The 288358-nt window shown below is 37.8% G+C and overlaps 7 protein-coding genes and 1 long non-coding RNA gene across 11 annotated transcripts; 3 read left to right on the forward strand and 5 right to left on the reverse strand.

The window, feature by feature from the left end:
- The first annotated feature begins 2407 nt into the window (after positions 1-2407).
- LOC140171612 (RAB6A-GEF complex partner protein 2-like) lies at positions 2408-17012 on the forward strand. Of its 2 annotated transcripts, none has more exons than XM_072194898.1 (9): positions 2408-2490; positions 4568-4776; positions 5289-5437; positions 8068-8151; positions 8475-8624; positions 9925-10065; positions 11066-11193; positions 12245-12416; positions 13455-17012. In XM_072194898.1, the coding sequence occupies exons 2-9, from the start codon at positions 4667-4669 to the stop codon at positions 13676-13678; spliced, it is 1158 nt and encodes a 385-aa protein (XP_072050999.1). In that variant the 5' UTR covers positions 2408-2490; positions 4568-4666; the 3' UTR covers positions 13679-17012. The 2 variants fall into 2 exon arrangements, with proteins under 2 accessions (XP_072050999.1, XP_072050998.1); XM_072194897.1 differs by having other exon boundaries at positions 2431-2640.
- Positions 17013-21507: 4495 nt separating this feature from the next.
- On the reverse strand, positions 21508-30866 carry LOC140170943 (uncharacterized). The gene is made up of 3 exons (XM_072194138.1): positions 30713-30866; positions 27461-29203; positions 21508-23460 (listed from the first exon to the last, which is right to left on the reverse strand). The coding sequence occupies exons 2-3, from the start codon at positions 29197-29199 to the stop codon at positions 22293-22295; spliced, it is 2907 nt and encodes a 968-aa protein (XP_072050239.1). The 5' UTR covers positions 29200-29203; positions 30713-30866; the 3' UTR covers positions 21508-22292.
- Positions 30867-44039: 13173 nt separating this feature from the next.
- Positions 44040-72475, reverse strand: LOC140171613 (uncharacterized). 3 transcript variants are annotated; one of them, XM_072194900.1, is made up of 5 exons: positions 72413-72475; positions 58864-58915; positions 57549-57617; positions 49676-49834; positions 44040-45407 (listed from the first exon to the last, which is right to left on the reverse strand). In XM_072194900.1, the coding sequence occupies exons 1-4, from the start codon at positions 72434-72436 to the stop codon at positions 49698-49700; spliced, it is 282 nt and encodes a 93-aa protein (XP_072051001.1). In that variant the 5' UTR covers positions 72437-72475; the 3' UTR covers positions 44040-45407; positions 49676-49697. The 3 variants fall into 3 exon arrangements, 2 of the variants coding, with proteins under 2 accessions (XP_072051001.1, XP_072051000.1); XM_072194899.1 differs by lacking the exon at positions 57549-57617 and adding an exon at positions 56555-56665 and having other exon boundaries at positions 72413-72467; XR_011861621.1 differs by lacking the exon at positions 57549-57617.
- A 4148-nt stretch (positions 72476-76623) lies between these two features.
- LOC140171615 (proton-coupled zinc antiporter SLC30A5-like) lies at positions 76624-97930 on the reverse strand. Its single transcript, XM_072194901.1, is given in 19 exon segments — positions 76624-77791; positions 79321-79449; positions 80440-80666; positions 82216-82459; positions 83262-83391; positions 83832-83989; positions 85035-85243; positions 86952-87215; positions 87218-87233; positions 88156-88326; positions 88895-88971; positions 89629-89713; positions 90924-91011; positions 92092-92177; positions 92586-92652; positions 93141-93250; positions 93253-93265; positions 94049-94161; positions 97802-97930. Coding segments are annotated over 18 exon segments (2295 nt in total). The 5' UTR covers positions 94093-94161; positions 97802-97930; the 3' UTR covers positions 76624-77614.
- A 9184-nt stretch (positions 97931-107114) lies between these two features.
- LOC140171616 (KICSTOR complex protein SZT2-like) lies at positions 107115-120594 on the forward strand. Its single transcript, XM_072194902.1, is given in 7 exon segments — positions 107115-107387; positions 107390-109249; positions 109252-111557; positions 111560-114256; positions 114259-114708; positions 114711-116779; positions 116781-120594. Coding segments are annotated over 7 exon segments (11640 nt in total). The 5' UTR covers positions 107115-107125; the 3' UTR covers positions 118777-120594.
- A 23154-nt stretch (positions 120595-143748) lies between these two features.
- On the forward strand, positions 143749-222189 carry LOC140170944 (spatacsin-like). The gene is made up of 47 exons (XM_072194139.1): positions 143749-143972; positions 146672-146859; positions 148235-148450; positions 148676-148704; positions 149264-150084; positions 160492-160612; positions 161381-161531; positions 162417-162644; positions 163117-163248; positions 165002-165166; positions 166151-166239; positions 167365-167550; positions 167879-167950; positions 168980-169116; positions 169913-170130; positions 170774-171005; positions 172734-172949; positions 174396-174502; positions 175708-175853; positions 179060-179227; positions 180121-180190; positions 185385-185553; positions 186278-186489; positions 188519-188627; positions 189548-189707; positions 190547-190745; positions 191104-191199; positions 192047-192189; positions 192940-193140; positions 193896-194003; positions 195067-195262; positions 196247-196461; positions 197597-197734; positions 198826-199008; positions 199863-200033; positions 200427-200703; positions 201639-201784; positions 202845-202982; positions 204045-204114; positions 204499-204657; positions 205431-205573; positions 206153-206257; positions 215764-215932; positions 217144-217220; positions 217718-217867; positions 218816-218967; positions 219880-222189. Exons 1-47 carry the CDS (start codon positions 143767-143769, stop codon positions 220052-220054), a joined length of 7959 nt encoding a protein of 2652 aa, XP_072050240.1. The 5' UTR covers positions 143749-143766; the 3' UTR covers positions 220055-222189.
- Positions 222190-262324: 40135 nt separating this feature from the next.
- LOC140171619 (uncharacterized) lies at positions 262325-263493 on the reverse strand. The gene is made up of 2 exons (XR_011861623.1): positions 262852-263493; positions 262325-262809 (listed from the first exon to the last, which is right to left on the reverse strand). It is a non-coding gene; the product is annotated as an uncharacterized lncRNA (long non-coding RNA).
- Positions 263494-271168: 7675 nt separating this feature from the next.
- On the reverse strand, positions 271169-288325 carry LOC140171617 (ATP-dependent clpX-like chaperone, mitochondrial). The gene is made up of 11 exons (XM_072194904.1): positions 288159-288325; positions 283398-283554; positions 282623-282913; positions 281681-281811; positions 280676-280844; positions 279413-279634; positions 277743-277907; positions 276606-276874; positions 275346-275645; positions 274365-274457; positions 271169-273493 (listed from the first exon to the last, which is right to left on the reverse strand). Exons 2-11 carry the CDS (start codon positions 283495-283497, stop codon positions 273311-273313), a joined length of 1923 nt encoding a protein of 640 aa, XP_072051005.1. The 5' UTR covers positions 283498-283554; positions 288159-288325; the 3' UTR covers positions 271169-273310.
- Between the last annotated feature and the right edge of the window lie 33 nt (positions 288326-288358).

A 288358-nucleotide genomic window follows, 5' to 3' on the forward strand; every position in this document is an offset into this window, starting at 1 on the left:
GAATGATTGAATGAATGAATGGACAACATATGTGGTGGAAGCCGGCAATATTAGTGCATCTTTTTAGCATGAAATGCCCAAATTGGGTAAAATTACAAAAATTGGGCCTACAAAATAGTCTGACGGAAATTGAATGATTCCATGGATTCACATGCGCAAAAAAAACCTGAGTCCTAGTCAGAGATGTATCGTTCGAGTCCGGACTCGGACTCGAGTCGGACTCGAGTCCACTTTTGTTGGACTCGGACTTGGCTCGGACTCGGACACGAAAAGACTCTGCTCGGCTCGGACTCGGACACAAAAGGACTCGGACTCGAAGCCGAGTCCGGTCCGAGTCCAGTCCAATTAAATCCATGTAAAATGTGAAATGATAAATCTAAAAATGTAAAAATAGATCTCAAATTGGTTGACTTTACTTATTGGAACATTTTCAAAATTAATTGGGGGCTGTCAAGTCTGTGATCTGTCATATATCCTACATATCCAGCAAATTATTTAGATTTATCTGTCACTTAGCAGAATCATAATTATTATTGTTATCATTAATTTAGTAATGAAATAATTAATAATTAATTAAATGCATAATTTGAATATTTGGACTATAAAAAATATCTAAGAGTTTTTTCATGGAGAACTTTCCAATCCATTAAAATTTATGAGAGAAACATGCACATGCACTGGACCCTACATCTCAGTTCCCACTCAGTAAATTGGTAGGTCCATGACAGGGCTACGGTGTCTGTAGTTTGTGTGTGCTCACTACTCCCAGCACATTTGTGTGGGACAATTTTGAAAAGATGTTTAGAATTAAAGGTGAATTTCTGTTAGTATGGTTATTATTATGATGATGATAAAGATGATGATGCAGAGATGCCAACATTAACATCCAAAAAATAGAGAGGATTCAAACAAAAAATAGGGAAATTTTCAAAATTACATGCAACTACAAGGGCACAAAATTTGCCAGAAATAGGGAGGCTGCCAAATTTGGGTGTCAAAATGGATAAAAATGTTTACAATAATAGGGAGCCTCCCTCTAAAATGTATTTGAATACATTGCAATTCATTTACACATCTTTATGCTTCACACAGCCTAGTGACATTTCTCTAGTCCTGAGTTTACATGTAGTGTGCCACACACACACACACACACACACCCCCACACACAAATACCCCCACATGACTGCTGTCTGATACAGGTGGTCTGATACATGTAGTTTTTACCTTCAGGAGTTACATGTAGCTGCTCATGGGTATGGGTCTTTGAAGTATTGTGTGTATCATGTGTATGGTTGGTTGGTTGACCTGGGTTGCGTCTTTGAAATGTCAACTGTGTGGGGTGGGGTGGGGTTTGGTATGGTGGGTGTGTATAGGGAGAGCGGTGTGTGGTGTGGTGTAGTGAGTGACCTTTGACCAATGACCGTCTCTTTCTGCAATTTTATCATCACAATGCCTTAAAATTATGCGAAACTTTGAAATTGTCTTTTTTCAGCAAATTTGTATTGTAAATTTTCAAATTAGAAACAAAATATAAAATTTTGCTCCAATATTTGGAAAAAAGACCCATTTTTTCACAATTTTATACAAAATGACCCCCTTCTTTCAAAATGTTATACCCTATTACCCTAGCTTTTTCATTTTGTTATACCCAATGACCCATTTTTATACAAATTCCTACTAAGCAATGCCAGTAGGCAGATACATGTCACATTCAAGTTGAATGACCCCACCCCGCCCCCACCTCCGGTCATGGACTCTGACCGAGTCCGACTCGAGCGGACTCGATGAGTCCGACTCGGTCTTATTTTTGTTGGACTCGGACTTGGCTCGGACTCGGCACCCCGGACTTGGACTCGAGTCCGGACTCGGACACAAAAGGACTTGGACTTGGCTCGGACTCGGATACAAATGGACTCGGCTCGGCCCGGACTCGGACAAGCTGGACTCGGGTACAAGTCTGGTCCTAGTAAGGAAGGGGCTATGCAATAATAATGAGGGGGGGGGGGTAAAATTTCCAAACAGCCTAAAATCGCCCCGCCTGCCAAAAATTGCCCCCCCTCTGCCTGCCAAACAAACGAAGTCCCCCCTGGCGGGCTGCCCGGCTGCTTTGCACTGTCAAGTTTTTGGGATCCCAATTTGCAAGATAGGCCTATATGGCACAGTGATCATCAAAATTAGCAGTGTTTCCGACCAGGAATATGAGACAACTGGTTTTCCTGGGTTTTTCCTAAACCTTTTTATTTTTACCATTTTACAGTTTTTACACACCCACTCACCCACCAGGCCACAGCTCGATGATTCGTGCTCAAGCATTGCTTTTAAGAGGCAAAAGCTACGAATGGCGATAAGTATACAGGGCAGGGATTCTGCGCCTATGGCCTTCCGTGTTTACAAAATTTTTATCTATTTGAGTTTTCTTGAAGGGAAAGATTCATTTCCTGTCATTTCTGTAAACAAAAATTAAAGGGACGTGCAACTGACAGTAACTTCGTAAGCTTTAAAAATCCATTTTTGTAGAATTCTTGGGCAAAAATCTATGCTGAAATATTTGTGAACAAGTGATTCCCGTTTGGACCGGGGCACTCGACATTTTAAATTATAAGCAGGCGTGGGACGTGACGAGAAGTATTTGTAAATTATGTAAGTAAGCTTAAACTTACTTGTTCTTTACATATTTTACTAATCAGATTTTCAAAGTGAAACATGATCGGGAAATCTATCCACGACGACACGATACATTGTAACTGTGCACCATCTATTTTGAGGTCATTTTGGGAAATTGGAGGCCTTTATTTTGCGCCGAGCCCAAGGTATTTTTCCGAGTACTCGCCCGAGGAAAAATACCGAGGCAAAACAAAACCCGACAATTTCACACAATCAATGATTAAGAACTCAAAATAGATGCAAAGTTATTCATTCATTTATACTGTCATATCTGATATTTTGAACATTCAAAATGGCGTTTTATGTTATTTTATACTATAAAACTCTGTTAAAATATAAACAGTTTAAGTTTTAGTTATTGTTACAATTAAAAACCTCCAGTTTAAACTCCCCAGGAGGAGTATTTAGGAGGTTTACCAAGGCCAGGGGCGAGATGGCCGAGCGGTCTAAGGCGCTGAGCCGTCGGCCGGGATAATACGATCTGCGTGGGTTCGAGCCTTGGGCTTGCCTTTGGTGAGAATTCATTAGGCCTGGCAAAGTCGATTTTGAGTTTCCCGTCGCCCGCCCGCACTTTATTTTCGGGCCCGATAAAAACTTATCATTTTTGCAAAAAAAAAGCGATTAAAATCCGTGCATTTTTAGTGGAAAAATCAAATTCAAAACATCGATTTCGCTACCGGCAGTAAACTCATTGCGGCCGGTTGATTGGCGTCTGATAGTGATAGCCTAGATCCTGTAGGCTTCGCGTAAAAATGAGGTTATATTATGAAAAAGAGTGTTTGGATAGCTGAAACTATTGGGAATTAAAATGAACACACCTTTGACTTTCTACAGTGCTGTATTTGACTGCGATCATATTTTCTGTAAACTACAACTTTTCCTCTTTTTTGGTCTTTGGCCTCTCACACCCCTGATCTATATTAGGCCAAATAAAAAATAAAACATGTTTCACGTCCCCTCCCGCTTCCTTTTTTGAGGTTTCTTCAATTTTATTTTTATTTTTTGAAATTCAGTTATAACTTTTCAAAAAATATGTCTAGGAAGTAGAGATGCTTTCTATAGCCTTGCTAACATACAAGAAACACTTTTGTAAGGTTTTGTGATAGTAAGAGGGGCCTATCTCTCAGAACAACAAATAAAAAGAGGCCTCCTCCTTTTTCCAGGCATTATTGTATACGCTAAAACAGCTCTGATTATGGGTATTTACACCGATTTTGCGATAAAAAATAAAAAATAAAAAGCCCCCTCTTCCTCCTTTTTTTCAAAAACCCGGACGTGAAACATGTTTTTTATTTTACTTGGCCTTATCAGGCTGTATTCATTCAATTGAAATTTCCATTGTAACTAATTGGAGCAACTTTAGAGCCACAATGAAACAACTATATGCTCTAAAGTACAGTACAGATAGGTCAAACTATACTTTTTCTCTGAACCTTTATTGACCAGAGGAACACATTTTTGAGGTTTAAAGGGGCATTTCGTGATCCACAGCCTCATCCCCCCACTTTTCTCAAAAAAAGTTGAGATTTTTATATCACTGGAAACCTCTGGCTACATAATGTAAATGTACAAAATATTTCTTGCAGATTAATTCGCTTTTGCAAAGATATCGTGAAATTTGAATTTCGTTCTGGTGCACCAGAACGAAATTACAACGCATTGTCTATGGAGCAGTGTAATACACATAATCATGCATAACTCGCAAACGCAAAATCGGAATCAACTGAAATTTTGGGAATAGGCTTTTTTCGTGGATATGTACTGAAAAATGTCATAAAAAGAGGATGCTAGGATCACGAAATACTCCTTTAAAAAAATCTTTTGAGTAATGTTGATCACTATGAATTTGACCATTTTCATCTCAGATCAGCCAATACTAAATAATCTTTTTTTTCTGTATCAGGATCTTATAAATAGACGTAATAGACCTACATATAGACAAGGTTAGCTGTCATCACATTGCATTTGCATTGATCTCACATTGAACTACTGGACCTACACCATGATAGAAGTAACAGCCAATTTATGTCGGGGGACAGTGTTCTTAGCAGGAGAGGTATTAGAATGCAGTGTCACAATCTCATGCCGAGAAGGCAATGGTCAAGGCTCCAGGTAAGTGCATTATTGTCTTTAAAACTAGATTTAGTTCATATTCGGTAACATACAGAGCATGCATGGTGGGCTTAGTGGGTAGGGGTAGGGTTTGATGACGACAGACAGCGTTCGAAATAGGGCCGGTCAGCCTGCCATTGGCCTGTACCTTTTTGACCTGGCGTAACTTTTCTGACTGGCATCTAGTTGCCACCCCGGCTGGCCGGTAACTTTTTAAGGTAAAGCCCGGCTGGCCTGTAACTTTTTGAGGCATATTTCGAACACTGACAACAGACATGGATTTGAATCCAGTCAGGGCCAGCATGTTAGGGGTAGTCATACTGTACCGTATCCAATGGCAGCTGAATATTAAAAATAATGTAAAGTGGTTTAAAATATCTGTTTAATTATGAATCTAATGTGCTATTTAAAGTAGACTACCTACATTGATTGACATCAAATGTTTTTTTTTGGTGGGGGGAGTTGTTCTTGTCATATGTTAATACATGAATATGTTGTGTCTTTTATAACAGAGGTGGTAAGTCATTGGCGTGGGCCAGTGCTCAGCTTCATTGTCAATGCCATGTGAGTGAATCTAAAGTGAAAGTTCCGACGGAGAGAAAAACTGAAGATGTCGACTTGACACAGAGTACAGGATACACAAGCTTTGTACCCAGTAGAGGTTAGTATTGGAATTGGATTCCTTTATTTAAACAAAATCTGTGCTGAGATTGGTCAGGGCGATTCCACACGTTTTTCAGTCTTCACCCTTTGCCTTTTTATAAATGTTATACCCTTACATTACACACCTCAACATGCATATATACTAGATTTCGCGGTTCTCGGGTTGGGGCGGTTCTCGTGATAGGCCTATATATATCTCTAATTACCCAACACCCGTTACCCATAATACTTGTCCTAACCTTTCAAACTACTATGATATTCGAATCTCAATGATTAAGACACAACTTAATCAACTCTGTTTTGTAGCTGTGACGTTTACTTCGGTACCCATAATCTGAAAACCCATTGTTCGCCTCTTTCAAGCCCTGTCCTGCTACTACATGTACATTAGAGGACCCAAAAATACCCCAAAATTCTAGTAGGCCTAGTGTCTGGATGTAGGCCGTCCATTCAATCGGGAGAAATGTGAACGCAAACAGGTTATATAGGCCTTACCATAACTGATGATTTTATGTTAATCAAGTCTTGAAAATAGGCCTATTGGTCCGATAAGATGCACCTGTTAGTCACACTGTAATGCTTTCCGATGCGGTAGGTACCCTGCGCACATGTTGATACTCCGCGATAGCACACCGCGAGCATGCGATATCGCACCACGTATATCGCACCACACGAACGCGATAGCGCATGGACGGACACTCTGTGATTAGTATTATGATATGTAGACCACATTACATGTATGTTATGTAAGGTTTCCAATACATTGTACACCAAGGGACAATTGTATAGGGATTAGGGAAGGAATTAAATGAGCTGGTTTTTCAAAAATCAGGAGCTATTCACAAAAACTGTACAAAAGTATTGTTTTTTTTTATTATTATTGAAGTGTGTTTTAAATCCATTGCATAATTAAAACACCATTAATTGAATCCAAGACATGTTGTCACTATTTCACATAATTGCTAAATGTGTAGCAGGATTTTCCTACCTGTGATGTTTTAATTAGAAAATGAAAAAAGATTTTTACAATTACCAAATTTCAAACATTTGACGGTGTTCATACAGCAAGATTTCTTAAAGCCTAAATGTACGATCTTTTTAAATTTTTAGATTTTTCTTTTTTCTTCCAAAATGATAATATGCAATCATTATGAAAGTACCCAATACATTTGGATGCGAAAAACATTGGGAATTTGCAAAGAAACGACATCATAAACTTCACCTCTATCACTCGAAATATCTCGCACTATTTGGATTAGGACGGCGAGTGCAGCCTCAGAGTTAGTCTCATAGGCAGCCAGTTTGGTTACGCTCCCTCCACGTGTGGAGGGATCATAACCAAGGAGACTACGATTTGCGAGTCGTTCTGACATAATTATCATAATCTAAAAATTATGATAATATGTTGGACCAACAGAAAATCATCCCATTTTACTACAAATAGGGCAAATTTGACAGTTTGCTCATAGATTTAAGTTGGAACATGTGTAAATGCACGGTACTACAAATATCCCAAAAATTGGTTTTGAAAAAAATACAGGTATATTCTGAAAAAAGATTGTACATTAAAGCCATATTATAACATTTGCTGAGGAACACGCCATCACTGAATTTTTAAAATTCCTTTTTTACACGATTAAATTGTACTTTATTAAACCAATATACCCTGCAAAAATCAAGACTCTAGGTGCTCTAGTTTTGTCAAAATCCGAGATTTTGAATAAAACGCCGGAACCGGCGCTTTATTATTACGATGGAATTATTAGTCGAATGCATACACAATGTTCATAACACACAGTACGTACACGGCGTGCGGGACAGTGATATACACAACAAAGGGTCGTACCACAACATGACCGAAGGAGTGGTACGTATTGGCGACATGTGCGCTGGTAGTAAATTCAATTTTCTTTGCTTTGCCGTAGTTGTTCGCTCAAAAATAAAAGGGATATATCTGACAGTAAAAGCTAACATTTTATGGCAAAGAAATGCTAATCTATTTTGTTTGAAAATGTTATAATATGGCTTTAAGTCAGCAAATAAACAGACCAAATGTGACGTGTCATGTCAAAAGGAGACACTTTTGGGCAGGTTATCAATTTTGAGATTCTTACATATCTTAAATATAGACATATTTTGCTCCACAACGCCGTTTGCCCCAATGAAATCAGACATTCCTAAGCGAAGATATTGAGTTCGTAAGTTATGGTATTATAAAACTGGAAATTGAGATATCAGCTTTTGAAAATATTATTTACAATGTTGAGAGTAGGAATTACCTTGAACAAATGTTTCAAAAATACAATATGCCAGTTATATTCCGGTCTGAAACTATCAGACAATATTTTTAACATTAATAACATCACAAATTCACAACAAACCCAAATTGTGAAAAAATTACCACCGGGTAGATTTTTGGCTATTTCTCCATTTACGATCCTGCCCAAAAGTGTCTCCTTTTGACATGACACGTCACAAATGATTACAGTCTATTTAGAGTTTATAAGAGTACCTGTAAGCCTTACTGTGTAAGAATGAAAGTAGTTGACTTCAGTTTGAAGGTACATTTAACCAAATATTATAAACATGTATTGATATGCATAGCTATGTTATTGTTGTTTTCTATAGGAGAAAAGGGTGTTTGCATCCTGTCAACAACACCAAAAATATTATGTTGTGATGTTCATCTGAGACCAGGAGATAGTAAGACATGTGAGTAGTTGATGTCCTTCAATATTACCTCAATTACAGTATTTTGTAAAGATCCTTTGCAATGCCTGATTTGGCACTGCATCATCATCACATAGGCACCTTCGCCGAAGAAGGTGAGGAACATTGTGTAATGCGGGTGTGACCTACATGTACATGTAGTTTTTTACGCGATGATCAGGACAAGCGCTTGGCCAGTGCAAGAGGTCTTTGCAAAATAAAAAGCATGTTATAATTATTTCATTTATAAATTTGTTTTAAATAGCTGTGTATACTGTGAAGCTGTTCCCTGCAATTAGTAACTTAGTGTAATTTTTCTGTTGCAGTCCTGTACCGTGAGACCATTCCCAGCGATGCACCACCATCCTTCCGAGGCCAAGCTGTCAAATACTCATACAAAGTTACTATAGGAACCCAGAGAGTCAACTCACCAATCAAACTCCTCAGAGTACCATTCAGAGTACTAGTTCTATACGGTATGTATGGGTAGCAAAGTTATTATAGGAATCCAGAAAGTCAACTCGCCAATCAAACTCTTCAGAGTACTATTGAGAGTACTAGATCTATATGATATAGGTACGGCAAAGTTATTATAGGAATCCAGAAAGTCAACTCGCCAATCAAACTCTTCAGAGTACCATTCAGAGTACTAGTTCTATGCAGTATGTATGGGTAGCATAATGTGACACCATTAATCAAATGAGCATTTTTAATCAAATGTGCATCTTTTTATAAAGGCTGAAATAGTGTACAAATTCTTTTACTTGTATCATTTTCTGTAACAAAGAACTTGGGCACTCACTTTCAGCATATTTTAACTTACAATAAATACGCATTCTAGAAATATCATTTAAATAAAAATAAAAAAAGATTCTTCGAATGGTGACAAGATACTCATTGAAACACTTCTAATGCATCACTTCATAGCAACTGCATTAGTAACTTGCACTAGGATCCACAACATGCTCATCTATCAGGGCACAGTTCTTTAACCCCAATACATTTGTACATTCATTGAATGACCTTTGAAAATTTGGGTACAAAAACTCATACTCTGCAACTGCAACTTGAGGTCATATTTTAGCACTCTTGATTGTTTAATTGAGGTTATTGAACTATACCATTGGGATGAGGACATTGGGCTATTCCAGATGTATTCCGCACCCCCCCTATGGAAGACATTTAAAAAAAAATACAATTCCAGCTGGAATTGAGATGTGTCTAGAATTCCAGCAGTCATTTTTAGCAAAGATTCCGGCTGGAGGGTATGGAAGACATTGATATTAGGTGAAATTCGCTGCTAAAATAAACGAAAAAAACAAGAGTGGGGATTGTGAAAGGCCATGATGTGCCTATGGAAGACATTCACATTTCTTAATATTCCGGCTGGAAAATGGTCAAAAATGCTCCAATTCCAGCAGAATCTTCACTTATGATCACCATCTCGATTAACCTATGAAAAACATTTACTTGAATTCTGGCTGGAAACAAAAAATGTTCTAATTCCAGCTGGAACCCTATGGAAGACATTTACATTTACGTGAATTCCGGCTGGCCATATTAGACATATTACCACAATTCCGGCAGTGTCTTCCATGGGTTTTCCTGACATGTGAATTCGGCTGTCAATTTAGCCCCAATTCGGAAGTGTCTTCCATAGGGGGTGCGGAATACATCTGGAATAGCCCATTGTGGTCCATAGTGTTGTCATTCATCATCGTCACCATGCAGATAGATGGACACAGAAACTTATGTCGTCATTTGTTATATGTTCAGGTTTGGGAGACACCAGCTTCATGGAAGATGAAGATCAAGTTGACACCAGTAATCCATTCCTTGAAGGACAGAAGACACGGAACACGTTATTGGACACAGCGGTACAGATACTAGCAACAGTCACATCAAGAAAAAGTCCAAGTAAGTCTATCGTAAAATGGGATGAATTGAATAGTGATGGGAGAAATGTGTTTGAAAACTTTTTTAGCTCAATTAATATCTGCTGAAGTTATGGAAAAGTATAGTGTATAAGTATTTATTAAGGACTTGGAACGTTTTGCACAGTATTTATGTGGGACCAGAGAGCACATCGGACACACCAAATTGCATTCTGTATAATTATGAGGAATACCCTGGTGATATCAAATAATTTAGATTTTTTGAAATTTGAGATATAATACAAATTTTATGACAAATTATTCAAAAATTATGTTTTTGACATTTAACAGTCCTCAAAGTAAACTTTATAAATCTAAATGATATGTACTTAAAGTGTATTTGGCTGGGATGAAAAGCCATCCATCATTTGAAAATTTTGACCTTTCGTATTGAAGATATACATTTTCCCCAAAACACTTAAAAATTTGAGGTATCCCTACACCCCCTATGGAAGAAATGACCTTAATCTCGCACACAGGGAGTGTAAATTGGTAACTCCATTTAAAATCTACACCCCTTAAGGTCATATCTTATATAGGGGTATATGGATATCTATGGATTGCAACTGGAATAGCCCAATATGGCATTATCAATTTGGCATATGTCTCATGGAGATGTTATTAAGACATAACAATACACTTCATCAGAGATACCACTTTTCCTACTTTTGTCTGAATTCTTACTTTTATAAAGTCAAAATTTCCGCACTTTTATTTATTTTCAGCCCATTATTCTAAATTTATGCGCTATTTCAGGGCCCGTTTCAGACTTTTTGAGTAGTTCTTAGTGGCATCTCTGCATACATCTCTCCATGACAAAAGGGACTAACTGACATGTATATTTGCTGTGAGGAGGCAGCACATGTGGATAAGACCAACGTCCAAGAAGTATCATCTACCATATCCATATCCTTCTATACACAGAGTAAGAACCTTGGATCTTGGTTTAAAAAACTCATGTTATACTCTTCTCTTTTTTTCAGACTCATACAATGTGAGCAATCCTAATGGGACAGTAGCCAGGTTTTGCCTATTCAAACCAGCGTACAAGCTTGGAGAGGATATCATTGGCACCATAGATTTCTCTATTTCAACAATACCATGTTTACAGGTAAATAGTACAGTTGATAGTCCTCATTACTTGTGGGACTCATTCAGGATTAATATAACCAAAAGTTATTGATTTGTATGAAGTGCCAGTGGGCCAGGAGACAGGGCTGTCAACTCTCACGCATTGGCCGTGAGTCTCACGCATTGGGTCACTTTCTCACGGTCTCACGCCAAGGTAGTATAATCTCACGCCTAAAAGTTAATCTCACGCAAAAAGCTGAAAATTGAGTAAAATCTCACGCATCGCCATGAATAAATTGTTGTTCCTACCCCCGGTTTTCACATTCTCGAGCGCCGTGGCTCAAATAATCATGGATCAAAATGAACATTGAAGTCGGCAAATCCCGGTACGCCTCTGTCTCACGCCAAGCAATTCCAAAAAGTTGACAGCCCTGCCAGGATACTAGGACAAATGACCATACAGGGATGTGTCGCAAATATGGGCCTCGTTTCCGGGTCTCTGTATGGGCCCCCTTTAATGTTGTATATGAAAGGCCTGAATTTTGAAATGCGTAACATGTTTGCTCCAACATTGCTTGGTGATGGGAGGAGGGGGTTTGAAATAGGTTGCAAAAGGAGGGAATGTACAGTTACTTGGTTGTCCAATTCAATAACACAATTTTGAAAATTCATAACTTGGTCAATGTTTACCCCCTCCTTCGCATCCAGTATTCAGTAGTTCTCCATTATGAAAGATGAGCATAATGGAATAACAAGTATATCTGTTTTCCCTCTCCTTCGCATCCAGTATTCAGTAGTTCTCCATTATGAAAGATGAGCATAATGGAATAACAAGTATATCTGTTTTCCCTCTCCTTCGCATCCAGTATTCAGTAGTTCTCCATTATGATGAGCATAATGGAATAACAAGTATCTCCCTTTTCCCTCTCCTTCACATCCAGTATTCAGTAGTTCTCCATTATGATGAGCATAATGGAATAATAAGTATCTCTGTTTTCCCTCTCCTTCACATCCAGTATTCAGTAGTTCTCCATTATGATGAGCATAATGGAATAACAAGTATCTCCGTTTTCCCTCTCCTTTGCATCCAGTATTCAGTAGTTCTCCAGTGTGATGAGCACATAGCTGATGAATGCCAAGGCCAACAATATAATGGAATAACCAGTATCTCTAAGCACCAGGAATTCTGTCTACATATGACTAAGTCACATGTTGTACTGCCTATCCCATTACATGCCACACCAGGATTTATCACTGATATTGGTAAGATGAAAACATTGGATTTTGTTGTATGAAATGCCATTTTACATTTCTCTGGAATGAGAAAGTTGTGGCTACCATATAAGCTGCATTGAAAGGAAAATTTTATAACCGATATATCACATTATTATGTTTTGATGAATCCAAGTGTATGAAAATATTGGATCCGAAACATAATAATGACAATAATTTTGGCCCAATATTCAAGTTGATTGGTCCCATTTAGCATGAGACATAATACCATGAAAGTTAACCCTAACACTGACCCAGGTTTTTGCTATCGGAAGTCACAGAAGATCCGAAAAAGTCAAGAAGAAGAAGAATTTTGACTTGGCACCCCGGATTCAACCTTTGACCCCTTGCATGCCAAGCACACGATCGTGTACCGGGGAGCTACACAGCTTATTGCTGCCCAGCCAGCAATCCCGTGAGCATTTGACACTTCGGGTGATTGCGTCATAGCAGACCCTGGGATGCATGCATGCGCCTAATTTTTCATTGTGGTATTCTGTGTTTTTGTCTGGTGTAAGGGTTAACATAGGCTCTAATCTGGCAAAATACATCTTAACTAACCCTAACACTGACCCAGGTTTTTGCTATCGTAAGTCACAGAAGATCCGAAAAAGTCAAGAAGAAGAAGAATTTTTGACTTGGCACCCCCGGGATTCAAACCTTTGACCCCCCACATGCCAAGCACACAATCGCGGACCAGGAGCTACACGGCTAATTGCTGCCCGGCCAGCAATTCCGTGAGCATTTGACACTTTGGTTGATTGCGTCATCGCAGACCCTGGGATGCATGCATGCGCCTATTTTTTCATCGTGGTATTCTGTGGTTTTTTCTGGTGTAAGGGTTAAAGAGTACATCATAGTTTGTTTTTGAAAAAGTTAAATAATTTGACCTTTGATGACTGATGACGAGTATGAAGGCCCCGACTGGAATCAATGCACAAATCCAATATTACTAACTTATAGTAATTTCACAGTTTTCCATCAACTATTTGCATATTAATCTTAACTAAATTTGCATCTATTTTGCAGTTTGCTTGAAGTGGAGGCTTCATTTTGAATTCATCACCGCCAAAGAGCCACTGCCTGATCAGGTGACACCAGCTGACCAATCAGAGAGTGCCTTGTGGCAAGGACCAGAGAATATTGCTGTTGATACCTTGGTGTGGAATCTACCAATCAAGATACTTCCAATGAACCCTATACAGGCTACCAGTGCTGCAACAGTCAGAACACCCATGTCAATAACAATATAAGACTCACTACTAGTTACTATAGTCAGTGTCGCTGACAAGGGCGGTTAAGGGGGGTGGGTTACCCCCGGCCTGGGGTCCTAGGGGGCCCGTAAAAATAAAGAAAGCATACCTTAATGGGTCCATGAAAGCAAAGAAACAAGGGTGCCAGTGCGATAATTTTACCCCCGGGCTCGTAATGGCTCTCAGTGGCACTGACTATAGTAATATTGGAAGAGGCATGCGCATTGTACACTGGAACATAGAGACATTCAAACATTACAAACTAGCGCACAAGATCAAATTAATAATGCTTATCATTCTTAATATATCAATATACAGGGAAAGAAGAACCACGCATCGCACAGTAGCATATGGAAACATGACATGCATAGGCAGATAAACCAGAGAAAATATTCCTGACATACCTGCCTGTGCGGGGACTTGAACCCCAGACCTTTCGCTTGTCATGCAGACGCTCTAACCACTGAGCTACACAGACTTGTATGATATATATTAGGCTGGCGGGTAAGCACCATTAATTGATCTTGTACGCTGGTGTGTTACGTGTTGTTTGTACCGTTTACCCTGATTACTCATAACCAGACTTGAGTCCTGTTTATACATGACAATCTGTGAAGGTCAGTGGTAGAGCGCTCGCCCGACAAGCAAAAGGTCATGGGGGTAGTCCCCGCCCAGGCATTTATGTCCAGAGTTTTTTCTCTGGTTTATCTGCCTATGCATGTCATATTTCCATTGTAATTTCATGTTAAATTTTGCTAGTTTTCTTCTTTCCCCTGTATAGTGATATCGTTACCACCTTTAGCTAACAGGTGTACACAGAACCCAGGGGGGGGTCACTCCCATTGTGGCCTGTACAGTGTACACCATTCGCGATAATATAAATGTGTAAAAAGGGTAGTTTTTTGTGGGTAGGCACGATGTTTAGGGTGTCAAATACATGAAAAACTAGAAAAAAGGGTAGCAAAATTGCAAATGCTAATATGCGGAAATGAAATTTAGGGTATGAAATTTGATGCAAGGAATAAAATCCCTGTTTAGGGTGTGAAAACAGGCGCATGTTACCTGTTTAGGGTATCATTTTAGCCAAGGGTTAAATCCTTGTTTAGGGTGCTTTTCAAAAGTTGATTAGGCCTATCACGAATGGTGTACAGGCCACAATGGGAGTGACCCCCCCCCCCAACCCCCCGGGACACAGCACAGATGCGGATGCATTTTCGATGCTTAAATTTCGGGTGCTGTATTTAGTCGCTGTGAGTATGCGAGTCTGAAACACTTGAACCACATCACAGCAGGATAAAATGTCATCCCTACATCATGTCCACAATAATTCTGCATTTTCATAGGATTAGTAATTGGTGCACTTTGTAAGTGTGCAGAAGCCACATGGGTTTGGCAAGTGCACTATAAATTATTCGTTTTACACTGAGCCAGGCCCGTACGCAGGATTTCATTTGGGGTGCTGATTTTGGAAAAGTGGACCTTTTTCCAAGGGGGGGGGCAATTTTGTGAAAAGTGAACAAAATTTTGACCTTTTTTGTCCAAAAAAACGTAAAAAACCTGATTTTTTGGCTCGCTACTCTCGCAAATTATGAAAATTTAGGACTTTTTATATACTTTTTATAAACACCCGATTCGCTTTTTGGCAAAAGCGATCAAATATAAATTTGACTTCTGTGTTTTTTTAATATGAGTCATATTGAGTTGTGGTAATGAGTAAAAAATATTTTTATGCAAATTGTCCAAATAGGGGCAAAAATGCTTAAAATGTCCCTGGATGTACTGTGAAATGGGTCATTTTTAATTTCTGGAACAGTGATGCCTTATGCCTTTGAATACAGGGCTCAACGAACCCATCGGGCTCTTTTGGACACTGAGAATTTTTCCAAAAGGAATCAAGTATATTCAGCATATTGCATACGACCATCAGCTTCCTTTGTGGAATTCATTCCATTGGGCCATTTCTGTTGAAATCCATACACCCCCTATGGAAAACATGACCTTAATCTTCCAGTCAGGGGATTTATATTTCCAATGGACCCCATCCATTCAGGTAATCCCATTTGAAATTCACACTCTATGTGAAAAGGTTATGTCTTCCAAAGAGGTTGTATGGATTTCAACTGGAATGGCATATTGTAACTTGATACTTTGTTTTATTTACAGTGATATATGATGCATCCCAAATTCAAGTGATATCCATCGCACAGAGAAGATATTTTACCCTTCCTAGAATCCTTTGCAACATGATACATCGCCTCATTACATCAAAATGGTTAAACATGGGTAGATAGTCAAGATATAAACACGTTTTGCAAGATCTGGATGCGCTCTGTTGATTGAGGTACTTTTTGTCACTATCACCCCATCTTGCACTAGATAGCAAATCAGTACAGAAAATTGAAATGGAAGAAATGCATTGTGGGAAATGAAAATGAGGGTACAGGGATGTGAAGCAGATTTGGGCTGCATTTTCAGCCATTTTTGATGACCCTTAATTTCATTCAAATGTGGGCGGTTTTCTTGGAAAAGTGCCAATTTTTCATTGTTTTTTAACAATTTTTCAAAAATTGGTATAATAAACCCCCAGGATCTCAAGCAAAACACAATTCTTGTCTCAAAATAGAATCATGTTCTTGTTTGTTTGTTTGTTTGTTTACCCAGGTTGGTCCGTGAGGGACACATACTAATCCATGGAAAACCATGGACCGTTCCAAGCAGGCCCGTATGCAGGATTTTTTTGGGGGGTGCTGATTTTGAAAAAGAGGACTTTTTTCAAAAGGGAGGGGGGCGATTTTGTAAAAAGTGGACTTTTCCCTCAAATTTGGACCTTTTTTTACCAAAAAACCGTAAAAAAAACCTGATTTTTTTGATCGCTACGCTCGCAAATTCTTAAATTTTGGGACTTTTTGTATACTTTTGCAAATTTGGGGAGGTGCGGTCGCACCCCCACACCCCCCTGCGTACGGGTCTGGTTCCAAGCTCATACAAATGCACAAGCCTGGAGTTCTGCAAGATTAAAGTTTTGTAATGAGATGTTTCTCAGTGGATATATCATATGTTCAAGTTGTACGTTAACAGACCTTGCCATCTAGAAAGAGAGTGCATGGTTAATCACTCGCTCACACGATGCTAGGCGAGTGGTCGAATTTCACAAATATCACTTATTTGGGTATAATCAAGTAAAGCGTCGGTCTTAAAATGGTATTTATGTTTTTACGCTAAAATGTTTTGACTTTCTCCACTTGGAGGGGCCACAGAATTGATTAAATGCTAAATTGGCCGATTCGATGGCAGATTTTGGAAGATTCGCAGCGAGTGATGTTCAGTGTCTATGCAGTGTTCGAAATAAGCACTTATCCTCTTGTCCTCTTGTCCAAATATCACTGGGGACAACCATATTGAGCTATGTACTTATCCCCTGGACAACCACTATATTTTACCTCCAAAAGTATGACACATTTTGGGGACAACCAAAATGTTGTGAGGACAAGCAGAATTTATGCTTTAGTTATCCTCGGGATAACCTCCATATTTTCCTTATTTCGGACACTGGTCTATGGCGAGTGGAATATCGCTCACTAGAAATTGAGTTTGGGTAAGGCATGCATTCTACATGTTAAAATAGGTTATGGTGCTATGTAAATACATGTAGAATTATTGTAATGTATTATAGACTTGAATGTTGAATTGATACAATTAAAAGCCTGATTAAAAGAGTAAATACTTATGTTCAGAATTGATAATTTGGACTTTTAAAAATCATGATATTCCACATTTTCGCACGCTCCACGTGCATGTTACGAGCCGGGGGGGCACATCAAAAAATTTTGGTGGGGATGGTCCCTGGAATTTGAGGTGGTGGGTCTTTGGGAGCTGACAGCGTACCGGTAAGGGGTCTTTTGGAGCTGCGAACAAGTAAAATGGGGTCTTTTGGAGCTGCGAACAGTCAAAATCAAGGGCCTATCTTGGCTTTTTGGTTGAAAATCGCCTGAAAAAACCAGAAATATGAGAAATGAGAAATTTTTGGGTCATTTAGAGCTTAAATGATCAAAATCAAGGGTCTTTCGGAGCTTTATTTTGGTCAAATATAGGGGGTCTTTCAGAGCTGCGAAATCCAAAAAGGGGGGTCTTTCGATCCGGGGGAACATACCCCTATGGTCATTTGTGTTGAGTGCCCCCACCCCCCGGGGTTACGAGGAAATGGGTGTCATTCAGTATCTTTGCCCCAGGTGTGGATACCACACAACCTAGCTACGTCCCTGCTTTGGAAGCCTGTTTAAAGACCAACATTATTATGAAAATGGTTTTTTTATTGACGTTCAGTGGCTGCATGTGCCCCCCACCGTCAGAACTCTTGTCCCCACTGTTGATCACCAGTAAAAGCTGAATTATGAAAAATTCCACTTTTTGCAGTAATTTTGCACAAAATTTGTTGATATGCCCCCCAAAAAAATCACTTTGCCCCCCCCCCCCATGCCCCGAAAAAAATTCCTGGCGCCGCCACTGTTGACGATGTGTTTATTTTCTTTTGAAACAAGCTGGCAAATTTTAAGATAAAAAGTAAAGATAGGGGAAATTGTGGCAATAAAGTGACCACCAACCCCATTTCCCCATCAACCTTTGAAATTGGAATATTTCAAATTTTCTAATTTTTTAAATATTTATAGACACTCATCATCTTAAATATTAGTAGATAGTGAAAACAAACATTAAAATATACTTTCATAAAATGCGTTTTGCTGAATATATGAATTATTTTCTGTATTATTTTATTAGGCCCTCAATCATGGTTGTTTGATGGCATATAGAAGAGTATTAATTTTTAAGCAGAGTTAAACCTGAGACTTAATTATTCATCTTCAATTTTGTTTGCATCTTTACACGGGTAGACACTTGTATTAATGACATTCAAACATAAAATGAGTAACATATAGCAAGGAAATGTTCAAAATACTTTTTATAATGAAATGAAACAAATAACTCTTATTATTGGGCTAAATTAAATTTAAAATATGTGACCAGATCCAACAAAATCCGCCCGGGGTTACGAGGAAATGGGTGTCATTCAGTATCTTTGCCCCAGGTGTGGATACCACACAACCTAGCTACGTCCCTGCTTTGGAAGCCTGTTTAAAGACCAACATTATTATGAAAATGGTTTTTTTATTGACGTTCAGTGGCTGCATGTGCCCCCCACCGTCAGAACTCTTGTCCCCACTGTTGATCACCAGTAAAAGCTGAATTATGAAAAATTCCACTTTTGCAGTAATTTTGCACAAAATTTGTTGATATGCCCCCCAAAAAAAATCACTTTGCCCCCCCATGCCCCAAAAAAATTCCTGGCGCCGCCACTGTTGACGATGTGTTTATTTTCTTTTGAAACAAGCTGGCAAATTTTAAGATAAAAAGTAAAGATAGGGGAAATTGTGGCAATAAAGTGACCACCAACCCCCATTTCCCCATCAACCTTTGAAATTCGGAATATTTCAAATTTTCTAATTTTTTAAATATTTATAGACACTCATCATCTTAAATATTAGTAGATAGTGAAAAACAAACATTAAAATATACTTTCATAAAATGCGTTTTGCTGAATATATGAATTATTTTCTGTATTATTTTATTAGGCCCTCAATCATGGTTGTTTGATGGCATATAGAAGAGTATTAATTTTTAAGCAGAGTTAAACCTGAGACGAATTATTCATCTTCAATTTTGTTTGCATCTTTACACGGGGTAGACACTTGTATTAATGACATTCAAACATAAAAATGAGTAACATATAGCAAGGAAATGTTCAAAATACTTTTTATAATGAAATGAAACAAATAACTCTTATTATTGGGCTAAATTAAATTTAAAATATGTGACCAGATCCAACAAAATCCGGAACAAGTCGCCAGGCATGTTTTTGAGTTATAGGCAGTGTTTACTCTCTCTGGAAATTGGGTGCGCCAAATGAAACATTTTCTTCCCAAATTGGCCCAATTTTGGCCCAGTTCCCCAAATTCACTAATTGTAATACAGCATTACAAATTTTTGTGAGACAAAAATAATTTTCACTGGGCCAAAATTGAGACATACGGCCTCTGAGTAAACACTGGTTATAGGCCTTTAAAGAAGACATTCTCATAAAAAAAAAATCAAAATTTTGGAATTCTTAATTTCATGGTATTTGACCTTGAGTGGACTTTCAAATCCTTGAAAGTACTTATTAAAAAGAGGTTTATTTAATCAATAATTGACAGTTGAACTATGATAATCCCTATTCAATCATATTCTCTCTACTGTCTATGATTCAATCCTGGGTAAAGCAGGAACAGGAAACTAATTAGCCTATTTCTCAGAATATCAGTTCGGCAAAAATATCAAGGTATCATTTACAAAAATATCCATATCTTGAAAAGTATTGATGCTATGTATATAATTTTGGTATCATTTTAAAGCTTATTGTCCCGTATTTACATTTGTATTCAAATCATGAAATGTCAAAAATGCAATGTGTTCCTGGTTTTGTCAGAACGGGTCACATATATGTAAATAGCACCCTCAATTTTGCACACAAATATAGAGTTAATAGAATAAAAATTACCATAAAAAAAAAAAGAAAAGTTAGAAATAGCTAAAAAATAAATGTGTATAATGTGACACAATCTGGTCCACGGGGGCCAAAGGCATTTTAGAAAATCTCAGTTTAAAATTTACCACCTTTGGCCCCCATGGACCAGATCGTCATCATGTATTAGTGTGATAGCTGTTGGTATCGTAAAGGCCGGGGTACTCAAGTTAGGTTTTGGTAGGGACGTGCTGCTGAGAATTTGAAAGTGGACCCATAAATATACCAATTTTTCAAGAAATTTGGACCCATTGATGTACCGAAAGTCAAAATTTTCGGCCGAATTTAACCCAATTTGTCCTAGATTAAGGAAAAATTGGGCTATTTTCCGAAAAAATTGAGAAAATTTTGAAAAAAGGACCCATTCATTTACCAAAATAGGCTTTAAAAAAGGGGTCATTGATATACCAAAAGGCTGAAAATGCTACCCATATTTGCGGCACGTCCCCGTATGGTCATTTGTACTGACCAACCCCGGGCGTAAAGGTCTAGAATTGAAAATTAAGTAATGTTTTGTTGGAAATATGAATTAAATGATCAAACAACCTTGCAATGCTATCTTCAGTAGATAGCGAAAAGCCATGACATCAAACAACCTAGCTATCTTCAGTAGATAGCGAAAAGCCATGACATCGAACAACCTTGCAATGCTATATCTTCAGTAGATAGCCAAAAGCCATGAAACATCAATGTATGCCAAAACATTTCCAAACACGCATACAGCTGGGCACACTTTCAGAGAAAAAAATCCATATCTTCAATATAAAAGGTCAAAATTTTAAATTGATCGCCGGCTTTTCCTCCCAGCTACATACACTTTAAGAATATATCATTAGATTTATACAATTTATTTCGAGGACTGTTATATATCAAAAATTTGAAAAATATCAAATATTAATAATTTGTCATAAAATTTGTATTATATCGTGAATTTCAAAAATGAAAATTATTTGATATCAGAAAGACATGCTTCAGATTCAGAATGCAATTCGATACGCCTGAGGTGCTCTCATGTCCCACAAAAAATACTGTCGAAACGCCATAAACACTCATTCTAGACCCTTAACCCCCACATCAAATATTACTAATTCACAAAGTTACTGATGGAGATAAATATCTTGATGTGATATAACACTACTTTTGTAGTGCAGAAAAAAAATTCGCATTTAAGAATATTTTCGCAATATATGGTATTGTTTCTCTTTGGTATTGCTAAAATAAAGCATATTTTGTTTATTGCTTGTGATATTGCTTAAATATTGCTTAATAAGGCTTCAACATTCCTTCCGTAGCTAGTCTTGCTACCTGCATTTCACAATTTTTACATTCACATAGTTTCTCTTTGGTGTGAATCCTTTCATGAATAGTTTTGTTATCTGCGCCTGAAAGTCATTTCATAATATTTACATTTGTTTATGATTTCCCTCTGGTGTGAATCCGTTCATGTGTAATCTTCGTACTTGCAGCTGAGAAAGTCATTTTACAATATTTACATTGGTATGGTTTCTCTTTGGTTTGGTGTGAATCCTTTCATGTACAGTCTTGCTACTTGCAACTGAGAAAGTCTTTTCACAATATCTACATTGGTAAGGTTTCTCTTTGGTGTGAATCCTTTCATGTTCAGTCTTGTTACTTGCATCTGTGAAAGTCTTTTCACAATATTTACATTGGTATGGTTTCTCTTTGGTGTGAGTCCTTTCATGTCTAATCTTGCTACTTGCATCTGAAAAAGTCTTTTCACAATATTTACATTGGTATGGTTTCTCTTTGGTGTGAGTCCTTTCATGTTTAATCTTGCTACCTGTATCTGAGAAAGTCTTTTCACAATATTTACATTGGTAAGGTTTCTCCATGGTGTGAATCCTTTCATGCCTAGTCTTGTTACCTGTATTTGAGAAAGTCTTTTCACAATATCTACATTGGTAAGGTTTCTCTTTGGTGTGAATCCTTTCATGTTCAGTCTTGTTACTTGCATCTGTGAAAGTCTTTTCACAATATTTACATTGGTATGGTTTCTTTGGTGTGAGTCCTTTCATGTCTAATCTTGCTACTTGCATCTGAAAAAGTCTTTTCACAATATTTACATTGGTATGGTTTCTCTTTAGTGTTAGTCCTTTCATGTTTAATCTTGCTACCTGTATCTGAGAAAGTCTTTTCACAATATTTACATTGGTAAGGTTTCTCCATGGTGTGAATCCTTTCATGCCTAGTCTTGTTACCTGTATTTGAGAAAGTCTTTTCACAATATCTACATTGGTAAGGTTTCTCTTTGGTGTGAATCCTTTCATGTTCAGTCTTGTTACTTGCATCTGTGAAAGTCTTTTCACAATATTTACATTGGTATGGTTTCTCTTTGGTGTGAGTCCTTTCATGTCTAATCTTGCTACTTGCAACTGAGAAAGCCTTTTCACAATATTTACATTTGTATGGTCGCTCTTTAGTGTGAATCCTTTCATGCCTAGTCTTGTTACCTGTATTTGAGAAAGTCTTTTCACAATATTTACATTGGTATGGTTTCTCTTTGGTGTGAGTCCTTTCATGTCTAATCTTGCTACTTGCATCTGTGAAAGTCTTTTCACAATATTTACATTGGTAAGGTTTCTCTTTGGTGTGAATCCTTTCATGCCTAGTCTTGTTACATGTCTTTGAGAAAGTCTTTTCACAATATTTACATTGGTATGGTTTCTCTTTGGTGTGAATCCTTTCATGCCTAGTCTTGTTCCCTGTATTTGAGAAAGCCTTTTCACAATAATTATATTGGTAAGGTTTCACCATATTGTGAATCCTTTCATGTTTAGTCTTGCTGCTTGGATATAAGAAAGTTTTTTCACAATATTTACATTGGTAAGATTTTTCTTTGGTGTGAATCATTTCATGTGTATTCTGTGCACTTGGAAAAGAGAACCTATTGTCGCAATATTTACATTGGTACAATTTCACTTTGGTGTGAATCCTTTCAGGTATAGTCTGTTTACAGCTGTACCAGTACCTGTGTAATTTCACTTTATGTCTTGTCACATGTTTCACATAATATGTGAAATCACTGTAAGATCGCTTGCAGTAGATACACCTATATGGTTGAAAACTATTTGCATAATTTGACTCAAATTGTACTTGATATATCCTGCCCTGTAAATGCTGCGATTTGTGTATAGTCTTCATGGCTCTAAAATGAGAAAGAAAATATATATTAATCAGTAAAAAGAATTGTTTTAGAAGTAATTGCATGGATTAACCTAGATGAAGCTATTTAAAGGGGCATTCTTAAAAGTCTACTTAAAAGTTCAATTTGAGGATATAGAATTTTGGCATGAGGCGTGGATCATATTGTCATTAATCATTGCCTTCAGACCCCTGCTGGGACTAGTACTATGACAAAATTTACAATGAATTTTACTGGTGTTGAAGGTTACTTAATTTTGGCAAGTTTTTGGCCCTTATTTAAAAAAAAGATTGGCTATATACGAGGGGGTATCAAAAATGATCTCAAAGCACTTTGTCAGACGGTGTTCAAGCATTCTGAGGCCCTCATGGAAATCATCATTTTGGGCCTCCAAGTAAGACTCCACAGCCTCAGTGACATCATCTGACTCATATTGGCATCCACAAATTTTGGATTTGAGTTTTGGAAACAGGTAGTTTCTAAGTCAGATGGTGCCAGATCTGGTGAATAAGGTGGGTGGGGCAACAATTCAAAGCCACACTTAGCAGCTTCAGCCACTGCAACTTGCGCTCTATGGACAGGGGCATTGTCCTGCAGCAAAAGGACCCCATAAATAGTCTGCAACTTTCCTCTGCATTTTTCTTTAATGGCTTCTTTTAGCTGCTGCAGTTCTGACACGTAGTAGTCCCCAGTGATGGTTTCACATACTCTTTGAAGGTAGTCAATCATAATGACACCCTTGCTATCCCATAAAAATTAATAGAGGCCATGACCTGTCCATTAAAATGAACCAAAATTACGCACAGGTTTACTTCAATACGCGAGGCACACCGTCAACATCCCTATATCTTCGTGTTAAAAATTGCCGTGGTAGTAAGATAAATCCTCACGTTTTTCAACATATACGCATGGTGATTTTGTTCGAGATAGGCCGTATGCGACTCAGGCTATGCATACAATTTGAGATTTTGAGAGCCGCCACACTGTTTCTATTCTATGTTTTACGATTTTCGCATGATCAGTATATGGCTGGCAGTAACCGGCACAACGTGGAGCTGCTACGCGTAGCTTACTTTTCGCTTCGCGGAGCTAAAGTGACCAGTCATGTTAGATCTTTTCATTACGCGGAGCCAGTTGATGCATCATCGCTCCAGAGAGAGAAAACTCTTGCCAAAATTAATGTTTACTATGTGGATTTTAAATGAATCGAATGTAAATAAACCACCAACAGTTGTACAGGATCAATACCATTGTTTGATTAGTGTATAGTCAATGTTACCTTGCATGCATGTGCCATGTGTGTGGCGTGTTTGTTTGTTTGTCTACTGTGTCAGGCCAGGATCACTGACACCCACGGTACTGATACTGCCATACTATCACGGTGATCATATTGTTGAATGTTGTTGACTTTAAAATAATCATGATGCAGTCATGTCTACAGTAGAATTCACCACGACCTTTGAAGGACTTAAACCCCATTAAAAGCTATTAAACCAAGATAACACTCAATGAAAACAGCTCAACTATGTTACATCAGATCTTCTCTGGTTAAATACACACTGCACTTGTGTCTGTTTTACCTGTGCAATGAACAATGAGCTGGTATTATAGTTTCAGTTGGGTGAATGATTATAAAGCGAACGCAAGGTAACAATACTGTCTGGGCTTTTGTTTACGAAATGAGACAATAGTCTGCTTATTGTTAACCAGCGTTCTTGAAAATGAGAAACATAATGGTTTGCAGACTTAACACGGTTTAGAAATAATTTGTTCATATTTTTTGGTGTTATCTGTCGTTTACATATCCTTCCTAAAACACAAAAGTACCAATATTTCCAAACACCTAAATTAGCTAAAAATTTAGGAAATGTTACAAAACTATATTTTCTAGAATTTCAGAGAATACTTTAAATATTGACTGGTTATTTTTTTACACAGTGACGTCATATAGGCAATGGCATAATACTTCTAACATACACTAGGTCACGCGTCAATGGTGAGCGCACTGAGTATTGTGTATAGGAAAACGGGCAGTACAGTATGTATGGCCTACTACTAGTATATAAAGTAAATCCGAACTGGTTTGCTGAAGGTCGAATTCCATGAGGCCACGCCACAAGAAGATGTACAAATCAGCTCCCGGCGATACACTGCAGATCGCAGAATTGTGTGCATGGTTTACCACCACTCTGCCTAGCTATATAGGTGTGTACAATACTGTATGAGTTTCTTGTGAGTGCATTTCCATCTTAATAATAAGTCGGTTCGTACTTTTCATAAATTACTTTTTGAATCATAACTATCGTGACCGAGGATATCTTGCAACTACGTGAAGCTCGTCTGGCAAATTCTTAATGACTAAATTCGCTTCACGTAATGAGTAAGTCGTACTTGATTGGTCAGTTTTACCTCCGAGTAATGAAAAACTCTAACATGATTGGTCAATTTGGCTCCACGGAACAAAAAGTCAGCTACGCGTAGCAGCTCCACGTTGTGGCGGTTGCGGCCTACCATATCAGTATCCCATATGATATTTCTATTGTAAGAAAATTTTATTTGTTGTCACGTAAATCACAGGTTTCGTTTAAATGTACTAACTGGAAATTAAATGTACTAATTAGTGAGGACCGGTATTTTGCTGTGGATATGTTTAACTGCAATTTGCGGGTAAAAAATTTGAAATCCTGAGTAAAAATTGTAATCATATTCAACTCTTTGAGAAAAAATTTATATAAAAGAATGCATGTAAAATCCAGCTGCAATACAATGTGCATTATTGACACACTATCACGCTCTTTATCTTCGTCAATAATAGAATAATCGATTTCAATCGAATTGAATGCATGAGTTTGTAGTTGACTACTGAGCGACCTAAGCGATCGATTGCTAGCCAATCAGATAGAACTCCTTTTTCTTGCGTTCAGTGAAATACCACTAAGCCTGTCGCTCACTACCACTCGCCCGTCGCTCACCAACGGAGTATTAAATTTATATTTATCGTATAGGACGTCGACGGTGTGCGGGGCCTAAACACATGTCAGTAACCAAGCAGTTATCCGACTGATGACACAACAACAAAATGCACTAGCTGGCATGGAATAGCTTCCAGGACCACATTTACATCCCAATAATTGGCACCCAGCACAAGAATCTGTGTGAATGATTGCAAGATCCGTGCACCATAGGTATTTGAGGAATACCTATGCTTGCACAGATGATAATTCCCAAAGAGTAAGTGGAATAGTAATGAACAAGACCTGTTTCTTGAAGAAAGTGTGTGAAATGCATTTATCATCTATGGAAGGATCTTGTATGCATTCTTACAGATTTCTTATGCTGGGTGCCAAATATTGGGCTGTGAAAGTGGTCCAGGAAGCTGTTCCGTGTCAGTGCAGTACAAATTAATATTTTCGCATGATTCATTTTGTTAGCTGAAAGGAAATTCTTGAAATAGGCTTGTACAATTAATGTTGCACTGAACAGTCTCTTTTGACCAATTTTCATATTATTGTATACTTTTACAGTGGTATATACAAAACCTTGATAATATACGAATTATGCTAGATATTTGCGACTTGGGAATGCAACGAAGGCATGTTCAAACCATACAGAAAATTCCACCCGATTTTACATGCTCACATACTTCTACTTCTAAATTCCGGGTATATAATATATTAAACAAAATTTCAATGTTTTAGGCAAAAACACTTCACGCTGTATGTCCATAGGGACCTATTCGAAAAGGTATAGGGAGATTGGGGTAAGAGGACCACTTAAGCCTGAAATGTCTATATAAAAATGATAGAATAAGCTTTTTTCACAGTGTTTACATTGCTTAGGTTTCCCTTTGGTGTGAATCCTTTCATGTTCAGTCTCGTCACTTGAAGTTGAGAAACTCATTTCACAATATTAACATTGATATGGTTTCTCTTTGGTAGGAATCCTTTCATGTCTAGTCTGGTGACTTAAACGTGAGAAAGTCTTTTCACAAAATGTACATTAATGTTTCTCTTTGGTATGAATCCTCTCATGTCTAGTCTGGTGACTTGAATGTGAGAAAGTCTTTTCACAGTATTTACATTGGTAAGGTTTCTCTTTGGTGTGAATCCTTTTGTGACTAGACTTGGAACTTGCAGATGAGAAGCTCTTTTCACAATATTTACATTGGTAAGGTTTCTCTTTGGTGTGAATCCTTTCATGTACAGTCTTGTCACTTGAAGTTGAGAAACACTTTTCACAGTATTTACATTGGTATGGTTTCTCTTTGGTGTGAATCATTTCATGTCTAGTCTTGTGATTTGAACGTGAGAAAGTCTTTTCACAGTATTTACATTGGTAAGGTTTCTCTTTGGTGTGAATCCTTTCATGAGTAGACCTGTGACTTGAAGATGAGAAGCTCTTTTCACAATATTTACATTGGTAAGGTTTCTCTTTGGTGTGAATCCTTTCATGCACAGTCTTGTCACTTGAAGCGGAGAAACTCTTTTCACAGTATTCACATTGGTATGGTTTCTCTTTGGTGTGAACCCTTTCATGACTAGACTTGTGACTTGAAGATGAGAAGCTCTTTTCACAATATTTACATTGGTAAGGTTTCTCTCTGGTGTGAATCCTTTCATGTACAGTCTTGTCACTTGAAGTTGAGAAACACTTTTCACAGTATTTACATTGGTATGGTTTCTCTTTCGTGTGAATCATTTCATGTCTAGTCTGGTTACTTGAACGTGAGAAAGTCTTTTCACAGTATTTACATTGGTAAGGTTTCTCTTTGGTGTGAATCCTTTCATGCACAGTCTTGTCACTTGAAGTTGAGAAACTCTTTTCACAGTATTTACATTGGTATGGTTTCTCTTTGGTGTGAATCATTTCATGCCTAGTCTTGTGACTTATATCTGAGAAACTCTTTTCACAATATTTACATTGATATGGTTTCTCTTTGGTGTGAATCCTTTCGTGTATAGTCTTGTGACTTGTATCTGAGAAACTTTTTTCACAATATTTACATTGGTATGGTTTCTCTTTGGTGTGAATCCTTTCATGTTGAGTCTTGCATCCTACCCGTGGGAAACTCTTTTCACAATATTTACATTGATGTGGTTTCTCTTTGGTGTGAATTCTTTCATGTACAGTCTTGTCACTTGAAGTTGAGAACTTTTCACAGTATTTACATTGGTATGGTTTCTCTTTGGTGTGAATTCTTTGATGTCTAGTCTTGTTACCTGCCTGTGAGAAAGTATTTTCACAATATTTACATTGGTATGGTTTCTCTTTGGTGTGAATCCTTTCATGACTAGTCTTGTTACATGCCTGTGAGAAAGTCTTTTCACAATATTTACATTGGTAAGGTTTCTCCATGGTGTGAATCCTTTCATACCTAGTCTTGTTACCTGTATTTGAGAAAGTCTTTTCACAATAATTACATTGGTACGGTTTCTCTATAGTGTGAATCCTTTCATGCCTAGTCTTGCTACCTGAATATAAGAACGTTTTTTCACAATATTCACATTGGTAAGGTTTCTCTTTGGTGTGAATCCTTTCAGGTATAGTCTGTTTACAGCTGTACCAGTACCTGTGTAATTTCACTCTATGGCTTGCTACATGTTTCACATAATATGTGAAATCACTGTAAGATCGCTTGCAGTAGATACACCTATATGGTTGAAAACTATTTGCATAATTTGACTCAAGTTGTACTTGAAATGCCTTGCCCTGTAAATGTTGCAATTGGTGCATAGTCTTCATGGCTCTAAAATGAGAAACAAAATATTTATTAATCAGTATATAAAGAATTGTTTTAGAAGTAATTGCATGGATTAACCTAGATGAAGCTACTTAAAGGGGCATTCACAGATCTGGAGTTTTATTGTGACCCTACTTTAAAGTTAAATTTGAAAATATATAATTTTGACATGTGGTATGGATCAAATTACATCGCAGCATGATGCGATGCTGCGCTTTCAAACATCCAAGCATCGCTTGATGAAATTAAAATGAACATTTAATTTCATCGCGCGAAGTTTGAAAAGCATCATGACTAGAATTTAGCTTGTCCACAATTTTATTTCATATAAAATTAAAAAGGGGAAAGTACCCGTCTTCTGGCAAAGCGACATGCTGTAGAGGGTGGTAGCCCTCTAGACTTAGAGGGCGCTTTGCACAGGAGGGTAGCATATGAATTAGGTATGCCAGGTGAATTTAAATTTGCCATCAAACTGCATCATTTTATATACGGTATCAAATTAAAGCCCTTGAGTAAAGAAAGCCAAAACGATTGCCATAGCCCTTTCCGTGGCAAAGTTACATCTTTTCAAAGATCGACTTTCATCAAAAAGAAAAGATTCTGCTAGCAAAATTCACAAAAACAGCATTACGGGGTTGTTTCTAGATCTTAGTCTCATGATGATAGCAGCTTTTTGGCCGACCTGCTATCAAAATCCCTCAAAAATTCCATGTGTGAGTGTCTCATCACCAGGGTTGTCACTAGACTGAATTTAGTGCCGGCTAAATTTCCATGATATTTGTCCAAAATACTCTCATGGGTCACTTTCCAGCTGTTTTTAAGGGTAAAAAGTACAATTTCTCTACTTAAAAGGGCATTTCGTGATCCACAGCCTCATCCCCCCACTTTTCTCAAAAAAAGTTGAGATTTTTATATCACTGGAAACCTCGGGCTACATAATGTTTATGTACAAAATTTTTCTTGCAGCCTAATTCGTTTTGCAAAGATATCGTGAAATTTGAATTTGCACCAGAACGAAATTACAACGCATTGTCTATGGAGCAGTGTAATACACATAATCATGCATAACTCGCAAACCCAAAATCGGAATCAACTGAAATTTTGGGAATAGGCTTTTTTTGTGGATATCTAAATGAAAAATGACATAAATAGAGGATGCTATGATCGGTTGGCAAGTCCTCATATTCCCTTGAGTGGCGGTTGGTCTGCCTGAGTGCTGGTTACTACCGACCGGCACCGACCAGTGTAGTGACAACCCTGCTTATCACCATAAAAAGTCATATATTTGGGTCAAGTGAAGTATAGAAAACATATGTAGGTTTCCTTGACCGACCTGTTCTTGAAAAAAATTGAAATTTATATGTAAATATGTAAATATGTATTGTGTTTGGTCCCCGGTCTAGGCGAATTTCGCTGACTAGCAAATGTGTTAACTAAATTACTAAGGTTTGCCTGAGCTGGCATACCTACACAATATAATATACGAAGGGGTTTAATCATGACAATGTAGTTTACCTGTAGGCTCAGTGTACACTACTACTAGTGTAGGCTGTTGTTTGGCATTCGCAGATGCGCTGTGATTGATTGATTGATTGTGATACTATGTATAAAACCACGATGTACATTAATATCATTACAGTCTTTCAAGAAGACAACACACGTCGGGACACACGTAGGGGAGAGCGGGGAGTGTTCGCCCTATTTTCTTCTGACCAGCCTAGCGATGTCAATTTTAAGGTTAGGGATGACCTGATTAGCCCCTGTGAAGGTCCTATGTCTTAGCTATATACGACCACAATCCCAGAACTATAGGCCTTACAATAGCAACAGGATAGAGCAAACAAAAATGTTTTGCAAAGTGGCGAACTTGCCCCATATTGGGGCAGGTTCGCCCATATGGTGGGGTAAGTTCACCCTAATCACAAAAAAGGTTTTTAAACATTGCATAACAATAACATATTCAATGCAAACATTTAGCAAAAGTATACAGGGCATTCATTCTCTTCTGGGGAGTCACTAAATTTGTTGCAGGGGTCGGGTCAGGGTAAAATGTAGGGGTCCAAAGTGAGCTTAAACGTATCATGTTTACAACTTCGGGGAGAAATGGATTAGGACATAAACTGTGGTATGAGTAATACCGATATCACATAACTTAAAAAAAACATGTTTTCAGTAGTTTTACCTTGTTTAATGGTTTAATTATCAATATTTTGCATAATACGCTGATGGGGCAGGTTCGCCCTCCAGTTTGGGGTAAGTCCGCCTGGGGAAGATATAGGGCGAACATGCCCCATCCTCAAAAGGGCGAACGAGCCCCTTGTGCACATTTTTGTATTTTCTTCAGGGTATGCAAAACACAAATCGAATAAGGAGATTAAAACTGCATTAAATCTTTGACAAATCCCATATGTTCCCAATACAGATTTCCATTAAAACCATCTGTATTTATGTATCAATGATAATACAACATTATGAATGCAAGAAAAAATTACGTTTTGGTGTAATTTTTTTGTTTTGGCTGCAGTTCGATGAATACATCCCTATATGTCGTGTAGCTAATATGAGAAGTTTATAATGACCTATGTCACCTAATTTTGCCATCACCAAATTCCCTGATAGCCGTAGTGCTGAGAAACAAGCGGTGGGCGAACCTGCCCCTAGGGCGAACACTCCCCGCTCTCCCCTACTGGTCGAACACGATAGGATTTCGGTTAATAATAAATAGACGGTTTTCTGATAGCGCTCTCATAGGTCTTTGAACCTGTCTGCAGCCCTCTAGCTTTTGATTCAACAAGTTACTTTGGGGGGGGGGGGTCGGTGTACAACCTTCAAGTAATTATTTTGTGTAAGCTAACCATAAGCCTATTCATAACCCTAATCCTAACCCTAACTCTAACCCTCATCGTAACCCTAAACTAAGCCTAACCAATCAATGACAGTGGCTGTTTCAAGTCTATAAGTCTCCTTGCATGATCGCCTGTCGAATTCAACTACCTGCCTCGACCGGAGACTAAGTTGAAACCCCGGGCCTATTGGGTAGCCGTGTTAAGGCGCCTAAGACTGAAATCCTATCGTATTCGACCAGTAATGCGGCGGCGACAGGAATGGAAGAAGATGGCTATGCCGGTCAGCATGATCTTGTTTGCATTTTGGCAACCAGTGTTTATCTGTTATCGATGATGGATCGATTGATAATCGATAATCAATATTCAGTCAATATAATCAATATCAATCAAGATTAGGTCTACTATTCAAATAGCATTAAAAATGATGTGGAGGGGGGGGGTGATTTTCAAATCAGGCTTTTTCCTTACGTACTGTCTATTTGTATGGAGGTGTCAATCAACAATCGATAATCGATAATCAATAATCGATAATCAATAATCGATTATCAATAATCAATTATCAATATCAATCATGATTGGGCCCGCTATTCAAATAGCATTAAAAATGATGTGGAGGGGGGATTTTCAAATCAGGCTTTTTCCTTACGTACTGTCTATTTGTATAGAGGTGACAATCGATAATCGATTATCAATAATCGATAATCAATAATCGATAATCAATAATCGATTATCAATAATCAATTATCAATATCAATCATGATTGGGCCCGCTATTCAAATAGCATTAAAAATGATTGGGGTGATTTTCAAATCATGCCTTTTCCTTACGTAGGCCTACTGGCTATTTGTATGGAGGTGTCAATCAATAATTGATTATCGAAAATCAATAATCGATTATCGATTATCAGTAATCGATTATCAATCAAGATAATCTCAATTTTCAGAATGCTAAAGAAATCATTTAAAAAAAAATATTGACAAAAATTTGAACTTTTTAAAAATTTCTAAAATTCCCATTTTCACCTTCATGCGTATAAAATGAACATTTTGTGCAAAATTTTGTTCAAATATTTGTTCTGAACTCGAAAATTGCAGGGCTTGTATGGAGCACATTCCAGTGTTGAAAAAGGGTCAATGCCAGTTTCAATTATATCAATCTCCATGACAACACCCACGTGATCGCAGATTTTCAAGGGTGAAATACATTCGGTTTAGGAGAAACATCAAATTGAAGTTTGCATATAATACAGCATTGAATAGGGATTTCTTTCATAAAATTGCGATTATCTCCAAAACTGTGTCAACAACAAGCAATGAATTTTTGTTAAATTTATTTTTTGAAAGCGTAATATGTGGTTCTAAACTTAAAAAAAAAAAAAAAAAAGAAGGAAAGAAAATAGAGCTTTGACAAGCGGATAATTTGTTACATTAGAATCCTATGAACACATGATTAGTAATTAAAACGATCAAAATGAAACAAAAGAGGAGAGAAAGGGCCCGCTATGTGGGCCTAGCATGATCTTCTCTGTATATCATTACTGGTCGAACACGATAGGATTTCGGTTAATAATAAATAGACGGTTTTCTGATAGCGCTCTCATAGGTCTTTGAACCTGTCTGCAGCCCTCTAGCTTTTGATTCAACAAGTTACTTTGGGGGGGTCGGTGTACAACCTTCAAGTAATTATTTTGTGTAAGCTAACCATAAGCCTATTCATAACCCTAATCCTAACCCTAACTCTAACCCTCATCCTAACCCTAAACTAAGCCTAACCAATCAATGACAGTGGCTGTTTCAAGTCTATAAGTCTCCTTGCATGATCGCCTGTCGAATTCAACTACCTGCCTCGACCGGAGACTAAGTTGAAACCCCGGGCCTATTGGGTAGCCGTGTTAAGGCGCCTAAGACTGAAATCCTATCGTATTCGACCAGTAATGCGGCGGCGACAGGAATGGAAGAAGATGGCTATGCCGGTCAGCATGATCTTGTTTGCATTTTGGCAACCAGTGTTTATCTGTTATCGATGATGGATCGATTGATAATCGATAATCAATATTCAGTCAATATAATCAATATCAATCAAGATTAGGTCTACTATTCAAATAGCATTAAAAATGATGTGGAGGGGGGGGTGATTTTCAAATCAGGCTTTTTCCTTACGTACTGTCTATTTGTATGGAGGTGTCAATCAACAATCGATAATCGATAATCAATAATCGATAATCAATAATCGATTATCAATAATCAATTATCAATATCAATCATGATTGGGCCCGCTATTCAAATAGCATTAAAAATGATGTGGAGGGGGGGGATTTTCAAATCAGGCTTTTTCCTTACGTACTGTCTATTTGTATAGAGGTGACAATCGATAATCGATTATCAATAATCGATAATCAATAATCGATAATCAATAATCGATTATCAATAATCAATTATCAATATCAATCATGATTGGGCCCGCTATTCAAATAGCATTAAAAATGATTGGGGTGATTTTCAAATCATGCCTTTTCCTTACGTAGGCCTACTGGCTATTTGTATGGAGGTGTCAATCAATAATTGATTATCGAAAATCAATAATCGATTATCGATTATCAGTAATCGATTATCAATCAAGATAATCTCAATTTTCAGAATGCTAAAGAAATCATTTAAAAAAAATATTGAAAAAATTTGAACTTTTTAAAAATTTCTAAAATTCCCATTTTCACCTTCATGCGTATAAAATGAACATTTTGTGCAAAATTTTGTTCAAATATTTGTTCTGAACTCGAAAATTGCAGGGCTTGTATGGAGCACATTCCAGTGTTGAAAAAGGGTCAATGCCAGTTTCAATTATATCAATCTCCATGACAACACCCACGTGATCGCAGATTTTCAAGGGTGAAATACATTCGGTTTAGGAGAAACATCAAATTGAAGTTTGCATATAATACAGCATTGAATAGGAATTTCTTTCATAAAATTGCGATTATCTCCAAAACTGTGTCAACAACAAGCAATGAATTTTTGTTAAATTTATTTTTTGAAAGCGTAATATGTGGTTCTAAACTTAAAAAAAAAAAAAAAAAAAAAAAAAAAAGAAGGAAAGAAAATAGAGCTTTGACAAGCGGATAATTTGTTACATTAGAATCCTATGAACACATGATTAGTAATTAAAACGATCAAAATGAAACAAAAGAGGAGAGAAAGGGCCCGCTATGTGGGCCTAGCATGATCTTCTCTGTATATCATTACTGGTCGAACACGATAGGATTTCGGTTAATAATAAATAGACGGTTTTCTGATAGCGCTCTCATAGGTCTTTGAACCTGTCTGCAGCCCTCTAGCTTTTGATTCAACAAGTTACTTTGGGGGGGTCGGTGTACAACCTTCAAGTAATTATTTTGTGTAAGCTAACCATAAGCCTATTCATAACCCTAATCCTAACCCTAACTCTAACCCTCATCCTAACCCTAAACTAAGCCTAACCAATCAATGACAGTGGCTGTTTCAAGTCTATAAGTCTCCTTGCATGATCGCCTGTCGAATTCAACTACCTGCCTCGACCGGAGACTAAGTTGAAACCCCGGGCCTATTGGGTAGCCGTGTTAAGGCGCCTAAGACTGAAATCCTATCGTATTCGACCAGTAATGCGATACAACGTTGATACGTCAGATTTCGGAATTTTATTAAAAATAGGCATAAATCACATTGAACAGGTTGAATGCTGGCAAAAGTAGATAAAATAACTATGGGTCGAATTTACATTAATCAGTCCTGGGGCCAGGATAACATTTAGGACTCCTTCGAATTCTAAAACAATACTTCGCCAAATGTCCTTGCTTTCATTTTCTCATTTAATTTGTTTTAATTTTAATTAATTTCTTTATCCACTGGCTCTCTGGTAAATCCGGTATTGCCAAATATTTCTTGTCCATTACCCGTGTTAATCTATTTATTTATTAAAATGAACCATCTATTAAATTCCTATAATACAATGTATAGGCCTAGTGTATTTGATAACAAATTTGTTTTTATTTTTGATTGGAATTTGGGTTCCATTACATGATTTCATAATAAGATATGTTTGGGAATGGCGGAATTAGTATATGATTAAAAATAGACATACTCTTAGGCCCCCTTTTTTAATGTTTGTAGGCCTACATTATTGATATCAATATTTATGTACAAAATGCAAAAGAATGTATATATATTTGATTGTTTTGTAAACATTAAATTTGATGTTTACTCATAATTATGTCTGGAAAGTCAGGGAAAAACTAAGGAGTATCGGTATTTAGTTTCCTGGGAAACTGAATCAGATGAGCAGTGAGTAAAAACATTTGCCCTAAATCTTTATTTGATTTTTATTGTTTTATGAATTTATTAGGGCTACTGCTAAAGTGCAGAAAAAACCTCCAAACGCACTCTAGGATTTTTCATCAGCAGCAGTAGAAATTTCTCTTGCATAGATTTTCTGGTGACCTCGCTTGGATTTAGCAAACACTGAACTGTCAGGGTTATAGCGCGTTATTTAATCTGATTCAACTCGTCGTGGCACGTATATTTATTGCACGTGTAATACTTTTTGACGTCACGAAAAGTATTGTACATACAATATTGTACGTACAATACGGAGTCTGAAGCTAGCCTTAGTAAATAATCATATAATTAAGTTTTATTGGTACAAAGTTTTACTTTACTATGTTATGACGAAATTTTCAGAGGGGTGATGTGTTTAAAGAAAATTGTCTAACACGCCTTCTAGATGATGATTCAGTATGGTAAATCCCGGGGCAAAACGGCTATACTAATTGACCGCTCGCTTAGAAAAAATAGCCAATAGACCGAATGCAAAAATGTAAAGAAATGCTTAAAAGACGAAGCTGACCAAAATTTAAAACGCCACTTATATAGCACAGATTATCAAGAACATGAAGGGAAAAAGATACACAAAAATGCAAAACATGGCTGGTATTTAAAAAAAAACATTGATGATTCAGCACGCAAGAAAGTACATTTTGTCTTTATATAAACCCGCCATATTATTGATATTTTCAGTAGCCTAGATGGTGAAAATAACAATCATAAAAAAAAATCATTAAACATAAAGAAAAAACAGGTATTAATTATTTTTTCTTTGTTCTTTGTAGACCCCAAATACTATCTTCAGAAGATAGCAAGCAAAGCAAAACACATGAAAAATAATAATGTTCCAAAAAAAGACACTCATTCTAGATGACGATTCAGTTCGCAAAATCCCGGGGCAAAACAGCCATACTATAAGCTACTATAGACCGCGCGCTGAGGAAAAAAAGCCAATAGGCCGAATGCAAAGCTTTAAACCAAAATTTAAAACGGCACTTACATGTATATAGCAGAGATTATCAGGAACATGAAGGGGGAAAATGTAAAACATGGCTGGTATTAAAAAACAAAGAAAAAAACCAATGATGATTCAGCACTCAATAAATTACCTTTTGTCTTGATATAAACCCGCCGTAATTGATATCTTCAGTAAAAAACAGGTATTAATTATTTTCTTAGTAATAGTAGGCCCTAAATGCAAGCAAAGCAAAAAACATGAAAAATAATAATGTTCCAAAAAACATTGCCTAACACACGTTCTATAGATGATGATTCAATACGCAAAATCCCGGGGCAAAACGGCTATACAAAACATGACTGGTATTTAAAAAAACACCGAAAAACAATGATTCAGCACGCAAGAAATTAGCTTTTGTCTTTATATAAACCCGCCGTAATTGATATCTTCAGTAGATAGTGAAAATAACAGTCATAAAAAATCATTAAACAAAGAAAAAACAGAAAATTATTTTCTTTAGCTTTGTAGGCCTAAATGCTATCTTCAAAAGATAGCAAGCAAAGCAAAAAAAACATTGTCTATAACACGCGTTCTATAATGATTCAGTACGCAAAATCCCGGGGCAAAACGGCTATAGGCCTAATGATATACAGAGAAGATCATGCTAGGCCCACATAGCGGGCCCTTTCTCTCCTCTTTTGTTTCATTTTGATCGTTTTAATTACTAATCATGTGTTCATAGGATTCTAATGTAACAAATTATCCGCTTGTCAAAGCTCTATTTTCTTTCCTTCTTTTTTTTTTTTTTTTTTTTTTTTTTAAGTTTAGAACCACATATTACGCTTTCAAAAAATAAATTTAACAAAAATTCATTGCTTGTTGTTGACACAGTTTTGGAGATAATCGCAATTTTATGAAAGAAATCCTATTCAATGCTGTATTATATGCAAACTTCAATTTGATGTTTCTCCTAAACCGAATGTATTTCACCCTTGAAAATCTGCGATCACGTGGGTGTTGTCATGGAGATTGATATAATTGAAACTGGCATTGACCCTTTTTCAACACTGGAATGTGCTCCATACAAGCCCTGCAATTTTCGAGTTCAGAACAAATATTTGAACAAAATTTTGCACAAAATGTTCATTTTATACGCATGAAGGTGAAAATGGGAATTTTAGAAATTTTTAAAAAAGTTCAAATTTTTTTCAATATTTTTTTTAAAATGATTTCTTTAGCATTCTGAAAATTGAGATTATCTTGATTGATAATCGATTACTGATAATCGATAATCGATTATTGATTTTCGATAATCAATTATTGATTGACACCTCCATACAAATAGCCAGTAGGCCTACGTAAGGAAAAGGCATGATTTGAAAATCACCCCAATCATTTTTAATGCTATTTGAATAGCGGGCCCAATCATGATTGATATTGATAATTGATTATTGATAATCGATTATTGATTATCGATTATTGATTATCGATTATTGATAATCGATTATCGATTGTCACCTCTATACAAATAGACAGTACGTAAGGAAAAAGCCTGATTTGAAAATCCCCCCTCCACATCATTTTTAATGCTATTTGAATAGCGGGCCCAATCATGATTGATATTGATAATTGATTATTGATAATCGATTATTGATTATCGATTATTGATTATCGATTATCGATTGTTGATTGACACCTCCATACAAATAGACAGTACGTAAGGAAAAAGCCTGATTTGAAAATCACCCCCCCTCCACATCATTTTTTAATGCTATTTGAATAGTAGACCTAATCTTGATTGATATTGATTATATTGACTGAATATTGATTATCGATTATCAATCGATCCATCATCGATAACAGATAAACACTGGTTGCCAAAATGCAAACAAGATCATGCTGACCGGCATAGCCATCTTCTTCCATTCCTGTCGCCGCCTCTGAAATATATATTTCAAGTAATCTCGTTTCACACTTTGGCTTGCAATAAAGCCACGAAGGGGCGGTAATGTTAATATACGATTTCAGTCAAATATTGGTGCAAATATACGATTTCGGTCAACTATTTGGCTATCCTTTGCCCAAAATTATGAAATGTTTATAGTAACAACAACTCTTAGGAGGGTTTTCGAGTAATTTTAGCGAAATAATGAGGTTAAATAAAAGAAAACCCACTTACAATTTTGGACGCTTAACTGTGGTGTTCTAGGGAATTAAAATATCACAATTAACATGTTTAATTCAAAATCGTTGTCCTACAAGCACATGTTCAGATTGTGTGAACATTACAAATACAAACAATAAGGTTGAAAAATAAATAAAAAAATATTTAAAAATGATTTTAAAAGATCGTCTATTTTGTAGCTTTATGACACTGAATAGGCCAAATATCTGCCTCTGACGAAAAAAAAAAAATGTTTTCCATGCTGACAAGTACCGTATGTCATTTCAAAAAGAAAGAAAAAAAGGCGGATATTACTTTTAAAAACTCAACGCATTACTATTAATACGCCTATAATTAATGAATGAAAAAGTATAGAAGGCGTTGCATCCGGTTCTGATGAGGGGGGGGCACAAGCCGTTTTCGGCAGTTTTCCTATGGGATTTTCTAATATTTCAGATCAATGGGGGGGCTTCCGTGCCCCTAACGCTACGGTTACTGCATTAACACGTTTATGGATGTATTGTGATGATCATAAGTTGGCCTATCATAACATGCCTCAACGATATCAATATGTAAAAAGGTGTTGCAAATTCATAACACAGCGTGTTATAATGTAACGAATGCTATGCCAAAACTTAAAAAATTAACAAAAATATCAGTATCAATAAAATCGGAACCAGAATAAATACAAAGGCCTACAAATAATACTTTTAAACTTTCTAAATCAATATAGGAATCTCGAAATCAATTAATCAATCAATCAATCAATCAATCAATCAATCAATCAATAAATAAATAAATAAATAAATAAATAAATAAATAAATAAATAAATAAATAAATAAATAAATAAATAAATAAATAAATAAATAAATAAATAAATAAATAAATAAATAAATAAATAGGCCTAAATAGATAAATCTATAAATAAATAAATAAGATCTGAATGTGCCATTTATATTATTATTACAATTTTAATATTATTAATATTAGTATTAATACGACGTATTATTAACTTTAAAACGGTGCCTATTGATTATATAATAATTCAAGTACAGTTGAATCATGGTAGGTATTATGATACCTACCATGGTTGAATACAAGAAGGCATTAAAAGATGTTCATCATTACGTCCACTCACTAAATTTAGAACTCTTAGAAATTTGGCAACTCCGTATCAATTAAGCAACCTATGATTAGGGATGACCATCATAATTTCATGTTGCCCCTTTTGCTACAAAAGATTGTTTTCTGGAAAGAACTCATCAACAGAAGTATTTTGGTGGTTAAATGGTCAAAATCGGTCAAAAACTTTTCGAATTATGAATTTTCAAAGTTTCCCATTCTGACCGGTCATTGGAACGAAATAAATTGACAAAGTCTAAATATAGCAATGTGAGCAAAATTGGTATAAGCATATATTTACCTTTTTATATTTCTTTATTTTAATATATATGCAAACATGAAACAAGCATATTGTGAAAATATCAAAGGGGTTTCTTATGAAATGGCACTTTACTAGTCAATAGCATTAAGTATTTGTTCAAACCGAGGCACTGAAATCATGCTTTTAGAAAACATTTGCTAAAAATCATCCATAATGGCCAAAGTGGCACAAAATCAAAAGTCCAGGTGAACTTTTTTTCCACAACAATATACACTACACATAAGAAAAATACTAATGTACTACAAGGGATTTTCAACATAGGAATCCAAACAATCAAGTACCAACATGCACAGCTTTGTCCTGATATCACTTCTGGGGTTTTAACAAAATGTTTAACCTCTATTGTGATTGGCAGCAGCATAAGGTATCTCTTTGATAGCTGATAATGCCCAGCCATTCAGCAAGTGGCTAATAACAGACCTTGATAGGCTTGAATGAATACTGTCATGTGCTACAAAACCATCACACTCCAGGGACTGGTCATTCCATATGCTACAGGGAGGACAGTACTTTAACAATGGAGTGAAAGACTCATTATTGATTAGGCGCGTATTTTAAAAGTACAGCTCCTGTGCGTGTATAGCAGCAAGTCAGTGCAGATGGTATAAATATAAGAAAATGTTTAGGGTTGAGATCAGGTGAATAATACAACAAATGAGCATGAAACTTCACATTTATGTTCAGAAAGGTGTCTATTTAACATGATTCGAAAGGTGTTTGGAAATTCCAAAGGGAAGCTGGTGATTTAATTTTTAACTCGAGATCTACTTGTCCGGTTTTTTTTCCTTTTTACAGAGAGTATGATAGAGGTAATAACAACAACTCTGCCAAATTACAGCTCAGTAGGTCAAGGTGTTCACCTGATCTTTTCATCTGAATATTTTGTGCCATTCTGAGCAGTGCTGCACTGGGCCACTGGCAATTAAGCGCACTGTGGCGATGGACCAATTTTGACTCACACTTACAGAAAAACCAAATAAGTTATGATGCTGTAATTTGCAGGATAGTTACAAAACATAATTGGCATTAACATCTCCAATTTTTACAGAAAAATTATGAAAAATAAAAGAATGGGCTCAATTTAGAAATGTCTGTGCAAGTAGTGCACAGTTGAGCTCCCTGCATGTCTATGGGAGTGTTCTAATCAAGTTGATGGTTCATTGGTCATCCCTACTATGATTGTAGCAAAATATATATTTTCCCGGTACATACTATTTATTGCACGTGTAATACTATTTGACGTCACGAAAAGTATTGTACATACAATATTGTACGTACAATACGGAGTCTGAAGCGCGCTTAAGTGTTGTGTGAAAATAAAAGATGTCCATGACTTCATGGTTGAATGAACCCAAATTGAAGAAAAAAACTGCCCTTTCCTAAGTCACAAAGTAGGCCTATGCTTGTTAACTCAACATAACTGCAAGGCATATTGGGACAAGGAACGGAACTGGCCATCTTACAACTCATTGCTGAACTTTCCACCAAGGGGATTTTCATGGATGAATGATCAAGAATTGATACACATTAAAGTAAATGTTCACTTGGTGAGGATTTTAAACTGCACTCAACCACATCGAGTTTTTCCATTAGTAACAAGCCATGAATCATCTTTTGTGACATGCATAGGCCTACTTTGTGACTTTTGAAAAGGGCAGTTTTTTGGGCTCATTCAGCCCTGAAGTCATGGAAATCTCTCATTTTCACACAACACTTAGTAAACAGTCATATAATTATTTTTTGTGCTGTGTTTAGTTTGAAATGAAAGCAAGTACACATTCTTTTATATTCATTATATTGCAAACAACTTTATTCGCAAATATTTGTATGTACAATGTAAAACAAAATAAAACAGAGCAATTTCAAGGATCAAAATAATTGGCAAGTCAGTCAAAATGTTGTATCTACTAGTAAATAACATAGCAGATACTTCACTTTGATTTGGGAGGCAATATCCACTGCTCAGTGCCAGAAGTGGTTAAGCGCAATAGCTGCCCTATGAACATTTGGTAATTTACACACAGTATTTTGTACTCATCTATACATGGCAGCTACACATGGCAGCTATTACATTTACCCACTTATGGCAGATTCTGCATTGGGCTATTCCAGTAGAATCCATACTCCTCTATGAAAAACAATCAGAATCTTCCACACAGGGAGTGTGAATTTCAGATGGAGTTACCTGAATCTGTGACTTCATTTGAAATTCACACTCCCTGTGTGAAGATTAAGGTCATGTTTTCCATAGAGGGTGTGTGGATTTTAACTGGAGTATCTCATTTTTACTTGGGAGAGACAACTGCCTCTGATATTTGAAATTTTGATGCTTGCAATTGTTATTACTATTAAACTAATGAGCAAATTTGTCTTTCGCTTTTGATTTTCACATTTTTGATATGGATGTAGACATATAATATACACGGTTTTGTGCATTCATGACAAGGGTATACATTTGATTTGGTTACAGTCGCATATCACATATCGGATGTAACCAACAAAATTTGACAAAACCAGTGCTGTTATGACAAATATACGAATTCACATCAACCCACATTCTAGCTTAGCAAATTATGTAAATTACTGTTATAGAAACATGTACATGAAAACTGATGCAAATTGCAAGTGCTATTAGCCTAAGAGGTACAATATTAGCGGACAAAGGGTTTACCTGCTTGAATACTGCTCCCAAAAGGCTCATGGAGAGCTAACTATAAGCATGCATACCCGTAACATTACAGTTGTCACTGGAAAAGTGGGATTGATATCCAAATCCAGTATCAAGAAACGGCTTCCAGAGAATGGATTGCAACAACCCTATTGTGCAATGAGATTATCTACCCTAAATTTCTGCACTTACAGTTTCCGATGCAATGCGGACACAAACTATTTTAAATGCAATGGTGGACACATTATTTCTTCTTTTGGCTTGGAGCCCAATAAAAAGTGACGAATGCTGATATCAGCAACGTAACAAAAAGTTGTAGCCTATTTTGATGCAATCTCATTTACTCTAGGCTCTGGGGTAGTTTGTGTACTTGTCTCTTCTAGAAATTTACTTTGCATTTTCATGCCACAACATTCACACAAAGACATAGTTATTTCTGTTGATTAGAAACATTAATTGCTTTGATATTTTTTCATCATTTGATTATTTGTATGCAGCTATAGTGTGTTTTAATGGAAAACTCCAGTTTGGCAGCCATTTTGGCCAGCTTTAATTTTTACTTGATCAGAATTTCCTACCCAAACTTTTTGTGAATGTCTTGGCATATAAAACATGAAATTGTTTCTAGAAGAGTCATTACACAAACTCCCATTAGAGCCTGTATTGAGATTAAACATTTCTATCAAATATTTATGGATTAAAATTTAGTAAAACAATTATCTAGATTTGTTTTTAGTCTGCAGTTTCAAAAAGCTGAACCAAAAATAACGGAAAATCATGCATGATTGGAAATCAGTAGTCAGGTCAACAGAGTTTAGAAATAGAGAGTACAACATAAGTCACCATTCCATTGACCTGTTTGGTAAATCCCATATGCCTTTGCGAGTACACCTGAGATGTCGTCATTTGACGTCACGCTGACTTGCAAACGATGTTCGCTAAACAATGTGCGCATCGGAGCAGATCGGTGTGACGTCAAATGACAACATCTCAGGTGTAAAAGTAAAAGAGGGTAAATAGTGTACCAGTGGCGTTTTCCGGTGAAAGCCCACAATCAAATGATAATTTGAGTCTTTTACAGAAGTTTGCACAATCGGTGCACATTTTTGGCACTATGCTACATCCAGAATGCAAACCACAACTCACATAGGGAAATCATCCAGAGAGACACTATTTGCTCTCCATGAGAGAGATACACACAGAGTTGTTACTCTTTAATTCTACCTCAATGCATAGTGCAGACCAGGCATGAGAATGCCATTTTTGGAAATAGCTGCAAAGCATGTGGCTTCAGGCATAAAATGCCCATAACAGGCTGAAAAAAATGTGCAAATTTGGACAACAACATAGCCTGAATTCAGGCTTTAAATTCTCATGCCTGGTGCAGACTTTTCAAGGCAATTTCAGGTTGGTTCTTTCAAGTCAATTCAGTCAGTGTAGGTTTTTATCAGCGGGCACATCTTCAAATGCACTGATAATATGATGACTCGGCGGCGCTGGCCTACATCCTCCACAACTGCAGCGGGTTGTTTACTGAATAGCTGAATAGATTACAGACTTGGTGGTACTTTAATACATGCTATTTTCATGTACAGTACATATATACACACACACATTTGGTTAGATATTTGGGTAGTGGTCACACCTGTTGGTAGCAGGTCATGTTGGGTGAGCACTGCTATTATAGTTCTGCACATCAATTTGGAAGATTTTCTTATGTTCAATCATATGATGATGATGATGAAGATACATATCAATACTATTCCGGCCCGCCATTCTGTGGAGAAAAAAAATTGAAAGAAAATAATTACATTAGAAACGTTATGCAGTTTTGTCTAAAAAAATAGCCACAGATTTATATGGGGCATTACATAAGATCTTTACACTTGATTGCTGTCCACTATGGTTCAAGTCGTACCTTATAAAGCATTTTGCATAATTCAGGGATGCAGCTCTATACAGGTGCAGAACCCTAGTCAGCCTACATATAATAACCATCACAGCCAGGATCAGCTCCCTGAGTTTTGTACGGGTAGACTGAGAATTAACAGTACCTTCCTTGCTCAGGGGAATTTGATGCTAGCTCAATTTTTCACGAGAACAGAATTCAACACTACAGGGGCTCAAACCCCTAACCGTCACAAACCAGAGTTGACAGCCTTATCGATTAAGCCAACTGTACAGCTTATAAGCATACTGATTTCCATGTCACAGTAGATCATTTTCTTCCAACTGAAATTGGGGAATACTTGCACTAGATCGATTAATACATTTCATTCAATGTGTCATGAACTAGTCATGATCATCTTTGACACCATTAACTGGCAAACATGTGAAGTCATAAAATCAAAAAATACAGCCTAGATTGAAAAACTTTTGAACAAGGTACAGGTTACAAACTGGCAAATATATAATAACTAGCGGTTGCCCGTCTTTCGCGGTTCGTAAATAAATGCAATTTTACAAATGCATCACCATGATCACCACCCTCCGAGTTTTTATTGCGACCAATTTTACCAACTCCCTAATTTATTACCGATTGAGCAAATCAACTTTTTCTTTGTTGCCACCCGTGTTTCCCCCTATCCTTCCGTTCTTTCCACTGTTCCCCCTTTAACTCACATCCCTCTTCTCCCTCTGCCTGTTATCTGTCCCTGTATCATGGTTTTAGTAGTAGGCCTACTTTTTCCTAGTCAACTGCTAAAAAAATTTGTGAATGTGAAACATAATGTACAATTTTAAGTCATTATAAGTAGGTCCTATATGCTCAAAAAATTTAAAACAGCTATTAATTTGTATTTTTGCCATGTTGGCAAAGTTTGGTGGTCACCCATGCAATGCATCGCGGATTGTTAAATAATATCGCCAACCCATGGCACCCATGCACTCTCCTCACTCATTTTGATTTTCCCGTGTTTATTATTCCCACTTGCTTTAGAGGCAGCGTGTTGATACGCGATGTCGCGATCTAAATGATACACGTTTTTGTTTGACGCGGCGTGTTCATACGCGAAGGTGCAAGATTTTATTTGTTTGACGCGATTTAGTTGTTAGGCGGACATAGTAACTGATGCTCACTATTTTGAGGTCCCTGGATATTTTTAAAGGTATTTTTGCTCATTTTTAGACTTTAAATCACTCAGATTGAAAAAATGAGGTGAATATGCAGCATAACTCGGTGAATGATTAGGTTTGCAAAAGTGAAATTTGCAGTTGCATCAGCACCGTTCGAGTTTTTATCACGAAAAGTTTTGCAACTCGGTAATTTGTTATAGATTCTGGAATATGACTCGGAGTCTTGATTTATAATAAGCCCCATCTTGGGACTCAAGATGAATTGAGGCAAACTGATTCAAGCAACCTTTCGAGGAACATTTGTTTACCTTTTAGCAACAAAATAATGTAAAAACATAGAAGTGGGGTTCCAAATGGCTGATTAAATCACATCATGGAAACGCCTTGAAACATTGACATCTCATTCGCTATAGAATAGGTGATCCATTCAGGTTGAGAACCTTTTATGCGCTTCTCTCTGATAGGTGCATGGATATTACAGGCATCATTAAACATTGATTTCCATGTGTCTAAGGCTATATTTACATCATTAATACTTTGTACACAGTTCCAATTAGTCTTACTGATCGTATTCACAAACTCTTGCTCATTAAAATTCCTATAGGATCTGGTTTTAGTAATTTTAGGAGAAGACTTAATTTGTTTCATTTTGCGAACAACATAAATAAGATTGTGGTCACTAAGTCCCAGACTATGAACACCAGACGTTAATAATAGTTTCTGGTCTTGTTACAAAAGCAAGATCAATAGTTGTTTTACTCTTCTCCGTAATACTGAGTGTAATCCTTAATTAGTTGAGTGAATTGTGAGTGATTTGCTAATTTAGAAACTTTCCTAGATTCAGTACCAGGCTTAGATACATCAAGATTAAAATCACCTAAGACAATTACATTATCATACATAGAAACACAATTTTGAAACATAGCATCAATCCTATCAGTGTATTCAGCTATAGCATCTGGAACACGATAAACAGTACCAACTAAGATGGGTTTGCTGTGAGGAAGACATATTTCAACCCAAAGTGCTTCAACATCATTGATAAGAAGATTGCTTTTTTCAACAAAGGTTAAATTATTCTTAATGTAAATTACATTTCCCCCATGGTTTTCATTTTATTGATTGTGTTAACCATTCTCTTTTAATTGAAAAACTTAGCAACTATGGTATTAAAGGTACGACACTTGAGTGGTTTGAATCTTATCTTGGTAATAGAGCTCAAGCTATTAACATTAATGCCACATTATCTGATTTTAAGAACATTAATATTAGCATTCCTCAAGGCTCTATTTTAGGCCCGCTTCTTTTTATAATATTTGTTAATAGTCTTTCTAATAGTGTTGATTGTAAATGTACTATGTATGCCGATGACACCACATTACTATGTACTGCTAATGACTCTTCTACTCTTCAATCAAAGCTTCAATGTAATTTATCTAAAATTGTTGACTGGTTCAAGAATAATAATCTTACATTAAACATTCAGAAAACTAAGTTCATGGTGTTTGGCACTAGCAGGGTGTTAAAAAACTTTACAGATGTTAGTTTATATTACAATAATGATACTATTGAGCGTGTAGATGTATTTAAGTATCTTGGTGTTACTTTGATCCTACCATGGCTTGGTCTGATCATATTAATGCAATGTCTTCCTGTATTTCTAAGCGATGTGGTGTAATTAAACGTGTCAAACCTTATATTCCAAAAGATACCCTCATCATGCTTGCTAATGCAATTGTTATGCCTAATTTTGATTATTGTAATACTGTTTGGTCTAACTGTTCTGTTGAGCTCTACAACTCCCTTCAAATTCTTCACAATAGGCTTGCTCGTATTATTCTTTCTGCTGATATCAGAACACCAATTGATGACATGATGAGTACTCTTCACTGGAATAAATTAAATGATAGGTGGTTCAACTATATGGCAACACTCACCTTCAAATGCCTGAAAGGAATGGCTCCTGATTACCTTTCCTCTCAGTTCACTTTTATGCACGATATGCACTCTAAAGGAACCAGGAGTCAAACCAACTTTGCTCTTTTTGAACCACCATATAATATTAATGCAGGTAAAAGAACTTTTCATTCACGTGCTACTAAATTGTGGAATAGCCTTCCAAATGATAGTAGATGTAATTTTAAGTCAATGAGTATTGCTCAATTTAAGCAGTTGTTTTTGATAAAACCAGTGTAATATGCCTTTTATCTGAATTTACATGTTTTCCCAATTGTTCACAATTTCATGTGGCATTTATAATTATGTATTTTCTGATTTATTACTGTATGCTTCTTGTTCACATTGTAAATGCAGGGCCTCCTTGGAAATCAGTGTTTTGACATTGAAGGAGCTACCCTGGGTAAAGAAAGTTTAAATAAATAAATAAATAAATATAACCAAGCCACATAGCATCACCTGATCCTGACATGGCCCCATTTTTTAATGCAATAAACAGTGAGCATGCATCAGCCAGTGCCATTCTTCCATGGGTATATACATACTCGACTCCACTGAATTTTTCCAACCTCTTTTATCCGGGCATGATGGGACCAAGCATTGTTCGGATAAGTGAAAAATCTGGATAAGTGAATTACATGTAATTCTGTATTGAAAGTTCAAAGGACTGAAATTGTGACAACAAAAGATTGTGCTAATATGGGATAATAGCACTAAAAGATGGCTTTAGAGTGCTTTGTGCAATATAGATGTCATTCTAAGCATTCAGAGCATGGAATTAAGGTGTTTTAAGGTGATTTAAAAATCATCAAAAACATGTTTTCCTCTGAAAATTTCACAGCCGGATAACAGAGAGATCCATATAAAAGAGGTCCGGATAAGAGAGGTTGGACTGTAACTAACTTTACTTGTCATTTGTCTTGATCTTAAAATCAAGTCAAATGACTTAAATTGACCTGAATTTTGGGTGACATCTGAAAATACTTTCCTGCAGTGTAGGTTAATTTTACTTACATTTATAATACTCATTTCATAGTCACTGATAGGTGCTCGCTCTATATTTCTTGGGGAGTTGATAAAATTCTTTGCTACTGCTACTAGGTCTAGGGGTTGTGCTTGAGTTGGATACTCCATTATATGAGGATGCTATAATTGGTTGTGCTGGTGACATTCCTATAAAGAAAAAATGCAGAACAAGTTAACACACTAGAAATGGTGCAATATTATAGAAATCACTTTGATTAAAATAGTGTACTTCATGAATACTCTGATAAACCACACAATATTGTCAACCAATCAGATTATTGGTCTTTTGTTACGTATGATCGAATCAGAACCCCACTTCTGTATTTTCGCTGTGTATGCTCAACATGAGCACTGTTATTCTCTGAACGCTAGTGTAGTGCCGTCTATTGTCACAAACACACAAGCTCGAGAAATCTACGCTTGCTGGGTGCATGGCTAACTATTCTGGAAATACACTATTTTTGCCTTCATGAGTGACAAACAAACATGGCAGAACCAGAGCTCTCCCAATCTTATTCAATGGTTGCTTCCATATTCACCTCAATGGGCTATGCCAGTTGAAATCCAAACACCCCATATGGAAGGCATGACCTTATTTTTTCCACACAGGGAGTGTGAATTTTAAATGTGCTTACCTGAATGGGTGACTCCATTTGAAATCTACACCCCATATGTGAGAGATTAAAGTCATGACTTCCACAGGGGGTGTGTGGATTTCAACTGTAATAGCCCATGACACCTGTCATATAAGAGCTACTTTACAGTCACTATCTTTTTGACTGATTTACTTGCATACCAAAATTACACAAATGTATACAATCTAGCATCATACAGGTTAGTAATATATCACCACATTGCTGTGATTAATAATGAAAGACAAAATTTATGCAATTGCAATTTTTGAATTATATCAGTCACATTTCATTATAGTTCAACGTAACAATACATAACAATAACATTGTATAACTGTAAAAATGGAAATGTGCAACTTTTCACTAGTTTTAGATTTTTAATCTGCATAATTAATAAGGGTTAATTAAAATTTTAATCTGCATAATTAATAAGGGTTAATTTCTTGAAAAAATAAAATAAACTCTAATAGCCTCTAATTAATTATGCCAATTAAAATTAGCAAAATGCTAAACGTAATATACTTCTGTTTTACTTACAAGTACTACATACGTACCAAGTCTCAGCTAGATAGTTCTTTTAGTTACTTGGCAAATTAACTTTGCCTTGGCAAATTAACTTTGCCACTTGGCAAATTAGCTTTGCCTAATTGGGGGTATGTAACTTACATCTTTAGCCTCGCTTTCAGTTTTCTGATTTGCTAACTCCAGCCTAAATGGAGTTAGCAGAGCTGAACGCAGCTGCACCAACAGCTGCGAAGTGGTCTATTAAAAAAATGGTTTTAGACTTATCGGTTATTAGACTAAATGGTTATCGGACCAAATGTTTACCGGACCAAATGGTTAAAGAACCAAATGATTATTGGACGTAGTGGATATACCAGGCACAAAAAGAAACTCGTCAGTTATATTCATCCTTGCTGTTCAATAACTTGATAATTTTGGATTATTCTGAAATATACATTTTGTTAATTGGACTTTGCTTTCTCATTTGACACCCTGTTTGTGAAAAACAAACAAGAATTGACCAAGATATGCGCTTCCAAAGCCTCAAACCCCAAAATCAAAAGTTGCATTTTCAACGATTTTCAATGGGAACGCATCGTTGTATTGCACACAAGCACCACAGGCCAATCAATAAAGCACACAGTGTAACAGGCACAATTGAATCGTTAAAATTGCAACTTTTCATTTTGGGGTTTGAGAGTTTGGAGGCGAATATCTTGGTCAATTCTTGCTCAATGTTCACGAACAGGGTGTCAAATTAGAAAGAAAAGTCCAATTAACAAAATGTATATTTCAGAATAATCCAAAATTATCAGGTTGTTGAACAGCAAGGATGAATATAACTGACGAGTTTCTTTTTGTGCCTGGTGTAGACCAAATGGGTGTAGACGAAATGGATGTAGACAAAATAGATATTAGACCAAATGGCATTAGACCAAATGGCAAATCCCCAGATGGAATAATGTAATAAAACTTTGAAATCAGAAAGCAAAAACTGAACTTTAACAATAAAATTAAGAAAATAGTAAACAACAAAATCAATAAACACAACCATTGCAAAATGAAATAAACATATAACATGAAAAAAACTCAAAAGTTGAAAAGTTTCCTTTTAGGAACATGTAAACCATCACCAAGTGCTATGGTAGCTGGAAGTATGAAGTACAGTTAGAATTGTCACAAGCTCTGCATGTAATCACAATTAGTATAATATTCCAGCAAAATATTGAAAAGTATGTTTAGTGGAATTATAAGGGAACAAACCAAAAGTTTGATGATGTCATATAAACGAAAGTCTGTTTGTTTGGAAGTTGACCAACTACCTGTCCTATAAAGTATTTTAGTTAGGAAGTTGATCAACACCCCCTTTCCTGAAACCCAAGTGTGAAATGTTGAAAAATCCAACCTGAAAGTTCAAGTTTGACCAATATAACATGTAGATATTTACAAACATAACATTTGGAAGTTTTTGAACCCCTCTGCTCTTACAAAAGTACTTTCATTTGTCAAACGTTTGGCTTGTTCCCTAAATGGTGCACCAATTTTTAAAGAAAAACAACACCCTTGATGGCTACATGTTTAACTGTTTATGACAATACATGTAGACCCAAATGAACGAGAAAGTCTAGGTCTACCCCTCTGAAACTGGGTTCATGCCATGGTTCTTGTTATAAACTTACATTAAATTCATGTAGTTTTAAAGAGCTTGTTACACTTAAAAGTTTGTGCAGTGTACACTGTGCACTTGTCCAAAATTGAACTTTTCCAACAAAATGACCCTATACATATGGATGAGATATCATTCAAAAACCTCATTTAACAAAGCAAGTGAACAAAGACTTATTATTTTTTACCTCTTAGGTGACAGAAAAAAACCCTGTTCTACAGGTAAACAGACTTGTGAAGTATGACCCTTGAAAATCCCAGAGAGCTTCAAATAGCTAAATGTTTTTGAAAATTTTGAAAATTTTCATATTTTGTTTCTAATTTTCAGAATTGTTTCATTTCATTCTAAAAAGAAAAATCCAAAAATGCAAAATGTGGGTAGGCTATTAAGTCTGTCCAACAGGATTTTTTTTGTTGCCTTATGACCCCTTTTGACCTTTGACCCTGTATACCTGTGACTCAGCTATTCTTGTGGCCATGCAAGGTTTCAATGTAAGCCAATTCAATGTTATGCACAAGAATGACAAATTGCTTCAGAATCATAAAAATAAAATAATACCTGTTGACTCACATTGTGAACAACCTACGAGCTACATATGAAACTTGAGTCAGATGTGTTGCAAAATGAGAACAGATGTTAACAAATTGCCCTTTCATGACTTTTTATCAGGGCTCGAAATAAGGAGGGCCCAAAGGCCCTCGAAAATCAGTGAGGGCCCGCAAAAGATACATCCAGCGGGCCCAAATGGCCCGCAAAATTTGTGGCAATATTTCTCACTTTTTTGTGGGGTTCATAGGTTAATGGCCCAAATTCGGGCCCACAAAAATTTGTGAGGGCCCTTAAACATTTAAGATCAAGGGCCCAAATGGCCCTCAGAAATTCTGGCTTATTTCGAGGCCTGCTTTTTATGCCCTTTGACCCAAAGCTACATGCACCCTGAATGAAACCTCCATCAGTGGCCTTTATCATCAAATACTAGGATTTCAAATATGCACTATTTAAATATTCTTTGGTTCACCTCAAGTTTGGAAGTGATGTCAATGCCTTTTCGCAGTTGCACAGCAAGCATGTCGACAAACCGCCCTTTTACATGTGTGCAATTCAATACTGTGCCCAGCAAAATATACACCTATGTCACTTCCAATCTCGAGGCAAACCAATGTTTAAAATTAAGCAAGATTGTGTAAAACATGCCGATACATGTAGGTAGTAATAACGAAAGCTTAAAAAACAAAAGAAATACTAACAAGCAACTTAACTTCGAACATGGACATTCAATTTTAAGCAACAGCCGCTAGCAGACTAGATCTAAGTGATCTCGGTCAAGATGTTGGAATAAGGGACACCACCCTAAAAGTTTAGGGTTAGAGTTTTACGGTTAGGATTAGGTTTGGGTTAGCAGAATAATAAGTGTCAGGATTAAGACATAGGATTTGCATTAGGTTTAGGGTTAGTATTTAGAGTGGTGTTCCTTATTCTAAAGTTGTTCTGTAGACTAAGCCGAGAGGTTCATCTATCTACTTGCATTGTTTGCTACTGTTGCTATATTTAATTCTCGGACACTACATCGAGGGGTCATTGACACAAAGACTTAACTCCATTCCATTTTGCACATTCTGAGAAAAATTGGTCCACAATGACTTATGAATGTTCTCAGTCATCCAGTTGTAGTAACATGAAATTTGGAATGAAATCAAAATACTGGACAAAAACATCCCTTGCTGTCTTTTTACATGACCAGTCCAGCGGGTCAGTTGCCTGATGAAGTGTGATGGTATCACAAGCAACGTAGCATTGCTAAAAATAGTAAGTCCAGTATTTTTGATTTAATTCCAAATTTCAAATGACTTATGTAGTTAAGTCTATGTTTCACTGGTCATTGATTTCAATGGGGTGCTAAATGGAGTTACTTCTCTGTGTTTATTGTGCTCTGTGCTCAAGTTTCTGAACATTTTGATATCAAAATCTCATTTTCGCAAAAAATGGAGTTAAGTCTTTGTGTCACTGACCCCTCGACATGTACAATTTGAAAGCAAAGAGTACATTCACAAGTATTCTATATGCGCATGATGCTGTAAACTATGTACGCCTCAGGAAAAAGAAACCAATCACGCTTCACAATGTTGTTTAAAGCAGCCGGCCAAGGTTAGTGCATCTGCGAAATACGCACACGCATTTGACACGACGCTCAGCCCATACACTTTTGTCAGAGGCATAAAAATAGCAACAGAAGCTATGCATTCATTGATGACTTGGTTCATGTGTATTTTTTAACATTAACTTGTCAGGAAGACATCTTGTGATGTGTGAAATTGAGTTATGAATCACAAAAATTGTTAGACCAGGAGAGTCCAAGCTCAGTACATCTCTCTTTGTAATACTGAGGGGAAATACACCATCTTGGATTGTCATGTCAGGGACCAAAAAGAGTGTACCTCTAGCATTTATCGGCAATAGACCTTTTCAGGATTTCACAACACAGTGGACACCGCGTCTAGTAAAAACAATGTGGCTCATGATTGGTGTGATTGATTATACCACGGCATGCAATCACTGAATGCACTGTCGTCAGTGTGTAATAGATTGGGGTGCGTTTCTTTATGTGACTTTTCTGAACTAGTTTCCAAAGATATCTGATCAGACTGATCATCTGCTGAAAAGGTCCATGGCCTGAAATTAAAGAATAATTTGTATCTAGCATGAACAAGACAAAGGGATGTGCATGTATAGTAGCATCTGGTGGCTGTTCTCGCTGTAATGCACTACGCACAAGCTACAATCACGCATGTATGCCAGGTTCAATGTACAGGGTGAGTCAAAAAAAGTGCAATAGAGCAAAGAATCGATAATTACGTAAGAATTACTTTGAACTTTCCAATTATTGAAAGTTTCTATAAATGCCACACTCAATAGGCACCTTCTGTGAAAAACTGAAGTCAATCACATCTACCGTTTAATTTTTATGAGTCCTTTTGCTACGATACCCAATTTCATTATTTGTCCACGAGGTACCATGTATTTTGAATGAGAGCACACAATGCACGATAAAGGCACCAGCTCTGAAACTGACTTTAACTTAAATAAGGTTGATTTTTGCGTTATTTTCATTTCTTTTTTTCTGTTCAAACAAACTTTTTAACATTACTTTAAGTCCTTCATACCTCACTCGACTCCAACTCCAGTTTTTTAAATCCCAGTATGTCCAACTTACTGGATATTTTATAATTCGCTCCACTTCAAGTTACGCGCATTTCATTTCGACATTTGAAAAAAAATCCGCCTGCAAATTTGTATGTTTTTGATAGAGAATAAACATCTTTAAACTAAAGGTAAAATGAAAATAACAACAAATAATGTTTCTTTTCCTTAAACAAGACCAAGGACAATAACAATTTGGGTGCTCTATTTTATTTCAATGCCAATGAGGTTAAGAAAATAGCAGTTGTTCCAAATCTACCTAACACAGAGTGGGCTGACTTTCAAATTTTAGATGTTTCTTGGACAAACATTAAAATTGGGTATCGCTATAAAATGTGTCATAAAAACAAAACGGTAAATGCTAATTCCTTGGTTTTTTTCACACAAGGTCACTAATGGATATATCATTCATAAAATGTTTTAAAACCTGTAAGGTTCAAACCGGTTCTTAAATAAAAATGGATTCTTTTCTCTATTGCACTTTTTTTGACTCACCCTGTACATGGAGCAATAAACCCCTTCATGAGTGACACATAAACAGGGCAATGTCCATACACTCTCCTTGTCTAACATCATTGGTCATCACATCTACACTATGGACCACAATGGCCTCATTCCAGTGGCATAGTTTAATAACCTCAAACAATCATAGTACAAAATTTGACCTCCAACTTGCAGAGTATGACTTTTTGTACTCAAATTTTAAAAGGTCATTCAATGAATGAACAACTGTATTGGGGTTAAAGAACCGTGCCCTGATAGATGAGCATGTTGTGGATCCTAGTGCTACATGTAGCATCTAAGATGATCCGGACTCAGCAAAGCCTTAAATACAAATGCACCTACTGCTCAATTCATCCATTTTACCTGTTGGTAGTTCAGTTTGCAATTCAATGGGGATCTTCTTGACTGGTTTCTGAATCTCTATGCTTGCTGCTGCAGGCTTAGCTGCTGCGGCAGGAGACTCAGTCCACTGTCCTAATTAGATTTTTAAAACAAGTACAGTACAATCAAAAACTCACAGATTTTACTGCAAAATCTGGACTACAAGCTGTTTGATAAACTTACAGATATTAGTATAACAGGATACTTCTCACAGATTTAATAATTTGGAGCAGGCCTTATATTAAGTATGCCTGGACCAGGAGCTAAAATGATCTCCTGGTCACAAAGATGGCTCCTGATCCTATAGTTTGTAGTGTAAAATATTGGATACACCAGGAGCCAAAACTGGGTATCCATGGGGTAAAAAAAGACTGGGTGCCTGGTTAATATAAGCCTTGATTTGGAGAAAAGAGATAGTTGTAAAATTTCTGCCTTCTAGGTGTGAACTCGACACATGAAAATGAAAGTTCTTCATTGTACACATTTTAAAGACAAACAGACACAATGACACTTTTCTTTTCTTTGTGCCATGTGCATATAGTAATGGCTCAATGGTGTTGCCATGATTACACAAACAACTCTGTCCAGAAATCTCTCGCTTTGTTTAAATCTGTGATTACGATTTCATGCACACACACATTCACAGGGTAAAACAAATCATGCAAACTATCATTTATCAGGGGAAAAATAACCGGAGACACCGAAGGCAATTGCCTTGGGTGCCCCATGCCTTTGCCTTGGTGTCGTCCCTCAAAATGTGTAAGTTTGGATGTATTATTTCATGAATTTATGTGATTGCCTTAGTGCCCTACATGTAGCAGGCCTTAGCAGAATTGCCTGGCTGCCCTCGCAAATGCCAAAATGAATTTTTCCCCTGATTTATATTTAACTGAACACAGCAATGAAAACCAAGAGCACACCACAGTCCACACTTTTGAGCCAGGTTTAGCTCATCAAAATGTCAAACACGACTTGCCATTCTTTAACATTCCACGACTTTTCACGACTTCTGGGAAATCGAAATGGGAGCCCTGTTTAGGAAAACCTGTTGAATTGGATACATGTCCCAAATATTTTTTTTAACACTTTGAAGCAATTTTAACACTTTGAAGCAATTTAAAGCAAAATCAAATCAAAAACACACTTCTCACAGGACGGAGATGTTTTACCATCTGGATGATGGGATACCAATCACTCTGAAGAAGTATGTCGGCCATGACATATGAAACTGCCAGGTCAGTGTCAACATTTTGGTTTTGAAAGATGAGAAGTCCAAAATATAATTATCTACAAAAGTTTCTCTGATAATTCTTATTTCTCTTGTTTAAACATACAAAAACAGTACTTAAACAGGTTTTGAGTTTTGAGGAATGTGATCACACTCCTCCACACTCCTTAAATGATCACGAGGAGTGATATTTATCACATTCCTTAATCTTTAAGGGGTACTACACCCTGCCCAATTTTGTGCCTATTTTTGCATTTTTCTCAAAATTATAGCGCATTGGTGACAAGTAAGATATGTATATTATAGGGGCAAGGACTACTGCACTGGAAATTTTATTTCAGCACAGACAAAAGTTGTGGAGTTACAGTCAAAAATGAGGGAAAACCAATATTTGATCAATAAATCAATAACTACTTGCCTTGAGTTGTTGAATTTTCAGTGCGGTAGTTATAGTCTTTGCCCCTATTATATACATATCTTACTTGTCACTAATGCGCTATAATTTTTGAGAAAAATGCAAAAATAGGCACAAAATTGGCCAAGGGTGTAGTACCCCCTTAAGCTTATATATAATTACATCACATTTAAGCATTTATCACACTCCTCATTCACAAAATAGCACTCCTCACAAGTTTGAAGAGTGCTATTTATCACACTCCTTAATTTTTTTAAACTCAAAGCCTTTTTTGGCACATTTCATAACCCAAATTGGGCTATTCCACTTGATATTCACACTACCCCTATGGAAGATTTTGGAAATATCTGCCACAGAGGGAGTATGTTTTTCAAATGTAATTGGTCAGGGTTAATCATTTTGATACCATACTCCACGTGTATTACAGCTTTACCTATATCTTCCACAGTGAGTATTTCAAATGGAAGTTACCCAATTGTCTATTCTATTTGAAACTCATACTCCCTCTGTGGAAGACTTATGCTAATTCTTCCACAGGGGTAGTGTGGATTTTAAATGGAATAGCCCATTTGCAGGATCAATTTCTTTTGAATTGGCATCATTACGTTCCCTTCATGCTACATCAGGATATGTGTCAGACATACTTACCATTTAGAGACTTGACATATCTGAACTTGATGAGAGGAATGCGTCGCACAATCTGAAAATCAATTTTCAAGTAACGAGAGTCAACAACAAGAGTCAACAAGAGGATTGTAAACAAAACATCACTACGCTGAATGAAGACGCCGTGATGGTGTCGCAAGCTACGTCGATGAAGACTCTGAAAAAGGTAACTTTTTAAGCAAGAGTCAATATAAAGCTTTTTTTTTTTTTAATAAAATTAATAAACGTTTCAAGAATTTCTTTATCATAATCAGTGTTGGAATTAAGCATTTTTTATGTGTAGCAAATTTGCTATCATTTCTTTCTCTTGGTACAATCACATCAGTATGTAAGTCTATGGCATCAAAATGCTATTCAACTGCAAAATTGTGTAGCAAATTGATAAAATTATGTAGCATTTTGCTACGCGATACCAGCTATTTCCAACGCTGATCATAATCTGTTTGAAACATTCTTCCACAAAATGAATAAGTTCAATTTTTGACAGGCAGTTTCCAGAAAATAAAATAACACCAAAATCATTTGTTTAATTTTTTAATTGTAAATGATTTTATCCCCCACCCGTGCCCCTATGTATGATGCTACGCCACTGTACAAGACACTTGAATTTTGCAGGGTGGCGATACCTCGTAGGCTGTTCACTGATCTCTCACATTCGCGAAAAAGATTGCTCATTTTACCTTTTCAATTTGTTTTCATCAGCTCCCAGTCGATCTGAAATTTTTTTTAATCCCATAGGAAAATTGCCGAAAAATGGCTTGTGCCCCCCCCCCCCATCAGACCCGGTTCCCCTCAATCATGGTCGGTGCCCTCCAATGTGATGACCCACAGTACGCCACTGGTCTTGTATATGATATTAACCCTCTATACTACTTCAGCTGTGTTCGTCTGCTCTGTCTGATTATCGTGTATACATGTAGGTCATGTATTTGACTACCGAATGAGGTGCCGATGTGACGATGATGTGATTCAATTAGCCAATCCGAATCCCACTGCCGAATACGACATAAACTGCGCCAAATTGGCAGACTGCTGAAATACTGTGCTGAAAACTATTACTATAGCTGTTAGCAATGCGATAGCTTGTCCTTTAAGGGGGGACAAGTAAGATATGTATATTATAGGGGCAAGGGCTACAACTACTGCACTGGAAATTTTATTTCAGCACAGACAACAGTTATGGAGTTACACTCAAAAATGAGGGAAAACCAATATTTAGCAATGCCAATGTTTGCACAGAGGGCCGAGCCTGTGGGATCCTAAATTTGCATTTTATATTTTATGTGCATTTCTTTTATGATATATCATTTGTAATAAATTTTGTGACTAAAAGGGCATTTCGTGATCCACAGCATCATCCCGCCCACTTTTCTCAAAAAAAGTTAAGATTTTTATATCACTGGAATCCTCTGGCTACATAATGTTTATGTGCAAAATATTTCTTGCAGATTAATTCGTTTAGGGTCATGTTTTTTATACAGGGTACCAATTGCGTTGCATGTGTATTTTTCAAGCGCATCACATGCTTTTACAGGTTTGGTACTATAACTTCAAAAGTTTCCATTTAAATAGAAGCCAATAAAAGTATATATATTCTGAGAGCATATACTCGGACGATTTCAGAAACGATACAATGGGAGTCATTATACAGGGTGACCCATGCAATATACAGGGTGTAACAAGCAAAATAAGGATGAAAATATTAATTCAGTTAGGGGTGTCACCCCTCAAAGTACATTGATAATTTAAGTTTTGACACATGTTTAATATAACAAACTTAATTGCCCACCCTGCCATATGGAACTTCTACCGGTCAAGTACTTCAATTATGTAGATACAGGGTGGTCAAAAATGTATCAATATTTATTTTAAAACACCCTGTATGGCACTGGAGATGTAAATTTTCATGATTGAGGTATCTAACTAGATGTAAAATAAGCTCAACAATCCAGTTTTGAAAATTAAAAGAGAATTCAACAACGCATTTTCGCAAAAAATTTACAGAAGTAATAAAGATCACAACCAAGGTCTGCTAAAGAAATTTGAGCCTTATCATGTTTTGTCTGTCCATAGCACCCTTTTGAATGTTCCCTACATTAAATCCCTACTCACATGCGTAGAGGTCAATGAACTTTATTAATGTAGCAACAAGTAATTAGTAATTTTAAATTGTCCAAATAACAAATAATACTGAGGCAATGAATGCTAAAACGTGACATCACTTGGCTGAGATCAATACAGAAACAGGTAGAGATCCATCAGTAATGTTTATTGAGACAATAGTGTATTAAATCACCATTGTACAGCATTGTGATCCTCCGCCTCATGATACTCCGCCTCAAGATCCACCCCTGACTTATAAGGATTAACGAGTTACAGTAATTAGTACAAACTAAAAGTATAACTTTTTGTTTCAGAAATTGAAAGGCCAATGTCCAAGGAAAAAAATAATACCAAACAAGCTCAGTCTATTAAATGTAAAATAAACAAACTGCATATGTATGTAAACATGTTTTCATGAACGAAAATGCAACAAATCCACCATTTTGTGGTACCCAGTATAAACAAGAGCACCAATGGCGCTGTGGCTCTGCGCTTTTTGGTGACAGTGAAAGTAATTGTTCTTTGAGTCGAATGAGCAACAGGTGAAATATCATTTGAGTATAATGTGACAGATCACATTCCCCCAACAGGTAGTTTGGTAGCTATCCCATTTGCAGAGCATACAATGATACATCAATCAATTTAGGGAATTAGCGACATGGATCGAAACGGGTGGAAGCGAGTCCAAATGGGCCAAAACGGATCAAAATATAATATACAGGCGAGTAGGCCTATGTCAAGAATAGTGTTAGTCTGAATAAGGCTTTGGCTCTAGTTGGGTGACTGTACCACCAAGTTTCATGACAGTTTAATTAGTATTAAAGGAAATCTGTACCATAAACTAATCAATGGCTAATATAGTTATATACCCCTAAATTAAACATACCAGACGGTCTATATGAATTTCGAATATTCCTAACAAAGAAAAAGCACTTTTAATCCTTCGTTACTGCGATTCATGGAAGCCGCCATGATAGCTGCTTCTGCCACAGCGATAGCGTAACCTCTATCTCACACAGACCCACGGCGAGCGTGATGTTGCTATGGCATTCGCGACCCCACAGCTTAATTTTGGTTTTAGTGCTGTTTTTACTTTTCGTTCTCAAATGACATTGTTGATCATAAATATGACTTAAAATGCATTTTTTATGTTCTTCTGTAGTTTTATGGGTAAAAATTGTATCGCTTTTCTTTTTGAATCTGAACTTTGTTAGTATTCGTTTCGTGTCACCAAAGTTCACGAGGGACGAGGCTTGTGGCACGGATTTCGCTGGTTTCAAAATTGAGGTACTGTTACAGCTAATAAAAAATACATCGGGTATCAATATGGCTGCCACCATGGATCGCAAACTGACCGTTGATTGTCGTAAGGAATTAAGAATTTCTCCTTAATTTGGACGTACCGGTATGTAAGCTTGGGACTTTTACTGTTTGTCGTTTTTATTATTACTGCAACTATATAGCCATTGATTAGTTTATGGTACAGATTTCCTTTAATACTAATTTGACCTCAGATGACCCTGGTGACTCTGAAATGACATTCCCAAAATTTGACTATAAAAAGTTTCATGCAAATCCGACAGTTTTAACTAATTTGACCTCAGATGACCCCTGGTGACCCCAAAATGACCTTCCAAAAATTTGACTCCAAATGTTGACTGTACCCAAGTTTCATGCCCATAGGACAGTTCTGACTAATTTGACCTCAGATGACCCCTGGTGACCCAGATATGACCTTCCCAAAATTTTGGCTATAAATGTTGGATGTATCCACCTATTTACAAGCCCATATGACAGTTTTACTAATTTGACCTCAGATGACCTCTGGTGACCTCAAGATGACCTTCCAAAAAGTTGGCTCTAAATGTTGATTGTACCCACCAAATTTCATGCCTGTCCGACTGTTTTTACTCATTTGACATCAGATGACCCCGTGACCCCAAAATGACCTTTCAAAAATGGCTCTAAAATGTTGACTGTACCCACCAAGTTTCATGGCCATATGACAGTTTTACTAATTTGACCTCAGATAGACACTGGATGACCTCAGGTGACCCTGAAATGACCTTTCAAAAAGTTGGCTCTTAATGTTGACATACCCACCAGCACCAAGTTTCATGCCCATCCAAGAGTTTTTACTACATTGACCTCAGATGACCCCTATTGACCCCCCAAATGTCTTTCCAAAAATGTGACTCCAAATGTTGACGATACTTTGACAGTTTTTACTTATTTGACCTCAAGATGACCCCTGGTGACCCTGAAATGACCTTTCCAAAATTTAGCTATAAATGTTGACTGTATCCACCAATGTTCATGCCCATACGACAGTTTTTACTAATTTGACCTCAGATGACCTCTGGTGACCCCGAAATGACTTTTCCAAAAATTGCCTTTAAATGTTGACTGTACACACCAAGTTTCATACCCGTCCAACACTTTTTAATCATTTGACCTCAGATGACCCCCTGGTGACCCCAAAATGACCTTCCAAAAATTTGACTCAAATGTTGACTGTACCTGCCATGCCCATCCAACACTTTTTACTAATTTGACCTCAGATGACCGCTGGTGACCCCAAAATGATCTTTCAAAAATTGGCTCTAAATGTTGACTGTACCAACCAAGTTTCATGCCCATACAACAGCTTTTATTAAGTTGACCTCAGATGACCTCTGTTGACACCAAAATGACCTTCCAAAAATGTGGCTCTATATATTGACTGTACCCACCAAATTTCATGCCCGTCCAAAAGTTTTTACTAATTTGACCTCGTGTGACCTCTGGTGACCCTAAAATTTTACTAATTTGACCTCAGCTGGTGACCCGTAATGACCTTCCAAAAATTTGGCTCTAAATGTTGACTGTACCCACTAAGTTTCTAATTCTTGCCATGACAGTTTTACTCATTTGACCCCAAATGACCTCGAGTGACCTTGACCCATTTGCCAAAACAAACTTGTTCTGTCTCGGGTCAAGAATGCACCCACCCACCAAGTTTGAGGAACACGCGACCAAAAAAAAAAAAAAAATAAGCAGTCTACAGTTGCTCGAGAAGTCCAGCCAAGAATTTGTTCACCGATAGCTTCACATTTTACATTGTAGACTAGAGACCATTGCATTCAAAATCTAGTCGGATTCGCTGAAGAATGACACCATGTAAAGCAATGGAAGTTCAGAAGTAAACACAGCCGATCACAACAGGCGATTGCATCAAAAAGTTGCTAAAATTACACTTCACTCTTCGCAAAAAAGGCAAATCTTGCTCAAAAGATGCAGTTGACTCATCGAAATAACTTTCATGATTTCATCCAAATTTAATTTCAACATTAACAGAATGAACCTCCGGTGCAAACTGCAAAAAATTGCACTGCTGTCTGCCTGAAAAACAATAGCAAAGCACTCTAGCATGGAATGCGTAAGAACGTGTACAAATTCAAAACTAGAGTTCTGGAGTAAACTGACAGACAGATAGACGTTATGTAATGTAGGCATAATTTATTCAATATTATATTATTATTACTTGTCTTTGGGCATTTAAATATTTTTATGTTTGAGAAAATATTTGGGATGTCGTAATAATCTTCTTTTTTTTTTTTACTTGTCTTTGGGCATTTAAATATTTTTATGTTTGAGAAAATATTTGGGATGTCGTAATAATCTTCTTTTTTTTTTTGATATTGAAAAGGATGTTTGGTTTGGTGATTGAATTCACTAGAATTGGCTAGTAATACTATGACTTTACCATGTTTACGTCCCGGGTTTTATACGTATATGTATCCATGATGTATTATTCCATGAGTGCATCATGTGCATGAGCGTGCCATGATGGCTGATGAGTGTCGAGTGGTTTCCGTCTCCGACTTCTGAAAGTTGCATCTGCTTCTTCTGCTTCACTAGAATTGGCTAGTAATACTATGACTTTACCATGTTTACGTCCCGGGTTTTATACACGTGTACATGTATCCATGATGTACTATTCCATGAGTGCATCATGTGCATGAGCATGCCATGACGGCTGATGAGTGTCGAGTGGTTTCCGTCTCCGTTCTGAAAGATGCATCGATCGTAGAGGTAGTACTGCTCCTACTCCTAGTATCCCAGACACCTTGCGATCTCTCTTTGGGATATTTTTACCAAATAGGATAACAATCTGTCCTTTGACATGATATTTAATTTCATTTGTTTTAACCATGTTTACGACTTATTGTGATGCAATTTCGCCGGCGACATCTGTCATGTGTGCTCATGTGGAGGCAGACATCTTGGTTGTTTGTTTACTTGTTCCACTGCCAAAGACTGTTCATTACGATGTCTGTGATTGGTTCATTTTGGGCCTTATTTTCTAAGGACAGTACTGATTGGATAATTACGCATTACATCATTGGGACTTTGGGAGATAACATGCGTTACCGAAAAGGCAAAAATTTGCACTTATGCAAGGAAAATAGTCCACTTGGAAATTCATTTTTCCGATTTATTCAAGATTCGACAATTTTCATGACTATTTTTTTGACATTCCTTAAATATTTCTTTATTTAAATTGTAAAGAAATAGTTAAACGAAGTTAAGAAAGTCAAAATAATTTTTGAATCTGAACCTGAGAGTACTAAAATCTTAAGAAATTTTAATGTTAAACTTCCGTTGGTTTGCGCCATTGTCACGCATAACTTAAATTTAAATACAGACAAAATAATCTCTATAGCACACAGGAACCAAGTAATAACTCGTTATGGTGGCTTTTTTAGCCAAAAAATCACATTTTCTCAACTGAATTTCAATTCTATCGGGAGTGCAATCGATTAAAAAATAATTTAGCAAAACTTAGAAACCAATTTGAAAACCTAAAACCAAGCACAAAAAATTCCTTAGCATAAAAACCAACACTGTATGTGTAACCCTATCCGTTCTGATGCCTTTGGCTCGTACGCTTCGCTAGAGCCAAAAACATGACCTTAAAGGAGTATTTCATGATCCTAGCATCCTCTTTTTATGACATTTTTCAGTACATATCCACGAAAAAAGCCTATTCCCAAAATTTCAGTTGATTCCGATTTTATGCGTTTGCGAGTTATGCATGATTATGTGTATTACACTGCTCCATAGACAATGCGTTGTAATTTCGTTCTGGTGCACCAGAACAAAATTCAAATTTCACGATATCTTTGCAAAACGAATTAATCTGCAAGAAATATTTTGTACATAAACATTATGTAGCCAGAGGTTTCCAGTGATATAAAAATCTCAACTTTTTTGAGAAAAGTGGGGGATGAGGCTGTGGATCACGAAATGCCCCTTTAAATAGGGAAGATATCGTGAAATTTGAATTTCGTTCTGGTATACCAGAACGAAATTACAACACATTGTCTATGACTATGGAGCAGTGTAATACACATAATCATGCATAACTCGCAAACGCAAAATCGGAATCAACTGAAATTTTGAGAATAAGCTTTTTTTGTGGATTCTGAAAAATGTCAATTTTGTCATAAATACAAAATGTAAAAGAGGATGCTGGGATCACAAAATACTCCTTTAAATATAACACAATAGTATCATGTTTTATATAAAGATAATCTTTGTAATACATACATGCATGCATGATTGTAACTTCAACTTCAAAGCTTGTTCTTTATTGCATGATTGTGTTATTTGTGTAGTATGGGTTTATATTAGCCTATAGGTATGGCATGATGGTGTCAGGACGTTTCGCCCCACACCAGTACATACCACTACCAGTTCGTCCCAATACACGTACATACCGCGACCAGTTCGCCCCAATACACGTACATACCACGACAAGTTCGCCCCAATTGACTCACTGTGTAAACTGTAAAGTGCCGTGAATGCAGTGCATGCGGTCATATGGCCAATCAATACAACTTCCAATTGTTTGCATTTATATTCATGTATTATGGAATAATCAATACGACCTATGAATATTATAGTAAAAATTATAGTATTATTATTATTTTCTTATGATAACAATAAAAATAACTATCATTATTTAATAGTACTAGTATATATTAATCATATCTTAATTATTATTATATTATTGAATCACTTTACATTGTGTTGTTTAATTTGTTTATTTACTATACATTGTAGGCCTATATCTTTGTAAACAAATTTGACGGTGTTCTATGAATTTTATGCCATTAAAATGTATTAATGTATTTTATGAATTTATCATGTTTTTACAATCCATTGTTCGTAACTAATACAATTTGTATTTTCAGTAGACAGTATGCAGTGCTGTTTTTAAATAAATGTTGAGTATTTGTAACAATTTGGCTGGTGCTATAAACGTGTAATGCTATGAATTTGTTTAGAAACCCATGTGATTCAGCCCCGAGATTCAGTTGAGCTGACTATGTTTATGTTATGAAAACATTTTATTTTTGATCATGTAGTTTTCATCCATATGGGTTTTTTTTACTTACCTATTTTATCGAGTATGTCACTTCGACCCGAGAATCACGGGCCGTTTTTGAAATTGTGACGTAGGTCTATATCGGGAGGCACGCGAAGAAGAAAAAGTTGGGATTTTGTTTGCAAAACTGGTTAAAGTCCAGTAATCCATTACTACGATTTCGGTCCAATTTTAATTTGGTTATCCTTTGCCAAAATATTATTAGTAACGCTCCTTTACCCACATCCAAAGACCCGTCCTTCTTTTTTTTTTCACGCTAAAAGGCAAATTTTTGCTCCCAAGACCATTTTGTGGGAAAAGTCCTATATGTTCAGATCTGCAGGCAGCCAAAAGATTTAATGGTGTCTTGCAGTGCATCAGCATGCGTTTGAACGTACATACATTATATCATCATGCATGGTACTGTATACTTTTAATGTAGGGAGTGGGATTTTTGACGCCATATAGGCATAACGTTTAACACCCCTCCACACCCCGCCCCGCCCACACGCACCCCCACATAAAGCTCACCTTCATTCAGCAGTATAAACACACATACTAGAAGAATTGAGCGGAAATGGAAAATGTTACTTTTAGCACATAAATCTGAATTTGAGTTTTCTTTCTCTAATAATTGAAATGGAAAATCTTTCCCAAATAATTTTGTTTCTTTGCTTGGTTAGTGCTCTCTATACAACCACACCCGGTATACCCCCCCCCCCCACACACCCACAACACATGATCGTCATGATCGGTCACCCATATACTTAAACATTAGGCCTACTCATGATAAAGGTGTGTCTTCCAGTGCATATTGCAGCATGTATTATAGACATTATATATTATATCTTCATGCATGGTGTATCCGGTAATGTATACTTTTCATGCAAGAATGGGATTTCTGACGTTGTAGGCATACTAAACCTTTTAAAAACAACTATTTTATACACCTCTCCACCCCAAGTTACATAACGCACACCTTCATGTACAGTATTGAACAGAATAAAAGAATTGAGCGCGAATTGGAAAATGTTACTTTTATGCGCGCATAAATCCGAATTTGTGTTTTCTTTCCGGTATAATTCGAAATGGAAAATATTTCCCATTTAATTCTTTTACAACATAATATAGGCTAAAGCCACGATTTCTCCGTGTTACAAAATTAAAATTCCGTGTTACAAATTGGACAATTTCCGTGATTTTCCATTTTCCAATATAAAGCACTGAAAAGTGAAAACAAACATGTTTTATAAGTGTATTTTGTATTACCCTTTACTGTAGTAGGCCTAGAATTAATGCTAAAATGGATTATTTAATGGTTGATTACTGTCAAATAATCACTTTTCTTTGTTTTATTTTGCAAATCAACACAACAATTAGACATTTTACACAGTTGTTTTACTATTTTGTGGCATTTTCAAATTTCCGTGGGCAAACCCCGAATTCCGTGAATTTTTCCGTTTTTCCGTATCAGAGAAATCGTGGCTTTAATATAGGCCTAATACAATATTTCACACGAGAGATATTCAATTTATTTATTCTCTGAGAACAAACTTTTTCTTCTTCAATTTTGTTTTTACTTTAAAAATGTAAAACAAAAGTGGCGATAGCCTATTTAATGTTTAAAAATGCCCAAGCTTACATTGAACTCGGCCAAATTCATTATGTTTTAAAGATATTGGAGCTACCAAAAAAAAAAATCCAATTAATGGAACAATTTTGTGTAAAAAGTGTTATTGATAGGGGAATAGATTTGATATAATTTGAAACTCTATTTTCCCTGTTCACGCGTGCAAGTATAGGTCTTCCCTATAGGCCTATCAAACACCCATATTTGGAAGATACAGGTTGTTCGGGTTTATGCATGATATCATTTTAAACTTCATATAACTCATTATTTTTCCTGTTCACACACGCACCGCCTACTATAGTCTATATATCTACCTCGAGTCACCGCACTAGCTTTGAAGTTCAGCGTGTTCTGCATTAGCTTAGTATAATTTATATCAAATACCCAGATTTGGAACTATAGCCTATATGTTTCTCTCTTAGGCTTTCTGCATGTTATACTATGCAGTATGCAAATCACATTTCTTTACTGATTTCTAACAAACACCACCGTGAAACACCAAACCTATATATTATATTAATCATACTTATTTATGAAGGGTGCAATCTGACTATTTTTGATTTGTATATAATGGACAGTTATTTCATCATGCCGATAGATTATGCTACCGTGCAGCAGTGCGCTGCAATGCGCCGGTGCTCCTTTGTTAAAAGGAAAATCCCTGATTAGACACAGTCAAAGAGCTTTTAAAATCCCGATAAATTCTTTGTTGAATATTAGGGAAGGTGGGGCATAACGAACACCTAACTTCAAGGATGCTCTGTGACGTCACCATAAGTAATATGTTTCACGTCCCTCCCGCTTCCTTTTTGAGGTTTTCTCAAATATATTTTTATTTTTTGAAATTCAGTTATAACTTTTCAAAAAATATGTCTAGGAAGTTGGAATGCTTTCTATAGCCTTGTTAAGATACAAGAAACATTTTAGGAAGGTTTTGTGATCATTGGAGGGGGTGTAACTCTCAGAACAACAAATAAAAAGGGCCTCCTCCTTTTCCAGGCATTATTGTATACGCTAAAACAGCTCAAAGTATGGGTATTTACACCAATTTTATGATAAAAATAGAAAATAAAAAGCCCCTCCTCCTTCTTTTTTTTTCGAAAACCCGGACGTGAAACATGTTTTATTTTTTACTTGGCCTTACGGGTATACTCGACTGACAAATTACATTATTTGATTAACAGTTTGAGCAAATTTGAATAGAGTTCGTCTTACTTTCAGAAAATTAATCTAGAAAATTAAATCAGAGGAATCAATTATTTGCGGTCATGGATATTTCGGGACAAAATTGTGATATAAAGTGAAATAAGTATTAAAATATTGGTATATCGAGAGCAATAAATATTTTGCATAAAGCATCCAATTTTATCATTATTATGTTTTGGATCCAATATTTTCACACATTTGGACTCATCCCACTCATCAAAACATAATAATAAGAAAAAAATAGGAGGACCCCAAAATGGAGTAGATGCTAACAAATAGGGCGTTTTGATGGAAGGCCCTAAAAATGAGTTCTTTCTGGGCCATATTCTAAACTTTATTTTATTTATTTATTTATTATTTAACCTGGGTGACCAATCAATGCACTGGCACTGTTCTCCCTGGTTCCCGGGTAAACTTTTGGTATTTTGGTTGCAGAATGAGATCAAACAAGAAAACTAAATGTGTAAAAAAACAGGGACATATATCCCACATATCCCTTTGAGCAAGAGGATTTATAAATCATGATAGTCCAGGAAGAATCAATCCCTTTACCGTCTCTTTACCGGTAAATGGTCCCAATAGAAACACGCCAGGCTATTGACAGGCAAGTTGCAGAAATTAAGAAAAACAAAATGAATCATAATAACTGTCAATCACAATTATCAAAATTGTAAAAATACATTTATATTAGAGAAGTATGTCCTTTATAAATGTATCTGATATAAAATACAAAATTATATAATCAAAATAATAGTATAATTAAAAGATATATAATTAATTTATATTTATATCTTTGATTAACCATTTTTGCAAACAAAATCATTGGATTTTTTCTTCTTGCACTGCCTCCCACACCTTCGTCGCAAACACAAAACACGGCCCGTAATTCTCGGGTCTTATAAATCAAATTGAGAGCAGACTACTTGACCCGGGACTTGTCAAGCAATCGATCGTACATCAGTGTTTAAAGCACGCGGACGCTGGCCCGGGACTTGTCAGGCAAGGTACGCCGTTGTATGTTCTGGCACTTTTGCGTGCTTGGTGCACGGAACCGTTGATTGAACATATCACACCCGGCGTTTTCGTGTAAGTGGCAGCAAATAATCCGCCGCTAACACGCGGGGCAAAAAGTCAGTGCACAGCACTGAACCCACAAAATATCTCAAAGATGCGTTTGTTTTGCTAGTTGTGCTTATTCGCCTTTGAAAAATTTGCCAAATATTTTCAGTCCTATTAATAGTTTAATATGTTTACAGGACTGCAAGTTTTGAAAGTTTTGAACATCACAAACTTGTTTTAACTGAGTTTGAGTCGGTAAAATAAAAATACACAAAACTCGCAAGAGTTTTTTTGTTTTTATTTTTTTTTATAGGCCTATATATAATGTTTTGTTTTGCCATATTATTTTGCAACACGAAGCGTATCATTACCATTTGCTTACTATACTATACTATACTATAGGCCTACTATACACTGTACTATACTATACTATACTATATACTATATACTATACTAGTTAATACACGCCGGGCTTCAAGCAATCGACCAGGAAACAGTCAACAACAGCCCCAATACCCGCGGTATAAAAAGGGGACGAAAGTGCACGGAGTGTAGTGTAATTGAATTGGCGTGTAACGGAAGTGAATAGGTTCAAGTGGCCTGTATCCCGCACAGCAGTAGATTTCCGTGGTTGAAAATTAGCCAGAAAAGCACTACATTTTTTGTAAAAAGCGAGTTTCACAGCGAGAAATTGCGTATTCTATTTGAGCTTACTATCATGCTACAATGATCTCCGTGACGTAACTGTTATGATTGATCGTATTGATTGGCATTGGTCGCATGCACACTTCGCAACGTTACACAGTGAGTCAATTGGGGCGAACTGGTCGTGGTATGTATTGTGTATTGGGTGAACCTTTTTGGGGCGAATGTGTTTTGGGGTGAGACGTCTCGCATTCGGCATGATAGGCAATGTACACTGTACACGTAGCCTCGTAGGTAAGCTTAAAAATCGTTAGCTTTCCCAAACTTTGCATTGAATTTTCACTGCATGAAAGCAAAATAATTAAACGCATCTAAGCTATATCTCCTTCTTTGTAGTTCTGGCAATTGAATGAAATGAAAAATGATAGCCCTACATCCTCCCAAAACACGTAAAAATTGAACACATTACGGCTTACCTGACCTACCCTGGCGGCGGACATGTTGAATTCTGCTGAATCTGCTCAATCAATTATCGATATAATGGATATCGATATTAAAAACTGACCTTTAAATTATTGATCAAGTGGATCTCTGCAGCTGCCCCTCCCCTTTAATCCTTTTTTTACACGTTTTTTTTTTTTTTACATTCTTTTTTTATCCTTGCTTATAATATATTTCTTTCGAGTATTCAGAAAATCCTTGGTGGTGTCGGAGGAGGGGGGGGGGGGAAAAAAAGCAGGTTCAAAAAGTTTTGGACCTCTATAAAAAAAAGGGTTTAAAAGTTTCAGCTGAAAAGGACATGTAGGCCTATGTCAAAAGCGGTTTTGTACGGGATTTTGTACACCAAGGTATGGGGATCAATTCAATTAGGCCTACTTGCTCTTGGCCTAGGCCTACATAATTCAATTTCAAATTTACAAAAATTGAAGGCAAAAAGTTTATGATTTGCAGAGGGGGTCTACGTGAAAAATAATTTTTTCTACCCTTGGGGGCCAATGGAACTCGATTATTAGTTTCCGATTGGATGTTTGAAAAAAGGACGAGGTCGCTATTTCATTATTCATTATTCGGTCTCTTTTCATTATCCATTATGTCAACAAAATCAATGATTTCATGAACAGTCTCCAAATTTAGGTTCCCCACCATTACCAAAGTATATATTGTTGATGAAAGACCATCTCAAAACCGGTATTTATGCTTAGATCATCTTTACAGACATTTTGCAACAGATTGAGAAAAGATTTGAATTTGTTTTCATTAAAATGAAAAGAAATTTGCAATTTTGTAATCACTAGAAACATGATGAGGTAATCCTTAAATTTCCATTATTTACTACATCCTCTACCCCTACAACTAAGAAAAACTGCTGATTATGATCAGCAGGGGATGTCAGACATTTTGAGAGTTTCAATTTTGATTATTTCCATTTCAATTTTCAGATCATTGACTTTTTTATGAAAATAATGAAAGTTTTTGTCAAATTGAAAAAGTGATGCGGGCGGTCAATAGGAAACTAACAATCGAGTTCCATTAGCCTAAGGGGCTGTGCAATAATTATGAGCCCTGGGGAGGGTAAAATTGGGGGGGCAAGAAATTGTTGGCGAGCCAAAAGGGGGGCAAGCAATTTTGGCAAGCTGAGAGGGGGGGGCAAGCGATTTTTGGCACACATTCATGGGGCGTCTTTTTAATAAAACGCTCTAAAAGGCTTAGGAAAACAGTACGGTCAAACGCTTAAATATGCAAATTTTCCTGCTCGCTGCGCTCGCTACAGGTATATAGACCATTTAAGGTTTGTAAATTGGGATCCCAAAAATTTGGCATGCAAGGGGGGCAAAGAATTTTTGGCGGGCCGAGAGGGGGGGGCAAGCGATTTTTGGCAGGCCGAGAGGGGGGGCAAGCGATTTTTGGTGAGCTGTTTGAAATTTCCCCCAGGGGGGCTCATAATTATTGCACAGCCCCTAATTTTGCAACTTAAAGAGGCTGTGCAATTAGGAGGGAGGCGAGCAATTTTTGGCTATCCAAAAAAGGAGGGGCCGGGGTTGAAGCGATTTTTGGCACACATGCACAACAATGGATTATAGGCCTATGGAGCACTGTTGGGCCGGGTTGAAGCGATTTTTGGCACACATGCACAACAATGGATTATAGGCCTATGGAGCACTGTTTAAAAACACTCTAAAAAGGGTTAGAAAAACAGTACAGAAACATTTGAATAGCCCCCCTATGCAAAATGTCCTGCTCGCTAGCTCACATTACAATTTTAGACCATTTAAGATTTGCAAATTGAAATCCCCAAAATTTGGTCTGTGCAAAGGGCAAATATTTTTGGCAGCCCAAAAGAGCTCAAAAAGAGGGGGGGGGGGCAATTTTGGCAAGAGGGGGTGGGGCAAGCAATTTTTGGCATGCAGTTTGCAAATTTTACCCAATCGCAGCTTATAATTGTCCCTACATTTTCATTTTCCTATTGGTGGGGGAGGGGTTCTTCATGGAAATGAGGCCCGAAAATGAGGAAACGGGGATATGCGGCAGATTCAGGTTGCATTTTCAGCCATTTAGTTTAGACTTGGAGTGCATTTTCAGCAATTTGGTTTAATGCGCTTATTGTAGTTTCATGAAAATTTTGTTTAAGAAGTGGTGTTTTTTCACAAATTTCTTGCAGGAAAAGGTGTCAATTTTTCATCGTTTTTAGCAAAATTTACAAACATTTTCCAAAATTGGTATAATTTCGGGTCTGTTTTTCATCAAATTTGGTTTAGGGTCGGGTAGTTTTTCGTAATCCCAGCCACGCATCCCTACCCCAAACCAAAGTTGACAACATTCCCCCTGGCATTTTCCACCTTTTTTTGTTGTTGTTGTTAAATTTCTCTCTCCCTTTTTTCTTTCCTTCATTTTTTTTTATTCCTTGTTACCTAATAAGAAAGTTTCAAATACTGGGTTTTTTTTCTGATAAAACCAAATACTCTCCAAGTATAGTAAACACAAATCCTTTGTAAAAAGCCTGTTTTTCTTATTCACTTAGTTTTAGTTTGGCGAAAAAACTTTTCCATATGCTTAGAGTAGTTTTATCAGAAAAAGAACTTGAATGTTTTCTCACATGAAAATCATAGTTTCTCATGGAAAGTGTTCTAGCTTGGTTTGGTAATCATGTAATAGGCAGCTGTTCCCTGCTGCAGGCCCCTCTGTGGGGTTTTGGTGTTTGAACCCCTCAAATGAATCGTGCCTCAATACAAAGCCTCAAACCCTCAAATTAAAGAAAATTTCTTTGAATTTCTCTAGTGACTCGCACAGGTGTAATTTTTTATTTAACCCTCCCCCCCAAAAAAAAAATAATAAAAAAACACCAAAAAAGAAATACAATGTTGACTAAAAACCACTTTAGTTTTGGAGTGAAAATATTGATTGAAATTATCTTTTTGGATGTGGGGATGGTGGCAATCATCCCTCTTCCATAATTTATTTTAATCATAGGTCAAATGTTTTGTTAAAGAAATTGCCCCCATGTTTCCAGCCAAGGGTGGCAACATTCTCCCGCCCCACCTGAAGAATTCAAAAGCTTACAAAGGAATTAATTGAATTGTTCTAAACCTTATAGTCCAGCTGTAAACTACAGGTTTTTGTTGTTGAAGTTTTATGGTCTTGCTAGTTAGAGCAGGTTGTGGTGTTTTGCTAATAACTGCTCTATGGTAAGCATAGGGAACAGAAAATGTACAAATTTTTAGAGCATAAATGCGCCAGTTTTTGAAAATTCACAATTAGTGCATTTTTGTATCAAAATGCATGATTTTTCTCCCCTAAAAGTTTCAAATAATTATATGCAATATTAAAATGTTTTTACATTTTTTTTCTAATTTTCTAATACTTTTTTAACATGGATTGTATTGCAGATTATTATGGATTTTTTTAATTTTAGTGAAAACTACAGGGTTTTGAAAAATGAGCAATTGAAAAAATGGTTATTTTGTGAAAATCTTAAAATAAATATGTTTGGACTACCTGGAACTATTTGTTACCTATGTAACTGTCAGATGTTCAGGGAGATACTGGTAGGTCATCATCAATTGGTCAGCAAAGTGTTTACATGACTCCTGTGTAACTGGATCACACATGTTCTGGAATGATGGTACATAGACTTTGTGCAGCGATCATTTTGATTGTGGTTCAAGACTGAAAAGTGTGATCCAGCTGACATTATGATAATCAGTGTACACGTAACACTTCGCTGGCGAATAGGACTTGCTGTGTGGTCTCAGATACAAATCAATTGAAGTCATTCCAAGTAGTACAAACTTCTTTATCAGTATGACAAAATAATTTGAGACCATGTTCATCAGAATTTGAGCATTTTTCTTTTTCAACGCCTGTGAGACTTACTATAATGATTTCTACTCGAGTTATTTGATACATTAGGCACAAGGTGCCTATTGCTGCTGCCCAAAAATGTACACTGCTGCTGCCCAGCTTCTTCATTGGTTTGCAGTGTACACATATCAGAATCACACTTACAGTACACACACTGGTACTGGATTGGTACTGCACTGGTACTCTAGGAGTAGCCACAAAGTAGCTAGGTAGCAGTGTACCTCTGGAGTCGGTAGCAATAGGATCTTGTAGTGTACTTAAAATCCAATCTTAGTGAATGGAGACAAATAAATCAAATCAAAGAAGAAACACACAAAATGACAACATGTACTGAAAACATGATACAATTTTATTGTATATTTCCTGTATTCAAGAAATTCCTCATTCATGATTTCACTTTTCCGATGCAAGTGCCACAACATTAAATCTTCCTCTTGCGTTTTTGAAACCATTCTTATGCATAGTATGATACTTCATCCTGTCATTGGACTATTCTAGTTGATATCCCTACACCCCCTATGGAAGACATGACCTTAATCTCCCACACAGGGGGTGCAGATTTCAAATGGAGTAACCCATTCAGGTAAACCTATGAAATTCCCTGTGTGGAAGATTTAGGTCATGTCGTCCACAGGGGGTGTAAGGATTTCAACTAGAATAGTCCATTGCTTGGCACACTGCTTCATCAGTGATCTAATTGATCATAATACTGTTTTGAACTCCAATGGGTGCAAGAGACAGGGACTGACGTGTCTGAACAAAGTTATCAGACAGTTCAGTTCTTATTCACCAAAATGGCAAATAATCCACATTTCTTCAAATAGTAATGTTACTATTTGCTTCACTTGGACAGCAGCTTCAGAAACCAAGGTATTTTCCAGTCCAGGAAAGTATTTCTGAGTATTTGCTTTAGCAAGAAAATTGCGACTAAGATCCTCCATATTAGATGTTTTTCACTATAAGTCAAATGGTGTCTTTCAACACTATAGCTCCAAAGTTGACCTCAAATTACGAAATAAAGAGTTTTGGTACCCAATACATTTAAGGTCATTCTATGAGTGTACTAACATATTAGGGTTAATGAACTGTGTCCTGTGAGTTTGGCATGTTTGCGATCCTAGTGTCTACAAGATGTGACCTTTGATAATTCCGGTCACAATGTTGCATGTTATAGTAGACACAAAGCTTTATCTGATGTACTATCTTCAGCTACTTGTGCACTTTGACCTGTTTTATTTCAGCAAGTCATATTATGACATGATCTTTGACCAAAAGGTCATCATACTGTTTTATCACCATCAACTTTAACCTAAAGGTCGTCATACTGCTTTGATGTCATACAGGTCATCTTGGCTCGGTATAGCTTGTATTTGATGTGTCATTTCAAGCATCCGGTCAAAGGTCGCGCTAAGTCCCGACATGTGTTGGAAAAACTCTTCCTTCTCAACTTGAACTGTGAAGTTGGTGACTCCAAATTCTTTGAAAATAGCTGTGACCTGTGAAGATAGAATGGAATATTATGGAAAATTGTTTATAAGATGGAACAGTTGGACCCATACAAGCACTCAAATACACAGACAGACTCTTGTTGTGTGTCATCCAGAATAAACTGGTACTTAGTTGATTGTTATTTTATTTATTTTATTTATTACACTTTATCACTGGCACAAAATTGCAAAAATATTATATTGTACTTAAGATACATTAAAATTTACACAATATCATAAAACACATTTAAAAAAAAGTCTAGTTAATGGATGGAGCGAACAGGTGCTACATGTATGCACCTCTTAGACTGCCCCACCAAATCCAAAAATAAGGAAAGGGAAAAATAAACCAGAGGGGGAAAATGCAGGTTAAGTTTGCCTGCAATTTAAACAATTACAAAAACAGGTTCAAGTGTAAACACAAGTTGCATCAATGGTCAAATTTGGACTGGAAAAACTCCAAAACTTGTTGCTTAAATGAAGCAACAGAATTTGTGGATCTGATAATACTAGGGCGCTGGTTCCAAATGGGCAAGATACACTGAAAAAAGACCATCTTGTGGCACTCAGTGTTAGAAGCCCATCTTGGTTGAACAAAGTCATCAGGTTCGGTAGAATAAAGTCAATCAAAAGGTTCATATTTCTGATCCAATAAATTGCACTTACTGTGTACGTTTCGACAACAAGCTGTTACCTTTGTTAAAATTTTAGTATTACGAAGGTCACCAGTTCAAATCCAGCCAGATGCAGTGTTTTTGTTTTGTTTTTTATGTTTATGTGCACTCGCTGCTCTCGGAAAAGATTAAAATTCATTCTTTCAGGACATAAGGATGTTTAAACAAACGAACAGTGGGGTGACATGCAGTGTTTGAAATATGCCTCCAAAAGTTACAGGCCAGCTGGGCTTGACCTTAAAATGTTACCGGCCAGCCGGACCAGCAACTGAGATGCCAGTCAGAAAAGTTACTGGCCAATCCAAAAGTTACAGGCCAATGGCGGCTGACCGACCCCTATTTCAACCCTGGTGACATGCTTACATGATTCAATGAGCACAAGTTATATAGGGTCCACAACTTATAAGTTCTCCCCTAAATACTTTTTCAAATAAATCGAAATATATTTGACGAAATGCAAACATGTAAAAAGGTATATGAAACCTTATTTGTTTTACACATATGGAACAGATTATAGCGTCACACATCATTGCGTTCAGTCACTTTTTTAAACAGAGTTAAAAGTTGCATCCGAGTCCATAGGACATAACTCTCAAACAATACTGTAGGTCAGGCCTATTCATGTGTTTGTTAAAGAAAACCTGAATGCTATTAGGTGCAACTTTTAAATTAGCCTCTTTTCTTACACAATTAACCATTGTGACTGAATGCAATGTGTGGTGCTATAAATTGGTCCACATGTGTAAAACAAATAGGACTACATACCTTTCTACATTCTACATTTCTTAAAATATTTATTATATTTATTTTAAAAAGTATTATGGGGGAACGTATAATTTTAAATTCTTGACTATTAATACATACCTGTTGAATAATCTTCTGCTCGCTGGCATCTGAGCTGACTCTCACATGGAGTGTCCCTGCTACTGAGTCTGAGCTATGACGCCAGAAATGTTGATCTCTGTAGCCCAAAACACCCTCCAGTAACCTCACCTGTGAAAAAAGAAAACATATATTATATTAAAGGGGCCCACTCATGTTTATAGCAATTGCAAATCTATTGGCCATTTGTTTTATAGATGGGTCCCCTGGTTTCATAGTTTATGACAACTGCAAATCTATTGGCCATTCGTTTTATAGATGGGTCCCCCTGGTTCTACCCCTGCAGTAAGTGACCTCAAAGCAACTGAAAGGTCTATCCCATCAAGTGTAGACGACAACCGGGCATAACCATAGTCGGAACCAACTGTTACAAGGTCTTCATCATGATGACCCATGATGAAGGCCTTGTTGTTACAGTTGGTCTGACCAAGGGTCATCCGCCCTGCATTTTCCAAATGAGCCACAGGGAGATAAGATTTGATTTGATTTTTGGTCCTGTGGAGATTTTGAACAGGAAACTTTCCCTTCAATAAAACACCATGTGGTAGGGAGTATAATGATTTTGCTTCATGTGAGAAGTGCAACAAAATAAACTTATATTCTATATTTAAACTTTTGCGAAAATGTGAGAATTCTCACAAATTTTGCACCAAAAATTGAGAAATGAGCACCATGGCTTTTCCAAATTTTCTGACTGCATTTGAAAATGCACCTCTACTATACACCAGTTATCTGCAATTTGCCACCCATTTGTATATACCTCAAATGCAACTCTTCTTAGCTCTATATCCATGTTGCTACACCTTTCTACTAAGAACTCCATCCACCAAAAAACACAATTTGCTGTAAATGCCAATAAGCTATCACATCACAGCATTGTTTGCTTACTTACTTAAGTATGTTTCATTATTTTTGACTGCCTCAAACTGGCATTGACTCTCACAGAATTACTGCTGTCTGAACACAATCCCTCGAAGAAAAAATTACTTCTAGGGAAGGAAATTTTGGCATTGGAGAGAAATTTGCATTAGTGCGACATGTGGCTTATCTTCCCGACAACATTTATCAAGGCCTGCTGAACAAACGAAATTCACTACTCACCTTTGTAAGTCCTTCTGATAAACAGTGCTCCAGTTCAACAGGAATCCTCTGAACCAAGATGGCTGCTGTATCCCGTAGCAACGGCATGACACTGATGAAGATCATTACAGCAATGAATATAGAGCAGATTGGGTCGGCTATGAGGAGTCCAAATTGTTGAATGAGTAGAGATGAGATGATGACCCCTACACTACCCATGGTATCAGCTAACACATGTAGATATACACCTGTGTTGCAATGAGTTTTGAACATAAAATAATTGTTGATGTAAATATAACTATAATTTGGCTCACCTCAGGTTCGGTAGTGACGTCAATGGTTTTTCGCGGTTGCGCCACAAGCGTGCCAACAAACCGCCTCTGTACGCCTGCGTGCACACTCAGCGCGTTTAACTTTGCACACGCTATATAATACTGCGGCGAGCAAATACGTCACTTCCAAACTTAAAATGAACCAAATTATACCACACATCAGCATGAGAAGTTTGAAGACACACAATATGGAAGTCAAAATTGTCTCAAAATTTGCATTTTGACTTGAAAATTATATGAACATAATTAAGATCCTCTCATGAAAGAAATCTTTGCCACATAATTAGTGATTTTTAAGCAGATATTTTTGGCAGGTTTTCCAAGCTGAATGACCATAACTTTACTCGGATGGCAAGCTTAAGTTGGAATTTATCCGTGGGTTCTTAATAATTTCTTGTTTACAACATGAAAAGTCACTGGATGGGTGCTGCCACTTACAGAAGCATAAATGTTTCATGGAACAAATATGGTGTTGATTTTGTAAAGGTTTTTCAAAGTTTGCTGTTCACCTGTATGTCATGAAGCTGCAATTACCCCATGATGCCTAGGGTAAAGTTTGTTCGGTTTATATAAGGCGGAAATTATTCGGCTTTTGTTATTGCGCGCATCAATAAAGTCCCAACTCACGCTCTCGTAAATTCACATAGCGTGCGATAGTCACGCATTACGAAACTTAGAGTAAGTATTGCGCCCAACAACGTGCACGCCATTCTATATCAATACACAGTGTAATGAGTCTTATTTTTCTGCCTTATATAAGCCGAACAAACTTGGGGCATAGTCATGTGGGGGACTGGAAGGCATGCCCCCTGCTTTCCCTCAAATAAGTGGACTGTTTGTACAAGCTTCAACGGACGATTGTTATTTGGATCTCCATTTAGACTCCCTGATGGCAGATTTGCCCCTGGCTGCCTTTTCGAAGCCAAACGGCTAGTCACTCCACTGAGAGTGCATCAACTAAAATAATTCACTCGGTCAGACATCCGGGAAAGTTGTCCCCTTTGCACAAGCATAGCAACCAACTCAACAAAGGGGAACTACACATGCGCACACCGGTTTTGCAAGGCTATTTCCCTTGTGTGACGTCAGCTCAACCAAGAGAATTGCTGAACTAAGAATAGGCGTGTGATTTTCGGGTAATTTTGTGCACAGGTATCCGGCGCATTTTTCGGGCGGATAACCGGGTACCCGAAATTGTAAAAAAAAAAAAATGCATTGTAAAAAAAACAAAAATGCATTGAATTTGAATGCATTTTGATATCATTAATAGAGTATGACATGAATACAAGTTATCAATTTTCATATTAAAAACACTAAACATCGTGCAAATTTTTTTTTTTAGGTCAACCATGAATGATCCTAGCATTTAGGTCTAGGTCCAGGGACACTAGAAAACCGGAAAAAAAATTACTTAAATTCCCGGGACTCACTCACACCCTTAACTAAGAAGCATCAAAATTCTCACCTTGCATGTTAGTATTCTGTGCTGCGTCAGCATGTCCCTCATGTCCACCACCTCCATGACCTCCATGCCCATGACCGTGTCCACCGTGACCGTGTCCACCATGACCGTGTCCACCATGACCGTGTCCATGTCCACCATGACTATGTCCATGACTAGAAGTGCCACCATGAGAGTGGGCATGACCAGCATGACTGAATACAAAAATACCAACCAGGTTGACAAGCAGACCAGCAACAGAAACAGTCTGAAACAAAAGTGGATGTGTGAACAAAATAAATTGTCATGACATTTATCGTATTCTTGGCTATATACATATATCCATACAATGTCTGAACCAACTATCTTCTGTAATGTCTTTATATATAAGATGGATATAGGTTTAAGAGTTGGTTGTGGTGTCCCTGGCAGAGGGGATAGGGATGTGCCTCTTGAGAATTTGAAAATCAAACCAACCCCAATTTTTTGGCCAAATTTAGCACAAATTTTTAATTTTTTATCAGTTGCAAAATTCAAATTGGCACAAGTTTTATGGTGGGGCAAGAGGACCAAATTACAAATTGACGAAATGGGAGATGACATTGCAGCTATGTAGGCCAATTTGATACTTCAAAGTCTACTTTGTCACTCTTTTCATTCGAAAGTAAAATTTGCATTTTCAAACATTTTTTACCAATTGGGTTATTCCAGTTGAAACTCCATACCTCCCCAATGGAAGACATGACCTTATTCTTCCACAGAAGATGTGCAAATTTAACATGGGGTTATCTGAATGGGCAACTCCATTTAAAGTCTACACCCCCTGTGCAGGAGATTATGCCTATGCCATGTTTGTTTGTTTTAAATGATCTTCCTCTATGAACTCGACAACAACCTAAATAGGAGAGGCTTATGGTTTGCATTACCGCCATCCCCGGTCTACATTCAGCCGACACAACTTAATAAGCCATTTTGTAAGACTGTGTCTTGACAATCCATTTTGGATGGTAAAATATTCCACAGGGGGTATGGATTTCAACTAGAATAGGCCATTACAGGACATTACTCACCAGTAATTTATCTGTGCTGACTTCTGGTGGATCTAGTATTCTACCTACAGCAGCCATGAAGACAAACCATGAAATGACCACAAGGAATAGGCCATTTACAAACCCTGATAAGATCTCCAATCTACCAAACCTATACAATAAATGATGGACAAATATTTGCATAATAAATGAACAGAATGAAAGAGTATGACAGTACAGGCCAAGAGCTTGCATTTTGTGCATGTTAGGGTATGGGGTGGTTGTGTAGGGGTGTACATATGTGTGAGTGGATAAACACTGCAAACTTTGCTATCCAATCCTGGACACACAGGAAGAAATGCGACTACTCAGTGCCAGAAGTGGGATATAAGTGCAATAGCTGCCATGTGTAGATGAGTACAGTATACTGTGTGTAAATTACCAAATGTTCACAGGGCAGCTACTGCACCTATCCACTTCTGGCACTGAGCAGTCGTATGAGTAGTAAATTGCACGAAATTGCATCCAAAATTAAATATTTATATATAACATGTTTGTAATATTGGTCTTTTATGAGTCTATTTACAAGCCCATTGTAGATCTACAACTTACCCATAAGAAAACATTCTTGTAGCCTTCCAATGAGTCATAACCGCTGCCGTCAAACCAACTACTAGAGCCGTGCAGTCAAAGAGCATATGAAATCCATCTGAGATGAGACCAAGGCTATTAGTCCATACACCATACAGTAACTCCACAAAGGTAAATGCCTGGAACAGAGTAATTACAGGAATTTTGATATGTCTCTGTTCTGAAAAGTTTACTATAATACACTTCTTATCATACTATAAACCACATTTCAACCCACCAACAGTACCCGAGGTCCATACACCATGGATCAAAATCTATCAAGAAGTTCCCTTGATGATTTAGTTCTTCAACCCTGTCAGTCTCTAAGTAATCACCGTCGAAATATCAAATGGCCTGAGGAAACATCCAGGACAGGATGTGAAACTGTTGCCAGTTCAAAAATAGTAAAGTCCAGTTGAATAGATTTAAACTTTCTTGATATTTTGCACACCTGGATGACTGAGAATATACAAAAATATGTGACCTGCTACCATGACATGAGCGTAGAGTCGCAAGTTGGTAGTTTCGAAACGTCCTGGTTGCTGCATTGCTGTTCTTCACATGCACCTGTTCAAGCCAACAGTATGTCTATGTCCTTTGTTAATGGGGGGCACAATGTGCCATTCACAAAGGACATACTACTGGCTTGCACAGGCGCGCAGCAAACACATTAACTCAACTGCCATGATAAAAAGGGCAGTAAAAAAGTGCAGTGATTTATAGTGCGTTACACAGAGGCACAACACCTAGACGTTGATCCACAAGCCTCAGCACAATTACAGGATGATGTCTCAAAATTACCAACTTAAAAAAAAAGGAAGGTTTTTTATTACAAACTCTAATGGTGACCCACAGGTCAAATTGCTAGAATTGTACATTAAACACACCTAAACAGACACAATGCAATTTGCAGGCAGCAGCTTAATCAGCGCCAATATTGCAACATTGAAACAAACAACTATACAAACATCCAATCCAACCCAACCCCATCCCCCAGTAGGCAATGAGGATAAAGTGCCTTGCCCAAGGACATAACACGTTGGCACGAGCGGGGCTCGAACTCGCAACCTATGGATTATGAGTCGGGCGCATTATCCACTCAGCCACACATGCTCCAACTTGCACCTTAACGCTCACTTTCGGGTCACAAATGCAAGCATGGTTTTCTGGTTACAAAGTACTTACAAGATTGATACAGAGATAATAGAAGATCTGTCTGGAGTCGCTCGCCTCAAAGATTTGTTTTAAAATACTCTTGCCAATCGTCATTACAGACTGTGAGGTCCTCTGGAGGGCATCACCAGTAAAGTTGTAGAGGGGAAGACCTGCTGATGTGTATCCCACTAGGCTGCCTTTACTACTCTTGGACACAGGGTTGCCAAGAATTTTTGTAGCTGAAAGTGTAATAGGGTTTTGTTAGAGAATCAACAGATTGATAGAGGACTATACCATTCATACATTTCTGTTATTTTGACCCCACATCTGGTGTTATATCAGATGGGGACAGAGGAGTCAATGTAAACAGGGTTTTGTTGGATGCCTATACTCTAAAAGACATTTCTGTTATTTTGGCAAAACCCTATACTCTTAAACACATTTCTGTTATTTTGACCCACTTTAGTATGTCATTTCAGATGGTGAGTGAGGGGTCAGCTTTGCAACAAAATATGGTTAGTTCTGATTACATATCAAGGGGTTAGTTTAACAAGGTCATATCTGCAATAGCTGCCCTAGTCATGTGTCAACTTATGCATTCTATAGTATTCTGCACAATCTAAAAATAAACTGCTCCAAAAAAGAAACTTACCAGGTAAGAAATTTGTCTGTCAAATTCAAACGACAAATTGTGTTACACTAAATGGGATATGAGTGGAAGCAGTGTTAATTTACGCGTATTTTGACACCTCATTTGTTGCAAACGGATGAGTATTTTTGAAGTTATGCTTATTTAACCGAACCTATCCACTGGAATGAAAGTTGCACTCATACCACTTGAGATGGTTGGCAGTATACAGGTGTAATCAGTGCTCTCCTCTTCTTCTTTGCATGACTAACTTTCCTATTGTTTCTTGTGAGGATGAAGAATGATCAAAGGGCGGACCTGCAACTTTCAAATTTGATAGTAGGCTTGTTCAAATGAGCATAACTTCAAAAGTTTTGATCTGTTTACGCGACAAATGAGGTGTCAAACTCTGCGTAAATGTACACCGCTTCCACTCATATGCTATTCAGTATAATACGATTTGTCGTTTGAACTTGACAGACGAATTTCTTACCTGGTAAGTTACTTTTTGGGACCAGTTTATAACACCTGGCAGCTATTGCAGTGAGACCTTCTTGCATTAATCCATTGATGTTGATTTGATTTAATTGTTATCTTTTGTAGTATTTCAATGTAAGTTCATCCAATTTCTTTGATGGCTTCTCAAACTTCTTACATGTGTCAAATATAGTTTTAATTCATTATATCGGAAATGCAGAACTGAAGTTTGTTTGGTTATAATAGGCGAAAATTGTTTTTTTGTTACTGCGCGCGTTAATAAAGTTCCAACTTACACTAGCGTAAATTCATGTTAGTAAAAGTTGTTTGATTTAATCGTTATCTTTTGCAGTATTTCAATGCAAGTTCATCCAATTTCTCATGGAATATAGCTTCTCAAACTTCTTACATGTGTCAAATATAGTTTTAATTCATTATATCAGAAATGCAGAACTGAAGTTTGTTTGGTTATAATAGGCCAAAATTGTTTGTGTTTTGTTACTGCGCACATTAATAAAGTTCCAACTTACACTAGCGTTAATTCACATCAAAGAGTGCACCAGTTGGGCATTATGCAATGCGCAAATAGCGTAAGTGCTGTGGCCAACTCCGCTATGTTATGAGTCTAATTGTTTCCACCTATATAAGCCAAACAAACTTTAGTAGTGCTTACAGCCAACTTCACTGCAACATGAGTTTTTGCTACACTGCTGTGAAGTGCTGTCTCCATTTAATCACTTATCCAATATTGGTCATGTATTAATTTGGCTTAGCAAATGTAACAATATTTTACTATACCTAAATTATAATACTATATCTAATTAGAATCCATTTATACTTACCAAATATAAATAATACAGCACTAAAAATGACCCCTCCGGACACTGCATGCTCCATGTTTCTAGCCACCCCTATTTCACCAATGGAACCATTCTTGGGTGGACTATACCACAAGTAACTCAACACTAAACCAGATGTAAAGAGTGCATAAGCACTATAGCGTGCTGTCTTGAATATCTCTAGTCTGTTCACACTAACTGATTCCACATAATAATCAATGATGAATAACACCAGAATGATGGCTGTTATTGGAATGAGAAGGACATCCATGATTCAATACGACTCTGAAAAATACAAATAAAAGGTTTCAATGGCTAGCACAATGTATTGAAATTTAAAATAATTATTAGGTTTTAGGAAATACACTTTGAGGATTTGGCAGTTTACAGTTCCTTTTGTACCAGGCCATACCCAGGGGACAGACCACCTGCAGAGAAACATATTTTTAGGACAAACTGTGATGGAGACAATAAAACTGAATGTTGAATAAGCCCTAGTAAGTAACATACAATACATGGGAACCAAATGTGTTCTCAAAGTGTTTAGCCAGGCTCAAGAAACTGTTTGTCCACCCATCCCTGTGCCGTCCACAGACCCGATGGCCATTCTGATTTGGGATTCAAGCTGCCAGTGAGTGTGCATTCACATGGTGAATTACGAACATTCATATTTTGCAATGTCAAAATGCTACATGTTCTACGTTCCGACTGCAATGCATCAGAAATTGCCTTCTTATACACATTTAGGGGCTTCTAGTTGTTGATGTTACCAACTACTACTACTAGTTGTTGATTTTAAAGGAAATTGTACTATAAATTTTTTATTATCAGGGATATTTATCGGACGTGTTATGGACTTTCCACCTGTCTACCTTTATGATAGCTCATCCCTGGCTAAAATCTTTGGGCCTCTTGGAAATCAATGCTTTGTCATTGAAGGGGCTACCCTGCCTTAAGAAAGTTTAAATAAATAAACAAGGAAGGTCCTGAAGGCCATCCACATTACACAAAAAAGGGACCAATATACAGAAATTAAATTTGATCCAGAGTTGGCAATCCAGTGTGATATTATCCGATTAGATCATCCACTAGTCTAGCTATTTCCAAAAAATCATCAGAGCACACTCCCGGTAAGCAATGAATTTCAAGAAACAATATTTGAATAATACAAAATTATATTTCTTATGCTAAAGCAAATTTGACCTACCTCATGTATAAATAAATGGAATATGGCCCAAGGACACAGCATGGCAGCAGAGAGTAATGTAGACAGGGCGTGGAGTCTCTTGGCTCCACCCACATCCACCGACAGCTTCTTGGAAGTATTTTTATAAGCAACATTAGTAAATAATAGCACCACTAGTAACATAACACCACCCTGTATAGATAGAGAAATAGAAAACAAAATAGTAAATGATACATAAATATTAAGTGGAACAGAAAACTTTTGTAATTCACTAAATCAAGAATATCCTTAAAAAAGTCCAAAATTATGTTGGCACTTTTTGATGAGACTAAAAGTGACCTAATAAGATAGCATATGAAATCATAGTAAATGGGCTATTCTACTGCAATTTCAAATCCAGTTACAACTTATGTTCAATCAAGCTATTATTAGTTTTATGTTAAATTTTGGTTGAAAATTGTTGAAATTTATCAAATTTTGTACATAAGAGCCAGTATATATATCATATACAGTTCTGTGCTTGAAGAATTTTACCTAAAATTTATATTGATGGAAATAGTTGGATATTGAAAAATTTAAACTCAGTTTAGGTCAGAATATTTAAATCTTCCACAGGGGAGTGTGGTTTTTATATGGAATAGTCCAATATTGGCCATTCCTGACAGTGTGGACACAGCAACGTGCAACTCAATGGAGCTTCACATTCTTCAAATTTATTATCATTTTCTTTACAACTGGGAATTATTGGAAAGGAACTTACCTTATGATCTGAAACCCCTAGCCATGATATAGCACTGTAAAATATATGTGTAATTGCACTTTTATGAACACCCTCAGCTGTAATTATACATCAAGGAAAACAAATTTGATCACAACAGAAGTAATAATTATAAAAGTAAACATCATAATCATCAAAGTCATTTTAAATTAACATCTACCTTGCATGGCCAAACACAAAACATCTACATCCTCCTAATATTAGGGTTTTCGGTGTTGTTGCATTTCTTGTTCTGCCTCCCATTAGATCATTTTTCCATATATGCTAACTTTTTTCTCCTTTGTCACATCTTTGTATGCTCTTTTTATATGGTAACTATTCAGTAGCTATTTCATTTCACCTTTTCTCCCCTCTATTTCCAAACCTATATAATATTGCTCTCCCTTATTAGCCCTTCAAAATAATAGCTTAATAACCAGGAGAAACATTTTTTTAAACAAAATCTAGCCCCTGGTTCACACATCTTCGTCTTGGCCCAGGGGCAATTTATCATCAAGAAGGGGTTAAGAAAAAACACACAACTAAAATGTCTTTCTGAAGGTGACTGGAATGGGGGAAAACCAGGTGAAGTTTTCAACAAAAAATGGCTATTGATCATGAAGTTTTAAATGGGACACAGGAGCATTTCCAGGGTCAAAAGGGGCTAAATAAATTACCCCTTGCTCCTCCCTATTTTTAACCCTCTTATTGCCCACAATCTTGAGTGCAAAGGATACGGTGGTCCGAATTGGTTGGTTGCAGATCAGAATCAAACAATAGAAGACTTAGAATCGCCACCACAAACATAAATGCACCCCGTGTCTGGAAAGAAATTGAGGAAATAAAATGTTATCAAACGATACTTCAACAACATGTCATTGTTACTTGAATTGTTGGATATTGTAAAGCAGTACACACAAAATTATCATCATGCTTTTACTAACTTGTGGTTAAATGTGTTAACAATACAGGGCTATTCCAGTAGTTTTCATTATCCAGGTGCAGACTAACACATTTGAGCATTATATGCAAGTTACAGTAGACTTTTTGAGTTTTCAGTATCACTAGTGCAGACAGACCCTACACCTCCAACTGCAGTCACAATTTATAACATGTTTCATGCTGTTTTCAATCTAGCAACATTGTCCAGGACATCTACTCTTCCTGTTTGTTCCATACTTCACACAGAATTCTCATGTGAGTGTCCTTGTTTGCTGGTAGACAAACCCACAAACCAGTGGCGTAACTTTGGGCCAGGGTGCCCGGGGGCGAAAGTAGATCGGGTGCCCCTGACCAAGGATGTGCATAATCCGACGTGTGGGACAGTGGCGTAGCTAGGGGTTGTGGCGCCCAGGGCTAAGGGTACATATTGGCACCCCTCCCCAATTCTTGGGGAGGAGCGCGCGATAATTTACACAAATAGGACCAATCACGCATTAACTTTGGTCATAATGAAGTTGAATATCGGTCTTAAATTGATCTTTCAAATGATTTTGTGATGAAATGCGTGAGAAACTTGCGAAAAATTAGACTTTCATAGCTGGAGTGGGCGCAGAATCGACGCTGAATTGGTTAATTCGGCGCCCCCACGGGTGGCGCCCAGGGCACGTGCCACTTTTGAAAATTCATCACTAGCTGTAAGGCTTGTGGCGCCCAGAGGAAAGAATACACAATACCTGTGGTGCGGGCGCGCAAAAATGTGCATACAAATTTGGTATAGCCTAATCAAGTTGTATTTTGGTCTTTCAAATGACAGTTTTATGTGCAATGCGCGCGAAGCGCGCGAAAATTTTGTGTTGGAGGGGCACTCAAATGAAGAGTAGACTTCTATACATGGTGGGTAAAGGTTTCCACTTCTTTCCTATAACAAAGTATTATCGTGTCGAAAGGGTATCCGGTCTGCTGATGGGTGCCCCTTAGCCCGGGTGCCCGGGGGCGCGGCCCCCCAGAGCCCATAGGAGTTACGCCACTGCCACAAACAAATAAAGCCCATCCATAACACACAACAAGTACATGTAACAATTCAACTTACCCTAGCAGGTCCACCGCCTCTATTAGTAAACAGAGCTGCTACGACAGCTGATACAACAACTTCACTGTGTTCATATAATACAATAGACCTGAAATCAGGAATAATAAAAGAATATAAAGGTTAATACCCGTTCTTAAATATCACATCAAAATCAAACTTTTTATAACCCTTCGTCTTCCTTTAACTATAACCCTAAACACTAACCTTAAAACTTAATCTAAAATTTTGTGACTTTTCTTTAAAAACATAGATTTAGAACTGTGTTTTTGCTGTAAAATAACATCTCACACATTGATGATAGATGGTAAAATAGTTTAATGTGACAAAATATATATTTAAATATGATGTCTTTCTATGAGATTTGGCATATCTTTTTGGACGTATATGGAGATCAGCAATATCTCTATTGTGCAGAATTACTGACATTTAAGCCATCAGTACATAATGTTCAGACATTGCAATTATCACTATAGTAGTAGATAAGGCTCCTGAAGTGTGTAGGTTCGAGTCCCCGTCCAGCCACTCATGTTGCGCCATTGGCCAAGGTACTTTGTCTCGCTTGCCTCACCCCACCCAGGTGCAATGGGAAGCAGTTGGGGTAGTCACAGTCGTTGTACTGATGAACCCTGCGCCATTTGTAGGCAGCAAACATGGTTCCGACATATTCTAATAACGGCGGAATAAATGTAAAGCGCTTTGAGGCTGTTTACGGCATAAAGCGCTATATAAATATCTACATTTATTTATTTATTCCTCACTAAATCTGTGGTATCACATAGGGGTGTGCGTACATGTTTGCCGACAAACGAGGACACACACAAGATTTTTCACCCTAAACTGTGGACCTACTTCCAACCGAGGACTGTCCTCAGTCTCAAACTGCTGCAAAAGACCTCAAATGCATGCTAGATGCTTTAAACGCTATTTGCCTGAAACCGAGGACTACACGTGTAAGAACTACCGTCGAGAGGAGGATGGCTGAAATTCTGTTTGGTATTCTACACAAAAAAATCCGCCATTTTAGTCCACGGTTAGGCGATGAAAACATCATACACACATCCTCGGTTAGATAGCAAAACACAATGTCCACGTTTGGAGGCAAACACAGACAGGGATGTGTGAGTGGGTGTATGTGGGGGTGTGTATGTGGGTGTGAGTATCATCTTACCTGACTGGTCCACACAGTGTCAGACCAAATATCCATAATAGAGTAATTAATGTGCCAACGAAGGAGTGTCTTAATACTCGAATCCACTGTCAATGTAAAAATGAATACCACTGTATTAAAATCATTAGATAAGCAGCTACAAATGCTGTTGCAATTGGTCACTCCACCTTACTTTTGAAATCTTAAACAGGGTGCAGGGTCAGAAATTCATTCCACTGTGCGAGAATCAATCGTGATTCTTGCAAAGTAAATTTGTGGGAATCATTTGATTCTTGCCAATCAACTTCTGTGTAAACTACGAAAGTTTGCGAGAATCAACTTTGATTCACTCAAATCTGTTTGCTTGAATCTTTGTTAGATTTAACTTTTGAATTCTCGATGAAATCTGGACGTTGAGGGTGAACTGTACACTGCAATGTAAAAAGTTTGTTTTGATATAGCGCAAGTTTTCCCATTTATTACAACATGTTTTTATTTTTATAGTCTGCACCTACCTGACGTTTACTTAATCTTTTCCCTGATGTAAACGGTCTTTGTAATGGTATAAGTACTACTGCTGACCTGCAAGTAAAACATAAAATACCAAATTCAGTACATATTTAACTGTGTTTCACACACGCAGAACCGAGTAATCAAGTTTTGTTATTGTTGACCAAAACTTGATACTTCGTGTATTCAACCATATTTTTATAATGAAATTCCTCTTTTGTAAAACTACATTTACTCTTTGGTTTATTATAATTGATAACTAAATGGTCACTTGATTCCAAAGCTGAATTTTATTGCCATTTTGATCATTGGACTGATTTAAGCAAAACATATAGCATGCATTACCTAAATTAATATTTACTGTGATATTTTTGGCTTTTACTTATTGCTCCAAAACCCCCCCAATTCATATATTTGCCTTCTACATCAATAAACTTCATTTGTAGAAACGTATGTAAAATTGTATTCAATGGTCTTCTGGGCTGCCAACTCTACATAAATCATATCCAGTTTCATATTTAAATAATGTTTGTAAACAATTAAATCATTGCATGACTTACCCTAATTTAATAATGAAGACAAAGATAACTAGATGCACTACATTGAGAATATCATAAGCTAAAAACAAACCAAGTGATCGCAGACATTTGATGGCAATGAGCAGGGCAACGCGTATGGTCCCAATCTGTAAGACAAAATAATGATGCACAATATGTTAAAATGGAATGGAATGGAGCAATTTTGTCAACATGTTTTTGAAATTTATTTCATCCAAACACAAAATGCATATTTCAATCTTCCTTCTGATTTCAGTTTTCACAACATGATTTACAAAATGAAATTATTAACCCTAACAGTACCAGGTACATGTACTACAAAATACTACTTGATATATGCATTGCGTGCATCACAGGTGATGTGATGATGCAATCACCGTAAGTGATAGACACGCTTTCGCTGGCCAGGCAAGTGGAAGACGTATGGCTGAGTGCTTGGCATGCGAGGGGTCTTGGGTTCGAATCCCACCAAGAGCAAACAACTTTCTTTCTTTTCTCTCTTTACTCCTTCCTTCTTTCCCTTCCAGTCACTAAAAAACCCTTAGGCCATAAGGTTTTAAGGGTATTTTGTGACTCTGGTATCCTTTTTTTTATGGTATGGTTCCAGTTCCACAAAAGAAAGCTTAAATTTCAGTTGGCCATTGAACATAATTGGGTGTATTACGCATACATGTAGGTCACTGTGTAAGTGTTGTAATTTTGGGCTATCGAAAAGCCAGAAACTACATATTGGACAATAACTTTGTCAAACAACAAAATCTGCAATAAGGGTCATGTACACAACTGATCCCATCAATATCTTTGCACTGAGCCATGAAACTGTGTTAGCATGAAACTGTGTAGCATGAAACTGTGTTAGCAATGACAAATTCAGTCAATACTACGGTACATGTAGCACTCCTAATGCTCACCTTGCTGGGTCCACCCTGCCGAGACTACTGCTTCCAGCATACATTTTATTTTGATAGAATTAACAACACGCACACCAGATATTGTCAGGTTATATAGGAAATATCCATTGTATCTGCAAAACAAAGAAGACAAAAAATGGTGAAATATTAAGTCAAAATACATATATGTATAGTTTGATCAGCTCAAAATAGGCGGAAAATATTAGGCTTTTAGTTACCACTACGCCGAAAAGTAGGCCCCAGTTAGCTATGTCTGGTCCATATCTTGTACTGTATGAAAGGCAAACCTTAGTTAACACATTCAGGCCGGTATGCAGGATTTTATTTGGGGGGGTTGCTGATTTTGAAAAAGTGGACTTTTTTCCAAGGGGGGGGGGCAATTTTGTGAAAAGTGGACAAAATTTGGACCTTTTTGTCCAAATTTGGGGACTTTTGTATATACTTTTCCAAATGGGGGTTGGTGCATCCCCCCCCAGCGTGTGGGCCTATACTTCACTTGACCCAAATACATGTATATGGTTTAATTTTGTGATGAGAGAATCGCACATGGAATTTGAGAGGGATTTTGATAGCAGTTGCACATAAAAAAAGCTGCTCTATCATGAGACTATGCTTGTTTGTTTTTTAATTGATCATGCATTAAAGACTACGATTTGCGAGTCGTTACGACATATTAAAATAATCAAAAAATTATGATAATATGTCGGACCAACAGAATTTGACAGTTTGCTCATAGATTTAAGTTAGAACATGTGTAAGTATTACAAATATTCCAAAAAATAAAGGTATATTCTGAAAAAAGATCATGAATACATTCATACATACACGCTATGTAACGGCGCGCGTGATTGGTCGAGAGCCGGGCATAAACAGCGTTTATTTTCATGACTAGTCATGAAAATGAATAATATATGAATGAACCCAGGCGGCGGATGACATGATCGAGCCGGCAACTCGTGAAACCGCCCGGCCGTATGGCATTTTCAATATACTCGGTTAGTTTTGTGGGGTTCATTATCGAACCCCAACGGTTTTAGCTTGTATTTATATTATTTATCAACATAGGCCTATTTGTTTGTGATATTTCAAGCGTTTTAAAATTTCAAAATAATCCCATTCAATTACACGGTTGACGATGAAAATTTACTGAATTTAGGGACTGCACGTCATACACCACCTGAATGAACCCCTAATTAAGGCTTTAATGTTGGCTGAATGTTTTTGATGAAAGTCAATCTTTGACAAGATGTAACTTTGCTACGGAAAGCGTTATGACAAAACGTTTTTTTTTACTTTCAAATTCTTTTCCTTTGTATTTTGCTTTTTCTGCTAATTTCTTGACATTGTTAAATTTTTGTAAGCAAAGTTAATTTTTTATTTTTTCTGTGCAGCACTGTAGTACTGTACATGTACGTATCGCGTACACAACTTAATTAAGGCTTAAGCATGACAAGCGCAAACACACATGTATGCCTAAAATAAAATCGGAATATTTCTTACTTCTAGTCCAATAAACAGTACTCACTGTGGACGTTTCGATGTCTACCAGACATCTTTTTCTACACTATAGGTGACCCCGGAGTGACGTCACAAGCCGTTGACCTCCGTTGACAACAAATCCGATTCAGAAGTCAAATTTGTAGTTTTCTGTGGTTTGTCTCTTTTCAAATCGGCCAAAATACTACCATTTCTATAACTTCTCGACATGGGGCCTCCAGCCAACAACAAAAATAAAGACTCTCCTCTACATGTTCATGTGTTCAGCTTCACATAAAATGCAATTTTCGCCAAGTATTTAACCTTTATTCTACCGAAATCGGCCAAGAAATTTGCTCGATTCGAGGTCAAAACAGAACGTAAACAACCGAATGAGCTCAGCTACAAGTCTTCAAGTAGTCGCTCAGCTGCACGATCTATTGTGGGTTGAAAAGCGTAAGTGTAGTAGCCGACTGTAGCGTCATGTAAAATAAGTACCCGGATGACCGGGGTGACCTATTGATGTTGTGACGAACTTCTGTGTACCACTGATGCTGATGGTTGCTTAGCAACGTGGTTGCCAGTTCTCTTTCCAAGAAGATCGTCAAACACGTGACTATGAATGTATTGTTTTCTGATTTGTATCGCCTCCTTAATCCACCGCTTGTATCTACATGTATCTGCCTCTTTACCAGAAAACAGGAGACCATCATGAACAGGGACGAGGGGCAATACATTCTCAGTAAGAAATATTCCGATTTTATGTTTCATAACAGTCCTGATGAACATGTTCAGTAACACATGTATACCGTATTTCGTCAAATAGTCGCCCCCCTCAAATAAACGCCCCCCCACCACTTTTTTCAACAAGTCCAAGATGTTTCAAAAATGCCGATATTTCCATGCTATCTTGTGTAGTAAGCTTACCAAGTTCCCCACATGGTCGATAATAGCGTCAATAATTGGCGAAAATCTGGATTGGAATCATGTTTATGATGTTATAAATTTAAAATTGTGTAAACCATTTTATTTTTAAGGTGGCTGTGTACTCTCAGACATGCATGTAGTAAAAGTGCAATAACTTTGTAATCATTCACAAAAACATATAAAAGTATACATTTTTATGAAGGCAAGACATCAATAAATCTTAATATAAATACAGATTTGGGGTAAAAACAACAATTTTGAAGAAAATCACAAAAAGTGAGTTTTTGGCAATATTTGTTAGGTACATGTACATCATAACAAAAAACATTCTTTCCAAAATATTTTATTTTGTTTTTAGCTCAATCTTGAGGCTCCATTCCAAAAAACGGTTTTTTATTTTTTTTGATATTGGCCTTATTTTTTGAGATATTGACCATATATATAAGGCATCAAAATGAACTTTTTAAAATTCAAAAACGCTTATTTGCACAAAATGATGCCCAAAATCGGAAATAGACCAAAATATAAAAAAATGAGAAAACCGTTTCTTGAGTCGATCATGCTTTTTACGATTATCATATTTGCTTACCTATAGATGCTGTATTTATTGAGTTATCGTGTACCTAAATCGTCATTTTACCGAGAAAATGAACATTGAAATAATGGCAGTTGAAGTTTAAAGTGGTCACATTTTGCACTTTCATCGAATGTCACAGGAGAATCGACAGTTTTTTAGCTTTTTGTAGCGTATATTACGTGAACATCGGGTAAATCCACAGCCCCTTGAGAAGTTTGAGCGAAATCCATTCATAACTTGATATTTAAATCGGGGAAAGAACTTGAAAAAACCCACATTTTATCAGCTAAAACGAGCCATTTGACCACTAGGTTTTTGTGAAATCAGTGCTTCCGTGGTGTTTCCATAAGGCGCGCCACAAAACAGATAAGCGTCAGCGTATTTGTGCGTTAACAAATTGCGCCAATACGCATACGCGATGAGTTGTTGCGCGTGTACCTTGCTGGTACAACAAAGATTTTCTTTCCTTTTCAATTTCAAACACGACAGTGGAATAGTGAAATAAAATCCTTAAAATATTGCAGTTGGAGTTTACAAATCTGGATTTTCATTCCTTGTATTTATAAAAAACATAACAAGGTACAAACATATCATAAAAACTCAATTTTGAGAAAGAAACAATGGCTAGAGTACACAGCCGCGTTAAGCTTACCATTTATCCATTCATTATTGGCATTTATTATGCATGTATGATTATGAATATGATCAAACTTCATGAACTTCCCCCTGCCATGCCAAGCCATGAACATCAATTTGGAATTACATAGACTTACCTATATATCATGTATATCTGAAGAACAGAGAAATAAATATGTGTACACGTTGCAGAAAATCATAACACACTTCCTTGGTTCATAAAATTTGTCATCAACATGATTGTGTCAAGGTCAAAGGTCGATCGCGGTCGTGTACTTGGTGGTGCTGACAGCAGGAAAGGGTTCTCATTCAATGATTCAATGGCCGCCCACTGTGTATTTTTCGCGAATTTTTGCAAAAAGTAAGCTCACTTTGACAGGTTAAAATGGACCGTGGAAGGACTGGTTTTGAAGTTAGAGGTGCGAAATTTATGTAGAAAAGCGACAGCACTTTCGCAAAATGGAAAAGGTAAATGAAAAATTAATTTGCACTGATTTTTGTAGGCCGGGTTTGTAGTCCGAATAATCAGACCCAGAACAAAATATTAATTTCTGACATGATCGTGTACTGGGTCTGAACTGTTTCCATATGAAATCTTGATGGCAAATTGGACAATAGAAGCACATGGTTCTATGTGACAGCTTTTTAATCCCTATTCAGGTTACATGAATCACGCTATTGTGGACCATCCTTCTGATACTTGAGTGTTTGGACAAGCGGAACGGTTTTTTGTCTACCTCTCTGTTTGTAAACAAACCAGGAGGTCGAAATCGTCCTCCTCACCGAATACGAAAGTCAGCGTAATAGTACGGCACTGCGGGTTTGTAGGACTGGCTTGTTTTGTTAATAAATAAGCTTATAATAATTAATATAATATAATAATATCATCATCATGAATATATTCATAATGTATGGTACGTGCACCAGTACTGGAGCTCCTGCGCCCCTCTGATCCGCAGTGGACGTTCTGCGCTTTATTATACATGTTATATGATATGTAGCGGAGGAGTAGACTGCGGAACTCAGTCCTCAATGATAGTCAGTCATTTATCTTTTGGTCGTTATATATGAGTTTATGACTATCATTTGAGGGACTGAGTTGTTATAATATATCTTCCGAGGTGCAATTTCAGACAATAGCTGGGGATTACACTTACACTTACACTTAGATTTGATGGGTTAAAATTATAGGTTTAAGCCTTTTAGTTCCCCATATCCATTCTTGCTCCAAAACTTGTCAATTTTGCCCTTGAATTGGTTTGTAGTTTTCACATTCACTACTTCTTTAGGAAGTTTATTCCATGTATCTACCACTCTCTGGGAGAAGAAAAACTTCCTCAGGTTTAGGCCTTTGTGCAGCTGCTTCTTGAAGAGCTTAAAGTTGTGTCCTCTGGTGTCTGTGTTATGTGACTTGGTGAAGAGCTCCTCTGGTCTGATGTCTTCTAGACCGTTTAAGATTTTGAATACCTCTATCAGGTCTCCTCTTAATCTTCTGACCTCTAGCGGGTAGAGATTCAATTCTTCAAGCCTTTCCTGATATGGTTTGTCTCTTAAACTTGGTACCAGTTTAGTAGCTCTTCTTTGCACCTTTTCGATTTCTTTGATATCGTTGACTTGGTAAGGACTGCATGCCTGGACACAATATTCCACATGTGGACGAACATAGGCTCTGTACAGGATGGAGAAACTCTCTTTATCAATGTACTTGAATGTTCTCTTGATGATTCTCAAACTCGTCATGGCCTTGTTGGCAGCCTTTGTACACTGCATTGATGGTTTGCAGTCATCTGTGATGTAAACACCAGATCCTTCTCCTCTTTGGCCACCACAATTTCATCATCTCCAAGGACATAGGATCTCTCAGGGTTGTCGTTTCCCAGGTGCATGCATTTACATTTTGATGCATTGAAGCGGAGGAGCCATGTATCTGACCAGTCCTTGAGTTGGTTGAGATCATCCTGTATAGCATCACTTCCTTCAGAGCTGCCTTTCTTGACCCTGTTGTACAGCTTGGTGTCGTCAGCAAACATTTTAGTTGTTGACGTAACTAGTGATTAGTGGGGCAGAGGTTATCTATTGAATCCTTTTATGACCACTGAAGCATAGTCAAGTCTGCCAAGGACACTCGGCACAAATTGAAAGACCATGTGAACTCTCGACAAAAGAATGCATGCATGTCAGGTCATCGACACCAATTTGGTGTTTGTTATGACACCAATTTGGTGTTTGTTAAATGCACCTCGAAATATGTACCTTAAAGTCTATGTCTAGCGGAGGAGCTGCGCGCGGCACACAGATAATAATATTCTACTCTCTTGTATCTCTAATTACCCAACACCCGTTACCTAACCCATATACATGTAGGCCTACTTGCCCTGACCTTTTAAACTACTTATAGGCCTCTGCACGTGTGCCGTTTTGGAATCCGATGAGATGCACCTGCACGATTAACCACACTGTAATGCTTTCCGATGCTACTTTTCGCCCGTCGGTATACTCCAAGCCTACGCGATAGCGCACGCGATCGCACTCTTGAGTAGCACGCGTTAGTCTTGGACAGAGGGACGGACGGACACGCCATGATTAGTATTTAGGTATCCCAGGCAAACCTTAGTTTTAAAAACACATTTGCTAGTCAGCGAAATTCGCCGAGACCGGGGCCCAAACACAATGCATATTAACATAGAAATTTGAATTTTTTTTTGAGAACAGGTCGGTGAAGGAAACCTACATAAATATGTTTTCTATGCTTCACTTGACCCAAATATATGATTTTTTATGGTGATAATCAAGTCGCACATGGAATTGTAGAGGGATTTTGATAGCAGTTCCATTGACAAGATGTAACTTTGTTACGGAAAGCGCTATGACAAAAATGTTTTCAGTTTTGGCTTTCTTTACTCAAGCCTCAAGGGCTTTAATTTGATATGTAAAATGATGCAGTTTGATGGCAAATTTGAATTCACCTAGCATACCTATAGTATTATGATATAAAAGCGGGCACCGGTGGATCATTTCTGCGCTCTGGCGCAGAGAATCCACGATCAGATAGTTTGTGCGCTTGGATGCAGAGAATTCATTGTTGGAGTTCATGTACATTGTACATCTTGCTCGAGAACTCCATTGTTTTTCGGTCGGACAGCGTTGCAATTTTTTGCACTGGAGGTTATTTATTCTGTTAATGTTGAAATTTGGATGAAAGTTATTTCGATGAGTCAACTGTATCTTTTGAGCAAGATTTGCCTACTTTGGACAGTCTAAAATTATGTTGAAATGTAATTTTATTAACAATTTGATGCGATCGCCTGTCGTGATCGACTGTGTTTACTTATGAACTTCCATTGCTTTACACGGTGTTATGCTTCAGCGAAACTCCGACAGTATTCTCTGCGCCCGAGCACAGCAATGATCCACCGCTACATATACATGTAGGAACTGCGCTCGGGCACAGTAACTCCGACCATGGATGCTCTGCACCCGGCGCAGAATGATCCACGAAAATATATTATTTTGCTTCCGAGCGCAGTAACTCCGACAGTGGATTCTCTGCGCCCCGAGCACAAACGTCCTCTACCAGAAGTTCTGTGGAGGCACAGTTACTCAAGAAGTCTAGCCAAGAATTTACTCACCAATAGCTCCACATTCTAGCCTAGAGACCATTGCATTCAAAATCTAGTCGGATTCGCTGAAGCATGACACCGTGTCAAGCAATGGAAGTTCAGAAGTAAACACAGCCGATCACGACAGGCGGTCGCATCAAAATGTTACTAAAATTACACTTCAGCAAAATTTTAGACTGTCCAAAGTACAATGTAGGCAAATCTTGCTCAAAAGATACAGTTGACTCATTGAAATAACTTTCATCCAAATTTCAACGTTAACAGAATAAATAACCTCCGGTGCAAAACATTGCACCGCTGTCCGACCAAAAATGATAGCAACGTACTCTAGCATCGAATGGGTATTGGGTAACTATTGTGAGCAAATTCTAAGCTAGAGTTATCGAGTAAGGGCACAGGAGCTCCACTGGTGGATCACGTATATAACTCATATATTTGCAATTTGCATGATAATTTCATCTCTCAATCTCAATGTGGTTTCATCGGTGACGCTGAGCTGCTGCAACACATCTAAACCAACGTTATGATTAGTAAATTAAGCTTAAACATTTAACTTTTAGGGGCTGTGCAATAATTATGAGCCCCGGGACTCCCAGGGCTCATAATTATTCCACAGTCAATCATCGGGGGTCAATCACTTCGAGCTTGATGACAATGATATCTGAATAGACTATCGCCAAGTCTTACGTGTAGGCCGCGAAATTAAGGTTAATTTTAAGTGATTGAAACAGTTTTTTCTTGTATAAATATTGGCCTGGATAGCGGGATTGTTGGTCGATGTATTTAATAAATTAAGTTCATGGATGCGCTAAAAATATTATTAAATGTATTAAAAACAGCTGTTCAACATTTGAAAAAATGCACTGTAGCAGGCTTGAAAAAGTCTAACTGTGGAACAAGTCTAACAAGCTGCAATTTTACGGGTAATTTTCATTACTTAAACACGTAGCACTGACGCGATATAGCGGTAGAAATCGCGGTAGTGTTCCAGGTTACGCAATGGCAGGGTAATGGTGGCTTACATACCTATTATATTATTTGACTAGCTGTCATATCCATATACATTGTACCTTATCCATGGTGATATATAGGCACGGTTTTGCTGGCCAGCGAAGCCCAAGACCCATGCCAAAGTGTTACCGACCTAGTACTTGGCATGTGAGGGATCTCGGGTTCGAATCCCACCCAGAACAAACAACTTCTTTCTTTCTTTTCTCTCTTTATTATTCCTTCCTTCTTTCCCTTCCCGTTGCCAAAAAGCCCCTGGGGCGTTAGGGTTAAGGATACAAATTACAATCAAACAGTCAAAAGTCAAACTTTAATTAGGGGGTACTACACCCCTCGATAAATTTATGTCTATTTTTGCATATTTCTCAAAAACTAATAACACACTGGTAACAAAAGTTATGTATGTTATAGGGGCAAGGAATCCAATTACTACACTGGAATTTCAGTGACCCAAGACAAGTGGTTCGTTATTTATGATAAGAAATAAGGTACCGCTGGGATGTACCCAGTGTTCGAAATAAGGAAAATATGGAGGTTGTCCTGAGGACAACTAAAGCATAAATTTTGCTTGTCCTCAAAGCATTTTGCTTGTCCCCAAAATGTGTCATATTTTTGGAGGTAAAATATAGTGGTTGTCCAGGGGATAAGTACATTGCTCAATTTGGTTGTCCCCAGTGATTTTTGGACAAGAGGACAAGAGGATAAGTGCTTATTTCGAACACTGGATGTACCTCATTTCCTATCATATATACTGAACCGCTTGTCTTGAGTCACTGAAATTTCAGTGTAGTAATTGGATTCCTTGCCCCAATAATATACATAACTTTTATTACCAGTGTGTTATTATTTTTTGAGAAAAATTCAAAAATAGTCTAAGGGTGTAGTACCCCCTTAAGGGTATACGATGTATTGTTGGTAAAAGGTTGAGATTGCCCTGCGATCTAATTAAAAGCTCTGCACTATTAGCCAGGAGTACCATCTGGCAAGAGTTTGAGCCTTGGGCTTTTCTTGAATTGTATTATTTTTAGAAGTTTAAAAGTTTTTTTCTCTGTTTGAAAATGGAATTTTGAAGATCAGGCCATGTTTTTAAAATGGTCAGCAATGTCACTACATTAATATTATGTGACTCAGTGATTAGTTTTCTTCTTCATAAAAAATGCCAAAATTTATGATTTTGCTTTCAATTTTGATAGAATAACTTACATTTTCAATATTGGAACCTCATTTCGATTGATTCCGTCCAACATGCATGGTCAGTTTTTGGGACCATAAAAGAAACTCTTGAGGGATGCTTTTGGGATCATAACCCTAACCCGCCAGGGGCTTTTTGGCGATGGGAAGGGAAAGAAGGAAGGAATAAAGAGGGAAAACAAAGAAAGAAGTTGTTTGCTCTGGGTGGGATTCAAACCCGAGACCCCTCGCATGCCAACCACTGGCTTGGCGACACTTTGCCATGGGTCTTGGGCTTCGCTGGCCAGCAAAACCGTGCCTACATACAGGCTGAGTCAAAAAGAAGTAAACTCATGTTTGAGGGGCTGTAACTCGAGATCTGTAAGGAATCTGCTAAAAATGATAATACCACTGGAAAGAGAAAATGCTACACGTCTAAATAAAAAAAAGAATTGTTGCAATTGCTCACAGCAAACTCAAGTTATACTCATTTGAATACAGCCACCCATTACTGAAGCTGCACACGGTTTCACTTCCCAAGTAGACGCCTACCTATTATATTGATTGGTAAGGCGCGATGTTCAAATGCAAATAAAGTTCTGTGGCAGGTGTAGTTTCGATCAATAACTCCTACATGTTAAAGGGCTCTTTTCAATATGAAATTTACCTCATTGCACTACATTATAGTAACACGGGCCAAATGGCAACATGGCACCACAATTTACCGTACGGGGGCGCACGTTTCTGTCGACGAAGTATCATGAAACTAAGAGTCCCACTGAAGTTCAACATCTTTTTAGTCTCCAATTTCCTACAGCTAACCGGGTTTCATGTAAGGGCAGTATATAAGAATGTGAACAAGCTCAATGTACATGGGACAATAAGGAACAGACAGCCGGAAGCTTCAGGCAGACCACGAACTGCTAGATCACAAGTGAATATTGCTAGAGTTAGACATGCGTTATATACAGCAAGACCAAAGATCAGCTCAATATTCCCCAATCAAGCTTCTTCCGGATCGTTCGTAAAGACTTGAATTGGTATCCCTACAAACAAGGGTACCGTCATGGACTTTGTTGAATATTAATTAAAAGCAAAAGTTGTCTTTTCAACAATAAATCTTGTTAGCACTTTGTTGATTCTTCGAAATTGAAATGGATGAAAATCAATCAGCCGTGTGCAGCTACAAAAATGGGTGGTTGTATTCAAATGAGTATAACTTTTGTTTGCCGTGAGCAATTGCAACAATTCTTTTTTTTATTTAGACGTGTAGAATTTGCTCTTTCCAGTGGTATTTTTATTTTTAGCAGATTCCTTGCAGATCTCGAGTTACAGGCCCTCAAACATGAGTTTACTTCTTTTTGACTCAGCCTGTATCACTTAGGGCGATTGCATCATCACCAGGGGTAGAGCTAGGCTGCATTTTGGGGTCCCGGACTCACCAAAATATAGTTCGGACCCCCTATTTTAACAATTTTCTGCATGTTCAGGGGTCCCAGCAGACCCCAGTTTTCAATCCAGCGCTACATGCAGACATACAATTTATGCTGCATTTGTGAACTCTGACTCACCAAACTCTACTGAGGACTCACTACTTTTTAATTTTCTGCAAGTAAATGTTTTCTTCTAGCGCTACCCCTGGTCATCACACCACGCGGGATGCACGCACGAACAGCACATATATCAAGTAGTATTTTGTAGTACTCGGGCGTGATAGGGTTAATATACAATTTCGATCAAATTTTTATTTTTGTTATTCTTTGCCAAATATATACAGTAAGCCAAAAATTAAGGTACCAGTTATGTTCACCTCCTGTATATCCTAAACAAAGACAGATATGTCATAATTGGAACCAGCAGCCAATAGCTGCATCTTTTAGCTCAATTTAAGACCTCATTCGTTGAAATTGAATACCTGAGTGGAAGAAGGGCCCAACTCCATCAAAACTGTTTTAGAGAAAACTTAATATTTGGAAAAGTTTTATAGGCAGAACGTTTTTATCTTCAGGGGACCTTTAATACATGAACATACAATAGTACATACATTCGAAATTATATATATATGATGTTTCCATGGCAGCGGTACAGGTCTTAATCTGAGCTGGAGTTGGGCCCTTCTTCCACTAATATACCACAAGTACCAGTTCTGTGTTATAAATAGCTACAGAAATTAGATAATTACCATTAATTGCACAAGTAGAACTCATGTAATAGGTTGGCAAGAAAATTTATTGTAGTGAAAAGCTGATTTCATGGATGAACAAAATTCCTCTTTAACACTATCTTTGTGGAAGAAGGGCCCAACTCCATGGAGTTGGGCCTTTCTTCCATGAAAACCATGATTAAGTGTACGTGGAAGACTATTTGGAGAGTGGATTTTGGCTCATCCTTCACACACAAGGAAGATCAGTCTGCTGGCAATAAAATGCTGGGTCTAACTCATTTTTGTAAAAAATTGGAGTTGGGCCCTTCTTCCACTCAGGTATTCAATTGTTCAAGAAATAAAGACACAGCGATCCCAAAACCCAAGGAAGATACTAATGTAAAAGTTGCAGTTAGCTGCATTAAATGCCCTATTGATTTGTACACAAAGCGTTCGTGAACAAGAGAACTAGCGCTGCGCTTCCATTGATTAGCATGTTAAAACTAGTGTCATGCTTTCATTGATTAGAACACAAAAGTGCAACTTTTGATTTCGTTTCTTTATTAGGTTTTAGATCACTGTTTCTTTAATTCTCAACCAATTTCAACAAGTAAGGTCTTAAATTAGAGCTAAAGAGTACATGTATTGGCTGCTTGTTTTAAATTGACATCTGTCTTTATTTAGGATATACCTGGGTGAACACAACTGGTACCTTAATTTTTTGGCTTACTGTATATTAGTAACAGCTGTCAGGAAAGTTTTCTGGTCATTTTAAGCCAAACTAATGAGGTAAAATCTTTGCAGCTGAACTGTGGTGTTCTATGGGGATTTATTCAGACATAAATTCAAACTTGTTCCATTTTCATACAAAAAATTTGGATGAATCCAATTGTAAAGGTGTAAGTCGGGACATGTGTAACATTACAAATTATATGTCAAAAAAAATCAGGTTTTAAAATAATTAAGCAATTTCGTACATTAAGGGTAGAGCGAGGTATTGTTGGTCGAAGCAACCTAAAATCGATTTTCATTATCTAGATCAATATATTATTGAAAATTAACACCTTGATGTTTTGCAAAAGTTCATCCTACAAATCGTATACATGTACATTGCAAACTTGCTTAATTTATTGTTGTTAATGAGTTATGTACGTTTTACAAAAGTGTTGTTGTTTCAGCCCTCTTTACAACATAACTCAAGAACCGCAACAGCTATAAAAGTAAATCTGTGATATTTTAATTCTTCTACACACTCACTATGAATTGAGCAGTGCAGTTTTTGCCAAAGCTCACTACCATTCGTAAGATGCTGTGAACTACCAAATCGCAACAGTTTAAAATAATTAATAACCTTAATGACTTAAATGTCATAATATTATAGACATGTATGGTACAAAGTACAATGTACTCCTACCTTTATTGATCTACAGCAGATCTATCCCTTCCAGAACAAAAATGCTAACCTATGGATTTTGTCTTTCATTTTTTTCTCTTCCCCTCTACAGGAAGAATGCAAGGAGATGGATGCTGCGGAGGTGTATGTGCTGATGAAGCAGCAGTACAGAATATCACGTAACATCAGAGCATCTTGGTACTTTGGCAACCTCAACAAATTCATCACCATCAAGACTCAAGATGAACTTCTGGAGTCTTCTGAGGAACTGGAGGTGTTGTCCGCCATCCCAAAGAATCGTGCCAACCAACCGCATCCATACTCTCCAGGCTGTCAGTGTAAATATAAACTAGTCCCTAGTACTCACGTGACATTTCTTGCCAGGCGTTACGGTTTGTATTCGTCCTGGACTTGAGTCCGTCCATGGCGACGGTCGACATCAATCGGGAAGAATTAGCTTGTTGGATATCTATACCTGTTTGAGTAAATGCCTCACGAGGACTGACACGGCCATTCTGCGTGCCAGGTACCAGGGCGGTGCTTACCCCCAAACTGTATGTAACTGTCATTGCCTATACGCCATTAGCTGCATTGACTACTCAGCAGGTCATGGTCCAAGGTTGCCATCTGACAGTGGATAACTTGGACATGTTTCTAGAAAAGTTACAGGAACAGTTGGACGATTTTGAGAACAGAATTGTGCACAGCATGTATACAGAACAGCACGAAGATGAAGATCAGCTAGATTCCAGGCCTACTGAAATGACGTCATACAGCGCAGACAATATCAGAGCAAACGTTGCTCAGAATGTGAGCGAGAGTGAGAAAGCCACACAAGAAGAACCTGAGATTGCATCTCCAGAAGCAGGTTTTGTCAACATGTTATGGTGTGGAATATTAGCACTACAGTTATTACCAGAAAACAGTAGCGCTGGTATCATAGTGGTCACAGATGGAGTGACAGCAATGCCGGATGCAGCCACTACAAATTCATTGCTCAGTCAGATGCGAAGCAGTACCATTGCGTGTTCCTTCCTCCAGGTTGGCAAAGGATTCCATCCTCACTGTAGCTTTGGTTACATTCCGCATACAGAAATCATGCAGTTCATCGCGACAGCTACATTTGGGGCATACTTCTCGAAATGCTCCGAGGTTCAGATTACTGGATCGCAAGCAATGAATCAATACCACAAGGCATTTCTGTCGTGGCATTTTCAGAAGGGATTGGATGGTATGAAGATAGACTATATCAAGAGACATCAGCATCAAGTGATATCATCGGAAGGTGGGTGGTCGTCCGAAGGCATTCAGCCATCCTTCACAGTGAACAAGCATGGTGCTTGCACCATACCACTCATCACAAAGAAGCATATGGATGTTACTCTCCACACAAGCCTATCCAATGTCCTGTCCGTGCGACTCAGAGAAGGATACACCATCAAAGATGTCAACATCACAAAGAACGAGACGCAGATCGAAGTCAAGCTGGCACTGCCGTGGAAATACAATGGCAGAATTGAATACAAAGCCACTTCCTTGTGGCCGTTGAATCAAAACAGTCGCATCACTGCTGTTGAAGTGATCATGGAAGGCAGCTACGAGTTTCTCCGCGATGTCACTTGCCCTCAGAGAGGACCTCAAAATACTTACCGAGCAAAGGTGGTACGCAACTTCTGGAATACTCTGAAGAACTTGCGTGATACAGACCAGCTGTTAGTACACCTGCAGTCGTTTGCAACGAATCCCATCTACTATACTGTGCCTGAAGGTACTAGGAAAGGCATGCCGTTATTCTATATGCCTCCTAACTCTGACACACCGGTGCTGGCTCAGAAGTTGGACAAGAAGGATTCACATGTGGTGCAGTTTGCGGAGTTCTGGAAGCGAATCACACTGATGGATTCAAAGCGATGGCAGAGGTGGCTTCACACGCACAGACTATCCTTACTACTGGTACCTGATCTTCCCTTACCCAAGTATCTGTACCTACCAAGCAGTAATGGGCGCTACAACAGTATTCAATGTCGGGTGGCGCTCAAGGAACTCAACTCAATCCTTCGAGACATCAGTACCTTCATCTTGCTAGAGAATCATAGCTATATATCATTGATGTCAGAAGATCCCAAAGGACCACCGACATCATTCTACCTAGTACGAGTATCATCCAAGGCACCTGGTGTTGTGATACGGTTAGGATTTCTTGGAGGCACTCCCGGTCACATCAGAAACAAGATCGTCACAGAACTTCGTGAAAACTAGAGGCACTCACCATTACACAGAAGCTATCCCTTATCCAGGAGAGTGGGTTTGTCTTAAGACTGCAATCTCGGACAACACAGCAGCAGTTGCAGCAAGGTATCACCGGTCGGCCTTGTGTGGTGATGCTCTCAAGACCGATGGACATGATCTTGGTGAAATACGAGAGGATGCCTCCAGATTTCACAGATTTGAAGACGTCAATTCAAGTCACAGTAGCCTCTGTGCCGGTGTACATGCATAACCATACCCCAGACAAGACCCTCAACAGACTAGCATGTTACCTTCATCACCAACGCTGGATATGGGATGCACAGAGTGACAGCAATACACCAATCTCGGCTCAAGCAGTAGCCAATGTGCTGTCAGTATTGACCAAGATGAGACTGCAAGAAGGGTTCCATTTTGCCTACTCCAATTCAGGGATCATCAGCTTTGTGACGGAGGTTCACATGAGGAACCCGATGCAACTTAGCATCGTGGAGAAGGAAGAAGAGGACACTGATAAGGAGCAAGAAATCTTCCCGTGCTTCGTACAGTACATTCTCTTCCCACCACACACCACTACCTTTGTACGCGAAAGAATCGCAAGCGGCTCTGTGTCAGAACATTGGGGCAGCGATCTGATCGATGACTCCGACACGGCAGAAGCAGATGGCAGATTGCAGCTTGTTACAGAGTGCTGGATAGAACCACAGAGTGGCACAGTATTTGATTTACCACCCGAACAGCAGCATTTTCACAATGCTACCTACACTGAAATTCCATCACTGATGTTACCAATAGACCATGAGGTTATAACAACACTGCTGACATACGAGCACTTGAAAGCTCACTGCTCCAATTTGGTGTACAGTAACTCCCCATTGAATGCATTGAGGGCGTCGCCGTCAAAGGTAGGAAATCTGCAGTTCAGCGAATCCATCAGTCACATACCATTTCAGTTGGATCTACTGAAACTAGTGAACAAATGTCAACAAGTGGAGATATTATGCTCTACATTTATTGAAGTTGTTCCAACAGAAGAAGTGGAGGGTGGTGAAGAAGAAGCAGAAGAAGAAAGGAAAGTACCTACTCAGCCCAAACCAAATGATACACTGTTTTTCCTACTATTGGACTCCTTGAAGCATATGAGTAATCATGAAGTATTGCTAACACCTGAGGAAAGCATGGAATTTGCCAAAGCTATATTGGCAAGAGATCGTGGAGACAGCACCCCACCATTTATCATGACAGAGAGTAAGCTGCAGGAAATGTCGGAGTTCATCGCCAAACAAAATCAACCGCAAGATGATACAGGTAGTCATCTGGATGATTCACATAGCAGTTTCAATCCAGAATCATCGGGTATCAATGTTGATCATCAGCATGAGTCGCCAATACCACAGTGGTCTTGTTACGTGCACAACGTTGAAGCATCGGCGTCGCAGCTGATTTTGGCATTCATTCCTGCAACTTACAGAGATCTGCAGAAACTGATGATGAGTCCTTCAGAACCTGTTCCTGATAATCCATCTGGAGAAGATGGCGACCAAGATAGGCAAGATGCTGCAAAAGGTGGTAATGATGAGAGTGGGCAGAGTATTGCAACATCACCATTGGATACATTACATACTGGTGATGAGGCAATGCTTGTGAAGGATACGGATGCAAGTGATAAGGATGGGAAAGACAAAGTTGGTGAAGACAAAGATGCGGTTGAGGCTGATGGTACCAGAGATGACGATGTTGCTGAGGAAAGGTTAGCAGATGTACCTCCTGAACTGAATGCACGAAAGAAGGTGAACAAACCATTTGTTCTTCCAATTTATGTATATGATTGCTCCATGAGTGGTCTCAAGAGTTATCTCCTGGACCCTAGTGCGAAACCACAAATCAAATTCAGCGACATCTTTGATGATAAGACGTTTTCACATTCATACTCGGAGAGTAGGAGTGGAAGACCTTCCTTCTCGAGACAGAACTCTCGCAACCAAAGTACATCAAGCTCGACGTTCCCTGAAGAGGAGCAGCTCCATAAAGCATATGTAGAGAAGGAAAGGCATAAACCACCTGCATGTAGCAAAGGACTGGAGAAGTTCCACTACTTTCTAGTGCATGAAATCCACAAGAGTTTTGGCTTGGGAATCTTTCAAAGTCTACAAAGAAGTCAACCTGTCAGTGCCCAAGACGTCCAGGCAGCTATGGAAGAAATATGCGAAGAGGCAAATAATGAAATTGATATCACAGAGTTTGTGCTGTCCGTTTGCGATCACGTCCGTGAATGTGCTAGTCAGCAAGTGGTTTCTTCAGACGAGGACTCGCAAGTAAACGAATAGAGGACAGAGATTTGTCTTCTACTCAGGCCTCGATAGAAAGTGAGCAAAGTAAAGACGATGAAACAGATTCAACAGGTAATAGAGAAGACAAGACAGATGACAAGACAGATGAAAGCAAAGACGAAAATAGTGATGCACTTACCGATGTTAGTAGTCCAAGGTTGAGGTTCTCACCTGAAGAAGTGCAGAATGCCTCCATCACAATACCAATGTCATCACTCTACGATGCACACAAATGCGATACCACTTCTGGCCTCCATCAGCTGATTCGGCAACATTTTCAGTGCATCATGGGTAAACATTTCAAACCAGTGCCAACCAATAAAGATTTCTGGTACTATTCAGTAGATGTAGATGGGGATCAAGAAACGGAACAAGAGGAGGATGGCGGTAAGGAAACGGACACACCTGCTGTTGAAAGTGATTCCAATGTGGTACAAACAAATGTACCATCAAGAAAACCAAGCACCATTTTTCAGCCTCTTTCTGAGGAAGATTTGCCGATTGAAGGATCCAGTGATGAAGATGAAGACACATGGAAGGCAGATACTCTGGATAACAAAATCAATTCAGTAGTCGATGCCTACCAGACAACACCCAGCGATGATGACAATGACGAGGACAATGACGATGACTACAGTATTGAAGGTGGTGGTACGTCTAATGAATCAGTTATGGGCAGTATTGATGAACAAGCCAACACTCCGCTGTTTATTCACCTGGTATGCGAAATCAAAGTGAAAACCAATGCCGCATACAAATCTGTTCAAACTATTCCAACTTGTCTAAGCAGTTTGATTACGTTTCTTGACAGAGCACCAATCGAGCCTCTCGATCTAGCCGATATTTCCGTCACTTTGGATCTCATGAGCTTAACCCTGCCACCTGATGTTTCTCTTGATGACGAGTTGGACAACATGTTATCAGACAGATCTAGAGAGATGTCCATTACAGAGCAATCACCACCAGCATCACCCACTCCGCAAGACGATCCATTTGCAAAGAGTAGAGCAAAGACTACATCATCATCGGAAGGATTCCCTGGTAATCTTACCATGGCAGATGCATTGAGCGATTTACCCTCATCTCAGAAAACGGCTATTGAAGACACAGTTGCCGAGATCAAGTGGCTTTTGAAAGATGAAATTGCATCAGCAAAGTGTCACATATTTCCTCCTACGATAGAGACTATGGAAATGGTAGCCGAGCATGTGAAAGAGTCATCAGGCAAACCAAGTTGTATTGCGGAAGAAGTGAAGCTGCAGTTTGTCTTCGGAGCCGAGCAGAGCTTGGATAATTTTCAAGAGAAGTTTGAACTACTGGAGATTCCTGACTATCAGCTGAATAAAGTTGGAGATTATTATCATGTAATGATAGAGCAAGCTCATAAGATGACTAAGGAAGAGAGTTTGCAGAGTGCCCTCAAGAATCTTAGTCAAAGAGAACCACACAGGTTATTTGAGGATAAGTCAGAGGTAATTGTTGCTTCACAGGCATCAAGCAAAAGTTCCACTATGGTCATATGTACACCACCATCTCCTGTGAAGGAAGCCAAAACTGAAGGAACTGAAGATGAAGAAGATACTACCACTAAGAATCAGTCACATGAGATATCAAGCGACAACAAGGGTGCTTCGTCAGACAAGGTGCAGTCCAGTGCTGATGAAAAGGTTGACACTGCTGCTGTGGCATATAATGCTATGGAAGAAGAGAAACAAGACCAGAAAGATGATGAAATAAAAACAAATGAGTCAGATTGTAAAACGGTGGTTACAGAAGACGCTGGGGCTAAATCTGATGATGAAACGAGAAGTAGCGATAGTTCAATTCAGATACTATCAGAAGACCACTTTGGTGATGGCAAACCTGATGTTGCAAAAGTGGCCGAGTTGTGTGGTGCTACGCCATCTCTGTCAACTTCCGATACAGACTTGGCAACCAACCATGATTCAAAAGTCATACCTGAATCGGATGAAAGTACATTGAGAAGAAACAGTGCGAGTTTCATTGTGTTATCTAAAGAAGCACATGGAAAAGATGACAAGGAGGAACAGAGTCCCGATTCTGCAGAGGAAGCTTTAGAGGCTTCTACAGAGGTTATACCAAGTGAGACAACTGTATGCGACCACACCCGGCAAGATGCTGACACGGTGCAAAGTAGAGAAGCAGATTCTACCACAAATGAATCTGGAACAGTGGGTACTCGGCCATCAAGATCAACATCATCATCAAGTGCACCAGATGCATCTTTTACGGATAGCATGACACCTGTTAAAGACTCAGCCAGCAATACTTCTGTGTTCAAAACCGACAATGAGATGAATTCCACAACATCACCTAGACTGGATAGCGCTGAAGGCGAGCCTACTGCGCAGAAGTCAAAACTAAGACATCCAAGTGGTATATCAGCAAGATCAAGTGCTAGTGGACCACCCAGCTCACTCAGCTACGCAAGTTTGAATGGCAGCTTCAATGAGTATGATGATGGCTATGAAGCTAGTTCTAGTGATAATGATGCAGATGATAGCTGCGATGTTACTGGTCCTTCACCGGTCAAACAAGTAAAAGGGATGCCTCACTTTTGGTTGATCATGAAAATACTTAACAGTAAAGTTGATGTGTTCTTCCATGCAAGAGATAGAGGTAATCAAGACCAGGATTTTTCAGAGAACAAAGAAGTATACGATCGAAAGTGACTGAGAACATCCGAAACATCTGCAGACAGGTCAATCAAAGGCTTTTGTTGCAGGATCTGCATGAAACTAGGATATGCAAATCTCTGTTGGTGGCAGAAAGTGACGAAGATATCTGGCAAAGTGAAGATCCATCCAAAGGCAGGACCTACAAGCATTCTAATGACTTTGAAAGTGATGACGTAGATCAAGAACCGAAAGACTACCTAGCCGCTGCTATGGACTTCAACCCAGGACATTTTGCTTGCGACGAAATCTGGTATACCCTTCTACCGGTGCATTCCCGACTCAAATCCAGCTACAGAGGTGGAGCTGCCTCACGAGGATTGCAGTCAGTCAAAACAACATTGACGGCATTTGGCGTTACAAATAGGAAGAACATGTTTGTGTACAAAGGCAATACGGGAGAGGTGTTCTACCTGAGGTTGTCGGAGTCGACCATTTTTTAAATTACGATACCTCAAGACACGGTTCCATCGCAGAGGGAGGTAGGCTAACGGGAGGAGAGCTATCACGTGCCACTTCAGTACAATCTTTGAATACCACCTTTGGAAGTACTGTGTTCGAAGATGATCATGGTTCATTAGAGTCCAAAAGATCTATGATTACGGACTCCGGGTTAGAGACAATATCCAGTTCAATCAAAAGTGGTGTTATTACCAGCGGACACTATCGATCTGATCATTGCATCAAACTAACAGTCCATGGCATTGCTGGGCCAGGACAACCAGGACCTGAGATCCAAGAGGAGCTTGTGCAGGTGCTGAATAACAGACTGGATGACACCACTTTGGATGTTATCTCTGCAATGCTTGCAAGAAATCCCATGCTGAAGCTGACGCCGGATGATGTTCAGTTCATCCAGCCACGTGGCAAATGCCCGACCGACACCATACTTTGCACCGTCCCCGAGAGCGCCACACACTACCTGTACTCTGTAAATTACTTCCTGCGACAAAACTTACGGCAGTTTTTGAACCTACCGAAATACATCGATGCCAGGGTGGAGAATCACTTCAAAGCAAAGTGCGATGTCCATGAGCACAATGCTGCCGCACATACAGACAACAATATATTTTTGTACAACAGACCTCACGAATCTGGGCGTACAGGAATAGCTTGCATCTCATTGTGTATAATAGATAACAAGGGAATACCAATGAAGAGAACATTTACCAGACCATCCCCAATAACCTATGTTGATCCCATCCAAGAGGCTGATTTTACGGAACACACAAGATCAGAGAGGTATATTCCAGATGGTAACACCTGTGAACCTGGAGCCTTAATTGAGTTTGCCGTATGGGAGCGAGGAAATGTTAACTTGGAGCAATTGACTGAAAGTCTTATCAAAGCTGTGGGCCACACCTTGTGTGATATCGTCATGGAGTTCCGAATCCTAACGGCACCTTTAGGGGTATACGTGAAAGAGTTGGATGACAATCCAGAAGTGGAGATGAAGAAGAAGGACACCAATGCAGTGCCAGAACCCATGCCAATAGCAAGGTCATCATCACCAAGATCAGCTTCAAGTCAAGGATCAAAATTGCTGATAAATATAGAGCGAGAACGGCATCCGAGCGGAGGCTCCAAAGGTCCAATGCCATCTCCTAAAATTACTAGTCCAACTAGCAAGAGTAAGCAGATTACTTGGCAAGCACATGAATTGGAAAGAAGACATGACGAAATGGCCAGGCAGAAGCAGAGAGACGCTGCTCTAGGTCTACATGGTATGATGCATCCTGTCTTCAGTAAAGTTTGTCTTCCATGGATGGAGTTTGAGCACCATCTTGAAGTTCCTACCATCCAGAAGATGACCGCAGAGTTGTCGTGCAGATTCTCCATAGAGCCGGTGCTGAGGGAATTACTAGCAAAAACACCGTCTCTCTGCACCGATTTTACTACTAAGTTGTATCAGGAATGCGGTCAAGAATACAAGTTGTGTAATTGGACTAAAGCTTCTACCACAAGTGAATGTACCCAGAAGCCGTTACCAGGGGCAACACGGAATTTTTTCCTGATAGCTCGTAATGTACAACACTGGGATTGCAGTTTGGATTATCCCTCGCACGAAGATTTTGCCATGTTGTCTGGTCTAGATAATCCAGTCACAAGGAAAGGATTGCAGCAGTTTCCTCCGCTACCTTTGACGTCAAAGTTGACAGGATCTGCAGGACCAGAAGCAGAACAAGAGAGCGTGTTGGAATCTGGTGGTGGGCAGAATCCGAGAAAATTTCTAGTACCAAGACAGCATCTGCTCTTCATCGTCATCAATGACCGTGTGATGACTTTCTTTACCTACAACATCAACGGAGAGCTTCAGAACGGACTTGAGAATCTCTTCAAGGGTGTCATCAACTGGCAGAATTCAAGATCGGAATTGCTCACATGTATCTTATCACAGAAGATGGGTCTGTTCACAAGTCAACATAATGCCAATTGGTCACCTGAAGAAATAGACAATCTCATAAAGCACAAGACGCCCCCACCCAAGGAACACAGGCGGAGCACAGTTCGCAAAACCAACAAGGCACAAGCACACAGGGACTGAACCGTTTGAGGAGACTCTACTGAACAGAAAGATCCAGAAGCCACTTCAACATTGTCCATATGGTTCAATAAAAGATCCTGTCTTGAAGCATGGAACGCAGATACAAGAAATTTCCTGGCTGAGTAAGAAGGAAATAGAAGTGCAGAACAAGTTGGAGAATTTATACATCATGTGGCAAAAGAAGAAGAGAGGTAGTTACGTGCGACATCCTATAAGTCAGGAGATTCTTGAATTGCTGAAGCAGTCATCTCAGATAGTCCACTACTGTGCAACACCGCTGCTTTTTGTTCCTAATTGGAAGCAGAAGATCACCACAGATTATTGGCTTGATGAGGATGCATACGGTGAAGTGACAGCTGAACCATGGCTGATGGACATCCGCACATCGTTTGTGCAACATTATGTGATGTTCTTGAAGACCTTGCAGTTTTCACCTGTAGAAATAACTGCACAATCTCCACCACAAAGGCATCATTTGAAGCATTTATCAAAGAATGGTAAGAAGGAAGGCATATCCAACAGGAAACATCACCAAGCCTCAAGCGGGCATCATCTACAGCTGACGGTACCAGGTGGCATTATATTGATAGAGATAGCTTTCAAGAATGCCTACTTCTGTGTGAAGCTGTATGCCTTTGAGAGCTCCAAAGTTCCTGCTGGTAAAGCTGTTAACCCTCAGCTGTCCATGCTGTTCACTGATGAGTGTGATAAATTCAAAGATCAGATCCACCTCCACTCATTCAGCTATGACTTCCATCTGCGCACAATTCAGACGTATCTTGGTACTCCAGAAATGGGTTTCAAGCCACGGTATCATGTCACCAACTTTCTTGAGGATCTTGAAAACTACTACTCGCCTGTGCCCAACTTCAGACGAAACCATATGCATGTTGAATCGCAAGCGTTCTTGAGCCACAACACTCCAGCTTCACAGCTGTATAAGTACTTGATGACTAACAAGCCTCCCCTCATGAAGCAACTGAGTATGTGTCCAGGTACAGATACGTCAGACAAAGAGTTAGAACATGCTCTATACCAAATATATCCACTAACAGGATATTTCAAAGATGTGCTCGGAAAAAGTGTGTACGATGAGTTTCTTGTGAGTCTGGTGCTAACATGGGACAAAGATGCGCACAAGAACCAGAGAGCTAATTCAATGTTGCTGGAGGCTGATTTGGGGACCGGTAGAGTCACCACGGCAACAGATACAACAAATCCAAACCTGATGAAGCTGAAGTTCTACGTCATAGTAACAAGTCGCAAAGATCTGTTCCCAAGGCGAACCATTCGAACATGGCAGTCAAAGATGACGGCATCGGAGGCGTATTACAAAGACAACAGTCACGGATACCAGTTGATGAGTGCCGAAGCACAGAATGCGAAAGAGAAGATCGTCACTATGGTCAAACAAGCGGCTGACGATTGTAGACGAGACACGCTGTGGCAGCAGCTTCTCATCTGGGATACAGAGGAAGATCCGAACGAGAAGAAGAAAAAGAAGAAAGACACATCAGTTAGTGATGACACAATGGAGACAACTCAAATGACATACCCTAATTTCAAGGTGCTACTAGATCATGTTCATCACGTTTCATTCAGTGAATACGACCAGCAGATAGTTCCACTCCTAAACAGTACCCTCCATTGGTACGAAGGACTACTTCAGTATCTTCGCACTAAGTTCATCACTACTTCAAGGTATTTGACATCAGAGGATGGTCAGATCAAACACTTGGCAATTCTCAATCCCAGTCATCTGGACATGATGGTGCTGCTCACAGTAGACCAACAGACCAATACTTTTGAGTTGGAAGCAATTTTCAAGAAGTCTCCAAGCCAGTTACACGCTGCTGGTTTATCGCAAGAGTATACTAATGCGCAAGATCTATTTACATGTAGGCATGTAGAGGGTATTGTGAATGCAGTGAGCTGTTATCTGTGGACAACTCTGCTATGATGCACAAGATAAGCTGTGTGGCGAATAGTGCAACATGCTCTGACTGAAATCCTCTGGCCTGTGAGAGGTCAGTTTCCAAGGTGCTCTGACTGATAACCCTGGCCTTTGTGGTCAAAAGCTAGACCTCATTAGGCTATGTGAACATCTGAACAAGCTATGTAGAGAAATGTGCATACATGATGCACATCAGCCAGTTGTTTGTTGCTACTCATCAATTGGTATAGAACACTGTTCCGTGTACACAGAAATGGAATAATGCGAATTCACATCGACTGTGTACTGCATCAGTTTCGAAAAAAGGAATTCAGCTACTTCATAACTGTTCTCAGAGCAGCATGCCATGGTAAGAGAATTGTGAATGATGTGTGCTACAAGCAGCCTACTCCGATATAATTTGTGGAGAATTTTAAATGACATGGTGTCCACCGTCCTCAAAGAAATTGTGGATTTTATTTTCTTCAGCTTCTTCATATATGTGCAGTAACACAGCCAACACACGAAACAATTTTATGAACTTTCAAGTTGCCGATCACAAATTTGATGAACGAACCAAGAAAGTCATTACGTGTCAGTTACTCTGTGATTTCAAGACTGATGTGAACACAAATGCTTTGTCAGATCTTTTAACAATAGCTAGATCTGCCGCTGAAGAGTTTGAAGAAATCAGTTGACTTTTCATATCTTAAGAAAAGCAGATGATGATTTTTGTACAAGGTATGAAAATGAAGAACTGCACTACGGCACAAGAACATTGAATTTACAGAGACATTGTGAGATCACTTTTAACTTCCTGATGGGTCACTTCAGTGTCTCAGCAGCAGAAGGACGTATCTCCATTTATAGCAGTAGTACATACGATTGCTTGCAATATGCATCACAAGTTCAGTCAATTCACAGTACATGCCTTCGAGTGCATGAGAGAATGCACCTTGCATGTCATAAGCAATTATCTACACGGCACTGACAGCAGCTAATGGAGATACGTCTTTCTGCTGCTGAGCCATGGACTAGTGAATGTTTGTGAAATGAGCTCTGACTAGCCTACCATTCAGCCAGCCAGCCAGCTAAGCTTCTAGATCCAGTTTAGAGAAAGAGCAGATAATTTCTACAAATGAGGTGTGTTGTGTTGTAAGTTGGAAATTATGACCATATTTTGCATTTTGCCTTGCATCACAAAAATCTGCTCTTCATAATATTTCAAATTGTGCTCTTTTTTTTTCAAAAACCTGATTGTTTTATCTGTGTGGAGTGACAACTACAGATAGGCCTACATGTATAAGCTTCATTAAGATGTCCCAAGTATGCAAATGAGGTTACTGAAAAGAACATCATGATCCACTGCACATCACACACGCTATATTAATATGACCCAGAACAGTTCAATCCTTCATGTCACCGTACACCCCTTATGGAAGATATGATCTTAATCCCTGGCACAGGGGGTGTAGATTTCAAATGGAGTCGCCCATTTAGGAAACTCCATTTGAAATTCACATTCCCTGTGTGGGATGATTACGGTCAAGTCTTCCATAGGGGGTGTATGGATTTCAACTGGATTAGCCCAAGAGAAATAAATAGCAATAACCTCATTTGTATACTTGGGGATGTCTTCATGAAACCAGAACACAACTTGCTGGAGAGTTCTTTCGCTTATCATATTTTTTGGAGTTTTTGATCAATATACTGTGATTTATTCAAAGATTTGATCAACATACTTTTAAGTTCCTGAAATGCTGCATTGATGTGTGACTCAATGTGAATAAACAATGCTTTTTGTCAAGACAAAATTGAGATATTCAAATTATTACATCATAATGTAGGGACATTTGTTTTATACCAATGTTAGTGTTAATGTGATGTTCCAAAAATACCAATGACTTAATTTCATTTAAAAGTAAAGAGAAATATGTATTTGAAGGAACTTTAGTGAAACATTTTTGCCAGTAACATGTACATGTACGTAAATAAAAACAAACAAAAAATGAAAATGGGGGTTTTCTGCCTATTTTTTGAAAAAATATTAAATCTAAAAGTTCACATGCAGAATACTGTCATTTTGAAATCTCAATTCTGTTCACTTCTGTCAAGTACCTCATTTGTACATGTTGGGTCACATATCGTCACCCTGCTATGATAATTGCCTAGCTCATTTTTTGTAATTTTGAGAACAAGTACAAAATATGGTTCAAGTGTCCATCAGTTACATAATCATTACATAATTATTTCTGATCATTCCCTTTAATTTGTCTCATTATTATTAGTTCTTGTACAAAGATTGGTGAATAAATATGTTTTTAAAAATGCATACTTGAACCATATTTTGCACTTGTTGTCAAAATTACAAAAAATAATGAGTTCATCGGTATCCTTTTTGCAGGTGTAGCAGGTACTTATGTGTGTACAATCCATAGAATAACTTTCACTGCCCTGTGCCTTTTATACATGTCCTGAAATGTACATTGAATTCTTAGACTCAGTACACTGGTCGATCTTACCGCTTCCGATGTTGATTAAGATACTTCTTGCATCGATCCCGAGATGCGGAAAAACCAATAGTCATTTTGTCCCACATAAATGAATAAATAACAAAACCCCCGATCCCCGAGTGGACTCACCCATCCGGTGACGCCACACACGATAATCATCCCTTATCCTCCTTGGTTTCTAGATGAGATAGACGTGTGGATTTTTTCTTTACCAACGCTAAGTATCATTACGAACCAAAGGATTTAGATATACAGTTTGTTTGTTACACCTGAGGTAAAAACCAACCAGTATAGTACGCTAGGGAGATAGTTTTGACGACATTTTTCGACTTAGAAAAGTGACAAAAACGATCCAAAAACTTAGCTCGTATGAGTGTTTCCGTCAGATACGGGACACATCGTTTTTCAAAATGGCCGCCTTAGGACGCCATTTTATTTTTGTTCTCACGTAAAACAACTATAGCAGACTAGTAAGTGACAATAGATGTTTGTACAGTACTGTGTATACATGTATGGTGAGTGATTATCGCTATGTTTATGGTGTGCTCTATCGTTATATCTTTCAGTGCACGCGTCTGATGACGAGTTACTGCTAAGAGTTCGTGGGTTTCAAGGACCAGCCTGACAAATCTATAGCAAAAGGTTTTCAGTTTTTCATCCCTTTGTACATATATTTTTATATCATACCACTACATCAGCGACAGCCACTGTGCGTGTGGGTCTGTTTATTGGGCTTGAGCTTGTGTTCGGGGGGGGTAGTGCTATACGCTCCCCGATTACTACAATGTCCAGGCCTTGTCAATCATGCCCTTCCCTTGTGGCAGAGTGGGACCCGCATCCACTCTGCTACACCCACAGGGAGTGCTCTAAATCGAATAAGTGTGCTTCTTTTGCATAGGCTTATCGGACATTCACTTCGAGGATTTAGAAAGTAGCGCTCGTTTGGGTCTTCGACACAGACAGAAAACGAAGACCAAGAAACAGAAGCCTACAGGTAAGATTGATATGGTAGGTACTAGCACGGCCGGCAAGGGCCACGCTAAGGTAACCTCTGGGGCTCCGGGCAAGCGGGCGGACCCTCCGGGGACTGCTAGCGAGCACTGACATAACGTCGCAGCTAGTAGCAGGCAGCAGGGCGGTACTTGCCCTAACAGGCGAAGTACCAGTCTACCAGTGAGATCTCTAGCGAGTTTCTTGCAGGTGGACACCCGCTATTGCTGGCGAACGAGCGGGTCTAGCACCCGCGAAGTAGCCGGCGACGGACAGTATGCAGGGTACCCGGGCTTGCCTGGGTTGAATCCTAGCATACAGCGTGCGAATGGACCTCCGGCTTGCCTCGCCGGTCTGCTAGCACATCGTGCCAGTGGAACCCGGGCTTGCCTGGGTTGATCCACGGCACGCAGCACGCCTTTCGCTCCCGCAAGGGTCGAATGAAAACGCATGGGTTTAGCAGAGATGATACCGGGGCTAACGCTCGGGTGTAGTCTTAGCAGAACCAACTGGGGTTGTCACACGGCAGCGTTCCATGGCGGGACCGCCGAGTGATGCCCTGGGCCTTGGAATGGCTGCCGGCTGTCCTCCGGGACTGGCTAGCGGCTATACCGGGGTTGGGCTCGCAGTCTCTCACGGGACAGCGACCCAAGTGCAAACGGTGGCAGCTACCGAGACGAGCTACGGCTCGACTTCAGTGGTAGCCACTATGCACGCCGCCCATAGCTGCCGTGAGTGGTCCGCCACACACAGCGACCTTGGGCGAGGCTCAAGAGGTTAGGGTAGGTAGTTTGAACAGCCTGGCTGATCAACAACCCACTTATGTCCTCGAGAGCCAGCAGAGCGTGGGTGATCCATTACAGTCAATGGGTCGATTACCCTCTTATGATCGATCACTATCTATTCAGCGGAGCATGGCTCCATTGATTGATACTGCCTATTCAGGTAGCGAGGTGACTGATCGGGGTATACACGCCAGCTACCCGTGATACTAGGCAAGCTCCTTCTAGCCAAGGGACAGCCAGTATAGCGGGTACCCATACACACGGCTTGATCCTCTAGCGGGGAACGCTGTGAGGCATGGGTACAGTGGTACGCAGCCGGAGCCCTACCGGGCACCTACGCTACAACCACGCAGGTACCGCAGTATTGTCCTGGTTGCCACAGTCTCTGTGGCAACAGGGGAGGCGGTACTGGTACTGCCGCTCCATGGGGTTTCCCTGGTGGCGGATCCTTTCAGGGTCAGCTACCGACAGGGTATGCCCCGTGGTATCCGCCGCAGGGTGGTCTCTTCCACGGTCTAGCACCGTGGCAAGTGCCGCCTAGCGATGGGCAAGCAGTACCACCAGCTGTTACCCAGGCTGGGCGGCGAGTGGCTAACCCTGATACAGCTCAGGGTAGGCCGCACGCTGCTATGGCTAGGCGACAGCAGCGAGAGCGCGGATCCCGGGTGCTATGGCTAGCATCTCGGGTCTGGCGGAGTACTCCCTCTTCTGCTGGTGTTCAGTTGGCTAGCCACACGGTGGCGACACCTCCCTGTCCACCTTCAGATGCCCGTCGTCAGATCTCTTCCTCATCAGAGAGTGAGTCAGAGTCTGAAGGCGAGGGAAAGGAGTCGGAAGATGAAACCAGTAGCGACTCACAGTCTGATGAGGCTGTGCAGGTAGCTTCAGGTATCCTTCCCCCGCTTCCCCGTGAGGAACTCGCTAGCAATGGTCTGCCTGCGGACACCGCTGAGGTGATGAGCCGTGTGGCCCAAGGTTTGGGCCTGGCTTTCTCTCAGGAGGAGTCCGTTCAGGAGGACCAGGGCATCTTTTCAGTAGGATGCCCAGCCAGCGCGTCCACACAAGGGTCGCCCGCACTTGCATTCCCGGCGGACCTCAAGGGCAGGTCTCGTAGGGCTGTCAGGCTCGCTGGAGCTTCGACGCCGCGTGCTTGCACGCTTCCACTGCGTGTTTCGCAGGAGGACTACTGAAACCTACCTCAGGGTCCCTGACATGGATCCAGACGTTGCCAGCGCCTGCCGCTGGCGGCCAAGGCGCGACGGGTCGCTTCTCCCCCAGTGGGAGGAGGAGCTAAAGCTCATCGATAAGCGAGCACGCCGCTTATCAGAGTCTCTAGCGTCGCTACCACGCTTGCCGAGCACCTCGGTAGGAAGGTAGCGAACGACCACGGGCAACGTCGAACTCTTCCGCGAGGTTAATCTGTTAGCGGTGCTAACAGCTAACCTCAACGAGAGTTCTATGGGCCTAGCCCATAGGATGTCATCTCACCGCCGGGAGAATGCCTGTCTGTCCCTCCAGTCAACTTATGGCTCCGACTTTGCTGAAGCAATGAAGAAGTCAGACTCTGTGGGACAGGGGCTACTCTTTGGACAGGCCTTTTGCGCTACGGTAGAGGACCGGGCAAAGAAGGCCACCAATGAGAGCACTCTGAAGAAGTCAGAGGCTGCCCTGACCAAGGGGAAGGGCAGTAAGGCGAAGAAGAAGCACAAGAAGAAGAAGTCTTCTAAGCGTTCTTCAGCGCCAGCTCCGGCTTCAGCAGGACGCCACCACAGACTACACCCGAGCCGAGGCTACTCCAGCACCTCCCAAAAAACTGGGAAGCGCAAGAGTAGTGCTGGGCCGTGTGGCAAGCCCCCTAAGGAGAGCCGTTCTTCTAAGGGTGGCAAACCAGATCGGTCCTGAGGGCACGGCGGTCGACAGTCCATGCCGGCAGGTTTGGACTTCCCACAGGATTCCCCTGTGGGCGGCCGCTGTGCATTACACCCCAGAGATGGCATGCCATCTCACCGGGCGCCTGGGTATTGTCAGTGGTCAGTGGGGTTACAGGCTGGAATTTACCAGCCACCCTCGTGCGCCTGCACGATTCAGAGGTCCACGGTAGTGCCGCCAGACGGCCCCCAGCGTCGGGCACTACTGTCAGAGGTCACTCAGCTTCTCACGAAGCAAGCGATTGTCCCGGTCTACCCCCCTTTCACCAAGGGGTTTTGGAGCACTTTTTTCTGGCTCCAAAGAAGACCGGCGATTGAGGTTCATTCTGAACCTCAAGCCGCTGAACAAGTTCATCAGGCCCAAGAGGTTCAGAATGGAGACTCTCGCTTCGGTGCTAGCCTGCCCCATCAAGGGTATGTGGGCGGCATCGCTAGATCTCTCGGACGCATATCTGCATGTTCCGCTCGCACCTCAAGATCAGAGGTTTCTACGCTTCAAGGTACAGGGTCAAACTTACCAGTTTCGATGCCTGCCATTCGCTTGTCCACCTCCCCAGAGTGTTTACACTCCTGGTCAGGGCGGTGGCAGCGTACCTGAAGCGCAGGGGAGTCAACATGTGTTGCTACCTGGACGATTGGTTCATTTACGGACGCACCCGCTGGAGACACAGTGTCTCGTGGAGTTAGTAGTCCGTGCGGTGCGGGACCTGGGATTTCTGATCAACGCCAAGAAATCCAATTTGGTCCCGACGCAGACACCACTATTCTTAGGGGCCCAGATCAACCTCAAGGAGGGGATCGCGCCCTCACCCGAGAGGGTGACGAACATGGCGAGGTGTGCCCGACTCTTGGCCGAGTCAGAGGGGCACCCGCTGTGGCATGGATGAAGGTTTTGGGCCTTATGGCCAGTATGGTAGACCTCGCACCGCACTGCCGCTTTCACATGAGGCCTATACAACTACACCTTCTAGCCTTTACAGGCCCAGTCGTCACCCAATATCCCTCGCGGTTCCGATGTCGGAGATCGCGCGAGAGGAACTCTGGTGGTGGACCCATCAGCCCAATTTGACTCAAGGTGTCAGGTTTCCTGCACCAGCGGTGCGTCACGTAGTGACGACCGACGCGTCAAAAGCTGGGCTGGGGGCCACATCCATCGGGACTCAGTCTCGGGCCTATGGTCGGCCACGGAGACGGAGTTCCATATCAACCTTCTCGAACTTTGGGCAGTGGAGAGAACTCTCCAGCATTTCGAGAAGGTGATCGTGGATCTCATATCGTTGTCCAAACAGACAACACAACCGTGGTGGCCTACCTCAACAGACAAGGGGGCACCAGGTCACCACGGTTGTGCCTGCACGCACTACGCCTGATAGGGTGGTGCAAGGCCAGGCAGATTACGTTGAGAGCGATGCACATAGCGGAGTCACCAACATCCTCGCGGACGATCTGTCACGAGGAAAGGTGTCGGGACCTACAGAATGGTCCCTTGCTCCGCAGGTCGCCCAGACGATCTTCGAGGTGATGTACCACCCTCGATAGATTTGTTCGCATCTCATCGAAATCATCAGCTGCCGGTGTACTGCTCGAGGGTCGCAGACCCACAGGCATTCGCCGTGGACGCTCTGTCCGTAGACTGGGGAGGAATGACTGCTTACGCTTTCCCCCCGATCTCGCTGCTCGCAAGGGTGGTGACCAAGATCGGGAGGGAGGATTGCAACGTCATTCTGATAGCACCGTTCTGGCCGAAACACCTGTGGTTTCGACCGATGGTGGATCTACTAGCGGCACAGCCGCGAGTACTCCCGAGTTACCAAATCTACTCCGGATGCCCGGAGGAGAGGTACCAAGTCTACCACTAGAGCACCTGCAGTTAGCTGCATGGCCCTTATCAGGAACGTCTTGGCGGAGGGAGGCTTTTCATCAGAAGCTGCTTCTCTCATCGCCGGGGTAGACGAGAGTCTACCCTCCGTGCGTATAGTCAGCGTTTGGCTCCCTACTACGCATGGTGCGATGAGAGAAATACATCTCCCACTAGAGCCCCTGTGCCTCTAGTGGCAGATTTTCTGACAGAAAAGTTCAGGTCAGGACTTCAGCAGGCAACGATAGCCAACTACAAGTCAGCCATTCTCTCGATTCATCGATATACAAAACTGGATGTCGCGAAACTTCTTGAAATTGAACGCAGAGAAAACGGAGGTTATTGTTTGTGGATTTCGGGCCCAGTTGAACAAATTTCATCTCTCCTCAGTTAACATCGCTGGTGTGAATGTCCCAGTGCAGGTGAACGCAGTTAGAAATCTTGGTGTGATGTTTGATTGCAATGTGAGCATGTCTGCTCAAGTGACCAAGATTGTAAAATCAGCAAATTTTCATCTCATAAACATTGGTCGTGCTCGCAAGATGCTCACAACCGAATCGACCAAAATGGCTGTCCACTCTCTTGTAACATCGAGAATTGACTATTGTAATAGTTTGCTGGTTGGCATAAGTGCTTCGCTCCTGAAACGGCTTGTTAACATCCAACGTACCTCAGCACGTATTGTAACTAGGAAGCGAAAATATGACTCAATTTCCAAAGATCTCGTTGAGTTGCACTGGTTGCCAATTAAGCAGCGCGTTGACTTTAAGATACTTGTCATCGTCTACAAATGCCTTCATCAGACAGCACCAGAGTACCTTTCAGATTTGCTTCATGTTTCAACATCTCATCGTCGTCTTCGCTCAACTTCAACTGCCTCTTTCATACTCACTGAGCACAAGACCAAGAATTCAACCTTTGCAGACAGATCATTTTCTTGTTATGGACCAAAACTATGGAATGCATTACCAGAACATGTCAAAACCGCCTCTTCAATTGACATTTTCAAGAAACTGCTTAAACACCATCTGTTCAATATTGCTTTCAATCAGTAACTGTATTCATTTTGCTTGATTTTGGACTTTATCTGATGTTATGATGTTTTATGTATCATATTATTCTTGTTTTCATCCATTGTTTATGTTTTCATGCGCCTTAGTGCAAATTGTTTTGGTTTTCGGCGCGGTATAAATGTCAATTAGTAGTAGTAGTAGTAGATTTGAAGACGGGTCGACTATCAATTCAGATGGGTCCCTAAGTCTTCTTCTCGACGGTATGTTCAACGAGCGCCACTGAAAGGAAGGTGGTCCCTCCATGGGACCTCAACACAGTCTTGGAGTATATTAAGGGTCCCCTTTGAGCCCCTGTCAAAAGCGGCCCTTAAATACGTCACTCTTAAGGCGGCCTTTCTTCTGGCGTTGGCTTCGGGACGGCGCTGCTCGGAGTTGCACGCAGTCTCGAAGTCAGCCTCCGTATGCCCGGATTTCCTTGCAAAAAATGAGCGAAGTACATTCCGACACTCGCCCCTCTTCCTACCCAGTATTGGGCAGGGTTCGTCAATAGCCGAAGACAGGTTGTGGTGCCCGGTGAGGCGCTACAGCACTACCTTGGCCGAACACAAACCTTAAGAGGGGCTCATGACCGCTTATTTATCACCCACGCAGAACCGCACGGTCCAGCCGCTAAGCAGACTCTGGCACGGTGGCTGGTCCAGGTGTTGGTGGACTCGGGGCGGCAAAAGACGCTTCGCCCAAGGCCCACTCAACCAGATCTATCTCATCATCGTGGGCCTACCATAGGGGGGTCCCCATTGAAGAGATTTGTCAGGCTGTGTCCTGGAAGAACCCGTCGTCCTTTTCCACGGTTTACTACAAAAACGTAAACCAACGACCAGGCGATAAGTTCACCAGGGCTGTTCTTGGGAGATAACATGGTGGTTGGGTATCAGGTGTTTTATGACAATCAGAATTCCAACATGGTAAGAACCAGTGTTTCTATTCTTAACCACTGCACTTTCAGTTCAGGGTTTTTGTCTGTTCACGTAGTCTTTCTGTTTCCCGGCCGTGAGGGGGGGGAAATAGTTTGACCTCGCGATTACCATGCTACCCACTCCCGATCCTTATCAGATGCTGGCCAATCTTGTACCTCCATCCGTCGGTTACTTGCTAGATCCATCTTTCAGATGTTGATGCAAGAAGTATCTTAATCAACATCGAAGCGGTAAGATCGACCGGTGTACTGAGTCTAGTCCCAAACAAAAATGTTTGGTAGACTCATAACCGGTGCGATCTTACCTTTCCGATGTTGATTATCACGGACCACGGCCGCACCCTACAAGTTTGGCCGAGTAGGGGCTGCCCAAGTCGGATAAGGGATGATTATCGTGTGTGACGTCACCGGATGGGTGAGTCCACTCGGGGATCGGGGTTTTGTTATTTATTCATTTATGTGGGACAAAATGACTATTGGTTTTTTCCGCATCTCGGGATCGATGCAAGAAGTATCTTAATCAACATCGGAAAGGTAAGATCGCACCGGTTATGAGTCTACCAAACATTTTTGTTTGGGACTATTACTTATTATAACACAAATTTGAATATATTGCTAATGCTTGCGGATGAAATCAAAACTTGACCGGCGGCTGAACTGCGTTCCATTGTTTAGAACAATAGAAATCGGCTCAACCGGACAGAACTGCCTGGAACCGGCGGTCAACCGGCGGTCGAGTTTTGATTTCATCCCTTATGTAATCTCATCATATCATTATATTTACAGTCATGCGTTGAATTATATCTGAAAGGTGCTACATGTGTGTATTTGTTACCAATGTGAACAAAACGTTGTAGTGTATATTGTAGCTAAACTCCTTTGTGGGTTATTCCCATGTTTTTACTTCCTCAAAACAGTGACATTTGATAACATAATGCCAATGTGAATGAATGGCCATATACATGTAAATGATGTACAGGGCATCTCAGTATGATTAGTACCAGTACATACCTTTCAAAGACATCTCAGTATCAATGCATACAAAGGTGAAGTTTATTGTCTAATTTGTGCCATCTTATGTTTCAAGCAAAGATGATTCTTGTAATGTGCACATGAAGGAAAAGATAAACTTAACTTAACTTTGTCAGAATCTTCAGAAATAAAGTGGAAACTGTCACATGGGTGGATACTTATCATTCTTGGAAATCCTGTATTTATGTATGCCTGTACGCAAGTGTTAACTTGAATTCAAAATTGTAAGCATTGAGAAACACTTGTACCACAAAAGTCAAAAACACTATAACAGTTATTTCTAGTGCACTTCTCTCTGTAAATGCAACAAGAAGTGTAAGATGTACAACATAAATTACAAATTTCAGTTATATTGGTAGAGAACATGAGACTCATGAAGCATTAACCCTTGTCCAGAGATTGACTCCTCATAAACACTTGTAATTCAGAGGGAAATTTGGCTATGCAATGTTTACAATTGTCATAAATATTTGATTCTGTTTCAAAATTTGGAAGATTTGTTATTCAGAAGGATTCATAATTCTTATTTGTGCTCAGGGTAATAGAGTTCATTGCAAAATGCACAATATTTAAAGTTTATATGAACATTCTTCATGATGAGAGATCCCCATTTACTTATCAAAAACATAATGAATAAGAATTTATTATTATACTCTATGATGTATTCATATATACAAGTAGAACAAAAACAAAATATGCGATATAATCAAATGAAATGAGTTGGCTTGTGATGATCTTGAGATGTGCTGATGTGGCCAACAGGTATTCAACATGTACAAAAAATGTATGTAGTTCATTGCATTCACCAATTTGAAGCTTCATCATATTAGACCAATTCTTGCCTTTTACATTTATAAATGATCATCCACTCTCTGAATCAAGCCTATATGTGATGGCTTAGAGGTACAAAGACCTATGTCCATTGGATGCCGTATGAATTATTGTATTAAGATAGCTCAGTGGTACAAAGATGTATGTCCATTAGCTACTGCATTAATGATTGTATCTATAATTCCATTGTATTCATGGAGCTTCATCATTTTGCAGCTGGGCTCAGTATGAATGCATATTTGATAGACATAATATAACTGCTAATGGACTTGAGTCTTTATGCCACTGAGTCATGAGCTATCTATATGTAAATCATTTAGCAGCTCAGTTTACATGTTTCAAAAGTGCTCGATAGTAAGCACATGCTAACTATCAAGGTTTTTACGGTACACATTTATATATGTCTTTGTGCTGCAGAGCTATCAATGTAAGTGAATGGCAATGAACCCAAAGGATTTTCAAGAGTCACATTTATTTTAATTAGCTATTTATCAAGCAATAATGTATGGGATGCACCATTTTAATGATTTTGACTATTTCCATTTGCTATATATAATTATATGTTTCAGTCAAAGGAAGCGAGTAATTTCTGGCACATATTAAAGGAGTATTTTGTGATCCTAGCATCCTCTTATGATGACATTTTTCAGCAGATACCCACGGAAAAGTGTATTCCCAAAATTTCAATTGCTTCCGATTTTGCGTTTGTGAAGTATGCATTATTATGTGTATTACACTGCTCCATAGGCCACTGTTGTAATTTTGTTCTGGTATACCAAAACAAAATTCAAATTTGACCATATTTTTGCTAAACAAATTAATCTGCAAGAAATTTACATCATGTAGCTAGAGGTGGTATAAAAATCTCATTGTTTTTTTGAGAAAAGTGGTGCTGTGGATCACGAAATGTCCCTTTAATATTATTATTATTCATTTTGAAGGCTTCAATATGCTACAAATGTCATCAGTAATTGAATTACATGTACACTTACTGACTTACAGCTCCAAACTAAGGCTGCTTTTTACCTGCCTGAAAACAATAGTACAAAGGGTATTTCTCTTCTTTTGGCCATAACTCAAAATTAATTTATCCAACCACAAATAATTTGGCTATTGGCTTGACCAATTTGATTGTGTAAGTTTACTTCCATATTCATATTATAATCTTTGACAATATATCAGTTTGTAATGTATTAGGCTGAATTGTATAAATTTATTGTATTATTATTTTATAAAGATTACTTTATTACCTCTTTTTTCATAATACAATTATATATTCATAGTCTCTATAAGAAACTTTGCCAAAACTTGATCAAATTGGAAAATAACCAGTATCAAAATTGTCTGTTGTTGTATATTATAACTTTAAAAAGTACATCCAGATTACATTCGATTTCAAGAATTTCAAAATTAATAGCCTTTATATTTAGCTTTGGCTTCAAACCCAACCTCTCATCGACTGCTGTCAGACTGGCAGAACCATTGGTTTAACCATTCTATTGTTTGAACAATATAAACCAGGCCCACTCGCAGGTTCTGATTAAGACGCCAGCAGTCAAACAGCAGTTGGGATTGAAGCCACCGCGTACTTACTTTGTCTTATGTCCTGTAGTATTAAGTACTATAAAACAACTGATTTTCACAAAGAATTTAATTTTGCCACAGCACAAGAAATGTTTGTTTTTTTAACATGAGGTGTATCACAAGGCAATATCTGAAACAAAAGTTCTGCAAAGGAAGTGTTTTGCAACATTTGGACATTCTAGAAGGTATCATTTGTATGGGCTGGTCATTTGAAACATTTCATCATGTGAATGCAAGAAAGTCAGTGGCAGGAATTTTTGCCGGGGGGTGGATTTGGGGGAAAGTGAATATGGGGGGGGCAAAATCAACAAATTTTGCACAAAATTGCTGCACTTACTTTCTTGCACTTACATAACAATTTATACTTGCGTAAGAGTCTTGTAATTTGTATATTTTGTCACGATATATTAAGAAGATTTCTATATTTTTCAAGAAAATGGTTTGTTTGATATATTTTCTATCTGTGGGTGTGTTCAGAAAAAGTTTACTATTCATGTGTTATGTCCAAATATAGGTACTGAGAGTGATGCTGTGTTTCAAATTGCCAGTCTTGAAAAGTTGAACAGGGTTCCATTTCTCTAAACTTTACATGTAAACCCTTGGTATCAAGTACCGTTCACAAGTTGTATGAAGACCCTTTTACTAGATGTAACTTTACGAAGGGTCCCTGTAGTAAATCCCTATTACTTACGAAGGGTACCGATCGTAAGTCATTTTAGTGAAATGGATCTTACGATGTGTCGTAAGTTACGGTTGAATTTGAGACTTGCAAAGCTTTGTAAAGTTGAGTGAAATGGACTCCTGAATGTGTAATTCTGTCGTTGGGCAGGAAAAACCTATATGTGACCATCCACCACAACTGAGCCTGGATGTCGCCAGTGCCACTATTGAGATATGCTCTATTGAACTTAACAATAAACAATAGGAAACAAAGGATTTATTGACTGTTTTATTGATTTTTCACTACTTAAATGCCAAGAACTATAGACATGATATACATCATTTTAAAGCTAATTTCAAGCAGAATATTTTGGTTGAATATCTCAAAAATGATGATTGGCGACTTCAGGGCTCAGTTGTGCTGGATGGTCACATATGTCATTGGCCCCTGAACATGTTTAAAGCAAAACCCCTTATGTAACTGGTTGGCAGTTTTGTTTTAAACATGTTCAGGGGCCACAAACACATAGGAGGTTTTTCCTGCCAAAGGACGATTTGTTTGCAATGGGCTATTCCATTTAAAATCCACATCCACACACCCCCTGTGGAAGAATTCACTACCATCTCAATTCCAGTTGCACCTTTATGGACAATACAGCTGGAAATATTTGGAAGTTTTAAGTGAAATTCTAGCTGAAGTATGTTGAAAATTATCAAATCCAGTTAAATTTGGCCTAAAAATAAGACAATTTTGTTTGAAATCCAAAATCTTCCACACCTGGATGAAAATAGTTGGATCTGGAATAATTTAAACTGTTGAATTTGGTTGGAATTCCAAATCTCCCACAGTGGGGTTGCGGCTTTCAAATGGAACAGCCCAATATGTTATGTAAAAGAGAAGCCTTGTAATCCAGGGTTAGAATTTCATTGAGAATCCACAAATCAATTTTTTTTTTTTTTTTTTTGCAAAGAATCTTGTGAAAAAATTTGAGTGAATCAAAGTTGATTCTTGTAAATCATCTCCAGACATGGATAATTATGAAAATCAAATGATTTTTTCCCTACTAATATGTATGTCATTGCTATTCAACAAGGAGCCATAAACAATTATGCTACATGAAAAAAATGCAAAGATATAGTTTGGACAGAATGATTTTGTGATCCATGTCTGATTCCTTGCAAGAATCAAATTTGATGCTTAGGACTGAGAAAACATGTGGACTAAAAGAAGCTCATTCTTGGGAAGTTTTGAGATTTGGAAAGAAATTTTTGAATATGGAAGAAAATTTTGCTTCCCAATTAGAAGCAATTATGGAAAATTCTTGGAGTGAAATTTGATTGATCTTCCTGGAAAATAAACATTTTTTTCGAGCCCTGTAAATGCTGTGCAATGAAATTCTAACTGTGGAATCGATTCCTATGCATAGGGGAAATTCCCAGTACTGTATCAGAAAATTGTGAAGAGAGTATTATTTATCTCGAAAGCTAGGGACCGTTCACAAACACTTGTAAGGGGGGCCTGATGTAAACAAATTTTATCTTGAAAATTTCTCGGGCCCCCCCCTTTACAGACCTCAAAAATTTCAGGGCCCCCCTTTTTTGACATGAAAATTATGGGGCAACCCCATAGAAAAGCATATAAACTTAATTTTTCCAGGAAAATGTGTAGTCATTTTTTTCAAAGCCCCCCTTAGGAGGGTCAAAAATTTTCAGGGCCCCCTTTTTTGCATCAGGCCCCCCTAACAAGTGTTTGTGAACGGTCCCTAATAAAGTATGACCATGTAAAATTTTTATGAATGTAGTTTTCATCTTGAATAATGAAGTGAGTAATTTTGAGTTGGTTAATATGATGCCTTTTTGAAGAATTCAACTAATCTGCTTGCTCAACTTTTCTTGTCGACACATCACATTTTGAATGTGTAGTTTTTGGTTGAGCCATTGCAGAGGAAGTAGGCCTATTACAAGTATGTTTGAATGAATGTCTACCCAGGTATATGTTAAGGGTGTAAATTAACGGTTACTTGTCTAACCGTTTTAATGGACCAGCATCCGGTCGGTCAACCTTGTAAAGGTATGTAAAAAAAAAGCTCTAGGTCCAGGGACACTCCAAAACAACAACAAAATAAAAAACGGTTAGTGATTTTCCTAAATGGATAGTGCATTTGTGGTCAGTTAAACATAAAACATTTAAAGAGGTAGCCCAGTCAGAGCAGTTCTTCTGAGGTGAACCAAACCTGCCTGGTTATCAAATTAATCAGTGACAAGGTTATCTAAGAATTTGACAGTTGCTAATTGATGTTTTAATGTTATTGCATCAATTAGCACCTGTCAAATTTAGAGATAACCTTGTCACTGATTAATTTGATAACTAGGCAGGTTTGGTTCACCCCAGAAGAACTGCTCTGGTGGGGCTTCTTCTTTAAACACCCCTAGTATATAGGCCTATAACAGGAAGAATTATTAAGTATGTTTCCAGGGCCAGTTTCACAAAGATTTAAAAGATCAATCTTAAAGTTGATTTAATCTGAGCCATTGTTTGATAATCCAAACTAAGTTTGCAAAACAAGAGTCGGGTGTCCATTGTAATTTGTGAAAATTTGATTACAACTCATTTTATAGCAATAGCATTTTAAGTACACCTTTTGTAAAATGGAATTTTTGTGCTACATTTATTGTGTTCGAAGCAGCTACAGTGAAAATATCAAGGTGTAAATATATTCCTTTTCTGTATATTGTAAGGAACAATTTAAGAACAAGAGAAACAGTTCCAAGTGTGGACAATTTATATCACAAACATTTCCACTGGTATAGTTCACCTGCCTCCTATTGCTTACTTGATGTTTGGGGAGCAGAGTCTTTTAACTTATTGTGGATTATCCCCCTGGGATTAGTAAAATGGGAGGGTGCAAGACTCAAATTATGAAATACACTTCTAAAGGCCCTGTAAGCCTCCGATAATTAACCATTTTAGATATATTCTGAAATAGCTTTTTTAGGCGTCTGACCCATTTCTAAAAACATCATTGATTAAAGGTTAGACACTTGATTTCTGTAAACCCCTAACCCATTTTGGTGGATCCCTATATATTATTATAGTCCAGTTTCCCAATGAAAAAGGAATAAAACTAAAACCACTAATCACTAATCACTCCCATTATCCACTGCTAATGCCCTACTGATATCGCTGTCAACAGGTTGTGAAAAGGTTCCATAATAACATTATTACATACCATTTTCTATCAGTTGGTTTATTTACTGTTGTTTATCATTGGGGTGAGCTTGGCCAGCTGGGAGTGAAATTGGCCAAAGGACCAGTTTTATCCTTTTTTGTATCAAAATCCAACTACAAGTAGTGTTTGTTATAGGGGCATGGGTGGGTAATGGAACGAATTTACAGTAACCCCATTTTTCACCCATTTGCTTTAGAAACAAGAATTTTGTTGCAATTCTCAATAATTTTTGATCAATGAAAAATATGATCTTGTTATTATTTCAACAGTCCATTATCATCAGTATTATTTATACTATACTCTTTATATATTGAATCACTGTATTTGGCTCTTCCATTTGAAATCCATGCTCATATGGAAGACATGACCTTAATCTCCCACACAGAGGGGTGGATTTCAAATCGAGCTGCCCCTTCAAATAAAATAAAAAATAAATGTAGAAATTTATATAGCGCTTTATGCCGTAAACAGCCTCAAAGCACTTTACATTTATTCCGCCGTCATTAGAATATGTCGGAACCATGTTCGCAGCCTACAAGTGGCGCAGGGTCCATCAGTAGAACGACTGTGACTACCCCTAACAGCTTCCCATTGCACCTGGGTGGGGTGAGGCAAGCGAGGCAAAGCGCCTTGCCCAAGGGCGCAACACGGTGGTGGGACGGGAATCGAACCCACGCATCGTCGAGCAAGCTCTCAGATTATGAGTCCAAGGCCGTAACCACTGAGCCACCGTGCCCTCTTCAGGTAACCCCATTTGAAATTCACACTCCCTGTGTGGATGATTAAGGTCATGTCTTTCATAGGAGGTGTATGCATTTCATCTTAAATAGCCCATTACTAATTTCTGGTAGAATATAACTACTGATGTAACTCCCTGCATTATTTTTGTTTGTTTTTTGTATCCTCATGTATTATATACATACTGCTATATATAATTATGTAAAATTGAGAAATTCAATCATTGTGTATATAATAAAGTATATGATATTGAGATAATAATTGACAGAACCAATTGGTATTTCATTCTTTATGTTGTCATGTATTGCGCATTAGTCCAATTAGGGGCTGTGCAATAATTATGAGCCCTGGGGGAGGGTAAAATTGGGGGGGCAAGAAATTTTTGGCGAGCCGAAAGGGGGCAAGCAATTTTTGGCAAGCTGAGAGGGGGGGCAAGCGATTTTTGGCACGCATTCACGGGGCGCCTTTTTAATAAAACGCCCCTAAAAAGGCTTTGGAAAACGGTACGGAAACGCTTAAATATGCAAATTTTCCTGCTCGCTGAGCTCGCAACATACATCTAGACCATTTAAAGTTTGAATTTAGGATCCCAAAATTTGGCATGTTCAAGGGGGCAAAGAATTTTTGGCGGGCTGTGAGGGGGGCAAGCAATTTTTGGGGGGCTGAGAGGGGGGCAAGCGATTTTTGGCGAGCCGTTCAGAAATTTACCCTCCGGGGGCTGATAATTATTGCACAGCCCCTAAATTCCTGTCACCAATTATGTGAAATATACTGTATTTGGCAGAGATACGGTACATAGAGTGCTGATCATTATAGGCTAAGGAGGCATTTTAACAACACCCTTATTTGGTGGGAAAAAGTTGTTGAACTTTTACACAGGGGTCAATTGCTCGGACTTGGTTAAAAACACAGGCAATGTGTTCCTCTAGTCATAAGGATTAAGAAAATGTATAGTTTGACCCATCTATACACGATGTATGGAGTTATGCGCAAAATGGTGACTGTGACGTCATAGTTGTAAGCTCCGATTTTGTTGAAATGGTCTCAAATTATTGGTCTTTTCATGATAAATTAGAAACAGAATAGTTTGTGCTATGTTGGATGTCTGTCTCTTTGACACATCAAAATTGAACAACACTCTGAGTCACATTAAGTCCTATTGAGTTTTTGTCCTTGACAAATGTGATACCTGGATAAGAAAGTGCTTTAAATAGATAAAACCATTCTTTTTTTATTTCTTACAAGACAAATAATTTGAGATAATTTTCGTCAAAATTAGAGCAAAGTTTAGACCTGTGACGTCACAATGTTACTCTTTTCCCATAGGTCAAAGTATACTTTTTCTGAATCCTTATTGGCAGATGATCACGATGGTGTGAGTTTTGAACAGCTTTTTTTCCCGCACGGCACGGTATAGGCCTACTAGATCCAGTATAATAGCTCTGTGGCCATGCTTGACAAATTATGCTATCTACTGAAGATAGTTATCAATTACTCTGGATTGTAAATAATATAGAACTAGTGTTTCTCATGTTAAACTAAAACAGCAATATCATTACAGCTACGTGCATCAAGTTTGTATCTACATAATTATTGCGTTTTTACTTCAGGAAGTTGAAAAACTTTGAAACTCCTGATTCCCCAGCAAAAACAAAAAACACAAACCGTTTGCGTTTGCCTAAAACGTTTTTTAAATAACATTCAGAAAAAAATCTATGTTGACGCTAATGGTGTGTTAGCTCATGGGGCAATTCCATGAAAGTCATAGCATTTGCTCAAATACCGCCATGATTTCTCCCAGGGATTTCTCATCCACTTTCCCCCAGGCTCTTCAAGTCCTCCCCCTCTTCCACTCCCCTTCCGGGACTCCCCTCACCTCCTTCCTATAGAACAGGCCTTCTCAACACCAGTGGCGAATATTTCTTTTTGACTTGGGGGGGATGGGGTTGGAAAATTTTCTTGAAATATAGTAAGTCCAGGACTTTGTGGCGACATATTAAGTTTACCATTCAAATGCGCGCGGAAGCCATTTTGAAGCTAAAATGATGAAAGTGGAATCAATATGCGCGAAGCGCACAAAAATTTGCACTTTGGGGGCTAAAATGGCCAAATATAAGGTTAATTTGGTCATGAAACCCACATACAGGCCTCAACATTGGGGATGATTGCATGGAGCATCCCCCCCTGACAAATAATGGGGGTGGGGATTTATCCCCCATCCCCCGGGATCTACGCCTATGTTCTCAAATAGTTTATTTGAAGTGCCAACATGTTAAGGGGGTACCACACACCTGGCCAATTTTATGCCTATTTGCATTTTCTCAAAAATATAGCGCATTGGTGACAAGTAAGATATGTATATTATAGGGGCAAGGACAACAACTACTGCACTGGAAATTCAGCAACTCAAGGCAAGTAGCTATTGATTTATTGATCAAATATTGGTTTTACCTCATTTTTGACTGTACAGTTAGCAACCTGGACAACAGATTCTTTTGTTTAGCAAGGCTCACTCAGTCATTTAATGTGGCAATACAAACGATCGAATTTGGTGTTGAAACGAGCTAAATTTTGAGTTACACCTTTTCAATGTAAAATTAATTTTCTCGGCCAAATGAAATGCAATCATTTTTTTTTTTCAGTAAATGTCAGGTCAAATTGTAGTGCTTGATACTTTTTTTTTTCAAATCCTAGTGTTAAACTTAGGCGTGAAATTCAGTCATTTCGTGTAAGATTTTCGATTTTGATAGGCTTAAACTCTGCCGCGAGCCTTTTCTTGGATCAACCTTTTAGCTTTTCAAAGTAATATAGTTCGCTAATGAAGGATTTTTCCCAACTTTCTAACGCACATCACCGTGAGCGATATATCATAGTTTTGTCAGAATTTACGTTTTGATTTCACCATTTTTTCACCGGCTGAAATTTTTTCAAAATCAACGCGTGAAATATAAGGCTAATAATACTAGCATTGTGGATCGATATCCCTGGGTTTAATAGGAATACCGGCATGATACAGTGTTGCCAGAACTTCAATATAGCAACGAAATTCCCAGCAGGCCTAATAGCGCTCCTATACTGATCATGTTTATAGCACGATGAGGATATTTCATCATCACGTGAGTGATTCGGACCAATGTGTTGAAATTTGCTTCTCCTCAAAACAACTTTGCCCGAAGGCTTACATGCAATTGGGCAATATTTTAAACAAAACTTTCTTTTACAAAACATTATATTACGCTGTATGTTTTATGATCAAGCAAACTGTTTGGAACACACTTCCAAAGAAATAACCTTCGTAACGCCCCGGCGTAACGCCCCAGACTTCCGTTATTTAAACGCCAGAAATAGATTTTCCTTATAAGAACCATCAGAGATTGTGGCTTATAAGAACCGTTCATTATCATTGTTAACTTAAACAGTTTTTTGTTTTTGAACATCTTTATAAATTGATTGTTTTTATGTTTGTTTGTAAATTTCGTGCTTTACGCGCTTTGAGTTCCTCATCAGAGATTGTGCCTTATAAGAACCATTCATTTTCATTGTTAACTTAAACAGGTTTTTGTTTTCAAACAAAAACCTGTTCAAGCTAATTATTTAAAATTGCTTGCCTAAAAACAGAATAACTTGGATGTTAATACTTGACGTATAGTGTTTCAATTGTCATGAAGGTGACTGGGTATGGTGCCTTTTGTTTGTGTTTGTTTGAAACTGCTTTTGGAAACCCACCGAAAGTCATAGGCCCTAATGAAGCAGCCAAAACAATACCAGGTTAAACATGGAAGTTTATAAAAACTTATTAAATAACCTTAAGGAAAAAAAAAACATTTGTGGCAACAATAAGCCTTGCATTGAAAGTCATGGTTAAAGTGTGTTTATTACCACACCAAAGTTTCCCTACATACACCCCCACTACCCAGTGCCCACCTCACACACCTCTGCACCCACCCCACCCTATAGGCCTACATGTACATGATATTACATAATAATATATAGGGTACCTGCAGGTAATATGGGACCATTAAGGACGTTTAGCTTATTTGCATAAAAACTAAAGAAGATATGCCCACAAGAGATTGCTATGATGAACAACCTGTCCTTTAAGATTAATAAAACAGGCAATGTTACCTTGTTTTTATGTTTGTTTGGACGCTATGACGTCAAAATGACGTCATCGTCAAGTGTCCCATATTACCTGCGTGTGCAGGTAATATGGGACACTGTGTTATCTCTATGGTGAAAATCAAAAAGTTCAGAAAATCACTCTTTTGTTCTAAAAACATTTTTGTTACATGATTTTGAATGTTAAATGCAAATTTCTACAAGAAAATTCAATTTTCTAAATAGTTTTGTTTTTCGCATTGACAATGCACACAATTTCCTATGTGTCCCATATTACCTGCACCCATTCAGTTGAAAATCAGAGAAAATAATCATTTATAAAAGGAAAGTGCCACTTGTCAGTGGAATTTTACCTGCTGATAAGCTTAACCCATCACCTAAAGATCATAAAAAATGACAAATGCCCTCTCAGTACCAGAGTTTTTGGATACACAATCATAAAATGTGACGTCATTGATTTTATATCAGGCCAAAAAAACGACATAATTTTTGGGCAATTTCACTCTTTTTGGCATTGATTTCCAAGAGTTTGATACACAGACTCCAAAACTGCATTTCTAGAAGCACAATTGATGTCTCTAAACACTTAACAAATCAACTTAAAGTGTTTACCTTCTCTAAGCTACTTTTTGATAAAATGAAAACAGGTGTCCCATATTACCTGCTGTCCCATATTACCTGCAGCTACCCTAGCATAGCTATACATTTAGGTATAGCGCTTAATTATGACAAATATGGTTAGGCCTATATATAGGCCTACATGTCAAATTAAAAACAAACCCGAACACTGATGAATCTCTACAGAAACCCGAACACAAGTCTGAAGGGTGTAATGAAAATGGCAACCCGCGATGGGGGGGGGCGGTGGGTAGGTCATACAAAATTCACATGGAGATAGGAGGACAGAAGATTAAAATCCCTATAATAACACGCTAATTTTTCTAGGTTTGGACCGTGGATTTTCATGAACCTCAAGCGTGCGTCTCTTAATACGGACTAAACTAGGTAAACAAACACACAGACAGACAAAATGGTTTTCATAATCATGGAATCCATATAAATTGAAATTGCAGGCTATCACGGGAGCAAATTTTTAAAATTCACCTCATTTACCAGAAAACTTGGGGATTTGGGCTACCAAATCGCTAGTCGGGCAATCTTCATGATCTTTGCTTTTCAATGGAAAATTGCCCTGGATGACAACAATGAAAATATCGACTATTTCTGCTGGTTGCGCACGAGATAAAAGCACCGAGTTTGACATTTTCAGAGCATGAAGGGAAAAATGGTAAAATAAAAACGGAAATTCTGACAAAACTATAATATATAGACCCACACGATGTGCTTTACAGAGGTGGGAAATATCTTTCTTTAGCAAACTATATTAGTTTGAGACGCTAAAAAATCAATTCCGTAAAAAGCTCGCAGGCGAACTCAAGGCCTATAAAAATAAAAATATCACACTAAAAGATACAATTTGATGCTTAATTTTAACACCAGGATTTAAAAAAAATGTATATCCAAGCACCAAGTTTTTAACTGACATTACTGAAGAAAAAAAAAATATTGCTTTATATTTGACCGAGAAAATTAATTTCATAGCAAAAAGGTGGATCTCTGAATTGTGCTGATTTTAACATGTATCGATCGACTTTTAGCGCGACTAAGCATTTCTAAAGAATCGGTTGTCCAGGTAGGTGACTGTGTAACTCCACAACTGTTGTCTGTGTTGAAATAAAATTTTCAGTGCAATAGTTGTAGTCCTTGCCCCTATATACATATCTTACTTGTCACCAAATATGTGCTATACTTTTTGAGAAAAATGCAAAAATAGGCACAAAATTGGCCAGCCTAAGGACTTTGCGAGTTAGAGTGGGCGTATGCAGGTTCAGTGCAGTGGTGAAGCTTAATTGGGGTGGGGTGGGGCAGCGCCCCAGAAGCTCCTGGATGTTAAGGTTTTTAAAGGCCCAGATTCCCCTTTTTTGTTCAAGATTTAAGCCTATGAGAAAAAAAAAAAAATTACTGTATGCCACTTCGTGCGCCACTTCTTCAAGTGCCACAAGTTGAGAGGGCCTGCTATAGAACCATGGCTCTCGTAGTCCTCCACTACCCTCCCCTCGCCCGGGCCCTCGCCCTCCCTCCGATCATCCCACCTTCCTCTGCGCCCGGGGAGGGGGCACTCAACTTTGGAAGTGACAGGGATTTGCGGACAGCAGTTTGAAACTAGGGGTCTTTCAGTGAGAAGCCCCAAAAAAGGGGATCTTTTTGTGAGACTGGGGAAATCTTACCAATAAAGGGGATCATTCAGTCAGACTGGGAAAAATTTTGGGTCAAAATAATTATAAAAGTTGATACAAAATTTTGAAAAAATTTGATAAATTTAAAGAAAAAGAATTAAAAAATCAGAAATTTTCCCAAAACTTTTGAAAAAGGTGGTCTTTTGGTGACAGGAAAACAGGGAGTCAGTGCATGGGTGACAGCCTGGGTGAGAGGGGGGTTCAGTAAAACACAAAAAGAAGGGGGTTATAAGGGAGTTGAAAATGGGGGTCAATGTGGCCGCACATCCCCGTCACGTCACCTATATTTAGTGAGTGCCCCTCCCCCGGGCTCCTTCCTATAGAACCGTGTTTGTTTGTTTTTCATTTGATACACTTTTTCAGTGAATTTTTAATTACTGATATTTCTAGTGCAGTGCGTCCTGAAAGTCACCGGTGCTTTCAATTAAAAACGGGATTTCATTACTCACATGATCACATCAAAATGTCAGCCTCCACACAAGAAATTTTTCAGGTTTCAATACGGAAGTTGTTTGATTTAGTTTCACCCAGTAACATCAGACAGGCATGTTACAGTGTTACGGAAGGAAGTATTCTGTATGTACTTGATGATGGTGATGTTGTTGCTGTCAAAATAAGAGAAGAAAAACCAAAAGTTGAAGCACATCCGCTGATTACAAAAGTCAACAGGTACGTATTGGAAGTAAGCTTAAAATTTAACACAGCGCAAGGTCCAATATCAAGGATTCTCGAGTACTAATATACTATAGGATAAGCCACTCGTTTGCGCAAACGAAGTCAGTCATTCAGCCTATGCGCCTTCATGCATGTGATGGCATGGTCCATGGCTGTGTAGGAGTGTATTATCTGTGGAAGAGTTGCTGCACATGTGCATGTTTACGTCATCGTTTCAAAAAAATTAAATGGCGAAAAACGGCGAACATTTGGTCGAATCTTTCCATTACTATCATATCGTGAAAAACCAAATAGCTGAGGAGTTAGCTCAATATGGTAAGAAAATATTATAAACGAGGACCCCATGACGAGACTGGCTAAATAAGCTGTATTTTTGCCGGAAAGGGTCCGAATAATTGGCAGTCGATGGGCGCCATCTTGGAAAAATAGCTCGAAATAGACTTCCTCGACAGTCGTTCAAGATTGAGGAGATTTTAGCCTGACGATGTTAGACTTGATCAAGACGGACTGTCGTTTGTACTGTAGCGGTCTACAATGTAAATGTGCATATTTCGTACATAAAATAAGCTCGAAAATCAATAAAACAAGTAACGAATGCGTCTAATTTTCTGTCTACTAACACAAAATGTAATGAAAAGGATATTTCTTTCCAAAAACAAATATACGTACTTTCAAATTGCGTTACAATCGTATGTGTACTTGCACGTCTGGAATTAAGACTAATTTGCGCACTGAAATGTTCAAGAACTGTCAATCATTGACGAAAGCTGTCAATGCAATACAGGATAAGTTCCATTGGCCATACGCAAATTGAATACGTGCACAAGTGCGTAAGTTTTAGGCTGCGCACTGGATTGCATAGCAACCGGCATAGCAACCGTCAATCAATGTCAATCAAACTGCCGGTGAAGTGACTTCACTTTTTATACAGGGATTGAATACGAGTGTCAAGGCCCTGCCAATATTAGAAACTCCATGCTCCAAGAAGTGCCATGTATGTGTCGCCGCGGTTCAATGTGCATGTAACAGTGCAGAATGTTGATGCGGGAGTCTTACTTTTTTATAAGATATTCTTGTTTGGGAAAGTCACAAATTGCCGACTCATCCCGATCAATTTTTAGTATCAAAGGAATTTGTTTATGAATAGGGAAGACGACTATAAAACCCAGGTGTGGGATAAATCTTTCTCTCACTCTCTCACTCAAACTCATTGGGCCAACACACATTATTGGTTGCTCCGTATTCAGTTATCATTTATGTATTTTGATGTTATGGAGGATGAAGATAAATAAATCACTATCAAACCAAATACCAGTTTATTCAGAACTTTTATTTAAACCAGTGGCCTACCGCATCTTTATTTATATACACCAACCAACCTTGTTATAAATGGTGGCAACGGTCTACGACTACGCTTACATGCATTCACATCCATACTTATACTTAGCCGTCGGAATGATGAAATCTTTGCTCTACAAAAATGATTGTGAATTACACATTAACTAATTTTTCGCCACAACACAAACAAAAGATGATATGAAAACATAGGTCACCCTAACCTAGACCTGCATGCATGTCTTCGGTCCTATCCTTCAACAAAATTTCGCAAAATAAATTCACCTTCTTACAAGCTTCTTCATCGGCCCATAAAATATGATAAAAAATCAACACCTACATCATGTCTAATATTTACCTCTAAACTACAAGCTTTCCATACGCTGTTGTTAACACTTCACTGCATTCTTCATTTTCTTGTAAAAGCAATTATTTCAGGATCACTTTTTGGTCCCGTTAATATATTCTAAGTAGAAAGTTGTTGAGAGGAGGGAGGTTAAAGGTCAAATTTGTGTTTACAAACTTACACCTTGGGCTGTGTCAGAACAGCATGGACGTGATTTTACAAATAGCAGTATATTTATGTAATAATGCTCCCAAAGTCCTATATCTACCTCCAAGCGGTGGGTGACAGTACAAACGAGTGTTTTGGATAAAAGTTGAATTAAACCTTGGCTGTAAAAATTGTATAAAAATTTCAAAATAAAAGGGATGTAGAGCCCCCCCCCCCCCTCCCCCCTAAATCCACTATAAAATTTTGGGTGATTTTTTGGCTATTGGGCGACATTTCACAGCTATTACCCACGACTTGGGCTAAAAAGTTTTGGCAACCCTGGTCGGAGTGACATCTCAAAATTCACACCATCAGGGTTGCCAAACCCGGGATTTCTTTCAGGATTCAATACATACTAGTAAGCAAGATTCTCTGAATATTTTTTTTTAAATATTATAAGATATGTGAAAATTGGGCTTTGAATGTTGGGTATATCGTAAAAGATAACAATGTTCAGAGCTGCCATTCTGTGCAGGGATTCCCCGTGACCTCTGCCCTGTGGCGTAAACTTAGTTTTGATGCAGCTTATTTAATTGCTACTACATTTTGTACATCGGCGACCGCAGGTGGCAATAAAATCAATCGGGTCCAGCGTGACTATTTCATTTCGACCGCGCATTTGGTGTTCAATTTTGATGGGGATTTCCATCTGCAATGCATGGCGTAAAAATTAATAGGAATAATTTAAAAATAACATCACATACAGCTGAAACTGAATGGTACAAAGTTTGTTTCAGTTGTCTATGGCTACTCAGCAACTAATCAGTCTTGAAACGTGTTTTTTTTTTTTTTTTTAATTTTAAAGTATCCACCTGTGCACTGATGAGAAGACAGATGGAGTTCATCATCAAAATAGCCAACTTGTAACACTCAACAAAGATAACAGCCTGAGTCTCTATCAGCTGTCAGAGGATGGAGGACAGGTTCATGCCAGATGTATTGCATCTTGTTCAAAAGACAACATTCAAGAAGCAGTGACAGGTGTTTCCTTAGGTTGGTAGATTTGATCTGTAAAATAAGCCCAATCGGCATTGAAAGTTTGCAATGCATTGTAGGACAGTTTTTGCAGTTTTAGGACACTTTGTCCTTTGACCTTTCAGAAAATTCAAAAATATTGGGTTTTTGTACGTACAAAATATAATCTAAGATGTTTTACAATATTTAAAACAAATATAAAAAATATTAGTATTTTATAAATTTATTATTTGGTATTTTTAATGATCAAAATTACGACAATAATAAGAAAATTAATAATAATTACGTCAATTTTCCTGATATGTCAGAGGTCAAAGTGTCCCAAAACTGCTCTCAAAAACCGGAAGTTAGAATGGCGATTGGGCTTATTACTTGAGAATAACAGATAGGATTTTGTCTTTTGCCTATCCTATCATGTCATGATAGATGGGCTGACCAATATTTCGAGTAGTAGATGCCGGCGCAGCCGACTACGATAAAAATATTGGCCAGCCCATCTACTAGGACACAAAATATGCAAAAGACAAAATCCTATCTTTTATTCTCATTCTTATGCAGGTAAAGTATAATTTTTATCCAGAAAAAATAAAGTTACTTTAGGCAACGAAAACAACAACCACCTTTTACAGATGGAGTAAAAGGTTGTTTTTATCATATACACCCACTGGATAAGAATCGGGGGTCCTGACCAGTAGTTTTCTCGTCGGGCCAGGGGATTTTCCATCTGGATGGCCCAATGAGCCCCTTTCGGATTTTGGCAGAATTATGAATTTATGATATGGTACAATATTAGAAACACAATGAAGTAGAATCTGGGTCAGTGGATTTGCCCTTGGGCCAGCCTGAAACCTTCCCAGTCTACCCCTGATTATGTATAATGTATTTCTCATCAAATACTTATGAAATCCACTCAGCAGGTCTAATCATGTAGGCTTTGCAAGAGGTGCATTTGTATATTATGTAATTTGTGTGCTTCACTGAACCATACTGATAGATGTACTTCCACTCTTATTTCCAAGTTTTGAATGAGTATCTATGAATGAGTGTGATAATTGACATTCGATACCTACATGTACAAATTTGCCTACTGAAAGTGCACAATATCTATATACAAAATGTACATGTTCAGCTGTTTTAGGGGGCATTTAAAAGTACACTCGCATATCAAGGGCAGTCACAAGAGGCTATTAGTTGTTGGTGCTCCCAAATAAGTTTATTTATAGGTTGAAAGACTTGGCCCTTATATCTGCTAACTATAGTGCTCTCTGTCTACATAAATATTTGTAACAAGAGCTAGTTTACAAGTAAATTCTCTAAGTGATCCTTGCATTAAAAAGAACTTGATTGAACTTTCGTTTTGTTCTTAATCCTGACATGATCTGTTTTGTTATAGAAGAAAACAACATCCACATAATCAATACTGCTGGGCATCATGTGTATGCTGTCATTGGCCAATACCTGTTACAAGTCATCTTAGATGGCACAACAACATCTTCGTCTCCAATACAGCAGGTGACAAAGCTACAATGGAATCCATCAGAAGACAAAGTTGTGTATGGGAGGACAGAGAATGGTTTAATATTCTTGCTTCATTCATCTGGAAATATATGTATCCTTTTTTGAAGTCTTTTTGACATTTCAAAAGTTTAATGGCAAAAATATAGTTTAGTTTGCCTCACTTCAGTGGTGTAGCTAGGACTTTAGTTTGTGGGAGGAGGTCTATGTTGAGGGTGCCCATCTCCGTCCTCAAAACTAACAAAAAAAGGTTGCACCTATTTTGCAATACTACAATATTGCATGATTTTCAACTAGTTCTTTTATACGGATGCAGAAGTTACTAAGAAGCAGCTCCACAACTGGATGGTGGGTCAGGGCCCAAATGGCAAAGGGAGGTGGTTGCATGCCTCCTTCCCCTATGAGCTACACTACTGCGTCACTTGCCTTTCAGTGTCCTGCTTGATGAATCTACCTGCTCGTCATGGACACTTTATAGTGTGCATTATATCCCTGTGACTGTGAATCTCTTCATATGAAAATAAAGGGGTAAACTGTGAGGAAGGGCGGTGTTAATCATTGAGCCCAAGACAAATCAAGTAATCTATTTCCGAGAACACAGAAGACACCTTGTACGTATATTTTTTTGTAAATACTTCACCCCAGCAAGGATTGAAAATCAGCCCATTCGTGCAAGAGACCCCATCTGCAATATCTGCCAGATGTCATATTCTTAGATGTGCACAATATAGAATGCAGGAATTGTCAAAATGTCTATTGGGCAGCTATTGCAGTTGAGGTTTTTTTGCACTGGTCCCTCAAAATCTCTTTGCCAGAGGTAATGTCATTAACCAGAATTACTACGAAAATGCAATTTTGATGTTAAAATGTCTTAACATAATTTTCCAGCAATCCATTTACTTAGCAGTGGTCAACCCATTGGAAGTGTAGACTGACGGAATATTTTGGTGCAATATATCCTTCATTCAACAGAAATGAACTCAAGTCATCAGGACCTTCTCACGTAGACATCACTCCAGACCTACAGTACTTGATAATAATATTCCACAAATCAAAGTACGGCGTACTTAAGATATCTCTCAATGAGTACTTTGAGCTGTTTTCATCACATTTTCATCATGCTCAGGGGCTAAGTTCGACTGCCAGGCAACATTCTATTAGTGAGAAAGATGATGCCACCTTAGATGAAGATGAGGTTGATACCACTCACGGTAGAAGATCGGTCAATCAAATCGGAGCAGCTGGTAACAGATCATGGCGAAACTTGCTCGCATCCACCAAGGAGTTGGTCAACAGAAAGAGTAGGGTTACCGAAAAGACAGAGTCAGTATGGAAAGTTATCGAAGAACGTGAGAAACTGAAAAACTGGTTCCATAATATCCATGGCCTGCAACCACTTTCAAAACAACAACCAAGTGCTGTTACCAAGAGAGCTTTACAGCAAGATGGTCAAGCCACAACTGCTTTGAAGAAGAGAAAAATCTCAGCAGAAGAATCCCAGTGGTCACGTAGCACCACTTTGAACACAGAAGAAGAAAACACTAGTAAATCGTCATATATCTTCAAGGTTCCAAAGAATTTCCGGGATAAGTCTGTTGGTGGTGTGTGCATCAGTGGGAGTTCAGTTTTGGTCTGGTATAGAAGTAACGAAGCAGCACCCGGCGTAGGACAGAAATACGGGGGAGTGTGTATCATTGATGTAGCAACCAACTCTATGAACGCTCACAGGTAAGTATTTATAATGAAAGACAGAGATAAAAAGACCAAATCGCGCCTGACGCCAGGCAAAGGCACGCCGTGATTGGTTGCCCACCTGCGCAGTACGGCATTTTCTGTCTAGTTGTCAGAATTTCAGATGCGATTTTGTCTTTTTATCTCTGTCTTCCATTGTAGTGAACTTAGGTCATCCGATGGAGAGACCTTTATTGCAGCATGTGATTTGTGTGTGTATATCTGTATGGGTATCAGTAGGGTGTGGGGGTGTTTTCACTTGTAAAATATGTACACCACTAACACCAGCTACACATGTGCTAGGAACCAGGGATATCACAATAGTAGGGCTTTATACTATGATAGTTGGCATATATACAACCTTTATAGAGGGTCTTGAATACCTTTGTACACATGGGTGAGGGGCATCCCCTACCTGGTACTGCATAATTGGACTATTCCAGTTGAAATCCATACATCTACGGAAGATATGACCTTAATCGCCCACGCAGGGAGTGTGAATTTCAAATGGGGTTGAATGAGTGACTCCATTTGAAATCTACACTCCCTGTGTGGGAGATTAAGATTATGTCCATAGGGGTGTAAGGATTTTGAATGGAATAGCCCATTAAGGACATCATTTTCTATACCTCATTTGTTTTTATGTAACAATGAAAAAAAAATTCTTACAACTAAGTAGGTACTTTTTGCCTGTCAGCAGTAAAGAAACACATCCCCTGTTCAGTTGAATATTTTATCTCAAAGATATACTACGACCAGTAATAAAAGTGATGTCCCTTTAACTGAGATGTATATAATTACCCAGGCTCTCATCCTGCCCAGGGCACAATGTAATAACAAATCATGATGCACAAGTGCTGCATTTGATTACCCTACAGTGAGTATAACAACACCGGTGTTCATCAATCTCATCGTTAGAGCTATTCAGTTACAAATATAGATTAAAATTGAAATTAAGGTATTGAAATTAAGGTATTGCAAACAAATACAAAATATTATGATATTATGATACTACCCAATGGGTACTACTCATACCATTCATCTTGTGTGCCAGCTTTATTTGTCTCAATAATTGACTGCAAACACTGCTAGGTCATGCTTCTCTCCAACCCAGCTGAAATTGTGTGTGTTAGCTTTAGTTGTCTCATTATTTGATTGACAACACTGCTTAATAGTCATGCTCATGCTCCCCTGAGTCTCCGACCATTAAAGGAACACTTTGCACAGTGAATAAGACATTTAAACACTTTGTTATGAACTAGCCCCGCCTTTTTGTTTGGAAGACAATAACTCAAAAGGAGTAGGCTGTCATCTTGCCTCTCAATATAATAACAAACCATGACGCACAAGCGCTGCGTTTGATTACCCTGGAGTGATTATAACACCCACTGGTGGTCGTCAACCTAATCATTAGAGCTATTCAGTTACAAAGATGATATAGCCAATAACACAAAGTGTTTTGATCAATTGAAATCTGAAACTTCCTCTCTAAACCCATGTAGCAGTTGGGACTAAATGATCATTTTGTGCTATGAAACGGAGCTGAGCGCATCATCATGACTCACTGTGCCTGCAATCACAGTATGTCTTGTAAAATATCATGCTATGTAGGAACAGTAGTGGCTTTATACATGATTTTGTCGATTTGTAGTAGAGATATGACTGTTAGTGGACAATCCATCAATAAGACAATTCAATGTGAAGGTGGAGTTGAAGATACAAGATGTCATATGGTATGCTCAACTAACTGTACCTGTGCCTTAGATAATGTTACTGTGATCAGTATGTGCACAGATGGACATGTGTTTGAGACTCCAGTGTTGTATCCATTGAATGATATGAATAGTCTTAGCTGGGCTGGCAGTATTTTACATAGTGTAAAACCAGGAGCATTTGCAAGGTTTGACGCCTCATTACAAACATTGAATCTGAGTAATAATGCATTACATGAGATACAGCCAGGTGTGTTTGAAGGAATGGCAGGTCTGGAGCAGTTGGACCTGCATAACAATGCACTGTGTGAGATACAGCCTGGTGTGTTTGAAGGACTGGAAAGTCTGGAGAGGTTAGACCTGTCTGACAATGCATTAGGCGAGATACAGTCAGGTGTGTTTGAAGGATTGGACAGACTCAAGTGGTTATACCTGGATAACAGTTCATTAAGTCAGATACAGGCTGGTGGGTTTGAAGGATTGGACAGTCTCAAGCGGTTATATCTAGGTAACAATGCATTACATCAGATACAGTCTGGTGTGTTTGAAGGATTGGACAGTCTCGAGCGGTTATACCTGGGTAACAATGCATTACATCAGATACGGTCTGGTGTGTTTGAAGGATTGGACAGTCTCGAGCTGTTATATCTAGGTAACAATGCATTACATCAGATACAGTCTGGTGTGTTTGAAGGATTGGACAGTCTTGAGCGGTTATATCTAGGTAACAATGCATTACCTCAGATACAGTCTGGGGTGTTTGAAGGACTGGAAAGTTTGGAAAGGTTAGATTTGTCTTACAATGCTTTAGGGGAGATACAGCCTGGTTTGTTTGAAGGACTGGAAAGTCTGGAGAGGTTAGACCTGTCCCATAATGCAATATATGAGATACAACCCAAAACATTTGAAGGACTGGCAAGTCTGGAATGGTTGTTACTGCATAACAACACAATAGATAAGATAACACTTAATGATGCCTTCGGATCATTAAGAAACTTACAAATACTGCAGTTATCCAACAATGAGTTGCTCTCTCTCAATCGTAGCAGTACTTTGCATAGTGTAAAAGCAGTAGCATTTACAAGGTTTGCCCTCTCATTACAGACATTGAATCTAAGTAATAATGCATTACAAGAGATACAGCCAGGTTTGTTTGAAGGAATGACAAGTTTGGTAGAGTTAGACTTGAATAACAATGCACTATGTGAGATACAGCCTGGTGTATTTGAAGGGCAGGTGAGTCTGTTGATTTTAACCTTAAATCACAATGCATTACTTCAGATACAGCTTGGTGTGTTTAAAGGACTTGAAAGTCTCTTATGGTTATTCCTGGAGAACAATGAATTATATGCGATACAGCCTGGTGTGTTTGAAGCACTGGCAAACCTGAGGGCATTACGCCTGGCTCATAATACAATAAGTGAGATACAGCCTGGCACATTTGAAGGACTGGCAAATCTGGAGATGTTATTACTGCATAACAATGCAATCCACAAGATAACATTTAATGCCTTTGGATCATTAAGAAACTTACGGATTCTGATGTTATCCAGGAATGAGCTGCTCTCTCTCAATCCTGGTGTTTTTCAAAACCAAACAAGGCTTGAAGAGCTGGCACTGGATCATAACCAGCTTCATCATCTTCCAGAAAACATTTTCTATAGACTCATTCGTTTAAGGCAGTTAAACTTGTCTGATAATAACTTGAATCTAAGTAATAATTCAGGCGTGTTTGAAGGACTGAGAAGTCTTGTGCAGTTATACTTGCATAACAATGCACTATGTGAGATACAGCCTGGTGTCTTTGAAGGACTAGTGAGTCTCTTGATTTTAACTTTGAATCACAACGCATTACTTGAGATACAGCTTGGTGTGTTTAAAGGACTGGCAAACCTGAGGGCATTAAGCCTGGCTCATAATACAATAAGTGAGATACAGCCTGGCACGTTTGAAGGACTGGCAAATCTGGAGATGTTATTACTGCATTTCAATACAATCCACAAGATAGCATTTAATGCCTTTGGATCATTAAGAAACTTACAAACTCTACTGTTATCCAGCAATGATCTGCTTTCTCTCAATCCTGGGGTATTTCAAAACCAAACAAGGCTAGACGAGCTGGTACTGAATCATAACCAACTTCATCACCTTCCAGAAAACATTTTCTATAACCTCACCCATTTAAAGTATTTAGACCTGTCTGACAACAAGTTGGATCAAATTCCAATACTATCAAAGTGCACCTCATTACAAACAGTTGACTTGAGAGAAAACCCACTGCTATGGATACACAGTGATGTATTTTCAGGTCTGAATAAAACTGTAAACTTGTTTGTTACCTCATCTGCGATCTGCTGTTATGCATCATCGGTTCAGTGTATAAGTGATGAGACACGTTCTCCATTCCTAACGTGTGAGCGCATGTTGACCTTTGACATCCTTCGTATCGTTATATGGTTTATAAGCATCTTTGGTATTCTTGGAAATATATTTTCCCTTTACAAAGGATTTAAGAATAGGCATCAAAGAAATAATGTTCAGTTTCTTCTCATCTCAAATCTCTCAATATCAGATCTCATAATGTGTATTTACTTGATTATTTTGCTTTCAGTAGATATGTATTATGGAGATTATTTCCCAGCAAGCTCTGAATCCTGGCGAGAAAGTGTATTGTGTAGGTTTACTGGAGCTCTATCTGTATTATCCAGTGAGGCTTCAGCTTTTTTGATAACACTAATAAGCATAGACAGGTTTCTGCGTGTAAAGTACCGGTACCCATTTGGAAGTCGACAATTGAGTACAAGTTTAGCCCATTTACTTTTAGTCATACTATGGTCAGTAGCGGTTAGTTTCGGCATCGCCTCTTTTGTACTAGCAGGAATAAATTCTGATTTGTATTCAAATTCAGAGGTTTGTGCTGGCCTCCCAATTTCCAAATTTAAGTTATATAATAAAAGCACTGTTGCTATTGAATACAGTTATGATGATCGAAACCAAACTATACCATACCACATATCAAAGAATATACATGATTATAGTAAGGTATCTATGTACCTTTCCATTGCCATGTTTACCGGTGTCAACCTTGTATGTTTCTTAGTAGTGGGCTTCTGTTACATAGCTATTTTCATTGATGCTAGAAAAACTACTCTAAACTCTGGGCAGTCACAAAGGTCAAACAATGAAATACGCATGGCAATGAAAATGTCTCTTCTGGTCCTCACAGACCTTTGTTGCTGGGTACCAATTGGGGTTTTATCGATTCTTGTTCAGGCTGGTGCAGCTGAAGTCAGCCCTACTGCTTATGTCTGGATAGCAACATTTGTGTTACCTATCAATTCCACCCTCAATCCATTTCTATATAGTTTTGCTGCCTTTTCATTTGACAAAGTAAAATGTCCACATTGCAAACATAGAAGTCAAGAGGAGAACATCCCAATGGACGAAATTGTAGGACAGAAAGATTGAAAGAACTTGATGTCATTGACATTGGCATAGAATTCTTTTTGACATTGGGGGATAGGGGGTTGGAAAAAATCTTGAAGTATTATTGTAAATCCAGCACCTTTTGGCAACTGAATAAGTTTATGGTACAAAACATTTTGCCATATTGAAGCTAAACTGATGAAATATGGTGCAAAAGTGGATTAAATTCGCACAAAGCACGAAAAAATTGGCACTTTTGGGGCTAAAATGGCCAAATATGAGGTTAATTTGATCATAAACCCACATACAGGTGTCAACATGGGGGGATGATTGTATGGACCATCCCCTGGCAAAATATTGCCCCCCGGAAATATGCCTAGATGCTCATTGACAAGTAGGAAGTAATTATACAAAATGTAGAGTGTAAGATGGTTTAACGCAATCATGGTCAAGTTCAGAAATTTGGCAGGCCACATAAAGTGTTATTTATTGACTGCTCGTGATTGAAATGGTGCAAAATACCTACCCGAGATGATGGGGACCATGGTCCTACTATTTTCCTGAGAGGGTAGGTATTTTGCACCATTTTTTTATATGTAAACACATATTAATATTTCTGAATCGGATCCTGTCATTATAAGCTTAGGCCTACAATTTAATAAGCTTGCAGCAAATAGTTTTAGATAGGCTAGGTCACGGCCGATGGTCTTATCCTGACATTATAAGCTTAGGCCTACAATATTATAAGCTTACAGCAAATAGCCTGGGCTAGGCTAGGTCATGGCCGATCTTGGACATGGCCTAGGCCCATGTCTATTATGCCTATGGTCTTATCCTGTCATAAGCTTAGGCCTACAATTTTATAAGCTTGCAGCAAATAGCCTAAGCTACTGTAGGCTAGGTCACGGTCGATCTTGGACATGGCCTAGGCCCATGCCTATGTTGTAGTCTCCACGGCAGCCAGTTTGGTTCCGCTCCCTCCACACAAACAGTCTGCCAATGGCCACTTATAACGCCGTTTCTGATTGGCTACACGTATGTAGCCGTAGAGCTGTACATACGGGAACTTGATTGACCTCAGTCAGCTGGCGAGATGGCGGGTCAAAATTGCTCATGAATAATTAAGTAGCCATTTAGCCGATCGACCAATTGACAGCTTTGTTTGACGTTAAGCTGGATGACGTTGTTAAAAAACCGTTAGCCAATCAAAAAGGACCAGTTCGTCATCATTGGCAGACTGTTTGTGTGGAGGGAGCGTAACCAAACTGACTGCGAAGGAGACTAGCCTATGTTGTTGCTGGTTGCTATGGAATGCCTGAACAACAATAAAACCTAAGATTTATAGAATGTCATATGGTGCTTATGTCCGGTCAGTACTTGTGGCTTAGTGGTCAATGTATCGGTCTAGAGGTCTGCTGAAACAAACTTTTATGTCTAAGGCCAGCCAAAATTAATTGCTTGTCTCAGAGTTCTTTAACGCAGTGCGGGTTTTATTTGCATTTTTAAGAATTTAATTCTAGTTGTCAGTATCTTGACATAGATATATATAATATGCGAACATGTGTTTGTAGCGATATATACAATTACGTGGGTGTTTCATAGTCATACTAAGATAAATACTCGCCACACAAACTTTTTGCAAATTGTGATGTAGCCCATAATAATTTCTTGTATATTTGAGTGTATATTTGATGTAATTGTTGATCTTTTTTTTTTTTTTTTGTTATATGGAAATAAAGAATTGACTGATTTATATTTTGTCATGTTTTCACATTAATCAAGAATGGGAGTGCATGGTCCAGGGGTTAAGGTGCTTGCTATGGGTGCATGAGGTCCTGGGTTCAATACCTGGTGACTTGCTAGGGTATTGGCTTGGAGCTACTTGGGAGGAAAGTCTTAATTTGTTTTCCAATATAAGTAGATTAAATTCAGACTTTCACTCTCCCCAGATGGTACAGTTAGAATTGGGTATTACTGAACCACAAGAGTGCCCAGAGACACAAAGCTAAACACATGAGGAAAACACAATTTTGAATGCCAAAAAATGCAAACCTTGATTTTCCAAAAAATACACCCCCCCCCCAAAAATAGATTTCATGAAAAAAAACATAAAAATAAAACCACACAAAAGACCCTACTACTTGTTATTCAAGGTTGGAAACTTCTATAAGGAAGCTGGATAAAGTTGAACATTTAAACTAGGTACTTGCTTCTGTTGAACTGCTAGCAATGCATACTAATTCAACGCATCTTTGGCTATTCAATAGAAGCAACAGTAATTAAAATGTAAAACTTTATCCAGCTTTGAAAAAAAAAATTAGAATTTTTAACTCTAAATTTAGAAGCAGTATTTCTCCAGTTCCAACCTTGAATAACAAGTAATTTAGAGTCTATTAATTTCTTTTTCTCAAATTTTTTGAAAAAAATTATGCAATTGCACCCAAAAAATGCAATTGCGATTGCGAATACCGTGATCATGTTTTTTTCTGATGCTTACTCTGTGTACAGAGAGATACATATACCTGCAATCAGGAGAGAAATCATTGGGACACTTGATGTTTTGAGGATCAAATTCATGTGAATTGTAGATGAGACTGAAAATACATGATATGTTTCACCATTTTTTATGGTGGAGAAAATTTAGCATAACTTGAGTTAACTTTTTAATACTTCCGTGGTCCAGGTACGCGCTGGTGATCGGCGATCGCATAGAAGTGGCGTGGTTTTGTCCCCTTCTACATGTCAATGACCAATGAGTCATCTATTTTGTTGTCAAGACCGTTGATGAGCCAATCTGCAGCGTGATTATTTATCACTTCTGTGTTTACACTCTTGTACACTTGGCACACAGCAGAGACCATGGAAAAAATTAACTTAACCTTTCACTATTTTTAACATTTAAAATTAATTAAGAGGAGCGGGGATGCGCAAAATAAACAAAGTGTCCCAAAATGTTTGCTCATGATTAAGAGAAGAATGAAAACCCCAACAGTACAGTGTTCCAAGAAAGAAGGAGAGAGAAAGAAAGAAGAAGGTGAAAGGATGGAGGGAGGAAGGAATGAAATAAAGAAGGAAAGAAAAAGAGAGAAAGAAAAAGAAGGTGAAAGGAAGGAGGGAGGAAGGAAGGAAAGAATGAAAGGGTGAAGGGGAGGAAGGAAGGGAAAGAAGGAAAGAAAGAAGGAAGGAAGCTATTTTGGAAGGAAAATATTAAGAAAGTCAATTATTTTACAATAAATTAAAGAAGCTATCAAATGTTACATTATGCAAATTTATAAACACAAATTATGGTGGTGGCCTAATGGAAATGGCATCCAACTAATAATGCAAGGTTGTGGCTTCGGGCCCTATGCTGGCACATTCTCAATTTGCCTTTTTTACAGTTGTGTTGTGGACTGGCCTAGATTTCATTTATATACCATCTAATTTAACTTTAAACTTTTGGGTTGATTAACTGTTCACTCTTTCCTTTAATTTGAATTATGTTCAGTTAGCTCTTGTACAGTGGTAGCACTATGGGGGAGTGGGCATTGCCCCCCCATATTTTCTTGCCCCGCTCAGTTTGCCCCCACACCCAGCTTTATCAGCCTTAAAAACCCAAAATTACATAAATTTCAACTTTTTGAGACAATTTTATTCAAAATGTGTTGACCCCCCATTCACTTCCCCCAACAATGTGCCCCCCAAAAAAAAAAAACCCACCAAATACCTTGTGCCACCACTGCTCTTGTAGTGAGCAATCATTCTCTGTTGTGTTCTTGTACAGGATGCATACTCCTACTTAATTTATCAAATTTGTGCCCATAAATCAATTACAGTTGGCAACATACAGCAGCCTCACACTGCTGTCAAGTGATTACAATATGCTTTAAATTTAATTAGGTCTGGAGGAGCTGATATTTTAGAAATTGAGAACTTGATTTATGTGATAAGATTAAAGGAGCCATTCAGTGATTTACCTGACAAAATATTTATATTCCGTTTACGTTTCTAATTTTGCCATATTTTGAGTAGGGGTGCCTGTGTCATGTATATATAAACCGTAAAGATTCAACTGATGGCGCATATGGGCTCCCTTGACATACTGGACTTTTAGGCACAAACTAAAAGTGCCCTCCTGTAAAATTCCCACCAGCTAATAAGGGCATGGCCATTTCACTCTTGTTGAGATTTTCAGAGGAGGGAGCTGTCTGTTTGTATGTGAAATTTACCCCCAAGGAGCCCATATGTGCCATTATGTGCATCTTTACAGTGTAAAACCATGCAAATAGTCACAAATGTGTTAAGTATTTTAAAATGAGTTTAGGATCTCAACATGAACTTTGAAAAAAAACAACTGTTAAAGTAGATCCATAATTATACTTTTATTCAAATAAATTAAGGAAAAGGCTGTCAATCCAAAGACAGTGACCAACATACAATTCCAAGCAATATTTACTGCTTTTGTACTATTGGGTTTTTTTTTTCGCCTGGTCTCTTGTTACTGAATTGACATGTTACCATAAATCAATTGCAGTTGCCAACATCAGCCTCCTGTACTGATAATATCACATTTTCAATATAATTAGGTCTGGAGGAGCTGACATTTTAGAAATTGAGAACTTGATTTATGTGATAGTTTAAAGGAGCCATTCAGTGATTTACCTGACAAAACACTTACATTTTATTAAAAATTCTGCTGGATTTTTAAACAAGTAATCAAGTTGTCAGTGTGCAATCAGTTTAAAGAAAAAAGAGATTTCAATCTAATGATAAGTCAAATGCAACACAGAAATACTGCAACTTGTTAAGCTTAACATCTCAGTATCAATACCCTAGACTAATTCCAATCAGCCGTCTACACTTCGCATGTACTGTGTATGCTTCGTAGTGACGACTGATTATCTTACAGCCAATATCATGACGGACTTCTGAAAACTATTCAATGCGACTTCAGTTGTGCGCCGTGAAGCGACTGACTAGCGGCGCTCACGTATCAAGCGTCGCTGTACCCGCGCCCGCTGTGACAAGATCGCGCTCTGAACTTCTAAAAACAACAAACTCGGTCAAAAGGTCAATTTGGACACAACTAAGATGCTCTATGCCACAGGAATCCTGTTGCAAAATCCGTCACTTTTTTTCCACGTAGTTTTCTCAGTCGTCAATCCAGACGGTTGACGACTGAGGGCAGCAGTCTAATCAATACCCTAGAAAATAATGGAGTTTTTAGAGAAAGAATAAAATTGTAATGTTTTAATAATAAAGTAATGTTATTATTTGTTACATAAAGCTTCACCGAATGCACAGTACTAGCAGGAAGCCATCAATTCAACCACCCACCACTGCTGATATCAAAGTCGGATATAGAGGTCTTAGCTTGCAATGCACATCAAGAAACCTTGGTCAACCAGGTAAGCTTATATTGGTATAGCTTTAATGTTGGTACACACCAATCACTAAAGGATGTTTTGGATGAGAGAAATGAATCACTGGATGACAATCACAAAAAGCAATTAATCTGCATGATGTTGTCAAAAGCAAATTGCCCCAATTTCATGTGGGAAATTTTATTTCAAATGAAAGTGTTTAATGGCAGTCATAATTAATTTGAAAGTCATAATTTGAAAGTCATAAGCCCAATTTGTTTTCACCTCACCACAATGGAAATAATTTAGTATGGAGTAAGTCAGCATATTGGCATGTTTGCATCAAAAGTAAGCTTTAATATCATTGAAATCATGTGTATATTATTTGCTGAATAGGTAACCTGGTGCACTGTCACTTTGGAAGATTTTTACACACAGTAGTTGCAATTACGCTAACTTTTAATATTCAAAATAGTTAGAATGTTGAACTCAGCACAGTGGTCTAAGAATTCGACTTACAATCACGAGATAGATCCAGGTTGTGGGTCAAGTTCCTGCATCGTCAACATGTTGTGCACTTAGGCAATGCTCTTCACACCATTACCTCTCCCCGCTCAAGTGTATAAATGGATACCAACTTTATTCAATGCTGGGAAGCTAACAGTTTCGCCTAATTGCTTCACAATAGAGTTGCGCACTCCGGCCTGTGAACACAGATTCGTCCCCTTTACATGTTTTTTTCTTGTTTCTTTATTTTACTCACCAAATGATTGTTTTCTATGCTAAATCATGATTATGTATTATTTTGTATAGCTCATGATATACAAGAGTGCCAGTGTAGCAGAATCACTATGTCTACAGAATAGTTGGGACCATTGCTCCATTCCTATCCATGCTCTTGAGGTTGGTCTCCGACACAGACAACTTGATACGGTGGCATTCTATTTGAAGAGCAGGGAAAATGGTGAGAAACTGATAAATTATTGTTCTATAATCAGTCAATTGAATAAGATGTAGTATAATACTTAGAATTCAGAAATATATTCATAATCTAATACATAGGTTTTCAAGTGACGTTAATCAGGCTTGAGCAAACTGACATGAAAATATTGAGAGAGAAAAAAATCAGGACTCAGCAGGGATTGAATATACTTAGGTTTTCAGGTGAAATTCTTTGGGAGGGTGATATTGGTAGACAAATTGAAATATGAATTGTTATCAACATGAATCCAGAATGTTATTTCTAAATTTCATATTATTGGGACTGTTACTATAAAAACAGCAAACCATGTTCTTGTGGGTTTTTTTTTCAAAGAACAGACTATGTCTGTCCCATAGAGATGCTTGCCTTTGAAAAACACAATTTTTTCTTCACAGGAGCAACCCACTTTTTAACAACAGTTGATGATTGAAGCCAGCCCTTAAGAATAGGAAAAACATCAAGATGATCTTCATTATATTTACAGCTGGCCCTTGAAATCTAAGCTAACTGGGACTCAGGCTAAAATCAAGCTAGAATTTCCATACAGAAAACAGAAAAAGTGGGTGCTTAAAATCGTTAAAATATCACTTGATCAAGATCACATTTGATTTAGACTTGCAGGATTGAACATTATATCATGATGAATCCAAATTTTAGCTAATATCTTGCAAATTGCTGCTCATTTTAATCTTTAATTAAGTTTGCAACCATTTTCTTAGAAGCACCACCACCAATAATACCGATTTCCATCAACCAGATTTCTGTTAGGTGGTGTGGAATCTGCAGTTGTTACCATTTAGTGAATACATATGAACGTTTCCAAAATATTCTTGTTCCAACGATTTCTTATATGTTCTCACAATGCAGTGTTCCATGTACGACAACCCACCGCCTCAACAGCTTCCAGCCCCACAGCTATGCAACCCACATCACCTGCCAGGACCTCTGACCTCATACAACTCTGGTTAGCAGTTGACCTCTTGATGACCTCTATTAGAGATAATATCAAGGAACCACAGTCCAGACAATACTCAATGCAATTGTTGCATCTGACTCTAGGATATCAGACCAAACTGATTCAAAATGCTGTTGAGGGTAAGTGATGCTTAACTCTGGTTAACAGTTGACCTCTTGATGACCTCTATTAGAGATAATATCAAGGAACCACAGTCTAGACAGTACTCAATGCAGTTGTTGCATCTGACTCTAGGATATCAAACCAAACTAATTCAAAATGCTGTTGAGGGTAAGTGGTGCTTGACTCTGGTTAGCAGTTGACCTCTTGATGACCTCTATTAGAGATAATATCAAGGAACCACAGTCCAGACAGTACTCAATGCAGTTGTTGCATCTCGCTCTAGGATATCAAACCAAACTTATTCAAAATGCCGTTGAGGGTAAGTGGTGCTTAACTCTGGTTAGCAGTAGACCTCTTGATGACCTCTATTAGAGATAATATCAAGGAACCACAGTCCAGACAGTACTCTATGCAGTTGTTGCATCTCACTCTAGGATATCAAACCAAACTGATTCAGAATGCTGTTGAGGGTAAGTGGTGCTTGACTCTGGTTAGCAGTTGACCTCTTGATGACCTCTATTAGAGATAATATCAAGGAACCACAGTCAAGACAGTACTCAATGCAGTTGTTGCATCTCACTCTAGGATATCAAACCAAACTGATTCAAAATGCTGTTGAGGGTAAGTGGTACTTAACTCTGGTTAGCAGTTGACCTCTTGATGACCTCTATTAGAGATAATATCAAGGAACCACAGTCCAGACAGTACTCTATGCAGTTGTTGGATCTCACTCTAGGATATCAAACCAAACTTATTCAGAATGCTCTTGAGGGTAAGTGGTGCTTAACTCTGGTTGACAGTTGACCTCTTGATTATCTTTGCAAGCAGATTGTGTATACTAAGGAGTCTTCAACATTTGTGATGAAAGTGTATCTTTAGTACAAGCTCATAATCAAAGTAAAACATTCTTGACTTTAGGCACCTTGTATCAGATCAGGTCACACGTTTAACAAACACAACTTTAATAATAATAATAATAACACCTTATCCTTGTTACATGAGTATCTTACACATAGCAGACCAAATACAGGGAATTTGCCTCAATAATATTGAAAAGCAAAGAACAAGAATGTTTAACCTTTGACCTGGCCTGCATATAGACTTCAATACATACTACTGTTGATAAGAGTATTGATAAAGTAACTATCTAATACTGATATCAGTATTATTGCAGTGGCTATCTGTATTGATAAGGTAGTTATCTACTGCTGATATATTTTTATCAGTATTGAAGTATATCTGCTGTTGATATCTGGATGAAAGATGTAGTCATCAACAGATTATTCAGTGGTAGGCTTATTATCAAATTGTCGACCTCATTATGACATTTAGCTGAATTTAGTTATTTTTTAGGAATGTTAAAACTTCAGAAGAAGAAAAAAATGACGGACAACTAACTGTCCCGTTATGTCCATACTACAGGGCAACATAACATTGTTTTGGCCTAAGGGTATTGATGAAGTAGTCATCTACCGTATTCATTCCATTAGCCGCCCATGCCCCAATAAGTGCCCACCCAGTGACTTTACAACAAGCAAACTGTGATATTAGTTTATTAAATGCCCTTGCCAATCTGAATCATGGTTTGAAACATATGACACACTGATGATGATGGATGAATATTTTGTGCCTTTTTTACATATTGTCAGCTTAAACAATGTAAAAAATAAGTGCCCACCCAAAATGACTTTGTTAAGCACCCTGTTAGATTAATGGAACAAATAAGGTACTACAGTAATAAAAGTATTGACATATTAGGTACCTACTGCTGATATCTGTTGTGATGAATATATCTGCTGTTGATAAGGATAGGTCAAATAACCATCTACTGTTAATAGTATTGATGAAGTAGCTATCTACTGCTGATAAGGTATTGATGAAGTAGCTATCTACTGCTGATAAGGTATTGATGAAGTAGCTATCTACTGTTAATAGTATTGATGAAATAGCTATCTACTGCTGATAAGGTATTGATGAAGTAGCTATCTACTGCTGATAAGGTATTGATGAAGTAGCTATCTACTGTTAATAGTATTGATGAAGTAGCTATCTACTGCTGATAAGGTATTGATGAAGTAGCTATCTACTGTTAATAGTATTTATGAAGTAGCTATCTACTGCTGATAAGGTATGGATGAAGTAGCTATATACTGCTGATAATGTATTGATGAAGTAGCTATCTGATGCTGATAATGTATTGATAAAGTAGTTACCCGCTGCTGACAAAGGTATTGACGAAGTAGTTGCCTACTGTTGATGTCAGGATTAATGATGTAGTAAAAAAAATTAAAAATTGATTGACTGAAAAGAAAGATCAGGTCACAATCCAAATACAGATATAGCTCTTCAACTCTGGTTTCCTTCCATTTTGTAGCTTTGGGCAGCAGACAACATGGAGTCAGTTTGGAGTCTACAGGTCCCTCAGAGGAGGAGCTGAATGAGAGTCTTAGGAAACTAATGGCTTATGTGGCAGAGCTCAGACTGTATCTGAAAGAGTGTCCTAGATGGTTGAAGGCAGACAAAGAGGCAGTTGGTGAAGGTATCATATTTTGTCATACTTACTTAATGTCGATTTAAGGCAAATATATTACAGATACAGCTAACTGTAGCTATCTTGTACCTCAAGGAGAGGGAGCACAGTAAAGTTTTTTTTATGTGTATATTGGTTTATGTTCCCTGCAGAGCTTGAAATGACGGTACGGCCTACTGAAGGGAGGTCTTTCAGAGCTGTGTACTATCCAAATCAAGAGTCTTCCTTGGCTTTCTGGTTGAAAATTATCTTTAGAATAACAGAAATGAAAGGAATGATCAATTTGGGGGTCTTTTAGAGCTGAAATTATCAAAATCAAGAGTGTGTCAACACTTTGTTTCGGTAATCTTCAGGTAGGAGCTTGGCAGTCCAAAATGGAGGTCTTTTCAAGGGAATATGCCCCTAAGTTCATCTGTGTTAAGTGCCCCCAGGTCTCATACTACTGTTCGTATATTTAATTCGGACACAACTTGTACATTTGAAAGCAACAAGTGCATCCCATAGGCTATAATAAACTATGCAATTAAAGCAGCCAGTCACTAAGGTAGGAGCTTCTGCGAAGTATGCACACACCTTAATGCCTGGCATTAGATTAGATTCTAATATAGAAAGAGTAGGCTTAATTTTCTGGTCAACTTGCTTGTTAATTAGAGGTTAATGACTGGGCATCAGTTGTTCTGAGGGTATTGTGAAATATTTTAACATTCAAGGAATATCCCGAGGGGCACAGCCTCGAGGGATATTCCGAGGTCCAAAGCACAATGTTTAGATATTTCACAATACCTGAAAAATAACTGATACAAAGTCATTAACCTCATTCATAACTGCCCCCAATTACGCGGAAGTCGCAGCGCGTGATGCACCTCTTCAGTCAAGCGTCAACGCAGTGATCTTAGCAACACGGCACTCCGTACCCACAAGATGGCGGCGTTGACGTCACAATGACTACCTCTATAGATTGTTTTATATGATATTTTCTTCTCTTGATTTCAGATGCAACTGATGGTGCAGTGGACATATCATTGCCAGAGAACCTTTGTCCTCAGGGAGTAACAGCATCATGGGGTGGTTTGACACCACAGGTAAGATGCTATCACTATGTTGTGCAGTATTTATCCTTTATTTTGACCTAATTGGGAATGTAACAAAAAGTTGAACACCATATTCGGTTTTTAAATAAAGGGCCCAAAAGGTCACATAATGTCTTCTTCATGACCATGAATAATAAAGATGTGTAGAAGTCTAACATTGCAGCAGAATGGCAGAAGCAACATTATCATTTGTTCTGTCTCAATACTGATGATATCACTTTATTGAAGATTATTAATTGGTTTGGATGGAAAGTAGACTCTTACACAGTCTTTGTATTTATGTAGGATCTTTTCTCAGGAATGTTTTTCAAAATGTCCAAAATATTTTTGTTTAGAATCAGCGGACATAAGGCAGCCATTTTCCACAGTCTCCTTTCACACAATTTTGTAATTTATTAATAATTGTCAATGCCAACCTGTTTGCATCTAGCATATTTTGTATAATAGTCTAAAGCAGAGAAGATATCCCACAATGCAGTTCTTCCCTGTATAGATTTGCTATTCAGTGCAACATGGGTCAATAGGGACAAAAAAAAATACCTCAATTGCAAGATCTGGATGAGCTCTAATAACCCTAACAAGCCTGAGTACTACAAAACACTACAAACAGCTGCATGGCGCATGCATGCATCCCACGGGATGTGCTGACGCAATCACCCTAAGTGATATATGGGCACGACTTCGCTGACCCGGCCAGCGTAAGACCTGTGGTTAAGTGTCGGCGGCCTACTGCCTGGCATGCGAGGGGTCTCGGGTTCGAATCCCACCCAGAGCCAACAACTTCTTTGTTTGTTTTCTCTCTTTATTTCTCCCTTCTTTCCCTTCCAGTCGCCAAAAATTCCTTCAGGCATTAGGGTTAATTAGGTATTTTTAGTCACTATTGGCCCATGTTGCACTGAATATCAAATCAATGCAGGGAAGCAATGCATTGTGGGAAGCGTAAGCTATCTCTGGGTCTTAAGGAAATCCTGGAAGGAAAAATGATATGAAACCAATTTTATCATTGAGCAAAAATGTTGTGTGATTGTCTGTAGGCACCACTTTTAATAGCCATTCTATAATTATCATTATCTTGTTTTAAACTGTCATTATCCATTTTCTTCCCTGTAATCCAAGGATCTCATCAAAGATGCTATCTTGAATCGCACACTGCCTGTACTACAAGCCTATCTGCATAAGGGAGATACCACAGGGAGTTTACCCAGTGAGATGAGTGGCCTCATCAGCAGAGGACTTGATGTCGTGTTGGATGCTCTACTGGTAGCAGATTTAGACACTGCTTGTGGAATGCTGCAAAACATGGTATGTGTAATGAATAAAACATCTGATCTAGTGTGTTAATGACATTTTGGATGGATGGGCAGATGGCATGGATAAGTTTCAGTGGATTTCAGCCTGTTTGATTCACCTTTTCAGTGTTTTCAGTCCAAATTTACAGAATGTTATGATAAGTTTTCATACCTGAGAAGGGATAGGATGGGACAGGTGTAATGGTGGGTGGATGGCTGGAGGGAGGGAGGGAGAAAGGAAAGTAAGGAAGTGGTGGATGCATGGATGGGAATGTATTGTATTTACATTGGTTATATAATTATTATAACTCAATGTTCTGTATTGGTTTTGTTATGCCTAGGGCTACAATGTGAATGCAGAACTGAAGAAGATATGCTTGTTCACAGCAAACAACAGTTTGAGAGATTTCTTGGTAAGTAGCTATGTTTGTTTTAAATGATCTCGGGTACTATTGCAGAGGGTTTCGGCTCACATTACCCCTATCATAGGTCTATGTATGTTGAAATTTCAGTGCAAATAGAAATGGTCAAAACAGTTTGTTTATATGTGTGTGTGTTTTTTCTGGTTTGTTTATTGGGAAAAAATATATCCTGCTCAACAATTTTGAAGATATTTGCACTTGATTTTTTTTTACATTACCAGTTTTTGCAGGGAATCCAGAAATAAAATGTTACTTTCAAACTTGTATAGCAGCAATTTATAATTTAGATGTATATAAATTCTTACTGGGCTATTTGCAAACTTAAATAACTCACAAATGTTTCAGTAATCATTTTTATTTCACTGTAGCAGAGATTAATAGATATTTCTAGCTAGACTTTCATGTTTTGGTTTCATATCATGTTTATATTCAATGGTATGTGGTAAATGTATCATGACTTTGAAGTATATCAGCATCACAGCAGCTGATAGCTAGGTTTATCCCATTATGCTTAGATAGAACTGCACATGCCATATATAAAGTGTACACAAAATCCCTCACTTCAATTTTCAATTACTGGATTAAATCAGTGCTACTTTGACTTTTGTTTGAAAAATATGATCTCTAAAGTGTAAAAATGTCCATGGCTTTCAAAAAGCAGCTCTTGCTTATTTTTTTTTTTTTTTTGTTACGGAGCAAGCAGATATACTTCAATGCATGATGGGATACTCTCTTCAGCTGCTGTGGATCAGCATATATGTTTCCTGTTGGATATGGTTAAGCAAAATGAATGCTAGATGTTGATAAAATGGGGATGAAATTGCATTAACACACTCAAATCTGCTCTGACATTGAATGGAATTTGTCCAACGCGTCAGGTTTCACCATAACTGGAATGTATATTAGTTATGTTTATAGGGCTACACTGATCTTTTGGTTTGTTCCCTTTTGTTTTAGTCAATTATCAATATAACACATTTCTAGCGCTAGTAATAATTTGCTCTCTACTTTTGTATAAAGATAAACCATCTAAGCCAGATGGGGGAATTCAACAAGGAAGAGGAAGAAGCCATTGCATTTGTGAATCAACTAGGACGATTGTACGCATGCCGGTCATTTGAGAAAGCCAAGTCAATAGCATTGGAGAGTGATAAAGGGTAAGCTTTACTGCAGTGATGGTTTCTTAGTAATATACACCACCTGAAAGAAGAAAATTAATCAAATAATCAAGTTCTTTGTTAAAGTGATGTCATGAATATCATTAAAATGACAATAGTACATGATGAGTGATAATTCAGTATGGTGGATATCCCATAGCCTTAAACATTCAAAGTGTACAGAGTCCTGGGTTTCTAGTCCAATTTCTTAGGCTATACTTTGTCCAACCTATAAGTCATGTAAATTCACATAAACACATGCCAATCACGCAGTACGCAAGGTGTGTTTAGCATAGGTGCTGTGCTAAACTGTGACCATGCCATTCAATATCAATCCACAATGGTATAAATTTTGCTACTTATAGGGTGAAAAAAGTATAGAACCCATATTTTAAAAAATGTGCGGAGATGATTGAGTACTAATATCAGGAATAATAATTAACCAATGTTGCAGGAACACATCTAATATATTTATGCAGCTTGGTCTGTAGTATATGTAAAGAAATAAGTTTTGTTTGGCGTTCTTTCTTAAGGGGCTGGTAACTTTTTACGGCATTTCAACATTTTTTTGATGAAAAATGTCACTTTCCCCCTTATTTTTAGGAAAATTTTCCATTTAAAATGTCACATTCCCCCTCTTTCCTGGCAAAAAATGTTGGATTCCCCCACCTGCTCCACAAAAAAAATGCATTCCCCCATGGCATTAATAATGACTGCTCCCTAAAACACATTGTAAACCTGCAGGAAATTGTTATTGCTCAATTAATTTGACTCTCTTTATTGTTATATGATACAGGGCTTGGTCAGAACAATCTGTTCCAAAGATTCCTGTCAACACTGTGGCTCAAGAGTTCCTCGCTACCAGCATTGTGACCGGCGAATTAGTCTCCTCCGAAGCACCAAACTGTGAGAATTTCAACTATGCAGATATCCTACTAGACTGGGTGAAACACTGGGACCAGGAGACTAGGGAAAGGATACTGATTGAGAAATTACTGTCTGCCAAAAACAAAGGTGTAGTTTCATGAAATGTTACTTTTTTGTCATTTTTTCCTCATTTTTTGTTGGCAAAATTTATGCGTTTTCTTTTATTTTCAGGCCATATTTGTCACTTTTACCCTGATTTTACGCTGTTTTTGAGTAATTTTCCTCTTTTGGTCTGTGGCCTCTCACACCCATGTATAGGGAAAATGATATTAAAACGGATCCATACACCCTCTATGGAAGACATGACCTTAATCGCCCTCACAGGGAGTGTGAATTTCAAATGGGGTTACCTGAATGTGGTTACCCCATTCGAAATATACACCCCCTGTTTGTGAGATTAAGGTCATGTCTTCCACAGACATACTTGCAAATTATTGCAGTGATCTAGAGACAATTGCCGATGGTCAAGCACTGGTAGCAATTGCGCATATGCTACCAGGGATTCAGTCATGGCCAAGATCACAGGGGTTTTGATACTGGAAAAAGTAGCCACATCTGATGGATATAATAACTGCTTTCAAATAGATCAAGGTAGCCATTGTTAAGGATGATATTATATGACCATTAAAGACAAGTGTTTTCACAACTTTTTGTTAATCCTGTTGAATATTATGAAAGTTTTACAAAATTGTTTATGCTTCATAGTTATTTTGCTTTTGTTTGTTTTTAGATACACCCATACAATTCCCTATCAGCCAGAATTCCCTGTGGAATTACCTGACTACACACAGTGAATGGGTCCATATAGAGCAGTGGATAGAATCCAGCTTATCCAATCAGCAACCATCAGGCCCAGTAGGATGGAATCCAGCCCTCCCTAAAACACTAGGCCATCAAGTAGCTGATCAATTACAGTATTGTACTACTTATCTGAGGGAGAGAGTACTGAATGAATTAGCAAGGTAAGCTTATCCAACCAGCAACCATCAGGCCCAGCAGGGCCGGAATTCAGCCCTACCTAAAACACTAGGCCATCAAGTAGCTGATCAATTACAGTATTGTACTACTTATCTGAGGGAGAGAGTACTGAATGAGTTAGCAAGGTAAGCTTATCCAACCAGCAACCATAAGGCCCAGTAGGGTGGAATCCAGCCCTACCTAAAACACTAGGCCATCAAGTAGCTGATCAGTTGGAGTATTGTACTACTTATCTGAGGGAGAGAGTACTGAATGAGTTAGCAAGGTAAGCTTATCCAACCAGCAACCATAAGGCCCAGTAGGGTGGAATCCAGCCCTACCTAAAACACTAGGCCATCAAGTAGCTGATCAGTTGGAGTATTGTACTACTTATCTGAGGGAGAGAGTACTGAATGAGTTAGCAAGGTAAGCTTATCCAACCAGCAACCATAAGGCCCAGTAGGGTGGAATCCAGCCCTACCTAAAACACTAGGTCATCAAGTAGCTGATCAGTTGGAGTATTGTACTACTTATCTGAGGGAGAGAGTACTGAATGAGTTAGCAAGGTAAGCTTATCCAACCAGCAACCATAAGGCCCAGTAGGGTGGAATCCAGCCCTACCTAAAACACTAGGTCATCAAGTAGCTGATCAGTTGCAGTACTGTACTACTTATCTGAGGGAGAGTACTGAATGAGTTAGCAAGGTAAGCTTATCCAACCAGCAACCATAAGGCCCAGTAGGGTGGAATCCAGCCCTACCCAAAACACTAGACCACCAAGTAGCTGATCAATTACAGTATTGTACTACTTATCTGAGGGAGAGAGTACTGAATGAGTTAGCAAGGTAAGCTTATCCAGCCAGCAACCATCAGGCCCAGTAGGGTGGAATCCAGCCCTACCTAAAACACTAGGCCATCAAGTAGCTGATCAATTACAGTATTGTACTACTTATCTGAGGGAGAGAGTACTGAATGAGTTAGCATGGTAAGCTTATCCAACCAGCAACCATCAGGCCCAGTAGGGTGGAATCCAGCCCTACCTAAAACACTAGGCCATCAAGTAGCTGATCAGTTGGAGTATTGTACTACTTATCTGAGGGAGAGAGTACTGAATGAGTTAGCAAGGTAAGCTTATCCAACCAGCAACCATAAGGCCCAGTAGGGTGGAATCCAGCCCTACCTAAAACACTAGCTGATCAGTTGCAGTACTGTACTACTTATCTGAGGGAGAGAATACTGAATGAATTAGCAAGGTAACTACGGGAATTACCATGGTCCGTTATTTACATGGAAAATGTCCAGTTGGGCTTTCATAGCATTGTTATAATATGCCCTCCCCCTTCCCCCTTTCTATCCTCCCTTCTTCTCCCCCAAAACCCACACACCCAAAACAAATTTAGATATTAACTTGCCCATTGGAGCTAGTTAGTAAGGTACTGTGAAAGTTCTTATTTATCTAACCAATACTTTTTTTTGTAAGGTTTATGCTTGTTGTTGCAATCAAGGTTGTCCATTAGGAAAAAATGTTCTATGGACAGACAAGGTTTTTTTTCTCCATTTCTCTACTTCAATAATTGGGAACAATTTTAGATTTTATAAACATGATTGTTTAGTACCAGCAACCAACTTTGGACAAATAAAACATACATGTGTTGTAGTCTGTTATACTCAAAAAATATTCACAATAATTCAAATCTTAGATTGGTAAAAGTGAATTTATGGTACCCCAAACAGGAGAGGCGTTTTCAGCAGTGCAGAATTCAGCAACCTGAGGAGACTTGTGTATCGCCTTGGTGCCAACAACCTTCTGTTCTCCAAGCCGTCTGCTATACCTGTGATACAGCAGGAAGGAGGTGCATCCAATGTACAAGAATTCAACCAACAATTCATGGAGTACTGTGTCAAGGAAAAACTACCAAGTGTTTTATACCTGTTCTTGGATTATTACAAGTAAGTATGATTTATGCTGCAGAACTACATCATATTTCATTGGGGTTTTTTTGGCAGACTGTGCACTTTGTTCCATAACCATTAAGGTATAGGACATTTTTTGTTTTTGCTATAGCCCCCTAATGAAATGTATTTAATTATGTTTGTACTCACTCAGGTAGCATTGTGTGTGAATTTTACTTCCGTACTAGGTGCTATTCTTTTTATGGGCATTTTAGTGTCTAAAATGGCCCAAAATGAGGATTTTTCAATATTGCTGTCCATTTCTAATCGTCACCCCCATAGACTTTACATGTAAAATAAAAAGGCTCATAAAATTTTAATAGCACTTAGTTCGGATGTAAAATTCACACCAAATGCTTTTTCAGTGATTACAAAGATAATTAAATACTTTTCATTCAGGGGCTATGTGGAACATTTTTTTATGTATTCCTTGTACAATGACATTTCACAATAAAATGTCCATTGGAAACAAAGGTGTATGGCAACTATAACTAATTCCCAAGGACCACCAGCCTTTTATCGTTTTGACCAGTTTGTAATAGGATAAAGGTATAGGTAAGGGTGTCTCCAGAGCTATGCTCACAGGCCAAAGGGACGATCTCTTTTCCTTAGCATTTGGGCCACACTCCACCGACTTAAATTGTTGTCGGGGTTTGCCACTCATCTGGCACATAAGTCTGTTTTACCTTACCAGCACTATAATTATGTGCCAGTACACATTTATACACCAAGATGGAGAGAAACAGAAAGACTAAGGACCTTGTCTAAGGTCGCAACACAGGAGCACCACCAGGGTTTGAGTTCGATCATGAGTCCGAGCCTGTATGATTAGTGCCACTGTGCTAATAGAGGGAAATTATGTGATTAGTTCATCTGCGCATCAAAGAAATCTTACATCAAGTGTGTGTTCATCAGCATCAGAGTGTATTACCTGCTTGCACAGAATGCACACATATCACATGTAACATTTACCTTGTGTGTAACTGTGTCAAAGCTTCCATTCTATTACATACAGATCAAAGTATAAATGGGGAATGCCAAAAGTCCTGAATCTTTTTCAACTGAATTTAAACAAAATTTAAAAACTTGATCAAGGAGACTGTAAATAAGCCTTTGATGGCATTGATTGGGCTATTCCATTTAAAATCCACACTACCCCTGTGGAAGATTTTGGAAATATTTTCCATAGGAGGAGTGTGTTTTTCAAATGTAATTGGGCCGGGTTAATCATTTTGAAACCCATACTCCCCCTCTATTATGACTTTACCTATATCTTCTACAGCTGGAGTGAGTATTTCAAATAGAGGTTAGCCACTTATCTATTCTATTCGAAACTCATACTCCCTCTGTGGAAGACTTCAGCTAAATCTTCCACAGGGGGAGTGTGGATAAATGGAACAGCCCATTTTGTTAATTCAGACTATTGATTTTATTTGATAACAGGTTGTGTCAAGCAGAGAATGATGTCATCAATATGCAGTTGCCATTTGTGAATGGTCAATGGTTAGAAATGATGCTTCACTTTAGATGGGTTGCTAGACAAATAGCAGGTACGTGTCATCCTCATCCTAGACATCAGGGTTCCTAACCTCGGAGGTGTGACCCTATATAAGGTCACAAGTTCACAACCTGGGCTGGCGAAACTTTGCATGAATAACAGAAAACAAAAGGAAATGTTGACATTGGGTTCCCAAATGTTCTGATTTTCAAAAGGTAGTATATGTATAGTGTATCTTGTCTCAAGTTGAGAGTAAAAACTTGGATTTTGCAGTGGCAGACTTGGAATCAGTGCGTTTACACGGTTGCATTACCTTGTATGGACCAATAGCCCTTCTATGCCTGGTGGGATTAGATTAGCACATAAGCTTTGAATCTGCCACTGCAGATATAGTGGTGCATGGTGAAAACTCCGTTTGGGGAATTTTGTTTCAACAACTCTGACTGGTGGAACTAGGCATAGGGTAGAAATCAGGAAGTTTGTTAACCTATAGACGAATCCAACGAGCCATGGTCAGCATTTGGTCGGACATCTTTGGGTAGCCGCTAGCACCAACCTGGTGTTTTGAGCGTCCAATTGTGCAAATAAAAGCCGCCTAACACCTAGAGAAGATGCAGGGACGAGGAGGGTTAATAGAATAATATATATAATAGAGATAATTCCGCAGGTAATCCCATCGCATCTATTCATACATAGTCCTTTTGTTCGCAAGTACATCAATGCATAGATACCGCGTGTAGTTAATCCGATTATTATGTATTAAGGTGTAAAACGGGTGATGGAATGCAGTTTAAAATTTCCGCCAAGGCCGCATCATTTCACATTTTGAGTGCATTGTAGCCGACGGCTACCCAACTAAAGGCTGCTAGTCAGGTGCAGGAATGCGTGAATTTAGATTCGTCTATATACATTTTACCTCACTGAAGGTAGTCAGGAAATATGGTTTACAAACCTGTTTGTATAACTTGTCATCACTCTTCCCAGAAATTTGTAATGCCATAACTTTTTTGTTATCCCTCTTAATCCTGTGAGCACTACCTGCCGATCTAACATTGCCTCTGATTGCTCAATTACATGATATCTTCATTTTAATCACCAAGCAGAATGAATTTTTGCAAATAATTTGCCCCAATTTTTTGCATGGTGAAATTATTCTAACAATGTGGCTGATTGGTCCAATTGATAATGAAAACTCCTTTTCGACCAATAAGCAGGTAGTTCTCATCATGGGGTTAATATTTTTGTTTCTCTCAACAGATCCTGCTTTGATGTTCCAAGCCAGTCTATCGAATGGCAGATTGCTGTTACGTGTAGCCCAACCAAGTGTGACTGCCTTGCTGGAAGCTAATAGGCCTATTGTTGCTCTGGCCAGTCTTATGTATGCACCAGGGACTTTGTCACAGGTAGCTGGATAACAATTTTTAAAAGAAGTTAACAGTATTGGGGAATGGATTCATTGCAGCTTAAATACATTACCTCAGTGAACAAACCAAATGTGACCCATCACATCGAAAATGGCAGTTGTCGTCAACAATGAACTTACAGGTTTCTTTACCAGACTAAAGGACTGCTTTTATGCTTTAAATGACACCTCATCCAATTCAAATTCCTTATTACCGTAATTTCCGGCATATTGGCCGCACGGAGTATAAGCCGCAGGTCCGAAAAATTGGTAAAATAAGATTCAAACGTCGGCGTATAAGCCGCACCGCCATATAAGCCGCACCAAGGACGGCCGATTTTTGACATGCATACACCACTGTAATGCGCTATTTTCACGATTGTGGCGCTACAAAGCAAACTGAGGAGTGTGATAATTATTTGTTTTAAGTAACCAATATTATATTAAAACAAATTTTGTGCATGTATAATGAAAGTCTACCTTTTAAAACACTTTATTTTGTTTAAATCCTTATGCGCCTGCATGTAAATTAACATGTTGATGTCTTAAAAATTATCAGCACGCACTAATCGGCCGTGTCATGTATGATCACTGCTATCCAAATAATCCAATTGATCTTTTTTATTATGATGTCGTTCATTCAATAATCGACACGGGAAGTAGTGACATTTTTAAACATGTTGCGTATCGATTCATTCTTGGGATACAATATACTTTTTAAAACTATTTTATATTTTATAAATAATCCAATCACATATGATATTCTATAGGCCTAACCATCACTAGCTATTAGTGCGTTGACCTCATGTATCAATGATTTTGTGTGACCAAAATATGGTACACAGCCTTTCGCTGCAAACTTTAGCACATGCTAAGTCGTTGACCCCTCTCCCGCTACTGACTTAAATGCAATATTATAATTGCTGTAAAAACATTACCGTGATTTCATTCACCACGCCACAACATTAAATGAGATGGCCGACTTGATTTTTTTTATACAAGACTTTTACGGTGGAAGTTTAAAAAAATAAACAATTACAATCATTTTTTTTAAATAAACTTCTTAACCATAAAGTTGTTTAAAAATATTTGTATATGAAACTAGACATTTTCTCTGATGAAACAAAACCCATCTGCAGATCATTTTTGTACAAATCAGAATCAACACGAAATACACGTGACATCATCACCCCGGCCCCCGGCGCCCATGCGTCATATGCCCAGGTAATTAAGCACACTGAAATAGGGAGTTTCCCACGGTCGTATGAATGAACTTATGAATAATTAATGAAATACATGATTGCGATATGTTGTTTACCAAAAATGTAAACTTTCGTTGAATATCTGCAAGCGGGCATTTCACTTTTGGAGTCATTTAAAAAATCAAACATGAAAGATGAAACATTTATAATATACTAAAAACAACAACAATCATATTTTTGGACTCAAAACTTCATAAATTTGTTCAAGAAAGAAATTAAACACGCAAGAAACATTAACAAAATATTTTTATTTTATACCCAAACTTTAATTGAATACTGAGTTATGTAAACATGTGCTGTGTGTAACAGGAAAAAACCGGTTGTATCTCATCCAAGGAGTGGTCAACATGCGGTGCGCGTGCGCATGGACAGAATCACGATCGTGTATGAATGAATTTATGAATAATTAATAATTAATGAGGGAAATACCCAATGTGTGAAATACCAGAAATAACAACTTTCCCGGGCAACTTTCCGTGAATATTAGATGTGCATTTCATTTTTGACGTCATTTTAAAACAAAATGTCATCACTCTCAGCAGCAATATGAATTGGTAGATGTATAAAATAATTGTTGTACAGTGATTTACTACAAAATGGGGAGCATATGTCAAGTTATTCGCTAGTCGGCTGTGGGTTGAATGAAGGTAGGCCTGCGCTTCGTTTTTTGTTTTCAAGGATCAACATTTACAATATTATTAAAACAACAACAATCATTTCTTTTTACTCAAACGTCATAGGTTGTTCAAGAATCAAATTAAACATGCAAGAAACATTGACAATAAATTTTTGATTTTCATAATCGAAACTTTAATTTAATAAATCGCTACAGTTCGGTTATAAAAATAGAATGAATGAATGAATAATCCCCAGAATAATCCCATCAATGCATGAATGCGATCATGACTAAAGTCGAGGATGGCGGCGTCTATTGATAATACTCGGTCAATCGATGAGACTGTCTATGCTGTCGATCACCCCAGGTAAACCAATCAGTCCATCGAGAATGAAACGGCTGAAGAGGATTACAGTAAACGATGTTCTTTGACTTTGAACGATTTGTCGATTGCCTCACTCACCAGCGGCCGAGCCGGAGATTTTTTTTCTCTCTCGTTGTATTTTTTTCTTCTTCAAACATTGCTGTATAAGCCGCACCGCCGTATAAGCCGCACTGACTTTCGGCGGCTCCAAAAATAACGTATAAGCCGCGGCTTATATTCCAGAAATTACGGTATTTCCTTATTTTTCGGGCACATTCTTCATTATCTTTAAATGTGGGTTTCTGACAATTACCGTGTTTCAATGTGATGGGTCACAAATGTTTGATGATGACCTGTAAACAAAAGTCCTTTTGTTAGTGGGGAGGGGTAAAAAAGTACATTTCATTGATTTTCATCAAACCTTTGGTTTGTTCCCTAGAAGACATATGTAGATAATTTACTGGTTAAGGGGACAGTCAATAATTTTCTGTAGAAATATTTGCCTAACTGCTTCATCAGATACTGAATACGGGATACACAAGTACTCAGGATTACTCGCGGTAATTATGCATGCTTTTTTGCGCGTTAAGAAATGATACGCAAACATGGATTATTTATGTACAAGATTATAACTATTCAACTTTGCAGTCAATTGTGAGATCTTAATGACGTACATTTGTATCCATGTGTTTACAAATAACAAATGGTTAGATCACATGCATGGCGTGTATTTATGAGGATATGAATAGCTTACAAAACATAACTTGCTCTTAAAATTTTAGTGACTATCCCCAGCATTTGTCTGTTAGCCATGGTTTCCAAATTTGACAACCTTACTTTGACATGCAGATATGCTGGCAGGCAATTTGGCTAAATTAAGATATTTGTCACTCGGTCCATATCTTTTAAAGCTAATGATTTACATGTGCGAACCAAATGATCTAACTTTGTTTTTATTGACACAGGCAATGACCACTATGAGTTCAGAAGAAGACAAACTGTGGAAGGCTCTTCCTATCTCCTTGAAGGAAGCCTTGAGACCATACCCTAAGCTACAAGCTGCTATATTCTCACCACATGATAGTGATGGTAGTGGTTCTCCTCAAGATATCACTGTATATCAGCTCCTACAGGTACTTATCACACACATCTTGAATAAGAAAGAAATGTGACCTGGTGTCCATTTCACTAAACTTGTAACTCAAGTAGCTGTTCGTAAAGTTACGGATACCCAATACTAGACGTAACTTTACAAAGGGTCCCTGTAGTAAATCCCTATTACTTGCAAAGGGTACCTAAGTAAGTTTAGTGAAATGGAACTTACGTCTTGTCGAGACTTACAAAGCTTCGTAAAGTTTAGTGAATGGACTCCCGTTCCCTCAAAACTTGGAACATATTGTTGTATCACTTTTTAGAATGCTCATATAGGTGTTAAGGTTAGAATATAAGATTTAAGACGAAACCAAAATTTTTTTGTACCATGTATACTTTTATTAAGATATGGCACAATTTTGACAAGGATTCTATAGATGTTAGTGTCAATACAATATTGGGAAATAAAGGAATCAAGAGAATATCAAATCTGAAAATCAAGACAAGTAAAGTTTTTCAAATTCACCAGGTTGATTTTTCATTCAAACAAAACAAAATGAGTTCAAAAAGAGCTGTTATAAAACTGCTTTATCACACTAAACTTGTGCAGTAAAAGGAATAGTTTAATTGGGTCAGTGTCCTAAGCTTTCATTCAGCTATTCCATTTGAAATTCATACACCCCCTGTGGTAGACATGGCCTTAATATCCTACACAGGGAGTGCATAGATTTCAAATGGAGTCACCCATTCAGTTAACCCCATTTGAAATTCATACTCCCTGTGTCTGTGTTAAATATTAAGGACTGTCTTTGATATGTGGTGTATGGCTTTTAACTGGTGTAGCCCAATCCAAGCAGAATCCTTGTAAAAAGTAAACGCTAAATTGCTAAGATTGATTTTGTTGTGTGGTTGTCATCTTTCTTTGATATTACAGGGAAATGTTGCCTTTGAGCCTTCCAAATTATTCCACTGGCAATCAACCAACAACACTGCTCCCAAATCAGGTAGGTAATGTCTAATTGAAAACTAAAATGTTGCCCTATGTTTATATCTTAAAATTTAAGATATCTTTGTTTTAGTGAAGTGGTAAAAGTAGGGGACTCTGGTGCAAGAGGTCACAGTCAATATTATTAACATTACCCCTAGACACGAGAAATGAATATGAGACGCACCACTTAATTTGCCACACATATCAGCATCAAACCGAATCAAGAATTTATTTTCGCTTAATATTTCTACATAAACAAACAACGATAAGCATTATCAATTACATAAGTATATAAAGGTTCCAGCAAGCCACATACATGTAAACAAACATACAAACATAACAAATTGCCACGGAGCTGTGTGATGCTACGCAGATCTACCTAGGGAAATCCTTTAGTATTCTAAGGCAAACATAATTGCTAGGGTGCATTGTATAAAGAAGGTTGCTCAGCAGATAAAATATAAATACCGGTATATAATATAATTTATATAACCGACTGCCACGGACCTGTGTGATGTTACGCAGTTCTACCTAGGGAAATCCTTTGGCATTCTAAGGCAAACATAATTCTTTTTGATGAGGTATCTAAAATTAATAATTATGCGCAAAAGCTAGGGTGAATTACTCTAAAAATTTGTAAGAGAATAGCTTCATACAAAAACAAAGCAAATAAAGTTGCAAGAGCAAAAGCTAGGGTGAATTACTCTAAAATTTTGTAAGAGAATAGCTTCATACAAAAACAAAGCAAATAAAGTTGCAAGAGCAAAAGCTAGGGTGAATTACTCTAAAATTTTGTAAGGGAGCAGCTGCTTACAAATAACATCAAAAGCTAAGGTGCATTACAATACAATATATATATAAGTTTAGCAAAAGCTGGCAAATATGAAACAATGGCTGCCGAACCTTCAGAAATACATCAAATTAAGAAAATATGCAGAAAAGCAGAGGAATTACTCCCAACGAGTTACTAGTCATGACATGCTAGGAACTCGCCCAAACCCCCCCCCCCTCCCCTATTACTATTTTGATTTGTGAAATCTTTATCATGTTCATTGAGGACTTTAACTACTTGTTACTTTAACTACTTGTTACTTTAACTACTTGTTACTTCAATGGCTAGCACTCATAAAGTAACATTTTTATCACCTGATTTAATACAGGAAATTGACAAATAATGTGATATTTACAAATTTATATAAACTCATCAAATAATAAATGGGAAAGAAAATAACTATATTTCAAGTACCGTATATAATTGATATAACTCTTCATGTATATAATTACATGCAAACATGATCCTAAGAATGATTATAATTCCACAGTACAAGTAATGATGCTTGTTTTGAATTGAATCAAATGGTGGTAACTATTTTAACTACCATACCCGATCATTCCACCTTCTGAGGAAACAAATAATTTAAGATAAATGGTCCTAACCTGGACCCTGCCAAATCTTTATTGATGAATTAGATGGCTAATACTGCTTTCCAAGCAGGCCCTCGTGCATAACATGAGATAATTTTTCCAAGATTTATCCAGAAAATTTACAAAATAACCTGATACATTGTATATACAAATTTATATAAAATCATAATAATAACTGGCCAAGAAAAGAAGAAAATAAATCTATTTCAAGTAAATCTATAAATAAATGTATACCACCATAAGTACATTATGTATGTAGTGATGCTTGTCTAATGTCTTGTTACACAATTCTTGAGCCTGACCACTTCTATGATAATAGTATAATATTTTCATCTCCTTCTCCTTGTTCAGTTCGGCAATCAGCAATTCTGCAAATCAGCGGCATCAGGTATTTTGCGCAGTAGAAAATCAATTTGAGGAGTTCAATCTTTAACCGTAATGATTATTTATTATAACGTACATTCCATAAACAAACCGCTGTAAGAATCGTTGGTGTTTGTAGATAGACTACGACTTCATCCCAAATTGATAGTACTGGTAGATGACGGATGATGGAACCAATTGTTGTAAGTTTGACACAAGCTCTCTTTTTACTAGGAGAGCAAGAACGACAGTGTCCTGCTTCATCGCTTTAATAATAATAATATCGATAGTAAGTATTTGGTAATGTTAACATTGGTCTTTTATTCCTGCACACGCATCATTCTGCCTTTTCTTCTTCAACTGCTGCTGCATTATTGCCCATTCAGTCAATATCAATTTTTAATTGTCTTCCAATATCATATAATATTCCGATTATGTGCGTATTTGAGCTAATTCGAATGCATGCATTTTATGGCTGCATCTTTCCAGTCCTGGACATCCAATTATGATTCAAGTTCCAGCGTTTCTCGTACCCCATCCTTTAGCGCCTCAGCCCAATCTGCAATTCAAAAATACAAAGAAGAGAACTAATTGTGCCAATAAAACCCTTACTGTACGAATGAGCAAACAGTATGGCCCTATTCTTTTTCACTGCATGATTGTGCCTTGCAATTGGAATAGGACTTAATTATTATATTTGTCCTTTGACCCCAATACTCCATCGACATTTAGAAATTTTGTACCCACTGAAACTTTAACGCCCGAGATATAAAAAAAAGAAAAGAAATTGATACCGAAACGTAAATCCGATGTATAATACCCAAAGTGTATCCATTAATACTCTCACTATGGGCCGCCTATATGTAGGCCCCTAATTGTTATTTGCTTCTCATAATTAACCGCACCTGGGCAAAACGTCTCAATTTTTAGAGACTTACATGTGTATTCTGTAATTAATGTAGCCTTAATTTATCATTATGTAAAAACGGATCCTGTAAAAACAAAACAAATATATCCAAATGACAATATTATGAATAATTCACAATGTTATGACTACTGATCAACCAACACCTAACCAGAAGAGCACCTTTGGCTTGACTGATAGCCATACCTCACCCGACAGGTAGACTCTGCTTGCTAATTAAAGACTCGTTTGAAATAAAATTAAAGATCTAAAGCATTTAGTTCACGAAATGAATAACATTGAATAGCCACTGTTGTACTCACTGGCCCCGTGGGAGGAAAGTACATGCATCAATGATCAACAACTACCAATCTTTATTTATTCCCTGCAACTACGATGACTCGAAATTAATTTCATTGAGATCTAATCAAATATCAATATTCCTGACCCGATAACATGACACCAAGTATATTCATCATTAATTTTAAATTGTGATAATTACATGTATGACAGAGCGCCAGCAAAAAACAAGATGTTTTAGCTTGTTGATCATCAAAGGACCAATCCACCGTATCTAAAATGCATGCAAATTGATTAATTGCTGATATTTAAATTATAAAGCAATGAAATTCTATTCTAAATTTTATTTTATTAACTAATTAATTTATTTATTTAACCCAATCCTCCCTACATTATTTTAAATATAGTAATTAAATTAAAACTTCTCACCGAATGACTCACAATTCTGGAGTTGTACAATGTATTTGCATCGCAAATTGCGTCCGCCTGGGCCCCACCATGTACCATAGCCGCGTTGCGATGCCACGCCCACTTTATGAATTGACTACATTGTGCCTGTACTGGTGCCGCTGTTACTATGGTTTCAAAGTCATACATCTTCAACCTCCGTGCGCTGATGATTTGTTTTGACCCCGGGTTTTGACTGATCAGTATATCACAGCACTGCACAGATTAGATTGTTTACCTCGCCTCAATCACAATCGGCGATGATCTATTGTAGGTATCAACAACTGCACGAAATATCATTAGTCTAAAGGTTCTTTATCAGCCGATTTTTTAATAATTACTAGTCCATATCTTCCAAAAGTACATGCATTTTTGGTAGATTTTCTGCACTTCTGTGAAGTTCGAGAAAGTGCTTTTTCCCCGGGACTTTCTTAACTCCAATTTCACTGCGCATGTCCAATGACATTAATGATGCCATTTCATTCATAAAATTTATTAGTTCCGCGCTACCACGTTGCTATTTGCCTTTCTCATCTGATTGCCAGAGTTCAAGCATATAAATCGCCGCCGCTCGCAGCCTCGAAAGTATTTCATAAAGCCGATTTTTGAATTATTACTGGTCCATATCCTCCAAAAGTATGTGCATTTTTTTTTTTGTTTTTTTTCATATTAATTTCAAGATATTATTTTTTCTTCTTCAAATTTTCATTGCGCATGTCCGCATGTCCAATGACCTTGACGATGCCATTTCATTCATAAAATTTTTTTTGCGTGAAAATCAAAACCTTGATTGCAATTTGTGTTTATGCAGAATCAGATTTTTGATAAATGTTTTGTTTCCCGCGCCATGTAGCTATTACCTGTGTCATCTGATTTCCATAGTCCCGGCATATAAATTGCCGTCTTCACGAGGAATGTCCCGAAAATACAGCTACAATAATCCATGATTTGTTTATAGTTATATACATGATTAAATTACGTCGCAAATCTGGTATCTTCGTAACTTGCTCTGTTAATTTTTTCTACTTCCTCTTGCGGCCTTCTCGAACGATGCATGATAAAAATTACCCCAATCTCCGGCAATATTTAGAAGGATAAACCTGTCATAATTATTTGTCCCGGTTATTGTCGAAGATATCGCCATACGCAATGAATGCCAATGATACGATGCACCAAAGTTAATTGACAATTGGCCCATGAATAATTTAGTAAGCTTAAGTAGAAATATCGGAAAAATAAATTTCTCGATCCGAATTTGATGAAAGCTGAATGTGATATGAACCAAAAGCAAACCCGCATCAACATTAGGTCTACTCCCATTGGTTCATGGCTAGGCCATAACGGGCCTTACGATTGGACGTGGTATGATGCACTCGTTAACCATAACAACAATAACCTCACGGTTCAAAACACAATGACCTTACATCAACAGTCATTACGGAAGCAACCATTTCTCTGCATGGGTAAACTGGTTTCTTTCAGACAAGCTTTCAGAAACGTTATTATTCTCTACTCCATCAAGTAACCCTAACCACCCTGAAACCCTACAAAACTGTACAGACTGGGTGCCTCCTCCTTCAGCATTCAGGGGCGGGCACCACAGAGGAGAGCAAATCCTCCCAAAGTGAGTTAGGGTTAATGCATTTGAATTGTGGGGCAGATACAGTGAATGACAAAGACCTTGCAGTCAGTTCCGATCAGGATAACACCTGCACATAGGATTTATTTACTTTTAGTAGTTATTAGTGCAATACTTGTATCTATTCTGCAGGTAAACTGACAGAGATGCAGCATTTCTCTCAGCCAGATCTTGTGTGTCAGTTTGCTTATCACGAGGACTTCAAATTTACCTACTATCTGTATCAAGGACGACCTTCATTTGCTTTTGTGGCTTTCCTTGCCAGTCAGCTACGGGAAGATTGCACTGTGTCAAGAAGAAGGTAAATATGGAAAAACCCAAGCGTGTATATCTTATTATAATGTCATGTTCAGGTATGCAAATAAGATTATGTTTCTCTTTACAGCAGAAGATCCACTTTCATATGTCAATCCAAAAGCTTACAACAATATGTGATACAAGCTGATCTACTCAATTTTGAAGATTGATTTATTAATACAATACTATTACCTTTGAGACAAACGTTCCAGAGCTGAACCCCCTTGGATATGAAGTCATTGTATTTGTTTTTTAAATCACTTTCTTATGTTTTCAATTGTTTTTATTTTTGTCAATTTTGATGCTTTCAAAGAGAACATGTTATAGTCTATGTATCAAAAATATATTTTGAAAACTTCTCAATTGTGGTTCTGAGATCAACAGTGCAAGTTAGACTATGTGACATGATCTGGTCCATAGAGGCCAAAGGAGGCATTTTTGAAAATAAGTTACTATAATTTTTACCTTATACAAACATCAGGCTATCATAAACTGAAATTACCAAAGGTCTAGCATACTTGGTTCTAAAGTTATGAAGTTTTGTATTGTCTATTTTCTTATTAGTTTATTGGTTTTTTTTACTCCTTATTTTTGCCTTTATCTTAATTTCAAATTTGCTGCCTTTGGTCTCCATGGACCAGAGCGTGCCACATATGTAAAGCTCGCAAATATTTATACCGTTATACAGTATTATTATCAACAATATATTACTATTTATACCTGTACAGGATATCGCGTGCCTATTACAAAGCCTACACTACAGCTCTGCGTCATTTCACCAATCATAGTATAGCTGTGGCTTGTGTTGCCTTTATTGAGATGTTGGGCAGAGACTCTCTCCCACTGAGGGTTGATCTCCAGGCAGCCAATACTGTTATGAAGTATGATGCAGAAGATATGCCATCGATAAGAGACAAGATGTCACTGGAAGAAAGACTCAGTAAGCTATTTGTGTATTTTTCTTGTACGATCATAACTAGATGCAAGAGACCTTTTCAAATTGATTCATTCTGATTAAACCCAAAGATTGAAATAATTTTCCAAATGCTCACATATAAATCGGTACCTCTTCAGCATCACATACAGTGAGGAGTTCCAATATGTAATATAAAAGACATGTTCAAGCGTGGGGTAGAGATTGTGTAAGAGATTGATGTTTACATTGACAAGTGTCAATTTGCCCAAATTAAAAATCTGCAATAAAAAATGCTGAACATTTGCAGTTTTCTTTCCATTACTGCCATATTGTGAAGTGCCAAATAGTGAAGGTGTCATTTCAGTATGTTAGGAAATATTTTACCTGATGACACATGTTGACATTTGATAAATAAGCTGTATTTTTGCTCAAAAGGATGCTATGATTTGTGGCATTTCTTGTCTGCCATTTTGACCTCTAAGCTTACTGAATAAATACTGCTCACTGCACCTGGTTTTCTGATCTTGATTTGAAATGGTCTGTAAGGTTGAGATGAAACCATATGGTATACTGTTATTTGCTGTAACATACTAGCAGAGACCAATCTCTGGTGATCAAATGCTGGTGCAAATGCTACCGGATGAGAAAGTAATTTGTTATCAAGTTACCTGGATTTCAACTGGTAGTGATTTAAAGCAATAATGTGTGATTTGCATAAAGAATAGATTCCTATTTAAATGTTTGTTTTCACTGATCACATTATCCCCTTTTAATTTCGAGCCAAACAAATGTGGTATAATGAAGAAAATTTGTGATTTCATTCAGCGCCTACAATGTGTGTACTACGCTCGCCGATCGTAACATGTAAACTACACGGAGCATCGTGCTCGATGTGTGTACACATATTAAAGCTGACATCCACGGGAGATGTTAGCAAGCAGTCGATCGAAGAACTCTGAATAAAACCGGGTCGACCCGGTTTTAATATAAAAAGTTAAATTTTACTGATATTAAAGCACTTCAGGCTTAGTCTTTTACGTGGTATTTAGTACACCACTGGGCATTATAATTATGCAAAAAGTAGAAATCCGAGTAAAATTGAGGGCGTCGCTGTGAAGCAAATCACACATTATGGCTTTAACTCTGAGCATGCTAGTGACTTCCAATGGATATATTTATAAATTGCTTTACTTGGATGCAGTTGTAAAATAGATAATCGCAGTAGGCTATCCCAGTTGAAATCCATACACCTAATTTTGAAGACATGACTTTAATCTCCCACACAGGGAGTGTGAATGTCAAATTGGGTTACTTAAATGGGTGACTTCATTTGTGACACGATCTGGTCCATGGGGCCAAAGGCGGCAGATTTGAAATTGAGATAAAGGTAAAAATGTGGAGTAAAAAACAATAAAATACATCATAAAATAGACATCAAAAAACTTCATAAAGTATGCTAGACCTTTGGTGTTTCCAGTAAATGATAGCTTATTGTATGTATAATTTGCAATTTTCAAAAATGCCTCCTTTGCCCCCCCCCCTGGACCAGATTGTGTCACATTTTGATATCTACAGCTCCTGTGTGGAAGATTAAGGTCATGTCTACCATAGGAGGTGTATGTATTTCCACTAGAATGACCCAATCACTTCACTTTATTTGATATGATCATAAGCTGCTCAACATATAGAGATTGCATGAGTTCGTGCAGTGAGAATTTTTCTTTCAATTCAATAGAGTTTCCTCTCTGACTTTTTTTTGTTTCATTTTTTTCTGGAGCTATATTGACCCTTAAAATATCACCATAAGCTTGGAATAATTTGGCAAAAATTAGATGACTTTTTTTGCAGGCACATCTTGAAAATGGTCTTAATTTTTTGTCAAAAGGTTTCAGTAAAAATCAATCAATTTTGGCTGAAAAATGACGGATTTACATGATTTTAGTCAAATTGAAACAATCTGGGTCAGTGTGGCCCATAACACAGTGCATTTTTTGTTGTTGTTGTTGCCTAAAAACCAAATTATACTTCAAATTTATGCAAATGTGTTGTATAGTTTCAGATCTTATGTTGAGCCTGAAGGGATCAAAAAGTAATGCTGAACTGATAGCAGAAAAGCTGTCTACTGCCCTCACAAGAAAACTACAAGAAGATCAGATTTTACCGTGAGTAGAAATTATCTTCCTTAACATAATCAGAGCAAAATTATGAGATTTTGGTGTGCCACATGTAAATAAGTGTATAGATGGTAGCTTGCGAACACATGCAGTCCGATCATGCCAGTAAACAGGGCCGGATTTACCTTTTTGGGGGGCCCTAGGCCAGGCCAAAATTCAGAGGCCCCTCACCGAGTAAGGCATGTGCACATTCAAGTTGCCAAGTTTTGGTTTACAAATAGGGGGCCTACTATAAGATCGATAATACTGGGGCATTTGCGCGCGAAGCGCATGAAAAAAATTACAATTTCAGACGATTTTAGCCCAATGCCATGCAAAGGGCAAGTGTGCATGAAGCGCACAAAATTTTGCAATTTTAGCATATTTAGGTCCAAAACATCATGTTTTCGGGCTAAAAAGAAACATGCACATGACCACATTGGGGGACCCCAAATTTTGGGGGCCCTGTGCCTGGGCCCAGCCCTGCCAGTAAACAATGGACGGTATAAAACTCCATCCTCAATGTTTCAAGACAATTTGGTTGTATTTTAAATAGCAAAATGGGTGTCATGAATGCAAGATATCATGATATTTCTAGAAGACAACAGAAAAGGTGTCAACTCTCAAATAATACAGTTAGTTAGGCCTATTCATGTGTTTATTAATGAAAGTTATCTCCTATGGACTCATGTGCAACTTTTAAAACAGCCTCTTTTTTACATAATGAACCATTGTGACCAAACGCAATGTTTGATGCTATAATTTGGTCCAGATGTGTAAAACAAATAAAGCAACACATACCTTTTTACATTTTGTAAAATATTTTTTTTATTTATTTCAAGAAACACAATTGGGAACTTTTGTTGTGGATTCTATATATTCTGCATCATAATGATAATATAGCTTGTTAAATGGTCTTTTTTTTCCAGGTATATGTGGGAAGCATCAGACACCTGGGTGCTAGCCATCTTGTACAGTCGTCTGCATAAGCTGCCTCTTCCTAGCGCCTTCTTGGAGCAGTGTGCCTTGTATAATCAATGGCTTCATTTTGCATGCTTTGCTCAAGCTCACCAGTATCCAAAAGATCAGGTAATTATATTGTCAGACATTTTAGGCTTTGAGTTATCAATGGTTTTTTGATAATAATTTTTTTTAAGTGCAGTGATTTATAATGGACTATGCAGGGGCACAATGCCTATAAACGTTGATCCACAAGCCTCAGCACACTTTACAGGTTGCTGCTGACCACTACAGCCCCATATCATTCCATAAACCATTAAACAACAAATCTTTGCCGCTTATAGGAGTGCACACTGTAAACATTCCGCAATTGACCTTTGCAGCCAGGATCAGCTCCCCAAATTTCGTATGGGTTACAACGAAACAATTAGCAGTAAGATCCTTGTCCAGGGGAATTTCAAGCTAATTTTTTCACAAGAGCCTACTAAACCACTGTTGGGGCCTGAACCTGCAACTTCTTGCGCCATAGATGAGCGCCTTATCAATTGAGCTAACTTGACTGCATTAAGGATGTGAGGTGACATTGGACACCTGCAAAATCAGACTGGAATATTCCAGTAGAATACTGTACACCTTCTATGGAAGGCATGACCTTAATCTTCCACGGATTGTAGATTTCAAATGTGGTTACCTGAATGGATGACTCTATTTGAAATCTATACCCCCCTGTTTGAGAGATTAAGGTCATATCTTTCATAGGGGGTATGGATTTCAACAGGAATAGCCCATTAGGTATGCATTCTGGTAATTATTTCATCGCAGTGTGAAAAAAGTAATGGTCTTTTCATGCATAACATGACACATCATTTATTCATACCTTCTCATCTTTTGTGATTAACAAAGGAATTACAGTATGACTATTGACTAATCATATTTTTGATTAAATATTTTTTATTTATTCTTCATAGATTCTTGAGCTTGTGAAGAAGTTTGAGTCTGCCACCGTAAAAGAACACCTCCAGGATGCCTTTGAGAATCTCCAGTATGGGTCTGGCAGTGACAGAGCTAGGAAAAAGTCTCAAAGAGAATTGACAAGAGATGTAAGGTCACAGTTCTACCTCAAAATGGGAGTGTTGAGGAGAAGCCAGAGCACTGGCAGTCATGGGAGTAAGTTTGTTTGTTGGAATGGTGTAATAATGGTAATGTCAGGCAGTCGGGTTCTATATTTGGTGAAAAACTATAGTGCATGTTTTATGTATACTTCTTGTAATAATTCTTTTGCATTTGATTTTTTTCTTGCAAGTTTGTGGTTGCAAATCTGTGGCATACGCCTATCCCATTTTTATAATGGGAACTATATGTCTAAAACGTATTGAATTACCTCCTTGAAAATTTGTAAGATTGTACCCAGTTCAGTAGCCAGTTTAGTCAGCTTTTTGGCATATTCTTGGAACAGAAGTGTCACCTTTACATTAAAAATTTGACAATGCAAAAAAGTAAGATTTTTATTTATTGCTGTTTTTAGGTATAAGTGAGAGCTCTGATGTTTCTGAGGATCTAAATGTGAGTGAGGACTACGGATCACTGGATGAAAGCTTCACTCAAGCAGATGAACCAATAGGTAAGAATGAAACAACTTATATATATAGTACATATTTCCAGAGAAATCTAAGTTGCAACTATTAATGGACTATTCCAATTGAAATCCATACACCCCCTATCGAAGACATGACCTAAATCTTCCACTTAGATTTCAAATGGAGTCACCCATTCAGGTAACACTGTGTGGAAAATTTAGGTCATGTCTTCCATAGGGGTTGTATGTAAATGGATGTTAACTGGAATAGCTGAAAGTTTTCATGGCTGATGAAAAACATAACCTTTTGAAGGTGTATTTTGTGATTTTAACATCTTCTTGTTTTTTTATTATAGATCGATATGTTTTGACAACTAAACCTTATATCCACAATTTCAGTTGATTTTGATACCCTTTTGCAAGCTATGCATAATTACATGTATTACACTGCTCTATAGGCCACTGTGATTCCTGTCTGTCAACAAACAGAAAATAGATATATTGGAGAATTTCTTTGGCAAACGAAAGAAAAGTTAGGTTAGGTTAGGTAGGTTATGTAGTCCAAGGTTTCTGATAGTATAAATTGTTTATGTGTTTTGGAGGTGAGTGGGGACATGAGGTTATTGATCGCAAAATGCCCCTTAAATCAGTGAGTCAAATAAAATGTTTTAAACAAATGATATGCACTTGATTCTTAAAAACACTTTTACTTGCCATGTAGGCATGCATCTTGAAAATGGTTGGAAATGCTTATTAAGAACTGGTGTATACTAACAAGGGTTATGGTTGTAAAAATGGAGCACTTGCGCCATTTTAAGTTAAAAATATTGCAATACTGGCAGATTTCACTAAAATAGTAAAACTGCTTTCTGTCATTTTGTATCTTTTTCAGATTTAGATATAAGCAAAGTGGATCGAGATCTGTTTGCTATCATATTTTCTTGCAACTCAACTGCCGAGCCATGGAAGTCTTTATTAGCTCATTCAGTGCTACTATGGCAACCTATTCTGGCACTCATAGCATCATGCTATCAGGTAAGCTTCCTTCTTTTGCTTCATTTCAATTTATCCTTTCTTCCTTCCGTCCCTTTTGATATGTAGAATCACTAAAGCATACTAAAGATTTCATGTGTACTGCTTCAATTTTAAAGCTGAAGCTTCATGTACTTAGCTATGGAGTCTCTGTTAATTTATGAAATGAATTCCACACTCAACAGTTTCAATAATTCCATACTCGGTAATCTTTTACTAGGTCCTTTTTAAGCTTTAAATCATGCATATATGCGTGTGACATCAAATGTGTGCATAGGACCGTGTGCAAAATAATGTGTGCTGGATTTCATGTGTACTGCTTCAATTTTAAAGCTGAAGCTTCATGTACTTAGCTATGGAGTCTCTGTTAATTTCTGAAATGAATTCCACACTCAACAGTTTCAATAATTCCACACTCGGTAATCTTTTACAAGGTCCTTTTTAAGCTTTAAATCATGCGTATATGCGTGTGACATCAAATGTGTGCATAGGACCTTGTGCAAAATAATGTGTGCTGGATGGTTAGCAGTACACTTAATTTGTAAAAGCAAATCTGCAAAACAACATAGCCAAATATTTTAGGGCACTTTATATGCTGACATTGATTGCTATGGATATGAGGAAAATGGGTTCGGAAATGGATTTAGCTGTAAGACATAGAAAGGCGAAAGTTTTTTTATTTCATGTGGGTGTAACTTCATTATCTCAAATACTGTGTAACTACCTGTGTATTTAAAACTCCCTTTCTGACAGGATGCCCATATTGTGGACTGCCTAGCAATCTGGTTATTAACGTCTATGTCCAACCAATCAGCAGCAAGCAAGGTCACCGAGCACATGCCAAGTCTGCAATGGCATTCCTGGACCCTACTAGAACTCAGAGAGGTCATCACTGCTGCTGTACAGACTGGAGATGTTACTCTGCTTGTCAAAGGTTTCTTCACATTTGACCCGGTAAGAGGGATATTTCAATATAATTAAATGCACACTTTCAATAAACTTTCAGAAGTTAAAAATGAAGGCATGAGAAATTCCTTGTATGTCTCTCCATGAACTATCAATGGAGAAGTGACATAAAGTCTGTCTCTTGAATTCATTAGAAATCAAAATTAAATCGCTCCCTACACTTCTCAGATATGTATGTTTGTTTTTTTATTCAAGGCACTTTCATTTTATGAATTTTATCAGATGTCCTCTTTAATAACTTTGCTCCATTTGCCCACGAAATATATAAATTAAATTTTCCAATCTTGCTCAAATTGCAAAATATGCAAAAATGGTTTGGTATACATTTGAGATACCAACTTTTAACTTTTTAAAAAGCCATAATGTACAATTTTTGTGAATGAATGTGGTTATTTTTTTCAAACCAGATTTTTGGGCATATTTGTAATGTTACACATGTACCAACTTACACTTATTAATTGAAATCAGCCAAATTTGTTGTGTACTACAGAGTAACTTTAAATTTAGTACCCTATAGAGCTCCACAGTTAAGCAGCCAAGATAGTAAGTTGGTGTTCTTATATTTTACCTCATCATATTAGCTTAAAATGCCAAGAAACCTTCCTGAGAGTTCTTATTACATGTAATATCATTTCTTAATTTTTGGCAAAGAATAATATATTGAAATTTGACTAAAATTATATATGATGGCTTTAAATAGGTAAAAGTGTTGATTATGCCATTTCATATTTGTCTCATTCCAGGAGTGTACCCTGAACCATCTGCTGAGTTTCTGTGAATGTTTTATCGTCAAGAAAAACTTTCCTCTTGCAAGAAAACATCTCAAAGAATTCCACACAGATATGTTGAAGGTGAGTGTGTCCATACATGTAAGGGGTACGAACCTTTAATTGCTCACAGGCCAGAGTGCCCATCTCACTTTGGAAGCAATTGGGCCAGACCTTCCATTAAATGTTGCTGGGGGATCCATAGGATCCTCCACAGCCAGTCTGTGAATAAAACTGGTACCAATTGTATACCTGGGTGTGGAGAAGTAATAGGGATGAAGAGCCTTGTTTAAGTGCACCACATTTTGATGCCACGGGTACTCAAACCCACAACATTGAGCTACCTTGTGGTTATGAGTTGGAAGTCTTAGACTGCTGCAACACCATGCCCCTTTAAATACTGTGTCCATAATACAGTGTACTGGATACTGTAAAGCGCTGTCTTAAGTTACTGATAGAGCTAAAGAAATCCAACCAGGAGAACTCAGCAATTCCATATAGCCACACATGTAACACTATAATTTGGTTCATCTCAAGTTCGGTAGTGATGTAGGTGCGTATTTCGCTCGCCGCAGTGTACACGCACGTGCACAGGGGCGGTTTGCCAGCACGCTTGCGGCACAACCGCGAAAGTGCATTGACGTCACAACTAAACTTGTTGACAAATTATATAAGAAATCTGCCTTATTGGATTGTCAGTCATGGGAACTAAAAAGTGTACTTCCCACATGTTTTGCTGAAGGCCTTAAATGGAAATATAATTGGGTGAGATTTGTTTGTGTAGTGTCTAATCCATCAACATGTTACACACACATCACAAACAACCAAGCACATTTTGGTTCATTAGGTGCATAAAAATAAACACTGAACCATGATTTCAATTGCTTGAACCTCTTAGCAGATTATTCTGTGAAATGGGTGGAGATATTGTGGGTCTACATTGATGAATTTTGTAATATCCCTTTAAAGGTTCTTGCACATTAGAGACCAAATTAGGAGAAAAGTAATTTATTAAAACGAAAAATTTACCAAACAATTGGCACATGGAAAATTATACTCAGCTGTGATGAATTTATGCACACTATTTCAAAAATGCTCCTTGAATCATAACTGTCATTTACAGTACTTGCTCTTTTAAATCCCACAGTGTCGTCGGCAGGAATCTCTAAAGAACATCCAGGATCCAAACCCAGGAAGAATCCAGGGGGAGTTGGAATGGTGTCAGGAAACAGCCTGTCAGATAGTAGAACTAATGTTTGCCATGTGCCAAACTAACTGGGATATTGCCAAATTACTTCAGCTGTTATCAGATAGGGATTTCTCACTCATTGTATCCAGACCAGGTAAGTTGACATCAGATAGTAGAGCTAATGTTTGCCATGTGTCAAACCAATTGGGATATTGCCAAGTTACTTCAGCTGTTATCAGACAGAGATTTCTCACTCATTGTATCCATACCAGGTGAGCTGACAGAACAGCTGTTACACCAGGGATTCCCAACTTTTTTAGTAACTTGCTGACTCCGTTTTTTAAAGTCTGACCACTTATGATGCCATGTCAAAATGTGTCATATATCTCACCATGGGTAGTCTTGCAACTCCACTTTGGGGCTCCCACCCCCATTTGGCATTGCGATCTATTGCTTGCCTTGGAAATTCTTGTGTGCCAGCCTTTATCTGAATTATTTGGCTAATCCATTTAAAGTATGAATTTCAAATGGAATTAGCACATTAGCCAACTGTACTTAAAATTTGCCCTCCCTCTGTCTAAGATTCAGGTTGAATCACAGAATTAGAGAAGGAGAACCGGGACTCCCTATACCGCCACATACAATCGCGCCGTCAGCTATGGGGAGAAAATTGGGGGTATTTGGGTTCTTGCCGACGGTGCGTGGAGACAAACGAAAACAATTCTGCGTCTCATCTGAAGCATCTTGGTACTCGTGTGCAGGTCGCATCAAGGGCGTCTCTCAAATGCGCCTTTCATCCATGTCGCGCTTGTATGACAATGAATGCCTCGAGTGCATTCCGAGGGAAACCGAATACCCCTAATTTTTTGAGTATCAAGATGGCGGTCAAGTCCCGATTCTATGTCTTTAATTCTGTGGGTTGAATCTTTCTCATAGGGTGTATAAAATTCAAACAGAATTGTCTAATGTATTTCATTCGAAATTCATACTTCCCATACGGACAATATTTCCAAAATCTTGTAAAACAATTCATGATACCAAATGTCTTGGTCCATCCCCTTCAGTATTAAATTAATGAAAAGCACAAGCAACTTATCCAAATCCACTTCACATTTATATATATCATTCATTTTTGCAGAACCAAACTACAACAAACTACACAAAATCTGTCAGCTTCTAGAGGACACCACCATACAGCTAGACATCATGACCTTACTCAAAACAAAAGTAATTCACTTCAAGAAGGAATGCCAGAAAGTAGTTGAAATTCTCCAAAAGGAAAAGATGTTTGCAAAGGCTAAGGAATTCTCTGAATTATGTGGGTTGCCTAGAGACCAGGTGGTTGTTTATCAAGTGAGTATAAGATGTCAGCTTAACTGCTGTTGGTCAAGTGTAAAGTGCAATTCAAAGGATAATAACCATTTTTCTTCCATTTGTAGTGAAAATAATACTATATAGTATGTCTTGTCTCAAGTTGAGAGTAATGCCATGTTGGATTTTGCAGTGGCATATTCGAATTAGTGCGTTTATGCAGTTGCGTCACCAGCGTACAGACAAGTTGTCCTTCTATGTGTATGTATATGTCCCATGGAATTAGGTTACTATGCAGGATTTGAATCTGCCACAGCGAATCCAACATGGTGTTACTCTTAACTTGAGGAGAGAGACTATAATTATGTGCAATAATACTGTAAATAATGACAGCTTAACTGATGTTGGTATCAGGGGCTCCGTGGTACAGACTTCAATTCCTGATTGAAATGTTACTGGTTCAAATCCCAGCAATGTCATTGTGTTGTGCAGTAATGCAATGGACTGACACTGGCACTGTCTCTTTTCACTCAGATGTAGAAATGAGTACTGGCATATACTGCTTGAGAGGAAAACTTCTCCTCATAACAAATTATACAGAAGGATTCAAAGGGAAAAGAGATTGTCACTTTGGCATGCGGGTATTATCTGTAGGCCCCCTACTTACTATCACTCTGTGTGTAGGGGCATATAAACTTGCAGATTTCGTACTTTTTGGGTATGGAAAAAATGTGGTGTGATCAAGCAAAGTCAGGCATATTCAATTTTCAGTTTCTAATTGGATTGTAACAAGCATTTGCAAGGCTACATTTGGCAGAATTGAAATTGGACAACCAATACAAAGATATGAGCAATTGAAGAGTTTCCAAAACAAAATGAAACAAAAGGAAATATTTCCTTTATTTGGCTATATCTCAAAATTAATATTTCCGTCTTACGGCTGATTTTGCTTGATCATATCTCAAATAAGCACTTCAGAAAGTTATGTAAGAAAAGAGCCCTTTTACAAGGTATGGAAAATATAAGCCCTTAGGTAAAAGTATATACACCTGTGTATGTTTTTAATAAAGAGGCACATGTTGGAGAAGATAGCTTTAAAATCTGTTGGAAGCTTGCGCAATGTGTTGTATCCATTTTGTCTTTAATGTGTTGTATCCTTTTTTTCTTTATATTTTAGCTCCAGTGTGAATTAGCTGAAACCAAGAAATCTCGGGTGTGGTTGATTGTTAGTGGTCGCATCAAATTTTGGCGTAGCTGTCACAGTACATTTAAGAAGAACCAGGTGCAAGGTAGAGCAGCCCATCAGTTTTTCATGGTGAGTATTAAAATTGCATTCAAATGATCTCTAAGACAGAACATTTTGTTGGCGCAGCAGTCTAAGACTTTGACTCATAATGGCGAGGTAACTTGAGGTTGTGTGTACGAGTCCCTGTGGTGTCAATGTATTGTTCACTTAGGCAAGGCTCTTCACCCCTGTTGCCTCTCCCCCACCCAGGTGAACAAATGGGAACCAGCTTTATTCAATGCTGGGAATGTAACAGACTCAAAGCACTGAGGAAGTGCAGCAATCTCCCCACAGCAACATTATATGGAGGAGTCTGGCCAATCGCTTTGAAAATGAGATGGTTACTCCGGTTTGTGAACACAGGTTTGCCCCCTTTAAGGCCCGGTCACACTGTGACGAATAGGGGTGAACGGCAAGCGACGTTAAGCTGCGAATTGCAATTTTGAATTTACAGTCACTCATGTGTGTTGCCGTTAGTTGTCGCTGACGAATCCGTTAGCGACCGCAGACGCCCGAAATTATTTGTCGCGTTCGTCGGCAAATTTTCAACATGTTGAAAATTTTGTGACAGCAAAAGTAGTAGTTGTGATTCCGTTCAGATTTCGTTGGAGACCGCAACCCTCATTTCTTTGACGTTTCCATGCCGTACGAAGCCGTCTTTAGTCGTTTTGAGGTCGTCACAATTTACGTTGGTAGTCGTTGTCAACGACAATTGACGAAAAAACAACGGCAAGTAACGTCACATCTCAAACACTGACGACACATTGTGGCAAGTAACGAAATTGTATGGTAATAAGTATTTGTGGTTTCTCTGGGCTATTTACAATTTGCACAATAAGCCTTTTTACCTTAGATCATATTCACTGGGTATGGGTCTTTAGGTGGTAACAACACAAGTTGGCTACGTCTGGATTTGCCAGAGCAATTTGTGATCTCATACCTAACTTCACCATATGAGAAACATGTTATTTTCAGCAATGATTCAGTTTCAGTATTATTGGTGATTTTCACTTTGCAAACCACGTCAGAGTGGATATCATCTTCACCAGCCTCATTCACCCACATTTTTAGTTTATATGCTATTTTAAATGATTGTAAATGTTGTCTGAATTTTTTTCTAGTCACAAGTTTCTGACACAGCAACTCTTACACTACAAGAAACTGTGACACTCCTCACCTATGCTCACCAATGGTTAGCCAAACATGTTGCAGCAGGGAGTCAAAGTTACGAGGAAGAGATGAAGGAATTACAAGAGCTGGAATACAAGATGTGGCAGTGGAAACTCAAGGCTGAAGTGGAAAAGGTGCATATATTCTCATAAAAGTTTTGTAAGGAGCTCAAGTTCAGTGTTCAGTTCAAGGGGATGCAGATTTTCCAAATGCAGACCTTTTCAAGAGAAATCATCATTCTGGCCAAAAGCAGACCCCTTCTATGTAGAATTGATCTTTGGAACCTATATTTTAGACACATTTAACATAATTTGGGGTATATTTATCTAAAATGTTGACATTTTTGGCCAAATTTGACTATTTTTTATAACAAAAAAGCAGACCATTTCATCACACCACCGCCACCTGGCTATGAGCCTGTGTAGCACCTAAGTTTGTTTTTGTCCAAGAATACTTTCAATACATCTGTGGGTCCTTTGGCAAGTTGTGGTTGCAAACCACATTTCTTGGTTGCAAATCTTAATTTATCTTTGGAGATATTTTGCAACGTTCTTATAGATTCCAGTCTCAAAATGTAATTTTATTTTGGAATGGAGTTAAAATTAACAGAACAAAATGAAAAGCATTATCTTCTTAAACAGAACTGATGGATTCATTTCCATTTTCATCAATGTGAAAAAAATTCAAGATTTTTAGTCATGAATGCAAGTATAAAATGGATAGTGCAAGGTAGTACTGATCTGTACTGGGACAAAGTGCTCAACTTTGCTCAGCTGTGTAGCTAGGGTTTTGGTGGGGCCCAGAGCAAGGATAGTGAATGGTGCATCCTCTCAAAGAGTGGTTGTGTACCTTGTTGATGGTTGTGTACCTTGTTGAAGTTAAATCATTCTGATCAATGTCAGCAGCAGCAGCAAAATAATTTGTTGTATAGAGGTATGCCAGGACTATATTAATATTAAATCCACAACATTTATTTCTATTGATGCAGGTTGAATCATCCAATACCTACTCGTCTCTCTTTGGTGATGTAGACACATCAAGCAACTCATCAGGCAAGATAAAGGATGCAATGTTTAAATCTAAAGGTGCATCAGAGTTCCTTTATCTGTCATCTCATCACCTCGACTCAAGTCACACACCAAAGCTGACAGACAAGAAGGTAGGTCTACAGTTTCACTATTCTGTGTGTTGGGCTATTCCAACTAAAATACATATACCCCCTATGTAAGACTTAACCTTTATCTTCCACAGGGTGTGTAGATTTCAAATGGAGTTGGTTGAAACTTTACATTCATGGAAGAAAGTAGGTTTTGGAAGACAGCTGAAACTGGAGCACCCAGAGAAAACCTGCAAAAGCGAGGGTTGACTGGAAACCAAATGCACAATTGCTTGGAACAGCCAGGGCGCTGACCAGTGGCCTCAGGGCGAGGACAGGACCGTTATGTTAACCTGTTCCACCTTAAAAGGAGAAGAGACAAGTAGATTATTTTTATACTTTTCTCAGTGCATTCTTACAACTTGACCACATATATATTCATTCCTTTCATTTCAGGAAATCTCTGCTTTGAATAGCATTCTACATCAACTCCTAGAACATGGCTGCATCATCCAGGCCCATCGCCTAGCAACCCAATTCCAACATCCTCATCAGGATTTATCCATCATCTTGACTTGCATACAATTAGCGCTGGGCAAAGTGAGACCATTAGGGTTGGGCGCTGAGATGCAGGTGCTGTTGAGAGCTAAATCGGGTACACCACCACGGATGAGTAGGAGACCGTCTCAGGTGTTTGAAACGCAGAGGAGGCCTCTAATGAAAACTATGAGTAGTAAGTATTGCACACTTTGTGCAACAAGAATATAGTGCTTTTACTAGAGAAGAATGATATTTGTCCTATAACATTAGTAATAATAACACATTAGTAAATATTAGTAAATATTTTGAAAGTGCAAAAGAAAATAACATGTATGGGGAATATTGTAGTTTAGGATTGACGGATCTCTGATTGTCTTCTTCTTCCTTATTAGTGCCTACCGCATATGTATGAGTATTATCGCACTGCGTACAGACAAGCTGTACTTATTTTTTACTCTGGATCCTAGAGCAGATGAGTGTATTTTTGAAGTACAGTCAACAGTACCGGGATGATCCCCTGCTCTTTTCAAATAGCCTGTGATGTTCTTTAACGTGTACACTGCATTAATGTCAGAAATACATGTACACGGGACCGACGGCTTAAAGTGCCTTCCGAAGCACTAAGCAAGTAGAGTGAAGTGCCTTGCTCAAGGACACAAAGAGCCAGCCGAGCTCAGACGGACCTCAGATTCGAACCCTGGACCCTTGGATTCACAGTCCAATGCCTTAACCGCTATAGGCCACGCTTCCCTCATAAAGAGGGGAGTGTGGCCTTTGTCCCTTTGTAAAGAAAACTTGAAGGATCATTCATTTAGCAAAAGTATTTATTTTAAGAATATTTGGTCTATTTAAAATGCTACATGTACCACAGCAACATCTAGAATAAAGTATTTTTCCTTTGATCAGCTGGTCATTGGCGGGAATTATTAGGCTTTTACCACTAAGCCGAAAAGGAGACCCATGTTAAATGTGATATAGTTAATCTACCTGCTCTATATTTTGCATGTTAATCAAAGTAGACAAAGTATAGGACTTCATTTCATCATTGATTTTAATGTTGATGTGCCCAACTTGCACATAATTTAAATAATTAGAAATAATCTTTTTATCTTTTCTGAATTATTTTAGTGTTAAGCATGAGCAGTATTTCAATGGATCCATACGATGTTGATGAGGAGGATGAAGTGTTGAAGACTATCCAGGATTTATGTCAGCACTGTACGGGCAATAAAGGCTGCTGTGAGAGGATTCTGAATGCATATGCCATAGCACAGGTAAATAGTTTCAGTGGTCATTTAATTTAATACTCGGCTTTTTTAAAAGCTGTGTTGATGAGGCTGTTGTGTTGTTAAAATCCATTTAAAGTCCACACTCCCCCTGTAGAAGATTTGGGAAATAATATGTGACATGATCAAGGGGAATGAGTTGCATGTCGACCCTGGTCAAAAATGAGTTTTACATATGTTTCTAAAGGAGACATTTAGAGCTTTCAGAAACTGAAAACCCCATGCTGATACAACTTTTCTTTGCGAAGTTACATCAAATTATCAATCGCTGAAAACAGTGTAAAGCAAAATACTTTTAACACTTTCTTTGCTAATATCTCAAAATCATCTGACTCATTTCCCTTAATTGGGTCACATATCTACAGGAATATATCTTCCACAAGGGAAAAATGAATTTCAAATTGAATTAGCACATTAACCAATTCTATTTGAAACAGATCCTCTGTCTGTGGAAGATATTTCTAACATCTTGCAAAGGGTAGTGCAGATTTTAAATAGAAGAGCCCATTGGGATTGTGCATAATTATTTTAGATCTATAAATTCTGAATCAGAGTACAGCAATCCCGGAAAAAATGTGTTCGAACACCCACTGTAATTCCCATGTTCTTCTTAGTATAGTGCGCACGCTATATGAGTCACTGGAAACTAAGAATTATAATAAAGTTCTCTCAATGTTCATCTTAAGCATATCCCCTCCCCTTTCCCCACCAATCAATGTTGGGAGAAGATATGGTGAAGATGAGCATATTGGGCATGCCAACATTGTACGGGGGTAAAAGGGGGACCATTTCCAATAAGGCATTTAAAGTGTTTGAAAATATTTTTTAAGATTGTGGTATTAAGCAATCACACATTTTCAAGGATGGCTTTTCAAATATCTTTGCAATTATTGATCGATGACAAATGGCACTTGTCACATGGTTGTTAATGGCTTTACAAACTTCTCTTCTGTACCAGAATCACAATATTGAGTTTCTGTCACGGTAACAGCTAGTATGATGTTTTGCAGCATTTCAACTTTATTATCAATTTCATTTTGTGTTTCAGGTTTTACAGCGTAGCTATGAATCCATTGTGACCAGTCCACCATTTGATATCTTGAAAGCAGTGTTTATGTGCGGCAGTAATGAAAGGTTTACTCTAGGCAAGACGTTCATCAAGTCAAATGGATTGAAAGACACAGAGGTATGTTATTTGAGTTTATAAATAAGTTGTGTTGTGTACTAGTTTATTGTGGAGCTCAATTTTTAGGCAACTGTTATTCACAACCAGTAGTTACTATTTATCTGATTAAATGTTGAAGATTTCAAACTAAAGCTAACTGAATTCTATTTGCAACCATAATTAGTATTTTGTCATCATTAGGCAATGAAAAAAAACCCTGTTTTTCAGGCGGGCGGATCTTTCAAGTAGGGTTGGTCTTCCCTCATTTTGCGCACATTTTTTTTTCAGTTAAAATAAAGCTCTACTTTTTGCCATAAAAGCTGATTTTACATGCATGTAGCAATTTCGTCAAACTCAAATCTACTTTTGGCCAAAAAACTGCTGATTTTACATGCATACAGCCAATTGTTTTTAAATCTGGGTCAGTCGGGCCTGTAGAACGGGGTTTTTTATTTGTCGCCTTATGTAATAAAGTACTAACAGTTTAACAAATAAGGGCATTTGACATTGTATGAAATGTTTGCTGTTTTCTTAAATGTTGATTTCCAATTAACAACTTGAAGCCACATTATCCTCACTTTAGACAAATTTAGATTGTGGTACCATTGGAAGATATGTATATTTCTCATTGACCATGTGAATCAGAATATATTTGTTTGAGCCAAAATGTGTAAATGTGTGTATTTTGGGTTAATCCTCTCAGTGTCCTGCACAATCTTGTGTACCTGTTTCATATCAAAACCTAAATCAGCTACTCCAGTTAAAATCTTTACCCCCTATGGAAGAATACACCCCCTACGGAAGATATTAACTTAATCTTCCATTCAGTAGGTGCAGATTTCAAATGGAGTAACCCATTCAGGTAACCCCATATTTGAAATTCACACTCCCTGGCTGTGTTGTTAATGTTGTCTTCTGTAGGGGTGTATGGATTTCAACTGGAATATATTAATGTAAAAGGCATGTGATGAAATCAGACCATCCTTCAGTAAAAAGTGCGACTCCAGTTTAAAAAGTTTAAATTTTCTTTTTAGACAGTGTCAATATAATTTCCTAATCTTTGTTTGTTTTGAATATGGACAGGTAGCAGGCTTCTTATCGGGTACAGTCATCGCTAGTCTACAAACTAGAACAGGGCCAAGAAGGAAAGAATGTGAGTATCTTATTATGTCAGTAGATGCAAGTTTGCTGTAGAGGCCAAAATATACTTGGGAGTAAGACATTGATTTTTTTCCAAGAAGACATAATTGTTAATTGCATCATGCCAGTTGTTTCCACGGCAACACATATAGTGTAATGCTGTTGTATACAGCAAATTTATTATTGTCACTATAGGCCTAAACCACTTTTTATTGATGGTATGTTAATTATTGACGGAACGCTAGCCTATGCAACATGTTTTGACATAACTTTGTTGTATTATGATTAAGTGTGTTTTAATGAATTTGGGGACACATATTATTATTAGTTCCAAAAATATTGCACTTTGTGCCAAAACTTTTTTTCAAATATTTTCAAATATATTTTTTTTCCAAAGCTGCTGTAGCAAGACAAGCATTGATGCCAGAGATTACAACAGACAGGGAAGAATTTGGTTATATGATTAGACTCTGCAAAGACCCAGCTATCCTGGGGAACAGGTTATTGGAAGAAGTCAATCAGCTGGCTGGGTCGGAGAATACTCAGAATAAACAAGGTAATAGTAGGACGAAAAATATTTTTATGCTGATTTAAGCAAATTTTCATGTATTCCCTAAAACTTTTGGTTTGGCTGATGGCTGTCACCACAGCAGACTGAAGTAACATAATTACTCTGATTTGGACCCCCATAGGCATATGCCTATTTCATGAAACATTTTACAGAATAAACCTAAATATTATCTGCTTTATTCAATAAGAATAAATATTGGAGGAAATGCAAAATTGTTTCATCCCTGATGTCACAAAGAGTGGACCATTGTAACGTAGCAAAATAACCCTTACAACCCTTAAGACTTTAAGGTTCTGTGTAATAAAATGTCCCCACATGCCACGGTCTTCTGTATCTGTGTGTGGGGGAAAGTAATAGAAAATACAGAAATGTCTTTGATTTATTTCACCATTTTATTTGACCATGAAAGCTTTGTGATGGGGACATCCCATCCCACAATTTATTGAAACCTGTTAGTTCGTCCAAATCTGTTGGTCAACCTATTCCAGTTAGTTAACTCTATGAGCACTACTGCCTTTCTTACAGTACCTCTGATTGGTTAATTACATGACCTAATCATCTCAGCAACCAATAAAAACAGACCATATATATCTCTCCACAATTTTAAGCTTAATTCTCTTCAGTCCTACTAACTATTCTTACCATATCTCTGATTGGCTCAATACATGAAATACCACTCTTTGTATCCAATCAAAATAGTTCTTAGATGCCAATATTGCCCATGGTGTTAATGTATTATTAAATGTTGCCTGTTGCAGTTCTAACCATGCAAGTTGAGCTACTCATCCGTGCCCATGATTGCCATACATTGTGCTGTAATACAGAGGGTATCTGTAATGTACTGAGGGTATGCAGAGATTGTAGTAATGTGTTGCAACAAGCTGGTGAATTCAACCATCTGGTAAGGATGAAAACTAAATAGTAATACATGATGTACACTTAAAAACAATTTGTTAAGATTAGTTAAAGTAACTTGTATGAAAGAAAATCATCATATGGAAAGTAAATGCGATAATAACATGGTAAAAGTTTATAGACTGATTGATTCCGTATTTACTCCATTAATTCACCCCCGGCTTGACATTTTTGGAGAGGGGGCATTTATTAGAGGTCTTTTTTACAACGATAATTCTGGAACAAAATTTTAGGTAAGCTTAAAAATCACACCAAAATGTCAAGCTATGAACTTAAGATCAGACAATAACTTCTGGTTCACTTTCGGGTTTGTGATTTCATTTTCGGTGATTACTGATCATGTGTAGACAGTGGTAAGATTGCACAAGATTTCAGTCTTTTTATTTAAATAGTTTGGTTTGAAAAAAATGGTGGGGGCATTTATTAGAAGGGGTGGAGTAAATACGGTAGATTGATGGGAGTTGGATATTATTTTGAAATTACCTGTAACATGACCAGACACACCAACAAAATGAGTCGCTGCTTATTTTTATTAAATACCTGTTGTAATTTCCTTTTCATTTAGGCTCGTCTACTTATTGGAGTTGGACGTTATAGCGAGATGACCTATATATTTGACACACTGAGGACACATCAACAGATTGAGTTACTTCTGAAGAGAGGGACAAAAGTAAGTGAAGTTGAATTTGTACCCTGGGTGGTACTCAAATTTGGTTTGGGTAATGGTGTGCTGCTGAGAATTTGAAAGTGAACCCATAAATATACCAATTCAAGAAATTTGGACCCATAGATATATCAACAAAAGTTTGGCTAAATTTATGAACTTTTTCCAATTTTTTCGGCCATTTGGGCTGCAACAACAATGAAATGTGCACCACCTACGGGAAACAAACTTATTTTGGTTTGTTTTTTAGCGTTAAGTAGGACAAGAAACACATTTGCAAAGTGATGGGCACAACTGGGAAGGCAGTAGTGGGCTATTCCAACAATATTATAGGCTATTATATGATCACAAACAAGGGCTTGTATTCTATAAAAAAAACTTTACCTGTTCAAATTTCCTGAGCATAACATGTATAAATTACACTAAACATAATCAGAGAAATGAAGTAATTGCCAAACTATAGCATTGTGAGAAAATATGACATCACCAATCATAAAATCAACTTGAACACATAATGAAATAGGTAGCAAGTCAATGAATAGTCATCCAGAGATACTATGATGTATAAAAACAGTACAGTTTATCAATATCAGTTCAACTCACTCAATGAAGAAAGGTTGACCAATCAATGAAGAATTTCAACTTGGTTCCCTCGTTGTATAGTTCCTTCACTCTTTGTCCCCATTTCTTCTTTTCAGGCAAGTCTGCCTTGGTCAAGTCATCAACGATGAAGTAAGATTCATTTTTAAGGGCAGATTTGGCATCCTGCATAATCTCAATCTTGTCGCGATATGACAACAGTTTCACTAACAAATGAGGCGATTTGCCGAGATATCCGCGGCCGTCTCTGTGGGCGTGTTCGACAGTCACGTCGTCCATTTTGAATTGTTCTTTCAACATTTTCTCAACAAAATCTATGCAGCTTTCGTTTTCAGTAGCTGGAACACCGACCACGCTTGAATGTTATTACATCGAGAAAATCGCTCTTGTTTGTTGATCAGGTCAGCGTGGTGTTCTACCTTTCCCATTAGTGAATCCACTTGTTCTCTAAACTTAGTATTTTCCTCCTCTAGGGGGTTTAGCTTCCATGGCATCGATTCGTGAACTTTGAAACTCGATGGATCTGTTCAGTTCACTTTCTAGCTTCTGCATTCCTTTAAACAGTCCATCCAATGTCATTTTTACGTGAGATTGGAAGTCTTTGATCGAGTTCTGGACATGGTCCTGAAGCTGTTTAGGTGTCATATCAGCCGGAAGACCTGCCGGGCTTAACTTGGGCATCGCCCCTAACATCTCGGCAAAGGATGGTGATGTTGTATCCGCACTGTCGCCATGTTTAGGTGGCGAAAGCATACTCATAGTGGGAGTATGCTGTACAGGTGTGTCACTATGGCTGGATGTAGACCTTGTTTTTGTCGTTCGGTCTCTTCCTTTCCTTTTATTACCACTCATACTTGGTGTGGCGGAGTCACTATGATAATATAATTATGCCATGCATTCAGATTCGGTTTTAAAATTACCGCAAACAGTGAAAAATTTGGGTTTGGTGAGGAGCTTGGTGTATGGACGACCGACTACTCCGCCATCTTGTCTAAAGTGTCATAGGGTGAAGGTGAACTTTTTTTTTTTTTTTTTTTTTTTTTTTCCATTGTTTTTTTTTTATCTTTCCACAGAGCACACAAGGTGCCCTGTGTATTTATTTATCAAACATGATCTCAGTTATACATAGTTATATAAGCCACAATTATACAGAATAATTACAATAATATTACATTGATGAAAGTAACTGTTATTACATATTTATAGAGTTCCATCTTTTATTCCATTCATACATTTTACCTTTATTGTTTGCAATGTGTTTTTCAGTCTCTGCGACATTATTAAGCATACCTTTAAAACTTTGTATGTCCAGCTTATTTTTATTACATCTTGCATTATAAATAAACTTTTTCCCCTTGAAGAACAACAAAATTATAATGACAATAATCAACATCTAATATGCCCATCAGAACATCCTTCATGGTAAGAGTAATTCTTTTTTAAAGATATTATCTTGAACCTTCTTCCAAAATTGAGCAGAAGTACCACATTGCCAAAATAAATGTGGGATATTTTCTAACTCCTGATTACAAAAAGTACAAAGATTTGAATCAACATAACCATATTTAAAAAGATTTTCATTTATACCTAAAATTCTATGCAGAATTTTGAATTGAAAATACCTAAGTTTGGTTGATAGGGAGGAAGACAAGGGAATCCTGTAAATATCGCTCCAATTTAAATTCATATCATCAAAAAAGACAGCCCATTTGGCCTCGGCTTTGGGCGCCTTAAACAACTTGTCAACGCAAATTTTGTGAACCAATTTGCAGACTTTCTTAGAGGAACAGATAAGAGCAAGCATATCATCATGATCATTCTGAACAGTTCCCAAGTCTTCCCCCCTCTCGACACTTCTGATCCATACGTTTGGAATGGCATAGATTAGAGCAAAATATTCCAAAAAGTTACATTGTAAATTATACTTGGTCTTCAAGATATCAAGGGGAAGAAAACTATCATCTTCATTTAAAATATCAGAAATAAATTTAATACCTTTCTCATGCCAGACTTTTTTGTAAACAGTGTTTTGGGCGATAACAATAGATGAATTATTCCATAATATTTGATGCCTAAAATGACTTGAAGGAGAATCATAAGTAATTGTACACCAAGCGTTGAGAATTTCACCAATAAACACATTCTTAATAAGCTTAATACATTTCTCCTCTGGTTTAGTGTTACATTCCCAAAAAAGATTACCACCAATCTGTTTCATATAAAACATATAAAAACATTTCCATTTACCATTGTTGTTCACATCCAAGAGACGTTTAACCCAAGCCACTTTAAGCCCATTAAAGGGGGGTAACCCTATTGGTTTTGGATATGGATTGTCTTTAAAATTACATAATAATATCAAATATCGCCTCCTTTATGCTGCTTTGTGAAAAAACGAGAGCATTTTCAGCGTAAATGTGAATAAATAGCCAAATTTGCAATCCAATACCTTGGTATACGTGAATTGCATTCTGGGCAGGCAATGACGAATGCTGACATGCTGTACAATGCCCGCCCGTATTGAACGGAAAATGTTTTTTTTTTTCGTACAAAAAAAAAAAAAAAGGAAACAAAATATATTTCCCTTGCAATATGTACATTTCAAATGAATATAAAAAAGTTTGGGTAAAATGGAGAGGAAAAACCCTTCCGAGACCGGTTTTGAACCGGTACCTCTCGGTAAAAAACAAACGCGCTAGTCAATTGAGCTATTTAGCACATCACGCTTATTGTTGCCGCTTTCATAACTATATACGGCGCACCGCCTTGCGGTGACTGATATTTCGCTCATAATTCCCTCCCAGAATTCCAAAGTATTTACCATTGTTTACAAACTGGTATACCTGTAAAACCGCTGTGATTCATGATTTCTCGAAATACATCGACTTGGAGCGTCAAATTTCAGGATAGTAATGAGAAAAATAGTATCTATCATGTGATAGCAAAACCTCATCAACAATGAAAAAAATCGGGGGGATGATGCTGTCGATCGGGTTACGGACCTTTAATAACTGAGGGAATGTGAACCATCTTGAGGCCCCCTTTCTCATAGTCACCAATGATGGACTTTCTGCTGAGCTTATCTGGTTTTCCTGACCAAATAAATTTAAATATTATCGAGTCAACCTCCTTCAAAAAATTATCAGGTGGTTTAGGTAAAACAGAAAACAGAAAAATTAATTGAGAAAGACCCAAGGATTTAACAATTGTAATTTTACCAATTGGACTTAAATCTCTCATCGACCAAATACGCAAGATTTCCTTGAGTTTTTAAGTTTTGGAACGAAATTTAATTCAAAAATATTGCTCAGATCATAACTAAAACTACACCCAAAAGACGAACAGGATTGGCAGTAAAATGTAAATCATCATTGTTTAAATCAGGAGGATTATCCTTAAACAAACCTAAAGGGAGTAACTCAGATTTATCCAAGTTAATTTTCAAGCCAGAGTAAATTTGGAAAGTCTCAAGAATGTGAACAACTCTGTGAAGGGAGCCAACATCCTTTAAGTAAATAGTGGTATCATCCGCATAAGCACTAATAATAATTTCAGTATTCTCAACCATGATACCTTTAACACTATTATCATTTCTGATGGCCCAATTCAAAATCTCACTACTAATTATATAAAGCAGCGGACTAAGTGGACAACCTTGACGAAGTCCACAAAACAATTTAAAAAAATCAGAAGCATGTCCATTGTTCATAACACACGAGGTAATATCTGTATAAAAAACTTTCACCCAATTAATCAAATCATCACCAAAATTAAACAATTTTAATGCCTTAAACACAAAGGACCATTCAAGTTTGTCGAATGCCTTTTCAAAATCAATTAAAAACATAATACCAACAAGATTATTTTCACTAACATAATTAATAACATCAAGGGCAAGCCTGATGTTTTCACCAATGTAACGTCCTTTCAGGAAACCTGTCTGGTCATTATGAATAATATTAGGCAAAACCTTTTTTAAACGGAGGGCAATACATTTTGTAACAATTTTATAATCAGTATTGAGTAATGAAATAGGCCTCCAATTTTTCAGGTAGATCGGATCTTTATCTTTTTTCGGGATCAGGTTAATTATTCCCCACGTTGATCAATTGAAAGGCTTCCATTGTCAAAAGAATAATTATAACTGTTGATAAGAAAGTGAACAATATCGTTAAAAAAAACTTATAAAATTCAGTAGGGAAACCGTCTGTGCCAGGAGTCTTATTATTAGGCATTAACACTAAAGCTTCCTTACATTCATTTACAGTGACCAGTCCCTCACACACTTTTTGGGAATCCTCATCTAATTTTGAAAAATTGGACTCCGTTGCCAAAATATCATTGAGTTCAAAATTCGGAGCATTACAAGAGGTATACAAATTTTGATAAAACTGTTTTTCCTCATTAAGAATATCGGCACCTTTAGTGTGGATTTGGCCGTTATCTGATTTCAATTTAGTGATGACCTTCTGCTTTTGATTTCTTTTTTCCAAATTGATAAAATATTTGGAGTTTCGCTCACCATGCTCAACCCAATTGGCTCTGGACCTAACAATACAGCCTTCTGTTTTGATCTTATAAAAAGAATCAAGTTGGGATTTACATTCTTTAATCTCATTCAAAATACCATCAGAAGGCTCATCACTATATTTTTTTCAAGATTATTTAGATTTGTAACTAAATTGCCCTCCTGAATCTTGCGTTTCCTGGAAATTTTGGCTGAATATTCTATTGTCTTCGATCTTATTTGACATTTCACAAAATCCCATAAAATATTAGGTTCAACTCCTTATTACTATCATCATTAACAATATCATTAATACATTGTTTCACAACATTAACATATTCATTATCATGCAACAAGGATGTGTTAAATTTCCAAAATCAGCGCCTCTAGCCTCGCTTTTGTTGTTACAACATTAAGGCTGATGGAGGAGTGATCTGTTTTAAACCCAGGGTTAATTTGACAGTCTTCAATCTGAGAAAATAAATTGAAGGAAACAAGAAAAAAGTCCAAACGACATTGAACAGGAGGCTTTGAGTTGGAGTGCCAAGTATATCTGAAAACATTAGGATTCCTCTTTCTCCAGATATCAATTAGATCGTAATCTTTCATAACATCCTGAATTCTGTTTTGAGAATTGAAATGGGTATGAGCACGACCACCTCTTTTATCCCACACAACATCAAGGACACAATTGAAATCTCCTCCCCAGATAATTGATTCACAGTCAAAATCAGACAATTTTCTATGAATATTCTCAAAAAAACTTGGGTCATCCTTATTTGGCCCATAGACATTAATAAGAGTAAATTTATTATCATTTAAAATAAGATCCAAAATAATGACACGGCCCTCATCGTCATTAAAAATTTTATTAATTTGGAAATTGCACGAATTTTTAAATAAAATGCAAACACCTCTACTGTTGGATGTCCCATGCGAAAAATAAATATTATTGTTACCCCAATCATCAATCCATTTTTGTTCAATGTCTGATGTTGAATGAGTTTCCTGAATAAGAAAAATATCAGCATCCCTGTTTCTTAGCCAGGCAAAAACATGCCTGGTTGCGCTTATTTTGATCCCCCAAGCCATGTGCGTTCATTGAATAAATGCTAACGCCCGACTTATCCATTCAAATGCAAATAATTAAGACATACATGTTCTCTGAAGCCAAGACTAAAATTCCACGAAGTATGCATTATCTGAAGATACATAAACAAACCGGTGTATTTTATATGACAATATAAATGACATTAACTCTACAAGGATTATGCAAATGTAGGTACTTGGAACACAATACACAGCCCCTAGGCACCGAGGGTGCGCTATCAACTCATCTCTATAAACATGCAAATATTTGATACAAATAGCATGATCTTGCGGATCATTGCTAATTAACCAGTTGTAACATTTCATAATAATATTATTAGTTTTTGTGGCTTTTTATTTAACATAGTATAACACAAGATCATTTTTATAGTACATCTGATTGACTTTAAAGCCAAAAGTATAATCAACTGTAGCCAAACAGGTTCTTAAAGTCTGGCATTCCCTAAAAAGCGGGTATTTAACGCTTCTTCATGACACATACACGTAACAAAATTACAAAATAAAAACATATGCATTTTGAGCTCATGATAAATACAAGATGAATGACAATTAAGATATGCCACATTTGTATTCGGATAAGAAATACCCATTGAGATTCTACCACTAGAATTATTTTTAGCACCCGTAAGAAAGTTAGTATCACCTGTTTGTGTTAGCCTAAACCATGAATATCTCATAATAAAATGATGTACACTTAGGTGAATGACCCAATTGTTCGTGTCAACCACACACCTACAAAACACATACGACTTATTAACCCACATGTGGGTTGGGCTACCAAGGATATTGTCATTCATATGCAAAGTGAAAATACCTGAAGTAGTGACCACAAAGACATTTTTGCACGCCAATCTTATACTCAAAGCAATTATCATGTGGTTGGCACGGGCTACAATTGATGCATGCACCTGTTTCCCAATAAGTATGCAAATGATGGAGATATACACGTGGACAATTCTGAATTGGAAAAGCGAGCCAAAGATTTTGAAAGGCAAAATTACTATCCAACATAACACAGGCATTCAGATTCAAGCAAAAAACAATATTTCTCAGGGTACATAATCTTAAGATGGTATCTTGAAATGGATTCAAAAAAAAAGTTTGGCACATAACATAAAATATTATAAAATAATATAATTTCATCACTCAAATACAGTAAACAAAAGCTACAAAGACACAGACCAGCAAAGGCACTTGTGCTAATTAGTTACGTGTATAAAATAAAAAAGGACAAACGTGGGGTTTTGGAGCTCTCTACCTCTAACATTAATAAAAAGTGACAACCATTGCATTGAAAACCAACGAATGACATGAAAACATTTTTTGAGTAAACATCACAGTACGTCAATGGTACGACAATCGTCCTGACCCGAGCGAGCTCCCGCAACATGTACTACTCCGCAAAAGGCGGGCGGTACATGCGTCGAGAGCCCACCAGGAGCAAGACGAATCTCGTTAGTATACCAGTAATCAAAACAGTATATAATATCAAAGAAAACAGAGCAAAATAATTAATATTACAACATGATATTATGACAAGCGAAAAACACACTTCCAAATGACCATAAGCATTGAAGGAGAGTTATTTCCAACGATAGTAAAACACACAAGAGTTCAATTTTTTTTTTTTTTTTTTTTTTTTTTTTATTCATCTATAGTTTAAAAAAGTTTCCTTGAAAACTACAATGAATATCTTGATGATCTTCGGACCACGATACGTCGATAGATATCTTCAAAAACAAAGAATATTTCTTGCCGACATTAAACTGCCATTAAATGAGATTAAATAGTTTAATATGACTTGCCAAAAAGTTGTAAATAATGAGTCAATCGCGGCTCGCGGTTGAAATTCATAACATCAAAAATTTCTTACCATGCCGATTTTAGGTACGCAAAAGTCCGCTCAAAAACACATTTCCGTAGAAATTTAAATTAAATCCATATCAATCCAGGGCATAAAGGTTCATGTCTTGACCGTTCACTGTAAAACCATATATTAAAGAATTCCATTCGACAGGTAGTTCAAATATTTTCCACGGCATAAAATCCACGTATTATACGACGCCATTTTGAAAGTTGACCATCTAGTCCTGGAATTTAATCAAAGCTCCGTCTTTACTTCTCCATTTACCACCAGTAAACTTCAGCTTTATTCCATTCTTATACATAGTCTGGACTTGTTCCTTCCATTTCTTCTTCTCCTTCAAGTCTGCCAATGTGAGATCATCCAGTACATAAAAAGTTTCCTCCTTTAGCTTCTCTCTTGCATTGGCCATTATGTATACTTTATCTTGAAAAGATAACATCTTAACTAAAATGTGCGGTGCACGACCATCTCTACTTGGTCCATCTCTGTGAGCCCGTTCAATATTTGGTGGTTCTTTCCATTCGAAATGTTCCATCAAAATCTTGCTAGTGATGTCCACGCATTTTTCATCTTGTGTTTTGGGGACACCAATAATTCGGAAGTTGTTTCTCCGCATGAAGCGCTCATTTTTGTTAATATCCTCAGCCTGTCTTCTTAGTTGTCCTTTCAGATTCTCGACTTCATCTTCAAGTTCTTTCAGCTGTTTTGTTTATGCTTTCAGAAGATATTTCCAAAACAGAAATGCGCTCACTGTTGAAGTTAATAGATTTTTCAAGGTTCTCCTCCAATTTGGCTTGTCCCTTTATAATTTCTTTAAGTGTTTTCCTCACGAAAAGTTCAAAGTTACTGTCATCGTCCGACTCACTAGAACTCGCATTAGAACGGGAATTTGAAGAGCCCGCCTGAGCCGCTGCTGGCCCGGTAGGCTTTTTGTTCGTGTTCCGCCTTGGCCCCATTGAGATGCATGCATTGGTTAACACGCGAGGCGAGAGCTCACCCAAGCACGTCCTCACCCTACGGTGTCATGTCCACGTAACATGACGTGAACTCTTTTGCCACACAAAATAAAATAGTGACATCATTTTTGCAAAAGAGACCGGTTATCAATTTGTTGAGCCAATGGTCATGGATTGGGATTAAAATTTCCATGGAAACTGATATAGTAGAATGGAACAAAGGTAACATTCGTTAAAATTTTAAGATTTCCTTTTTTAACTGTCATCAGGCTATTTCATTTGAAATCCAAACACTCTATGGAAGACATGACCTTAATCATCCACACAGGAATTGTGAATTTAAATGGGGCTACCAGAATGGGCGACTCCATTTGAAATCTATATACACACCCTGTGTGGGAGATTACACTCATGTCTTCCATAGAAGGGCATCAAATTTTAACTGGAGTAACCCATTATATTCTCTTTTCAGGATGACAAACTGAAAGTAGCTCTTCTAGACTACCTGAAGAGATGTGACCCTCCAGACACAGAGACGTACAGTGCCGTAGCTGTTAAATTTGAAATGAATAGAGAAATAGGAGAACTAGTGGAGAAAACTGCTAAAGAAAATCTGAAATCCCTCACCAAGAGAGCCATGGGTATGTATGGATTATATAGTCTTTTAAGAATTGTTCCAAAAACATCCATCCTACAGCTTAGACAACTGTCCATAAACATCATTGCCAAATGCCATATTCTTCCATGTGATGTAATATTTGAGCAATTTTGTATGTATTTGTTTGTAAGTTGGATATCAATTTGGACCAACAATTTTTGCGGTCTCAATTTCTTGATGGCTGCCTCAATATTTTTGATCTTACTTTGGCCCAGTATATTATAATCATTCTATTTTGACTCAAAATTGTGGTCTGTCACATTTACATCCATACCTTGTCAGATTGTCAGCTTTTCAAGAGCTTTAAGGTGCGTCAGAGCCTGCCATATTTTTGCAGTTTGGGTAGTTTTGCGTAAATAATATTGTTTATTTCTGCCAGGTAATACAATGATTTATAGGAAACAAGTCAAGGAAACCACTGCACTTGTCACATTACATTTCCATGTATTGCAATTATTGAGTTATAACAAATAATAGGCCAAAAGTTTTCACTATTTCCCCTCCTAGAAATACAGTAAGCCAAAAAATTAAGGTACCAGTTACGTTCACCCCCTGTATATCCTAAACAAAGGCAGATATGTAATAATTGGAACCAACATCCAATAGCTGCATCATTTAGCTCAAATTTAAGACCTCATTTGTTGACATTATTTTAGAAATAAAGACACGACGATCCAAAAACCCAAGGAAGATGCAAATTTAAAAGTTGCAGTTTGCCACATTACATGCCCTATTGATTTGTACACAAAGCGTTCGCGAACAAGATAACTAGCGCTGTGCTTTCATTGATTAGCACGAAAAACTAGCGTCGTGCTTTCATTGATTAGAACACAAATGTTCAACTTTTTATTTCGTATTTTCATCAGATTTTGGACTACCGTTTCTTTAATTCTCAACCAATTTCAACAAATAAGGTCTTAAATCAGAGCTAAAGAGTACATGCATCGGCTGCTTGTTTTAATTTTGACACATTTGTCTTTGTTTAGGATATACAGGGGTGAACGCAACTGGTACCTTAATTTTTTGGCTTAGTGTAGATCATGCACATGGGTAAAAAATAAAAACCCTTTACAATGAGCCTTGGGATCTTGTGTATTGAGTGTGAATTTTCCTTGACCTTTAAGCTCAAACTTTGCTAGCTCAGACTTTACAAAAAAGTGGGTGTAATTATTTTCATTCTTTTTTTTTTCGCAGACACAAATATTGAGCTTCAGAACAGTCTGCAAGCTGTGCTTCAAGACTTCACCAAAGCAGCTGAACATTATGCCAAGGTAAGACACTAGACTATTTTAAGGAACTTTCATAATGAGTACAATCAATTTAATATGATATTTGAAACTGTTAATTAATTGCTATCATAGTTCATGAATGTTCTTTAATGACTGTATTTTCATAGTGAGTGCAATTAAGTTATTCTTTTACTTTATTTACCTTATTAGAATATATATGTTTTATGTAGTTTTACTCTACTTTTGTATTGCATAATTACGAATGTAAAATGTTTGGAGGTTCAGTAGACATGGTTTTACCTATACTATTGTTCAGCGCATTGATATTGTATAAACTTGACAATTCTGGTAGTTAGCTAGTTAATGTGAAATTATTTATCCAGATTTTCTTTATATCTAGGCATATATGATCAACTAATAAGAACATCACTTACACCACCATGCAGCATTTGATTTTTATTTTAAGTTAATTTTATCATTTGACAAGTAAAGTACTCTCTAACTATTCTTTCTCTCCTTATATGGCCATTGTTTTACAGGATAATTGTTTAAGACATGCTGAGCGGTGCATAAAACAAGCTCGTCTTGTGGCTCTACAACTCCATCTCTTACCCATGAGAAAGAAAGTTGTCAACCTGGACACTAATGCTGTGGCGGAGTTTGTCACTCAACATCCAAAGTTTTATGAGGTATGCGCAGTAATTTCAGAATCTGAGATACTGAGAAGATACAGATAATAATGCTTGGATGTTGTACATAAGGCAGTGCACATTTTTTATGGACACACACATGGATAAGTGACCAGTAGATAATTTGGTAGAAACAAGAAGTTTCAATAAAAAGAACTTTCAAGACAGGAACATGTTTGAGACGGGGACTATGAAATTAGCGCTGTTTGTATGTGTATTGTGCATGACAAAAATGTCAACCCTGCATGAGGTAGCTATTTCCTCATCAACCCCATGACAGTTAGAGGGATGTCAGTGGTCATTTAGAGATAAAATCTGACCTAACTAGCTAATGCGGAACTATAGAAAAAGTTTATTCATGTTTCCCACCGTGTATACATGGCGTATACAGCGTAGGACGAAAAGACAGGTATGCGTGTTATTACATAAACACAATTGGTCAGTTATGAAAATGTTGCAGCTGTTTGTATTTTCTAGACTAAACCAATCTTAAATTATTAAAAACAATTAGTAGAATTGTTTAGCTGTAAGGCCATGAGTGTTTTAGATGCTAAATAGAGCCCAAATCCAATTTACAGCCTTTACAGAAGCAGATTACGCACTAAAAATACCAATCCCATAGAGTTTGTGTGTACCACATCCCCCACCACCACATCCCCCACCACCACCACCACCCTGCCCATTCTGAATTCTATGAAGCACAGTGTCAGTATTAAAAAAGTATTTCTTTTTACAGGGTTGAAAGTGCATTTTATTTAGCAATAAAATGAGACCACAAGCATGACAATACCTTCTTGCTTGACAGAGATATCATCATTTGTTTTGAGTCGACTTTGGCAAAATGTAACATCACCAGCTTTTTTTGGTGGCGAGATCAAGACACGCGGCCCTATAGAAAATATAGTAATTATTTTCGTCATAATGATTTATAAATTTTTTTCTTCTCAGGCCTTCATCGTATCTAATGCATACCGTTACCAGACTGAGTGGTCTGTCAGCATCTATAACAATGTCATTGATCAAGGTGATCTGACTTATTTTGAGGAGTATAGAGCATGCATGCCTGCTAGTGATTCTATCTTCAGAGAGGTAGCCATGAGGTAAGGATTAGGATATAAGGGGAGACATGGGGACAAAGTGAATTTCAGGAAGCCAATTTCATGAAATGTCTCCCAAATAAATCAAAAAAATTGTAAATTGTTTGCTTTCTATTAGGGCAACAAATGCCACTCCATGCCCCTTTTGGTGCCACCACTGGTGTGAAGTAATTTCAGTAGCGTAGACTCTCACTGAAAATATTAGGATATCTTAGATATTGGAATTATAGAGGTTATCTATGTCAGAAGTCATACATGGCAGTATAATCGAATTGCATAGCATTTTGACATGAAAATTCATCAATATATTTAATAGAGATCCTCTCATGAATCAACTCCTGCTATAAAATAGCATTATTAGAGATTTTTGGCATTTTTATTTGTCTTGGAAGTTAAGCTAATGAAATTAAAAGGGTGAGCACTTAATAATATCTTATTTTGCAACAAGAAAAATCACGCAGACGGTACTTATAGGAAATGGATAGTTAATGGAGGTAGCTAGAACATTTGGGAAAAAAAACATCATAATTTTCAAAATCAGTATTGTAGCATAACTTTATGTCAATTTTTGCAATATATAGTAAACCTTTGTAAGAATTGTACCTGTTTGTTATCCAAAGCTAGTACAATTCACTTCAAACATATTTAACCCCATGAGAACTACATGCCAATTGGCCAAAAAGAAGTTTTCATTATCAATTGGACCAATCAGCAACATTATTAGAATAATTTCACCACACAAAAAAATTGGGGTGAATTATTTGCAAAGCTCAATTCTGATTGGTGATTAAAGTGAAGATATCATGTAATTGACCAATCACAGGCAATGTTAGATTGGCAGGTAGTGCTCAGGGGGATAAGCAAAGTATTATACTAATCAATTGACATATTGTTTGGTTGTATTCTTTACGACAGATTTAAGAGAGAAAGCAGCAGAGGCTCCCAAACAACGGCTAACATGAAGACTTTACTTGGCCACTGTCAGGATGTGTTAATGGCCTACAAGATTGCAACAGAACTTGATTTCCAAGATATAGCAAGGGGATTACTAGAGGGAGAGGCAGGCGCTTATCTCAGAGATGTGGCATAGAGGCTTCCAAACAAAACTTAATTGTGAACTTTGTATAAAAGATTTAAAAAAAGGATTTTTTATATTTATATAACTTACAAGATTTGGCTGAAAATTTATACCAGTAGCCAAAAGTTTCAAACTGAATTTCTAATGACTTACAAAGGATTTCATGATAAATATATTTTTTAAATTTGAACAAAGCAAAAGTCATAAACCTTTTGTAAAAGAAATATGTTTGAGTTTCTTTAATGGCCAAAACTTCCTGATGAAGAAAATTAAGAAGAATATAGTTCATTTATATAGTTATAATAAATGTTTGATATTATAATATGTTTAATATGTTTAATTAAAGGAAGTGTCCGACAATCATAACATTATGTCTTATATGTTAGAAAAATAATTATCAAGCACGAATCACATGGTTTTATTTGAAACAAACTCATATTAACCATAAAAACGAATAAAAACAGCCATCTCTCAACATGTGATATTCAAAATTCCCGCGCTGAAATCGTCAAGAGCAATGACGTCCTAATAATGATGTCACTGCTCTAGAAAATTTCTGTGCAGGATTTTTGAATATCGCGTGTTGAGAGATTGCTGTTTTTATTCGTTTTCAAATAAAACCATGTGATTCGTGCTTGATAATTATTTTTCTAACATACAAGACATAATGTTGTGATTGCCGGACACTTCCTTTAACATAGACACACAGTTTTATTTGATTTATTGAAAGCATAATCATCTTCTTAAAATATTATGCGAGAAAAAGGTTTTCATCCATGGGCCTTACAGGTTTTTTATACTCTGTATGCCTTCCTCGAGCCAGTTATTCGGATATTGTTAGATAAGTATATAAAAGTATACATTTTCTGAAAGAAAGCAGTTTTTGAGAAAATCACAAAATTGGATTTGACTTTACTGCCTCGAGAAAGGCATACGGACTATAGCTACGGAATTATAAATTTGAGTATATGTATTTGATAGGTCGCCTAACCATTATCAGCTTACTGAACCAGAAAGTACTAAAAAATTCTGATTGTTGCATTTTGGCACAGCTTCCAAGGTGGACAAATGACAAACACGAAAGCAGTCTGCTAGAGACAAAATCGGACATCAAAATGAAAATAGAAAAAGTAAATTGTATTTTTATAACCTCCGGTTTTTGTTATTGCTTCAGCGAATTGAAGCCATCCAATTTGGCATGGTATTGTGCTAGCATTATTTACCAGTAGAATACCAATTTATGTCTTCAGATCAGGTTATTTACATGTTGTTGTTGTTTGTTTTTTTGTTTTTATTTTGTAATAGACATGATATATTGTGATCACATAGGCCTATATACAGGGGTGTGAGAGGCCTCAGACAAAAAAGAGAGGCAAAATACAAAACAAAGCTGAAAAACAGCATAAAATCAGGGTAAAAATGCCAAATATGGGCTGAAAATAACAGAAAACACATCAATTTTGGCAATTAAAAAAGCTGAAATCAGCTTAAAAGCTGAACTCTCACTTCCCTTTATAATATTTGTTGAAGCTAGAATAGGGTGATGATTTGAATAGAACCAATGTTTGAAATTTGTTACTCATTTTCAAAATGAGAAAGCCTGCAAGGTCCAAAGATAAAAAAAAATTCTTTCAATGTATGTTTCGAATAATAAACTGTTAATAAATTGTTTGTGTAAATTAATTGAACACATAATAATTGTACTATACTTTGGTTCACCCTTAGTTCGGTAGTGACATCAATGCTTTTTCATGGTTATGCCCACAAGCACTAGGCATGTTCATTGTAACTTTTTCAATATCGTATATCGCCAAAAATTTATCGCGATAATGGCGATAATGAGGGAAGCTTACAAACATTTTATTTGATCAAGTTTCTGTTTCGAAAAAACATGAAAATATTATTGATTATTGTTAGTCTGTATCTGGTGGTGCTATTGCTTGTATTGTCATTGGCACCATTGTCTGGTTGGTCACTCTCGGTATTGTTTTCTGTCTGCTTTTCGGTTTTCAATTGACACATTTTTACCATCAAAATATTGTGGCCTGTCAAAATTTATCGCGATAGATGATAATAACATTGTCGTGAACATGCTTAACAAGCATGGTGACAAATCGACCTTAAACATGTACATAAGTATATATATATTAGCTACTTGCGGTTCCGCCATTATGCACTATAATGTGGGGAGAGCCTCGAACTGGCAGCATACATGAAAGGAAGAATTATGTAACCTTACACAGAACGTTATGACTAGTTCAATTCCCATTCATGTATGCTGCCAGTTCGAGGCTCTCCCGCATATAGTGCATAATGGCGAAACTGCAAGTAGCTAATGCTTGGCGTGATTGACTTTACCGGTGCGATTTAATGCTATGACCAGTGAAATATGCACTTGCGTCACTACCAAATTTGAGGTGAACCAATGTGTAACAATAGGTAGCGTTATTTAAAGCATTCCTATATTAATATTTAAATGTACATCATGACATAGTGCAATTTATACCAATTAATACATGTAACTTCTTTGGAAGAATAAATTTTATTTTTATAATTTGAGAGATCAAATAAATATTAACAATGTCTGTACAATTTTTTTTTGATATGTGTAAAAATTACAGTGATATGATTTATTGTATATTAAAAATTAAATGATTGGAATTATAGTCAAACTACAAACTTTTCAAATTACCTATAAAGATTTAGTCTATCTGTCATTGGGCTATTCCATTTAAAATCCACACTACCCCTTTGGAAGATTTTGGAAATATTTTACACAGAGGGAGTATGTTTTTCAAATGTAATTGGTCTGGGTTAATAATTTTGAAACCCATACTCTGTATTATGGCTTTGCCTATATCTACCACAACTGGAGTGAGTATTTCAAATGGAAGTTACCCAATTGTTTATTATATTCAAAACTCATACTCCCTTTGTGGAAGACTTTAGCTAAATCTTCCACAAGGGTAGTGTGGATTTTAAATGGAATAGCCCATAGAACTTACACAAATTTAGCCTATCGTCAAGACTTCATTGAGGGATTAGACAGCTTTATTCCATAAGCTGTATAATTCCAGTCTTGATACAAGGCTAACTCTGTGGAAGCTTGCATGAGGGTAATACCAAGATTTTCTTGCTTTATACCAGACAGTACATTCATATTCATCATATGTTCAAAATAAAATGATACAAATTATGTACTATCAAACTGAAGTTTTTAATCATATTTGTAAAAAGTGTTTTTCCAGTCTAGCCCGCATTGTTATCCGAGTGTTCCTTTTTCAAGTATAGCTTTTGGTTTAAAAAAAAACAAAACAGTAGTTCATTATTATGATGAAAAAAGTTAATTAAGCAACATAAATCGCTTTAAAGAAGTTTTTGTATTATTCTACCCCTCAGAACCTTCAAATAAAAAGCACCTTGTCATTTTCCAAGTATGCATAGAAAAAAAGGATTACAATTGCTAGCAATGTCAATTTTGCATTGAAAAAAAATTGTGTGGCCTAAACAACTTTGGTCTACTCTAATGTTTTTTGTTTGGCTTATAATAGGCAAAAAAATTAGACTTATAACATTGTGTATTGATATAGAATGGCATGCACACAGTTGGTTAGCGCGCTTACGCTAGTTGCATAATATGTGACTGGCTAGATAGCTACATCGTCAATTATACCGTTATCAGTAGTAGAGAGTTATTTCATCAATGCCCTTGTCAGAAATATGGTTTGATCACCTCGTAATCTGTGGGAAATGTCAAGTTTTTACCACTACACCGTAAAGTAGACCCATGTTAAGAGTGCTGTTAGTTGACCTGTCTGGTCTATATTTTGTGTGTTAAAGAAAGTAGACAAAGTATAGGACTTGAATTAATAATTTGTGATGCTTGTATAGGACTTGAATTAATAATTTGTGATGCTTCTGGCAAGATGTCAAGAAAATTCTCAAAATAACATATTTTGATATTAATCGGCAATGTTATTAGGCCCGCTGATTACGAGCTGATCAAAGTATAAATAGCTACTTCGTCAATACCCTTATCAGCAATAGATAGCTACTTTGTCAACATCATAATCAGTATTAGATAGCTACTTCGTCAATACCCTTTTTAGTAGTAGATAGCTACTTCATTAATACCCTTATCAGTAGTAGACACCTACTTCGTCAATACACTTATCAGAAGTAGATAGCTACTTCGTCAATACCCTTATAAGTAGTATATAGCTACTTTGTCAATATCCTTATCAGTATAGATACCTACTTCGTCAATATCCTTATCAGTAGTAGATAGCTACTTCGTCAATACCCTTATCAGTAGTAGATAGCTACTTCGTCAATACCCTTATCAGTAGTATATAGCTACTTTGTCAATATCCTTATCAGTAGTAGATAGATAGCAACTTCGTCAATACCCTTATCAGGAGTAGATAGCTACTTCGTCAATACCCTTATCAGGAGTAGATAGCCACTTCGTCAATACCCTTATCAGTAGTAGATTGCTACTTCATCAATACCCTTGTCAGTAGTATATACCTACTTCGTCAATACACTTATCAGAAGGCGATAGATAGCAACTTCGTCAATACCCTTATCAGGAGGAGATAGCTAATTCGTCAATACCCATGTCAGTAGTAGATAGCTACTTCGTCAATACCCTTATCTGTAGTAGATAGCTACTTTGTTAATACCGTTATCAGTAGTAGATAACTACTTTGTCAATACCCTTATCAGGAGTAGATAGCAACTTCGTCAATACCCTTATCAGGAGTAGATAGCTACTTCGTCAATACCCTTATCAGGAGTAGATAGCCACTTCGTCAATACCCTTATCAGTAGTAGATTACTACTTCATCAATACCCTTGTCAGTAGTATATACCTACTTCGTCAATACACTTATCAGAAGGCGATAGATAGCAACTTCGTCAATACCCTTATCAGGAGGAGATGGCTAATTCGTCAATACCCATGTCAGTAGTAGATAGCTACTTCGTCAATACCCTTATCTGTAGTAGATTACTACTTCATCAATACCCTTGTCAGTAGTATATACCTACTTCGTCAATACACTTATCAGAAGGCGATAGATAGCAACTTCGTCAATACCCTTATCAGGAGGAGATAGCTAATTCGTCAATACCCATGTCAGTAGTAGATACCTACTTCGTCAATACACTTATCAGAAGGAGATAGATAGCAACTTCGTCAATACCCTTATCAGGAGGAGATAGCTAATTCGTCAATACCCTTATCAGTAGTAGATACCTACTTCATCAATACCCTTATCAGTAGTAGATAGCTACTTCATCAATACCCTTATCAGTAGTAGATAGCTACTTCATCAATACTGGTATCAGGAGTAGATAGCTGCTTCATCAATACCCTTATCAGCAGTAGATAGCTACTTCATCAATACCCTTTTCAGGAGTAGAATCAGCTGGTATCAGGAGTAAGGTAAGTAGCTAATCCATCAATACATACTGATATCAGCAGTAGATATAGCTGCTTCGTTACTACTCTTATCAGTATACATTAGTACTTCATCAATACCCGAAAAAAGAAAACCCTGTTCTACGGGCCCGACCGACCCAGATGTTGAAAAAATTGGTACCAGGAGTAGATAGTTATTTTATCAATACCCTTATCAGCAGTAGAAAGCTACTTCATCAATACCCTTATCAGTAGTAGATACCTACTTCATCAATACCCTTATCAGTAGTAGATAGCTACTTCGTCAATACCCTTATCAGCAGTAGATAGCTACTTCGTCAATACCCTTATCAGTAGTAGATACCTACTTCGTCAATACCCTTGTCAGTAGTAGATACCTACTTCGTCAATACCCTTATCAGCAGTAGATAGCTACTTCGTCAATACCCTTATCAGTAGTAGATAGCTACTTCATCAATACCCTTGTCAGTAGTAGCTAAACTACTTCATCAATTATAGTGATAATAGCAGTAGATAGCTACTTTATCAATACACTTTTCAGCAGTAGATAAGTAGATAACGACTTCATTAGTACTGATATCAGCATTAGATAATTACTTCATCAATATCCTTATCAGCAGTAAATATCTACTTCATCAGTACTGATATCAAGCTATATTAGCAGTAATTCCAGTAGATAGCTATTTTGTCAATATCCATATGAGCAGATAGCTACTTAAGCGATACCCTTGTCAGCATGCAGTAGATAACTACTTCATCAATACTGGTATCAGGAGTAGATAGTTACTTCATCAATACCCTTATCAGCAGTAGATGGCTACTTCATCAATACTGGTATCATGAGTAGGTAGTTACTTCATCAATACCCTTATCAGCAGTAGATGGCTACTTCATCAATACCCTTATCAGCAGTAGATAGCTACTCCATCAATACTGGTATCAGGAGTAGATACCTACTTCATCAATACTGGTATCAGGAGTAGATAGCTACTTCATCAATACTGGTATCAGGAGTAGATACCTACTTCATCAATACTGGTATCAGGAGTAGATACCTACTTCATCAATACACTTATCAGCAGTAGATAGCTACTTCGTCAATACTGGTATCAGAAGTAGATAGTTACTTCATCAATACTGGTATCAGGAGTAGATAGTTATTTCATCAATACCCTTATTAGCAGTAGATAGCTACTTCATCAATACTGGTATCAGGAGTAGATAGTTACTTCATCAATACCCTTATCAGCAGTAGATAGCTACTTCATCAATACTGGTATCAGGAGTAGATAGCTGCTTCATCAATACCCTTATCAGCAGTAGATAGCTACTTCATCAATACTGGTATCAGGAGTAGATAGTTACTTCATCAATACCCTTATCAGCAGTAGTTAGCTACTTCATCAATACTGGTATCATGAGTAGATAGCTGCTTCATCAATACCCTTATCAGCAGTAGATAGCTACTTCATCAATACTGGTATCAGGAGTAGATAGCTACTTCATCAATACCCTTTTCAGGAGTAGAATCAGCTGGTATCAGGAGTAAGGTAAGTAGCTAATCCATCAATACATACTGATATCAGCAGTAGATATAGCTGCTTCGTTACTACTCTTATCAGTATACATTAGTACTTCATCAATACCCGAAAAAGAAAACCCTGTTCTACGGGCCCGACCGACCCAGATGTTGAAAAAATTGGTATCAGGAGTAGATAGTTATTTTATCAATACCCTTATCAGCAGTAGAAAGCTACTTCATCAATACTGGTATCAGGAGTAGATAGTTACTTCATCAATACCCTTATCAGCAGTAGAAAGCTACTTCATCAATACTGGTATCAGGAGTAGATAGTTACTTCATCAATATAAGTATCAGCAGTAGATAGCTGCTTCATCAATACTGGTATCAGGAGTAGATAGTTACTTCATCAATACCCTTATTAGCAGTAGATAACTACTTCATCAATACTGGTATCATGAGTAGATAGCTGCTTCATCAATACCCTTATCAGCAGTAGATAGCTACTTCATCAATACTGGTATCTGGAGTAGATAGTTACTTCATCAATACCCTTATCAGCAGTAGATAGCTACTTCATCAATACTGGTATCATGAGTAGATAGCTGCTTCATCAATACCCCTTATCAGCAGTAGATAGCTACTTCATCAATACTGGTATCAGGAGTAGGTAGTTACTTCATCAATACCCTTATCAGCACTCAGCAGTAGATAGCTACTTCATCAATACTGGTATCAGGAGTAGATAGTTACTTCATCAATACAAGTATCAGCAGTAGATAGCTGCTTCATCAATACTGGTAGCAGGAGTAGGTAGTTACTTCATCAATACCCTTATCAGCAGTAGATAGCTACTTCATCAATACTGGTATCAGGAGTAGATAGCTGCTTCATCAATACCCTTATCAGCAGTAGATAGCTACTTCATCAATACTGGTATCTGGAGTAGATAGTTACTTCATCAATACCCTTATCAGCAGTAGATAGCTACTTCATCAATACTGGTATCAGGAGTAGGTAGTTACTTCATCAATACCCTTATCAGCAGTAGATAGCTACTTCATCAATACTGGTATCTGGAGTAGGTAGTTACTTCAACAATACCCTTATCAGTACATCAATACATACTGATATCAGCAGTAGATATAGCTGCTTCGTTACTACTCTTATCAGTATACATTAGTACTTCATCAATACCCGAAAAAGAAAACCCTGTTCTACGGGCCCGACCGACCCAGATGTTGAAAAAATTGGTATCAGGAGTAGATAGTTATTTTATCAATACCCTTATCAGCAGTAGAAAGCTACTTCATCAATACTGGTATCAGGAGTAGATAGTTACTTCATCAATACCCTTATCAGCAGTAGAAAGCTACTTCATCAATACTGGTATCAGGAGTAGATAGTTACTTCATCAATATAAGTATCAGCAGTAGATAGCTGCTTCATCAATACTGGTATCAGGAGTAGATAGTTACTTCATCAATACCCTTATCAGCAGTAGATAACTACTTCATCAATACTGGTATCATGAGTAGATAGCTGCTTCATCAATACCCTTATCAGCAGTAGATAGCTACTTCATCAATACTGGTATCTGGAGTAGATAGTTACTTCATCAATACCCTTATCAGCAGTAGATAGCTACTTCATCAATACTGGTATCATGAGTAGATAGCTGCTTCATCAATACCCTTATCAGCAGTAGATAGCTACTTCATCAATACTGGTATCAGGAGTAGGTAGTTACTTCATCAATACCCTTATCAGCACTCAGCAGTAGATAGCTACTTCATCAATACTGGTATCAGGAGTAGATAGTTACTTCATCAATACAAGTATCAGCAGTAGATAGCTGCTTCATCAATACTGGTAGCAGGAGTAGGTAGTTACTTCATCAATACCCTTATCAGCAGTAGATAGCTACTTCATCAATACTGGTATCAGGAGTAGATAGCTGCTTCATCAATACCCTTATCAGCAGTAGATAGCTACTTCATCAATACTGGTATCTGGAGTAGATAGTTACTTCATCAATACCCTTATCAGCAGTAGATAGCTACTTCATCAATACTGGTATCAGGAGTAGGTAGTTACTTCATCAATACCCTTATCAGCAGTAGATAGCTACTTCATCAATACTGGTATCTGGAGTAGGTAGTTACTTCAACAATACCCTTATCAGTACATCAATACATACTGATATCAGCAGTAGATATAGCTGCTTCGTTACTACTCTTATCAGTATACATTAGTACTTCATCAAAACCAGAAAAAAGAAAACCCTGTTCTACGGGCCCGACCGACCCAGATGTTGAAAAAATTGGTATCAGGAGTAGATAGTTATTTTATCAATACCCTTATCAGCAGTAGAAAGCTACTTCATCAATACTGGTATCAGGAGTAGATAGTTACTTCATCAATACCCTTATCAGCAGTAGAAAGCTACTTCATCAATACTGGTATCAGGAGTAGATAGTTACTTCATCAATATAAGTATCAGCAGTAGATAGCTGCTTCATCAATACTGGTATCAGGAGTAGATAGTTACTTCATCAATACCCTTATTAGCAGTAGATAACTACTTCATCAATACTGGTATCATGAGTAGATAGCTGCTTCATCAATACCCTTATCAGCAGTAGATAGCTACTTCATCAATACTGGTATCTGGAGTAGATAGTTACTTCATCAATACCCTTATCAGCAGTAGATAGCTACTTCATCAATACTGGTATCATGAGTAGATAGCTGCTTCATCAATACCCTTATCAGCAGTAGATAGCTACTTCATCAATACTGGTATCAGGAGTAGGTAGTTACTTCATCAATACCCTTATCAGCACTCAGCAGTAGATAGCTACTTCATCAATACTGGTATCAGGAGTAGATAGTTACTTCATCAATACAAGTATCAGCAGTAGATAGCTGCTTCATCAATACTGGTAGCAGGAGTAGGTAGTTACTTCATCAATACCCTTATCAGCAGTAGATAGCTACTTCATCAATACTGGTATCAGGAGTAGATAGCTGCTTCATCAATACCCTTATCAGCAGTAGATAGCTACTTCATCAATACTGGTATCTGGAGTAGATAGTTACTTCATCAATACCCTTATCAGCAGTAGATAGCTACTTCATCAATACTGGTATCAGGAGTAGGTAGTTACTTCATCAATACCCTTATCAGCAGTAGATAGCTACTTCATCAATACTGGTATCTGGAGTAGGTAGTTACTTCAACAATACCCTTATCAGTACATCAATACATACTGATATCAGCAGTAGATATAGCTGCTTCGTTACTACTCTTATCAGTATACATTAGTACTTCATCAATACCCAAAAAAAGAAAACCCTGTTCTACGGGCCCGACCGAATTCCAGATGTTGAAAAATTGGTATCAGGAGTAGATAGTTATTTTATCAATACCCTTATCAGCAGTAGAAAGCTACTTCATCAATACTGGTATCAGGAGTAGATAGTTACTTCATCAATACCCTTATCAGCAGTAGAAAGCTACTTCATCAATACTGGTATCAGGAGTAGATAGTTACTTCATCAATACAAGTATCAGCAGTAGATAGCTGCTTCATCAATACTGGTATCAGGAGTAGATAGTTACTTCATCAATACCCTTATCAGCAGTAGATAACTACTTCATCAATACTGGTATCATGAGTAGATAGCTGCTTCATCAATACCCTTATCAGCAGTAGATAGCTACTTCATCAATACTGGTATCTGGAGTAGATAGTTACTTCATCAATACCCTTATCAGCAGTAGATAGCTACTTCATCAATACTGGTATCATGAGTAGATAGCTGCTTCATCAATACCCTTATCAGCAGTAGATAGCTACTTCATCAATACTGGTATCAGGAGTAGGTAGTTACTTCATCAATACCCTTATCAGCACTCAGCAGTAGATAGCTACTTCATCAATACTGGTATCAGGAGTAGATAGTTACTTCATCAATACAAGTATCAGCAGTAGATAGCTGCTTCATCAATACTGGTAGCAGGAGTAGGTAGTTACTTCATCAATACCCTTATCAGCAGTAGATAGCTACTTCATCAATACTGGTATCAGGAGTAGATAGCTGCTTCATCAATACCCTTATCAGCAGTAGATAGCTACTTCATCAATACTGGTATCTGGAGTAGATAGTTACTTCATCAATACCCTTATCAGCAGTAGATAGCTACTTCATCAATACTGGTATCAGGAGTAGGTAGTTACTTCATCAATACCCTTATCAGCAGTAGATAGCTACTTCATCAATACTGGTATCTGGAGTAGGTAGTTACTTCAACAATACCCTTATCAGTACATCAATACATACTGATATCAGCAGTAGATATAGCTGCTTCGTTACTACTCTTATCAGTATACATTAGTACTTCATCAATCCCTTAAAAAGAAAACCCTGTTCTACGGGCCCGACCGACCCAGATGTTGAAAAAATTGGTATCAGGAGTAGATAGTTATTTTATCAATACCCTTATCAGCAGTAGAAAGCTACTTCATCAATACTGGTATCAGGAGTAGATAGTTACTTCATCAATACCCTTATCAGCAGTAGAAAGCTACTTCATCAATACTGGTATCAGGAGTAGATAGTTACTTCATCAATATAAGTATCAGCAGTAGATAGCTGCTTCATCAATACTGGTATCAGGAGTAGATAGTTACTTCATCAATACCCTTATCAGCAGTAGATAACTACTTCATCAATACTGGTATCATGAGTAGATAGCTGCTTCATCAATACCCTTATCAGCAGTAGATAGCTACTTCATCAATACTGGTATCTGGAGTAGATAGTTACTTCATCAATACCCTTATCAGCAGTAGATAGCTACTTCATCAATACTGGTATCATGAGTAGATAGCTGCTTCATCAATACCCTTATCAGCAGTAGATAGCTACTTCATCAATACTGGTATCAGGAGTAGGTAGTTACTTCATCAATACCCTTATCAGCACTCAGCAGTAGATAGCTACTTCATCAATACTGGTATCAGGAGTAGATAGTTACTTCATCAATACAAGTATCAGCAGTAGATAGCTGCTTCATCAATACTGGTAGCAGGAGTAGGTAGTTACTTCATCAATACCCTTATCAGCAGTAGATAGCTACTTCATCAATACTGGTATCAGGAGTAGATAGCTGCTTCATCAATACCCTTATCAGCAGTAGATAGCTACTTCATCAATACTGGTATCTGGAGTAGATAGTTACTTCATCAATACCCTTATCAGCAGTAGATAGCTACTTCATCAATACTGGTATCAGGAGTAGGTAGTTACTTCATCAATACCCTTATCAGCAGTAGATAGCTACTTCATCAATACTGGTATCTGGAGTAGGTAGTTACTTCAACAATACCCTTATCAGTACATCAATACATACTGATATCAGCAGTAGATATAGCTGCTTCGTTACTACTCTTATCAGTATACATTAGTACTTCATCAATACCCGAAAAAGAAAACCCTGTTCTACGGGCCCGACCGACCCAGATGTTGAAAAATTGGTATCAGGAGTAGATAGTTATTTTATCAATACCCTTATCAGCAGTAGAAAGCTACTTCATCAATACTGGTATCAGGAGTAGATAGTTACTTCATCAATACCCTTATCAGCAGTAGAAAGCTACTTCATCAATACTGGTATCAGGAGTAGATAGTTACTTCATCAATATAAGTATCAGCAGTAGATAGCTGCTTCATCAATACTGGTATCAGGAGTAGATAGTTACTTCATCAATACCCTTATCAGCAGTAGATAACTACTTCATCAATACTGGTATCATGAGTAGATAGCTGCTTCATCAATACCCTTATCAGCAGTAGATAGCTACTTCATCAATACTGGTATCTGGAGTAGATAGTTACTTCATCAATACCCTTATCAGCAGTAGATAGCTACTTCATCAATACTGGTATCATGAGTAGATAGCTGCTTCATCAATACCCTTATCAGCAGTAGATAGCTACTTCATCAATACTGGTATCAGGAGTAGGTAGTTACTTCATCAATACCCTTATCAGCACTCAGCAGTAGATAGCTACTTCATCAATACTGGTATCAGGAGTAGATAGTTACTTCATCAATACAAGTATCAGCAGTAGATAGCTGCTTCATCAATACTGGTAGCAGGAGTAGGTAGTTACTTCATCAATACCCTTATCAGCAGTAGATAGCTACTTCATCAATACTGGTATCAGGAGTAGATAGCTGCTTCATCAATACCCTTATCAGCAGTAGATAGCTACTTCATCAATACTGGTATCTGGAGTAGATAGTTACTTCATCAATACCCTTATCAGCAGTAGATAGCTACTTCATCAATACTGGTATCAGGAGTAGGTAGTTACTTCATCAATACCCTTATCAGCAGTAGATAGCTACTTCATCAATACTGGTATCTGGAGTAGGTAGTTACTTCAACAATACCCTTATCAGCAGTAGATAGCTACTTCATCATTACTGGTATCAGGAGTAGATAGCTGCTTCATCAATACCCTTATCAGCAGTAGATAGCTACTTCATCAATACTGGTATCAGGAGTAGGTAGTTACTTCATCAATACCCTTATCAGCAGTAGATAGCTACTTCATCAATACTGGTATCATGAGTAGATAGCTGCTTCATCAATACCCTTATCAGCAGTAGATAGCTACTTCATCAATACTGGTATCAGGAGTAGGTAGTTACTTCATCAATACCCTTATCAGCACTCAGCAGTAGATAGCTACTTCATCAATACTGGTATCAGGAGTAGATAGTTACTTCATCAATACAAGTATCAGCAGTAGATAGCTGCTTCATCAATACTGGTAGCAGGAGTAGGTAGTTACTTCATCAATACCCTTATCAGCAGTAGATAGCTACTTCATCAATACTGGTATCAGGAGTAGATAGCTGCTTCATCAATACCCTTATCAGCAGTAGATAGCTACTTCATCAATACTGGTATCTGGAGTAGATAGTTACTTCATCAATACCCTTATCAGCAGTAGATAGCTACTTCATCAATACTGGTATCAGGAGTAGGTAGTTACTTCATCAATACCCTTATCAGCAGTAGATAGCTACTTCATCAATACTGGTATCTGGAGTAGGTAGTTACTTCAACAATACCCTTATCAGTACATCAATACATACTGATATCAGCAGTAGATATAGCTGCTTCGTTACTACTCTTATCAGTATACATTAGTACTTCATCAATACTCGAAAAAAGAAAACGCTGTTCTATTGGCCCGACCGACCCAGATGTTGAAAAATTGGTATCAGGAGTAGATAGTTATTTTATCAATACCCTTATCAGCAGTAGAAAGCTACTTCATCAATACTGGTATCAGGAGTAGATAGTTACTTCATCAATACCCTTATCAGCAGTAGAAAGCTACTTCATCAATACTGGTATCAGGAGTAGATAGTTACTTCATCAATATAAGTATCAGCAGTAGATAGCTGCTTCATCAATACTGGTATCAGGAGTAGATAGTTACTTCATCAATACCCTTATCAGCAGTAGATAACTACTTCATCAATACTGGTATCATGAGTAGATAGCTGCTTCATCAATACCCTTATCAGCAGTAGATAGCTACTTCATCAATACTGGTATCTGGAGTAGATAGTTACTTCATCAATACCCTTATCAGCAGTAGATAGCTACTTCATCAATACTGGTATCATGAGTAGATAGCTGCTTCATCAATACCCTTATCAGCAGTAGATAGCTACTTCATCAATACTGGTATCAGGAGTAGGTAGTTACTTCATCAATACCCTTATCAGCACTCAGCAGTAGATAGCTACTTCATCAATACTGGTATCAGGAGTAGATAGTTACTTCATCAATACAAGTATCAGCAGTAGATAGCTGCTTCATCAATACTGGTAGCAGGAGTAGGTAGTTACTTCATCAATACCCTTATCAGCAGTAGATAGCTACTTCATCAATACTGGTATCAGGAGTAGATAGCTGCTTCATCAATACCCTTATCAGCAGTAGATAGCTACTTCATCAATACTGGTATCTGGAGTAGATAGTTACTTCATCAATACCCTTATCAGCAGTAGATAGCTACTTCATCAATACTGGTATCAGGAGTAGGTAGTTACTTCATCAATACCCTTATCAGCAGTAGATAGCTACTTCATCAATACTGGTATCTGGAGTAGGTAGTTACTTCAACAATACCCTTATCAGTACATCAATACATACTGATATCAGCAGTAGATATAGCTGCTTCGTTACTACTCTTATCAGTATACATTAGTACTTCATCAATACCCGAAAAAAGAAAACCCTGTTCTACGGGCCCGACCGACCCAGATGTTGAAAAAATTGGTATCAGGAGTAGATAGTTATTTTATCAATACCCTTATCAGCAGTAGAAAGCTACTTCATCAATACTGGTATCAGGAGTAGATAGTTACTTCATCAATACCCTTATCAGCAGTAGAAAGCTACTTCATCAATACTGGTATCAGGAGTAGATAGTTACTTCATCAATATAAGTATCAGCAGTAGATAGCTGCTTCATCAATACTGGTATCAGGAGTAGATAGTTACTTCATCAATACCCTTATCAGCAGTAGATAACTACTTCATCAATACTGGTATCATGAGTAGATAGCTGCTTCATCAATACCCTTATCAGCAGTAGATAGCTACTTCATCAATACTGGTATCTGGAGTAGATAGTTACTTCATCAATACCCTTATCAGCAGTAGATAGCTACTTCATCAATACTGGTATCATGAGTAGATAGCTGCTTCATCAATACCCTTATCAGCAGTAGATAGCTACTTCATCAATACTGGTATCAGGAGTAGGTAGTTACTTCATCAATACCCTTATCAGCACTCAGCAGTAGATAGCTACTTCATCAATACTGGTATCAGGAGTAGATAGTTACTTCATCAATACAAGTATCAGCAGTAGATAGCTGCTTCATCAATACTGGTAGCAGGAGTAGGTAGTTACTTCATCAATACCCTTATCAGCAGTAGATAGCTACTTCATCAATACTGGTATCAGGAGTAGATAGCTGCTTCATCAATACCCTTATCAGCAGTAGATAGCTACTTCATCAATACTGGTATCTGGAGTAGATAGTTACTTCATCAATACCCTTATCAGCAGTAGATAGCTACTTCATCAATACTGGTATCAGGAGTAGGTAGTTACTTCATCAATACCCTTATCAGCAGTAGATAGCTACTTCATCAATACTGGTATCTGGAGTAGGTAGTTACTTCAACAATACCCTTATCAGCAGTAGATAGCTACTTCATCATTACTGGTATCAGGAGTAGATAGCTGCTTCATCAATACCCTTATCAGCAGTAGATAGCTACTTCATCAATACTGGTATCAGGAGTAGGTAGTTACTTCATCAATACCCTTATCAGCAGTAGATAGCTACTTCATCAATACTGGTATCATGAGTAGATAGCTGCTTCATCAATACCCTTATCAGCAGTAGATAGCTACTTCATCAATACTGGTATCAGGAGTAGGTAGTTACTTCATCAATACCCTTATCAGCAGTAGATAGCTACTTCATCAATACTGGTATCATGAGTAGATAGCTGCTTCATCAATACCCTTATCAGCAGTAGATAGCTACTTCATCAATACTGGTATCAGGAGTAGGTAGTTACTTCATCAATACCCTTATCAGCACTCAGCAGTAGATAGCTACTTCATCAATACTGGTATCAGGAGTAGATAGTTACTTCATCAATACAAGTATCAGCAGTAGATAGCTGCTTCATCAATACTGGTAGCAGGAGTAGGTAGTTACTTCATCAATACCCTTATCAGCAGTAGATAGCTACTTCATCAATACTGGTATCAGGAGTAGATAGCTGCTTCATCAATACCCTTATCAGCAGTAGATAGCTACTTCATCAATACTGGTATCTGGAGTAGATAGTTACTTCATCAATACCCTTATCAGCAGTAGATAGCTACTTCATCAATACTGGTATCAGGAGTAGGTAGTTACTTCATCAATACCCTTATCAGCAGTAGATAGCTACTTCATCAATACTGGTATCTGGAGTAGGTAGTTACTTCAACAATACCCTTATCAGTACATCAATACATACTGATATCAGCAGTAGATATAGCTGCTTCGTTACTACTCTTATCAGTATACATTAGTACTTCATCAATACCAAAGAAAACCCTGTTCTACGGGCCCGACCGACCCAGATGTTGAAAAAATTGGTATCAGGAGTAGATAGTTATTTTATCAATACCCTTATCAGCAGTAGAAAGCTACTTCATCAATACTGGTATCAGGAGTAGATAGTTACTTCATCAATACCCTTATCAGCAGTAGAAAGCTACTTCATCAATACTGGTATCAGGAGTAGATAGTTACTTCATCAATATAAGTATCAGCAGTAGATAGCTGCTTCATCAATACTGGTATCAGGAGTAGATAGTTACTTCATCAATACCCTTATCAGCAGTAGATAACTACTTCATCAATACTGGTATCATGAGTAGATAGCTGCTTCATCAATACCCTTATCAGCAGTAGATAGCTACTTCATCAATACTGGTATCTGGAGTAGATAGTTACTTCATCAATACCCTTATCAGCAGTAGATAGCTACTTCATCAATACTGGTATCATGAGTAGATAGCTGCTTCATCAATACCCTTATCAGCAGTAGATAGCTACTTCATCAATACTGGTATCAGGAGTAGGTAGTTACTTCATCAATACCCTTATCAGCACTCAGCAGTAGATAGCTACTTCATCAATACTGGTATCAGGAGTAGATAGTTACTTCATCAATACAAGTATCAGCAGTAGATAGCTGCTTCATCAATACTGGTAGCAGGAGTAGGTAGTTACTTCATCAATACCCTTATCAGCAGTAGATAGCTACTTCATCAATACTGGTATCAGGAGTAGATAGCTGCTTCATCAATACCCTTATCAGCAGTAGATAGCTACTTCATCAATACTGGTATCTGGAGTAGATAGTTACTTCATCAATACCCTTATCAGCAGTAGATAGCTACTTCATCAATACTGGTATCAGGAGTAGGTAGTTACTTCATCAATACCCTTATCAGCAGTAGATAGCTACTTCATCAATACTGGTATCTGGAGTAGGTAGTTACTTCAACAATACCCTTATCAGTACATCAATACATACTGATATCAGCAGTAGATATAGCTGCTTCGTTACTACTCTTATCAGTATACATTAGTACTTCATCAATACCCAAAAAAGAAAACCCTGTTCTACGGGCCCGACCGACCCAGATGTTGAAAAAATTGGTATCAGGAGTAGATAGTTATTTTATCAATACCCTTATCAGCAGTAGAAAGCTACTTCATCAATACTGGTATCAGGAGTAGATAGTTACTTCATCAATACCCTTATCAGCAGTAGAAAGCTACTTCATCAATACTGGTATCAGGAGTAGATAGTTACTTCATCAATATAAGTATCAGCAGTAGATAGCTGCTTCATCAATACTGGTATCAGGAGTAGATAGTTACTTCATCAATACCCTTATCAGCAGTAGATAACTACTTCATCAATACTGGTATCATGAGTAGATAGCTGCTTCATCAATACCCTTATCAGCAGTAGATAGCTACTTCATCAATACTGGTATCTGGAGTAGATAGTTACTTCATCAATACCCTTATCAGCAGTAGATAGCTACTTCATCAATACCCTGGTATCATGAGTAGATAGCTGCTTCATCAATACCCTTATCAGCAGTAGATAGCTACTTCATCAATACTGGTATCAGGAGTAGGTAGTTACTTCATCAATACCCTTATCAGCACTCAGCAGTAGATAGCTACTTCATCAATACTGGTATCAGGAGTAGATAGTTACTTCATCAATACAAGTATCAGCAGTAGATAGCTGCTTCATCAATACTGGTAGCAGGAGTAGGTAGTTACTTCATCAATACCCTTATCAGCAGTAGATAGCTACTTCATCAATACTGGTATCAGGAGTAGATAGCTGCTTCATCAATACCCTTATCAGCAGTAGATAGCTACTTCATCAATACTGGTATCTGGAGTAGATAGTTACTTCATCAATACCCTTATCAGCAGTAGATAGCTACTTCATCAATACTGGTATCAGGAGTAGGTAGTTACTTCATCAATACCCTTATCAGCAGTAGATAGCTACTTCATCAATACTGGTATCTGGAGTAGGTAGTTACTTCAACAATACCCTTATCAGCAGTAGATAGCTACTTCATCATTACTGGTATCAGGAGTAGATAGCTGCTTCATCAATACCCTTATCAGCAGTAGATAGCTACTTCATCAATACTGGTATCAGGAGTAGGTAGTTACTTCATCAATACCCTTATCAGCAGTAGATAGCTACTTCATCAATACTGGTATCATGAGTAGATAGCTGCTTCATCAATACCCTTATCAGCAGTAGATAGCTACTTCATCAATACTGGTATCAGGAGTAGGTAGTTACTTCATCAATACCCTTATCAGCAGTAGATAGCTACTTCATCAATACTGGTATCATGAGTAGATAGCTGCTTCATCAATACCCTTATCAGCAGTAGATAGCTACTTCATCAATACTGGTATCAGGAGTAGGTAGTTACTTCATCAATACCCTTGTCAGCAGTAGATAGCTACTTCATCAATACTGGTATCAGGAGTAGATAGTTACTTCATCAATACAAGTATCAGCAGTAGATAGCTGCTTCATCAATACTGGTATCAGGAGTAGGTAGTTACTTCATCAATACCCTTATCAGCAGTAGATAGCTACTGGGTCAGTCCATGTCAAAACAGACTGAGTGTACACCCACCCTCTTGGATTATGCTCTCCTTTGGCTCAGGGTACCTTTCATGGACCCCTAGGTGAGGTCACAAGAAAAAAATTCAAATTCAATTTCGTTTCCGACACAGGTGTTGGCCCTGATCATTTGTTTGCATATCCGCCATTTTGGATTTTTGCCTTTTTGTGCATTTTGAAACCAAAGACCAATTTTTTCTTCATTTTTTAAAGTCCCCAATTAATCTGTATGCAATTACCTATCATGTGAGACATGTTAATGGCTTGGCTTCGATTTAGTTTTCTTCTTCTGACAATTTTCACTTTACGGCCGCCATCTTGGATTTTCAGCTGAATTTTCATAAATTTTCAAGTTTTTCCGGATTTTTAAGCCGAAGGCGAATTTTTTCTTCAAATTTTGAAGTCGCTAAGTAATCCTTGTACAATTATCTTTCATATAGTACATGCAAATTGGTTGGCTTCGACTTAGTTATCTTTTTTGAACTTTTTGAACAAGTGATCGAGCGGTCTATGTACATCAACCCCTGTGCCGAATGGCGGGCCATCTAAGTTTGGCGACCTTGACCAAAATTGGGAATTTAAGGTGTCCAAATGACAAAGCGCTCTCTTTGAGAGGCATTTTCTTCTTAATTAAATCAGTTGTGACCCTCTTTTTGAATGTGGTCACTCACTGGCTGTGTCTGAAATGCCTAATGCCAAAAAAGATTGATTTCGGAATTTCGTTGGGATTTCAGAGGGGGTCAAAATCAGCACTTCATACTGTTCAATCAAATTATCTTTGATTTTGAAGGACCCATGATAATGCCACAGTGCACTTATAGGTCCTAATTATGTTCAGAATGGATTAACCATGTGCCAATGTCTATGAGCAATTCAAAAAAAGAGAAATTTCTAGACCCCCTACAGAATTTTAGGCCCCCCTAAAGTGGTTCAGCCACAAATGGCGCTTAAAATCGGCAAATTTTGACACCTAATAACTTTAGGTGTACACCAGATATGAATTTCTAGTCTTGTGCATCTGAAAGAATGTAGTCTTATGTTACTAGGAACATAAGATTTGTTTTGTATTTTTGTGTTTTGATACTTTCAAAAAGGTCGTTGACCTATGAACATTTTTCGTCATAGCGCCCTCCTGAAAGGTCTGACACATAACAAACTATACATTTTTGAATCCTCATGACCATACGAGTAATTTGATATATTACTTGACATAATTGGGAGCATTCTGAAAATTTGACCCGCATAACCTGTACTTTGCATGTGCATCATTGCCAGGAAGTGCATTTTTGACCCCCTTAAAAATCCATACAGAGGATTAGAAAGTAGTTTTTTCTTATTACTTGACTCAAGAGCAACTTGAAATATCAGGATAAATAATACAAATGGCTATAAAGTGATCAAAAATATAAAAAAATATCATACTAAAATTGGCATTTTGTACCGTATCCTGTATGCATGGTATGTTAGGCAAAAATGACTATTTTTGAAAGCGTCAACTTAATACTAAAACACAAAAATACAAAACAAATCTTATGTTCCTAGTAACATTAAACTACATTCTTTCAGATGCAAAAGACTAGAAATTCATATCTGGTGTACACCTAAAGTTATTAGGGGTCAAAATTTGCCGACTTTAAGTGCCATTTGTGGCTGAACCACTTTAGGGTGGCCTAAAATTCTGTAGGGGTCTAGAAATTTTTCTTTTTTTAATTGCTCATAGACATTGGCATATGGTTAATCCATTCTGAACATAATTAGGACCTATAAGTGCACTGTGGCATTATCATGGGTCCTTCAAAATCAAGATAATTTGATTGAACAGTACGAAGTGCTGATTTTGACCCCCTCTGAAATCCCAACGAAATTCCGAAATCTATCTTTTTTAGCATTAGGTATTTCAGACACAGCCAGTGAGTGACCACATTCAAAAAGAGGATCACAACTGATTCAATTAAGAAGAAAGTGCCCCTCAAAGAGAGCACTTTGTCATTTGGACCCCTTAAATTCACAATTTTGGTCGAGGTCGCCAAACTTTGATTGCCCGCCATTCGCAAACGAAATGGAATTTCAATTTTTTCTTGTGACCTCACCTAGGGATCCATGAAAGGTACCCCTGAGCCAAAGGAGAGCAAAATCCAAGAGGGTGGGTGTACACTCAATCTGTTTCGACATGGACTGACCCTACTTCAGGAGTAGGTAGTTACTTCATCAATACCCTTATCAGCAGTAGATAGCTACTTCATAAATACTGGTATCTGGAGTAGATAGTTACTTCATCAATACCCTTATCAGCAGTAGATAGCTACTTCTTCAATACTGGTATCATGAGTAGATAGCTGCTTCATCAATACCCTTATCAGCAGTAGATAGCTACTGCATCAATACTGGTATCAGGAGTAGGTAGTTACTTCATCAATACCCTTATCAGCAGTAGATAGCTACTTCATCAATACTGGTATCAGGAGTAGGTAGTTACTTCATCAATACCCTTATCAGCAGTAGATAGCTACTTCATCAATACTGGTATCATGAGTAGATAGCTGCTTCATCAATACCCTTATCAGCAGTAGATAGCTGCTTCATCAATACTGATATCAGGAGCAGATAGTTACTTCATCAATACACTTATAAGCAGTAGATAGCTACTTCATCAATACTGGTATCAGGAGTAGATAGCTACTTCATCAATACCCTTTTCAGGAGTAGAATCAGCTGGTATCAGGAGTACGGTAAGTAGCTACTCCATCAATACATACTAATATCAGCAGTAGATAGAGCTGCTTCGTTAATACTCTTATCAGTATACATTAATACTTCATCAATACCCGTAGGCGACGAAAAAAGAAAACCCTGTTTTTTTGTATTTTCTCAAATTGCAAATTATTTACAGATTTTGGTTATTTTTTGGGTCATTTCCAAAAACAAAAAAACAGGCCGACCGTCCGATCCTAATTGAAAGGTCCGTCCGCCCGTAGAACAGGGTTTCTTTTTTTCGTCGCCTTATGTCAAAAAATCTTTTACTTTTACTTTACTTAATTTTACTTTCATGGCCTACTTTAACTTTTACCTTAAGTTTACTTAATTTTATTTGACTTTACTTATTTTACTTTTAATACTTTATATATTTGACTATCCCTGAATTTATCTTATCTTATCTTAGGGCCTATTTTGTTTTATTTCATTTATTTTTTACTTGTCTATTTCTCTTTCTATTTTTTTTTTTTATCATGTGTATTTTTTTTTTATCTTTTGGTCGATCGATTTAATCAATCAAGTGTCTCTGTTTCAGCTTTTGTCATACGCGTTGTGTAATACATTCCACATCATCTTGGAGCGCTGGGAAAAGGTTAAAGACCATTGGACCTCGACCATTGTCCGAAATGGGAACAATTGTATTGTTGATCTCTTCCTAACTGTGCAATAGTAGTAATACATAGTGTGGAGTCAATGAACCCCTCAAGTAATAATCACCTGTTCAAAAATACAGGTTACCCCAATGATTATGGACTTGGTATCACCACTTATGGCCAACTGGCGCGAAAATTCATTAACAAAGAAATCAAGCCACAAGACGGACGTCGGCTCCGAAACTGTCGTATTAATTTGACTTCTATCTTCCTTCGATTCCATCGCAAATTGGTAAGTAATCAGGTTGATTTGTCACTAATTGCGTTCAATTTTGTTCACATTCAGCATCACCATCGTCCCATCATCACCATTTTCATCTTCACACATCGTAATCTCTGCTTGCTTTTGATACCAGACTAGTGGGGATTATGCACTTTCAGTTCCCCACGCGTTTGAATGTGAATTGGATTGCGTACTTTCCTAATGTTTGGTGAGCATATTTCTCCAATATTTTGAGAAGTTGACGTCGAATTTTCTATTCTATATTGTTTGGTAATAATGTCTTTTGCCAATAGTATGTTTAAAGTTGTAATTTTGTGTTTTTGATCGCAAAGATCGGATATTTTTACCCGATGATTCGAATTCTGAACCCTTCGCAAGGGTGTAGAATTCGGCAGAACTTTGACGTTTTTGCCTTTTTGGACACTAAAATGCATTGGATCCTTAATTTTGTTTCAACCGAGTCTTAAATTAGCAAGCACAATAAGGTTGGTACCGCTTTTTATACATTGATGAAATTTTAAAGATTTTTTTTTTCAAATTTCTGACCTGTGCAAATCGACAGGCCTAAGTGTGTATTTCCCATTGACATCCAAAATGGCGTAAGCCAGTCCTAAATATACATAGGTATGGCGTATATAGGACTGGCAAGCGAGTCTATACCAGACGAGGAATCTTCATCGTTATTTTATCATCATCATCTTACTGATAAGTCAAAACTGGTGTCGCACAACTTAAACGAAACAAAGAAGATTAAACGAAACAAAGAAAATAAATTATCATCTCATCACAGACCTCATGTGATCTCATCATCACCATAAAAGCTCATAAACGACAAAAAGGTACTGAGTATAATTGTTACGTTCATGGTCGATTTGGTCGTTCTAATCATCTATTATTTCCATGTTCTAATGCGCCTATATTTCATTTTATGTTCCAGAAAGAACATCATGATCACTTGCTTGATGAACAATTAATTGAGAGCCCAAAAAGACAGGTGAAAAATAAGTTTGGAGCTGCTTTATATGAAGACACGGTGATATGGAAGATTGGACTCTTTTCAGACACATAGCTGCATGCTGACAAAAGTTAAGTAGGCCATACACTTTTGTATTTGATACAGAGATATCTAAACAGTTGTTTCAACAAGTAATTTAGATTTTGAAACGGTTCACCTATAGCTACCTATATACTGTTGAATTAAAAACCTTGAATTGAGTTTTGTGGACGTGATATCTAAAATTCTAAACAGTATTTAAGAAAAGGAGAACTGAATTAATGTCAGTTGACATTAATCCTCATTCAGGATTTTATAAGGAAAAATCAATTTCACATTCTGCAGTAGACCTATTTCTCAAAATTGCGTGACTTAACTCCAAAAGCAAACGCGGTACAAAAATTAATTTGTTATCATTTTAAAGCTTATTTTGAATCTTTACTGCTATATTAAAAATCTCACCAACTTTGGACACGATTCCGTGTTTTGCGAGATACAATTCTCCAATTATATAAGTCATACGTCCATCACATTAATGGTAATGTAAAATTAAACGTTTGGATTTTGGTTACAGGTCTAAAGACCCATTCTCTATTTTGGTAAATAATAAACACAATAATTGACCGTGTTGAAGTTGTGGGTGCAAACCTTTGTGTTAATTTTAGCCTCGTAAGAAAATAAATTAATACACCTGCTTGGGATGAAGAACTTGAAAGATTTCCTTTTTCAGCCAATAAAAAGCATTAAAAAAATCAATATTGTGCCCGGAGCCCAGCAAATACAATGTTTTCGACTTGATTCGCAAAAAGTTAGAAAAGGTTGCCAGAAAACGTTTAAATGTCGGGTTATATAAATGACATATAGAACGTTTTCATAACATTGCAGTGTGTTTTCATACAGAAAGTTTTAAAACGTTTCCATGACCGTTATATAACCCGACATTTAATGTTATTGAAACGTTTTTGTGTTTGCTGGGAGTGTGCCGACCAGATTGCTCTAATACACTCTAAATAGAACCTTTTTTGTCCTCTCAGGAGATCCCTCCATCTTGAACCTCTCAATAAGGTTCTTTAATTTTGGAGAACCCTTAAATGTTCTCTAAAGAACTGAAAACGGTTCTGTATCACATTTTTAGAGAACTTTAAAGAATCTTTAGAGAACCTAAGGGTTCACCTGCCGAGATGACAACTTTAGAACCTTTTTAGAACCTTTATTTCTGAGAGTGTAGGAGTAGAATATCATCACCACAGAATAAAAATCCATTTTTTTTTATTAGTTTCCACTCAAAAGAGTTACTATATCATTAGCTTATTTTACATTCAAAGGTACACTATTCTTTATTTATCTCGATCTTTTATTCAAAATCTTGGGAGTTTGTCACAATTGGAGCACATAAAAGCTTTCATTTTACAGGGTATTTTAAAGAGAATGTCCAGCTCATGGAAAAAAATGATTTCACGAGCAGAGTTATTTCATGCGCAATTAGCATCGTATGGTTATTTGGTAGTAATTCGCAGAAATTAGGCCTATGGTTTTGAACACTTCATTATGTTGACTTTCCCATTCAATTATGTTTTTCCGCAAAAAACCTCGCGGATTTTAAACCTGGTGTTCGTCGCATCTAAATGATAATGAAATTAAACCATTTGACATTTACAATATTTTGGGAAATAAGTAGACAAAGTCATTTCATGAGACTCCTCTTCATCGATTCGATGCACGTGACGTATCATGCATCGCAAACCATGATCGCAAAGCCCTCGCAAGCCTGGCGATGCGAAAAAAAATAGACCTATAGATATATTTCTCGTGCAAAAATGTTAGACCTACTAATCTTCTCTGCAATTTTAGTGGTTTTGAACATTAACACTATCTTCTGGATAATTATATTTGCTTTATGCAATTTATAGCTGCATAGATGTTATATTTAGGCCTCGTGTATAACCTACCGTAAAACCTCGTCTATAAGCATATACGTTGTTTTTGATGAAAGCTATTAAAATTAATACGAAACAACCGTAAATATGACAATACAATAGATTGGTCTTACAATAGATCTTGTTTCTATATACTTGTATGGGTAATTTATTTGCTTAAACTTGATTATGTTATAATTTGGTCAAATGGATGGCGCCTGGATTAATTTAGCTTTCATCAAAAGCACTCTATATGCTTTTAGACGAGGTTTTACGGTATACAAAAGTAACATTTCTGACACGAGATGATGAATCGACGGTAAACGCGTTTACGTATAATAAAAATAGACATACGGTACCTTATGTTGCTGCAATCAAAAACCTCGCACAAAATACAAGACGCAAGATTTTCCCAATGAAGCCTTTTTGGAAGCTCAAAGACTTTACATGCAGTCTTTCTAAAATAAAACCGGTAGTATTATATCCTATGGCGATAATACCGGGTCAAAATGATTGCCCCCGAAATATTTCTTTTGCCCCCCACCCCCAGAAAGCTGGCTACACCCTGACAGAGCATGAAAAGTGGAAGAATTTGTTTGTTTTCTTAATACAAAATTTTAACCTTAACTCACGAATTGCTCAGGTCCAATGACAAGCGGCCTTAGGGAACAAACCAAAAGATCGATGACGTCCTATAAACGAAACTAGTTTCGTTTAGGGGGGGGGGTAAAAATACTCGATTACGGTTGTACAAAAACATCGGTCTGAAGAATGTGTCATTATTATTATCATGTCAAAATTTTCAACATTTCATTATTACGTTTCTGGCAGGGAGGGAGGGGGTCGGCTGAGAAACGAAACTAGTTACGTTTGTAGGACGTCTTTTGGTTTGTTCCCTTATGGTTTCGTGCCTCTCTAGCAGAGTGAAATTCACTATTATATGGATTGCCAGTGATCACTCCAATGGAGCAAAATGTCACTCTTTTGAGAGTGAATTGCACTGCACTCCTTATTCACTCTTTTAAGGATGAATTGCACAACACTCCTTGTTTACTCTTTCCATATTGCATTTCATTCTAGTGTATGAATAGTGCCATTTTACTCTCATTTCACTCTCTATTATTACTGGAGGCAATATTTTTTCACTCGTTCACTCTTTTTTTACTCGTTGAGAGCAGAGAATTCCGCAGAAAACAAATTGATAGCACAATATAATAATGAGAAAAATTGCACTAAATTGCACGGAACTGGTAACAATTTTATTTGGGAATTTTATTTGATCTTAATGGCTGTTTAGCACCTTTTGTATTAAAATATACACACTAAACAAATTTCTTTTGGAAGAGAGTCCCGGTGTCACTAAGTGGCCAGTCATTTTTTAAATGCATCGGAGATTCATAATGTGTGTGACCCCGCTTTTTGAAGGCATAATGATCCGGAGGCTATCCTTGCACTCATTTTAATGGACACATTTTCAATTGTATCTGATTGCATTTGAAAAGCTTTATCGCACTGACACACATTTCCGTGTTATACATGTATTAGCAAAAAATTGGTCAAAATATGAGCTCCACACGGGGTAAAACATTGCCTTATTATATAACAATAAAAAAAACACCTCTGCATTATAGGACATTTTGTTACAGAGCAAAATGGCCAGCACCCAGTTGATTGACCAAATGTTGACTGATAAGTCGTAGATAGGTCAAAGTATATGATAGTCATACACAAGTTTACACTTATGGCAATATTTTGAGATTATCAACTAGACTATCCTTTTTGCCCATGCAAATCGTTTGTCTTTCCGTTTGTTTGAATGTAGATATATGTCTGGCCAATCTGGTAACACCATAATGGCCCGCATAATGGTTGCTAACTGTAAGTTAAGATCTGAGCAAGTCAGAAGGACTCTCCGTAATGCCAACACACTGACTGTGCCAAAAACACGCACTAAAAGATACGCTCAAAGTGCAATTCCTTTCATGATTAAAATGTGGAACGAAAAATGTCACATGTGATGGGTGCCTCAAGAGTCACATTTTCATGAAATGCTTGTAGATATAGTTTTTAGTGTGTTTTTGATCATGCTATGAAATTTAAGTTTGGATGGGGGTGTGTGGGTGTGTGTGACGTGTTGGGTGTGTGTGACGTGTTGGGTGTGTGGTTGTGTGGTTGTGAGGTGAGGAAAGTCAATCTCTTTGCATATTTTGTTTGTTGTACTAATTTTGGTAGTTGTAGGTCAATTGTTTATTGGTGATATTTGGTGAGTGTGATGGGTGTAAGTGGGTGTGAATGTGTGTTGCAGTTGTGTAAATGCGAGTTGCAGCTTGTATGGGCGAGCAAGGAAGGTTATTTGCATTTGAAGTGTCTTTGTTTAAAAATATTGTCAATTTATATTTATATGCCATTTATTATTTAGCTTATGTATTTTTATATGTGCAATGTATGTAATTCAGCCTTTGGCTGCGAAGTGCATTTTTTCTAATAAACCTTGAATAAGTGCCGTAGACAGTACAGCCAGCAACGTTCATAGTCTGTCTGTGAGTCTGTCCGCCCATATTCTCGGAACTGACCGGTCGCATGCCACGGAGCAAGTTTGCATTTGTTAGTGGATTTCTACCCCAGGGACCCCAACCTTTGGGTCTTCTCTTTTCCTCTCCATGGTTACCATGGCCAATCTCTTATCTACACCAAGTCAATATTATTAACTTACACGCTTCGTAGGTGGATGTAACTAAAACAATGACCACAGATGAAAAACAAAGCCATTTGGGGGTCATCCGGAGTCATCCAGAGTCAAATCGCCATATATTGTAGCAGGTTAATGAAATTTGGTGAGAACCAGCGATATTTTCGGGTCATCTGGAGTCAAATCGCCATATGTTGTTGTAGTTTCTTGAAATTTGAGTTGTATATAGTCTCACGAAGCTGGGTAAAAGTGACTTCTACAGACACTTTTAAGTGTCTGTAGAAGTGATCTTCCAATCATATGAACCAGGAATTTTTGTGTTTTTACAAACCGCGAAAGCCAGATGACCGCCTAGTTTACACATGATTTTTGGCAATAAATTTCAACCAAATTCTTATTTTGAATGGATCCTGATACTAAAAATTAAGGGTTCCAAGTATGTAAAAATACAAATGGCACAGCTTCTTCCTTCCGTCTTAGTCCTGATTGTTATTTTGTTCACCACCAGGTTGATGATCCTCACAGACAGATTAGGGGTGCATGGTATATACTAAAATTTTCTGATCGATTAACTGATGCTGAAGCCAACCATTGATTGATGACACCAACCATTGATGATGACGCCAACCATTGATGATGCCACCAACCAGACCATTGTTGGCGGATTGCGGACTGAAGTAAAATCAGAGGCAGAAGCACCGAGTGCTTCCTGGTTGCTTGTTGTGCAACCAGGCTGGTTGCTTGTTGTGCAACCGTGCCTCACCTGGTTGCTTGTTGTGCAACCAGGTTTGGTTGCTTGTTTTGCAACCATGGTTACCTGGTTGCTTGTTGGACTGCAACCAGGTTGGTTGCTTGTTGTGCAGCCGATGCTTCTCCTGGTTGATGATTGATGATGAAGCCAACCATTGATGATGACACCAACCATTGATGATGACACCAGCCATTGATGATGACACCAACCATTGATGATGACACCAGCCATTGATGATGACACCAGCCATTGATGATGACACCAGCCATTGATGATGACACCAACCATTGATGATGACACCAACCAGACCATTGTTGGCGGATTGCGGACTGAAGTAAAATCAGAGGCATGGTATATACCAACGTTTTCTGATTGATTGACTGATGCTGAAGCCAACAATTGATTGATGACACCAACCATTGATGATGACGCCAACCATTGATGATGTCCACCAACCAGACCATTGTTGGCGGATTGTGGACTGAAGTAAAATCAAGAGGCAGAAGCACCGAGTGCTTCCTGGTTGCTTGTTGTGCAACCAGGCTGGTTGCTTGTTGTGCAACCGTGCCTCACCTGGTTGCTTGTTGTGCGACCAGGCTGGTTGCTTGTTGTGCAACCGTGCCTCACCTGGTTGCTTGTTGTGCAACTATCGACACCCAGTGTTAAATGTATGCAGCCTTGCTTCGTCAGACAACTAGACACCAACCAGACCATTGTTGGCGGATTGCGGACTGAAGTAAAATCAGAGGCAGAAGCACCGAGTGCTTCCTGGTTGCTTGTTGTGCAACCAGGCTGGTTGCTTGTTGTGCAACCAGGCTGGTTGCTTGTTGTGCAACCGTGCCTCACCTGGTTGCTTGTTGTGCGACCAGGCTGGTTGCTTGTTGTGCAACTGTGCCTCACCTGGTTGCTTGTTGTGCAACTATCGACACCCAGTGTTAAATGTATGCAGCCTTGCTTCGTCAGACAACCAGACACCAACCAGACCATTGTTGGCGGATTGCGGACTGAAGTAAAATCAGAGGCAGAAGCACCGAGTGCTTCCTGGTTGCTTGTTGTGCAACCAGGCTGGTTGCTTGTTGTGCAACCGTGCCTCACCTGGTTGCTTGTTTTGCAACCACGCTGGTTGCTTGTTGTGCAACCGTGCCTCACCTGGTTGCTTGTTGTGCAACTATCGACACCCAGTGTTAAATGTATGCAGCCTTGCTTCGTCAGACAACTAGACACCAACCAGACCATTGTTGGCGGATTGCGGACTGAAGTAAAATCAGAGGCAGAAGCACCGAGTGCTTCCTGGTTGCTTGTTGTGCAACCAGGCTGGTTGCTTGTTGTGCAACCGTGCCTCACCCGGTTGCTTGTTGTGCGACCAGGCTGGTTGCTTGTTGTGCAACTGTGCCTCACCTGGTTGCTTGTTGTGCAACTATCGACACCCAGTGTTAAATGTATGCAGCCTTGCTTCGTCAGACAACCAGACACCAACCAGACCATTGTTGGCGGATTGCGGACTGAAGTAAAATCAGAGGCAGAAGCACCGAGTGCTTCCTGGTTGCTTGTTGTGCAACCAGGCTGGTTGCTTGTTGTGCAACCGTGCCTCACCCGGTTGCTTGTTGTGCGACCAGGCTGGTTGCTTGTTGTGCAACTGTGCCTCACCTGGTTGCTTGTTGTGCAACTATCGACACCCAGTGTTAAATGTATGCAGCCTTGCTTCGTCAGACAACCAGACACCAACCAGACCATTGTTGGCGGATTGCGGACTGAAGTAAAATCAGAGGCAGAAGCACCGAGTGCTTCCTGGTTGCTTGTTGTGCAACCAGGCTGGTTGCTTGTTGTGCAACCGTGCCTCACCTGGTTGCTTGTTGTGCAACCAGGCTGGTTGCTTGTTGTGCAACCGTGCCTCACCTGGTTGCTTGTTGTGCAACCGTGCCTCACCTGGTTGCTTGTTGTGCAACTATCGACACCCAGTGTTAAATGTATGCAGCCTTGCTTCGTCAGACAACCAGACACAGCTACAGGGTAATTTCACAGATTGGTAAGTAATTTGGGCGTTTTGTGGTCAAGCACTGACCATAATCATGATTATTGAGCACAATGCGGTCACCTGGCTTTCGCGGTTCTTAAAAACAGAAACATTCCTGGTTTAGGCGGTTGGTGGAAGATTTCAGTCAGTTTAAATTGTCTGTAGAGGTTAGTGGTCGTTATCACAAATTTGATTAACCTGCAACAATGACGATTTGAGAGTACAATCAGAGGCACGATTGATTGACTGATGCTGAAGCCAACCATTGATGATGACGCCAACCATTGATGATGACACCAACCAGACCTTTGTTGGCGGATTGCGGACTGAAGTAAAATCAGAGGCAGAAGCACCGAGTGCTTCCTGGTTGGTTGTTGCGCAACCAGGCTGGTTGCTTGCTGTGCAACCGTGCCTCACCTGGTTGATGATTGACGATGACGCCAAACAGAAACATTCCTGGTTTAGGCGGTTGGTGGAAGATTTCAGTCAGTTTAAATTGTCGGAGGTTGTTTCAACCAAATTCATGAAGCTACTAATCTATTGCGATTTGACCCCAGATGACCTCCAAAAAATGACGTTGACATTTTTTTTGTCTCGCTTTGGTGGTCGTTCTCAACAATCTATGACGATTTGACCCTGTATGACCAAGCGTAGTTGGCAACCTATGTGTAGCAAGCGACAAGACCCCAGGTTGGGGTCTTTGTGGTAGAAATCCACTAACAAATGCAAACTTTCTCTGACTTGGCCCATGTCACATCTACTCACCAAGTTTGAGGGTTGCGACCTGTTAGTACCGAGAATAAAGGCGTACAGACTCTTAGCGTATTGTTATATATATTAGGTACATATGTTTGTTCCGTTTGGGTGTCAATTTTCCTCCTTTCCAAGTTCCTCCTATCCTTCCTGATTGTCATATTGGAAAGCTCAATGTTGTATGTGCTTGTCGATGTCTGACTGCAGGCAACACCCAGAGGTAAATGTTGCTGTTGAACAGCTGTTCAACTAGTAAACATTAGGTAAATTGGTGTTTTGATTGGTGATTTTTAATCATGAGAAAATGACGCATTCCTCTGTACCTTTTTAACATGTGAAAGAATAGGAGCTTGATTTGGGGGGGGGGGGGGGGGTCATATTATATTCTCTTAGATGTAATAACATTAAACTAAGCTTGAGATGCTCGAAAAAAAAGGGAAACCACACTTGATTTTATGTAAAGTGTTGATCACACAATTTGCAAATGCTTTACAAACCTTAATTTCTACCAAGATTTTTTAACATGTTGTGTACTTTTTTAGCCTTTTCTAACACAATCTAAAAATTATGCAAGATCAGGTTGATGTTGAGTTAGATTGTAACTCAACATCAACCTGATCTTGGACTACATAATCCAACCTATCCCACATAATCTAACCTAACATAATCTTACTAACATCACCTTAACATAATCTTACTACCATCACCCTAACATAATCTTACTAACATAACCCTAACATAATCTTACTAATATCACCCTAACATAATCTTACTAACATAACCCTAACATAATCTTACTAATATCACCCTAACATAATCTTACTAACATCACCCTAACATAATCTTACTAATATCACCCTAACATAATCTTACTAACATCACCCTAACATAATCTTACTAACATCACCCTAACATAATCTTACTAACATCACCCTAACATAATCTTACTAACATCACCCTAACATAATCTTACTAACATCACCCTATCTATATCTAACATGACAAACCTAACATAATCTTATATCCGTTATAACACAACATAACCTAAAATCTTATCCGTTATATCAAAACCTAACCTAACGTATAACCCAACCTAACTTAATCATATGTCTAGCCCAACACACGGATTAAATCCCCAAAATTTTTATAAAATCGCAAAAGCTTTTGCAATTTATCAGAAACTTTTGTAAAATCGCCAAAATTTGTGTAAAATTATTTATAAAATCGAATGAAATCACTAGAGCCGATTTTGTTAGAAGCCTGCTTTGTAATAAAACATGAACAAAACGAACAAATAACTTTTAAAAATCACAAGCATTTTTGTACGTTTCATGCTTTTCGCGTTGCCCGTTACGTTGGTTTCTCGTGTAACCGAGAACACGAACGACTCAACAAGCATGTATTCCGGAGTTGTACCTCGGATCGGGATAGGTATTAAATGTCTTGTATTTTTGTGCGGGGTAATTAATTGCAGCAATACAAAAGAAAGAAAGACCAACTCTCTCAAATTAGGGTAAAATTGTAATCTATCTTCATTAGGCTATACATAAAAGCGTTTTATGTCGATTCATCAGCCCGTGCCAGAATTTTTTGTAGGCCTATATAGGTCTAGACATGCATGACATCACACGGTGAGGCCTCAATATTACATCTAGTTTTTGAAGCTATAAATTGCATAAACCAAACATAATTAACCACAAGACCGCGTTCATGTTCAAAACCACTAAGATTGTAGAGAAGACTAGTACTAGGCCTAACATTTCTGCACGAGAAATATAAACTCGGCATATTTGATCGATATTAGTTACCGATGTTACCGGATATATGTACCGAATCGATAAAGAACTTCAGTCTCATTAAATGACTTTCAGTCTACTTATTTCTCACAAGATTATAAATGTCAAATGGTTTGATCAGAATCCACATGGTCTTCTGCACATGTGGAAAGTTAATATAGGCCTAATAAACAGACCTTTTTCAAATTATGATTTTTGTTCACACGGTTATGTACATATGCATGCCATGTGAAATGGAAATTTACGTTGTTATAAGTGTGACAGAATCCAATATTTTGAATAAAATTTCGAGATCTCGAGGAAAAAGAGACAACCGTTCCAACGCCGAATCATTATAAAACTTTTATTATTAAAAGCGTTCAACACATCTACAGGGGCCTATTCCTTTCATTTTACTTTATTTCGGCTCAAACAGCAAAAGGAATATTTCTGATACAAATGTAATTTTACCAAGTTGAGAAAAAAAATCGATATTGAGCAGAAACATGACATTATTTTAAGGGATACTACACCCTCAATAAATTTTAAGGGTACTACACCCTGTGGTAAATTGTGACTATTTTTGCATTTTCTCAAAAATAATAACACGCTGGTAACAAAAGTTATGTATATTATTGGGGCAAGGAATTCAATTACTACACTGGAATTTCAGTGATCCAAGACAAGCGGTTCGTTATTTATGATAAGAAATAAGGTACCGCTCGGATGTACCTCATTTCCTATCATATATAGCCTACTGAACGGCTTGTCTTGAGTCACTGAAATTTCAGTGTAGTAATTGAATTCCTTGCCCCAATAATATACATAACTTTTCTTACCAGCGTGTTATTATTTTTTGAGAAAAATGCAAAAATAGTCACAAAGTTACCACAGGGGTGTAGTACCCCCTTAAGCTCAATCGGGATAGGGTCGTTCCAGCTCCTCCCTATGTGGTGTACTTATTGAGTGCGAGATGAGTCTTAGGAGTGTATTATTATTTCTTACGTCAAAACATGGTGTTATGTTGATGAAAAAATGTATTTACTACTTTAAATAGTATTTTAGTAATAGGATTTATGCATGAGTGATATAACACAAATATTAACGGTCTTAAATTCGTGTAATGGTCGAAAATTATATAATCACTCGGTGAAAGATGTATTGTCACCTCGTGATTATATTTCGACCATCACACTCATAGACAGTTAATATTTGTATAATAGCTAATGGTCCCTCGAGACCAGGAAAATGTTTCACTTTGCCATGGAAACCCTGATAGGCACTTTCTCGAAATTCAACAGGCACGTATACCAAAAGCCACGATTTCTCACAAAATTCAAAATCCGTGTTACAAATTGGATGATTTCCGTGAAACAAACATGTTTTAAAAGTGTACTTTGTCTTACATATACCTTTTTACTGTATTCTCCCCTTACCATTAAACTTGAGCATCATCAAAAGTTGATCACTGCTATATAAATAATCACATTTTTTGTGTTGATTTGGACAAAAAGTTGGACATTTTACACAGTTTTCCCCTATTTTGTGGCATTTTCAAATTTCCGTGAGCAAACCCCGAATTTCGTGAATTTTTCCGTTTTTCCGCATCACGAAGAAATCGTGGCTTTATATTTACCCCTCTCCTGTCCTGAGACGAATATTCGTCTCAGCTCCTGTCACTGGCTAAGCCAATTGCTATTACGAATATTAGCGATTCAAATAATGAATTTGACTAACCAATCAGAATACATCTTTCTTTCTTTCAATTTACATTTTCCGAGCTCAAGAGCACTACACCTGGAGACTACGTAAAACACTATTGCCAAAATCGAGCAGCCTTCACCATCTGAAAAGATCATACCAAGCTAAATGGAATTCGGAATGCAGTCGTGGCAAGAAATAACATAAATAATCAATGAATGGCAATGAAGAACTGGAAAGCGGAGAAGAGGAAGGCAAAATAAGATGACAAAATATCCTACCAGGGATGCACAAAACATGCAGAAATGGAACATTACTGAAAGCTTCACATTATAGAAGATAAAACGACAGGCGAGGTGAAATTAAGACTAGACCATTGTAGTCTGAGCTGCACCAATGATTGTTGCATTTATTTCCCGGATTTATTTGAGGTAAGTTATGCTATTTTTGTGCAAAAAAAAACAAACAAAAAAACTCGGTGGATTTTCTAAGTTTTAAGCCTGAAACTGAATGTGTCCGCGCGTAATTAATTTGCATATTTGCAAGTCCCACCTATGAATTGTGATGAGCTGATCACTCATCATGCTCATGAGATCGACATGTAACTATACCGAACTTCGATCACACGATAAACCGGTGATAAACCGATACGATTTGATTACTCTAGGCCTATCCCAAAATGTATATTGGGCTATTCAAGTTGATATCCATACACCCCTAATGGAAGACATGACCTTAATCTCCCACAGAGGAGGGCAGATTTCAATTGGAGTCACCCATTCAGGTAACTCCATTTGAATTCCACACACTTAGACCCTATGTTGGAGATTAAGGTCGCGTCTTCCATAGGGGGTGTATGGATTTGAAGTGGAATAGTTAATTTTGGCTCTGTATTTCTTCAAAATAAATAAGATATGGAACTTTCATGGAAGTAAAGGATTGGGCTGTTTTATCTGGCAAAACAGACAAATATTTTGCATTTCAAACAAAATAATAGTGATGTATTTTTATGACGTAGGGAGTAGTCCCCATATACTGGCCTAAGTGAGGCCACAGGTCCTGAGACCCTTCATTTGGGCTCTGGATATTAAAGTGACATGCAGCATTTGGTTTAACCATATTACCATATATGTCGGGTTTATATAAAGGTAATAAAAATGTTTTTTTTAAAAAGTTTCATAAATTAGGCCTATGAAAGAACACTACACCATTTTTTTTTTTAAATGTTGTCGAAATTGCAAAATATTTTTGGCAAACATTTTCGCAAAATGTTTTGTCAACATTTAATAACATTATATTAGAATGTTTTACATAAAAGTTTTCAAAAATGCTTTCTGAATGTTGTTAAAACTTTTATACCCTTTATATAACTCGACATAAATAAACGTTTTCTGAATAACGTTTTGTGTTTACTTGGCGTATCTGGATAGCCACCCGTCCTTTTGGACAAGCAGTGTACTTCTAACCTTTGACATAGCTATATTATTTTCATAATGTTAAAAAGTTTGATTGAACTTTAATTATATAAATGAAAGTCAAAATAATGTAGGACTACTTTAAAACTCTGCATGAATGTTCTTTAACGATTTTTAACATTTTGCACAATTTATAATAGGAGTCTCTATATAATAGACATAATTTATGAAAAGATAAGTTTGAAGAAAAATCATTTTGGTCATATCAAAATTGTATAATTTTGTGTTTTATTGGGTCTGGCCCTGGAATATTTAGTTTAGGCAGCATAATTACCTTGCAACACCAGTATTCACTAAAAAAGTGCACAACCCTGCTTTAAAATTTTGATTAGTCTAGCATCGGTCAGACGATGTGACGATTTCCATCAAACTTACTGTTGTCAGAATAAAAGTTGCAACTTTCATTTGGTATACAAGGCCTATTTCGTGTAAAATGAGAATGTACATCATGAACTCCAAAATACGGATATTCTAAAAATTCAACAAAACCCAACAACATCTGTGAATGTCAATTCTTGTTAAACAATTTTCATCAATCTTGTTAAGTTCGTCTTTAATTATCTTTTTATTAAAGCCATAATGTACGATATCTTATAATATGAAATTGGTTAATTTTTTTCGAACATGATTTATTGGCATATTTGTAATGTTTACACATGTCCCAACTTGCGCCTAAATGGAGTCAGCCAAATTTGTTGTGTTTAAAGAATTTTTTTAAAAGAATTATGACATTATGTCCTCCTATAGAACTGCGTGTTAAACGGCCAAAATAACAAGCAGTGTTTCTTTCACTTTACCATGTTATTTCAGCTCAAAATGGACAGAAACCCTTCGCGATTATTACTAGCATTATTTCAGCATTTTGAGTATATAATAATTTAAAATTGGAAGCAAATCGTACATTAAGGCTTTAACTTAGACAAAAGGTTTTATTTGTTTTAGTGCCTTGTATTGGTCTTCAAAATGTCATGAAAGAAACTTTTTACATCTTTGGCACTAACACGATTTCACATTTTAAGCCCAATAGTTAGATTTTGATATACCCCTATACGACTATATATCGTATGTATAGTTGTGGGCCTATTCATATTTATTTGGAATTCTTATGGTAGGAAACCTGTAAGGCTCGGGGATATGAAGAGTTTTCTTTCGTAACTTAAAACGTGATCACGTTTAGTTTTTAAATAATCAATTCAACTTTGTAACTTATTTTAACTTTTCAGACAGTGCTTTGCAGAATCGTACTTACTACGGATGCGCTTTATCTGTTTTAATGAACTGGTAAACTGACAAGATTCTTGGGGCTCTCGGCTCGACGCCCTCCTGCACGGGCATATCTGTGATTGGATCGACTGCAGTCTTGTGGACCCAGATATAAATGTTGAGACTTTGTTGTTAAATATATTTTTTACGTCAAATGACACCAAGATTCAGGGAACAAACCAAAAGCTCGATGGGATCCCGGGATGGGGTACGTGTGTAAAAAAACTAGATAAAATATCAAAGCTTCAGGTTGGCATTTTCAACATTTCAAACTAACATTAGAGGGCGGGAGGGAGGAGTGGGTCAGCCTCAGCCTTCGAAAGCAATTTCGTTTGTAGTATACGTCATCGAACTGTTGGTTTGTTCCTTAACACAACAGGATATTTTTTATGAACGTTTAAGTATAAAACTACTAAAGTACGTGGTCATGTTTGCGCCAACTAAAAACGGGGTCAAAATTGTGACCACAAAATGTGTAATTGGCATCTTTTTAACCACATAAAATGTCAAAATGTTCCCCGTTCTTAGTCGGTGCATATTTGACCGGGATATTTGATTGACGTAGGGCCTATGACATATTTGACAGTGAGTTGTAGGGCCTAAACCGTGTTTTAGACAGATGTCTATCTCAGCTCAATTTAAATGCATTTCTTCAACACCCAATGTAGATCTGGATAAAACGACAACTTTTGGAGTGTATAAAATTCCGTCCAGAATCGAATGAACAAAAACGTGTGACATGCCTAAAGAGCGCAATTGATATTTTTACAGAAACGTATAGGGCCTACTACTTGCGTTTTTGTGTGAAAAATCGGATTTCATATTAACTTCGCCACTAGCGCTGTGTGATCGTTTTGTGGTAGTTAACAATAACATGTCTTGCATTGGCAAAACGGTTAGCTAACACTGTAACATATGTAACCCTAATCCTAACCAAAACCATTTAGCACTAGCATTTAGCACTATAGCACTATTGCACTAGCCATAACCTAACCTTAATTAATTAAGGTATAGAAGTTGTGCTCATCACTTAGAGCATTGTAATACTACATGTAAGTAAATAAATAACACCACGAAACGATCACGTAACCAAATTACCCGAACCAAATTATTAAACAGGTCAATTTCAAGTTGGAAATGTTTAAAACTTGAATCTATAAGCAGCAGCACGGGTACTTACGAATTTTGCTTCTTTAGGCAGTGACGTCAACATTTTTTCGCTCTCGCGACTCGCGCGTTACTGTCAAATATGACTATTCACTGATACGGGGATTGATTTGAGGGCAAATGAATGATCATTCTAGTATTAAGTATAAGTATTACCGTATGTGTTAAGGAATTTTATTGAAAATACATTAAACCACGCAATTCAGCCTTTGTAGACTCAATAAAGATTCAGTATATACTTTCATGGAGGTTTCGTGATTGATAGTGACCCCGGATAGTGACTCGAGTCTGTTATATAATATTGTGCCCAACCTGTTTATATTTATGAGGTCATGAGAATACTCATGTCATTGTGATGAATATTAAAGATTTTATGAATATCCAAGATTTAATGAATATTCAAATTACCTACTTCATCTCATGAATATTCAAATTACCTACGTCAAATATTGTACGCTAAGGGAAATAAGGCTTAATTATGAATAATTTTTATGTTGTATGTAAGAATATTTGAATATTTATGAATATTACAATTTTATGAATATTCAAATTCCATGAATAATGAATATTCAATGTCAGAATTTTACGAATATTCTAATTTTATGATATTACAAGTTTATTGAATTAAATATTCAAATTTAAACAATATCCTAATTTTATGAATATTCAAATTTCAAAATCATTTGAATATGTATATGTATATATCAACATTGGATGAATAATTCATAAATTTATAAATCTATTGACTATTAAATTTGAATTTTATCGATTTATTTGAATATGAATATTTATGAATATGCAATGAATATTCATGTGATGTCAATAAAATAAATTTGAATCAATGAAATACGTAGGTAACTTAAATATTCACGACATGTAATTTTTATTCATGAATATTTATGAGATGACGTCATTAATTTGAATATTCATGAGATGACGTCATTAATATTCTATTCAATATTCTAATTGTATGATTATTGAATTAAATATTAAAATTTGAACAATATCCTAATTTTCAAATTTGAATATTCATAAATGTATATATCAACATTGGATGAATAATTCATAAATTAAATACACGTGAAATGACGTCATTAATTTGAATATTCTTGAGATGACGTCATTAATTTGAATATTAATGAGATGACGTCATTAATATTCATGAGATAACAGGTAATTTGAATATTATTGAGATGACGTCAATTATTTGAATATTCATGAGATGGCGTAGGTAATTTGATATTCATGAGATGACGTCAGTAAGGTGAATATTCATGACATGACGTAATTGAATATTTATGAGATGACGTAGGTAATTTAATTAGTCATGAGATAACGTCATTAATTTGAATATTCATGAGATGACGTCATTAATATTCATGAGATGACATAGGTAATTTGAATATTCATGAGATGACGTCAATTGAATATTCATGAGATGGCATAGGTAATTTGAATATTCATGAGATGACGTCATTAATATTCATGAGATGACATAGGTAATTTGATTAGTCATGAGATGACGTCATTAATTTGAATATTCATGAGATGATGTAGGTAATTTGAATATTCTTGAGATGACGTCATTAATTTGAATATTAATGAGATGACGTCATTAATATTCATGAGATGACAGGTAATTTGATTAGTCATGAGATGACGTCATTAATTTGAATATTCATGAGATGATGTAGGTAATTTGAATATTCATGAGATGACGTCATTAATATTCATGAGATGACGTAGGTAATAAAAAATATATTCATGAGATGACGTCATTAATATTCATGAGATGACATAGGTAATTTGATTAGTCATGAGATGACGTCAGTAAGGTGAATATTTATGAGATGACATAGGTAATTTGATTAGTCATGAGATGATATTAATTTGAATATTCATGAGATGATGTCATTAATTTTAATATTCATGAGATGACGTCAGTAAGGTGAATATTCATGAGATGACGTCATTAATTTGAATATTCATGAGATGACGAAGGTAATTTAAATATTCATGAGATGACGTAGGTTATTGGAATATTCATGAGATGACGTAAGTAATTTGAATATTCATGAGATCATGTAAGTAATTTGAATATTCATGAGATGATGTAGGTAATTTGAATATTCATGAGATGTCATTAATTTGAAAATTCATGAGATAACGTCATTAATATTCATGAGATCGCAATCATATCGGCACATGATTTTCTTCATTTGTTTGACTCAAATGGCAGTGACAGTGAAACATTTTGTGCAAAAGAAATCATTTCTTATGAATCTGCTAATTAATCAAGAAAAATATTAAATACTAAAACAACTCAATATATTTTGAATCACCAACACATGATAGTTTATTTTTGACTTTTTATACAAGTTTTATGTTAATAATACAATTGCCATTGACCCATTACTCACATTTACAGGATATCATACACAATATTTAATAATTAAGGTGTATCTTTAAGGTTCTTTGGGCGTAATATACAACAGAAAAATATGAGAAATCCAATTGAGGCAGAAACTACCAACTTAACCATATTTGCCTACACTGGGCTATTCCAGTGACCTTGATCTTCCAAAACCGGGGGTGTGACTTCATTTAAAATCTACATCCCCCGAGTCTTCCATAGGGGGTGTATGGATTTTAACTACAACGTGCCCAGATATTTTCAGGGGTGTGAGAGGCCACAAAACAAAACGCTGAAAACAGCGTATAATTATATATATGGGCTGATAATAAAAGAAAAAGGCGTACATTTTGCCAACAAAAAAACAAGGAAATCGGCTGAAAAGAGGAACTCTCACACCCCTGTTAAATGGGTGCATTTAAAATTCCATTTGTGCATTTGACCTATTCCAGTTGAAATCCATACACCCCTTATTGAAGACATAACCTTAATCTCAAATTTGAAATTCACACTCCCTGTGTGGAGGACATGTTTGCTGTGTGCATGTACTTTTCAATCCTGCTTTAGCAAAAAAACCCACTCATTCGTGCATGTAGATTCGACCCTGCCTTCATGTGACACGTCACATCACTATTCCCATGAAAAGAACATGAGAGTGTGCATGGTTTCCAATTGGCCGATTCATCTGACAATCATAACAACATGCCGATTACGAGTCAAAAATCATATGCCGCTCATTAACAGACTGCATGCGTATCGTTTCATGCATTTTAAATACAACGTCACAATTTTCACCTAACAGTTCGATTCCATCCGCTCCTTTTTGAATATTTAAGCACAACTTAATCGGCTACCTAGCATCGCGGGTCATAACCATCAGTTGCGTGATTATATAACATAGAATCCTATTTTTTAGTATCAAACTCGGAGAAAGTTCTCGGATGTATCATCTTTGTAGCCCATCAGAAAGTGTTACCATCAGAAATAGTGTTATACAACTTGATTCACAGATGGTTTGTGTGGCGGTGGAATATACTACTCTAACGTATCTGCAAAATTGACCAAATTTACTCATTGAAAAACTAAATTATTGTCACATTGGACTATACCAGTTGAAATCCATACACCCCCTATGGAAAACATGACCTTAATATTCCACACAGGGAGTGTAGATTTCAAATGGGGTCACTCATTCAGGTAACCCCATTTGGAATTAACATTCCCTGTATAGAAGATTAAGGTCATGTCTTCCATAGGGTGTGTATGGATTTCAACTGGATTTTGATTTTGACCGCATCATCAACATATTGACATATTTACCTAGCTGGGGGGTTTACACCCCCAGCTAGGTACTGTAATGCTCTCCGATTCTTCTTTCTTTCTTCTTCTGGCAACAAAACTTCAAAATGCTTCTCCTCCTACATATTACACCCTGCAATTACGTAACTTGCACACATGTATCGGCTATATCCAGTGCCCATAGGGTGCAAACAGAATTGGGATCAAATGTCATTAAAGGGGCATTTTCGGTATATAACCAAATATCTTCAAAATGCTTCTTCTGCCACATATTACATAGCACAATGTCGTCACTTACACATGTGCATCGACTTTACCCAGTGCCCATACCTTGCACACAGAATTGGGGTCAAAGGTCATTAAGGGGGTAAAATCTTACAATTGCATTATCTGGACATCTGTAAGGGGTATGGGGCTCAAACTCAATACAATAAATCTCATGACCAAGGGAACATTTTGCGGGGGTCAGGTCAAAGGTCATGCAGAGGTCAAACGGGGCTCAAACTTGGTGACAACAAACTTAATGATCAGGGGAACATGTTGGAACACTTTGCAGAGGTCAGGTCAAAGGTTATCTGCAAGGAGTATGGGGCTCAAATTCAGTGACAACAAATCTCATGACCAGGGGAACATTTTGCAGGGGTCAGGTCAAAGGTCATGTAGAGGTCAAATTTTCTAAATGCATTTTCTGGACATCTGTTAGGTAGGGCTCAAACTCCACAACAACAAACTTACTGACCTGGGGAACATTTTGGAACATCATGCATAGGTCAGGTCAAAGGTCATCTGGGGTCAAATCTTAGAATTGAATTTTTGGACATCTGTTAGAGTACGGGACTCAAACCTGGTGAAAACAAACCCCATGACCAGGGGAGCATTTTTGGAACATTTTGTAGGGGTCAGATACCTCCACAACACCAACATGCCCCAGCTAGGTTTGTGGTCTATGACCACCATTTGCCACTAGTTTATACTGTGCTATCTTTCTCATCTTCTCTGGCTGCATTTACATAATGGGCCATTCCGGTTTTAATCCATACACTCTTATGGAAGAAAAAATCTTCCAGACAGGGGGTATGAATTTCAAATCGGGTTACCTGAATGGGTGACCTCATTTGTGAGGTTACCTGAATAGGTGACCTCATTTGAGATCAACACCTGTTGTGTAAGATATTAAGGTCATGACTTCCATACAGGATGTATGCATTGTTTTGATACTTAAGAATAAAGCTTATACACACAAATATAGAAGCCCTTGCATGCATTGATCAACTTCAAACAAAGGATTTGAACCAGCATCCCATATGCAGTCTATTAAATAAACGGTTGGGATCAACCTATGGGTGCACATTTGATATTTTCTGCGGAATAAACTGGCGTTTGATCGGTTGAACACATGCAGGGAATCTATTGAAAACATAAATATCATGAGTGTTGCCTGTGATTATGTTCCGTAATGCATATATAAATGGAATGGACCAATTCTGTTCCATGTTGATCCCTCAGCTGATCAACACCACCTCCACTGGGCTATTCCATATACCTCCTATGGCAGACATAACCCACATAGGGAGTGTGAATATCAAATGGGGTTACCTGAATGGGCAACTCCATTTGAAATATACACCCACCCCCTGTGTAGAAGATTGTCATGTCCTTTGACACTAAATCACATAAAAACAAATCAATACATATTAAAACAAATAAAGATCAATAAAGATCAATATGCCAGTTATGATATTTGCTAAATGTGTGTACAATGGTGTATTACATAATGACAGATGGTGATAGCAATATCAATATATCAAGAAAATAACATTGGGAAATTGTATTGGGCATAGATTATAAACTTGCCAATAATGTTCAATGTTTTTTGAAAAACGTGCAAAAATTAGAACAATGAAATATGTTCCACAAAGACCCAAGACGTAAAATCACAAGGTTTCCAGGTTTTAATCCTGCTCAAGGATGAAGAGTACTAGTAACTATTAGTTTACGGGCTGTTTCAGTTTGACAACCACACCCACTGTGGAAGATATTGGAATTCCAACCAAATTCAACAGTTTAAATTATTCTACATCCAACTATTTTCATCCATAAAAACTGGAAAAGGAGTGGAGGGAAGATCTTAGAATTCCAAACAAAATTGTGCAATTTTAAACCAAACTGTGCAAAATTCAATTGCATTTGATAAATTTCAACAATGGTCAGCTGGAATTCCGCATAAAGTTGGAGATTGACAATAAGGTGCAACTGAAATTGAGATGACACTGAAATCTTCCACAGGGGGTGTGTGGATTTTAAATAAAATAGCCCAATTCTGTTATGTGCTTATATGAATGAATTGGTCATGCGCTGTTTAAGACCACACACACAATATATATATTGTGAATATGTCTTTGTCCACAGGAACCCTCCCAGAAGATCTGCACAGAGCGGTCATTACTCCTGTATTGAAAAAGCCATCGCTCAATAAAAATGAACTTAAGAATTACCGCCCCGTTGCCAATCTCCAGTTAACATCTAAGATCATTGAAAAATGTGCTGTTTCCCAACTGAAAAATCATATTGATAAACATGATCTTGCTGAGCCAATGCAATCGGCATACAGGACCCATCACAGCACTGAGACGGCTCTTGCCCGTGTTCACAATGATTTTTCCCATGCCCTGGACAGTCAACAGGCTGTTCTCCTCATTATGCTCGACCTCTCTGCAGCGTTCGACACTGTCGATCGTAAAATTCTGCTGCAGAGGGTCGCTGATGAGTTTGGTATCACTGGTGTTACACAACAGTGGCTCTCATCCTATCTCGAGAATAGATCTTGCCGTGTTGCTGTAAGCGGTGCATATTCAAATGACATCTTGCTTCAGCATGGCCTACCTCAAGGGTCGGTTATTGGACCACTTGGGTTTGTTCTATACACTCACAATGTTGGTCGCATCATTCGCCATCACCATCTGATGTACCATGTTTATGCTGACGATATACAAATATATTTACCCGTTGATCCTACAATTCCTGGTAATATTTCATGTGCTATTTTCAAGATTTCTCAATGTGTTAGGGATATTAACGCATGGATGATAACAAACAAACTTAAGTTAAATCCCGATAAAACAGAGTTTTTTGTTTTTTATGTCATCTTCTCATCATAAATCCCGGTTGCAGGATGTCACCTTCAATATTGGTGATGATATCATTCCTCAATCATCCAATGTGCGAAACTTGGGTTTTATTTTTGATAAACATATAACTAACCTGAGCCAAACCATAAACTGGCAAATACGCAATCTGTACAGAATCCGGAAGTATATCGATCAAGACACCTGTGCCAATATTGTCAGAGCCATGATTTTATCCCGCCTGGACTACTGTAATGTTTTGTTTTGTTCAACAATATTGCGCAAAAGGAGATTGATCGATTACAACGGCTCCAGAATAAATGTGCCCGCTTAGTCTTCTTGTCGCCGAGACGCACTTCCATCAGTCCCCTGTTGAAAGAACTCCATTGGCTTCGTATAAAGGAACGCATTACTTTCAAGACTCTGCTTTATATATACAAGTCACTGAATGGGCTGTGTCCCCGGTATATCGATGAGTGCCTAACTGTTAAACATCCTCATGAGGGCTCAGTCACCACACGTTCGGACCACGGTCTCAATCTTCGTGTACCAAGGACGAACAAGGGTGCCGGGGACAGGGCCTTTTCAGTGGTTGCTCCTTACAAATGGAACTCAATCCCCCTAAATATCTGCAGTGCCCAAACTGTCACCGGGTTCAAATCCCTTCTGAAAACATACCTTTTCTCATGATGTTGCTTTTGTTTGTTTTGTTTTGTTTTCTGTGTTTCTGCGCTTTGTATCCTCTGGCATTAGGCGCATTATAAATGCTGTGTTACTTTACTTTACTTTATATAGGAGATTGTTGCCATCAACACAACATACAGCTTTGTTCTGTGTTGCAGTAAACATAATATAGTAAATTACTTTGATTCCCGTAAAATACCTTTGCAAGAATCAAGATTGCAGGCTCAGGCGATAATTTGATTTTTCAGAAACAGTCAATTTTTTTTATATCAAGTATCAATTGATACTTGATGTTTGAAAACATCGTATCACAAGTACCGCTGTTCTTAATAAATTGGGTCGATATTAGTAAATTTGAACACAAAGTTTATAAATTCTTTGCGAGAATGGATTTGCAATTTACACACTTGAATATGTTAAAATTGAACACTATAGACCACTTGACATCATTGTTTATCAACAAAAGCGAGGGATATGCTCGAACGAACCACTACGCTGTTCAATGGCTTTCTTGTACTATATGAAATGTGGTGGGCGATTTAAAATGCACGTGCCCTGAGCAAACTACGATGCGTACGCACACTGCAGGGCATAGAATAATGGAAATTGCCATAATTCGCGCGCATACTGCCGGGCAATAATGTCACATGTCAAGTGGTCTATAGGCAAAATAATTTGTTGCAATTAAATCGAGTGTGTTTTGCTAGATTGTGATAATCAATTGTTTTGAACAATCCCCAGAGCCTGCAAGATTGATTTTCATGTGTGATACAATTCTAGCCTTGAGAATTGTAATTTGTGACACGTTCTGATCCACTCGGATCAAAGGCGGAAATTTTGAAAATTGAGATCTTACCATCACTAACTTGCACAGTACCTAAGATTACCGATGTCAAAATCCCTACCATACTTGGTTATTAAGTTACTAACTTATTGTATGTCCAATTTTGATGTTTTTGCGTAGATCTCAATTTCATTTTTGCTGACTTTGGTCCGACTAGATCAGATTGTGTCGCATTTGATGACATGACGCTCTTTTCCGTCACATATATCCAATGACATACACCATCAATATGAAAAGTATATAATAGATTATAAACAGGAGTAGTTTCAAAATTTGAAAATAGTCAATCTTGTACATGTAGTTTGAAAATAGTTACTTACATTATGTAATTGAAGTTTTGTACATTAGTATTTTTTCACATACACCAATTACGTGTATCATATTTATATAATATATACATCATATATGACACGATCTGGTCCATGGAGGCCAAACGAGGCATTTTGAAAATTGAGTTGCTATAATTATTACATATAAACATAAGGCTATCATATAGTGAAAACATCAAATGTCTAGCATACTTGGTTCTAAAGTTTTGTGATGTCTATTTTCTTATGTAGTTTATTGTTTTTTACTCCATATTTTTGCCCTGTCTCAATTTTAAATTTGCCGCCTTTGGCCTCCATGGACCAGATCGTGTCACATATATAGAACACAATAATTATATTACAGTGTCAACACAAATTACTACTGTATAAGAAGTAATTTTCATGTAGATATTTTCACTATTTCTAACACGGAAGACTTTTGTGCATGTTAATATTTTTGCAAAGTTCATGCCTTATCAATGTTTTCATTACAACAAAATTTCATATTCATGCGTTGTTAAATTTGCAATATAAACTCTATTCGCAAATTGTGGGATAGGCTTTTATGACAGGACAGTGTCGACAGTTCTAAACTTGTCCGACGGCGAACCCGCTAAAAACCCACTAATCTATTCGCAAAGATAAAACTATTGCAAAAATTACCTCTCATACAGTAATTTGTCCTTTGACACAAGGAAGATGTTATTTCTTAAATTAATTGTTTTTATCAAATAATTATCTTGGTCAGGGTGATCTCGCACAAAGCGCCCAAAACAATGAATACCCCCTTTTGTTGACTTTGTTGCTCATGCGCATCTGAATATGTTGTGCAATAGGGGATCACATGCTTGGATTTCCGACAGCTAGTAAATATACATGTAATGTCTAAGAAAAGGAATCAATCAACCTGCATTTCACTATGGACCACAATGGCCTCGTCCCAATGGCATAGTTCAATAACCTCAATTAAACAATCATAGTGCAAAATTTGACCTCAAGTTGCAGAGCATGAGTTTTTGTACTCAAATTTTCAAAGGTCATTCAATGAATGTGAAAATGTATTGGGGTTATAGAACTGCGCCCTGATAAATGAGCATGTTGTGGATCCTAGTGTTTGTTTAACAAATATTGTCAATTTATGGTCAGCTTTTCTGAACAAAGGAAAGTTATGAATTAGAGGATAAAAAAACATCACAACTGTTGCTAATGATCACAAGAAAATCAATTATACTAAAATGCAGCAAACCTTTGACGAGCGCGACTACCATGATGTTGCAAATTCGGCGCTAACAACGCGTACGGCGCACAGTTCATTCATAAATTTCCACTCAGCAACAACATATATCGCCTTAGCAGCCAATCAGAGACAAGTCGCGTAACGCAGTAAATACGCTGATGTATCCTTACAATACGCTACTAAGTAAAAGGTTTACTGCATTTTAGTATATAAGATTTGCATTCACAGAAATCTCTTGAGAAAAACTCATGTCATATTCACTCATGATCTGCAGCAATTGTGAGTCGCATGAGTTACACATGCACCATGCACCAACTTGTCTTTAGTTCCAATTATGTATGAGTCGCACACAAATCACGATCACATGAGATATCACAAGTACCAATCATGTATGAGCTGAACATGAATCACGATCACAAGAAATATCTTTCTTTCCAATCATTTACGAGTCAATTAAGTATGAATAATGATCGCAAGATACACATATATCCTTAGTTCAAATTCTGTACGAGTCAAACATGAATCCTTCATGATCACAAGATACACGCCAACCAGAGTCTTAGCCAGAAATCAGAAACCACCCGTCCAAGCAGACACCAAAATTTGACCCTCAAATATAAAACAACATGTCTATACCCATGGAAGGGTCACTAGGGTCAAATATGTCCTGATTTGGCCTTTACATGTCACTCTGAATTAGTCTCAAGTTCATATAACCTTAAAATCATCTGTTTTAGAGCTATCACATCTGTAAAATCCATTAAATCCACCCGTCTAAAATTAGATTAGGCCGTCTTAAAGACTGGTGGACGCATGGCTGGCTAAGACCTTGACGCCAACTTTATTTTTATCCTCTACTGTACCAAGTAGATGGATCAAAGATTTGTTGCTAGAGATAATGAATTAAGGTACTAAATCACTCTGTCAAATGATATGATGAAACACCCTAAACTAATTTAGATCTACAAAAAAATATACCACACAATTGGTATTGTACAATTTATGATGCAAAACATTTACAAATAAATTAGTTTGTATCTCTTGGAATACAACTCAGTCTCAGCAACAGATACATTGCTATCAAAACATTCTGTTATTAGGCAAAAAAAATGGTTTGGCTCAAAGCTCACGAGTGGTTTGAAAACAAATATGAAATGTGATTTTTTTTTTTTTTCCCGACTTTTTTATGGTATTTTGAGGAAAAAGTCTGATTTTCCTAATTTTCCGGAAAATCTATAAAAAATGTTTTTTTTATTAAATAAAAAAAATTCTGCATTTCTTTTTTTTCAAATCGCACGATTTTACAAATGCGCACGCAAGCTTTGAGACAAACCTTTTTTTTTGGCATTATAATAGTGCTTCCCACTGTTAAGTATTTACTTTTAAGTACTTTCAAGTAACATACCTAACTTACACTGATAATTTACCATGACATTAAAATCAGCTCAAGTAGCATACATATTCTAGCAGCTAGCAGAAGGATTGAAACACAGAGGAGAAAGAAAACAGAGAGCGTACAGCCAGTCAAAGTCTCCGCATCATATGATAATGAATATGCGAGAACTGACATCATACAATACACAGAGACTTTGACTGGTGGTACGCTCTCTGTTTTCATTCTCCTCTGTGGATTGAATGCATGCATATATTTAAATGGTAATCCATTCTGAGTTGATTTTTTAATGAAAGTGCAGCACAATTATGTTAACAATCTATGTTAAATTGAATTACTTAATCCACAAAAGTTGTCATTTAAGTACTTAACTAGACAATAAACTACCATCATCGCAGTCTTTTTGACTTCTTGCTGAATAGAGCAGAACTGTAAAACACATTACTATCATAAGCGATTTAGTTGAATGGATATCAAATGACTATAATTTGCAAAATGTCATCACTGGCAACGTTTATTAACCATAACCCCATAGGGGAGGTTTGTGTGGGGTGCCCTGTGTGCTACCCGGCTCCGCTTCACCCCGCCCCAGTGGAGGTACCCAGGCTTTGAGATTGGGTGGAGTTAGAGTTAATAATCAAGGTATTTTATCGTGTAGGCCTACCACCAGAAGAGCAGTGCACTCTTAATTTGAGAATTACTCTGCAGCAAAAATATCCTCTTTTATAGTAAAACGATCTGGTACCAATGGAAAATTATGGTTTTGCATAAATCTGTGTTGGTACTAAGAAGCTATTGGTCATATCATTAAATAACATAACGTACAACTTGCTAGCAGTTAAGCATATACAAACTACCAAGGACCTGTCAAATCGCATCAAGCCAAGTATTTAAGCAAGGCATGGTATAAGCTACAATTACTTGCATTAGCTTTGCATTGAAAAATGGGTTACTTGTGTACCGTATAAGCAGCCACAACAGCGTGGCATGTATAGCACTCAATGCCTGGTAAAAATGGTCTTGGCTTTTAAACCCAAAATGAGATTTAACATCAGCATTATTTATGTGATGCACACTGCGTACCTGCATGTGGTGGAAATAATATAATGAACAACTCGGCCAACATGCAGTCCTGGAAAACAATGTGGCATTCAGGAAGCTAATTCCATGGAAATTGGTGGGAAATTTTGGAATTTTAAGGGAAATTTTGCTTCCCCATATAAGAAATACGTAAGAAATTATGGACAAATTTGCCTTCTTGGAGTGAAATTTTGCTTATTTTTCTAGTCCAGCCAACATGTGCACACTAAGATTTACCAAACAATAAGCTTCACACCACCTTGCTCAACTATGGTGGTTTTTTTTTAATATTTAAAGATAAATAATTGTATGCTAGTTCAATCAGACTGGGCTAATCCAGTTGAAATCTTTTCACCTCCTATGGAAGATGTTACCTTAATCTTCCACACAGGGAGTGTGAATATTAAATGGGGTTACCTGAATGGGTGACTCCAATTGAAATCTACACCCTGTGTGGAATATTAAGGTTATGTCTTCCATAGGGGTGTATGTATTTCAACCGGACTATCCCATTTGGTAATATGTGTCCAAATCAAGAGAGAAAATTAATCCCAATTGTTACCAGTACAATTGACATTAAGCTTAACAACCTCAGCAAGAAAATTTGGTGCTGAAACTATTGTATTCTGGTCACTCTGTAAGCTTCCCACATGGTTGTGGACACCACTTATATACTGGTGACCTCAAGAGTTAACCACAATCAGTACCAATATATTAATCATAATAACCTCAGCAAGGCAATTTGGTGCTGAAACTATCCTGGCCACTCACTGTGCACTCCCAACATGGTACTGGGTCCATTCACTGAAAAGCCATTTTGCTTTAACTCATCAAAATGTACACACCCACTCAAAAGTTTCAAATGGGTTTAAGTCAATCATTATACACAAAACAAGATTTCTGTCCAACTGAAAATTCTGTATTTATCTCGTTCAACTGTTGGCTACTCCTAGCTTCCCAGTTTCGCCATGTTCTTCTTCTTTGCTTTTGTTTTCTTTCTCCTTCCTGATATAGATTGGTGATTTCTTTCCTTTGATGACGTTTTCATCGATCACTACCTCTACGATACATTCATCACTTGGGATTTCAAACATTGGCTCCAATAGTATTGTTTCCTGTTGATAGAAAAATGGAACATATTGTCACAAAAGAAAGTCTTTGTTGTAATGCTCAAGCTATATAAGATACCAATTAGACTAAGGGTGAAAATAAGCAGGTGCCGTGAGCCATTTAGCTCTTGGTAGACTGAAGAATGGCTCCTGGTTCTTGTAAACCAGGTTCGTGTAAAGCAGTAGTAAAGCGGTAGGCAATCTCGACACAAAGTGGATCCAAATTTTCATGAAACATAAATGATGATAACTGTTCAGTTTTATACATAATTTTGTAGTGGATAACAAGTTAACATTTTAGAGTTCCTATTTATAGAGTTTTTCACATTTACTATTAGTGAATTAGGGGTTCATTCATGTATTTTTCATGACTAAACGATTGTTTATGCCCAAAAGGCTTTAGCCCGAGGGCATAAACATAGTCATGAAAATATATGAATGAACCCCTTTCATACATACACATGCATTCTGTGTGCTGTTTTTTCCTCCACAACTAAAAAATACTGTCATTTTAGACTAAAAACTACCACTTCCTTATCATTTTTAAAAGTTTTTCCATCGCTATTTGTAAGAAAACGTTTACTTGCTCAGTCCGCCGTGTTTGAACGTGCGCAAACATCGCGGACATAATTTGCGCTTTGCGAAATAGCTTGCGAGCATACATGCGTATCACGAGCGTCCAATCGGTTCTAGCGCAACTTGTTTATAACCGGAACGCCTATCGACCAATCACACATGCTGTTATATAGCGCGTATGTATAGCTACTAGTTCGCCCAAAATCTCCATGAAGCAAGGGCCACTTTTGCAAAATGTGACCCCTGGTTCCAACTTCCAGTTATGCTTGGTATTTATCGGGTTCTTTTGTAGATTACTTACCATGATATTACGTAGGCCTCTTGCTCCGGTCTTGTTTTCTAGTGCTAGATGAGCAATTGCTTTAAGTGCGCCCTCAGTCATGTTTAGATGACACTGTCGGTAAAGAAAATGTAAAACATAGGATTAAAATGCTGCTCAGAATTTGTAGTAAGCAGCGTGAGAGTGGAAGAGAGTTGCATGTGAGAGATGAGACAGACAGAGAGACACAAACAGACAGACAGACAGACAGAAGACTGTTAAAACAACATCCTAAATTTAGTTAAAAAAGACAAGACAACCAACATTTCAGGAGCAATAAAACATCCATTTTACTAGGTAATAAACAACAAGTAGCACTTTAGGCAAAATATCTATTTCTTGATCATCAGAGCCAACTGGGGTACGCACAGATATCTGCGTCAAACGTACTACTCAAAGACCACATGCTTATGGAGCAAGCTCAGCTTTTGAGAATTGACCCATCACAATCTTTGCATAAGGTCGTCACTAGGCAAGGTCAGGGTTTGTCATGTATGTCGCGCCATTGTGTTAGTCTATTCTATGAAAAGTATGCTGACGCAACAGTATGCAGAAGGTACGTCCTCTCATCAGACCTTCATTTTTGAGGTGCTCAATTGCACCATAGCTACAGCTCTCCTTAACAACATTTCAGGAGTATGGTTTACTAAGCTCCTCAATACTTGAATCCCTATGTTTTAATACAGATATTAAAATATTGAGCTTCTTGTTGAGGACCTTAATAAACTCAGGAGAGTGATTAACAGAACAACTGCAATTTTCAATAACGAACGCCTGTCTTATGATCAAGAATTGGATATTTTGCCTGACGTAACTAGCACTGCAAAATCACAAACAGAAGACTGAAAGAGGGAAGACAGAAACAGTGATGGCGACAGACAGACACACAGATAGAGAAAGAGATGCAAGAGAGACAGAGAGATCACATCGCCTCAAATAATCACATATAAAAAATACACTTACATTGTCCATCTTAAAGAGAGACTCCATTTGCGGTACCAGTGCATTGTGTGGCTCTTTCAAAATTCTCAAGAGCATTGCCTCATCCAGAGAGCCAAGACTGCAAACTATTGGGAATCGTCCACAAAACTCTGGTATCATGCCAAAGTGGATCAAATCTCTTGCTTCCACTAGTTTCAAAAGAGCGTCTTTTTCCTCGTTATCCTCTACAGTGTTGGTACTGTTGGACTGATTTTGGATGTCTTCATTTGTGGCTGCTCGGCGACTAGCACCGGTGTTAGCTGGAGCCCCAAATCCTAGGTACTGTTACAATAATACAATGCAAATATAATAGACAAATATCTAATTAGCATCTTATTTTTTAGTTACTGAAATGCTGATTGTTAAGTTGGCACAACATTGTGAGTGGTCACAACTTAGCATTGATTACATTTTTATGCACTCTGAATGATTTCATTCATGATCTGTTGTAGGAAATATACTAACTTCCTAAGGTTATTAAGGGGACTAGCATAGCATAGCGACCAAAATTATTTGTTTTGTAAATGTTTAATTCTGCGTTGTTTTCCTGTTTTCTAAAAATAACCATAACAATTGAACTACCCCACCCCAAGAAAATTAATTTTTTTTTAAATATTAATATCTATTTTTGCATTTTTCTCAAAAACTAATCATACACTGGTAACAAAAGTTATGTATATTATTGGGGCAAGGAATCCAATTACTGCACTAGAGTTTCAGTGACCCAAGGCAAGCGGTTCGTTATTATGATACGAAATAAGGTACCGCTAGGATGTACCTCATTTCCTATCATATATACGGAACCGCTTGTCTTGAGTCACTGAAATTTCAGTGTAGTAATTGGATTCCTTGCCCCAATAATATACATAACTTTTGTTAGGTACCAGTGTGTTATTATTTTTTGAGAAAAATGCAAAAATAGTCACAAATTTACCCCCTTAAAAGCTGCTCCAAATATCTGGAAAACATATTAAGTTAGGAGCTGTGTAAAGTTTGTTGGTATAGAGGTGAACAATAACTGAACATTGACTTGATTATATTTTAAGCCTCCTTTATTGGGTTGCCCTTGAAAGTTTGCCTGGTCAACTGGATTGGCCTTTAAGCTTAACATGTTGCTGTTTCAACTGGATATTACTGCAATGGAAACAAGGTAATCACAATTTTGAATCAAGTGTGATTACTAACCTTACTTGCTCACTTCAGTTTAGAAAAAGTGAACAGACTAATATATAGTACACTGACCTTTTCCTGTTTTCTTCTACTGACAATCCTGTCCAATCCATTAAAGGCACCTGATGCTACAAATAAGATATTAGTGGTGTCAACCGCCACTCCGCCATCCCCACGCATCTTGTTGTACTGACCCCTAGCCCCTTTGTCTGGTACATTCACTATGGTACCCTCCAGGAGCTTTAGGAGACCTTGCTGTACCCCTTCTCCGCCCACGTCGCGGAACTGGTGGATCCCTGGCACCCGGCCGATTTTGTCAACTTCGTCCAGGAATACGATACCTAGTCATTATGAAAATGAAACAATGTGGCATGTTATAAATAGTAGATATATTATGGTTGTAAATCAGTGCATTTCGAAGGACAAATAAAATATGAGCTGGTGAGGTGTGAAAGCGACCTATAATAGATTCTATAATACATTGGAGCATTGGGTAAAGGTTAAAGGGCATTGGACCTCGACTACTGTCCGAAATAGATAATGAAATTAAGTATTATTGATCTCCTCCTAAATGCTTAGTGTGCAGTCAGTGTGCATGTCAATTGATAATAATACCTGTACAAAAATAAAGGTTACTCAAAACAATTGTGGAATGTATAATAACATGTGTACTTACCTTGCTGTGCTTTATCCACACTGAATCCAGCATCTTGTATACTAAAATGCAGCAAACCTTTTACGAGCGCGACTACCGTGATGTTGCAAATTCGGCGCTAACAACGCGTACGGCGCACAGTTCATTCATAAATTTCCACTCAGCAACAATATATCGCCTTAGCAGCCAATCAGAGACAAGTGCATTCAACGCAGTATATATGCGCGATGTATCCTTACAATACGCGCTCGTCTAAGGTTTTCTGCATTTTAGTATAGCAACTTGGATATAATAGATTCTATATCCTCTCCTACATAGCCAGCTTGTGTTAGTGTAGTACAGTCACAGATAGCAAATGGCACCTCCAAACAATGAGATATAAATATGTGTACTAACCTTGCTGAGCTTTATCCACACTGAATCCAGCATCTTGTAGCAACTTTGATATAATAGATTCTATATCCTCTCCTACATAGCCAGCTTGTGTTAGTGTAGTACAGTCACAGATAGCAAATGGCACATCCAAACAATGAGATATAAATATGTGTACTAACCTTGCTGAGCTTTATCCACACTGAATCCAGCATCTTGTAGCAACTTTGATATAATAGATTCTATATCCTCTCCTACATAGCCAGCTTGTGTTAGTGTAGTACAGTCACAGATAGCAAATGGCACATCCAAACACTGGGCTAGTGTCTGTGCCAACAATGTCTTTCCTGTAATCATGGTAAAGAAGAAATTGAATATCATAAGAGCATGTTAAAACCATAATTTATTTGCGCCACAGCGACACCCTCAATTTTTCTTGAATTTCTACTTTTTGCATGATTGTAATTGCCCAGTGCTGTACTAAAATACCATGTGGAAGACTAAGCCTGAAGTGGTTTCAGGGTTTTATTCAAAGTTCACCGTCTTACGCCTTGATGTATAAACTGTGTGCGTATTGCTATGCATCTCACGTCTTGTTTGTACATCCCAACTGCGTGAAGCTCCGCCAATTATACTAACCATGCTAATACAATCAGAGCTAATACACGCATTGTAGGCGCTGGAATGAAATGGCAATTTTATTTGTTTTAAATGTATACTGCGCCAAGAAAGTATCCTTACACTTGGAAAAATAATCACAATTTCAAAACTGAACCATATTTGTGACCCCTCGGCACAACTGAGCCCTGAAGTCGCCAATCATCATTTTTGAGATATTCAACCAAAATATTCTGCTTGAAATTAGCTTTAAATGATGTATATCATGTCTATAGTACTTGACATTTAAGTAGTGAAAAATCAATAAAACAGTCAATAAATCCTTTGTTTCCTATTGTTTATTGTTAAGTTCGATGGAGCATATCTCAATAGTGGCACTGGCGACATCCGGGCTCAGTTGTGCCGAGGGGTCACATTTGGGTAAATTTGTTTTTGTAATAGTTGCACTATCTAAGCCTGCACATTATAAGACCACATTGAATCCAATGTGACCTCCAGAAGTTAAGTTACAATCAATTGAATAGACGAAGGTCCAGTTTTAAAAGTGACAAATTGGCCCATACAAGGCGCAAAAAGATTCCAACAAGCGCAACAAAGAGACTACACAGTTTCTTCAATGAAACTTTATTTAAAGCAGTATTTATTGAAGTTTTTACTTCTCTGTACATTCCATAACTAGCATTTTATTTGTCAGCTCTTTTGTTTCAGTTTTCTTTTGTTCCTTTTGTTTTAAATTAAAGGCACACACAGATTAGCCATTTAATACTCTCAAACCAAATGTCTAGTCCGTGGAGTTTTGAATAGGCCAGTGTGTCACTATTAAAACTGGACCTTCGTCTAATCAAATGCTTGTAACTTTGCTTCTTGAAGTCACACTGGATTCAATGGGGTGTCAAAATGTGCCAGATAAGATAGTGCATCTATTAAAAAGACAAATTTACCCCAATATGGTTCAGTTTTGAAATTGTGATTATTTTTGCAAGTGTAAGGATACTTTCTTGGAGCAGTTTACCTCATTTGTTTGGCTCAAAATTTATCCGTGAAAACTAACATAAATAGGAATCTATTCTTTATGCAAATTGTACACTATTGCTTTAACAGCTGTGAATTATCTCTGTCTACAGGACTCATATGACAGTTTGCACAATTGCCTATTAGCCAACTGAAAACATTTTTCAGACATCAGGCCTCATTCCTACATTGGACAATCAAATACTAGGAAAGATTTTCTTACCAGATCCTGTTGGTCCCAGCAAGACGATGTTACTTTTATCTAGTTTGAGTTCATGGGAGGTGGCGTCCAGTAGCTGACTACCACGTCCTCTGTTAGTCTCATCCTCTATACTCAGCTGTCCACCGGCTGGCTGCTGCTGTTGCTGATTTTGTTGCTGTTGCTGTGTAATAGGCTGTGCTCCTAGTGGACTGTTCTGACTGGGCCCATGGGGATGGTAAAGCTCTGTACAAGGAGAAAAAGGAATAAGAAAGTGTATGATGGCCTATTACAGCTGAAATCTATGCACAAAATTGCACATTATGGAAGACAAAGCCTTAATCTCCCATACAAGGGGTGTAGATTTCAAATGGAGTCACCTATTCAGATAATTCCATTTGAAATTTACACTCCCTATGTGGAAAATTAAGATCATGTCTTCAATGGGGAGTGTTTGGATTTCAACTGACCCAATATAAACCAAATAAATACCTAATCTTACCTTTAAATCCTTACAAGTTGGGCTACCATGTTTAGGGACTTTCTGTGAAGTGTGCAACCAGTATTGCCAGTTTTTCAGCGCCAAGGCGCGGCTAATTGACTCCCCATCCCCATGCCAGAGTGAATGACTCTCAAGCAGCCCAATTTTTAAGATCCCCAAAAAGCATTCAGTACCAGATATGTGGGTGGATTTACCCGAATTTAGAGCAAAAATCACCCAATTTGGCAGAAAAGCAATTGACTGGCAGGCTTTATATTCAGTATGCCTGCACCAGGAGCTAAACTGAGCTCCTGGTCCTATAGTTTGTAGTGTAAAATATTGGATACACCAGGAGCCAAAACTGGGCAACCATGGGGTAAAAAAAGCTTCAGTGCCTGCTTAATATAAGCCTTGTTGACTGATAAAACTTCCGGTACTCAATTGGAAGTCAATTAAATGGTAACAAAACCCATTGTTATTGCAATTTGGAGCTTAAACATTGATAATCTGGCAAAATATGTCAAATTACTGCAGCAACCTGACACTTGCAAAAGTAGCCCAATTTTAGGCAAGTAGCGGCATGGTTTTTGGAGTAGCGGCAAGTAATCACCAAGTAGCCCAATTTGCCCAGCGTTGGTGTCACTGTTAGCACACTATAAAGATCACAGCCCCAGGGTTGGGTCACAGCGTAGGGTGACCATAACCATTACCTATGATTATATTTAGTTATTATAATTTAATGGAGCCCAATATGATTGAAGCGGCAACTCAACTGATTGATGGAAAGAACACCTCACTGCTCTTACCCCACTGTACGCTAGTAGTCTTTTCCTCTGTAGTCTCAGGTGGTGTTGACTTGGGTGGGTTCAATGCTATGTTGTTGTAGATCCTCTTGTAATGATTATACACTGCTACTGATAATACCTTCTTAGCATGATGCTGGCCTACTACATACTTGTCCAAATATTCATATATCTGAAAAAATGATGGAACAAAATAAATAGGCAATTTTAGTGATTCGTTAGAGTCCGAAGTTTTCCGTTTTACGGAAAACGGAAAAAAGTCACGGAATCGGAGGTACAACACGGAAAATTACATTTTTGTATGACGGGACAAATATTGTTAAAAGATAAGAGAAATAAATGTTAAAAACAATCTTGAGTTGTGTGTGTCAATTTTTATGATAAAAAATACTGTTTAATAATACCGAAATAAAGGTATCAAGGCATGAACCCACTATCCATCCAAACATCGTAACAGTCGGCCTATTATCGCGAGAATACTTCAATCAGAGCATATTGATTGCGATATTGAACACTTTATTGTGAGTTTTGTGACATTAATATCATTAATACTCATTGTTTATACATTTTAAGCTTTATTCATAAAACATGGATTTACAAATTTTACAACACAGATTACAACACCGAAAATATGATCAGGGTAGATTCCATCAACATAAACTAAGCCAATAGAATATCTCAAAGAATGACATCCCATTAACATAAATTATAGTTCTGTTGGATATCTAGTCCCTCCACCCCATCTATATCAAAACCAAAAGTGGGTTAAAATAACATGTTTAAACCCCTCTCTCCAAAATTAAACTTGTTTATATGACATCTGTGATCTTTTGAGTTGTTCTCTAATAAAGTATCATAGATGAAGCGTAATTCAAACTCCACTAAACTTACGATGGGTTTCCACAACCAAGATTTAAGATTGATACATACTGCAAGTAATATGGATTTATAATGAATTGAAAACCCACTGTACCCAACACACAAGGCATGCCAGTTAAAAAGTCCTACCTTTTTTGGTGGTGGTAATGTTGGAGGTTTAGCTTGTTTCACTCCTTCTTTGGCTATTTTCTTGCTGTCTGATTCTGACAAGAGCACAAAAAAATGCAGACACTTCTCGCATTTCACGAAACGTGATGACGCTGTTGCAAAGAAAAAAGTGACATAAATCAGAATAAATATAAAGGGTCATACAACAACGGAACAACATTCTTACAGATCTGGGGGAGGTTATTTTCTTTGTAGGAAAGACAAATTACAACAACACCAGCAAACAAGCTTTGGGCAGCTTGTATAGTGCATGCACATGGTAAGGTTCCTAGTTTCAACATTAACTACCCTCTCCCGCATAATTTTAGGGTCATTCAGACAAAATGTTGTCTAGTTTTTGTTCTCTAGACCAACCCTAGCTTGCATCCCAAGTTTTTACATTGCAGCCCTCGAATTAATGATCTGAAGGGGCACGGCAACTTTTTTAGGGCAAGCTGATAATTGCCTTGGATTTTCACTGAAAAGGCAAGGCAGCACAGCAATTTGTAATATTTCAAGAGGGCATCATGGCAACTGTTGAAAATTTGAGAAGGGCACCAAGGCAATTTCTTAAAAGTGAAGAAAACACACACAAACAGTCTGATAGATGATATTATAATGAAGGGGCAGGGCTGGGGCACCGACGGCAACTTCATTAGAGGGCACGGCAAGTGACTGCTGTCGGTAAAGGACATATTTTGAGGGCATTACGGCAGTGGGGATGGGCATCCACGGCATTATGCCATGGGTGCTGTGGGTTCATTCAAGGGCTGTTACATTGGTCTGGACAATGGATTTTGAATGGATCCATACGGACCAACTCAAGTAAACAAATAAACAAGCTTACTTGCACTCAATTTTATTCTTGATCGTAACACTGTCCAACACATTTCCACTTTACACTGAATCATTTGTGATACTTACATGGCACAAAGGTTTCCACATGAGTTGTGGGGTCGCCACACTTAGGACATAGTAGCTGGCCTGATTTTTTATCATCTTTGTTGCCACCGCCGCCACGCCCTGATCGCCTCCCACCTCCACCGCCACCTTTACTTGTGCCTCCTCCGTCGCCGCTATTACTTGCTAGGGATACTGCTGATATACTCAGTGGTCTACTTAATAGAACATTGACAGATGATGATGACACTGGGCCAGAGGACCTGCTGGCAGTCCTAGCAGGTGATGTGTGGGCTATACATCTCTGATGAGAACCTAAGTGGAAGAATGAATGAATAACATTAGAACATGAACTATGACCTACAAAATTCAAAGTAGGAATTTACCATCTACTGCATGCACATGTAGATTAATAATATACTTGACCATCAGTGTGTGAAATAAGTAGTCCTCTAAGTAGTCTAGACTACCAAATGTCTCATTGGACAAGAAAATGCAATGCAGTAGTCCAGAAAGACTACCATTTTTTTGTAGTGAAATGTATTTTCAACCTCATCAAAGTACTAAATTCCGAAGTCTCAATTATATCAATTATACAATTTTCATGCCCGCAACATGTACAATGAGTCCATAAACGTACCTACTGCAGTACAATGTATGTACCTACCGGTACATTTGTTGTGGATTTAATTTAAACAGGAAGCCCCACTTGCCTAGTTCTCCACAGAAGAACTGACAATACACCTGTTACTTTGATGACAGATAGAACAGAATTTACATATAAAGCTTGTTACAATACCTGATAATCTGCTACAGATGTGAGGTTGTACTGCTTGTCTGCTTAACAACTGCTGCACATGTCTTATCTGTGGTAGATTCCAACTTAATGGAGATGGCATCGCAAATTTGGAAAATACCCACACCTAAGGGTGGGACACTAGATCAAGTTACAACTCCTAAAACAAATATAAAAACAAAAACAAGGTTAATACATCGCTATCAGGGATGTAAATGGTAAATGGTCTTTGAACAGGTGGCTGCTGGGGGGGTTGTCCGGGAATACGCTGCAGGGTATCACCCCCTCCTAAAAAAGTTTTGTTGGCTCTTTTTATGACGAATTATCATCATTCAATACCAAAAAGCAAAAACAAAATAATTAGAAAAACAAAAACAAAATTTTTACATAATTTCCGGATTTTTTTTCTGGCAATTTCCGTTAGATTTACATCCCTGGTGTATGCTCAGAGCAATTTGGGGTTTTAGGATACATTTGAGGTGTCATGCAATGCCTACTTTTAACATACATAAATAATATTTTGCAGTAAACCTTTGACGAGAGCGTTAAGTGTACTGCTGAGGTGAACTACTGTTACCGTGTGGAAATCTATGAATAAACTTTGGGCCGTACCATAGAATGCGGTGAATAGAGACAACTTGGGCACTCTCTAGACTGTAGTTTTTCTCCTGTAGCCCCATGAGCCAAACTTTTTATTATGTCCACCCATGATGCTTTTAATCTGCCATTATAAAAAATTGAATATATGTGGGGGGGGTATATATTTTTAAATAAAATGTTGGTGTCCCTATTGACCCTGAAGTTTGGGGTCAATAGGGACAGCACTGGTCTTGATAAGGAAAGTGCTAAGGAGTGTACCTTTTTACCCCCACGTGGAGGGAAAAGGGACACTGAGTGAGTTTTAAAAAACAATAGAAACATGTCAGGGTAATTCATACCACCGTAGCTGTTTAAAATCTGATTTCGTGACAACATTGATCAGGCTTGTCAGTACAAGAGGTGGGGTAGGATATGGTGGGGTAAAGGTGGTTGGAGTAGAGTTCTGGGTGGTAGGGAAGTAGTTAAGTAGGGTATGGTGGGGAATAAGGAAAGGTATCATAGTGGATAGGGTGGTGGTGGTGGAGCAGTGGATAAAGTGGTGGCGTAGGGGATAGGGTGGTGGCATAGATGGGTGGGGTAAGATGGTGGAGGGCTGACTGCTGGAGTGGGTGTGGGATAGTGAGTTCTGTGTGGTATGGTAGTTAGTAGGGTAGATGAGGGTGGTAGCCTGGATAGGTGGTGTGGTAGGGTGGTGGGGATGGTAGGTTTGGTGAGGCTAGTGGGGTCAGGGTATGGTATAGTGATTTAAGGATGGTGGTATTAGGGTGAAAGTGGTGGGGTAGGGTTGTGAGGGTAGTGGGGTAAGGGTGGAGCAGGGCAGTGTGGTACCGTAGGGTAGGGTGGGGTAAGGGTGGTTGTGGCAAGGGTGTCCCTATTCACCCCCGATTAGGTGACATTTACCTGAAAAATATTTAAAAATTGTTCTAAAAAATCCTGTCAGAATTACTAAATTATCTTTTAGAGGCTAGGTCCTGGTGAATTTCCAGCTCATTTTCTAAAATAGTGGCTGTGGGAGCAGGAGAGTTTTGACCACCCCGTTTTTCAGAACTTTTTTTAGATCATTTTATTTTGGACACCCTGTATCCTAAATTTATTCTTTCACATCTGCTGAACCATTTTCTAAATACTGTGGAAATTTCAAAAAAAGTGTTAACCAAATGTGAAAAAATGAGATTGTTAGCTCTTATGTAACATTATGGTAGCAGTGTGCAAATCAAGTGGTCATCCGGGCATCATGAAGCCCAGATTTGCTGGCGGATGACCAGAAATGAACTGTAGCTGCAGGTTATGCATTGGATACCCATACTTTTATATAATTCTTTCAATTATATATTTTTGTTTTTGGAAATTGGAGTGTTACTTGACCTAGAGCTAATTGCTAGGATCATTCATAGTTGATTAAAAAATGTAGGTTTTTAATAATTATGGTCGCATGTCACAAATAGGTCACCCAAAAATGGAGGATCCGTAACATGTAAACGCTTTTTTCACACTTCAAGTTTGGTTTATTCCAAAAGTACAATACCTATTGTAGAAAGTTTGGTGTCATTTTGTAGATAATTATGTTCTTTGTCAAATGCAAAAAAACCCAAGTCAATTGGACATGTACTTTGAGATTTATACTTCAATATGATTGTAAGATGTGTCAATGGAGGATCCGGGGCGGGAGAGCCCCATAGGATTGTACACAAAATTGTGAAAATATGGCCAACTTTAAACCTTTGTATCTTAAAAAGTACAAGTAGTATGGACCACAAATTGCACATATATCATCCTGGATTGTAGATCTACCTCATAGTAGATCAAATGTAAGAAAAGTGTAACAAATAAATTGCCTAATTAAATGCTAATTAAGACAGTTTTCCCTATATGTTACTGTACAAAGTGTGCACGTAACGCTCCAACATTTCTAAGTGGCTTATCTCTTGCCAGAGTCACCCTGCTTATTCAAAAGTACACATATTTTTAAGGAAATTTGATGAGGAATTCAATTATGCTATTAGTTTTAGTGCCAGAAATGGAGGAAAAAAGTTTTGATTGATAATGTCATTAAAATTGTAAAATTATTTTACAATTTTTGACCACCCTGTATGTTTAACGCAAGGGATAGCAAACTCTTTCTTCCTAATTTGCTTGAAGGGCCCATGCAATGTCTTTCTGAATCCATATTTATTTTGAGCTACATAGCTTTCAGAAAAGAAAAATATGGGGTTCATCATGACAAGAAAGATGCTAATTTTGTTGTTGTTTCACCCTGTATATTTCTTACCCACCCTGTATTATACACATGTCACTTGTATGACCCACCCTATGACCCCCGGGAGTGGTGAGTCACTTTACATAGGTGCGTCGGATTTAACTATACCATGACCCACATGTGCGCTAAACAATGACTGACATTTGCCGACAATGACTGAGCCCCTGGTCAAAATTGTGACGCACATGTTAAGGATTATGACTGTCCTCATGACGCAAATTTGACTCACCATTAGGTATTTTGACTGACACTGATGCGGCTAACCATTGACGCACCTAGGTAAAGTGACTGACACTGACGCACCCCTCGGGGTATGTTGTGACGCACATATTGAGTAAATGACCGTACCCTGCGTCACTAATTGGTTGGTAAATGACCCGACCATGACGCACATCCCCCGGGGGTCCTAGGGTGGGTCATACAAGTGACATGTGTATTATGATGTTATACTTTGTTGATTCGGCATCCTTGTAATAGAAGCTTTCCAGAAATATATACTTTTAATGGTCTACAATGTTTTCATTAAAAGTTGTGTTTAAGTGAATCAAAATTGGTGATTTTTTTCACATTTTACATTATGTTACACAAAAGATGACCAGTTCATGACATGCGGCCTTATGCAAAGTTCTAATTTAACTTTAAAAAAAAAAAAAATTCTAATTTTTTTAAAAATATACAAATGAGTGATGACCAAAAATTTTGATGGATTTTATGACCTGGCCATCCGCTGGATTATTGGATGATCCCTATTTCTTTTCTTTAGACTTTATTTGCATCATCACATCGGCACCACATTCGCTGGTCAAGCTGCGTAGCAACGCGTGACCTTGTTCTTTTTACAGTTAATCTGACAGTCATGCGGCTGCGCACAATTCATTCATAAATTTCCACTCGGCAACAGCAGATCGCCTCGGCAGCCTATCACTATAGTAAGAATTCCAATTGAATGAATGCAGCTTTTAACAGATGCACTCGATCCAACCGCGATCGTATATTGCGTATTTCAAACTACCCAATCACGAGTGCATTGGCATGGTTGATTCACTTCGCGTTACTCACGCACAGTCGCATGCGCTGCGCTGGCGCACGCAAAAAATTTGTCACGCTATTGAAAGCTGCGTTCATTCAATTGGAATTCCCACTATAGTATCAGAGACAAGTGCGACCAACGCAGTAAATACGCGATGTATGCGATATGCGCTTGTCAAAGGTTTTATAATACTGCATGCAATTGATTATACTTCTTGAATTCTGCGATGCCCTGGTAATTATTGAAAAAAAAAACATTCATAAAATATGCCTCATCCTGGAAATGTTGAAATAGGGTCAAAATTGCCAAATGTGGCCTCGGAATCTAACCTGGGTGTTTTTCAGAGTACAGTTTTGTCCCTGTTTTGGAGTAAAAAATGGGGCAAATTTCATGATTTGTCCTTGAAATTGACTGCGAAAGGGGGTAATTTGTACTTGTGGTAACAGAACGATCCTACACATCCCCCTGCCAGGGAGTGACCCCACCGGGAGGTTTGCTGCAAAATTACAGTGCCAGTGGCAGTGGCAAGTGCATGCCAGTGTGCAGTGTGTGAGTGTGCTCACAAGGCAAGACTTCACTTTAAATTTTAAATTAGTTTTTAACAAAAAGTCTTTGTCTGACTGTTGTTCCTCACATCATCAACTTGTTTACCTGGCTCGAATATTTCAATGAAATCGCGTTATTTATGTCTATGTCTACTGAATGATAGACTTTATATCACGATTTATAACAGATTGATTGATTGTCGACATTGGTCCAATGCAATGATGATGGGATTCATTTTCCAGGTTTCGTGAACACTCACTCAGTGCGTGAATTGTTTACATCATCAATTTGATCGGGGATTTCCAAGCAACTGCAAGTCATTCTTTCTTACCTTTCAAATTGTAACATTAAATGTGCTTTTCTACAATTCCCCGAATCTCTGTAATTGTTTAGTTTTGTAATTGCGCATATATTTGCATGTTACATTATCGTACTAAAACAAGAATTTACCAGTTCTCTCGGATTTCGCGTGACATAATATTTTTCCACTGAGCTGATTTTCACGTAGCTCACGGCCATCACGTACATTAG

Source organism: Amphiura filiformis, chromosome 15, assembly GCF_039555335.1.
Source record: "Amphiura filiformis chromosome 15, Afil_fr2py, whole genome shotgun sequence".
NCBI lineage: Eukaryota > Metazoa > Echinodermata > Ophiuroidea > Amphilepidida > Amphiuridae > Amphiura > Amphiura filiformis.

What these genes read in the sequence shown, in the direction of transcription:
- LOC140171612 (XM_072194898.1), top strand. Translation starts at nt 4,667, where the DNA reads ATGATAGAAGTAACAGCCAATTTATGTCGGGGGACAGTGTTCTTAGCA. An exon ending in CACATCAAGAAAAAGTCCAA is followed by an intron (nt 10,066 to 11,065) that starts GTAAGTCTATCG and finishes TCTTTTTTTCAG; the next exon opens with ACTCATACAATGTGAGCAAT. An exon ending in AGGATTTATCACTGATATTG is followed by an intron (nt 12,417 to 13,454) that starts GTAAGATGAAAA and finishes TCTATTTTGCAG; the next exon opens with TTTGCTTGAAGTGGAGGCTT.
- LOC140170943 (XM_072194138.1), bottom strand. Translation starts at nt 29,199, where the DNA reads ATGAAGACTATGCACCAATTGCAACATTTACAGGGCAAGGCATTTCAA. An exon ending in ATTCATACCAAAGAGAAACA is followed by an intron (nt 23,461 to 27,460) that starts TTAATGTACATT and finishes TTCTCATTTTAG; the next exon opens with AGCCATGAAGACTATACACA.
- LOC140171613 (XM_072194899.1), bottom strand. Translation starts at nt 72,436, where the DNA reads ATGTCCGCCGCCAGGGTAGGTCAG. An exon ending in ATATGTCAAGTCTCTAAATG is followed by an intron (nt 56,666 to 58,863) that starts GTAAGTATGTCT and finishes AAATCTAATTAG; the next exon opens with GACAGTGGACTGAGTCTCCT. An exon ending in GCAAACTGAACTACCAACAG is followed by an intron (nt 49,835 to 56,554) that starts GTAAAATGGATG and finishes TTTTCTTTATAG; the next exon opens with GAATGTCACCAGCACAACCA.
- LOC140170944 (XM_072194139.1), top strand. Translation starts at nt 143,767, where the DNA reads ATGTCAGCCTCCACACAAGAAATTTTTCAGGTTTCAATACGGAAGTTG. An exon ending in GTACTGAATGAATTAGCAAG is followed by an intron (nt 171,006 to 172,733) that starts GTAAGCTTATCC and finishes TACCCCAAACAG; the next exon opens with GAGAGGCGTTTTCAGCAGTG. An exon ending in TCATAGCATCATGCTATCAG is followed by an intron (nt 192,190 to 192,939) that starts GTAAGCTTCCTT and finishes CCTTTCTGACAG; the next exon opens with GATGCCCATATTGTGGACTG.
- LOC140171617 (XM_072194904.1), bottom strand. Translation starts at nt 283,497, where the DNA reads ATGCCATCTCCATTAAGTTGGAATCTACCACAGATAAGACATGTGCAG. An exon ending in TGTGGATAAAGCTCAGCAAG is followed by an intron (nt 276,875 to 277,742) that starts GTTAGTACACAT and finishes CATAATGACTAG; the next exon opens with GTATCGTATTCCTGGACGAA. An exon ending in CTCTCTTTAAGATGGACAAT is followed by an intron (nt 274,458 to 275,345) that starts GTAAGTGTATTT and finishes CTTTACCGACAG; the next exon opens with TGTCATCTAAACATGACTGA.